Source organism: Caretta caretta, chromosome 7 (assembly GCF_965140235.1).
Source record: "Caretta caretta isolate rCarCar2 chromosome 7, rCarCar1.hap1, whole genome shotgun sequence".
NCBI classification, from domain to species: Eukaryota; Metazoa; Chordata; order Testudines; family Cheloniidae; genus Caretta; species Caretta caretta.
Window position 1 is genome coordinate 122,006,780 of NC_134212.1, and position 288,358 is coordinate 122,295,137.

The following is a 288,358-nucleotide window of genomic DNA, read 5'->3' on the forward strand; positions in this document are numbered from 1 at the left end:
AGATGGGGATTTTACCCACATTTTAATGTAGCACAGATCAAAGGTGTTTTAGGTAAATTTTCAAGTTAAACCTTTCCTGAGGCAAGTGCCCTAGTAACGACACTGTTTTGTCTTGGTTTGTAGGAGTGAGGATGATACCATATGGCTTCAGAACAAATCAGCCACCTGCCTGTTGATAGGAAATAAATATCCTACCAGTGCAGATTACCTGCTGCTTTCTTTTCCTCTTCTGAAACAGAATTCAAAACTTAGCCTCAATGAAAGCAAAAAGGCTGTTTGAACTCTGGATTCAGGAATCATCACATCACTGCACAAGATTAGCTGATCTGCCCTTGGAGTTCAATGATGGTCTCCCTGAGAAGTGCAACATCTACATTTCCTGGAGGGGGCGAAGTTTCGTAATTATTTGTATTGCTGAGCCCTGCAACACTAGAACATATATTCTGGAGGTTTTTATGATAACATTACCAGTTCATTTAACTATACAAGTTGCTTTAAATTGAGCAACATGAAGCCTCTTTCATGTAAACCCTATTGATGCTGTTTTTTTCTCTTTGCGTGACCAGACTCCATTGCAAGCAAGCCCTGAAATCTTCCTAGAGTAGTAGTAGCTACTGACAGGTTTCAGAGTAACAGCCGTGTTAGTCTGTATTTGCAAAAAGAAAAGGAGGACTTGTGGCACCTTAGAGACTAACCAATTTATTCGAGCATAAGCTTTCGTGAGCTACAGCTCACTTCATCGGATGCATACTGTGGAAAGTGTAGAGGATCTTTATATACACACAAAGCATGAAAAAATACCTCCTCCCACCCCACTCTCCTGCTGGTAATAGCTTATCTAAAGTGATCAATGTGTATGATAATCAAGTTGGGCCATTTCCAGCACAAATCCAGGTTATCATACACATTGATCACTTTAGATAAGCTATTACCAGCAGGAGAGTGGGGTGGGAGGAGGTATTTTTTCATGCTTTGTGTGTATATAAAGATCCTCTACACTTTCCACAGTATGCATCCGATGAAGTGAGCTGTAGCTCACGAAAGCTTATGATCGAATAAATTGGTTAGTCTCTAAGGTGCCACAAGTCCTCCTTTTCTAGGAGCTACTGAGTAACTGTAAAAAGTACAACTGGATCGAGTAGTGTAGATAGAACTCACCCTATGCCCGTAAAGAGTTTTCTATGCACACGCATATCGATTGAGCATATAGTCTGTTCACAGAAGAAGGTTGTGAAACAAACCCCCACTAGAATTTTCCTGCTTCCTACCATTACTATTGGTATCCTGCTATGTTTTTGGTTGCACTTTCCCCCTCACCTTCTTACCTGTGCATTCCCTGTCTGTGGCCCCACAAAGTCATGGGACCTCCTGGCCCTGGCTAAAATGGCCACCTAGAGGAGGTTGGCTGATGGGGGTCTCCTGTGACTGTGGGGCCTATTTCCGATCCTCCAGCCGCTCACACAGCCAGGCAGCGTTCCCCTGGGGGGCATCCACTGGCTCCCTTGATGCCTTTGAGGAGCCCCATCAGGTTCCCTTTGTTTGACCCTTTGACCTCACTCCTGTCCCTGTTATTTCATTAGTTGTCCCACAGAATTATTTGGTTTCTAGGTCTTGTGGACACTCCCTTTAGGCAAGGGGAGGTCCTTTAGCAGTGGGCAGGATCCCAATAGGATCACTTGCCTATAGCCATCTGGCCTGACCCTGTCACACAACACTATTACTGTTGGTTCAGTTCCAGCATTGAAAGCAGCATGGCCACCAGCTGTGAAGCAGATTAACAAAAGCTTCCCCCTGACTCTACTTCTGCATGAGCCTCTCTCCTTGTCAGACCTTTCTGAGGAGCACGCCAAGCCTGTAGCCAGCTGAAAAGGAGCAAGACATCCAGGAGTTACTCTCATTTATTGTAGCTCAGGAAGAGCAAAGGACTAAATCCACAAAGAGGATGTAGGCTCAGTGTTTCAACACCTAACTTTAGGTGCCCTGTGGTTTGTACTGGCTGCCATGACAGCAGGTGCCTTCCTTTAGCTGCCCATAAACTCAAGTCAGCTGTACAAACAAGATGCCTAGTGCAGCTGTTTTATGTGCATGCTTTGGGTGCCAGACAACAACTAGATTTCCCTATTTGGGAATCGTGTTCCCACCCGTTGTCCCTGCAAACTGGTCAAAGCTCTCGCTGTGCTGCAGGGAGAGAGTTCGGTACCGAAGAAAGGGCTCCACAGCACGCTGAGGAAGGTGCCACCTCACCTAGCCAACAGGAAAGGCCAAGGGTGGGTGTGGTCCAAATCCCTCTCCTGCAAGAGAATTAGGTGCCTATGTCCAGGCCAGAGGGAGGCAGCTGGCTCTGCCTGGGATTCTCAGGCATGAACCAGCTCCTGGAACGGTAGTGCCTGAGCCCTTCTGTGACAGACAGGAGGTGGCCGTTCCCCTTCGCCCAGAGGTTAGAACACGAACCTGCATCTCCCCCTGAGGGGTTAAAGTCCCACCTCTACCCTGTGGAACAGCCCTGAACACACGTTCCCCACCTCCCTGGTAAGCGCCCTAGGCGTTGGGCTAGTCAGTCCCACACTGATTCAAAGCCTTACGCCAAGTGGAACAGGAGCGACAGCAGGACAGACCTGCTGAAGAATACCCCAAGGCCCGGTGTGCAAGAGCCCAGCGTTCAAGCCCTGCGCAGCAGGCAGTGGAAGGAGGTGAACCGGGGGGGGGGGGGGTGCCAATCCCTGAGCTGTTACAAGGCAGGAGTGAAGCCAGTGCAACTAGGGGTATTCTGGGCAGCACCCACGCTCTGAAAACAGGGGCTAGGCCCCAGCTGTTAAGACCAGCGTGGCTGTGAGCATGCTCACTGCCAGCCCCTTAGCAGCCCTGGGGACGTTAGTGACAGGAGCGGCAGGCTCGGCAGCAGCTGAGCAGGGAGTCTGAGGCTCAACTTTCTGAACGTAGGCCTGTAACGGCGCTAGTACCTCAGGTCCGTTGGGGTTTGAGCCGCAAGGGAATTGGAGCAGCCTGTGTTAATTGTTCCTCTTCCTGGGGCAATGGCTCCCGGGGCGGGCGGGGGCACAGAACGGCCAGGCAGAGGTACAATTCTATCCACAGCAGAGAGCAGTATGATCACGCTCATATAATTTACATCATCCTCCTCAGCACACAGATAAAAAGGCAAATTAGGATGACAAAACTAAGACAGCACCAAATTCCTTCTAAATGCATCCCAGGTCACGTCAGGATGCAATCAAAGCAGCCGCAGAAGTACTACAGGCCAACACTCCCCTTCTCCCCAGACCGGGGTGACCTTATCTTGCTCAACCAACAGATGCAGCAAGAGCAGCCCTGCTACAACACCAGCTCTTCCTGTTGAAGTAACTTCCTGACTAAGACGTTTACTCACCATTATATGGACTCATAACAACAGAAAGTCAAAACTGAGGCCCCAGGCTCATTCAGCGACTTTGCCAAAGCAATTCTTGCACAGAAACCCCTTGCTTGCAGCTTGCAAGGAGCGACATGGGGAAGAAGCAGTTACTACGGGGTCCCACGCTACCAGAACATGGTACAGCGTGATCCCATGAATGGAAGTTGAAACTAGACCAATTCAGATGGGAGCCAAGGCACCCATTTTTGAGAGAGGGTGTAATTAATCCTTGGACCAAGGTGGATTTGCCATCACTGGCACCTGGTAAATCAAGCTTGGCTGTTTTGCTAAAAGAGCTGCTCTAGGAATTAGTTTGGGGCAGTTCTATGGGCTGGGGTATGCAGGAGGTAAGAGCTGATGATCACAATGGTCCCGTCTGGCCTTGGAATCTAGTGGCCAGTCTTCCAGCCAAAAAGGAGTTGGGGGAAGGAGACGGGCCGGATAGAAAGTGTTCCTGCTCATGCAAGCACAGACATGGCCCAGCTGCTTTTCAGGGTTGGTCCCTCTTTGTGCCATGGCTGGATCATGGTCCCATGCTGCACGTCTCACACTTTGTGCCCTGACCCTGCCATCCCACGGAGAACTTTCTTTGTCCAAACTGGTCTTAGCCTGACAAAGGTCATCCCCGCCTCCCTGCTCGCTGACTTTGCTCAGCCTTGTTTCAGACCATCAGTTCAATGGCCCCTTGAAAAGTCAGGGGATATTAGCACAGGTAGGCACTTTATTTAGAAAAACCACTGCCCACCCCCCGCCCTACCAATGGTCGAAGAGAAGCCAAGTCCTGCCTGAGCTGTGGTAACTGCCATTCTCTCACCTTTAGACATTGCCCCCCCAGCAGGGGTGAAGTATGTGAGGAAGCAGCTAGTGAATGTGTTTCAGAGTAACAGCCGTGTTAGTCTGTATTCGCAAAAAGAAAAGGAGGACTTGTGGCACAAATAAATTGGTTAGTCTCTAAGGTGCCACAAGTCCTCCTTTTCTTTATAGTGAATGTGGCAGCCTCTCACCCTTCAGCCCCACAGCCAGCTCATTAATAAAGAATCAGTCACTCCACTGCCAGGTCCAGTCACAGGCCCATGGGCTTAGCAAGTGACTTTAGCCTGCCCTTCACATTGGCTGCGTGGAAGTTTAAGAGCGTTGTTTGGGTTTTGATCGTAGGCATGTGGCTGAGGGGTGCGTAGCTGCCACTGCCCAAGCACTGGGGCTGTGCGAATTCATTGAACGAGGAAGAGCTGGGATAGCTGAGTGGGGTGGGAAGTGACACTATCCCTCTGCTGAAAAGAAATGGCTTGTAGGCGGAGTCCTAGGACAGAATAGCTGCCAGCAGCCTCTGTGTCCCTGTTCACAAGATCGCTCTGTTAACACTAGCTGGCCCTGTCCTTCCACAGGCTGCAGCGGACAGGAGTTTAGGCCAGATTCATCTCCAGCAGCCACAGTGGGAAGAGGGGTCTCCTGAAAACAGTTTGACCATTCCTCTCTCCTTTCCATCTGCCCCGTTCACCGTGGGGCAGGGGCTTCCATTCACTATTGGCAGAGTTGCCCTTGGCTTCCTCTTTGACCATACATGGATGACTTTCAGTTTTGGTCCCTCTCGTCCCACTTCGCACTGTGTAGGGCTTAGGGTGGGTTCTTTGGCTTGTGCTGCCCCCTGCTGGAATTCCACTGGTCCTGTTCTAAGCCAGAGTCACTTTCACCTCCAGTTCTTCCATCTCTCATTTATAACTCTCCTGCCAAGAGGCTGCAGATACCGAACACTGAGAAGTCTCTTGAAGGACAGAATATGGCACTGTATGGCAGCTCAGGGCTTATGAAAGTCACAGCCTATGCACCCACACCCGGTGTGTTGGAAGAGAGGGGTAGGATACATTACAATGCATTGGGCCATGCAGGAAAGTGGGCCTAGCCAGCTGGTCAGTTCATGAGTAATAAAGTGGAGAGTGAGTGAATTATGGCCTTCAGACAGCTCACAGAGTTAACAACCAGGCTGCTGGGGAAATGACAGTATTGGAATGGTCACTTGAGAAGAAACTATTCTGTCTTTCTATGCCATAGGTCATGTGTCTGGCCTAGAGGATCTAGGCTTGCTTGCTCTGATGTTTGTCTAGTAGTCTATCGTGTAGAAGATATGATATCCCACTGCTTCAGCACTTTACTACCCCACGCCGAATTAGGGCTTCACGTGCAGCAGATTGAGGGGCCAATCCAAACAGCAGCTGATCTTTCAACAGCTTCTGTCTCAAAGGAGGCTCTTCACTGTGATAAGTTTAACCTGTGGTGCTGTGTGTATTCTGGAGCGAGGGTCACTTAGTAAAGCCAGAAGGTAGTGCAGTAGGATTTCTCCAGCACCTACAGCATCTCCCCCTCCTTTTCATACTACACTAAGGAAAGCCAAAGATATTTACATTTTCATCCTACTCACCACTCCTTTTGCTTCTCAACGTAAATCTCATAGGCGAGAGCAATGCTTGATCACACTCACACTCTCTTTAGGACCGCTGGCTGGCTAATCATATAGCTTTAAAAAAAAAAAAAAATCCAAGGTGTGCATTTGTGTGTGAACACTCCCTAGCTCACACAACGGGCTTAGCCCAAGTTCTTGGCTCACTTTTCTAGCCAATGGTTCTCAATCATTTTTGGGCTCAAGACCCATTTGCAAAACTTGAGGGCCTGTTGCCACCCAGTAAATGGCTTTAGAGACTTAAAGCCTCACTAAATATGTCTTACCCATGCTATATATTAGACACATTAACATACTAAATAAGTACCCCGTGCATACCCCAGTGGTGGCTCCTGTCCCATGGCACTGGCTGGGCTTAGCTCCCTGCTCCAGTGTTGCGACCTCCAAGTTTGCAGTAACGCTCAGGTTTGACTGGCCCCCCACATGGGATGCTGGGCAGGTCAAATTTGAGAGAGAGACACTTTAACCTGGCACATGGGGGCACAGTGCCACACTTCAAATTTAGCCTGGCTGGAATGACTCTGTCATATTCCGGCACCCCAAATTTTGGGACATGACCCATGGGTTGAGAGACTATATTCTAGCCTCTACTGTCCTTGCAGAATGGTTGAAACAGCTACAGTGCTGTAAGCAATGGAGGTTTTGCTCTGTATTTCAGTGACAGGCCCATACCCCACTCAGCTCATGTCACCATTATCTTGGCCTTGTTCAGCATGATTTCCAGGTTCCTCACCTGTTTACCTACCTGACACCAATGGCCAGTTAAGTAGCTGACTGATGTTAATGCAACAGTACAATTCACCGTGGCATTGTTTTGGGTGGGGAGTAGCCCCTGCATTTTGAACAGCGTTTCCTTTTTAAAGCAGCTGCTGTCTCACGGCGACACTAACAGGAAGCCCAGGTGCAAGTCCCGTGAATTGTGCTGCACAGCCAGCAGAGGAAGTAGGAGCGAAGAAACACAATCCGAGCCATGTTGCTGCCACTGATCAAGCTGGGACAAACTGACAAGGTAGCTTAGTTTCAGGGGGCACGAGGCTGGGACAGGGGAAATCGCAATCTGTCCCATGAAAAGGAGCAGGAGAATGTTCAAGTTTCACAGATGCTGTTTTGCCAACTGCTTGGATGGAGCATTTCCAGCATGGCAGGCTGGGGGTGGAGGTGTTGCAGCACCTGCAGTTACTAAGCAATGATGCTTCCGGAATACTGCAGTCCAGTCACGGGTTCCAGCAGCTTTTCTATTCAACTAAACAAAGCCAAGCCCCCTTTCCGCACCCTGTGTGGCAGCTTCAAGTCTCACTTTGTCAGGTATTTCTTGGGTATAAAGTGACTCAAGATCAAATCTGGGGCTGAGCCCAAGGTTGCGGGGGCAAAGACGCAAGTAGAAATTCACCTGGAGAGATCAGAGCAGCAGGGGCTGCAGGCCACCTGGGGAGATTTGGTACCAAGATTTCTTTCCTCCAACTCCGTATACAGAGTTGGAGGAAAGAAACAGGCACGCCATATGGGGAACGTACCCAAATCGCCACTGAACTGAAGTGAGCTTATTTTCACCTTGTCCCTTAACATGACCTTAAGTGAAACCTTAACACCCGTACCAGGGTAGAAGTTGGACCAGATCTGACTTTGGGGCTGGTCTGTAGCTGCAGAATAGGTCTAACAAAAACTATGGAGCTTGCATCGCTCCCCTTTGGGTTTTGGGCCTGTGTAGCTTAGACCCATCAAGACTCCTAACAGTCCTTTCCCAGTTGCTGTGGGAATCAGGAGAAGTCTGGGAGGGGCTCTTCCTTGTACCCCACTCTGACAAATCCAGTAATTCGCAAGCTCGAAGAGGTTATTACAAAAAATGAAGGGTTTACAAGAAGGACTCGAAAGGTCACTGGCCCTTTCAAGATGAGGCCACGGCAGGATTTACTATGTTTAAAAGTTGTTCTCCAAGTTTAGACATTTGAATTTTTTAAGCTTTAGCTCAGCAGATTGAGAGTCCCTTAAGTTTTCCTGGGGATGATGGAACAGCTTAAAATATTCTGCCTTTCAAAATGCTCTCCACAAATAGCCTACTTCCAAACAACTGGCTATTTATGACTATGTGATGCGGAGAAGCCTCCTCTAGGAGCTGGAGTTATGGAAACTATTTGACCCTAACTTGCTGCTGGGAAAGTGGCAGGAAGAGTCAGATGAACACCCACAAAGTTACTGCAGTGCAGATCCCTCCCCGTGCCACAAGAAGTTCTGCTCTGCTCCTGCACATGCCATAAAGTTCCAAGCTGGCTCCAGAAGCTTTTCATAAACCCAGGAAACGAGCAACTCTTTACTCTTGCTCTTCAAGCCCTTGTTTGCTTGATGCAGTTTGGCATTCCAGCAGCAAGCCCAACTCTTGCCTTAGCATGTCAACCCTCTCCCACGTAGACTAGCTCCCAGGACATGCATCTGTCTATTCCAAACTCCCCTCGCTCTGGCCTTGTTTGGAGATTAAGATGCAAGATTGAATTCTTGCCTGAAAAGCATTCGCTAGAATTTCCTGTGATGAAGCTGGGCTGGAGTTGATAGATCCTACTTTTGAAAGTGGGCCTTGCCACAGCTCAAGTCCAGAGCCTGGGCAGGGGTCAGCCAGAAAAGCAGATGAACAGCTTTCCCCAGGAGGGCGATCTGATGGCTGGTGTGATGTGCTGCAGGAACACGAACAGGCCCCTAAGGAATGGACATGAATTACAGCCCGATAGGGTCAAGATGCCCTGAACATGGTCTCTCCCATCTCCCCACAGCCAGAGTGGGAACATTTCTCCTGATACATATGAATGCTACAGTGGGCACCATTCAAAACTCAACATTAACATTGCAGACATTAACACTGCAAAGGGAAATAGTCCTCTCTCTCAGCTACCATTGGGTGGGAACTACTGCACATGGGCCAGGAACCCCTCTGCCACAGTCTGTGGCCTCTAATACGTGTAACTAGGGTATCTTAGCTCCACAAAACTATTAAGCAGCACTGAATATGCATTGAAGCAGGGCCTCCCAAAGCACAGGTGAGGATCCAGAATATTCATATTCCATGACCAATAAAGAACAAGCCCCCGATAGGTTTCTGCCATCTTTGGTTTTATGACAACGGGGCAGCTGATACTTCAATTCTCTCCTTCAAAACTACACCTCTTGCTGGTGCCACGATCACTGCCTCCAGACAAACTCAAGACACACATAGGGGAGACTGTAGCAAGATGCCCCAAAGCGGCCATTCAAATCAGAGGCCACTGTGGATGCCAGAGCCACCTCACGATCCTGCAGCATTAGCATTAAGCCAGATGCTATAGGGCAGAGGAGACAACATCTCTAAACACAAAAGGGAGACAATGTCCTTACTGCAAGTGAAAGAGCATTCAGATTAACTTAAAACCAACAATAGTGGATTGTTCCCCCCCAGAACATTTGTCAGTTTTCATTTCACTACAATGCTGGCTATAAATAACTCAATTGGGTGCTTGCTCCTCAGGCAGCTCCACAGTGAACTTCCTGCAGCTCCAGCCCACCGTAATGTCTAGACTAAGCTACAGCTGCGACAAGAACCCGAAACAGCTGTGTGACTTTCCAGGCTTTGACTCAGTGACATTACAATGCAGGCATCATGGGAAGAATGTGATGTCGCAATATAAGTCTCCCTCCCCCACGGATACTTGGAAACAAGATTTGCCAAGCAAACTTTCCTGGGGGTGCGAAAATGACTGTGGCCATCTTCCAAGCCACAGCAACACCTACATACGTGATCCATTAAGGCTACAGCCAGCAAAGCTCTTTGGACCCTGTTGAGGGTAACCAGAGATGCTCTCAGAACATAATCATTTCCAGGAACAAGGAAACTACAATACCGCTGCTACACTACAAAGAAAAGGTGATGCTGACCTGTGTTAGGAGCCCAGGCCCAGATCCACAAGTGTATTTAAGCGCCTAACTTCCACTGAGATCAATGGAAGTGAGGAGCCTAAGTACCTTTATGTGGACCTGGGCCCCAGTGTCTATGCCACACATTGTTCCACCACCCGGATGCTGCTCACAGAGATGGCTGGAAACCACAGACCTGCTGTCTTAGGGGATGCCACTTCTCCACTAGTAGATGTGAGTTGAACACTGCCATTGCAAGACAGTCTGGCTCCTGTGCGTTTGACTGTCATGAAAAGCCCCTTGATTAAAAGCCAACAACTGGCTGTCACCCCGTGTTCTGGATAAAGTACCCTTCTCTTAACAATCAGAGCATGTATGATTCTGGCCAGTCCCTGTTTCACCAGAGCAGAAAGCTGAATGCAAAGCAGTCCTTTGTTTAGAAGTTCTTGTGCTTGTTCCCTCTTTGGGGCAATTAGTGTCCTCCCTCCCACATGTGCCCTTGGGGATGCTCAGCAGAAAGTGACGCATGGGGGCACACAAAGGAATGGAAGGCCTATCGGTTATGAAGACCAATGGAGAAAGGAAGTTCTGAAACCAGCCGAACTGCGTTTAGCAGCCATTAAGCAACAGTCAGCTGGCTTTTCCACTGGGGTTTAATTGTAACTCATGGCTATTAAAGTCATTCCTTTTCTAGAGTATAAAATGACAGTTACCAGAAACCAATTCCAGGCCCCGCAACACAAGCCTGCTTGTTTAAACCATAGAAACTCCGCGGATGATTTTGATACCATCAGTTGCAGTGCCAAGGGGGAGGGAGGGTGAGAAGTAAAGCAGCGATATCCGAGGAGAAGAATGGACGCACATCATCAAGATAATGCTTAGGGATGGACTGACAATTCAGTGCACTGAAAAACAGTAAAAGCAACTCCGGGGCAGGATTACACTCCTTCCAGTTCAGTAGCCCACAAGCAGGTGAGGGATATTGCCCTCGGAGAATTAAAACAGCCTCCACTAAAGAGAAGACAATCCAAATGGGGCTGATTGAGAATTTCTGTCCTGGTCAGTTTTATTTTGATGTTATTAAAAAAAAAATGCTCCTGGGAGGTAAGAGGGACAGCCCTAAATAGTAGAACTTGGCTAAATGATTTGGGGTGTGGGGCACAGGGAGATGAGAGGCATGAGAACAAGTCACAAATATTAGCACTCACCAAGAGCAAACACCAAAGCTGGGAGAGAGACTGGCGTGGGCCAACTTTCACCTGGACATCGTCTGATAAATCAGTATGATGGCTCCAGAGAAGAAGCCAAACAAATGTCACCTTCTTCAGCAAACAGAGTCCAAGTAAAAGCCATTTTCAGAGCAGAGCAGTCTGGAAAGAGAGTTGGAGTGTGGGCAGGGACAGTACCCACATGCACCATCTACCGCAACTCGAGACCTGGGTTTACACAGCTGAAGCTTCTGTGGAATTCTACCATCAAACCTCGTTCTGCAACCTAGGTAGAGATAACGTGAATGAAGTCTGTGAGGTGTAACAGGAAAGTAACATGGTAATTCATTACTTTACATACACACATCTGACTGAGCAGCTGTGCAACCCATCCCAAGTCCCTCGGCTGGCTTTCCAGATGACATTAATGCACAGCCTACAATAAACACAGTGCAAGGGACACATTACACATCACTTCTATTTAATGGCAAACAAATCTGTGATATTGGAAGAAAAGGGCGTAAAGAAGGGATTTTACTAGAGGAAGAAAAAGGAGACTCCTACTAGAAGTGTCCTGATGGAACATTCCACCAGGAGCTAGTCAGCCTGTGTTCAGTGCTGTCAACTCCTCAATGTTCTGACAGACAGGAATGGACTAGTGGGAGTCTTTTTTGTCCCTAACATATATAGCTCTGGGCCCCATCCAGTCCCACAAGAGCCAGTGGCAAGACTGACTTCAATGGGAGTGAGATCAAGCTCTCTGACACTCTTGGCAACGTAAGAGGGCAGCAACAAGCTGGGGAAGTATTCATCATGATCTGTGATCAACAAGGAACCCTGATCTGCTGCCATCACTGGATTCCTTCTCATGAGGAGGAAATTATCAATCTGTCCTTTAAATAAAATAAAGATGAAACATGGAAAAGGGAAAATGCATAAATTGGAATGTTCAACAGAAAAATCATCATTTATCTAAAAAGAGCAGAAATAAACAAAATGTTTTTAAACAAAATCACAAAATATACAAATAAATCAGGTACAAAATAAATAGGAGAGATTGGAAATCTACAACACAATTGGAATAATTATAACATTCATTCGTACGACAATCGGTTTATGAAATGTATACACTTCGTTCATGGATTTCATTTGTGCTTATTCAGGTTTATGTACACAATTTGAAATACTGTAGTCAGAATACTACATCTCTGATAAAAAATGGAGTAATGTACAATATGATACAATTAGTGAAGACCACATATGAAGGAATATAAGACATAGTGAAAAGGCCTAGGAATAGCAGCATAATCTAAAGACAATTGTGTAAGTTTAAACAGTTGTGAACATACATTTTAAAGGTGAACTTCAAAGCTTTTTGGTGGAGAAAAAGGAAAAGTTTTACGAATAGAAGTCAAAGAAAAACTGTACAGACTTCAATACGTAGTCGTACAGGTTTTAAAGGTAAGGTTTAAATGTAGGAGAATGGCTTGATTTTAGGGATTAGGTGATGTAGCTGCTGTTACAGAGAGACAGCTGAATGTAGAACCAGAGGTCTTGGACTGTTAAGTGACAGAGGGGCATATTTGCCAACAATTTGGCTTCCAGATTAAATTAATTTGGCATCAACACATCTGCACCTTGATTTAGTTACTAGTCTGGGATCTCAAGTAGCGTTAAGAGCAAACAAAAGCTTTGCAGTTCACCCCCTAGGGCCCAACCCTACAATCCTTGTGCCCTTTAAAATCAGCAGGAGTTCGGAGGACAGGAAATGCAGGATCGGACTTGAAGGGTACACCCGCACAGTGTTTCGGAGCCTCCCAGCCTGGGACAACAGTCTTGGGCTTGGTGGCGCTCTAAAAGTAGCTGTGTAGACAGCACTTTGAAGTTGCAGCTTGGGCTAGAGCTCAGACCCTGAACTCCACCATGGCTATTTTTAGAGTGTTAGCACAAGGCCCACTCGCCTAAGTCCATCAACCCAGGCAGGGCGGATCGCTCCCATGGGCTCCAAAATGCTGCGGAGACGTGCCTTTAGTGTCGGAGGGGCAGGTCCTGAGATTTTCCCACTATCCAAACGCCATGTGAGTGTGCAGCAAAGCTAAGACAGCAAATCTTTGAGTGATGTCCCCTCCCTCTTTAATAGCCACAGTTATTACGGGTGGAGGATCAGAACAGTACAGTCAATTACTGCCTTCTGCAACTGCATGTGGCTAGATGTGCAGCGTTTCTTCTCCTTCCCCCTAACTCAACCAAAGCAGTGGGAGGATGGCAGGGAACTAGACACAGTCAGAGCAGCAGCAGTGTCAGAATGTTGCATCCACGTACCAAGAGACTATTATCCAGAATGATAGAATGCATTAGCTAAGCGAGACTCCAGCAACGAAAAACCATGGAACATGGACCCTAGCAAGTAGGAACTGTGTTGGAAATTATCGAGCTACCACATGTCTGTTGCCTTTGTGAACACGGGCTCACAAACCTAATTAACTTCTTAGTGATCGAGGCACTAACCTATGGATGGGCCCAGAAGGCATTAATGCAAGTATCTACACTTTCAGTGACAGGTGTAAAACCCAGGTTACCTGGTTACCCATCTACCTGGGTTCTGCACTCACTCCAGATTCAGAACATGCCCCGCGTGCTGACACACTTCTGCACAGAATGGGGCACTTGAGATCTGCAGCACAGAAGAAACCAAATTTTTGCTCCAAGAGGAGCAAATCAACCAAATGCTGCTCGTCAACCAGATTCCACTTGCCCTATGTCCAAACACTGCCTCACAAAGGACAGAGACCTCTAGAGATACCAGCACATCCCAGTAACTCCTTGAGCGTCACAGCAGCTTACAATCTCAGATTTCGTTCATGTAGACTCTTTGCTGTTGCTGATGTTATGACTTTCCGCTGTTGCTGATGTTATGACTTTCCATTACTAGTGTCTATAAAATCTCAACCACCACACTGCAACAGACAGGTTCTCTTCATAACCCTCCAAATCATTTAGAGAAGAGGAAAAAGATTGACTCAACAGCAAGCACGTGTCTAAAATGGAATTAGATTTTCTTAATAGCATTTTCACGGCAGCTGGGAAGGCACTTTACTCTGCAGGATTCCAGCCGCCAGCCCTGTTCAAAGGTAGAAGTCTCAGGAGAAATCATGAACAATAGATTTGGGGTGGGGAAGGTGAGTCAGAAATCCCAAGAATCTTATCTCAATGTGAAGAAATATTATAATGGAATCAGACCTGAGGGACGCAAACATGACTAATTAACAGTCATCTTGGCTTGCAGATGAAGATATGACAAGAACAAAACCAGGCAATGGAATTTAATCCACTAATATACACACACTGTAGGTTTTTAAGGGTTTGATCCCATCCATAGGTGAGACTTTAAAGCAGCATGTGAATGGGGTGGGTAGGACGGAAGAGAGGGCTCCATGTGACTCACAGAAACTAGGTGTTCAGACGACATCTAATGTGTCTCACACGTGCACCAGAAGTCAGTGCTAACGACAATTAAACATCTCAAACCAGGCTTCTTCACTGGGCAAGAGGCTGACTGCATCATTTTATTTCCATGCCTCCTACATTCACCTTCCCCAGCTCAGGAGGAAAGAAGCTGGGATTTCCTGCATTACCGAGGTCTTCCCCCTTCTCTCCTAAGGTATGCTCTAGCCACCCCAGCCCAGTTTCCCAGGTGTTAATGTAGAAAAGCAATAAACACATGAAATCCAAACTGAAAATCTAACCTGTGCTATTTAGGAGAGGGAAGTACCATTGCCATAATGCGCCTCGTGCTGAACATGCCCTCATGGTGTGGGCAGCTAACACTGTAGGGAAGCAAAAGGTGGAGAGATTAAACAGAACATGGAGAGTGGCCTTCTGGAGGAGAGGGGTAGAGCAGGACAAGGAGGCGAAACCCTGATAATAATTTGGGGGTGGTGGTAGTAAATGAGGCAAGCCTAGGTTTTGCTATTAGGCTCCTCAGTGCCAGCCCACACTTGCTATATGCGAGCTGCCGCATCATGTCAGCGTGCCGTTGCGGTAGCAACACTTCAGAAGCAACTCTCCCCAGAGAGACCACAAAGGGAGGTGCACTGGGACTAGCGTGCAGAAACACAGCATAGCAGTTCCGCTAGTTACTCATTTAAGATCTCCCACACACGTGCTCGCTTTGCCCCCTAGTCAGAACCAGGATGAGGGTTACTTTCTGCAATAATTCAGCCAGAATAAACCACCTGGCCTTTGGCATCCCTCATCAAGATGATTATTTCCCTGTCAGAAGAGGCCAACCCCCTATTGTTCTTTCAATCCAAGGGTCAAGTACTTCTTTAGATCCTTTTGAAGCCACAGGATGGACAGCCTAAAAAAAGAACACCACACACAAAGCCAAAGCAGCATGAGGTACAGCAAGTCCAAGGTCTGTTTCACACAGTGCTATTGAGCATACCCCAGGTATGGCATCAAAGTCTACAATATACACATTTCTATACAACATATTAATGCCAGTCAGACACCTTCAGTATAAAGTCTCAAGTTATAATGTTAACAAAGATACTGTAATGGTAACACCCATCCCTCCCCAAGTTTGCTAGTTCTAAACTAATCCAGACACTGGATAACGTAACAACTGGTACACAGGTACTAGTTTTAAACCAATGATTTGTGTATTCAATATCCTATCACATATGGTACGTATATCACATGGGAATGATCTGTGTGTCTATTCTATATCAGCACGAGGAAGATGCATTTCCCAGCAGGTCCTGGAGAACTTGGTCACCCCCTCTGTCATCCTTACCTGGGATGCTAGCGAAAAGACAATGCTGCATTCTGCCACTCACAAACAACTCCCTTGTGGCGGAGCTCCACAGAGATCACGTGAAGCACCACTGCACCCAAAGGGGGCGGAGCACTGGTGCTGTCCAATCAGCCACTCCTTTTTCCTTTGAGCTGCTTTCAAACAGAACACAGCAGCAGCTCCCTGCATCACCTCCTCCAAGGCCAAATCCCAGCCTGTTTAAATGCCTGCCCATTGAGGGGTTAGGAGCAGCAATGGGGAGGTATTAGCGGGTCTCCCAGGTGCCACTCACTTTTTCCCCTTCCCACATGCCTTCTCCCCAGTCATCTTTCTCCCCAGGAGAGGTGAACGCCAAGGGAACATTAACAGGAATATGAGTCAGGAGGAAGTGTGTGTGTATGGCATTACCACCACACTGCTAAATCTGGCGCCAGGTTAGACTTTGACTGCCACATATGGAAACAATACAGGGCACCACACGGAGCTCAGTATAGGAACAGGGACACAAAATGGTCTGGGAGAAGTTGGAGAGAGAATTGTATGGGAATGAAAGCAACAACCAAGGCAGGGAAGTACTGTATAAGCCTGCCCCTTGGAGCTTTACTGATGCATCTCAACCCTGATCTATAGCACCCCCTGCTATGCAATCCTGGGTCCCCCACTCAGTTTTGACAACGCACATCAATCCCAGGCTGCACTGGCTATGCCAATCCTGGGCTATCCCACACCTCTGCCAATGTACCTCAATCCTGGCCTTCATTCTCTGCTATAACCCAGTCCCAAGTAATCCTTGGGGAAAGGCTTCCCACTGTGCAGGGATTTTGGGATACAGACAAGAAGCAGATGAGGGCCCTGCAAACTCTCACCTGTGATTAGGATCTGCAGAAGGGAAAGGTTATATGCTAAATCCACCTCCACACTCAGAGCTTATGTGCTTCATATGATCTCCATGTCACCAGAGTCAGCCTTGTTTGGAGCAAGAGATTGTCATTATAAAGCAAGAATATTCCTTTCCTCTTTACAAAGATTTGGCAATACACAGAATTAAAAATCATGGTTACAACAGATTCAGGTTCATTTCATTCAAACAGGATTCAACCAACAGGAGTGTAAAAATTAATTCACAGTTGTGCATTTAAGATATTAGTGTGGAAAACCTCACTTCAAAGAACTTTTGTGCAAAAACTGTATTGACATAAGAAACTGGTGGCATGCCTTCCTGCCTCCCAGAGACCACCAGCTAACAGGCTGGATTCTGCACTTTGTGTTGCACTTCGATGCAGGTGGAAGAGGGAAACAATACAGGCCACAGGAGCCAATGTTGAAAGATACCGTATCCTTTCTACAAATCAAAGCCTTGCAAAAGGACAAGGACTGAAATCAAGTCCAACGGTTCCCAAAGCTTTCAGCTGGTGCCTTGTTTCATGACAGTGACTGATTGACAGCTCTGCTTTGGGTGTGCATGGCACTGTACCGCAGCATCCAGAACCTGAGCACCCCTGAATTTGGACAGCCAAGCGGAGACTCACACAATGCTATGTCTGCTCTGGGTAGAAGCTTACGGCACAGGAGGAGCTCTTGGAAGCCTGGGGATTTCCACTGCAGCAGTAATAGACGGAACACTATTTTTGCAAACACAGGTTCAAAAACTAAGACTGGTTCTTGAGTTGGGCTTGTCTTCCCTCTGCTTGCATTGGTACCTGCCACACGGCCTGCTAGCCATTTCCCTCGGAAGCCCATCTCTACTGTGTCCCGCTTCGCATTTCAACAGCCCCATGTACTCTTACAGCAGAGAGACTGGATTTTTTCAAGGAAGCCAGTCTATGGAAAGACAGCATGCCTTGTCCCTGAAGCCAATTCGTGGGAGCTCCTGTCCCCCTAGAGAGGATGTCCATTTTCCATAAAAATCACACCTGTGACCAACTAGCTTTATGAAAGTTTCTTCACCTTCTCTTACCAAATTTGGAAGAGTGATGAGGAAAGTTATGTAAAACCAGCCTGGAGAGTTTGGACTGGCAACCCACGGACAGAGACAGGAGTTACTCGCCTTTGGGATGACATGGCTTTTGTGGTTTGTGTTACAGGAGAACAAATATTTTCAAAAAAGCCACAACACAGCATGAAAGCCAGAAATTCAGTCAAATTAGAAATCTCCCCGGCAGAAAATTTCCAGCAGGTCTGAGACTAGGCATACTGCGTCCCAGGGTTACCAGGCTCTGCATCGCTTTCAACAATGGTTCACAAGTAGGAACATTAGGGCACAAAGGCAGCTTAAATAAAAGGGACCAGAGCAAGGAAACAGATCACTCCCTTTATGGGGATTAACGTCATAACATTTCATCACTCTGCTCTGGCAGAAAAGGTGCAACGTTAGCAGTCCTCCTTGAGACAGCTAAATGGGGGGCTGCTGGGGCTAGACAATTAGGTGCTGTAAATAACCCTTGAGTTGCCAGCTCCATCCGAGGCATGTGTGGCACATACGTCCACAGGTGGCTGCAGTTCTTTTGCAGCGCTGTACCAGAGCCAACGGGTGGGCCAGAAAATGCTGAAGAAAACAACAGGCACACAGTTTAAAAGGAAAAAGCAGGAGCATTTTTTTAAAGTACAAGGTTAAAAAATGAGGGAGTTAAGTTTCAGGGCCGAATTTCCCAGTCTGACGATTCCACATGTTAAATACCATGCATGGAACTACCATGCCCCCATGGGGAACTTTATTAACTGCCCTCAAAAGGGCTGGAGTGCCTTCTGTGAAAGGGGCCAGGAACTGCCTCTCCCCATGCCATCTCTCCTTGAGGCGCACAGAGGACCCGTCTGTGGTCCCTTCTCAGAGTAAACAGCAAAATTCTTCTTAAGGCCTAAAGCAAATGGGACAGACTCCCATGTAGCAGCAACGTACTCTGGCCTCCCGCAAGGAGTTGCTGCATGAAATACTGCACCTTTCAGAACATGTTTGCACAGACGTAACTTGTCTCGTAACCACAGAGAAGGCGCTTCCCACCTGGACTAAGGGACGGGGGAGGCAGCTCTGACACCAAGGATTCCACAACTGGGCTTTGCTTTTAAGCTCAGAGTCCGGTAAAGCTTACGTGAGCATAAAGGAAGAAAATGGTCCATGACAATCAGGCCACGGGACGTTCTTGGAGCAGTGCAGACTGAAAGTCAACAGAGAAACCACCATGCGGCATTTGTTCACTGACAGACTCTGCATTTTGGGGGTTTACAATATACAACACAGTGAACTCCCAATGAACGTGCTTCCCCTCCACTCTGAGGCCAGGCTCCGGGATGCCTGGGATGGGCAGGTGGAGTGGCACTGGTGGCAGTCATGGAGGACGCTACTGTGGACAGCTAGAAGAACAACAGATAAAAGGGAAGAGGGAAGAAAATCCAGCAGCTCCTCAGAAATAGGGGAATTGCCTGGAGACTAACCTCTCCAATCCCTGAAGTGCAATATGCTCCCTCAAACTCCCTCCACAGATCAAGCTTGTAGTGGAAGTTCTTGGTCAGTCTTTGGGGAGATCAGAAAGGCCCTGACTCCACCATGAAATCCATCTTGCAATGGCAAAGGTTCAGGATCCACCTGGAGGATTTGCTTTGGACATTGTTGTAGCAGCATCTTTTGTCTTAACACAAACAACAATTCTGGGGGAATGGTTCGTCCTGAATTCTTTCCCAGTTATTTAATATGCCCTGCAAATATGCTTTGGGTAAAGAGAAGGGCACTCAGACTACTTCAGTATGTTAGAATTTGAGATTGGACATTTTGGGGTGCACGCTTTCAGTACAGCAGGGGAGGCAGGGAAATTGACCATGTGATTCCCAGTAACATTAATGCAAATCCCAGGGGGACAAAAATTGCCCAGTACACTACTAGGGAAATTTATCCCAGTCTGTAATTTGATGAGACTGCAGTTATGTTGATTAAAAACCCACCTTCATATTCAAAACACACAACATCTGTGGAGGTTACAAAACTGTAAATGTAACAATCTTTTTGTTTGTTTTACAAGGAACCGTCTGAAATTTCAGATATTATGAACGCATGCAACCAAAATAACCACCCCTTCCCTGAAACTCAACTGGGGAGAAAATAATGCCCATTCCCCCAAACTTCCATACTGCTAAGCCCCAAGTTCCTTGAAATCTCATCCATTCTTTGTTCTCAGGACACATATACATATGGGTACCAGTTGCTGTTTTAACAACAGGGCAACAGACAGGACCAAAAGGAGGGGTGGAAACAGGTCTATGACACTGGAGCTGATTCACAAAGTCACAACAGAGCCTATTTGGGGAAGGGGAGGGACAGCAACAATTTAAAACTCTGCAAAATTCTTTTTAAAAACATGATCTCTCTTGAAAAAATAATCAGAGCAGTTTTAAAAACTTCTCTGCGCGCATCTAGGAAGGAGGGAAAACCAATGAGGATCAAAGATACGGCTGAAAAAATAAACACGATTCTACTTTGCGAGGAAGAATTCCATCGTTCTCCAAAGGGCACTCAACATGCCCAAGGTTTGTTTGGTTTTTGTCTTGCTGTGTTCTCGTTTCTTCCTCTTCTGTTCCCAGCAAGGGCGCTAAGTCTTTGGTCTCAGAACACTGGATGCAGCACAGCATTGCAAGCACATACTAAGAGCGTTTGCAGTCAAGAAGGAGCAAGGACTGGTCCTGCTGAAGTGATGGGTGGGAAAGGATGCAGATTGTTAGCTCCTAGATGGAGCCTTCGCTGTGCATACTGTGATTGGACTTGTTGTGTGTCACGCAGTTCTGTTCATTCAGCAGGTTTGCCGTCTCATCCGGCAAACCATCATGTAGCTCCGTAAGAGTCAGTTCGATTTTAGTGTTTTCACTGTCCGAGGACTGAGGTGTCTTGTCCATCCGGGATGCCATCAGGGCATTTTGGTACTGCTGTCTTGAGATCTATTTCATGCAAACAAGGGGGTGGGGGTGGGAAACACACACACAAAAAAGACACAATAACACTTTGGTTTCTAATGCTGGTGTCCTACAGGACACACTATGAACATAAACTCTCTCCTCTTGCCAAATTCTCCTTTCAGCCCTGTTTTTCACGGGATCGTCCCACTTTCTATAAGACAAGGCTGAGTTCTGCAAGCCTAGTAGGATAACAGAGAATCCTAACTTAATATCATGATGTGGTGACAGTTCAACGTGACACAACATTGTGATGATAATGTTGCCACGTGGTTCTATCCTGTCTCAGTGTTGTGATGCATGGATTTGTCTCACTCTCAAGAGGCCCAAGAGACTTCTAGTTACTCCTAGCTGAAAGCCACTGATGCTGTGATGCAAATTTTTAGGGCCTCATCCAAAGCCCATTGAAGTCAATGCGCTTGGGATCAGATTCTTAGAGCCCTCTGGAGGAAGGGAGTCAAACAAGTGTTGCAATTCTGACACAGTTCAGCAATTCATGGTCTCACATGCAGCGTGGGCCAAATCCTGAAGTCCTTGCTCTGATTCCAATGGGTATTTGCCTGAGTAAAATCTGAGCTCTACATAGGGCCAACATAGATCATAGAATATCAGGGTTGGAAGGGACCTCAGGAGGTCGTCTAGTCCAACCCCCTGCTCAAAGCATTAGCCATTTGAAAAGTATCTTAGGTTAGCCAGCTTTTTGGGGTTTGCTATACTGGAGTAGCATATAAGTCAAATATTTCAATACCTTTTCCTGGTACCTGACGCTCCAGAGGAAAGAAAACCCACTAATTTCACACTATACCCGATAGTAGTGCCATGCTATACATGGGGAAATGGGGAACTCCTTCCTGAAAACAGTGAGCAAACCCCTTGCACTGCATTGGATTCACCTTCCCAGTTATATCAGCATATCGCTGTCTGAAATGATGTACATGTAAGATGACCCCAACTTCTGAGCAGCAACAACAGACTGACATGTGGGTTGGGAAAATGAAGGAGGTGGGAAAGGAGTTCTGCTTCTCCCTCACTAGGATCGTATTTCTCAGAGCAATTTCAAGGCATGCGGGTGCAACATAAACTTGGGTTGCCTCTCAATACAAAAAACTAATTGGTCATTGCAGTGTATAACAAGGGCCTGTAACACTGACAGTGAACTCTCAATTCACCCTGGCCAGTTTTAAACCCTTATTAATGTAAGTCTGTAAGACTCAGTGCATCAGTTGCTCGGAGCACGTGTCTCTGTGTTAAGACAGCATCACTTAAATCTTATTCCCAGTATACCTGTGAACATAATCAACATCTCAAACATTAAAAAGATTTTTTTTATTCTCTCCCTTATTTAAAGAGTTTTGAGTATCTGATTAACTGTGGCAAAGGGCAAAACAAGTTGAAGTGCACTGTTCGAGCAGTGTGCTTACAAAGAAAGTCTGAATGTAAGTAACCAATTGAAAACGGTTTTGTTTAAATTAAGCACCACGATCATTCAGGGACAGTGGGATACCAGCTTCCCTAATCTAACGGGGGACTTCAGCTAGGTTTGAATTTCTGGTTCCATCACATTGGTCTGCTCATCCCACAAGATCTCTACATATTTCAGCACCTTGCCTGCTTATCATGATGGGACACAGAGAGCTGAAGAACAGAGCAATATGCATGTGCCCAATGGTAGTTAGCACGAGAGGTGGGCCTGACATGGGGAGTCCAGATGCAGAGATGAAGTCAAGACTTCTCCAAAGTTGAGGAAGGGGAACAAGCTGGGAGGCAGGCTGGATTCCAAGTTACATTCTGGGCCAATTTTTAGTTAGAAAAATAAATCAGTTGCAGCCACCAACAAATTCTTCATTCTTCAACTAATGAGAGTGGATTCAGATTGTTCAAAAGGCTTTACAAAACTTCACAGCAATAGATGGGCTTTCAAGACTAACTCCAGTGGAAATTTTTTTTTTTAAAGCTTCCTCTGAAGTGCTGGTAACCAGAAAATGAAGTGACCAGTCCGATTTCACTGTCCAAACCGAGCAGTGGAGGAAAGTCAACCAACAGCAGAAACAGGGGAAAGCAGGCAGTTTAAAATGACTACAGCTTGCATAATCTTAGTTGCTCTTTGTAACTCAAGGACATAACAGATCTGCCATCTCCCTCCCCTTGCCTCTCAGCTCTGCAACGTAGTGCAGCTTTTCTGAGAGGGAAGCCCCACTGACTCTTTTCCTACCTTGACAAACTGAATATCTGAGAGTGCTTTCACTGAATAGTCTGGGACGTACACCTGAAGAAAAGATGCATTCAGCTGATTGTTGCTGCTCCCCAACGTTGGTGTCACTGCTTCAATGCGATCACCTCGATTTAGAGAGTCCGAATGATTCAAGCCACAAGGACGAGGGGGTGACTTGTTTTCAGCTGAAGAATAGGAATGAAGAGAGAAAAACTTTTTAAATAAAGTAGGAAACAGTTAGTAATTAGTTCTCAAAGACATTTGTTAACCCATGATATAGCACGGAAGACTGCACAGGTACTTAAGTCATTGAGTACACAAAGTACAGTTCAGCAGCAAAATTACCATGAGTGTTAGGACATTTTAAATCCTGAGCTAACTCATCACATCACTATAGCTAGGATAACCTGTAAATGATTATGATCACGCACATTGTACAGTGCCTTTCATCCAGGGACCTTGGAGCCATTTACCAATATTTACTTCATTACACCATTTAGTACATTTCACCTACATCACAGGGGTGTCCTCTACTATATCACATCTGGTTGCTTCACAAGGTAGGGTGCATCCACCTTTAGAGGCTAAGGGATGTGGTTCTGATGGGCCAAAGGGCTCTCTCTTTATTTCATCTGTTTCTGAAACATTCTCCCTGACACCTGCCAGGGCTCAAGGTTTGAAGGGATAACTTGGGCGGATGCAGTTCAGAACCTCTGTCAGCCAGATGAGACAGTGGGACCAGCGAATTACTCTACTCCCTATGGAGAAACACCCAGATTCTGGAAAGGCCTTGGCGTGCTTGTCCTCTGGATATGGCAAAATCATGACTGATCAGCTTCTTGCTCTCACTTTTTTCTAAAGTGCTGAGCTTTGCTGGCCGACCAAAGCATTGTAGCCATCCCAGAAGGGTGCCCTGGCCATAATGTACCTACTGCAAATGGTCCCTTCTGGCTTTAAACTACGAAAATACTAAAATGCTGCTTTCCTTGTAAGATGACGTTCACTTCCTTAAGTTTCCACCAACTCAATGCCCTACACGGACTGGGGCCCTACGACACAGCAAAAGAGACCCACAGCAGTGAGTCTAAGAGGCCAGGTCAACTGACTTGGGCTCACATGGAAGGGCTACAAATAGCAGTGTAGATGTTCGGGCTGGAGCCCACACTCTGAAACCTGGTGAGGGAGTTGTGTCTTGGAGGCCCAAACAGGCCAGGTCCAAACAGCTACATTGCAATTTTTAGCCTTGCAGCACAAGCCCGAGTCAGCTGACCCAGGCTCTGAAACTTGCTGCGGAGGGGTTTTTTGCTGTGAAGATGTGCCCACAGAAATGCATTCCAAAATGCAACTTCCCAAGACTTTTAGCAGGTCCTCTTCCCTGTCTGGATGCAAATACTGTGTGTGTTGATCAAGATACAGATTATCTGCAAGATCAGTGTGGTTTTGGTCCCTATCAGGCCCAAAGTTCACCTATTCCAAATTAAAGCTAAACCTGGCTTGTTCTGAAGAGCTCATTGGGTAGCAAGTGCATCAAGTGAGAGGTCTCACTTTAAGACGTCATGGTGAAAGCCTTTTTGCATGGACTTAGCAAACAGCAGAACAGCATCTTGACAGCTGGAGCCTTTCTACAAAGGAGCTTTGATCTTAAAAGGTTTCACAGTGCTCTGAGCATTGTCTCCTTCACTTAATCATAAAATTCTTAAAGCCCTCCTTGGTGGCTGGACACAGATCTGCCTTGTCATGGGCAGCACAGCCCACTCTCTGCACTGGCCACATGGATATGCAAACCATGCCGTCCTTGTAGGAAAATGAAATGTGGTTCTTCACTTCTTGCGTTCTTTTACCTTTTATCTCTTTCTAAAGTCCTAGCATCTCAGACTCCTCCTGGCTTATGGCGGAATTGAAGTGACCCTCCATTTGCCAATTGCTTTTAAAATCCAGTGGCTACTTTACATCTTTCATTTCAAAACAGCAAGGAAGAAAATAAAGGTTTTGAGAAACAGGCAATTCTGTGCTGCAATTTCCATCAGCGGGGCAATCATTTTGGCCTCTAAGAGCAATGCCAAGCTTAGACTCAGAGGCAAGCAGTCAGATTTCTGTCAGCCCTCCAAGCGGATACTCCCTTGTCGTCTTGGAAAACCACTATAAGGCTACAAAGGCTATTAGCAGAAGCAACCCAATGCTACTAGGCATCTTTCTTCACAGAAAGTAGTCTGACAATATGCCATCATTCTGTCAACAGACCAAATCAGTCAGCCTTTGCTTTGCCGTACTGATGCACAAAATACATATCTATGTGGCAAGAATAGCACATCACTAGTTCTTGGAAGAAAGTTTTTTTCTGAAGTAGCTTCAGCATCAGTGTGAATCTGACATGGACTCCTGAAATCCCCATTTATCAAGGGTAAGGAAATTATTAGAAAAATATGGTGAATGAAGGGGGGGAAGTGAATGGAAAGAATGCATGTGCTAAAAACATGGAGCGGATGGAGGCAGAGGACAGAACAAGAACAGCGAGCATGCAGGAGAGCACAAAAAGCAAGGGACTGAAAGCTTGGCTCTTCCCAAATTCCTACAGAAAGGATCTAATGGCACAAACCACAAGCCTAACAGCGAGTTACACATTTGGGATTAACACAATGGAACCATTTTCAGAATGCCCCAATACCACAGCCGAGAATCCTGGTATAGTCACCTCTTGTACCACATGTTCAGCAACACAACTGACATTGAGCTGCATTGTCAGTTGCCATTGCAACCAGGGTTACCATATGATTTCATTTCAAGTGGTATATCCCCTCCCCCCCCGCATTATTATTTTCCATTATTATTTTATTTCTTTCAGTTGGAAATAGCTAGGAAAAAATGTCTGGCATTTATATTGGAAATAGTTTGCAAGTGTGAGGGGTACATTTAATTTGTTAAATGGACAAATAAAAAAAAGATGATCTGGGCACAGCAAAATAATTGAGCAAAAAAGATAATCAAAGCTGCAGAGTTTCAAGAAAAAAAATAAAGCCATCAAACAGTTTAATTAAAGAAAGATTAAACTTTTTCCCCTTCAATTTTAACCACTGGAAACTTTAACTGGGCATGAAAAAAAAATCCCCTGCAGGGCAATAACCTGTAGTTTGTTTGGAATGTGCGTAATACTAATTTTAGGACAGAGGGTAAAATACAGCAGAAAGTTAAAAAGAGAGAGGAAAAACCCAGGGAGTAGATGCCGCATAAACACCAAAAGCTCAGGAAATGGCCAATGAATGAGAGCTCCTTTTGGTTTGTATATTAAAGTTTGGGGAAAAGGGAAGGTTTTGTTTTTTTAAGCACACACACACATATTGTCCTGTTCATGTTCTGGTTAGAGGTACAGAGAGACAGTGGCATTAACATGAACATGGTAACTTCAATGGAAAACAAAATTTCAGCACGGCTCAGCCTCTGTTGAGGAACAGTCATTCCAGTACACTCTGCCATTTCCCTCGGGTAGCATTTTCATTTATCTCCTAACTAGGAAAGGCACCCCCGGTGCTCACTATAGGTAAGGTTGGCTTCCATCTTCCATTCTGGATTCCTCTCCTCCCTGTTTCCAATCATTCACAAATGCCCCTAACAAGGTCTTTTTGGCCTGATACATTCCATACTTGGTCTCAGCCCTGAAGTGAAACGTTTTGGGGAAGTTTAAGCAAAATCAGCTCAAGTTCAGTCATCTGAGTAACATGGTCTTAAAATAAACAAAAACCCCAGTCCCCACATATCTCATTCACACATTACGTGTCTGAATAACTCAAATACCACTATGGGCAGAACTATCAAATTTGGCTTTATTTATAAGTCTCCATAGAAATCTGTGAAATAAATTAATTTTGAAGACGACAGAGTTTTTGAGCATGTGAAACAGGATATTCTGTGTATAAACAATATATAATTTAAATTTTGTTTGGAGATAAGGTACCTCTTTCTCAGTTAAATTTTTTTTTTTTTTGGCAGTTCAGCAGTATGCTTTCCTCCATTTTAACTCCATCTTCTGCAGAATTGAGACATTTTGTATATTTTTACATGAACCCAGGCTAGGAACCAGGAATATTATCTTTAAAAAAAAAATCACTCTGATACTGTATCAGTATAGGAGTAAGAGAGGCAAGAAGCTTTTCATTACCAAATATGTTCTCTTTAAACAGTTATTACTTTTATTTCATTTTGATGTGTCTGTAAGTTTGCTACCAATTAGTAATTAGTCATAAAAGAAAGTTTAGGATACTTACCTGTTAGGCATATCTCTTGGCTGAACTTCTCTCTAACAAGTAAAGGGGTCAGACAAATACAGACTGCAATGGGCTTTTTATTGTGTCAGTTCAGGCACAAGAATGATGGAAAAGAAGCATGCGGATTTACCTGGAGAACCTGCTGCTAATAATTCTGTTCTGCTGACAACAAAGGTACGAGACAGGGACAAGGGAACTAGAAGAAGGAGAGAAAAAGGGTGAGATCATGACTGGGAAGGGGACAGCTATCCACATTGCCAGGGAAAGAGTCAATTCACACTCTTTGAAGAAACCAGAAGCACAAATCAATTGCAGAAAAGAAAAGGGGGGAAAAAGCTGATTAGGCAATTTGTAGAAATAATTAAAAAAAATAAATCAGCAGAACTACATACATTGCACTTGGTAATCCTAACTGGCATTCAGTACAGAGATCTCTATTTACATTTCAAGACCCATTCATTTAAAAACAGTACACAATGCAAAAGCAGCAACCACTTTAGCCCAAGAGATGAAGAATAAAAATGAAAACCCGGCAAGTCATCTTGGGGGAAGGCCCAACGGGGGAACTAAATAGAGAAACAAAAACAGGATAGATTTCACTATTCTTCAAATTCTTTTTATCAGACCATCGAAAAGAGCCCGCAATTCTCCAAGTTTAGCCATTTTAGGGTGAAGAACATAAGAGCAGCCATACTGGGTGAGACCAATAGTCCACCTAGCCCAGTATCCTGTCTTCCGACAGTGGCCAATGCCAGATCCTTCAGAGGGAATGAACAGAACAGGTAATCATCAAGTAATCCATCCCCTGTCACCCATTCCCAGCTCCTGGCAAGGGAGGTTAGGAACACAACAGAGCATGGTTTTGCATCACTGCCCATTCTGGCTAATAGCCACTGATGGACCTATCCTCCATGAACGCATCTAGTTCTTTTTTGAACCCCATTACAGTCTTGGACTTCACAACATCCTCTAGCAAAGAGTTCCACAGACTGACTGTGCATTGTGTGAAGAAATACTTCCTTTTATTTGTTTTAAACCTGCTGCCTATTAATTTCATTTGGTGACCGCTAGTTCTTGTGTTATAAGGAGTAAATAACACTTCCTCATTTACTTTCTCCACGCCAGTCATGATTTTATAGTAACTTTAATAGTGATAATTTGCACTTAGGTAGCACTTCCCATCTACAGTTCAAACTGGACTGTACAGATATTTAAGCCTCAGCAACCTTGTATTGTCTTCACTTTCCGGATGGGGAAACAGAGGCATGAGGGCTGTTAGGGATTGGGAGTTTTAAAGAATCAGGTAAGAGCACCTACTCTTGCTCTGCAGTGCCTCTCTCTGGCTATTACCCAGAGTGCTGAAGGGGAACAGCTTCCAGACCTACATGGAGAAAGTACAGCCACTTTATTTATAAGAGTTCATCCTGGACATAAAATCTCAAAATAAAATGTACTCTCTTAACATATAGAAAAATGCATCCACAAACTAACGGCTTTGCTACTGGAAAAGGGACTGTAGAAAAAGTAATAAATACAGAGCCACTAGCAGTCAATTTAAAACAAACCCCAGATGTATGCACTTGGAGTTTGGTGAGAGGAAGACCAACATGGATTTCAGAGTAGGAGGGCCCACCCTGGGAAAGATGCAATGACACAATCTATGGTGGAGTGGTGGGATCCCTAAAAAGACAGGTGTTGTCTGAGTGCAAAAACTGGAATGAAGGAAGGAAGAACCCAGAGCATGTCAGCACAAAAAGGACACTAGGAAGTTCACACTGAATAACAGTAGCCAAAGGAGTAGCTGTGAAAGATTTTCCAGTGAAGTGTTGGTACATGTAAGGTGAGAGATGATGCTCTAACATACCCCCAGACCCAGCTGTATTGTAAGAGCTGAACCTCAAAATGGAGGGAACAGGGAGGGTGTAACACACACACACACACACGACTGTTTCTAGAGCACAGACAAAACTCTTCCAAGGATCTGTCATTTAGCAAATCTGCTGTTCAAAAACCTACAGGGTAGCAGTAAGATCTATTTAACTTCAGCACAATCATAATCAAGGAACAATTGCTCTCTACTTTGAATGTGAAATTGATAACATATATTCAGAAAAATGTCAGCTAAATGGCAACATAGATTACTGCTTACATCTCATATGTCCCAAAGAATTGCTTTTGTCTTTGGAATTTACTCTAATCATCTGCTCTTACAAGGAAATGATAATACCTTATTTATATATAGTACTTTTCATCCTAAAGGCTCTCAAAGCCATTTAACAATATATACTGAAATCATTAACCCACTTTTGAATTGCAGCTATTTCTTGGGTGGAACATGGAAAGTATTCTACTCCAGTAACACCAGAAACAAATTTCTGTGTGAGTGAAGAAAAACTTGTTCATTTGAAGCCATTCAAGGAATTTTAGGTTGGCAGAATGTAACTGCTAGACTAAACCACCAATATTTGTGAAAAGTGTTGTGGGATTTTTAATTACTTCAGCTGATCAGAATGTTGTTTTTTTTGTCTCTAGCTGAAAGGCAGCATTTCCAGCAATAAAATATGCCCCCTGGCACCATGGTGGAGGCAGTGGCTCAATACTGTCTAAGATGGACAAGTACTACCCACTGAATCACTAACATCATTTTCTGCAGCACTTGAGATTTCTGGGAGGTTTCCCATTAGACACTGAGCCAGCCCAACCTAGTTTAGCTTGTGAGATTTGACAGAATCACAGCCCAAGATGGTACAGAGAGAACAGCACACTTATAGAGACAATTGAAGTGTTACCTTTACTTCTTGTCATCAGGGTTAGCCCACAGTGAATATCTAATACATACTTATGTGATGGAGGTGGCTTGACAGGGTACCTGGCTCACAAGATTATGGTTTTTGTAATGAGGGTTCGCCTGGGTCCCAACTTGCTTTTCTCATTGTGGTTCCCCACATTTTTACTTACACATATTTTAAAGAAGATACATTTCTGTGCAAGTTGGTTGTACGGGCTGATTTTCAGCATCTTTGCATGATGGGAAAATCTCTCTTCCTCATTCCAGTATAACTGATAATTCTCAGAATCTCAGGCTTGTTTCACAAACTTCAGACTTGTCTACATGACAAGTTACTGCCCCCGCAAAGCAGGATGCCAATCTACAGTGCACCAGCTTGCCACGCAGTAATGCCCGACGTGGACACTGCTATACTCTGGGGCTTTCAGTACGCTGTAGCAGCATCCACATGGGATGTTACTGCGCAGCAAACTGGTGTGCTGTAGATTTGCACCTGGGCTTGCTGCACAGTAACTCGCCATGTAGACGATTATTAAAATATATCGTTATTCTTTCCTGACATGTATCATTTTCATTTGACAGCACCATATGTCTTTCTAGTACTTAGTATTACTTATCCTGTTCCTTCAGCCCCTATTGTGCTGCTACTAAAAACAAATAAAAAACCCCAAACCCAACTGTCCCTGTATTCAAACAGAAAAACAGATCACTAACTAGCAGACTTCTTGTCTGCTCACAGCCTGGAATCTGGCAAACTTGTGACAACTGGTCATATTTCATGAGTTAATACCACAACCATGATCAATCTCTCCCAGGTGTGAAACACCAGCCAGCTAGTTACATTGGCAGGATGTATTGTGGATGCCAGCCGCAACAAACACCACAGGGGTCTCTCCTACACAGCTCCCTCCATCCACATTAACAGTGAGAGGCATGCTTGGGCATGAAAGAATTTCAAAAGCAGAAGGTAAGAGAACATACCTGGCGATGCTGTGAGGGCCATCACCCCATAATAGGAAAAAGCACCAGCTTCAAACTTCATTCCCTCTTTCCCAGCCTCCACTTCCACTTTCCCCTGTTGAGGAAAACGAGAGAACCATAATTAAAAGGGGCCTCAAGCATCCCAAAGATCCAGAGACCTTATAACAGGCTGGCACCCTGAAAGCTGCAGCCTTGCCTGAAGTGGCAATTTAGGGTTAATTCCTGCCTTCTGCTGAAGTCCGTAAAAATGCACAGACAAGGGTAGAACTTTCCACCTCAAATCAGTCCCATTGCCCCACAAAACTTTCCAGCCTCATATCTGCTCCAGCTAATTTAACTCAGCAAGGTGGACAGGCTCATCACTGCAAAGAAATACAGTAGCTTCTCAATGGTACTACTTTTTTCCACTTCCAAAGAATGTTTGTGCCCCATTAAGCCATTTACTTCGAACTGAAGGGAAGGAGTGGTCTCCAAGTCTGAGAAAGCCCATACTTACACACAGTTTGTCCATCAAGCCAGATCTACTCATTTCAGGTAATTGCCCAAAATTCACACAAGGCCCTTCCGAACACAAACACAGGAAATCTCAACTGGGAATGAGAGTAAGCTCAACATATTTTGGGAGGCTGAAGTTAAGGTTGTATGCTTTCCCACACAGAAAAGAAATCCACAATTCCTGAAAGAGTCCTGAGTCTTCTTTCTCAAGGTTCTTTTGGGTTAGTTGGTTTCCAACGGTTTTACAAATTCCACATCCCTTACTATTTGATACTAACATTTATACAGGATCTTATCAAAGGATCCCAAAACACTTTACAAACTATACACAAGTATACCACCACAGAAATGCAGCCGCTTCTGGTGTGGAACACAGAAGTTATTGAACAGCACATAACCACTCTATATCCATAAGTCTAAGACAGAAAAAGAACAGAAGTATCTATTCTAGAAATGCATTTTTAACATTCAAAGTATAAAATTAGAAGCGTCAGTAACTACCTAGTGGGACCCTATTTTCAACGCCACTCCCAGTGCAGTGACACCACTAGCGGATTTTGGGACAAGGGAAGTAGAAATCTGATTCCATATCAAGCTGAAACTATATTTTGCAGGAGGAAGGAAGGGTAAACAGAAGTTAATTAATTACTTGCAGTGTTCTCAGTCTCTGCTGGGCTGGAGAGAAGGAACAGACTGGGTCCTCCCACATGTAATGGATAAATACGCCACTGAACCGATAGTCAGGTCAAACTGAAGCTAAAATTTAGGTTTTGTAAAAACAAGTTTACACTAAACCTAAGACCAATATCTATGTTTCCAAGTGTTTTTTTCAGTTCAATTAAAAACCATTTAAAAATAATCAGCCTTGCCCAGCAGTATTTTCAATCCAAACTATGCAGCGGTGTGCTGGCACAGTCAAGTGCAATCAAATTATCTAGTCTAACTGTCCAAAATGAGAGTAGCGCAAAAAGGAATCCAACAGCATAAACAGGTCAGAAGTACGTTTGATCTTTATAATTATTTCAAAAACATACTGTTAATAATTTGTTAAAAATACAATGCTCAGCCTAGTAGAATCAATTGAGTAATTACTGGCAATTATTCATCACACAGTCACAGACTCCACCCCTGAAATTAGATGTATGCAGGTGGAATCCTCACTTGGGAGTCCCTTTGAAATTAATGGTTGGAAAGTTTGAGCTGGCAGTTAGCTGTAAAAATGGGCCCTCAATTCTGCGACCTAGTTATTTCATTAGTTACACACTCCAAAAATGTCACCCTTGCCAAATCTGGGCCACACGACGAGCATGTGGCATGCTGAGCAGCTTGATAGCTGAGAATCAGGCAGCAAAATTTCACATGCATGATACTAGAAGTGTCCTGCCACACTTTACAGGTCTGTCTTTGCATTTTTCCCAACATTGTTTAATGACACAACATGGATTTTGAAGAAAAAAAAATGTTACAAATTGCTACATAATGTATTGCTGTAGAAGAGATGAGCCTATCCAGTGGAAATAAATTACAGTTCAGAAATCAGTAAATTAGACTATTTGAGATTAGATTAAAATTAATTTACAGAACTGTACATTTGTTTTCTTGTATATTTCCTATGTGAAAGAGTATTAATATACCTTGGGACATCCAGATCAGAGACTGACCATATTGCCAACCAAAGGGAAGTACCTATTATATGCTGATACTTGTTGTGGTAGAACCAAACCTTAGTACCACTTTTACAGCATGTCTTTTTATACACTCACTTGCAGATGTGACACAGGCATGTAGAAAAATTTCTTCTAAAAATAGCATGTTAGTTTTTACTAATCATATGCTTGCTTATTACGAGATGGTTTGTTTGTCTTAATGTGTGCTCTTTATTATGCCCATGCAATACTGCATCCTACAGCACTTGATCTATTATCTTGCCTACAGTGTATTTCAAGCTGCAGTGATCCACTGCAGAAGTGTGGGAGTTCACAGAGCTGATAATTCCTCATGGAAAGCAATCCATATTAACAAAGCTCAACTGGATACACAGCACTACATTTTTGGTGCTCCTTTCATTCTTTATTACTAAGATCATGGAAGAATAAAGACATCTTTATGTTTAATGCCACATAAGAGAGTCTACAACCCTGGTTTACAGCATAAGTTATAGTACTATAATGTTGTTTTGAAAGCTATTTTGTAAACACAACTGAACCCAGTCTACTCTGAGATTTGAGAAGTTAGCACCTTTCCAGCGAGATCCATGTTTAAATACCATTCTTGCTAGAAAGGTGCTACTGGGTTTCAATCTCAGTGTAGACAAGTATTCCTATGCGCCTTATCTCCTGAGGAGTAAAGTTCAGTGTTCATCTCCTGAAGAAATTAATGAGAAAATATACTTCCTAATCTCGAAGACAAAAGAGTATTTCCTCATCGCCTGGGCCTGTAATCTCATTAGATCACACAAATTAAGCAGGGTCAGGCCAGGGTTACTGCTTGGATGGAGGACCTCCAGGAAAACCCACAGGGCTGGAGAAAGCGAAGTTGGCAGTTCAGTAGGTGGCGCTCTTCCCTAAATTAATACTGAACGATTGTGCTGTGATTCTGGAGGTGCAGACTTTCAAACATAAAAAATGAGTTTTTGATCAGCTATCAAACATCCCACGGCACTTTTTGCAAGGAAAAAAATGCATTCGCTAGAGTGTCCTGGCCAAATGTCAATTCCAGTCATTACATTTTGCCTACCAATGTTTTCCCAACTTTTTCAACTGGACACAAAATTCTTCGCTGCCTGCCCAAATAATACTGGCTGCATTTCTGTTGCAATTTTCAACAGATGATCCTTTTTGAGAAGTAGGGGCCTATTATCCACACCGTACAGAAGGTTAAAATTGAGTCTGGGAGCAGTTGAATGAGTTGCTCAAGGTTAGCAACTTAGCAAGAGTGTCAGGAAGAGAGGCCTGGTGGCCTGGCTCCATACCTTAAGAAGTAGACTAACATAACAATTTAAGTTTAGATACGGAGGGGAAGGAGTAAGGAGACAGATATCATGATACACATATATCTAGTCATGTGCCTGACCTGTAAAATGAGAACAAAGTAGTCGACAGGCTTGTTTCTCTGGTAGAGGTAGTATTCTGGGGCTTTCTTGTTCTTCTCATCGTATTTCAGCTCCTGGATGACATGGGGATGTTTTAGCAGCCTTAGGAGGATCTTCTCTGACATCTGGGATGGGCCAAATGCTTCTACTTCTAGAAACACAAGATATAACTTGGCATTACACCTTACATGCATGGGGATGAATTGGCATTAGTTGTTAAAAAACATGGAAGCAGAGGCATATGTTACAGAATTGGAGTTTTCCTGTCTTTTGAGCCTCTTAGGGTACGTCTGCACAAGGATAAGGACCCATGGCACGACTGCACCTGACCCAGGTCAGCTGACTCGGGTGCAGGCTTTGGGGCTAAAAATTGCTGTGTGGACACTTGGGCTCTGGAATGGACCACCCTCAGCCCGAGCCCAAACATCTACACAGCAATTTTCCAGCCTGAAGCCTGAGCCCGAGTCAGCTGACCTGGGCCAGCCAGTTTTATCCCTGTGTATACATACCCTGTGGAAGAGTTTCACGGGAAAACAAGACCTACTGCAGTTCCCAGATATTACAAATGAATTTGCCCTCCTTGAGTTAATAACATACATTTCAGATAACTGAGAATGATCTCCCCAACATGAAGAGAAGAGGAAGAGGAATCTGCCCAGCTGAGAGCTCAGAAAGCCATAGTTGTTCGGGCTTGCTCATGGACTGTGAAGGGAAGGGGTTTACAATTAGGGTCCCGAAGACCTTTCAGTTTGGTTTTGAAATGATGTTAACGTGGATTCATTATTTATTGCATTTGTTTCTAAAGGTCCCTGGTTGTCCATAGACCTAGAAAATGGCTATAGATAGGCCCACTGCGTAAACCCAAAGAAGAAATAAAGGAAAGGTGCCACAGCCCACATGGGGACAGCGGCTCAAAGTGAGAGGCAGAGTGCAGGCAAATTCACACCAGTGGGATTAATGCATAGCACACAGAACACACCTTATAATCTCTTGCTCTTATTGTTCAACCTTCCCAAGGAGAGCTATTTGAAGTGAAAAAAGCCCAGCTTTTGGTGGGATGGATTAGGCCAGGGACACTCAAGAAGTAGACATGCAAATTGCCAATACTTGCTAACGCTGGTTTCAGATCAGGACTTTGGAGACACAGGACTGTCTGCAGATCCTGGTCTGCATTTAGAACAGTCCAACCAAACTGTAATATCTGACTTACATAGCAATGCCTCCACAGCCAGACTTAGATTTAAATTATAAAATCATTTTACATTTCCTAGACAAGCACAGAAACAGCACCACCAAATTAAGTCAATAAAAATCTGTCAAGACGGTGTTTGGGAACTTCCATCGAACTTCGTGCACATAAATGAACGAAGTGCTATTTGTTATTAAAGCCGCGTCTTCCTGTTGAACGGTTTTCTTTCACTGGAAGCAGCAATGATGAAAGGTGCTGACTGAAAGGCCTGTACATGGAAAGCCACTGCCTACACACCAAACAGGTACAGCATGAGCAATAGCAGGTCAAGCTTCACACACGCTGCTGCTAATGGCTCTTATCTCTGATGCAGAGAGACCAACTCTATGATGAAAAGAAAATCCAGTCGCAGTAGCCTATGCAATCCATGGGCTCTCTGCAAAGACTGCCCAGAGGGGGACCAACCATCATGGTGATTTGGGAATGCAGACATCTGCCCACTAAAAACTGGACTGAAGCCACCAACTCATGCCCCAGAGGCCAACAGGAAATCCATTTTAAAAATACAATTCCACAATCTGTTCAATTTGCATTTAATTTGCAAAGAAAGATTTTCATTTTCATTCAAAGCCTCATGGAACAGGTTACACTTTCCCCCTGAAGTCCAGGATCTCTTCCCAGATGAGCCACCAAAGGGGAAAAGTCAGCAGTCCAGTGAACTGGCCAGTTGGCACAGAGTCCTCATTAGTTTGTTCCCTGAACTCTCCCTAGTGGGGTGTACTTGCTAGTCGTTAACCTGACTGACTCTACACATGCAGTGTGGCACTTGCATTCAACCTTACCTTTCAGACCAATTTAAAGTTACTGGTCCACCCCTGGTAAATGTCTCAGAGGGTTCATGCCGACACTGAACACAGGAGAGGAGAGAATTTAAAAAGAAAACACAGAATACACAAAAGTGGCATTATTTGTCACCCCATTGTCCAGCCTCCCTCCCTGCCAGCACTGCCCACTGGCCTCGCCAGCCTCCACTGACAATCTAGCTCTCAGGCACTTGTGTGATTGCAAGCTGCAGTAAGCCGTACTTGCCTGTTGCCAGGAAACGGTGCATTGCCAGGAGGAGTTGTGGTGATATTTTAACCTTCATCTCACTGTCTGTCTGTTTGAAGGCAGAGAAGTCCTGCTTCCTGTCCCGATGTGCTACTTTCTTTTTTGTCTTGTTATCAGCTGGGGAAGGGAGGGTGGGAAAAGGAAGGAAGCAAAGTCTGTTAGAACAGGGTCCAATATGAGCTTGACTGAATGTAGTTATCTGAGGCCTTGTCTACACTACAGGGAAAAGTTGATCTAAGCTATGCAATTTGAGTTACGCAAATAGCATAATTCAAGTCAATGTAGCTTAGATCTACTTACCGCGGGGTCCACACTATGCGACGTCGACGGGAGACGCTCTCCCGTCGACTCCCCTTACTCTTCTCGATCTGGTGGAGTACAGGAGTTGATGGGAGAGCAATCTGTGGTTGATTTAGTGGGTCTTCACCAGACCCAATAAATCGACCGTTGATGCATCAATCGCCGTGCGTCAATCCCCTGGTAAGTGTAGACAAGCCCTAAGACAATCCAAACTGCAACAGCCATCTAGAATAACAAACAGGACAGAGAGACCTCCCTACAATATACTCAAAGCCGATTATATGACTGATAAAACTTTAATTGTACTACAGAACTCATCTTGCATTTGCTCCACAGGGTGTGGTCTCAGGCAGCAGCCCAGAATCTCACCAATTTCAGTGGGATGAAGGAATCTGCCTGTGGAATTTGGACTGGAGGACCTGTATTGTTAGACCTAGTGGAAGGTCTTGTTCTCAACAGTTTTACTAATGATAAACAGAGAAATCATTTCAGTATCTGTAGCAGTCACTTTCGTTCTCCTATGCACATTATAGGAATACCTTGCAAATACTCAGGTTATTTAACTGCAGACTGAGCTATTTAATGTAACTGATAAGCATTAAAGAACCACCATGGTATGCTACCCCCTGACGGTACAGATCATTATATCTATTTTCTATGTATTATAAAATATTTCACACACGCTATGTTAAAAGGTTGTGAAGTCAAGCACTCAAAAGTTAGTCTTAATTCTAGTATTTTCTATCTGTGCAACTTTCATTTGGCCTCCTTGTCCATATGTAGTATGGTACAGTCTTTCGTTACACAATCACATCCATTCTTGGGCTTCTCATCTCAGTCCCAGTCTCCTCGGGTTCTTCCCTTCCAAGCTCCTTATCTGATTTGTCGCTTCCCCTTGCCCTGGCCTCCAGTCTTAACCCCCTCTCACACTGCTTGTCCCAACTGCTCTCAGACCCAATCTCCCTCTCCTGTCTCCTTATCCCACTCTTTGCCCAGCCAATGCCAGTTCTCCCCCTATACCCCGGCTCCTCGCCAGATCTTCCTCTCCCCCCAACCCCACTGGTTCTCAGTCCCAATCTCTGCCAACCTACTGGTTCCAAGAACCCCCACCTCATCTCCTCCCAGCTCCTGTCCCCTTGCCCAGTCATTTCTTGTCCTTCCCCCACATGCTCCCAGAGGCACTCTACCTTTCCCCTTAACCTCCTGGCTATGTCTACACCCCAGTCTCAGGCTATGTCTACACTACCGCAGTAAGTCGACCTATGCTACGCAACTCCAGCTACGTGAATAACATAGCTAGAGTCGATGTACCTTAGGTCAAGTTACCGCAAGGTCTACACCACAGGGGGTCGATGGGAGAACCTCTCCCATCGACTTACCTTACTCTTCTCATTGGGGGTAGAGTACAGGGGTTGACTGGAGAGCCATCTGCTGTCAATTTGGTAGGTGTTCACTAGACTCTCTAAATCAACCGCCGGTGGATCAGTCTCAGAGCGTCGATCCTAGCTGTAGTGTAGACCTGCTATCAGTTCCTTCTCCCCCAGTGGCTCCTTTTTCCATTCTACATTCCTCCCCCGAGTCTACCTCTTGTTCCTTGAGCATTTGAATCAGATGTTTCCTTCTCAACACTGCACAGGCTCCTCCACGCTACCAGGCCTCACTGAGAGCACAGCAGAGACAGACTCCCTGCTCCCAGTTCAGGTGCCCTGACCTGGTACAGCGCAGTGGCAGCAGCCCAGAACTGCATATGCCCCAGGCTGAAGCATGACCAAAGCAGACAGAATCTTTGGGAGTCTACTGAGCATGTGCAAACTGCAATTTTTCAAAGGCTTACAACTTAGCCAAATTTGGGCAGATTTTCATGGAGATGGCAAAAAACTCATCCTTGACACAAAGCCCACCCCTACTGGCAAATTTCATGTCCCTGTCCCAAAGCATGGGGGCACTAGAATGTTTCAAACAAGAAGTTGCTACAAATTTTTAATATGGGCAAAATGAATTTTTGCTTGGCCTGGTTCTTGGAAATAGCTAAGCCATGCTGACTGAAAAAATGTGAGCCTGACGCAGAGACCCAGCAAGGAAAATTTCAGCCCAGTTTTAACTAACTGAAACCAGATGGAAGATGGGAAGCGTCAGGTAACCTTAATTGTAGGTAGTGCCATGACTCTTGCCTACAAAACTACACACACAGAGTGATGTTTCCCATACAAGAAGCTTGACTAGAGTTCAGGTTGCACAAGAGTTAATTTCCACCCCGTTACAACATAATCACTAAACATTAAGGAAACCTGCAGTTAAGACAACATTAACGTCAAACCCCACAAAATTTATATGCTTTACCTCCTACTCACAGCTCATATACCATGCACAAACCACTTGTACTTTCCATCACTACACTGATTTGGAGTGAATACTTGGAGTGAATACTAAATAATATAAATACAAAATACTGATGGAATGGATTCTAGTGCTTCATAATGAACCAACAGGTCCCCTGGATGCTTTGTATTAATTTACAGCAGATGGTTTTGGATTGCCACAGCATCTTCCAGGAGGCCAGGAGAGTTCTCTACTATTTGTATTATACTGCATAAATGTACAATAGTTAAACTTTCCAAGGAAGAAAAATTTCACATGGACTTATGTTCACCAGATCTAATTTATCAGCCTACAAAGACCATGAAATACAGAGCCTAATTTTCTGGCCCCTTTCATAGCATTAATACAGTCAACCCCTTTTTATTTTCGGTATAAAATATAGAATAATCCAAATTATCTCTCTTTATAAAAAAGCAAAAAAGCTATACCAAAAAGCATAAACAGTACCTCCCACCTCTGGGAGCACCCCACTATCATCAAAGAGGCAGGTATAATACATCCAAAGGGAGGATGTTTTTGCAGTGTAAATGAAATCATAAGATCCTACTGTAAAGCATTAAGCCACAATCCTATTGAATGGACAATTAGAAGAGTTGATAGTAATGAGAGTTCCATCACACAGATGGTGAATTCTAGACGTATGATAACAACACCGCTCTTATATTGGTGCTTTTCATCAGTAGGTCTCAAAGCACTTTACAAAGGAGATCAGTAATAATATCCCCATTTTACAGGATGAAGAAACCGAGGCACAAAGCAGGGAGCATGCATGACTTGCAGAAGGCCACCCAGGAGGCAAGAGCCAGGAATAGAACCCAGGTCTCCTGAGTCCCAGTCCAGAGCTCTATCCACTAGGCCATATTGCCACCTTATAAAACACACTTAAGGTAAGAATATTATGTCTTAAAGGACTGCCATACAGGAACTTCTGGGCACCTGAATACTGATACGATACTGACAAACTGAAAATGGTTCAGAGAATAACATACTATTAGGAAGCTGAAGAGATGGACCTAGGAAAGATTCACTTAATATTTACAGAAGGGGAAAAGAACAGTGAACCAAAGGATATCTGAATAGCATAGGGGTATTTCAAATGATTATTTGTATTGTGATCATGCTTATAGGCCCCAATGTGCTAAGCCCTACACAAACACACAGTAAGAGACAGTGCCTACCCTCAACCAACTTAAAGAACAGTTAAGACAGATAAAGGACGGGAGAAAAGAAGTACTGCATTTGTAACCCAGTTGTACATGTGGGAAATGGGCAGAGGGAGAGATTAGGTAACTGGCCCACAGTGAGACAGGAAGTCTGATGGAGCTGGGAAGGGACCCCAGATTTCCGGGGTCTCAGTCTAGGGCTCTAACCACGACACCTTCCTTCGTCTCAAAATATATTAACATTAAGGAGGGAAAGGAATTGTATTAAGTGGTGCAGGGAGAAATAATTACGGGCTGAGTAATCACAGTACTCTGAAGGAAAGTACCTCATCACTACTGTGTCCCTACCAATTCACTGGCAGTGACCAACTCTAAAGAGAAATCATCCAACTTTCCTCTACGAAAGAATGGGAGTAGTACCGAGAGTTCCCAAGGGTGACGTGGATATTAATCAAGGAGAGGCGTGGAAATCTCGACAGGCGCAATAAGGACACAGAATAGGATTGTTTGAGGTGGGGAAATGATAACTGAAGAAAACTGAAGTTTTGCTCACATAAGCCATTGGGATTGAAGGGTTCCACAAAAAAAACTGTCCTGTCTCAGCTCGAGGGTCATGCACAGAGGGGGCCATATTGCAGAAATGAAAATGTCGTCAGCCAGCATGTGGATTTGTGTGGAAATTTGAGTTTCTAGATCTTAAGTAATATGTCATCACCTCTCCCAAAACAAATTAGCTAGACCGAGAACAGAGATTGGAAGAATTCTCTTTGATGTTTAAAGAAAAAGCACAAAATACTTCTACTCACTGTACAAATCAGTTTCATCTAGAATCTCAGACTTGATGATTTCTTCAATCACATCTTCTAACGTGACAATTCCCAGGACTTCATAAAAAGGGTCCCCTTCCCCTTCATTGTTGACTCGCTGTACTATTGCCAGATGAGATTTGCCTGCAGGGAGACAGATTAACAATTATGACTTTAGACTCAGAGATTAGAAATGGAATTATGAGCAAAGGATAAAAATAGACACTCATAAGAAACCGTGTTTCACACATTCTAGAACAGAGCAACCATAGCTTAAAGGGATACTGTCAGGTAGAAGAAAAAATGCATCAGATTTCCATATGAAAATGCCGTTCCTGTTGCTGTCACAAATTGCCTCTAAGATTACCAGAGCTGAACAGTTAGACATATTGAACATTCCTCCCAGTTTCGCAAAAAAAAAAGCTTATGCTCAAATAAATTTGTTAGTCTCTGAGGTGCCACAAGTACTCCTTTTCTTTTTGCAGATACAGACTAATAGGGCTGCTACTCTGAATCCTCCCAATTTGTTTACCCTGTGCATTTGTCAGCACTTGGTGTTAAGTCCATTTCACTGTTTTGTTGATGGTCAGCTTCACTTCCTGTCTTGTACACCAGCACCAGGACATCACACCCCTCCACTGCTTTGCACAGAGCTTCCATACATGCATTTCCTCACACTCTAACATAAGCAACAAAGCTGAAACTGAAGTAGCAGCAGGCAGGTGTGTGCAGAGGGCAGATGTGGGGGAGGAGAGGTAGGTCCGATTGTGTTTGGTGGCAGTGGTCTGTCTCTGCCTTCTTCTCCCCCCACCACCAAACAAGAGATTGGCAGGCAAGTAGACAAGCCCATAACATTATAATTTTTTTTTTAAATGTAAGGCATACTATTTAAAGGGAGTTTTTTCAGAAAACAGAGTATTTTGAAATTAAAAAGAATTCAGGTTGACGTCAAAGCACGTCAAATTACAGCAAAGAGGCTAATGCTGAAACGTGACATGCTAGTAGCAATGAAGCTCCCTCCGATGTCATCAGTGGCTGTGCTTATTTCACAGTGCACTAACAACTCTTAAAATCTTCTCTGCCACCTACTTTATCGTTTTGTTTCATAGAACATGATAATGCCATGGACACAGAATGAAAGAAACACATTTGATAGCCGATTTCTATAGCCATCACTGAAACTCACTTAACGGCAAAGCTATGTAGAAAAATGCCTCCGACTCTGGGATCAAAGAGTTTGCTAAGACACAACCAACCAACCAGACCAGAGCTACACGCTGAAGCACAGGTATAGTGGTCTCAATGTATATGGTCTATTACGAACTGGGCAATATTATGTTGCATCCCCTTTGTTGGTCTCCAGCCTGGCATCTAAGCCACCCACTCTGCGATCCATGGAACATAACCAAAATAGTCCAACTTTTGTTTCCTTTGCTCAGACCCCTTTATAGGCAATAATGTCTGGATGCATAAGGATTTGGATTATTAGACTAACAGGCATTCAAACTATTCCAACCCAGGCTCACTCATGCTCAAAGAATGAAAATATCTTGAACAAATTAGACCAGAGAGGAAAACTTATCAACGACTGATATAAACACTGCATCAGGTCAAGTCAATTCACTTCGGTAAGATTTTCACATCTGCTTTCCCAGGGACCCAACATAAGCAGTTAAAAACAATTCTTGGTGAATGCTGTCTGTCGAAAGTTAAATTCTTTTGCTATTCCCAGCTTGTAATCATTTAAAAGGAATTTTCCAAAGCAAGGTCTAATATTAGACTCAAAATGAAGTTTCCATTCCACTTAGGCGATATTCTCACCAAACTAACTACTGCATAATCGGATTGTCTTGGAGCTACTCGTTTAGATGCAGATGGACATACTTTAAATACCAGCTCCACAGAACCAATGAGTCTTATCTTGAAGGGACCTTATTCAAGAGTGAGTTATTAGAATGATTATTTGCAATTTAAAAGATCAACATGCTTAGTGAGCTGAAAGTCTCACTGATCTCTCTTTACCAGCATTTCTTTCTTTGTGTCCCTGGTGAGATTTCCAGATCTCTCAACCTCTCTCAATTTCTCAGGAGACACCACTTAAAACTACTGGGCTTTGTTCCCTGCAACTGAGATAACATTAGCTAGATACAGTGCTGTCCATGCAATAACTTTTTTGATGTTAGCCTGAAGATCTGGAGGTAACATCAACGCAAGCTCCAGAAGTCAACACATTTATTTTCAAACTAGAAGGCACCACTCTTTTCAATGAGCTGTTGATTTCTATCACATCCCAGAATGGATAGAAATGAGCATGCAGTCATTTAGATGTTAATACAACAGAATAACAGTTCTAGATCTTAATAAATAGAAGAAAGTATGCTCAGCTCTGTACAAGACAGAGGACAACAAGGTCCCTTTCCCAAACAATTCACAATCTATTGAATTGTTTCAGCTCTAGATTATATAAACACAGCCTTTTACTCCATATCTATTGTCCTTTCAAAATAAGGCAGAACTGGTTTATCTAATTTTACATTTCAAACAGAAAATAAGAATCATTTACTAAGTGTGAGGTCACGGAGTTAGAGACACATCTGCCAAGCATTTGCCACCACTAAACATTTCAAAGTGTAAAACATTCTCCATGACAGAATCCACCTCATCTTTGTATCTGTGGCATCCTTGTTATTTTGGTGGAAGATGCTTAATGTGGGAAGGTGAGCTATTCCATTAACCATCCGTATTTATGCAACTTTCTTTAAGGTTCCTTCCCCACTCTGAACTCTAGGGTACAGATGTGGGGACCTGCATGAAAAACCCCCTAAGCTTATTTTTACCAGCTTAAGTTAAAACTTCCGCAAGGTACAACTATTTTACCTTTTGCCCTTGGACTTTATTGCTGCCACCACCAAGCGTCTAACAGATATATAACAGGGAAAGAGCCCGCTTGGAAACGTCCCCCCCCCCAAAAAAAATCCTCCTAAACCCTACACCCCCTTTCCTGGGGAAGGCTTGACAAAAATCCTCACCAATTTGCATCGGTGAACACAGACCCAAACCCTTGGATCTTAAGAACAATGAAAAAGCAATCAGATTCTTAAAAGAAGAATTTTAATTAAACAAAAGGTAAGAGAATCACCTCTGTAAAATCAGGATGGTAAATACCTTACAGGGTAATCAGATTCAAAACATAGAGAATCCCTCTAGGCAAAACCTTAAGATACAAAAAGACACAAAAACAGGAATATACATTCCATTCAGCACAACTTATTTTATCAGCCATTTAAACAAAACAGAATCGAACGCATATCTAACTAGATTGCTTATTAGCCCTTTACAGGAGTTCTAACCTGCATTCCTGCTCTGGTCCTGGCAAAAGCAACACAGACAGAGAGAACCCTTTGTCCCCCCCGCCTCCAGCTTTGAAAGTATCTTGTCTCCCCAATGGTCATTTTGGTCAGGTGCCAGCGAGGTCATCCTAGCTTCTTAATCCTTTACAGGTAAAAGGGTTTTTTCTCTGGCCAGGAGGGATTTAAAGGTGTTTACCCTTCCCTTTATATTTATGACATGAACTATGAAGGATTTTTTTTAAAAACAGGGCTGTGCCCTTTTTCACTTCTTTATGATGCAAAAAGAAGGTCAGAGGGGTTTTTGTTTTTTTCCAGGTTTATTTTTTGGCTTGTTACCTCACAAATATCAATTATGTCAAGACTGCTCTTCTCTGGCTTTGCTGGAAGACGTTTTGGCAGGTCATGTTATTGAGAGAGCCAATCCTTTTGTTGAAGGGATGGGCTGTGGAGAGTAAATCTCTAGGAAACACACTTTATCGATAATGTTAGTCAGTCATTGAAGTAAAACAGATGTTAATAAAAATACATACCCTCTCCCCACATTTTTTATAATTTTATTTTAAAAATAGTTTGACTAAAAGTCCCATCCCATCTCATCCGGCTGACTTGCACGCTCGACTCCTGTGGTATTGTCATTTCACTGGGTTCCCCAGTCATCAGTCTTTCAGTCTAGACAGCAATTAGCAGGGGAAAAAAAGGCTAAGAGGAAAACCGTATGCCTTTCAGGCCTTTTTTATACATCATAAAGATGCATTATAAGGCACAAAACCAGGTTTTTCTTCCCTTGCAGGCCACCTTTAAGAGACCTTCCAGATTTATTAAGCAGAACCAAGCTCCACCTTTATTAAAAGATTACATATATGAAGCAACCAATTTTTGGTCAAATCCTTTAGTGGTAATTTAAAAACAGGTTTCACTGCATCTTTTGAAGCTAAAACTAAAATATATACACAGCTGAGTAGTGATGTAACTCACAGAAACACCTAACCAAACAGACAATCCATAATGACTGGTTAGCATTTTAGGTACAGAACAAAATTTAAAAAGAAATATATAGCAAATATATATGGTATTCTCTTACCTCACCTAGACACCTCAAATGTGCCTTTTGCCATGATAAATAGCAGCCATGCATCTACTACATCAACCTCTTTTTACCTGCCCACTTTAAGTGTCAGTCCGGTGAGATGCTGATTCTGTCAATGCTGCTGAACTGCATAATGGCCCAGACTGCTTGAGAGAGGTGTGATCTAAGCAGCTACTGGGAGACAGTAACTCCTGAGTTCTTACCTTAGCTTTACGGACTCTCTCTATGGTCTCAGATAAGTAGTTTCATATCTCTGCCTCAGTTTCTCCACTATAAAATGGCGGTAACAGTAACAACTCACAATCTTGCTCCAAGAGCTAACGTTTGTACTGAACTCTGAAGGTGAAATGTGTTAACTGATAATTCGGACAAGAAGGAACGGGCTTAAATCTGTAGCAAGGGAGATTTAGGTTAGATACTGGGAAAAACCTTCTAACTATAAGCGTAGTTAAGCTTTGGAATAGGCTTCTAAGTGAGGCTGTGGAATCCCCAACACTGGAGGTTTTTAAGAACAAGATGGACAAACACTGGTCACAGCTGGCCTAGGTTTGTTTGGTCCTGCCTCAGCATAGTTGGACTGGACTTGATGACTTCACAAAGTTCCTTTCAGCCCTACATTTCTATGATTCTAATTATTCAAATTATCTTTAGGGGTGACAATAGCTTCTAAGAGAGAATTTCGTTAAGAGCAAATCCCATCTAATTCTATTGTTCAAGAACTTGCAATACTTTGTTTCAGAGTAGCAGCCGTGTTAGTCTGTATTCGCAAAAAGAAAAGGAGGACTTGTGGCACCTTAGAGACTAACCCATTTATTTATAAATTGTAGTACTAGTACTCCTTTTCTTTTTGCAATACTTTGCTCTCTAGGTAGCATACCAGCATAGTCAGGATTTTGCTCTATGTCATAACTTTTGCCTTCAGTATAATAAAAAGTATTTTAAAATCCTGAAGGCCCCTAACTGAAATCTCAGTATGTCAGTGAATGTTCTAGACACTATCTTTGTTAGATGGGAGCGGATTCCTTGAAGTTTTCAAAGGGAAGTATTCCAAAAAGAACGGAAGGGAGATCAGGGTTAGAAATTATATTTGAAATACAGAACATACCTGGCCATTCTATTTCTGATTTGGGATCTTCATATTTTACGTTTGGGAATATATATGTGTGTTAGGTTTTCAGTACACAAAGATGATATGTGATCAGAATACTGATCTGGATTGACATACTACACTTTTGTAGGTGACCAAATGCAATAGCAGAATGCCATTATTAACCTCAGCAGCACCAGAATGCTCAACAGTACTATGCGGCAGCTGCTATTTATACCACCACCACAAATAAAACAACTTTAAAACAGACAGATGTCAGGAAATAATTGAGCCACAAGGGAGAACACCCACACTTCATTCTGGGCACTTTTAACTGGGAAGGGATAGAATGAGTATGAGCTGTCAAAGGATAAACTTGTGTTATGGGTGGATAACTGGAAACTCCTGTATCTCTGGAAGTGCAAGGTTTGCTAACTTTGCATCTAGAAAGGAGAGTGCCTTACGTAAGTTCCACAGAGCAGAAGATCTGGTTTGGCCATTTTATTAAAGCCTTTTAATTCAGTATTATTAAAAAATAAGGGACAACATAAGAATTGCCATACTGAGTCAGAGCACCACTCCAACTAATCTAGACTGGCCAAGACAGTAGCCAACCACCAGGTATTTCAAATGAAAGCAATCCATCAATAGACAATTATATAATAGCATGACTACATGCAGGAAGCTTTTTCCTAACCCTATGCCGTAAATGCTTGATGATTGTCTTAAAGCTTGTAGGTTTGATCTCTTTTACATCAGATAAGATGTATAAATGAATGGGGAAGATTTTCTAAAGCATAAATGACAGGTGCCAAACTCTCCTTAACTTTCAGCAGGAGTTTGGCGGCTAACAAGTATTTGTGCCTTTGAAAATCTTCCCTGACATTTTTAAGATATGATGATTTAATCCTCGTTTGAATCCTAAACCTTCAGTAATATCTTGTGGCAGTGAGTTTCACAGGTTAATTGTGCACTGGGTAAAAATTACTTTAATCAGTTTGAAGTTTGTTGTATAAAACTTCAAGTGAGTTAAAATGTTGGTTCACAGATTCTATGTCCAGAAGGGACCATTATGACCATCTAGTTACAGGTCATAGCATTCTCCCCAAATAATTCCTGTTTATCTTTACTTATGTATTCAATTACATCCAAGAAAGAATTATTTAAATTGCTTTCCCTACATTACTTTTCTGCTACATGGTGGATGAGCATTAATGCTCTTCTGCTTTCTGAAATCTACACCCTTGTTGTTTGCTTTTGCATTTCACCCACTTTGAACAGAGAGACAGAACTATCTGTTGCACTTTCTAATTATTCTTTGTTTCACTATCTGGTTTGCATGTTCTAGCAAAACTCTGTTTGGATTCAAAGCACTGCACGAGAATATTAAAAGGTTTTTATTTAAACAAATTCAAAGGTTCAATAGATGCTTCCCTTTCCCTCACTCCAATCCTATCCCCCAAAACCAGAACACAAAACACTTTATAAAATCTAAATTTGGGAATGAAAACTAGTTGCCAGTGACCCTTTAACATCCACAGTAAAATCACCCAGAATGTGTAAAGAAATGACTAAGAATCAGATTGCTAGCACAAGGCAGATAATGATTCTTAGTATTTTATGACATACAGCTTTACAGCTTCAAAATCCTGAACAAATACTGATTAGACAAACACATCAGCTCTTTCCTCATATTCAAAATGCCATATTACAATAACTTCCTAGTATTAAACCCCCCACTCCCTACAATCAGATCTTTCTGATGTAGTGGGATAACACCAAGACAGGGAAAAATTAAACTGAGTTTCAGGGAAAAACTTCCCAACAGTGAGTTGTATTAGTAGCGGAATGGCCTCCCAGGGGAAGTGGTGAAAGGTCAGTTGCTTGGGACTTTTAGAACTAGACGGGACAAAGCCATAGATTAAAGCGTATCCCGTATCTATCAAAAAATCCTGTATTGGCTCTAAGCAGATGGAATAGAATGGATGATCTAATAGGTATTTTCCATCTTTAACTTCTAATATTCTTTCATTCAGTGCACACACACACTCCAACTCAACTGCTGTAGCCGACAATTCATTTTGCTTTTGTATGAAACTGGTATCCCTGGTGAGGGGGCATTCTGCCAGCCGCCCTTGAAGTAAAAACACCGTTAGAGGCAGCTGCCACCTGCTGCAGTTTAGAAGGTAACTTAGCAAGCATGTCTCAGTCAAAAAAAGGGGCCATGGCCTCACCCATAAAGTAACGTGCAAGTCAGCAAAATCTACAGGAGAAGGACAAAGGTAATTCAGAACCGAGCCCTGCTGTCAGAAATGGAGTCTTAAGGAGGGATCCAGAGAAAAGAGAGAACGCTTGGGAGTCTCAAGATCAGAAGACTCTTACCACACATAGGGGACAGTGTCAGTGAAGGTCCAAAGCAAAGAAACGGAAGATATTAATCAGGGAACACTAAGGACATCACTGCATGAAAAATGACCTTCTCTCTGGCCCATATGTACCACTGGTGGCCACTGGTCAGTCGGGCCACCTTTAACTCATCATGCAGCTTGGGCTGACTGTGATTCTAAGACTGATTAGTAGCCCCAGTTGATTTAAAGCTTGCTCAGCTGAATGGGTTACAGTCAGCGCTGGCCAGCACAGCTGACATCTATCTGGTAAACTGGTACAGCTGCCTCTCAAAGTTGTCCCCAATATCTTAGAGAATGTATCCACTAGATCATACTGTAAGAGATGATGAGATTGGAAACAACACAGAACAAGGCTCAAAGAGCATGTTACCTGAAAAGCAAATACTCTACACAAACTGTGAGGAGCCAACTTGGCAAGATTGCTGAAAGGGAGGGACACTTTTCTGTGGGGCACGTGAACTTATCAGAGCACTGACTGTTTCAACACAGAGACAGGTTAGGAATTTAAAACATCAGGGAAATACTTCAGAAGAATTAAGCAAACTAAAGCAGAGAGAAGGGGTTGCAATTTTAATAAGGGAAAATATTGAGTCTGGAGAGAGAGCTATCAGTATTTTGGCTAACTCAAAAGAAAAAAATTCAGATAAAATTTAAGGACAAACAAACATACAGCATTAAAGTCATTTTTGGTCATAGTTCATCCAGGACAATTTAAGACAGTATTATTATTATTTAGACAGTTCTGATTCCCCCACCCCACATGCCCCAATTTCCCATGGTAAAGTGGATCTTTTTGAAAGACTCCTAAAACAGACTTCATTTCCATACAGATTTGCCCCTTTACTAGTCAGTAAATAAAAATTGATTTGTCCCTTGGTGTCTAATTAAGTTTTAAAAACACCATGCTAATTTTATTATTTCCTTGTTTATGCAAGACAGTCCTCACTGATGTCAACATCTCTCTGGGACCAGTAGCAGCCATTAACTAGCAGAGATGTAGCCAGCAGGGGGAGCACAAAACATTAGGTTTTGCTAAGCTAAAACAAAGGTGCGGTAGGTATTCTCTGGATCAAACATTTCATTCTCCAGGGCTGCCACTTTTCAAGGGAGACAGGACAAGGAAGCTGGATTGGGGAGGAAGGAAGGGAGACAATTTTCTGAGAGCAGGGCCTTTCTCCGGACCCTTGTCCATTCCTGCACGCAGGCAACGATCCTCTAGGAAGCATGCACTGACTCCTTCGAGCAGAGGGTGTTCTCCAGGATTCCCCATTCAGTGTCCCCCTCTTTATCACTGTTTTGCCCTTGTGATCTGCTCCTCCACCCCCCCCTTTTTGGTACCCTGTAATTGTTGATTTCTGGAGCTTGTGGCAGCCGCCTCACCTCAGGCTTTTCATTGCTTTTGGGCTCCTCCCACCAAGTCCAGTTATCACATAGTTCTGGTGAAGGTACCATGCTAAGTCCAATTTGAAAAAATAAAAGCGAAAAGGTCAGGAGATGTTTCTGAGAAACAAAGATCAAAGTCTGTGATGCTGAAGAATTCTAATTGCCTACATACTGAGGTAGCTCATATGTCAAGTTGAAGAAAGCAAGCACTCTGCTGCTCTTTAAAAGCCAGCATCACAGCATAACCTACATTTAACCCTACTTGGCCCATTTCCTAGGGTAAGTACAATTTAATTTGGGGCGCTTCTAGATCCCAGCATCCACAATGCCGCTGGATTTTAAATCCCTGTAACGGTAAAGCACTAGCGGCAGCAACAGAAACATGCTTAGACTTTAGGAAGAGGTTATCTGAGGACACCGTGCTTATATAAGGATGTAAATAGTGCTGAAAGCAATGTATCAACCCAAAAGAAAGGCCAGCCAGCCTCTCTGGAGGGTGGGTGGCGGAGGTAGGGAAGGGAAGTGGGGGCTGGGAATATTTCCTTTTTATTATCTTCTCTTGCACTTTACTTTTTGTCCATTAAGCACATTCATTTTTAAAAATGACTTTTAACATAAGTGCCTTTGCGTTCCTAAGATCTTAGATCATTAACATTCAGTTTTAATGATCTAATCGACTTTTTGCCATTTACGTTGTTCATGTTTTGCAATTAGGCTGACAATGAAAACAGATCCCATCAGCTACACCGTCTGATATTCCTGCACTCCCATAAGGCTGCATCATTTCAGTTGCAGACTCTGCAGGGGAATGTTTAATTCTTAAAAAAACAACAACCTACCCTCTGACTTTTTTAAAGTGACAAATACATCTTTAATAGAAGGATTCATAAAAAAATTTAAATACAAAAGTTTAAACAACATGAGAGTAGAGGCTACAATAATGTGTGCAGTTTGGTTACAAACATGGCTAAAGTTAGTGAAGCTACTTCTAATGAACACCAGCATGAAATCAGTACCAGGACAACATGTATATTATCTTTGTATGCTGTAATGTACACAGAAATGTACATGATATCAAATATCAATTAAGCATGGCAGAGTGTTGTGATTACTATTGAAGGTTCATTTAAAATTATCTTTACACTAGACAGAAGATACCTTAGAAGTCTACCTAAATACTTACAACACCCCTGCTTTGTAGTTCCTGAGCACTATGGAATGTATCTACACAAAATCCCTTCTACGAGAACTTTTTCTGGGTTAATTTCATTCTTCTGGAGGTAAAATGAATTGCTGTTATCAAATGTAGATGTCACAAATGCAGCATGGATCACTGTGACCATTTCAGAGAGAGAGGATGGGGCATCACCTTTGGTTGGCCATAGACAAAAGGTGATCTTTTAGTAGCCGTAGGTATTTGGATATCTAAAAGTAACTATGAGTCCAGAAGGATTGGCCATTGTAAAGAATTTTGATTGAGGGGAACATTGTAAAAGTTTTTCCACAGTACTTCCCTTGCCTCCCCAGAAATCACCTCCTACTTTCAGTTTCAGCCAAGTTAATCTTCATCAACATGCTGATAGCTCCTAGACACTGGGACAGCATGGATGATCACTAGAAACCCCCTGCGAACTGAAACATTTGTGCATGTGAAAGGAAAACTCATTTAAACTATCTGAAGACATGCACAAATGATCTGATGTGACTAGTACGAAGCAGAGAATAAATGCCTGCAGTTTCAGAAGAGCTGGGTGTCTATCCTAACACCTGAGAAACAGTGTTTGAGAGATTTCAGAGTAACAGCCGTGTTAGTCTGTATTCGCAAAAAGAAAAGGAGGACTTGTGGCACCTTAGAGACTAACCAATTTATTTGAGCATAAGCTTTCATGAGCTACAGCTCACTTCATCAGATGCATACTGTGGAAAGTACAGAAGATCTTTTTATACACACAAACCATGAAAAAATGGGTGTTTACCACTACAAAAGGTTTTCTCTCCCCCCACCCCACTCTCCTACTTGTAATAGCTTATCTAAAGTGATCACTCTCCTTACAATGTGCATGATAATCAAGTTGGGCCATTTCCAGCACAAATCCAGGTTTTCTCCCCACCCTCCCCCCCCACAAACCCACTCTCCTGTTGGTAATAGCTTATCTAAAGTGATCACTCTCCTTACAATGTGTATGATAATCAAGGTGGGCCATTTCCAGCACAAATGGGGGGTGGTAGGAAAAAGCAAGGGGAAATAGGTTACCTTGCATAATGACTTAGCCACTCCCAGTCTCTATTCAAGCCTAAGTTAATTGTATCCAATTTGCAAATGAATTCCAATTCAACAGTCTCTCGCTGGAGTCTGGTTTTGAAGTTTTTCTGTAGTAATATCGCAACTTTCATGTCATGCATCACAAATTAAGTGTCTGAGAACGACACTGTCTATGGAAATAGAGACCTTATATAAATTTAAAAAAATGTTATTTCTTAAGTCCATTTCATCCTGACAGAGAAATGTTACTGTAAAACCTATCAAGAAAGGTTTTAAAGTAACACATCAAGATGATTCCAAATAAGCTGTTTGTTTACAGTCCGGTTCCAAAATAGAAAGATCACTCAAAGTTGTCTTATTGGTGAGAAGAATGATGACATTAATCATAAATTTGAACTTATTTTTATATGGCTGATGAATTAAATGTTGTGACTGGTTTTCTTCTAGGGTTTTTTCAAACTTTCCGTAAACTGGTGACACGTGATCTCAAGATCTTTTCACCCAGAGAAGATCATGTTAGCCTCCTCAAATGGTCTCATGTGTACAGATTTTTTGGGGAGAAGACAGGAGAGTGTCTGTAGATATCAATCTCTGTGATATGGAAAACTTTGAATATTTTAAAATTGTTGATTTAAAAATGGGACTTTTTCTAACTTGACACTCGCTAATAAGTGAGCTAATTCGAGCCTGACTGCACCATGTTGCATGGCTCCAGTGTAGGCTGTGCATCTGATTTGTCCAAAGACCTTTTAGAGAAAGGACTGAGTAAGCAAAGTTCACAAACCGTATGAATCAAGGGTAACACTAAGATGCCTCATCTTTCAGGAAGACTGATTTTCTAGAGTCCCCACGCCTGATCACCCTGGGGAGAGGAAGTCACAGCATCAATCACCAGCCCCCTCTAGCCTTTGGCCAGTGTCTCTCTGCATCTGAAGAAGGCCCCACTAGGAATTACTGCAGCCTGACTGCCTGACTCCTTGACTGCCGTTCTAGCTTCTATCCGAACATCCAGAAGATGGCCAGAGCTGAAGATTTTGCAAATCCCCCTTTATCTTAAATATTGTTGGTTTTTTCCCCCTTTTTTTATCTTGTTTTAGTAGCTGGGAGATGTCCCAGCCTTTCTATTTTTAGGGTGTGGAAGAGAAGGTTTGGCTGTGCACAAGCACATGAGAGAGCATCCAGAAAGTCCATACGGAAACAGGGCCAGAAAAAAAAAAGTTTCCCATATTTAAACAGCCCTAAACATTGTCTCAAAAGATACTCACTGAAGTGTGTTCTGTCCTTTATTTAAAAGTCACAAGGAGCTGTCAAGATTCTGTTTATTGGAAGTGTTCTGTTAAAGTCTGTGTTATAAAATCGGTTTCTTTTGGGCAGAAGTTAGACACCACACAATAACTGGATTCTAAAAATGGAAACCTGACAATTGGCTCTGAGGTTGTGATTCAGACATTACATAATAATTTGGTTTCAGAATTAAGATATTTAACCAGCTTTAAAGTCACAGATTTGATTGACTTTGGACAATTCTTTCATCAGGAATTATAACCCAACAGCCACCTTCTTAGAATCATCTTTACTATTTATAAGGATTGATTATTTTTAATATTAATTTGATGATTTAATGCATATGATGATTGAATTCCAATCCCACATTGAGACTAATTTATTGATTTGATCTTGATTTGTGTTTAGTTTAGTATGAATAACAGCTTAGCTTTGATTATATGTTTTCTTGATTTTATTTTCTTGATTTTTAATGGTTACAATAAAGTTTATTAGAAGATACTGGGTTGTGATTCTTTCAATGAGCAACATGGGTCCAAAACCTTTGAGGTCGGTGGTGGACGCTATCCAGTTAATATAAAAGCCTGATCAGCTCCCCTAATTAGTCTTTGATTCTCAAAAGGTCCTGATCCTGCTGCCATTCACTGACATGAAGAGCAGCGCTTACTCACATCAGTGGGAACAGGATCAGACCATTAAGCCTAAACTCACAGAAACAAACATTGGGTCACTTTTGCTGAGTGTGTGAACATGTACTCCTGCACATGCACAGCATTGGTCCTCAGGGGATTCTAGCCCACAGCAAGGACTGAGTATTACCCACTAGTTGGATCCAAAAGATGACCGTCCTTGGTTGGCTTCTACTATATGAATCTACTCAGCTTAGTTTCCTAGATGTGGGCACTAGAGCAGGTTGCTTGCAAAGGTACGTCTGTATGCGACTGAACAGTATCATGGCATAACGTCGGCTAGAAGGTGGATATTGGTATATAGGTAACCACCAAGACTTTCAGCTCTCAGGGATACTAAAAGCAGAGAGAGGACCCCCCCCCCCCCCAAAAAAAAAATCAAAGGTTTGAGATAAGAATAAGTTTCGGATAATTTGCCTCCAACTGAAAAATAGCAAGATGGTGTATGGAGGAATTACAGTCTGAGTTCTACTCCTGTCCCAAACTCCCCAGTGTTAGCATAAGTAAACATGCTCCACAGACTCCATAACTACATTTTCCCTTTGTTGTACATCCAGCCAGACAAACCTCCTTAGGGAGTTGGTTGCAGCTTCCTGATCCTGAACCACACAGCTCCAGGCACAAATTAAAGCTGCAGAAGAGCAGCTATAGTTTACGCCAATTGGGAAAATATTTGCTCCACCATGCCCCGACCTGCCCACACAGATTATGCAACACAAATGGTTTTAGTTGATGGGAGAATCTGGCCCAATATCACTCATAATATGCTTTACATTTATGACACATTTCATTTAAAGATCTCAAAGTGCTTTACAAAAAGAAAATAAGTCTTATCCCCATTTTACAGATGGAGAAATAGGCACAGAACGGTTATGGGACTTACCCAAATCACACAGAGAATCCGTGGTAGAGTTAAGAACAGAGACGACGGTCCCACATTTTAACCACAAAAGGATGCTGCCTAATCACTCCTATACAGACTCTACTATCCTTTTAGTTCCCACCCTTGTTAAGGTGTTTTGCTGTGACAGTTATTTATCATGAACAGTTGTCTTAAGCCAGCATGAAGTCACACAAGGTTATCACACTGAAAAATAAACACCTAATAAAGTAACTGGGGTTTTTAACTTCAGGCTTCTTGGACCCAACTTCTTTTAACGATTGTATAAAACCAAGTTAATTCAGTAGCTTTTCAGTTACTGGCTGGGAGATGACCTGATACATATTAAATTTTTGTCTAGGCATTTATTCTGCACTTACTGCCGTATTATCCAAGTATGTCTCTTGGCAAATTCTTTACCAGTTTCCATAGGCATTTCTGACCCATGTCAGTGCTTTGATCTTTGCAAATGGGTGCTAATTTCAGTAACAGAGCAGAAATCTATAGATATGGCTTTTTTAGACAGGCTCCCCGGTTAACATTTGAGGAGGTTTGGCAGAGCCAATCTCCTGAATTTCTTTGCAATCCTGCAGAAGCTTGTATTTGATGCTGCTATTTTATCCCCTTCCAAAATGAACCTGGAAATATCTGTACAGAGATGATGAGAAAAATTGTTAAAAGCACCTACTTGACTTAGGTGCTTATGTCTCATTGATTTTCAGTTGCATATTGTTGCTTTTGAAAATTTTATCTCAGAACAAGGCTGACATCTGAAGGGCATAGATACTAACAGAGGAACAGAATAGGATAGAATAGGAAACTTTAATGCTCAGTCTGCCAGGATTAGGGATACCACTGACCACTGCTTTAAATCTACTGTTTTTAAAAGTTTGTTCACATAGTTTGATGAAGTTGGTGTCCTACAGGAGCTCTTGGTTCAGGTGTGTTTGTCTAAGGCATCATCTTTACTCCTTTTCTAGCACTTTAGAGGAAGTGTGTCCTCTTATGACTTTGGCCTTTAATTTGTTTATTTTTTTTAGCTAGGATTAAGCTGAATTCCTCTACCTCCCAATAAATGCTAAACTAAACTCAAACAGCTCTAACCTCTGCTAGTGAAGATATGGGCAAGTAGGTCACTCAATATGCACACACACTTCACAATTGTTTGCTGTGACTACTCACAAATCCAAACACTTTGGATTTGTATATACAAAATCTTACAAAAACTTTCAACACATATATACTGATTAAAACTCAAACTATTATATTCTGGGAGATGTACCCTAAATCTACAAAACAGTGGTACTTATTCAGTATACTAACAGTAGCAGAAAAAATATGTATCACCATACGTGGCTCACAAAGCAATACCCTACAATAATTATATGTACAGATACAGTACAAGAGAGATATGGAACAGATCACAGCTTGGGCATACGTGTTTGGCTTTAGTTAGTGAGCTGCCTTTAACATGCAAAAAGCAAAAGAAATATTTCAATATCAAACTACCCTGTATTAATTACATCTAGAAAGATATGATTTGCCTATGGAATAACCATGTTATTCATCCTTACACAACTGGAGCACTTCTGCACCAAAGATCCACGTACCTGGCTGCATATAAACATTCTACAACTCTTCTTGATTCATCATTGACTAATACTGCACCAAATACTGTATATAAACTAGCAAATATAGTACTGCTATGTCAAGTGCATACACTAATTCTGTTTACAGATCCATATAATACATCAATTAATTGTATCACCATACCACACATAAAACCTGCACACACATTTATGTTAACCTGTATGCTTACATATGCTTCCCTTTAACTATTCCTATGAAACAGTTTTTAAAATCACAATATTGCCACCATTTCATTAATAAGGAGGCCAACATCTGTGAACTCAAAGTAAAGCCACAGAATGACCCATTATAATAAACTGCAACTAAAAATGGTTATTCAGATATTGTTATTAAGACCTAAACCCTATGATGTGCTGTGTGAGCTAAATAACTCTAACCACCTCCTCATTTCAATCGGGGGGACAGATATCTCAATAAGAGGAACACTAAACGCTCCAACACCCTGCATCTTTCCCATACACAGACAGAGAATTTAAAGAGGCAGAGAGAACAATAGTTCAGTTAAGTTCCACACACTGCCGTGTGCACTTAAAGGTTCCATTCCAGGCCTAGTGAAAGTTCACATATCTGGTACTGCATATTGTACTGCTGTCCTTACAAGGGTTAGACAAACAGACCAGCGAATCCTGGCAAAAAGAAAATGCATGCTGAGTTCATGTTGGGGCTATCACTCGGCTATTTCTGGAGCGCCCATAACTAAAAAAAGATCCAGTTCACACGAGTAGTTATTTTACCTTACTATCCCACAAGAACTAAATGCATTTTTTCCGATTACATTTTCCCACAATAAAATACACTACAAAATGTGACAAATACTCCTATAAAAGCATATTTATTAATATATACAGAAACCTAGGCATAAATAGAAACATATAAAAGGGTATGTTTATATATAGACATGTCAATTTCTAACTAAGGCTAGTCCATGGGATTGAAGTCATGTCTCAATTCATTCCTAAAAATTCTTGTTTTACAAAAATCAAATGCTGAAGTTACAGCCATCATCATATCCTGCCCCTTCATTAACAGCTAGCCAACAGTTCTGTTTATCTGAATTAAATAAGGGTCATTACATTTGGATAAAAGGGATTTTAGAGAAGAAAGGCAGTTTTCAATGGTAACGTTCCAGATACTTTTCTGGTATCTCTCAGGGAAATTAAACATCAATAGAAGTGATCTTTACAAAGTGACAAAAAAAGGGAGGGTAATTTGCTCCAGCTCTTTTCTAAAATATGAGAGCAAACGTCAAACGGCTGAAAATGCATGGATTCCCAATCCTGTTTCTCCTGATGTTAAAAACCACCAGAGTAGCAGCCGTGTTAGAGCAGCAGTCTTTCATCAGTCAGAAGAAGAGCAGCTGGGTAGAGAATTCAAAAACCAATTCACATTGTGTGAGTTTACATTAGCCTCCCATTAAAAAATATCAACAGAGGAGTTGTTAGGAATAGACATCAGAGATCCTTGCATGCCAGCTAACTGCCGTGCAAGGTATAGTGGGGATTTTCTGAAATCAAGAATTAGAGTCTAATGAACTTCAGTAGCATTCTCCCATCAATATGACAGATCAGCGTCACCTTTCATGCTTAGTTCTCATGCACAGTGTTACCATATTAGGCTGCTTTGATTTCTTATTTGAAAAGCGGAGGTGTTTTTCTCCCCCTTAGCCTTCCCACTATGTAGGGTAACTGTCAATCAAAGGTCTGGAGATATGTTGGACAGTGGACAAATGAATACAAGATTCTTACCATTGTACTTAAACAGTTCTCTGCATCCTAATGAATCCCAAAAGCCCTTTACAAACATTACTTATTTTACAAGTCACTCTGCCCCAGCACTGCAACGCAGTCCTCTTTGGGGAAACATAGTAGGTTCAACAGTTACCACACATATGCCAGGCTGTAGGGGGAACAGTTACACAAACTAGAATTAAGGCCAAGACACTGGGGTAAACAACCTCAGTTCACACCCTCTTGCAGAAAGGCCATGGACCCTTAAGAATCACAAATGGTCAAAATCTACATTCTACATTTCATCCAAGAGATGACATCTCTGACAGCTGAGGCATTAATGCAACTAACAGAAGAAAACCACTTACTGCATTAACCTGTTTCCTGAAGCATTCTGGAATTTCCTAAGAGGTCCCCCATCCAAGTATCACCAAAGCCAACCTGGATTAGCAAATGCTATATGAGGAGATCAAAGCTTGAGGCAGGATGACTACAGGTCACAATAAAGGAGGACACTTCTTACCAGTGGTGTTAGCAAGCAGTGGACCCACAGACACAGGAAACACTGAGATTAAAGGTCAGACAAATAATGGCATATGATGCCTGGCACTCTTAGCCAATGAGTCTGTTCTCCTCTTGATGCTCATGTGTCACTTTCATTGATATCAATCAAAGCTTCATATACACACACAAAAGTCTCTAGCCTGCTTTCAGAAGCATATGTAATAAAACAGACTCCAGCAGGAACTCTATAATCCTAGCATAGGTTTATGGACCAGTTAATGTTACAAGACAGTTGGTCAACAGAAAGCTAGAAAGATTCCCTAGTAGAGATCTAGAGATCACGTAAACTCAGCTTCCACACAATCAGCACTGCTACTAAATTAAGCATCAGGATGATTTGGGTTGTTTTGTTTTCAAAGCTGTTTATTCCCTTTGCACATTAGTCCACAAGGCAGTGGTAGCCATGTAACTGGTGTATCTTGCAACATACTGCTCTGCTTTCCAGCTGAATGGAAGTTAGGGTTTGGCTACAATGTGTTTTAAAAAACATTTGGAGACTTAACAGAAACAAACTATGCGGGGGGGAACTGGATGAGTCTGGGTAGTTGCAAGTGGGATAGTTATTTGTATTATGGTTGTACTTAATCAATACCCAACTGACAACTGCATCTCACTGTGCTGTGCAAACACACAGGGATGGTCTACATTACAAGTTAGGTCAGTTTAACTACATTGCTCGGGGCTGCAGACACCACTAAGTGAATGGAAGAATTTTTCCATCAACCTAGCTACCGCCTCTTAGAGAAGTAGGTTTACTAAAATGATGAAATAACCCTTTCCATCACTATAGTACCTATGCGACAGTGCTACAAAGTGCAGCTGCAGCTGTGCTCCAGCAGCATGACTAGTGTAGACATACCCAGAGAGAGATCTGGTCCCTGCCTCAAAAAGTTTACAATTTAAGGTAAGAGGAAACAACTAAATATAACACACTGGGGGAAAACATCATAAGAATGGCCATACAGGGTCAGAACAATAGTCCAGCTAGCCCAGTATCCTGTCTTCCAACAGTGTCTTCAGTCAGAATGAACAGAACAGGGCAATTATCAAGTGATCCACCCCATTGTCCAGGCCCAGCTTCTGGCATTCAGAGGTTTAGGGACACCCAGAGCATGGGGTTGTGTCCCTGATCATCTTGGCTAATAGCCATTGATGGACCTATCCTCCATGAACTTACCTAATTCTTTTCTGAACCATTTACAATTTTGGCCTTCACAACAAATCCTAGCAATGAGTTCCAAAGGGTAACTGTGTGTTGTGTGACGTAGTACTTCCTTCTGTTTGTTTTAAACCTGCTGCCTATTAATATCATTAGATGACCCCTAGTTCTTGTGTTATGTGAAGGGTAAACAGCGCTTCCCTGTTCACTTTTTCCACACCAATCATGATTTTACAGATCTCTATCATATCCCTCCCTAAATCATCTCTTCTCTAAAAGGAACAGGCCACATTCTTCTAAACTCTCCTTAGATGGATGCTGTGTCATACCCCAAATCATTTTTGTTGCCCTTCTCTTTCCAATTCTAATATATCTTTTTTGAGATAGGGCAACCAGAACTACATGCAGAATTCAAGGTGTGGCGTACCATGGATTTATACAGTGGCATTATAATATTTTCTGTCTTATTATCTATCCCTTTCCTAATGCTTCCTAATACTCTGCTAGCTTTTTTGACTGCTCAAAAATGTTGATCGGATGTTTTCAGAGAACTATCCAACGACTGCAAGATCTTTTTCTTGAGTGGTAACAGCTAATTTAGGCCACATAACTTTGTATGTATAGTTGGGATTATTTCTTCTCCAATGTGCATTAGTTTGTACTAATCAACATTGAATTTCATCTGCCTTTTTGTTCCCCAGTCGCCCAGTTTTGTGAGATCCCTTTGTAACTCTTTACAGTCAGCTTTGGACTTAACTACCTTGAATAATTAGGGTTATAATAATATAAATTAGGGTTATAATAATATAAATCTGCCCACTCTATTTTCCACTGAATGCATCCGATGAAATGAGCTGTAGCTCACAAAAGCTTATGTTCAAATAAAATTTGTTAGTCTCTAAGGTGCCACAACTATTCCTTTTTTTTTTTTGCGCATACAGACTAACACGGCTGCAACTCTGAAACTTGAATAATTTTGTGTCAGCTGTGAACTTTGCCACCTCACTGTTTACCCCTTTTTCCAGATCATTTATGAATATGTTGAACAGCATTGGTCCCAGGATAGATCCTTGGGGGGACCCTGCTATTTACCTCTCTCCACTGTGAAAACTGATAATTTATTCCTACCCTTTGTTACTTATCTTTTAACCAGTTACTGATCCCTAAGAGGATCTTTCCCTCTTATCCCATGATGGCTTACTTTGCTTAAGAGCCTTTGGTGAGGGACCTTGTACTCGAACTTTCAGAAAGCCTTTGACACTATATCCATTGAATCACCCTTGTCCACACTGACTCCCTCAAAGAATTCTAATAGATTGGTGAGGCATGATTTCCCTTTACAAAAGCTGTGTTGACTCTTCCCCAACAAACCATGTTCATCTATGTGTCTAATTCATTTTTTTACCATAATTTCAACCAATGTGCCTGGCGCTGAAGTTAGTCTCACCAGCCTATAATTGCCAGGATCGCCTCTGGAGCCTTTTTTAAAAACCATCCTCACATTAGCTATCCTCCAGGCATCTGGTACAGAGGCTGATTTAAGTGATAGGTTACATACTGCAGTTAGTACTTCTACAATTTCATATATGAGTTCCTTCAGAACTTTGGGGTGAATACAATCTGGTCCTGGTGACTTATTACTGTTTATCAATTTCTTCCAAAACTTCCTCTACTAACACCTCAATCTGGGACAGTTTCTCAGATCTGTCACCTAAAATAAATGGCTCAAGTGTGGGAATCTCTCTCATTCTCTGCAATGAAAACTGATGCAAATAATTCATTTAGTTTTCTGCTATGGCCTTGTCTTCCTTGAGTGCTCCTTTAGCACCTCGATTATCCAGTGGCCCTACTGATTGTTTGGCAGGCTTCCTACTTCTGATGTACTTTAAAAAAATTTGTTGTTAGTTTTTGTCTTTTGCTAGCTACTCTTCAAACTCTTTTCTGGCCTACCTAATTAGACTTTTACACTTGACTTGCCAGAGTTTTTGTTCATTAGTATATTCCTCAGTAGGATTTGACTTCCAATTTTTAAAAGATGGCTTTTTGTCTCTAACTGCCTCTTTTACGCTGTTTAGCCATGGTGGCATTTTTTTGGTCCTTTTACTTTTTTTTAACATGAATATACATACAGTTTGAGTCTACTATGGTGTTTTTAAAAAGTTTCCATGTGGCATGTTAGTCACTCTTGTGACTGTTCCTTTTAATGTCCATTTAATCAGCCCCCTCATTTTTGTGCAGTTCCCCTTTTTGAAGTTAAATGCTACTGTGGTGGGTTTCTTTAGTACGGTATTTTCCCCACTACAAGGATGTTACATTTAATTCTAATATAGTCGCTATTACCTACGCGGAGGTCACTAGAGGGAGGGCAACATTTATGTAGGCTACCAATGTGCTTAACCTGATGGTCTGCATCCTTTACACTTCTTTTTTTTTAAATATCTATAAATAAATGTCAGCAAATTTCCCTGGCCGGTATCAAATGGCAATTTCCTGTAGGCATCCCAGTAGAAGGGATCTTGTGGGAAAGATTTGAAGGAAGAGTCTAATGGCTTTACAGACTAGACTAGGGAATGTGTTCCGTGCATAGGGGACAGTGTGAAAGCGCTTGCAGGAAAAGAGAGCAGCTAAAACTGATTCTGTTTGTGCAACTGTGGGGGTGGGTGGTTCAATAAAGTACAAGAGCTGTTAAGAAAGGAGCAGCAGAGTGCCTTTACTCCTTAAAATCACCCCATCAAACTTGGTAAAAATTTCTGGGTCAGATGAACAGAGTGAGACCATCTGATAGGTACTGGGTGGGCTTCAGTAAAAGCCAGCTGGTGTTTGCAGTTCACTTCCTAAAAGGTAAAACAGACATTACATGAACTTCTGTCACTACTCGAGCCCTTTGATAGAAGTTTCAGGGTCCAAATACTGAATGACCCATGGAGACTCAACATCCCTCTTATCCCTTGAGTGTGTGTGGTAGGGGGAGGGGATGGGGAAAGGGTAGGGGGGAGAGAAAAACTTACTCTGTTCTGCCCGTTCAGTACCTGTTCTGTGGGTAAAGGGCTTCAGTCTCCACGACTATCAGCCTGATACCTTTATTCAGCACTGACCTCATGCCAAAGAAACATCACTTTCCCCACCCATCTCTTGCTCCTTTAACCATCTTCCAGCAAAATATGAAGCATATGTGCAAAAAGCATAAATAAACACAGCTCCTTCCCCCATGATGAGGGTCTGATCCAATCTCTGAAACTATGCAAGTAGGAACTCAACATAAAGAAAACTCATACCTTTAACAATGGGATTTCCCCATCCATTAGCCTTTACTATCACACCAGTTTCTTTATCATAAAGGAGGGGAAGTGGATTCTTTCCACAAGGTAGAGTTAGTCAGACAAAGAATGAGCTAGAGCAAAAAGGTAGTGATCACAAAAGGTCAAACACTAGATGGCACTGTTACTAAAATGTCTAAAGGTACTAAAGGAAGGTGCAGATAGCAAGAAGGTAACCTGACAAAGTAAATGCACTGAACTGAAAGAAAAATATCACCTCAAAGCAGCTTAAAATTTTCAAGGGGAAAGTGCACTTAAATGTTTAAGGATTTTAAGAATAATAACTGGACAGAAAACACTAGTTAATGGCAGAGGCACATTGGGGTGGGGTGAAATGGTGAGATGACAGATAGGACTATCACAAGCTCTGGGTTACTGATGTCAGCAGGTCACTTGCCCCAAGAAGAATGTTACTTACTAGAAAGTGAGCGTGAAAAGCAAGTACCCATGGGACGAGGCAAGAATCTTCCAGTTAAAAGGAAACTATGATGTTTGAGAGATATAATTGAGGATTGGACAGCCTGTGAGAGTTCATGCAGCCCAGGTTTCAGAGGAACAGCCGTGTTAGTCTGTATTCGCAAAAAGAAAAGGAGTACTTGTGGCACCTTAGAGACTAACCAATTTATTTGAGCATGAGCTTTCGTGAGCTACAGCTCACTTCATCAGATGCATACCGTGGAAACTGCAGCAGACTTTATATATACACAGAGAATATGAAACAATACCTCCTCCCACCCCACTGTCCTGCTGGTAATAGCTTATCTAAAGTGATCAACAGGTGGGCCATTTCCAGCACAAATCCAGGTTTTCTCACCCTCCACCCCCCCACACAAATTCACTCTCCTGCTGGTGCTAGCCCATCCAAAGTGACAACTCTTTACATAATCAAGTCGGGCTATTTCCTGCATAAATCCAGGTTTTCTCACATCCCCCCCACCCCCATACACACACAAACTCACTCTCCTGCTGGTAATAGCTCATCTAAACTGACCACTCTCCAAGTTTAAATCCAAGTTAAACCAGAACATCGGGGGGGGGGGGAGGAAAAAACAAGAGGAAACAGGCTACCTTGCATAATGACTTAGCCACTCCCAGTCTCTATTTAAGCCTAAATTAATAGTATCCAATTTGCAAATGAATTCCAATTCAGCAGTTTCTCGCTGGAGTCTGGATTTGAAGTTTTTTTGTTTTAAGATAGCGACCTTCATGTCTGTGATTGCGTGACCAGAGAGATTGAAGTGTTCTCCGACTGGTTTATGAATGTTATAATTCTACAATTTGCCTCTCTCTCCTCTTCATTAACTGATCAGTTACCCCTGAAAAGAGAGGGCCTTCTATGTACAGGAATCTCTCCAAATCATTCTGACTTGCCCAGTGGGTTCCGCCAAGCCTCTCGTGAGAAAGTCTCCTGAACCCTGTGGACAATGAAAGCAGCCCTTTTTCCATCCCTCCCAAAGTATTTAAAGACTTTAATTTTCCCATCTCTGTTTTGGTTCATCTCTCTCTTCCTATAAATAGAGAAGGAGCAGTGCACCCATCTCCTCTTCATTTTTCGGGTGGTCTAATATTGTATGCATGCTGGAATGTTTTTCTAGTAAACGATAAGCGATGAGAAACATGTCACAGACAAAGGATGAGTGACCTTGAGCTCAGAGAGATACGAGAGAGGGGAGCTTTCTCCTCTTTCCCAAGCGGCAGGTATCTTTTCTCTGGACCAAAGGGTTGTGTTTTGGAAACAAATGTATCTATTTCTGTCATTTCCTTTAGACTTACAGTCTTCATAGGGCTGATAGTGAGACTGACTACAGTGTCTGAGAATGACAATTTGGCCCCATCAGAAAGCATTTCCAATCTAAATATGAGATTTTCAAAGGAAATGTGCTCCTGCTGCTAAGCACATGTCTGAGTGGACTAATGCTGTGATCCCAGAGCCTCCGCTTTAATCCAGTGACTCATAATCGAGTTAGCACTTTGGGTGGAGGGCCAAGTCTTCTGAATTCAATTGAACACACCGCTGAGGGACTGAAATAGAACTCAGCAGGCATTCTAGCTGCCATGGGAAAACAGTAGGGTAACTAGTCAACCCACCCTTTTGAGAAGAGCTGAAAGAAGGCATGCAGCCTTGAGCCTCACCCATAGGTGGTGCTGTGGCTAATTATACAACTATGAAAGGTCCCAAGAAAGCCAAAAAATTCCTATAAGTGAGTGAGGAAGAGCCAGAGTGGGAGGAATAAATGCTGGGCCCTATTGGTTTGGTCACAGAGCTGGCTTCATACATCACCCACTCATGAGTGTAGAACATAAGACACTACATGACCAACAGTAAAATATATATTTTAGGCTGTTCACACTGGACTGGTGAACAGGCAGGTCTGCTGTATATTCATTTCAGTTAACTGAGGGAGAAGTTGGACGGGCACAGGGGAAGAGAGGGAAAGAATTAATGAATTCCAGAAGGCAATGGTCCTCAACATCTTTTTAAGAACAAGAACTGCAGTCAAGGGTTTTAGATGGAAACTGACTGAAACCTCAAAATCTGGCTCTGAATTTGAACACCCCAATGGTCAGAGTTAATTAGATTTGGAACATCTTAAAAATCAAAAATATCCTGCAAGGTCTGGACCAAGCTACCTCCCACTCCAAATATGTGAGCCCCTGAAAGCAGAGGATGGTAAAATGGAGCTTTGATCCAAAGTCACCTGTCCACTTTCTCACCCTGAAGTTGCAATGCTGCCTGCCAGTACCTTAAGAGAGCTGTTAGCAGTGTCACACAGACTGGTTGGCAAAGTGAATGAGAACTAGCTACTTTAACTTTCTAAGCAGTATTCATTGGGCAGTCAGGTTCTTGTAGAGCTGTCAGGGCCCTTGACTCTTGGCTAGCCTAATCCATTAGAAGGTAAATCCTTTCCAGAAAACATTCCTTACTGCCTGAAAAAACTCCTTTGGCAACTGAAGGCCCATACTTTAGAACAGGAGCCTGAGAGGAATGTTCTCTGCTGCTCCTGATGGGGGAAGACAGGACATAGCTGGTGCCCCCAGCCTCAGCATATGAAAATCTCCAATGAACAGCCCTGATTTGAAGGGGGAATGGGAAAGCTGAGCAGAGTATGGGGGGCACTCACCAGCCCAAGATGAAGGGCACCCAGACTCCCAGTCTGCTGTCACAGCCATGGACCTTGTTCCACAAGGCCCTTCCACCTCCCCTGAAAAAAGTCTGAGCCTGGACCTGTACCAATCAGCCTTGAAAGAGTGCAGAAGGGGGCATTATGGTTATGGCAGCAGGAGTTTGCCAGTGAAGAAATTTGGACTTAGCCACATATGTGTCATTTTCTGCCTACCTGGTTACAGCTCCATTAAGCGCAAGATGAACAAACAAGAAGTACAGGTCTGCGCCCTCAATCACTCTGTCTAGCAATCTGAACAACAGAGGGAAATCCACTGGGGCCCAGACTGTGGAACGAGAGGAACTGGACCCATTTCATGCTTTTTGATTCATCATAAGAGCAGCCCCAAAAAAGGCACAATCCAGTTTTTAAAACTCTTCCGCAGAACACCTTCAAGGGAACAGTTTGCCAAGGCCTACACAAAAGGTGCTTCTTTAAATACATTTTCCTACATTCTTCCTTCCTACCTCCCTACAGCAGAAGAAGTTTTGAAATACGGAGAGCTAGCTCAAGTCACATTATCCAGGCATGTTGCTGTTAATAGGCTTTTGACCACAGCGGGTGCACACCATCTTTCTTGCGTGCACATGTACCAAACCTGTTTATCAGCTAGGGCAATATGGTTCACTCTAGAGGATGGAACAGCCCTTCACCACTGCTTTGGTACTAAAAATAAGACCATAAAAATATAAGTTTAGAACAAAAAAAAAAAGTGAACTAATGGGATCCCACTCCTAACATTTTTCACCCATTCTTGTGTTTAATCCTGTAAAGTCACTGTAACTCTAGTGCAACTTCTCAAATATGCAGGGACAAATTTGATTACAAAGCAAGTACGGTACGACGGTTAACTGTTCTCCAAACAGAACCATCATTAAGTTGATTCTAAGTTACATTCATTAGCAGATGATGCCTTCTGGGGACACAGTCAAGCCCAATGCACGACGTACTTTAGAAGTGTTGAGAACCTACGAACTTTCGTGTTTTTTTATTCTTCAGATCACATAGAAAAAAGTCTAAAACACTGCTGCTAAAAATGTTAAAGGGAACCACATGATATTAAATAAAAGAAACTTTACATTAAAAATTTTCTCTCCTTCTGTTATTACAAGACATGCCCAAGATTACTGTAACCAGTAATGGGAAAATACTTTTTTATTCTTACTTTGTGCATTTGACAGCACTTTGTTTATGGTCAGCTTCATTGTTTCCCCTGGCTGTATGGGTTTTTCACTCAGCAACATGGAAGCAAAAAACAAAAGAAGGAATCTTATAGTAAAACCATTCGGAACTAGTAGGGAGACCCAGGGGCACTTATACACTTGTGCTTGCTTTAAACTCAATTTTATGGAACTGACTAAATTTCAAGCTGATGGTTTCCTATTAAATATATCAAAATTAGATGCTATTTCTGAGCCACCCCTCCTCCTTCCCTCTCAAGAAAATTATACTGCAAGTATGCCCAGTTAAACAGGCCTATCTTCTTCTCATCCTCCAAATTTCTCTGATCACCCATAGTTTGGAGGACCAGCAAAGACCAGCTAGCTACCCTCAGAAATTCTGGCTACAGGGATGAATATATTACTGAATCCAGGCACAGTACTTCCTCCGCCCCTGTAGTTGGCGCTGTGAAAAATAAGACACATTTATTCAATGTCCAAATGCTTGACACTTCTTTTCACGGGGGCTTATGATCTAGCTTACATAAAAAGGGTTCAGACGTGCTGGAAAATGGAGTCCTTACAGATTACAGTTGCTTACTGAAACATGAGGGCACTGCAAGCTGCTCCATTTTATGCAGATACAGCCCTTCTACACTTGGCAAGTTGCCAAAGTGGCTGTCAGCTTGGCAATGTTTATGCCTTCCTAGTTTATGGCATCTTCAATAGCCAGGACCAGTGATCTAGTGCAAGACCTTTAAAAGAAAACATAACCATTCTAGAAGTCTGAGTTGTCAAGGTTCCTTCCCCACTCTGAATTCTAGGGTACAGATGTGGGGACCTGCATGAAAGACCCCCCTAGGCTTATTCTTACCAACTTAGGTTAAAAACTTCCCCAAGGTACAAACTTTGCCTTGTCCTTGAACCCTATGCTGCCACCACCAAGCGTTTTAAACAAAGAACAGGGAAAGAGACCACTTGGAGACATCTTTCCCCAAAATATCCCCCAAAACCCTTTTCCTGGGGAAGGCTTGATAAAAATCCTCACCAATTTGTACAGGTGAACACAGACCCAAACCCTTGGATCTTAAGAACAATGAAAAAGCAATCAGGTTCTTAAAAGAAGAATTTTAATTAAACAAAAGGTAAGAGAATCACCTCTGTAAAATCAGGATGGTAAATACCTTACAGGGTAATCAGATTCAAAACATAGAGAATCCCTCTAGGCAAAACCTTAAGTTACAAAAAGACACAAAAGCAGGAATATACATTCCCTCCAGCACAGCTTATTTTACCAGCCATTAAACAAAAGGAAATCTAACGCATTTCTAACTAGATTACTTACTAAATAACAAAAGTTCTGAGACTGCATTCCTGGTCTGTTCCAGGCAAAAGCATCACACAGACAGACAGACCCTTTGTTTCCCCCCCGCCAGCCTTGAAAGTATCTTGTCTCCTCATTGGTCATTTTGGTCAGGTGCCAGTGAGGTTACCTTAGCTTCTTAACCCTTTGCAGGTGAAAGGGTTTTGCCTCTGGTCGAAGGGATTTTATTGCTCTGTCTACAGAAAGGTGGTTACCCTTCCCTTTATTTTTATGACATGAGTCAAGCACAGTGTAAAGTGGATTTTGAAACCCAAAATGCTATCCTTGTGGTACCACTCACACCACGGCAGGATATCTTGTTGACATCCAGTTTGGCTGTAAGAATACGCTCTGGGCTAAAATGTCGCCTATGAGAGCTCAGCCTCAGCTCATATTTCCAAATGAATTCACTAACAGTCATTGCCTTAGTCAAGTACAAAATACAGCAGAGAGAAGCCATATCACAATTTAAGATGCTTTGTGCTTATTCAATCACCTGGAATGTATTTTCTGTGGCTCATGTGTTCCTAAAAAGGACTGAATGCACCAGGTACATTAAAAAGGGGAAATCAAGGCTCATTGGTTGTAATGCCATCAAAATCAACAGCTGAAAAAGCTAAGGGGAACTGCCATTTCTGAGGCCAGGGACTGGTAAAGTGGGAGATAGTCCCCAGGATCTAGTTTTCCTTCTACAGCAGCAGCAGCAGTTTTGTGATCTGTTGATATTTCCCTCACATAGGTAGTTCTGGCAATTAAATCTATTTTGGGGGGAATGTGATCTTCACCCCAGAAGTTGCTGTATATCAGTGGTGCTGTATGTGTTTTTAAAGCAGTTTGGGATGCCTCAGGATATAAAGCATTACAGCAATGTATTAACAAAAACTCATCTCCTAATCCCGACATGAGTCCCGGAGTATCTGCTTAACCAAGTATTACCAAGTGTACTCTATCAATGCACAGGTAGACCGAGTCCCTACTCCAGGAACAAAGCAAGATGTGGCTTCCCTAAATGATATTAATTGACCCCCTTGCTGACAGTCTCAGCAGAGAAGCCAAGAACAGAGTAGACCACAGAGATTTAATGACCCTCTTCATCCTTAGGTAACAGGAGGTGACAGTCTGCGCTCAAGAACTGGAATGACAGCAGTTATTGCCGGTTTTCAAAGCTCGATTCACCAGGAGATGGATTCACTACAAAGGACAGCAACTCCCCAAGAGGGGAAAGGGAAGTCAGAAGGGAGCTGCACATGTTGCAACTGGAGAAATGCCAATGCTAGCCTGGTTGGGGGGGAAGGGAGCACATTGTTTGAAAGCTTGTGGTTAATTACCTCTCTGTTGGCAACAGATATGGTAACCAGAGGCAGACCCATGATCTAAAATGCACTCTCCTTCAAACCTTGATTTTATAAGTAGCCACCTCTAGAATGAAGGGCAGGGAGGACACAACAAAGATAGGGAGCTTAGGTGATCACAAATATCAACTGTTGTAATTCACTCCTCCAAAACTACTGCATCTCAATATTCAACTGAGAGTGCAGGGAACTTCAACCTCCATAATGCCAAAGGAAGCTCAGTGTTATGGATCAGCCAACAAATACACATTCCCTCCAACAGAATTAGTTCAGAGCGTAACAGGGCTTTGTGTGAGAGCATGTGTGTGGTTTTTCCCAAAAATCTTCTGATTCCCTTTCCATCAGCAGCTTTCCCATCACAGAATCTGTTGTTCCACTGAAAGACTCAAGTTTAAGTACGCTTGTTACTGAAACCTTCTTTGCTCAAATCCTCTTCTCTCCCTCAAAGAGAAACACATCAACTGACACCCGTGTTCCTGGCCTCTTTTGCAGGAAATGCTCTAGTCTACTGTGTACTACATAGGTCCTTCTATTATGCTCACCACTATTGTACTGCCAGTCTAGTACTGGAAGCTATTGGGAATCAGATAGACTCTGCTTATCTCATCATTCCCTACATAAGAAAGATCTTTCTTTAGGCTAGCAGCAGAAAGTATTGGATCTTGCAGCTCTAGCCCACTAGACATTTTCAGTGTAAAGCAGCAATTTCACCATTAAAAAAAAGACACGTACTGAGTAGAAATTTTATGCAAGATCTCCGCTTAGCGTGAAGGCACAAAACCACTCAGCCTTTTATACTGCTTTAGAAGTCCAAACGCAACTTTACTGTGAACAGGGAAGGAAGAGTGGGAAGCTGGATTGCATGTTGCTTTTGGCAGAAATGGAGAAATCATGATTGGGGGTCATTTGAACTCTTCCCCTACAAGCTCTTTTACACTAGGGAGCTTAAGGAAAACTGTAGTGGAAAGTAAGAGATTCCAATTGCTACATTCAACTACAAAGAAGAGTCAAACTTTTAACATCTTACAAGTAATTTCAAAAGGTATTAGATCTAATGAACCATTGCAGTTTCCCCTGTAAAAACCTGCAGCTCTGTCTGAATTAAAGTCCAATCTAGCTGTTAACCCCTGCAATGCACAATGACCTTTTTATTTTCCACTGCTCTTGCAATTTTCCAGCAGTTTGAGTTCATTTGGGCTAATTGTCCCAACACAGAGCTGCAGATGGAAAATGTTGCTGCTAAGTTGTTCCGTTCACAGCCCTTTCGGCCTACCCTGGTTGTGTCAGGTTCTACCTATTTTCTCCGTTTCCTTTGGCAGCCCAATTTCAGGCCTCCAGTGCTACTCTACTTTCAGCAGTCACACGCCACAGACTACATGAGCAAACTCTACGAGGAGGCCATTGACCTTTCATCTGGAGTGCTCCATCAAGTCCACAGGGTTTGCTCCTGGGCACCTTTCCTTTGCTGCACATCATGGGTTGGTAGCTGAGCGGACACACATTGAGCCACCTAGAATTGCTCTCCAGTCCTGTGTAAGAGAACACACTTGCTGACCACTTTGGAAACCGACACTCCTTGCAGTTTCATTATGGAGCAAAAGCAGTCACTCCATAGTTAACGTTGCATTGACTTTCCATTATAAATTGGATTTTTGACCCCACCTTTAAAATCCAGAAAAAGGCATATCAATCTCAAAATTAGTATTTTGAATCCAGCATGGAGGCTGAATTTTTCTACCGAATTGAAAGTTAATTGGACAAGCAGTTCTTTAATTCTGACACTACAAACCGGAACTGCTAGATTCAGTTTCAAAGCACATGCACAGAAAGGAGGCCATGCTTCTACACACTTTAGAGATCTGCACGAGGGGGATGGGGATATCAAAAGGCATTTGTCATCCTGTGACCCTGCTGAGGTCTGGAAGGGAGAACCCCCCCCAGGTATGTCTACACTGCAGTGGACAGCGAGCCTCCCAGCCCACGTAGACAGACTTGCACTAGCTTCACTCGAGTTAGCGTGCTTAATATAGCAGTGTGGATGTTGCAGCACAGGCCTGGGTCTGAGTACTTATAAACTGCTCTCAAATCCCCAGTTAGTCACTGGTTCAGCCAGGCTATAAATACTTAGCTCTTTTACTCTTTCCTCATTAGTCAATGCCTCCAGCTCCTTAATCATTTTTTGTTGCTCCTCTCAAAATTCTCTCAAGCTGGTTGTGATCTTTCATGTACAGCAGGCCCCCGGAATTGCTGGCAGTACTCTAGGTCCAAAGAGCTGCTCTAGGAAACAAGCAGCGTTCTTTACTACAAAAATACAAGTGTTACAGTGAGATGGATGGCTGTAGAGAAATCGAATTCACTGTATACCATATGTCCAAGTGAACACTCCAGTTTATGCCTTTTAGTGCTTCTTTAACTAGCCCCCTACGGATGGCACTGTACCATCATCTACAGCACTCCTGCTGGGGAAGTCCAAGCTTGGAGCTGCTAAGAGTTCCTAACACACAGAGTCAGCCGTGAACAGCCAGTTGATGCCACATGATGGAGTTTCCCCACTTTCGGATGATGAAAGCACCAAGGATATGATGATAGGGACACAGAACAATGACAATGGCTGGGGGGCACAATGCTCTTGTACATCAAAACCTCTCTATTTAAGATTAGGAGGAGACCTAATGGAGGGGGCAGATTATCCCACATCAGCCTACCACAGGATTCTGGCACCTTATCTGAAGCAAGTGATTCTGGCCACTGTTGGAGACAGGGTATTGGACAAGATGGACAGTGGATCTGATCCGGTCTGACAATTCCTATGAGCGGCAACAAGGGAACCTCACAAGAAACCAGGCATCTCATGTGACATACGTTGGACTGACATGTCAGATATTATACAAATGCAATAAAAACTGCAGATATTTTTCCTAAACGATGCCAGGTATTTATATTACCTTCTCTGTGACTGTTTTGCATCCAATAAAAGCACACTGGGTAGAAAACATAGTAGTAGAGAGGAATAATTAATTGATCTGGCACTTCCCAAGACATGTGTGAAAGGGAGAAGTACTTGGCTCACACAGGCCCATGTTTATTAGCAGTGAATTCAATCCATGGTGTATTTTACCCACTGCTTCTTAATTTCCCTGCCTCTCAGCTGAATAGATTTGTAAGATAAGCATTTCATCTCAACATTCCATGACTGCTGAATCTTTTTTGCTTTTGATTCACTACTCTTATTAGTTGAGGGCAAAATTTTACCCGTAGATGCACATATACAGTTCCTACTGACTCCTAAAGCAGATTTTCATTAACTAGTGATTTCAGGTGCTGAGCCTCAGACACCTTAAAGGAGCCTGAGTTTCATGAAGTGCTGAGCAACCACCCTCTGAAAACTGGGCTCATTTAAAGGCTCTCAAGTTAGGAGACTGAAAATTGAGGAACCCAAGTATCACTTTGCACTTTTGAAAATCTTGGACTATGATAACAGAAGACTAGCATTTTATTAACATAATGGTGTCACTGTGCCCACCACTGAAATACATCCACCTCTGGGTGAAACACAGAAGCTGTTTAACAGTACACATCAACATTCTGCAATAGTTTAAGACCTGGAAGTGAAAAAGAATACTGCAATCTATTGAAGCTGTGTAAATGAATTGAGTATCACAATGCAATTAGAAATTGACCAGGGCTAGCTGGCCTTCAGTTTTACCAACCAATCAAGAAAAGGCACCTCCATTGAGCTACTACAGACTCAGGTGACAAAGAAATACCATTTTCTGCAGCATCCCTTTCTGCGGAAAAGGACCTAGGGGTGACAGTGGACGAGAAGCTGGATATGAGTCAGCAGTGTGCCCTTGTTGCCAAGAAGGCCAATGGCATTTTGGGATGTATAAGTAGGGGCATAGCGAGCAGATCGAGGGACGTGATCGTTCCCCTCTATTCGACATTGGTGAGGCCTCATCTGGAGTACTGTGTCCAGTTTTGGGCCCCACACTACAAGAAGGATGTGGATAAATTGGAGAGAGTCCAGCGAAGGGCAACAAAAATGATTAGGGGGCTGGAACACATGAGTTATGAGGAGAGGCTGAGGGAGCTGGGATTGTTTAGCCTGCAGAAGAGAAGAATGAGGGGGGATTTGATAGCTGCTTTCAACTACCTGAAAGGGGGTTCCAAAGAGGATGGCTCTAGACTGTTCTCAATGGTAGCAGATGACAGAACGAGGAGTAATGGTCTCAAGCTGCAGTGGGGGAGGTTTAGATTGGATATTAGGAAAAACTTTTTCACTAAGAGGGTGGTGAAACACTGGAATGCGTTACCTAGGGAGGTGGTAGAATCTCCTTCCTTAGAGGTTTTTAAGGTCAGGCTTGACAAAGCCCTGGCTGGGATGATTTAACTGGGAATTGGTCCTGCTTTGAGCAGGGGGTTGGACTAGATGACCTTCTGGGGTCCCTTCCAACCCTTATATTCTATGATTCTATGATCCCGATTGTCTTTGATCAGGACTAGCTTTGCCTAGCTTCTGAGATCTGAAGAAATCATAGCCCAGTGTATTACGGAAGTAGACTTACATCTTTCTGTATTATTGGTTAGTAATACCATCGCCCACTGTAACTTTCAACAATCAGCAGCAATCCAGGTTACTTGGGAAGCAAGGAAGAGCAGACACCAAGGATTCAGAACCTGCTAGATTTCACACTCCATATGAAGAAAATAAAGCCACAGGTAGCCATTCAAATAAGCACACAGCACTTTATCTGAGTGATGGTTACCCAACAACGGATGTTACTTAGCACAACACAGCTTTCTGAAACACTTCAGTTCAAGGACAAACTGAAAAGATTCTTCTATCACAAGATGACTTAACTAGGGTGCTTTATCACCCACAATTTTATTTGGGTTATAGATGGATGAAATCATGAACTGAAATATGTTTCTAAGTTCAAAATACCTTCCCCTTGGTCATTTGTTAATGTAAGAAATACTTTATTTTGTAAAATAAATACAATTTCATATGATAGTTATTTTAGTAGGTCATAGTTTAGAGTATCTGTCTTCTATTCCCAGCTCTTCCACTGATTTTTGCTGTATGACCTTTGGAAAGTCACAGCCTCTCACTGTCTCAGTCCTAACTAACCAAACTGGGCTACCATGAAGTTTAATGTCCATATAATACTCGGACTCCCCTGAGGACAGTTGCTATGTATTAACTACAAAAAGAAAAGGAGTACTTGTGGCACCTTAGAGACTAACAAATTTATTTGAGCATAAACTTTTGTGAGCTACAGCTCACTTCATCAGATGCATTAACTGTATGTGGAAGGAAGATAAATATATTTCACATCCAAAAGAAAAGCTGAGGGAGGGAGGTTGACAGTTCTGGAGCCCCAAACACCTGCATCGGCTCAGTGGTCTGGGGCCCCCACGGTGGCTGACAGCTGAGGGGCCCCCGCTGCCTGCGGTGGCTCAGAGCTACAGGGTCAGCAGCTGACATCTCTGGGGCCCCAGAACCCAAAGCTGCTGAGAGCTTCGGCTCCACCACCTTGGGATATGGTGCTGGAGCTGAAAATGTCACAAAAGTCTCTGAAAGTCATGGAATCCGTGACCTCTGTGACCAAATCTCATCATCCTTACAACACAAAAACAAGGAGACATTTAATGAAATTGAACGTGTGAAATACAAAACCAATAAAACCAAGTACTTTCTCAAACAACGTACAATCAGATTGAGGAACCCATTGCAATGTGGAAGTCATTTAGGCCAACGATTTAGAAAGATTTTTTAAAACACTTGACATTTATATGGGTAACGAGACTATCAAGGGTTGTCATATCTAACCCTAACAAACATTTTGGAAAGGGTTTAAAACCTCATGCTTCAGGGATTCAGCTACTCTGTATTAGAGATCAGAATATAACCTAATCTGGAGATCAGATTATCCTACACCTGTTACTGTAGGGTTCTTACACCTTCCTCGGAAGCATCTGGTTCTGGGCTCTGTCAAACAGGATACTGGACTAGATGGACCTTGAGTCTGATCTCAGATTAAATGTTGTCCCTCCTAATTCTGAGCAGGGCCTTAGAGAGTGGGAAGAGGGGCAGGGAAGAGAAGACTGCAGCTTCCCTTCTGCAAGAAGCAGAGAGATAAGCACCCCTTCTTTCCCCAGTTCCTGAAAGCCTTGCTCTCTCACAGCTCCCCCAGTTTTGGTTGGTGTGATGAGAGCTCCCCCTCCTGCTTCATTCTATTTTAACAACTGCTTTTGACAAGTCCCCAGGAAAGAGATCAATTCCCATACAGCTAAATTAAACATTGGCTGGGAGATGTTTTGGAATCAGAATTAGTAATGCCTGAATCAACACCCCCCCTCCCCCCAAGAGAAAATGCTAAATGAGTCTTGTCTTCCTAAATATTTAACCATAACCATCAGTAGTGACTAAACGAACAAGGAAATGCTCCTAATGAGGCTTGCGCCTATTTTGGGAGGCTGAGTTGTGTAAGCAACTCACCTCTGAAGTAATGAAGCCGTTTCCCTATTCCCACTTTCCAAAGTGATCACACTGGGGCAAGTATCAATTGGCTTATTTCTGATTTCCTCCCTCCCCAATCACACACACAATCTATTACCCTGGCCAAACGGGAGAGGATAAGATAACTGCTGTTGGCTCTTTGCAAGATGGTCACAGTGCTAGATAACATGTTTTCTGGGGTTGCAAAGCTTCTGGAAAGGTGCCTTGAAAATTTTGACTAATATACTCTAGGTGGTCCCTCCATATTGCAAAGTGAGGGAGCTCTCTTCCAACCCTAGACCTGAATCCATCTAGCTTGTGCCAAGAAATGTGTGGGTGGGACAAAACAAGTTCTACTGGCATTCAGTGACTGACGGGAAGACAACAACATTTATGGAACGGACAGTCCAGGGCAGACCTCTAGAGAGTACTTTTCTTGAGAATGCACAACTGCACAGACCAGCTTGAGGAACGTGAACAGGTGGAATTTCCCATCTGCTCTGAACAGAGCATACAGTCAACATCTAGTCCAAGTTCCCCCTCACTGGGATTTGGCTTTATTGATAGCCAAATAATACCAACATAAGCCTCAGCCTAAGCTTACTCCTTTAGCCTGGCTGTTTCTAGGGCTTCCCTGCAGAGTCTTCTCTGTTGCAAACCCCAGTCCAGAGATCAGACCCATCTTCTAACCTCATGGAGTTAAGTTGCCCATATCACAGTAAGTCAGCCACACTTACTCCGCAACTTCCAGAGGGGTTCTAATAGGGCCCAATCAACAAGAGAAACCGGACCTCCTCTTACAAGCACACAATCATCCCAAAGAACACCTTTTCCCACAAGACTTTGCATTAACAAGATTTGGAATTCTGAGGGCATGAGCTCCTCCCTTCTCTTCTCAGTTCACCAGCTCCAGTAAAATTCAGGAAAACTGCTAAAATAATAACAAGTTACATGAGAGACACATGAGCTAGTGAGCTACATGGCTGGAGATCAGGAACTTTGGGGTACAACTCCTTCCATAGCTTTGAGCAAATCACTTTACCTCTAACCATTTCCTCATCTCTAAAATGAAGATTAGAGTGTTATTTAAGTGGCAAGTAATAAATTAGCATCATGATCCCCATGTACATATGGAATTGTGCTGTACTGTGTCTTCCTGAATTTAGGTTTCTCTTCCTGCATCAACAGCAACACAGTGAAAAATGGGAACAATACAATTACTGTATTATGTTTCTTCACATTTTATCTCAAAAACTCAATTGGCACAGAAGGGGGAATGAGGACTGGACACGCCAATACAATTAGTCACTAAGTTCACTTCCAAACAACATCGGGATGGGGGAGGGAAGAGAGGAGGAGAACCACCATTGATGACACAGGCTGCATCAGGATCTGTCCCACCCTCCAAATCCTTAAACCCAAGAAAACAAGTTAAGGGGGGAAGTTCCCTGTGTTCCTTGTCCCCATCACATTCCCTACAATGTTGCTGCTAACACTACAACACTCCATTGGGCACTGAGTCATAGATTTTTAGGCCAGAAGGGACAATTATGATAGTCTAGTCTGGTCTTCTGTATAATACAGGACTGAGACCCTCATCCACTAAACTCCGCATCAAGACCATGACTTCACTTCTGTTTGAGCTATAGCATATCTTTCAGAAAGATATTTAATCTTGAATTCAAGACTGAAATTCAAGTGATGGAGAATTCATCATATCCCTAGGCACGCTGTTCCAATGGTTAATTACCAACACTATTAAAAAATTATATTTTATTTGTAGTCTGAATTTGTCTAACTTCATCTTCCAACCATTGTATCACTATATATTTCTATGCTAGACTAAAGAGCAGTCTACTCTCAGAAATCTCTTCCCCATATAGGTACTTGCAGATCATGACCAGGTCACCTCAACCTTCTTTTGGATAATCTAAATAGACTGAGCTTCTCAAGTCTTGAATTACAAACACTGCAGCTAGGAGGTATCAGTCCCAGGGCAGGCAGACATACACATACTAGCTCTGCTCGAGCTAGTGTCTAAAAAATAGCAGGGGTGGTTGCAGTGGCACAGGCAGTGGGTCAGGCTAGTCATCCGAGTATGTACCTCGCATCTGGGACAGGGTTGACGAACAAGCTCTGCTGTGACTACTCTGCTATTTTTTAGCATGCCAACTTGAGCATTATGCCTCCTAGCAGCAGTATAGATGTACCCTGTAAAGGCACATTTTCCAGACCTCAGATCATTCTTATGGCTCTTTTCTGAACTCCTTCCAATTTTTCAACAACCTTTTTGAAGTGCTGACACCAGAACTGGCCGCAGTATCTAGCAGTAGTCTCATAGACAGTTAATATCACCTCCCCACAGGCCCCTCATTATGTACCTGAAGGTCATGTTTGTCCTCTCTGGGTACATCTATACTGCAGTCGGAGGTGTGATTGCAGCTCATGTAGGATGCCCATGCTAGCTTTAATCGAGATAGCACGTCTAAAACTAAGAGCGAGGATGCAATGGCATCGGAGGTATCAGCCTGCCCAGCACCTGGGCTCGTGTGCCTTTTTTGCCCCCTAGTGGCTAGAATACATTTTAAGCTTTGTGAGTCTGATGTTGCCTCTAGTCCTTTAGCCCTAGTCCTTTAGCTCAAACAGTTGAGGTTCATACTTTTAAATTCAAATCCTGAATTCTGGAATGACTCGAGTAGGGTCACTATTACATACAACAGAGTTACTAGAGAGGAACAACAAACCCCAGCATTGCGTTAATGTGGGTTGCACACTCTCTTAGCCAAGTAAGCTAGTCCCTAGCTGCAGAGATCCCCAGAAATTTTAATCCCTTTGTGCATCTGTAGGAACTGATTCCAAGATTTCTGGATCTAAAAACCCACCACCCTCCATTGCTTGAGCTAAAGGACCAATCTAGTTAGCTGAAAAGCTGTAGCAAACTCAAAACCCTCTACAAATGATTTAGCCACTAGAGGGTGACAGCCAGCCATACTCCATTAGCATGGGCAATCCTCCTAGCACTGGAAGTTCAGCAGTTCTAATCCCCATGTATATCTGCTGGAACAGAACCAGGGACCTCTGGATCTAAAGCACAAGTCCTAGTGCTTGAGACATGGGAGCAGGTCCATTAGCTCAAAGGCAGGAGCAGACTCAAAACACTGTATGTGGTCTAGCCCCAAGAGGGACACAACAAGCCACAGAGTGTTAGGGTGGGTCACAATTGCATCGTCTTAAATCCTCTACTGTTGCAGCAAGCATCATGTTGAAAACCTTATTCGGTTGCAAACCTTCTGCCATTACATCCACATAACTTCTATGATGTAATTATATCTTATGTCATCAGTAACAGTGTCAATGCAATTTCTGCTTATATTCAAAACAGCTCCTACTAAACATTAATTGTTCATAAAAACATGTTGCAACTTTTAATAAATCTTCCTCCCAACTACTCTTAGCAAAGAATCACACAAATTTAATCTAATAACTCAGACTGCTTCAGCATCTTTTAAAGAGGGGTCGAAGAAGACATTATACATTGGAATATTTTTGGTCAGTTGGTGCTTATAGAAATAATTATAACTAACCTCATATTGGACTCCCCTCCCCCTCCATAATCCCACAGAAAATGCAAGCGGTTCATAACCACAATAAAGCATTTGAAATCGTTCCTCAAGCTCAACACTGAGATTTTAAGCCTTGTTAAAATGAAATTCTAAATGTAACCTCAGGAAACAGGAAAATGGTTTATTCACTGAAGCACATTCTCTTGGTTTTGCTGATTTTCCTCTTATCATTGCACCCTTTCAAATGTCTCCAAAGAAACTGGATTAAGTAACAAGCTAACAGATCTTCCCCAGGCCCAACCAGCTTGTTCACTGAACAGCATGCCTCCTGGGATCTGCAAGTGGTACCTTCAAATAGCCAAAGTCTTCCCTTTCCCTGCTACCTGGTTCTGGAACTCAACCAACAGGGGACGAAATTTCAGGGCTGCTCTCTTCTACCCTTCCCCCCTCTACCCCCACCCCAGCACACCCCCTGGGCGGGGGATTAACAGAATAAGATCAGGGTAGTGATGGCCCAGGACATTTATCATTAACAGATTTATTTTTTTAAGCTTTAAAAAAAAAATAAAACAAGTGTTTTAGTGGAGGTTAAGAACATGAAACTGTCCCAGCAGGTCTGTCAGCGACTCCTGAAGATGTTACAACTAGTTCATGCAACTTTGCAGGAATTTCCTAATTACAGTACCCTGTTTTAAATTAACTTAAATCCAATTTTGTCGCTTGGTGTTTTCATTCCATTGAAGGGATTTGTCGTTCTTGTACATCTGTGGAATGTTAAAGATTTTTTTAGAAAAACATTTTAAGCTGTCTCCACTCCCCTTCACCCCATTTTATTATAGCTTATATAAGCCATAAATGGAATAAATACAATTTAGGCCTAACAATTTTAAGGGTGCAGATTTTTCTGTCCACGTCAAAGAGTTTTTTTTGGTCAACTATTATAGTCAAGAGGACCAGAGTTGTTAGTTTTGTTGCCTTTGCAGCATAGCTGGGTGATGTCTTTTGGGGAGGCAGATTAGTGGAAAGAGGAATTTTCTATCCTATAAAGAGATCAGCTACTATAGGCAAGGCTTCAATTCTGCAGACACCTGAACATGCTTAACTTTAAGTATGTGAGTACTCCCATTAACTAGGCGGTGTTCTGATACAACTATTTCAGAAAAAAAAAGTCACAACCCTAACAGAAATAGTTATACTGGTACAAAAATCAGTGTGTGGACCAGGCCTGAGTGAAGAGAATTCAGTTCCTCAGTAGCAGGGAATGGAATTCCAGGAACCTGAAACTTGGATCCAAAGATATTTTGCAACCCATGCTGGATTCTCTACTGCTAACAGAATGCCCTTTGCTAAATGTAAGTAAGCAGGATCAATGGGAGCAGGACTAGGGACTTACTTAAGGTCTAAACTCACCTGTTTCCCTCCACTGAAACTGATGTAAGTATCAAAATTTCAGGGTTTTCCTGCTCTCACTGCATTGCTTTAGAGGTCAGTCTTCTGCCTGGAGAGTTGTTTTTCCGTTTTAAATGGAATTTCTTTCTGTGCCTGCTTCAGCAATTTTCAATCAGGAGACAGCAAATAACAGCAGTGAAAAAAATGATCTTCAAGGAGCCTGGCAGATGGGGAACTATTTACTTCAGCAATTACTGACCATTGACTGCACTACAAACAGTTCTTTTATTTTAAAATTTCAGTTCCTTTGGGCTCCATCCTGAGCAGTGCTGAGCACTCACTCCCGAATGAATGGGAGTTATAGGTGCTCAGCACCTCCCTCAATTCACACCCTGATCCTACTGGTATCTGGCATTAGACAGTGTTCCAACCCCAAGCATTTACAACTCATAAGTCAGGACCTAACAAAAGCATAAGATTGGCTTTAAAATCAGGTGGTTTTTTAAAAGTATCAGTTTTGAGGAGTTGGGAGGCAGCCTTCTGGGTTCTGAGTCTTCAGGGGTCATATTGTCAAGCTTTTCTCCACTACACCACATTGGCTTCTTTTTTTAAATGAAAGTTGAGATTCACTCACCTAATCACATGACCCCAGATGCATATCCTCCCCACCACCAAGTGTTACCCTACAAATCTGAAAACCCAAGCAGCACAGAACATCGGCACCACAAAATCAGGAAATGCAATTTACATTAAAAAGTGACTCAGAGAACTGAGTCAAAAGAAAGATGCTAACGGCTCCTAAGAGGAGCCATTTCTTTCATTTCTGATCACTGGTTTTGGGCAAGTGATTTGAAAAGCTTAATGGTCCTGAAAGCATGTCTGCAGGTGCCACCAAACATTTTGTGATCCCAGAAAGCAGGGAGATGAGACATCAGACCTTCAGATCCTGTCATTCTGCAAAGCACCTTGCTCCTCCATGCCCACATGTCAACTGGAACAGGATTTTAGCAGCTGCTATCTCATGAACTGCTAGAGTTAGAGATTATTGCTTTACACAGAATTTGAAAACTTGGATTCCAAAGCTGCTTTCAGAGGGAATAAAACACTGGTTTCTTGCTCTTACGGTTCTCAAGGTATCAGCCTCTACAATCAGGTCAGAGTTCAACTGGGGAAATCAAGAAAGATGGTAATAAGGGTTATGGGAATTAAAGTTCTAATATCTTCCAAACTAGCAGAAATAGAAATACATTTATCAGTGGAAAGGTGGGTTTTCCAGCCTGCCAGAGATACACAGCAGCCTTAGTGGCATACAAGATATCGGACCTTAAAATGGTCATTAGCCTCTCAGTCTCACTGGGTTAGTCCATACCTAACAACAGTAAGCCCCAGGTCAAGGTATTTTTCAGTTGTTCAGTCCAAGAGTCTTAACGTTTGCTTCTCTTCTTTGCAGCCATCATGCACAGACCCCTTCTGAATTCACCACTATTATCCTTCAATGGAAAAGTGCTTCATATAGAAAAATCCTCAAGGACAATATGCAGGCAAAAAGCCAGCCCCAGATTTGGCATGTGCCTTTCCAGGGGTCAGTGACCCTGACACTGCTACATGTTGTTAAAGCTCCTTAGTTTGATCCCTCAACTTTGGAAACTTGCCACGTTTTTGCATAATTCCCCCTCCTCCCAGCCATGACCTTCCCCCACTCCCCCCACTCCCTGGGTTAATTTTACATCAGCCTCCTGGAAAACAATGGTGAGACAGATGCCTGTAGGCCAAAGCTAGCTGCAAACACAATTCCAGAGGACCAAAGCAATTAGCATTTGGCAGAGAGTTCCATTTCAGCTCCAAATCCCATGGCCAATTTCACCTTCTCTCCACCTCCTAGAAAGGAGAGCACTTCGGGGAGTCCGTGCTGGGCTCAGAGCAAAATAGTCCTGCTTTATGTAAGATTCATTTTGGAATCAGGGGAGCTGAGTTCGAACTGAGTGGGTTCTGCACTAAATCGGAGGATTCGGTTCTCCACTGTTTCTTTTGTCATTTCAGTTGTTCTGTGTACAAGGGCAGAAGTGCCAAGTGATCACACAAGCCTATCATCACAGAGAGCAAGGAAAAATCATAAGCTGCATCTAGTCCACCTCCGTCACCCCAGCCAGTAAAGGGTTGTTCATCCCTGACAGAGTTTTCTTCAGGGCTTTGCTTAGTCCAATTTTAAATAATCCAAGCAAGGGGGAGCAGATTATTATGCGATTCATTCATTTTTATTAAACGCCAACGAAACCTTTAACCTCTCAAATGCTGGTACGTAACACATGTGCAAGGCCACCCAGTTGAATACATTCCCTGGCTGTGTTCTGCAAGTCCACACAACCGGGCAGTGCCAGTATACTGTCTGTACATCAGTCTATATGCTGGGCATGCTAAGTGGTTTATATGATTATGGTGTATTTTAGTGGACAAGGACCATCTGGGCTGGGAACTTATACAGCACATTTTTTAAAAAATAGAAACTAAGGTCCACGAGGCAGTGTGTGCCGGAAAGATCCTTGGGAAGGCTCTCCATGGCCTGCCCCACAGCCACTTATGGCCCATTTCCCAGATTAGCTGAGACCCTGTGGAGAGGAGGATGGGAGGAAGGATGCATTGACTCATCATTCTCCCACTCAGGGCTAGAGGAACATTTACTTTGCTGCATGCTGGGATGTGACAGTAACCTGCCACACGCTAGCTATCCACATGGACCCTGCTGACACGCACAAACAGTTCTTTAGTACATGTTGATCAACTCCTGCTTTGAAATGGGAGAAGATCAAAGCACACAAGGGAAATGTTAGTGTGCGGCAGCAGGATCCACACGGACAGTTAGGCTAGTGCAGGACAGAGTCACACACCAGCTTCCCACAAACAAAACGTTCGAGTAGACAAGCCTTCAGAAAAGGCAGTGGTCTTCGGCAGCGGAAAGGGGAGACAGCACTTGGCTCCCAACTTCCATCACCTTCAGAGTAGAAGGAATTTCTTGGGGAGAATAGAGAGGAGATGCTCACTTATTGAATCTTCCTCTACCTTTCCCCATTGAGTTCCTTTTGACCAGAAAGAAGTGGGAAGAAGGGCAAACTCACAGCCTGCCCACGTCCCTCCAGAATGGCAGGGATGGTCCCTGTGAAAGTGGGGTTGGAAGAGACACAGCCCAACTTCTCCTTACTCTCAAAGAAGCAGTGACCAGAGAAAGAATCACGATCCCCTAGAGCAGAATAGCTCAGCTACATTGGACTGACTGAAGCACAGTGATTACTGTGAAGATAGAAAAGGAGTACTTGTGGCACCTTAGAGACTAACCAATTTATTTGAGCATGAGCTTTCGTGAGCCACAGCTCACTTCATCAGATGTGTACTCCTTTTCTTTTTGCAAATACAGACTAACACGGCTGTTCCTCTGAAACCTGTCATTATGCAAGGCACTGCATTTAGCCGTATGGAGTGGAAATCTATCAACTGCATGAAAAGAGTTTCCACGGTACACATCTGATGAAGTGAGCTGTGGCTCACGAAAGCTCATGCTCAAATAAATTGGTTAGTCTCTAAGGTGCCACAAGTACTCCTTTTCTTTTTGCAAATACAGACTAACACGGCTGTTCCTCTGAAACCTGTCGTTACTGTGAAGATGGAACTGATATCTCCATGAGCTTTTTTGAGGTGAGAGAGGCAGTTGGGTACTGGTCACAGTTAAAACTCCCCCAGGATTACACTCCCCCAACTCCAATTGGATTTTACTTGAACTGACTATATACAAACATGGAGAGGGGCTGGTCTTGTGATCAAGACAGATGATGGGAGACAGATGACCCGCCCTCTAGTGAGCACAACTCTAGAAAAGTCACTTCCTCTTCATATCTTGGCTTTCCCCATCTGTTAAATGCTGTAATACAGACCTACCTCACAGGTCACTGTGGGGCTTAATTCATTAGTGTCTGTAAAACATCTTTTGACCTTGGAGAAAAGGTGTTAGAGAAAGCAGTAAAGACTTACCTTTATCTTAGATTTATATAACTGCTTTCAGCTCAAACAGCATCCAAAGTGCTTTACAAAGTTTACAAACTATGTATACAAAACATTACATCCACCACCAATATTCAGCCACCTCTAGCTTGGAACACAACAGCTTTTTAATAGCACAAAGGAATGCTACCGAACAGTTCCACTTAAGAAGTGAAGAACTCCACTCCAGTTGCAATTACAGAGCTCATTAGAAAACTAGAACAACCCAAATAAGAATTTGGGCAGGAAATAAGGACAAACTTTTCTGAAAGACGCCGTAAAACCTCTAATAGACACCAGAGGTCAGGATCTCAGTACTACCTCATACTAAATATGGCATCTCCAGACTCAAAGCACCCACTGACACCATGTTTGGGCACCGGCTCATTATTGCCTTAGAGGAAAGAAAGAGTGACACCTCCTGCTACACTAAAACCTCTTTTTGTAGCATTTGCTTTTACTTTGAGGTCTTCCATCCAAGTACCAGTATAGCTCAAACCTGCTTAAAATTGTGCAAAATAATGGGATCACTGCCTGAAATAATTTGGATATGGGATGCAGAGGGCACTATTTTTTGTGGAAGAATATCATGGTTTAACTGAAGGGAGTCCTGATACATCACGAACTGCATAACAAAGGCTACCGTGCGTGCTTGTCAGCAACACAGAGCCAACAAAACATCTGAAATATAAACTCTAGAAAATCAGAGTTCATATGAGAAAATGCTTGACTAATGACCCCTAACTACAGGAACATGAGCACTAACTAGCCATGCCTGCTCCAACAGTACAGTGTGCTGGGCTGATTGCACACTGTTGTGTGTGCACCAAAGGAGTCAAAGACACTGGTTCCTAATGTTCCAAACGTTAGTGAAATTGGCCACTTTAGTCACCCATAGAGAACATTTATGCAATATCTGCCTTCACAATAGATTTAATGTCAATACACTGGGCACAGATTGGAACCTTTATGAACACAATGTTGATCATTAACCCTTAGAATACTAGCATTTTCCTGCCACCTAAGTAAATCCCTAGAAGAAGGTCAGTTGGAATTGACTGAAAGTAGTTCCCACCCAATTGCTCTTCGGTGGCCTATGTGAAATGAGTTTGTTGATCTCCAGTTTCTAGTGGTCAATAGTTCACATGATGAAAGTACCACCAAAATAGCTGGCATCCTTTTTGGCCGTCTCAGTAAAGACAAAAGGACGGAACGGGCTTGGAGACGAGTCTTATGGGGCAGTGCTGAGGTTCAGTGATGGCAAGGTGAGGAGGTACGTGTGCTGTGTGTTGCTAGCATGGCCTCTGCTCTATTTGTTGTTTAGATAAATAGAGAAGGTCAGTCTCCGAGGGCTGTCAAACCAATAATTTTCACCAATGCTAAGGTATCTGATAACTTTTTAAAATGAATACTTAGAAGAACTACATTAAATATTCAATACATTACCCCACGGGGGCATGCACCTGTAAGCAACATGATTTTCTTTTAGAAAAACATGATTAAATCCAAGCACTATTCTAGTTGACTAAATGGTATCTCCTTTGCATGGCTCCTGTAGCACTGTCTTCAAAGGGTTTGATTCTGCAATGTGCTGAGCATCCTCAGCTACCCCTGATTTCAACAGGCATGAGGTGCTGAATGCCCTCCTTAGGAGCATACTGCATCTTGCAAAATTGAGCCCAAGAGCAGCTGTAAAAAAGGCTAGTGTAAGCTGTCTCCCCAGCGGAATCACCATTCATTTTAATCAGTTAAGCACTGTAATAAGATTAGAGGTGATTGGATTGAGAGTAGTGGGACAAAACTCATCTATTAATCCTCAAAGCTTACTATCCACAGCTCAGATGCATTACCCTTTATGAACAGGATGGGCTCAAACTCAATTTTACAACATGTCATGTTTAGAAAGGAAGAGGAAGTGAACATTAATATCTTGTAAATACAAGATACATCATGCTCCCTGACTCTGGATAATTTGTGCCACAAGCTTACTAGACAGCAGAAATGCAGTTTTTATTAGTTGAATAGCTCCATAGCTGTGCACTCTACAAAGGTGGGGAGGGGAAAAGGAATCTGTCCCTACAAGGAGGGTACAATTTCTCCAGGAGAAGGGGAAATTTTTATAGGTACCACACAGAGTAGATTTATTTTGCATCCTTGATTTCTTTGATTTGTTGAACTTATTTTTTATTAATTTAAATTCATGTTTAACTAGAAACTCCCTCAGATGTGAGGGCAGGGAAGGTGAGTATATGCGGAAGGCAGAATTCTCCCACAAAACCTAGCCAGAACTGTTCTAATGTCCTGGCAGAAAGCTGTTTTACAGAAGCAGCTCTTGTATTCCATTGAAGCTATCCAGGTATTCTTCTGCAACATCTCCCCAGTACGCAAGCATCTCAAGTCATTTTACAATGCAAAGCAACAAGAATGGAAGCATTTGTCTGCTCATTTGCTAAGGTCACTTATTCAGAGATCCTATATGAGTGTGGAAACCGACTTAAGACAGCAAAGTTAACTTGCAACCACCAAAACTTTGCCATTTGATAGAAACATCCATTTGGAGATAGTCATATGTGATTCTCCCACCTCCTGCCCCCCCAATACAAGACCTGGATTCAGAGTAACAGCTGTGTTAGTCTGTATTCGCAAAAAAAGAAAAGGAGTACTTGTGGCACCTTAGAGACTAACCAATTTATTTGAGCATAAGCTTTCGTGAGCTACAGCTCACTTCATCGGATGCATACTGTGGAAACTGCAGAAGACATTATATACACAGAGACCATGGAGGGACTGAAGTCGTTAGGCAGGCCAATTAACTGCCCAGGCTACACCTGAATAAGGAGACAGGGAACAGGTCATTAACTGGAAACGAGCTCAGCTGGACAGGAAAAGGAGGGGCCTGTATAAAACCCAGGAGCTGTGAGCAGCAAGACATTGCAAGGAAGTAGTCTACACTCACTCTCTTGGAGGAGGGAGCTTGGGCTGGCAAACCCAGAAAGAGGGGGAAGCCAGATAAGTAGGAAGCAGTCCAGGGAAGGAGCAGTGAGGGCTGAGAGAGTAAAGTCCAGAACTACTGGGTTGAGGGTCCCTGGACTGGAATCCAGAGTAGCATAGAGACCTGGGTTCCCCTACCAGCCACTGGGAAAGTGGCACAATCATGGCACTACTGGACAACACTTCCTGAGACTGTGCAGGCCAGAGAGCCGAGTCACAAAGAGGAGGCTGCGGTTCTTGGAACAAGAGGGGCCACTGGGTGAGATGAAGATGGGAGGGACTCTGCCGGAGGAGAGTGCAACATCTAGCCAGAGCTAATCCCCAGAACGGCCAGGAAGAGGTGCCACCTGAAGCCTGTGACACAATTTATTAAAGCTCATCTGTGAAATGAGGCTAATAAAGATATGATTAAATAACCTGTCCAGCATTACGAAGTGAGACTCAGTAGCAGAGCTAGGTGAAGCCCAACTGTTAGTCCCTGCTCCAACTACTGTATCAAACTGCTTCTCAATGATTCTACTAAGCCAGTTGTTCCCAAACTTTAAAAACCTGTGAACCCCTTTCACTAAAATGTCAAGTCTCAAGAACCCTCTCCTAAAAATAAATATTTCCAGGGATTTTCTCCTTTACCTGACTATAAATTATAAAAGCAGTGATCTTGGAAATATAAAATTTGTTTTTATGACATGCTTATTACACACTATTTATTGTTAACTATTATTTATCATTACAGTATTTTTATTACATTATGAAAACGGCAACACTCTTCCATGATCTCACTTTTGTAGCTTGTATCACTTTAAATAAGCCTGTTCTAAAACAAGGCTCCTATGTTTCATCAAGAAGCATCAGATGTGAAACAGCAGGAAGGTATTTAAGAAGCCAACTCAGAGAGTTCCTCCTACACAAGCATTCAGGTCTTGAGCAGTCCAGGCAAACAACGCATGTTACAACAAAGCTTAAACTTGTTCTTCATAATAATTTTAAAAACAACACTAGCTGCCTATTTAATTTTAAAAACAGCAAAAAATATCCACCTCCCTTTCCATTTTTATAAGGAGTCTTGAAGTTTAAATCTCCTCACTGTGATGATATGCTTGCTTTGATCTGCTTAGCTCTTAGAAGTCCAGGGGCTCCAGGCTACTGGCCCCATACTGCCCAGAGTCCCTAGGGACAGCTCTGTCCGCCATTATGGAATTTTTTCCCGAGAACCCCCTGTAATATTTTGCGAACCCCAGTTTGGGAACCACTGTACTAAGCTACTTAAATTCAGCATGAATCACCTACTCTTTTCAAAGATTACCATACGATTTAACATCCTTTCAGAATTCCATTCAGATATATTCTCCCTAGAGTCAATATTCATCTCTTTTCCCTCTCCCATAGGCCACCAGTAATCAGATCATGGACTAACCTCCTAATAAACTTAATTGAACAATTCCTGCAATTATAGAAATTCATAGATACTTAGAAAACGAAAACTTCTTACTTTATTTTGCTTGTCCAACGTTAAAAAAGACAGCATTATTGAGATTTCGGAAATTTAGCACAAAAACAATAGATATCAGGGATCTTGAACGTGTTAAAGACTTGGGGTTGTAGTTGCACAGTTAAAGTTATACAGTATGACACCTCCATTCTTCTGTAAGAGAGGATGAACATACTCAGGGTGGAGGCTCCATGCATTAGCATTCTTTATTGCCCAACTCCCTTACTAACATTCCCAGAAATGTTCTTCCACCATTTCAGACCCATGTAAAAGAAGAAAGATGAGTCTGAAAAGGACTAAGTCATCAGCAATTAGAAAGTCAAATGGAATAGGTGCAAAACACAAATTCAGAGACATCCACTTGGTCTCTTGTTGACCTTTGCATTAAAAAAGATTCTATTATTAAGTCAACTTGTAGTGCTTAGAAGCTCATGCATTGAGTGGGTGTCCACTGACCTATAATTTCCAAGGACATCAATAGAGTCTAGAATTTCTGAAACTGGCAAAGTGCTGGACTCTGCATGAGTCACAAAGGCTGAAGCATGGCAATTTGTGACTTCTTTTTTTGTTCCGAAGGCTATAAGCCAGCAGGGCTTCTACTGTAATTACTGTTCAGGGAGACACATTAGGAAACATGCTCAGCATGCAGGCTCTTTTCCCTAAAGCAAGCTTTTCTATCTTAAGATGTTAAAGATCCCTCCAGCATGCTGATTTCTGAAACGTGAGAAAAATAAGAGCAAACTGAACTGCTCTTAAAGCTAGTGCAGCTGAGCATTTCTAAGCTTATTCCACTACTGCAGGTGAGATAAGGCACAAAGCAAGAGACAGCGTGCAGCATGTACCAGCCTAGAATGAAGACTGCAATGACACAGTTGTTACTGATCACACAAGAATGCAACTAGATAACGTCCTTCAGCCAAAGATCTCGAAGTGCTTTAAAAAAAAAAAACACTGATAGTTCTACAGACATCCCTGTGAGGAATAAACCTCTCGGTGTTTTCCTTTACCACTTGTAAAATGGGAGTAAACAATTAATCCAAAGCCATACAGCAGATCAGTCAAAGTTGGGAGCAGAACCCAAGAATACTGACTATCCCTTGCTCTGACCATTTCAGAACATTTCCTTCCCTGGAGGGTTACAATGGAAATGCCTCCACAGTGCGTGATGTGAACTGCAAAGACCCAGATGACTTGGCTACATGCTCACTTCATATCATACTCTTCAGAACACGAGCACAGAAACAATCCTGACAGGAAGACAAGTATAGCAAAACGTACATCGTATGTGCAGCAAGTCTGCATTTCTGTAATGGGAGAGAAACTCCAACCAGCTACATTATAGTAATTGTTAACATAATGCCAACATGAAGTTACAGCACAGCCACCTAATACTAAATGAAGAGAAAGTGGAAACTGTTGACCTTAAAGTATTAAGTGCTCTTCACATCAATTATGTATTCCAATGAGGTTAGTGGAGCAGTTTCCTTCGGCTCAGCACTAGACGAAGCCTTAGGCATAATGTTCTGTACCTGATACCCACACAACTGCCATTTACATTAATGAGAGTTCGATGTAAATCACAGGATTATACCCTTTAATGTAGCTGTTCTTACATTTACAATTAAGTATCAGTAAAAACAAATTATTGTGATCTCTTTTTTCAGGGACGTGATCGTATACAATAATTCTACACACAGCAGGCTGGTGCAGTTAACAGCGCACGTTTAGCCAACTGTAAAAGCTGTTAAGAATTTGGACCCTAACCTTTTTGTGCTCAAGGAGGTCCAGTACCAACAAGCCTAGTACTTTCAACTTCAGTAACATTGTTCTTTCAAAGTTCTTTGACTAGTTTCTCTGCATTTCCACCCGTGCAGCCAGCCAGCACTGCTGTATCAGACAGAGCAGACTGTTTTCCTAAAATGGGACACTGATCTCTACCCCCAACACAAATTTTTATTTTTTTTTCTGTTTTAATATCTAATTTACTGTCACCATTCATACTGTTTACTTTTTCCATTTCACTCTCTTTGGACAGCGATAATCATTCTTCACCTGAGGAATAGCACTTCACAAGACACCCCCTAGGACTGTTCCTATTTTACAGATGGGAAACTGTGGGACACAGAGGCAATGTGACTTGCTCAAGATTACACAGGAAGTCTGGTGTGGAGCCAGAAACAAAACCCTGGCGGTCTGATTCCCACTCCTGTGCTTGAGCCACTAAACCATGGTCCACCTTCCACTTGACTTGCACTAGCTAATGGCTGGGTTCCCAACACTGCAGGGGAAGAGAGTTAAATACAAATAAATCTTGCTATTGACGTTTTTAAGAATTTATTTTTTTCATTTAAAATAAAATCTAGCTCTGGAGGCTAAAACTACATGTCAGAGTCCCTTCAAACTTGCTCTGCAATATGGCTGCCGCGAACACTGCAGCAACAGGAATATAAAGGAGCTGGACACTATTTGCACTGGTTCCCATCTTTTCAGTATCCCACAGCTCATGAATAGAGAAATCTGTATCCACTTTCGATCCGTGATCCACAAACATAGTCCGTGGATGCAGATATCTGCATATATAAAGTAGACATTTGCAGAGCTCTACTCAAACGGTCTCAAAACTTGGATAATAAATAACTCACCATGGAAAGAAAGTGGCTACTGGCCTTTTTCTCTCTCTCTCTTCCCAAAAGGGATTCATACACGAGGAATATTTACATGGGGCAGGTTATAGAACTAGGGAAGACTGTAATAAACCCTAGGTAATAGCAAGCCTGGAGATTCCCATCCCTATCTCTAATATCACCCTCTTCCCACCTTTACCCCTTTTTGTTATTTTTGCTCCTTTTTCAGCTCCCTTCCCTAACTCCCAAAGCTACATGCTGATCAAAGTGGGTGTGTGCGAGTCACCTTGTGGCCTCAACAGGCTGGAATGGCATGATCTCATAGCTAAGCAATACAAGAGCAAAAGAAAAGCACTTATAGGCCACTAGGCTGCTGCCCAAACATCCCAATGGCTAGCTGCATGAAGGCCCACTGTGACAGCAGAGAGGGAAAGCAGGCAGTATCCCAAAAGGCCATCTGCAGCTTTCTCCATGTCTGAAGAAACATTTGCCGTGGAGATGTGAGGCAGATCTAGAGCTCTGGAGCTTTTCCCCTGAGCTCAGAAGAGGATAAGATAGAACAATAGCTATCAGATTTCTTCAGCACTAGATTTAATCCTGCTGAACTGCAGCTTTCGAGATGAGGCAATGAGAAGTCTAGTCTTGGTCCTAATCTTTCATTTCCTACACTAGTACAAGGCCCTGGAGGAGTCTGACTGCCAGCCACAAGAGGCTAAGGCACAGGCTGCTGTCACCACTTCAGGAAGGCAGCATTTCATGTGGTTATTGCAGCTGTACAAACTCAACAGGCTACAGCTACAATTCAGTGAGTGAAGCATTGTTAACCTTGTGCTATCAAGCTATACAAATAACAGAGGAAACAATCTACTAATCCGGAGCCAGTTTTTGACTGTGCTAACCCATGTGTCAAAAGGAGTGGTTCTGCCAACCTAGGCAGAAATCCCAATGCCAAGGCAAAGATGTTTCTGGTTTGAACGAGCATATGGAGTTCCAGAAATTCTTTGCTGTAACTCCCTCTGATACTTGCTCCTTTTCATCAAGGTGATCTACTTCAACAGCTATATAAGTTGGCTAGTGTTTTTCCTGGGCTCCTTTGCAGCCCTGCTCAGGTTTGGTTTGGCTGGGCTCCCCTCATGGGGCGGGGCAGGCCAAATTTGTGTGAGTGGCGTTGTGCCCTGGCACCTGGAGTCGCAATACCACTGACTCAAATATGGTCGAGCTAGCCCCCCGGCATCATGGAAGAGGAGCAGCTGGGCCAATCCTGAGCAGTGCTGCGACCCGTGCACCAGGTTGCAGCGCTTGGACGAGGGAGCAGAGCAGAGCCTAGCCAGTCCCATGGGATGGGAGCCGCAGGAGCCACTACTGTGGGATGAGTGCTGAGCAGTCTCTGCAATCGCCTTCTAAGAGAAAAGACCCATTATCCCCTCACTGATACATTCTGACAGGTTTCAGAGTGGTAGCCATGTTAGTCTGTGTCATACTGTGTCTGTGTCATACTGGGAATGAGGGGCGATCAACAGGTTATCTCAAGTGCTTATATACGAATGCACAAAGCCTTGGAAACAAGCAGGGAGAACTGGAGGTCCTGGTGATGTCAAGGAACTATGACGTGATTGGAATAACAGAGACTTGGTGGGATAACTCACATGACTGGAGTACTGTCATGGATGGATATAAACTGTTCAGGAAGGACAGGCAGGGCAGAAAAGGTGGGGGAGTAGCACTGTATGTAAGGGAGCAGTATGACTGCTCAGAGCTCTGGTACGAAACTGTAGAAAAACCTGAGTGTCTCTGGATTAAGTTTAGAAGTGTGTGCAACAAGAGTGATGTAGTGGTGGGAGTCTGCTATAGACCACCGGACCAGGGGGATGAGGTAGATGAGGCTTTCTTCCAGCAACTCACGGAAGCTACGAGATCGCATGCCCTGATTCTCATGGGTGATTTTAATTTTCCTGATATCTGCTGGGAGAGCAATACTGCGGTGCATAGACAATCCAGGAAGTTTTTGGAAAGCGTAGGGGACAATTTCCTGGCGCAAGCGCTAGAGGAGCCAACTAGGGGGGGCGCTTTTCTTGACCTGCTGCTCACAAACCGGGTAGAATTAGTGGGGGAAGCAAAAGTGGATGGGAATCTGGGAGGCAGTGACCATGAGTTGGTTGAGTTCAGGATCCTGACGCAGGGAAGAAAGGTAAGCAGCAGGATACGGACCCTGGACTTCAGGAAAGCAGACTTCGACTCCCTCAGGGAACGGATGGCCAGGATCCCCTGGGGGACTAACTTGAAGGGGAAAGGAGTCCAGGAGAGCTGGCTGTATTTCAAGGAATCCCTGTTGAGGTTACAGGGACAAACCATCCTGATGAGTCGAAAGAATAATAAATATGGCAGGCGACCAGCTTGGCTTAATAGTGAAATCCTAGCGGATCTTAAACATAAAAAAGAAGCTTACAAGAAGTGTAAGGTTGGACATATGACCAGGGAAGAGTATAAAAATATTGCTCGGGCATGTAGGAATGAAATCAGGAGGGCCAAATCTCACCTGGAGCTGCAGCTAGCGAGAGATGTCAAGAGTAACAAGAAGAGTTTCTTCAGGTATGTTGGCAACAAGAAGAAAGCCAAGGAAAGTGTGGGCCCCTTACTGAATGAGGGAGGCAACCTAGTGACAGAGGATGTGGAAAAAGCTAATGTACTCAATGCTTTTTTTGCCTCTGTCTTCACTAACAAGGTCAGCTCCCAGACTGCTGCGCTGGGCATCACAAAATGGGGAAGAGATGACCAGCCCTCTGTGGAGATAGAGGTGGTTAGGGACTATTTAGAAAAGCTGGATGTGCACAAGTCCATGGGGCCGGATGAGTTGCATCCGAGAGTGCTGAAGGAATTGGCGGCTGTGATTGCAGAGCCATTGGCCATTATCTTTGAAAACTCGTGGCGAACCGGGGAAGTCCCGGATGACTGGAAAAAGGCTAATGTAGTGCCAATCTTTAAAAAAGGGAAGAAGGAGGATCCTGGGAACTACAGGCCAGTCAGCCTCACCTCAGTCCCTGGAAAAATCATGGAGCAGGTCCTCAAAGAATCAATCCTGAAGCACTTGCATGAGAGGAAGGTGATCAGGAACAGCCAGCATGGATTCACCAAGGGAAGGTCATGCCTGACTAATCTAATCCCCTTCTATGATGAGATTACTGGTTCTGTGGATGAAGGGAAAGCAGTGGATGTATTGTTTCTTGACTTTAGCAAAGCTTTTGACACGGTCTCCCACAGTATTCTTGTCAGCAAGTTAAGGAAGTATGGGCTGGATGAATGCACTATAAGGTGGGTAGAAAGCTGGCTAGATTGTCGGGCTCAACGGGTAGTGATCAATGGCTCCATGTCTAGTTGGCAGCCGGTATCAAGTGGAGTGCCCCAAGGGTCGGTCCTGGGGCTGGTTTTGTTCAATATCTTCATAAATGATCTGGAGGATGGTGTGGATTGCACTCTCAGCAAATTTGCGGATGATACTAAACTGGGAGGAGTGGTAGATACGCTGGAGGGGAGGGATAGGATACAGAAGGACCTAGACAAATTGGAGGATTGGGCCAAAAGAAATCTGATGAGGTTCAATAAGGATAAGTGCAGGGTCCTGCACTTAGGACGGAAGAACCCAATGCACCGCTACAGACTAGGGACCGAATGGCTAGGCAGCAGTTCTGCGGAAAAGGACCTAGGGGTGACAGTGGACGAGAAGCTGGATATGAGTCAGCAGTGTGCCCTTGTTGCCAAGAAGGCCAATGGCATTTTGGGATGTATAAGTAGGGGCATAGCGAGCAGATTGAGGGACGTGATCGTTCCCCTCTATTCGACATTGGTGAGGCATCATCTGGAGTACTGTGTCCAGTTTTGGGCCCCACACTTCAAGAAGGATGTGGATAAATTGGAGAGAGTCCAGCGAAGGGCAACAAAAATGATTAGGGGTCTAGAACACATGACTTATGAGGAGAGGCTGAGGGAGCTGGGATTGTTTAGCCTGCAGAAGAGAAGAATGAGGGGGGATTTGATAGCTGCTTTCAACTACCTGAAAGGGGGTTCCAAAGAGGATGGCTCTAGACTGTTCTCAATGGTAGCAGATGACAGAACGAAGAGTAATGGTCTCAAGTTGCAGTGGGGGAGGTTTAGATTGGATATTAGGAAAAACTTTTCCACTAAGAGGGTGGTGAAACACTGGAATGCGTTACCTAGGGAGGTGGTAGAATCTCCTTCCTTAGAGGTTTTTAAGGTCAGGCTTGACAAAGCCCTGGCTGGGATGATTTAACTGGGAATTGGTCCTGCTTCGAGCAGGGGGTTGGACTAGATGACCTTCAGGGGTCCCTTCCAACCCTGATATTCTATGATTCTATGAAAAGAACAAGGAGTACTTGTGGCACCTTAGAGACTAACACATTTATTTGGGCATAACCCACTTCTTTTAGCCCACGAAAGCTTATGCCCAAATAATTGTGTCAGTCTCTAAGGTGCCACAAGTCCTCCTCGTTCTTTTTGCTGATACATTGTGGCATCCCATTTTTAACCCACAGGTTGAGAAACCCTGGCCTAGAGGCCCCAAGCAAGGTGGGTGGGGCCTGAGGAGGAAATTAGTAAGAAGAGGTGGCAAAGGAAGAGGGAGGGGGGATAATGGAAGGAGGTAAGGGGGGAGGCAAGAAGAGAAGTAGGAGTTAGGGAAGGAAGAGGGTGAAAATCACCAGAGGGAAAAGCCTGTGCAGACCAGAGACTGCAGAAAGCAATCTGAGAGCACCCTCAGCATCCCAAAGCCCCTGCTGCAACTACTTCCATTTGCTGCTGCAGGCAGGGACTCTGTCCCCCAGCTGATCCCACCCTGGAGTTTCTTTCTTAATCTGTCCCCTATTCTGAGCAGTCCTTTGCAAAGGAGCTCGTTACTTGAGTACCTAATCCAATCAGCTTTTGAGATCACTCAATGTCTTATTTTCAGTCTCAAATAGGAGGTAACCATTCATCTATAGACAAAGTCCTCTGGAGCTCAACCCTACTGAATAGCCTTGTAGGATGACTGGGATGCCTCTACTGGCTGGGTCAGATCTTCCAACTGAAGTGTTAAATCAAGGCCTATTCTGTACACTGGACTACTCAGATAGACATTTAAGATCTCAGCAGCAGAAGCAGCTCGTGCACCAATTGCTGCACTTGGTGGTGGGAAGGAAAAATTGGGCCCAGCCAAGGCCACTGCTCCCTACCAGCAGACCCTGGACAGAACTCTGCAGGAGAGATCCCTACTCCTCCAGGGGCAGTAGGACCCATGCTGTGCCTTCCTTCCCCACAGCCACCTGCACTTTGAGAAAGAAACTATAGGGAGAAACCAGCCAGAGAAGCTGCAGAAGCAGGGATCCATGTACATGGATAATGTTTTCTACAGTTTGATTGGCTTCAGGCAGAGAAAGTTCAATTCACTATCTGCTCCAACCTCTTCCCATCCCAGCCTCAGTCTTCCACTCAGTCTCCCTCTACACCTGCCCCTCAGGCCTTTCTCCCTTCCCTCTTACCATCTGCTCTCTCCCTCTCACTCCTCTCCCTTTCCTTATCTTTTTGTTTCTCTAGTTACCCCCCTACACACACTAAACCACCCCCCAAAATAGCTGTGGCCCTAGGATGACATTGGTTGCAATCACAGTGAACACTCTGTATGTTCTATCCCTTTCTCCTACCTTTTGCTGGTCTTGCCTATTGATATTGCAAACTCTTTGAGGCAGGGACTGTCTGTTACAGCACCTAACACAATGAGGCCCTGATCTTAGTTAGTCCCTAGACATTAGTGTAATAAATATGATAATAATTATGCTGTCCCAGGCAGCCTGTTCTCTCTCTCATTTGAGAGCAATGCCCTAGAGATTACTGAACTCACATGCACTTGTTCCACTGCTGAGATAGATAAACTGTCAATGGCCTCAAGAAGAGTGACTCAAAGAAAGCTATTGCCATTGACTCATTTTTAGAGTGCTCTAATCAGGGATGACGACACTGAGGGTTATTTACCAAGACAATATATAAACTGCAACTGTCACATCACCTCAAGGGAAACAGAAATTATCTAGTTCTAAAATCTTCCCGATTGAAATGCAATCGATTAATTTCAGAGTAGCAGCCGTGTTCGTCTGTATTCTCAAAAAAAGCATAAGCTTTCGTGAGCTACAGCTCACTTCATCGGATGCGTTCAGTGGACACTGTATGCATCCAATGAAGTGAGCTGTAGCTCACGAAAGCTTATGCTCAAATAAATTGGTTAGTCTCTAAGGTGCCACAAGTCCTCCTAATCTGATTAATGCAACTGAAGTCACAGGTTCTCCTTCCATCACAAACATTTGAGACCTTTTAGTCCTGCTTTTGATATACACCTGCCTTCTTAATGCTAATGCTAATAGAGTTCCTCCTGCCCAGTAGCTGCTGCAAAAACAAGGATGTTATTTCATCCTCTACTGTAGGAGCTACTACAAAGAACACATTCAAAATCCACAGGTAAGGCAAGACTTGCTTAACAGAGGTCCAAGTACCCAGTGACCACAGAATCATGAAATATCAGGGTTGGAAGGGACCTCAGGAGGTCATTCAGTCCAACCCCTTGCTCAAAGCAGGACCAATCCCCAACTAAATCATCCCAGCCAGGGCTTTGTCAAGCCTGACCTTAAAAACCTCAAACCAAGGAGATTCCACCACCTCCCTAGGTAACACATTCCAGTGCTTCACCACTCTCCTAGTGAAAAAGTTCTTCCTAATATCCAACCTAAACCTCCCCCACTGCAACTTGAGACCATTACTCCTTGTTCTGTCATCTGCTACCACTGAGAACAGTCTAGAGCCATCCTCTTTGGAACCCCCTTTCAGGTAGTTGAAAGCAGCTATCAAATCCCCACTCATTCTTCTCTTCTGCAGACTAAACAATCCCAGTTCCCTCAGCCTCTCCTCATAATTGGGGATTTAATTGGGGATTGGTCCTGCTTTGAGCAGGGGGTTGGACTAGATGACCTCCTGAGGTCCCTTCCAACCCTGATATTCTATGATTCTATGATAAGGCATGCGTTCCAGTCCCCTAATCATTTTTGTTGCCCTCTGCTGGGCGCTTTCCAATTTTTCCACCTCCTTCTTGTAGTGTGGGGCCCAAAACTGGACACAGTACTCCAAATGAGGCCTCACCAATGTCGAATAGAGGGGAACGATCACGTCCCTTGATCTGCTGGCAATGCCCCTACTTATACAGCCCAAAATGCCGGTAGCCTTCTTGGCAACAAAGGCACATTGTTGACTCATATCCAGCTTCTCATCCACTGCAATCCCCAGATCCTTTTCTGCAGAACTGCTGCCGAGCCATTCGGTCCCTAGTCTGTAGTGGTGCATGGGATTCTTCCATCCTAAGTGCAGGACTCTGCACTTGTCCTTGTTGAACCTCATCAGATTTCTTTTGGCCCAATCCTCTAATTTGTCTAGGGCCCTCTGAATCCTATCCCTCCCCTCCAGCGTATCTACCACTCCTCCCAGTTTAGTGTCATCTGCAGACTTGCTGATGGTGCTGTCCATGCCATCCTCCAGATCATTAATGAAGATATTGAACAAAAGCGGCCCCAGGACCGACCCCTGCTGCACTCCGCTTGATACAGGCTGCCAACCAGACATCGAGCAGTTGATCACTACCCGTTGAGCCCGAAGATCTAGCCAGCTTTCTATCCACCTTATAGTCCATTCATCCAGCCCATACTTCTTTAACTTGCTGGCAAGAATACTGTGGGAGACCGTGTCAAAAGCCTTGCTAAAGTCAAGGAACAACAACACATCCACTGCTTTCCCCTCATCCACAGAGCCAGTTATCTCATCATAGAAGGCAATTAGATTAGTCAGGCACGACTTGCCCTTGGTGAATCCATGCTGACTCCTCCTGATCACTTTCCTCTCCTCTAAGAGCTTCAGAATTGATTCCTTGAGGACCTGCTCCATGATTTTTCCAGGGACTGAGGTGAGGCTGACTGGCCTGTAGTTCCCCGGATCCTCCTCCTTCCCATTTTTAAAGATGGGCATCACATTAGCCTTTTTCCAGTCACCCGGGACTTCCCCCGATCGCCATGAGTTTTCAAAGATAATGGCCAATGGCTCTGCAATCACATCCGCCAACTCCTTTAGCACTCTCGGATGCAACTCGTCCGGCCCCATGGACTTGTGCACATCCAGCTTTTCTAAATAGTTCCGAATGACTTCTTTCTCCACAGAGGGCTGGTCACCTCCTTCACATGCTGTGCTGCCTAGGTGCAGTAGTCTGGGAGCTGACCTTGTTCATGAAGACAGAGGCAAAAAAAGCATTGAGTACATTAGCTTTTTCCACATCCTCTGTCACTAGGTTGCCTCCCTCATTCAGTAAGGGGCCCACACTTTCCTTGACTTTCTTCTTGTTGCTAACATACCTGAAGAAACCCTTCTTGTTACTCTTAACATCTCTTGCTAGCTGCAACTCCAGGTGTGATTTGGCCTTCCTGATTTCACTCCTGCATGCCTGAGCAATATTTTTATACTTCTCCCTGGTCATTTGTCCAATCTTCCACTTCTTGTAAGCTTCTTTTTTGTGTTTAAGATCAGCAAGGATTTCACTGTTAAGCCAAGCTGATCGCCTGCCATATTTACTATTCTTTCTACACATCAGGATGGTTTGTTCCTGTAACCTCAATAAGGATTCTTTAAAATACAGCGAGCTATATCATCTATATCATTCATCCATTATCAGAGATAATGTCGTCACAAAGTGACCAAAAGGAGCATGGAGAGACAGGTAAAAATACATTGCATGAGACATGGACAACGTACAAGTTCAGCAAGAGAATACACAGCATGAAGGAGTGCAGTAAGATTTTTTTTTAACCTCCCACCCTAGCTTACTGAATGTCCCAAGATGACAGGAGCAGAGATCAAAGGTGAACAGACAGCGGTTACCTTATAACAGAGGGTACACTACAAACCATTCAGGTCCAGAAGTGTAGGAGAATCCCCCAGACAGTCAAACCAACACTGAAAATTTGAAGACATCTGAATGCAATAATTTAACTTGGAATTTGGTCACCACCTAGGCTATACAAACCTACTCCTCTGAAAGTAGCTACAGAATCTTTAGTGACCAACACACGTTATCATGAACTCTTGGCCTCCATCCCAGGAACAACACCCATAACACAGTGTCTCCAAGCACCATGCTGCAGCAGTAGGAAGAACCTACATTTGCCATCCAGTTATTGGCACAGAAACGGCTTGTGGGATCCAACACAACCACAGGTCAGGGTAATAAGGATGAGCTTTTTGCTGCATTCAAAGTTTTAAAAAGATACTGGACTCCTTAAGGTGACACTATGGAAACAGTCATGGGAGATCAGGGTTTGGGGAGTTTTTTGCTTAATTTTGACAGTTTTCCTGGAGGAAAGTTTACATTTAACTTGTCTATTAATGCCACAGACTGTAGGGTCTGAAAGACAGTACAAGGGGAAGGGAAGAGAAACACATTTTTCTTGTTTTGTTTAAAAAGTAGTTTTAAAAAGTGAGGGTAGGAGAAACAGTCCTCGTGGAAGTCCACGAATGTTCACCCAGCTGTACCATATAAATGGTTTAGCCAAGGGACTGAAGTCTCTCACTCTGGAGCTATTGAGTTAATATATTTTTCAACGGTTTTTAAATGCACATTCTTCAAACTCAGGGAAGAGCTTTGATTTACGACGGATTCTAGCCTTCTGGAACAGAAGTGTAAAGAAAAGTAGCTACATACTGCATTGAAGTTAAGAAAGCTCACCCACTTCAACTATACCCAAAATTACGCCTAGCTAAATTCAGTTAGAACATATTATGAACTAGTGTGCTACCCAGCTGATTTTTCTGGTGAACCATTTCATAATTATGATGGCAAACACAGCATCTCTAAGGCATAAAATTAAGGTAGCCCGACTTGAGCATTTGTAGGATAATTATCTTCTCACTCATAAAAATATCTATCAGCCATACCATCTTCAGGCTGTTTTCAGAGAGACCACAAACAAGGCCTGAGCGAAAGACATCCAAGAAGAGAAATTCTACACAGGAGGGTAAAGCTACACATCAAAATGCAGAAAGCTGCTTATTCATCCTTTTTAAAAATCCTTCCTTACTCTGAAACCTTCCTTAGAACCTATCTCTGCCTGATGCCAACATATCACTCCCATCTGTCACGGATTAGGCTAGTAGAAAGCTGCAAATTCTGTTTTTCGGCTCAGTTCTGTTCAACTTGGAGCATTTCGACACTGCAATTAAAAATCCATGGCTGGCCCGTGTCAGCTGACTGGGGCTTGCAGGGCTCCAGTTAAGGGACTGTTTAATTGTGGTGTAGATATTTGGGTTCGGGCTGGAGCCTGGGCTTTGGGACCCCATGTGTGGGGAGGGTCCCGGAGCTCAGGCTCCACCCGAGCCCAAATGTCTATACCGCAACTAAACAGTCTCTTAGCCTGAGCCCCACAAGATGAGTTAGCTGACACAGGCCAGCGGTGGGTGTTTAACTGCAGTGTAGACATCCCCTTGATGGTTCTCATCCTCCCAACTCATCTCCAAGTGCAGATTGTGAGGCTGCTGGGAAGACGCTGTTTAGTTACTTGTCTGTACAGCACCTAGCACAATGGGGCCTGCTCACCGGCTGTATTACAGTAGCATCTAGGAATCCCAAATAACCAGGGGATTACCTGCTTTATTACTTCTGTAGGCCAAGCTTATCGCACACCAGGAGCAGCTTGAATCCCTCCATTCTCTCCCACAAGCTCTGTGCAGGCCACCCTTTCATTCCCACTCTGTCTCCAGGGCTCCCTGCATCCCAACACTACACTCATGCCAGTGGCTCTTTGCCCCCTTCCCATTCCTTCTTCCTCACCATTCCAGGGGCTGCAGACATTTGTATCTGAGTCCCCGCTCAAAAGTTCCTTTCTTTTCCCTGGATTGGAAGGAATAGGCAGATGGCTGATGGCCTCTCCCTCCCTCACCATGGAGCAGACTTTCAGGAGGCAGCACACTAGGAGAGAGGAAGGAATGAAGCCACCACCTCTCCTGACTCTACCTCCTGTTAGGTGGCAGGAGTTCCATGTGTCCCCCACTTTCCCCCTTTTGATTTTCTCATTTTCCCCAAAATCAATAGCCTAGCACAGGGGTCGGCAACCTTTCAGAAGTGGTGTGCCGAGTCTTCATTTATTCACTTTAATTTAAGGTTTCGCATGCCAGTAATACATTTTAACATTTTTTAGAAGGTCTCTCTCTATAAGTCTATTTATTATATAGCTAAACTATTGTCAGATGTAAAGTAAACAAGGTTTTCAAAATTTTTAAGAAGCTTCATTTAAAATTAAATTAAAATGCTGATCTTACGCCGCCAGCCCGCTCAGCCCACTGGCAGCCTGGGGTTCTGTTCATCTCAGCCGGCAGCGGGCTGAGCGAGGCCTGCGGCCGGGACCCCGGCTGGCAAGGGGCTAGCAGCCAGAACCCCAGACTGGAAGCGGGCTGAGCGGCTCAGCCTGCTGCCATTCAGCCCGCTGCTGGTCTGAGATCCCGGCCCTGCCCACATAGAGTGGGTACCTATCTTCTCACTGGTTCTAGCCCATTCTCTTCCTCTCTCTCTACACCTAGCTGAGGGTGGGAGTGCACTGAGCACAGGGCTGGGGGTGAAGGAGTGGGCCGGGGGTTGGGGTGTAGGGCCTTGCCAAGAGCTAGAATGAGGGAGGGGGCTCAGGGTTGGGGCAGAAGGTTTGAGTGTGGAGTGCTTACCTGGGCAGCTGGGGTTATGGGGTGTGCAGGGGTCAGAGCAGGAGGCTGGGAGTGTGTGAGGGCAGTGCAGAGGGCAGGGGGTTGGGGGTGAGGGCTAGGGTCATGGGGCTGCTCCCAGCCCCCTGCCCAGAGCAGCTCAAGGCAGGAGGCTGGAGGGGATATACCCCGATTCCACACCCCTTCCCCAAGGCTCCGTCCCCACCTCTTCTCCCCCTCCCTCCCAAGGGCCATCAGCTGATCCGGCGGCAGGGAGTGAGAGGAGGAGGGGCAGGAACCCAGCACACTGGGGGAAGAGGTGGGGGAGGGGGGAAGCTTGCCTGCCCTGCAGCAGTAGCCAGCAGGACTAAGCTTCTTCATCCTGCCCCCGCGATGGGGGGTGGGGGTTGGGCGGAGGAAGCGAGCTGGGGTGGGCAGGATTTTTAATGGCACGCTGCTGCCTGCCAGGGTCCCAGCCTGGGTTCGGCAGCGGGCTGAGTGGGGCCGGCTGCTGGGACCCGGCAGGCAGCAACGTGCCATTAAAAAAATTGGCTTGCGTGCCATAGGTTGCTGACCATTGGCCTAGAACATTCCCAGAAATTCTGAAATTGATCAGATGCAGCATTCAGAAATGATCGCATTACTGATCAACAGAAATGCCACCATGATGAATATAGGGCCTTGCAAGATCAGCCAAAAACAATCTGTTGATGTAGCAGTAAGAGGTGGCCTTCTTGCCAGGTCAATACAAAACAAATATCCCAGTTAGATGCATCCTGCAATTAATACCCAGAGGGTTGCCCACTTCTGGTCATTAGAGATCCCATATCTTTTTTTTCCTTTTTTTTTTTAAAAGAACTATTAACACCATTGCCATAGCCAAACTCCAGTTTAGTTAACATTCTGCTACTCAAAATTCCCTCAGTTGCTTCAGGCCCTTACCATAGCCTTTATTTCTTGTTCTGCACTGTGTAGTGTAGCTTTGCTGTGAACTGTTAAACAGATTCCATATTCCAGCCCAGAGGCAAGTGCAATTCCATTGGAATTTATACAACCAAATAATTGACATAAGAAAACTAGGAGTCAGCACTTGTGAGTCCTACTCCCACCTCTGCAACTAACTTGCTCTGTGATCTTAATAAGTCACTTCAGCTCTATATGATTCTGTTTCCCTTTCAGTAAGATAGGAATAATCAGGAATGTTGTTAGTTTTATAGAGAACCCCAGGTAGAAAAAGAGCATACTACTATTTCAATGGTGGTGTGACGCTGGCAAACCAAGTGCCAGCTCATGCCAAAGTCCCCATGCAAGGGGACACTGCCAAATACATAGCTGGAATCAGGCTGGATCACCTGTGTGCTAACACATTTAAAACAGATATTTGAATCACAAGAATGTGTTTAGTGCTTAGTCTCTATTGAATGCTTGTGAGTTGCTGCATGCATTAATCTCTCTTATAGCATCTGTATCCCCTACTGTAAGGTAATATTTGAGCAGTTGTCTTGTGAGCCTCTGTGTGCGTAAAACACCAGACAGCAGAAAGACATTAACTAGTGTGAAGACTGATTGTCAATAAAAGGTGTTATGTCCTGCCCAACAAGAAAGGTCCATTGACCGGTTGTGCCCTCTTTCCTGTGATGATGAGTCACGCAAGTAGATTCCTCCCATCATCTGAGTTTGTGGCTCAGAAAACATGGCAGGAGGGAGATAAAATTCCCAAACAGAAGAAACTGATTATCTCTAGCCTATTTGGACTTTAGGGGGCTGGGTTTACTCTGCATAAACAAGAGATCCCCAGTGCTTAGCCTGGGTTAGCCCTAAAGGACATATAGAGCTTCCTTATTATAGAAGCTTCTACTACCTTTTGAAACTTAAGATTGGAATTATTTGTGTATATGTTTGTTTACCTGTTTTAACTCTGTAAATAACTCGTTTCCTTTTCCTATATAATAAATCTTTTATATAGTTTACTATAGGATTGGCTACAAGCATGGTCTTTGGCGTAAGATCTAAAGTGCAACTGATGTAGCGTAAGTGACTGATCCTAACATTGCTGTGATTTTTGGTGTGAGGGATCATCTATCACAAGGTACACTCTCCTGGATGGCAAGACAGCACTGGAAGCCAAGTGTGAAGCCACCTTCATCTCTTACCAGCGGGTGTGTCGGGGGAGGAGAGGAGTAGACACAAGAGCTACCAAGAAATGCAATTAGGGTAATGAGATCAATCTGATGCACTGCTTGGTGGAACTTGCAGAATGCAAATACTACTCCTCTCTAGTCGAGAGAGAGACACAAATGACATTCTTGCCACCCCAAATTTACAGTTTAATAAAAGACATTGAAGTCTATGGGTGGCAACAGTCAGGCTCCTGAGGGAGCTACTGCATGCCAAAACTTGTGTCCAATTCCTCATTTGTAAAATGAAAAGATCAATGCTCATGCTGTGAAGTTTATTGTAAAAAGCTCACATCGGAAGCACGTGAGAAGTATTTACTATTATACCAATAACCTAAGGAAGTGCAACAGTGGGTGTGCCACATGGCTGGCTGGGGCAAGTCAACACACATTCTGTACATGAATTGTGTGTTTTTAAACAGGGTCTGAACAGACCTAAAGGAAAAGAGTGTTTTGATGGCTGGAATTGAGTGGATTGCTTTTGCTGCCTGTTTCCACGACTTCCACTTCAAACTTCACCTTAAATGCAGTATTTATTGTACTAAAATATCAAACAGTTTAAATGCCACAGCAGAAAGCTAGCCGAAAGCAGCGGATTTCTGTAGCGACTGAAGAATGGATTGACTAGCCAAATAGAGCTAAGGAACAAGGAGGACCTTGCAGGGGATTTCTTTCACGTTAACAGAGGCTTGACCAAAGCTTTCAGGGAACAGACCAGATTCAATGTAAGGCAACTGCTGCCACCACGCTCAGCTGCTGGGATTTGTGTTTTCTCTTTAGTGGCATACAATGAAGTTTCCAGAGGTCAATCGCAGGTGCTGGCGCTCATGCACACACATTCGCTTCCTGTCCCGCAGAATGAATAGCAGAAGAAGTTTACTACAGGAGAGTAATGACCTACTTTTACTAGCAATCACAATTTAGACCCATCTTTCACTGATAAAGAGCCCACACTAACTGATGTACCTGACTCTAATTTGTACTCCCCCAAATATGTCAACCCTGGCCTGAAGCACTCCTGCTATTTCATTATCCTTTTTGATTCTTGAGCTTAAAAACATGTGGAAGTTGTGATAAGACTTTTTTTTTTTTTTAAAGGAGGACAGGCCTGCAAGTGTTCTGGAGAGGCATCACCAGAGTGATGCACAGTGCTCTCACCAACAGCGCACAGAGGTCTTTAAACATCTGTTCACTCGGTACATGCACTGCTAGTAAGGAGTACATAGCTCCCCTATGGTCAGGAAAGCAGCCAAGTACAAATATCACCTTACCCAACCCTGTTAGTTTTAAAATGTTATTCCCTGAGTGGGAAACCAGAAGGTATGATATTAGAAGATTTCAACACTGACTTGATAAAACCAGCCAAGTGGGAGTAAAGAGTAAAGTGGGAGTAATTTTGTAGTAAAATTATACACTTCCTCCAGAACGAGAGGATCACATACACCATTGCTCACACAGGCCAAGCACTGCATGTTAGCCAACTTAATGTGCAAATAGCTTTTCGGGTTTAAGGACCATCTGAGAAGGTATTCAGGAGGCAGAATCTCAGAGTGGCTACCACCAGTAACTGAGAATTTAGCTGTGGAAGTTGTAAGAGCTGACATTTAGGAACTGATCAAATGCGGTATTTCAAAAATTATCACATTACATCCACAGAGAGAGAAATACCATCAAACTGACGGTAGATTTGCTTCACTCAGCCAACAAATAAAACCAAACTTTACTACCAAAAGGGTTTGTGTTTATACAGTGGAGGAAAGCTTCTCTATAAGAGCATTCTGCAGATACTGAGTATTAACCCAATGCCATGATGCCTTTCCCTAAGGGGCCTCCTCTTACTCTGACGTCTGGAAAGTGAGAGGCCAAAAACTACCACGGATAGTATTGCTGATGGTATATAAAGACCTTCATTGTCTAGAACAGGGAACCATTTGTATACTGGGGGTGCTGAGAGCCATTGAACCAGACTGGAAACGCTATATATGATAGAAACCACTTCAAGGCAGGGGTGTGGCAGCACCCCCGAAACCCCTAGTTCCAGCACCTATGGTCTAGACCCAGAGGTTCTCAAACTGGGACCCTCAGCGGGTCAAAAGGCTACTACATGGGGGTCACAAGCTGTAAGCCTCCACCCCAAAGCCTGCTTTGCCTCTTATAATGGAATTAAATATATTTTTTTAAAAAGTGGTTTTAATTTATAAGGGGGGTCGCACTCAGGAGGTGTGCTATGCGAATGGGGTCACCAGCACAAAAGTTTGAGAACCAGTGGTCTAGACCCAAAATATTTGGTCAGCCTTTTCCCATGTTTTGCCAGGGCAACTGAGGATGGCTGGTTGATCCTGTACACTTAATCCTCACTTAATGTCGTCCCAGTTAACTTTGTTACGTTGCTGATCTATTAGAGAACATACTCATTTAACGTTGCACAATGTTTGTTTATAACATTGTTTGGTCATGGGGGCCTGGAACCAGGGTGGGCTGGCAGCCCCCCCATCAGCTCTCCTCCACACACACACCCCAGCACCTCCTGCCTGCCAGCGGCACTGCAGATCAGCAACTCCCTCCTCCTTGCCCGCACCTCCCGCCTGCAGCAATCAGGAGTCTTGGGGGAGGGGTGGAGGGCGGAGGAGTGAGGACGCAGCGTGCTTGGGGGGCGGGGGTGGGAAGAGGCGGGGCAGGGTGGAGCTTGGCACGAAGAGGCAGGGTAGGGGTAGGCCTGGGGAAGAGGCAGGGGTTGAGCACCCCCTAGCACATTGGAAAGAAGAGCAAGAGGAGCAGCTGGATGATCCATCCTCTTTCACCCTTTGACTCCACCACCTCAACCAAGCTTCACAATCATCATTGCTGAGTACATATTAAATTGTTTAAAACTTATACCTGTATATGTATATAATGTCTTTTGTCTGGCGAAAAAAATTTCCCTGGAACCTAATCCCACTCCCCATTTACATTAATTCTTATGGGGAAATTCGATTTGCTTAACATCGCTTCACTTAAAGTTGCATTTTTCAAGAACATAACTACAACATTAAGCAAGGAGTTACTGTCTGCCATTCCGAGATTCTCTTTTGGTTCATGGGCACCATCTACAAACCATCCTCCACTCCTGAGGGACTCTGTAGCTGTCTTGAAGATTCTGTGCAAACCCTTTTCTGGGTGCATACTTTGGGCATTTAGGCCTCCTTTCTCTCTCCCACTCCTACCCTCCAAACACACACAGCTGCTCCTTCTCACACTGCTTTCTTTTGTAGGTCTTTTTTCGAGGAAATAGTTGGTTTCTCAGGGTCCTGAGCTCAGACATTTAAACAGAAGCAGCTTATGTCTGTTCATATCCAGAGAAGGGTGATTTATTAGTAAGGATATGATTTTGTCACAGATTCCGTGACTTTAACAGACCTCCATGACTTCCACTTCAGCTTCAGCCACAGGCAGGACTCCAGCTGTCTCTCACACACACACACACACACACACACACACACACCCCACATGCAGGGCTCTGGCTTCCATGATTTACGGTTTATTGCCTACATCATACCCATGAATTTTAATAAAAATCCCTGTGCCAAAACTTAACCTTATTTATAAGGCGTCAATAAATGCTACGTTAAATAAGGTCTATGAATGAGATTCGTGGACTAGATTGTGTATCTGAGGTACATGGCATTCTGTTAGTTCTACCTATTTAATATGCCAAAGGTTACTTTGAGATATGGATGAATATTGTATTTATTCCTGTAACCAAGTACTCATCTTGACTTGGTCAAGTTGCACTATTTGTCGGGTTGGCACAAGTTTGCAAGCACTCAATTATCCAGAGGAGCACGTGTGGCTTATTTCACTGTTTAAATTAAGGAGATTTTGAATAGATTTCAAGGGAATTTTAATCACTTGCTTTTTTCTCCTCCCCCTCCTACAGCAGGTTGCTCTCTGTACAAAATGTCAGCTTTTTGGCAGAGAGCTAAGCTGGGAGCTCCTTCAACAGCACTTTTCATAAACAATTAAACTCAAGTTTGAAGATTGCCAACCGGTTCATCTAATGGTATCGTTCTAGGAACCCAGCAGCCTGGACAGCTTTCGATTAGGGCCAAGAAGAAATAATGAGTTCTTAAAGATTCAGTGGCCACGGTAAACGTGTAGAGGAAAAGCTACTCCCCTCTTGAAATGATTGTGTTACCATGCACACAAGTTTCTGTACCCACAATTCATATGGTGGGTTTATTGTGCCTTTCCTCCTCTTTTACTAAACACCACTACAAAAAAGTTTTAGTGTAATATAGCTTTAATAAATATATTTCTCACAATTTTTGCTCAGACAGTTTCTGCACCTCCCATAGCTAGAACAGCAAAAGCCAGACTACACAAATGAGTTTCACTTTGATAGGTACACATTAAAATACAGCAGCTACACTGTTTGCAATCACAAGGGAAGGGAACATTCAAGACAGTTTTTAAATCTAAGATTTTGCAAAATGAATTTCCACATCATTCAACCGAAATTTGAGGGCTAAACTATCTAAGTTATGGATGTGAACACAAAAGAGTACTGCAGCCTAAAGTCATGAAGACTTCATTAACAATCCACAATAAAGACCTACAAGTAACTAGCTGTATCCTTACAGCATTTACACAGCATTACCACTCAAGATTCAAAGAAGGCAAGGGGCCTGCTTAGGAGTGGGTTGGAACTTAAAGTCAAAAACACAGTTATGAGCTGGGATCCCCAAGAAAGAAAATGTTTATTTAATTGTACTCTATTTCTCATAACAGAGGCATCAATGGTCTGGACATCACTGTTGGACTGAACCAGCTATTTCACCCCACTAGTAGTATCCAGAACAGTGGAAGACCATGTATGAGTGGGCTTTTACCATAACTTTCTCTCTTGGCCCTGGTCTACAGGTGTGTGTGTGGGGGGGGTGTCATCAACCTAAGATACGCAACTTCAGCTACGTTAATCGCGTAGCTGAAGTCAGTGTATCTTACGTCGACTTACCTGCCGCTCCCTGTCGACTCCGCTTCTGCCTCTCACGAGCTGGAGTTCCAGAGTCAACAGTGAGCGCGTTCAGGGATCGATTTTATCGCGTCTCATCTAGACACGATAATCGATCCCCGAGAGATCAATCACTACCTGCTGATCCAACGGGTAGTGAAGACGTGTCCTTGGTTTCACCTCAACCTCTTGTTATCCTGCTGAACAAGTAGCCCACAAAGAAAAACAGGGAGCTTCAAACACAAAAAGTAGAGATAGGGTTGCCACAAATTATACATTATCATTTCATAAATAATATTTCTATTTAGATTTTAGTGAGAGATTATACAGTGCCAACATGAAACCTGAGATTTGAAACAGGTAGTGGAGCCAATAAAAAAAATGGCATGAATGAGATATCATTATGAGTGGTTGGTATTCAACGTGTTTCAAGAGAATGGTGAGAATATTAGTGATGACAGAATTATTCTTCTACACCTAAAGGAAACAAACGTGAGCATTTCTGAAGCTAAATGTAACCACACAGATAAGGGACTGTAGCTTTAAAAAGTAAAACTGCATAACTGGAGGTCAACATTTTTTGGTTTTAGTTTCAATCTAAATATCATTAACAACTTTCTATTCTTTGTCCATGTGCCTGCTAACACCTCAATACCCTATTATTTACTATTTGTTAAGTGGTAAGCACTTTCTTTTCTTCAGTCTTGGATATTCTGTGTTTTAAAACTCTTGAAATCTAAAATAAATAAATCAGACACAAAATACAGAGACAAAGCCAAAAAGCAAAACATTCTTTTTGTGACTCAGAGTCTATATTAGTGGCAGAATGGTTACTTTTCCGGGTTAGCATGGCTGCTATGAACTTTTGTGAGTAGTAAGTGTTAATTTTAGGTAGTGTGATACTGACTTTGGAAAGGAAGTGGGGGGGTGGGGGGGGGAAATGAGTATTCCTGAACTTGGAGCTTGGCACTTAAAAGAAAAATTGATTCTCACATATCACACATTGCAGGAGTCATATCTGGAATTTAGTCTACCCATAAATTCTGTTTAATGATGTAGGATCAAAGGATTACCCAAGTTTTGCAACTCACTGAAGTGCATTCTAGATTTGGACATAAAAAGATTTTAAGTGTTTAGTTCTGAAGTCAAGTATATTGTGACTAAAAAAGAAAACTGAAGGTTTATTAGTTTAATGACGTTTCGGAGCCAAATTTACTGTCAGCCATTATGTAATCATCCCTTTTGATTTCCCAAGGCAAGGATGATGTGTGGCCTGCCAAAGACAAACCTTCATATTACTTAAAAGCTGCAATAATCCAAGTGAGAGGGATTGACCGGGAAGTGAAAATAATAAATGAACGAAAGTTAACAAATGTTTTCTGCCTGGTAGGGAAGTGCTGAATTTTCCATGCTGAGTCAATAAAGGAAAGTTAAGAGGCCTTCTTCTCACAAGCAACAGAGCATCAAGGAATTCCATCCTTAATTAAATGTGAACTGAATCAAAAGTAACTGGAAACTTTACCAACAGGAGTTTAGGTCTACTCTTCCAATTTAAGTGGAAACTCAGCAAGGGCAGTACACAAAGCCAGCCCTCAACCATGGGGGCCCCATTTTGGGGGACAAGCAAAGTATCCACTTACAAAAAGTATATTTGAGTCAGAGTTAAGGTTATCCAGTGGTATATCATCCCCTTCCAGAACACAGAGTTCAGGAAAACTCAAATCTTTGAAAACCAGGAAACAGAGAGATTTAAAGTATGTGCCAATACAACTTTAACTCTGCCCTGCTGGAGCTGGCAATAGCCAATGAGAATTATCTGCAAGCACTCCAGCTGCGTTCACTGTGTTAGTGAACTGTATTGAACGATGGAGAGCCTCAAAAAGCTCAGCAGAGCTGTGAATGTGGTATGAGGCAATTCGGAGGGGAACGATATCCGGGGGCGGGGGGGAGGCCCGAGGGGGAGGCTGAGCACCTCTCCCTGCCCCCTCATCCTGTTTGTGAGACAAAGGAAATAGGTGTAAGTACCGTAGTAGATGTGGTTTAACTCGTTTCAGCACTCAGTCGAGTAGCATGTGTTACTAATTGTACTCAAAGCTGTTTGCCATAAGGACTGTTAGCAGTGAAGGGTGGGATATGAGAGCCGTCTATGGGTTTAATAATGGGTCAGTGAAAGTATATTGTTAGATGGCACCCTGGGAAGGGGGTGAACAGGTGGAATTCTTTCTGTGGAATATGCTAACTGAGAAGGTGAGGGGAAGAGGTGTGAAGTGGCCCATTATTCTCAGTGTGGTGTCCTCGGTTAAACAAGAACACCTCATGGAGATGAATACAGCCTGAAACACTAGCTCAGATTTGCCAACTGCTCAATTCACCTCAGGCTAAATTCTGCATTTAAAAGGCTACACTACAGCACATTGTATACCTACACCGACTGGAAGGCGTCTCCTGTCCATTTAGGTAATTCACCTCCCTGAGAGGTAGTAGCTAAACCAGGGATTAGGCAGTATGGCTATGTCTCAGGGGTGGGGATTTTTCACACCCAAGACATGCAGCTATACCAATGTAAGTTCCCAGTGTAGACCAGCCCTCTGGAGGTGTGCTCTTCCCCCCTGTGTGTCGTCCATGCTCATGATATGTACCAAGCATGCCTGTTCTCAGCTCCCCATGCTAAGAAGCTCAGACACTCCCTAACCCTGAGGAGTAAGGCCTGCCCAATCCCCACACACAGAAACATTGTTTGAGACTGACAGGCCCTTTGCACCCCCCTCCTCCACTCCCCTCCAATCCCCACTCACTCCCTAGGGCCTAAATTCCCTAATGCAGCTCCCCTACTCCTCCTCCCTCCCCTCACCGCAGCACCAACCTCCTCTCTTCCCAACAAGCATACACATGTAATTTATTTTCTTTCACAAACCCAAGCCCCTTGTGAATTATCTACTGTAGTCAGAATACATTTTCCAGAAGTTAAATAAAAAAAGAAACCACCACCAGAGAGCTGGAGGGTACCAACATACCTACAGATGGTCATTCTCGGTTTTCTCCAAGGGCAGGACTTGAAGTTACATTGCCTCAATGTAGCTTAGTTTCAATGCCCATAGCATCTGCCCCTAAGCCGCCTTGGTCACACACAAGTGGACTGGTTAGGAACCCTCTTACCTAGTCTTTCTACACATTGCAAATCTGATGGGTGTGAGAGACTTTAGCATATGCCAGTCAAGAGCGCTCAACTCTTCCTTCAATAATGCTTTCAGTTATTGCTTCCTCAAAGAAGGAGCGAGTTCCAGGTATGATCTGAGATAAGCGTCAAGTGACGGAGATCAGTTGGTGGACAATTAGAGCCACACGTGCCAAAAGAAGTTGGTAAAATCTGCTGACTTCATGAAATCCTGTTTTTACTGAAGGTCTATCTCAGGAACTCCTAACTCAAATAACCCCAAATTTGCTTCACTAACCCTGCCCTGTATCTCATAAGGCACAGCAAATTCCAAGGCAATCTTAGTAAGCATGCAGATTCTGGCATACTTTGAGTGGACCTTTAAGCAGAAAGATTTCTCAAACTCAACTATAACAGAGCTGGTGCTCCACTATGATATTAGGAAAGTTGTTTCACAGACCTAGACAAAAACACTAAGACTGGGCTCCAAAAGTCAGATCACTTTTGGACCCTCTTTTAGGTTTTGTTCTGTATTTGCAACCCCTTTGGCTGCAGTGCTGTGTAAAGGTATGAGGACCTGAAAGTGAAACTGACTAGAAGCGGACACATTTTACTTGTCCAACCCTAAGAGAAATGCAGAAACTAAACAAAGCATGAACAAAAGTGTATTAGATTTCCAAACCTTCAGTTTTAATAATCAAACTATAATCTGTCATTCATAGACAGAAAATTGTTTTTAAAATGTTCTAACATGACAGCATCATTTAATGGACAAAGACACACATCCAGAGATATTAACAGGAAAGACTTGTGTATTTAGAGTGTTAGTGAAGTAATAGACAACTCTCCTGCCAGCTTTAACAGCTGTTACATGTCACTATAGCTCTTATGGTAGGTACCACTCCTAACCGGAAACATTTTACAAGCTGGTCTTTTAGATTCTGGGTGATTTAAGATTAAAGTGAATAAATCCGCTTAATTCTGGCTGTAATTTTTTTTAGAACACTAGAGACTCATTAACTAGTAATGCAGTAATGAATATTTGTGCAGTAACTTGCTGCCTTGGCAACAAGGGACTGTATTTATCAAGCGTGAAATTAGCCTTAGAAAGTAGCCTTCTGTGGAAATTTAAGTGGAAGCTGTTGTAGCACTGTAGTTTGCTATTCAACATTTTAACAGTTATTGTGATCCAAACCAGAAAAAGAAGAGTAAAGTAAAAATAAATCTCTTCTTACTTACGGTGGTGAAAATTAAGAGTAGCTCCACTTAAACCAGATTATACTGGTGTAAACCCAGCCTGAGAGGAGAATCTTTATTGCTGGAGTGACACTTACTACTCTGCTGTAGTTAAGGATCATACTCAGTTTTCTAGGGGGCAGTTCACTTATAGGACATTTCTACAGCACTCACTGTAATTTCTAAATGTCCTTGATATGAATATTCTAAGCAGAAATCTGAAACAAATCTGGTTTGAAGTTGTGTAGGCAGTTAGTCCATCAAGGGGATTAAATACCGCAGGTAATTAAAAAACAAAAGGAAAATAAAAGACCAGCACATTTAAGTGTTCAGTAAATGTTTGAAAGTGAATTTTAGTGCTCTTGAAAAAGCTTCACTGGGGAAAATGCTGGAAACTGGAGTAATCTATCCACAAATACAGCCTAGGTAGCTGAAGGGCAAGTTTCCCTGCATTCTGACCCACCAACGAGACTCAAGACTGTCTGGAAGGGACCCACAGCTAGTGGCAAGAGGAGAGAGCTGAGTCTAAGGGCAGATCTAGACTTAAATCACTGCATCTGTGCAGCTGCATCTGTGCAGCGGCACCGCTGTAGCACTTTAATGAAAATGCTCTACGCCAGTGGTTCTCACCCAGGGGTACGCATACCCTTGGGGGGTACACAGAGGTCTTCCAGGAGGTACATCAACTCATCATCAACAGTGTACTGTAACACTTTTGTATTTGTTTGATTTTGTAAGTAAGCAGTTTTTAAGTGAGGTGAAACTTGGAGTACACAAGAAAAATCAGACTCCTAAAAGGGGTACAGTAGTCTGGAAAGGTTGAGAGCCACTACTCTATGCTGACAGGAGAGAGCTCACCTGCCAGCATAGTTAATCCATCTCCCACAGGTAGTAGCTATGTCAACGGGAGAAGCTCCCTCACCAACATCACACTGTCTACACCAGGGGTTACGGTCACTATTACAACATCACTCAGGGATGTGGATTTTTCCTGCAGCGCTTCAGTGTTGACACTATAGCGAAAGGAACATTTCTCCCATCATCACATGTAAACCACCTCCCTGAGAGGTGCTCGCTAGGACTATGGAAAAATTCTTCCATCAACCTAGTACTGTCTACACTGGGGTTAGGTCAGCTTCACAACATCTCAGGAGTGTGCATTTTTCACATCCCAGAGACACATAGCTAAGCCAATTTAACTTTTCAATGTAAACCAACCCATAGGTAATTCTGAGAATCAACAAGGAATCTAGCCATGTCAGTTGTAATGCAAACGCCTGCTCACCAGGAACTGCAATAGAGGCCAATAATTTGTTTCACTGGGCAGTAAACAGAGGGATGACATCTATTGGTCACTACCAACCTATACAAGATTCAAATCAGTGATCTAGAAGCAAGAGGATCTATATTGTCACTTTTAAACTACACTACTTTTCATATATTTCTTAGTCAGAACTCATGTTCATTATACCGCATGCTGCAGGGTGACCCAGTGTATTATTTCTTCAATATGCAAACTCTCACTGACATTAGAGATAGTAGGTATAGTCCATTACAGACATTAAGAACAGAAGAATGGCCAGTGGTTCAACTAGCCCAGGATCCTCTCTTCTGCAGCGGCTGGTACCACATGCTTCAGACAGAATGGACAGAACAGGGCAATTATCAAGTGATCCTCCTCTGTTGTCCCATCCCAGCTTTGGCAGTCAGAGGTTTAGGGGCACCCAGAGGACAGGGTTGCATCCCTGACCATCTTGGCTAATAGTAATGGATACCTAGCCTCCATGAATGTATTTACTTCATTTTCTAACCCAGCTATACTTTTGGCCTTTACAACATCCCCTGGCAATGAGTTCCACAGGGTGATTGTGTGTTGTGTGAGGAAGTACTTCCCTGTGTTTGTTTTAAACCTGCTACCTGTTAATTTCATTGGGTGACTCCTGGCTCTTGTGTTGTATGAAAGGGTAAATAACACCTAAGTATTGACTTTTTCCACACCACTCATGTTTTATAGACCTCTGTCAGGAACCCCCCTTAGCCATCTCTTTTCTAAGAGGAACAGTCGCTGTCTTTTAAATCTTTCCTCCTATGGAAGCTGTTCCATACCCCTAATCGTTTTTATTGCCCTGCTCCGTCCTTTTCCAATTTTAATATATCTTTTTTGAAATGGGTCAACCAGAACTGCACACAGTATTCAAGGTGTGGGTGTACCATGGATTTGTATGGTGGCATTATAATATTTTCCATCTTCTTATCTATCCCTTTCCTGATGGTTCCCAATATTCTGTTAGGTTTTTTGATTGTCACTGCACATTGAGTGGAGGTTTTCAGAGAACTATCCGCATTGACTCCAAGATCTCTTTCTTGAGTGGTAACAGTTAATTTAGACCCCATCATTTTATATGAAGAGTTGGGAATATTGCCCCCCCATGTTAATTACTTTGCACTTATCAACACTGAATTTCATCTGCCATTTTGTTACTGTCATAAATATAAAGGGAAGGGTAACCACCTTTCTGTATACAGTGCTATAAAATCCCTCCTGGCCACAGGCAAAACCCTTTCAGCTGTAAAGGGTTAAGAAGCTAAGGTAACCTCACTTGCACCCGACCCAAAATGACCAATGAGGAGACAAGATACTTTCAAAGCTGGAAGGGGGGAAACAAAGGGTTCTGTCTGTGTGATGCTTTTGCCGGGAACAGATCAGAAACGCAAGCTTTCCAACTCCTGTTAAGTTAGTAAGTAATCTAGCTAGAAAATGCGTTAGATTTTCTTTTGTTTAATGGCTGGTAAAATAAGCTGTGCTGGAGGGAATGTATATTCCTGCTTTTGTGTCTTTTTGTAACTTAAGGTTTTGCCTAGAGGGATTCTCTATGTTTTGAATCTGATTACCCTGTAAGGTATTTACCATCCTGATTTTACAGAGGTGATTCTTTTACCTTTTCTTTAATTAAAATTCTTCTTCTAAGAACCTGATTGATTTTTTATTGTTCTTAAGATCCAAGGGTTTGGGTCTGTGTTCACCTGTACAAATTGGTGAGGATTATTATCAAGCCTTCCCCAGGAAATGGGGTGTAGGGCGTGGGGGGATATTTTGGGGGAAGACATCTCCAAGTGGGCTCTTTCCCTGTTCTTTGTTTAAAACACTTGGTGGTGGCAGCATACTGTTCAAAGACAAGGCAAAGTTTGTACCTTGGGGAAGTTTTTAACCTAAGCTGGTAAGAATAAGCGTAGGGGGTCTTTCATGCAGGTTCCCACATCTGTCAGACCCTAGAGTTCAGAGAGGGGAAGGAACCTTGACATGGTGGCAGAGTGGTGGGATCATTTTGAACCAGAAGCACAGCAGGATTTTAAAAGGTTTTGTAAAAGGTGATTGCAGCTGTTGATTCTGTGTCTCTGCCTGCAGGACAGAGCAGCAGACATAACAAAAAGATTTTCTGTAGGCCGAGAACAGCTATCAGAGACAAAAGGTATTGGGTTACAGACAGCAAAATTTTACAAGCCAGGTTTTTTGTTTTTGTTTTCTTTAACTTTCGGGTGTAAAGTTAGTTAAAAACAGAGGTTAGGATGACAGAATACAATGTTCAACAGAAGCTGGAATTAGCCAGATTTGAGGCTGAAGAAAGACAAAAGCAACATGAAAGACGGGTAGAACTCAGACAGATGGAAATGGAGGCAAAAGAAATGGAGGCTGCCCACAGGAGAGAAATGGAGGCAAGAGAAAGAAATGGAGGAGAGGGAAAAAGAGAGGAAGCATGTTGAGGAGGAGAAGGAAAAAAAGAGGAAGCATGCACTGGAGATGGAGAAGGCAAGGGCTAAGCAGAATCTACTGGATAACCCTAACAATCCTTCCCCAACAATCCACAAATGGGAGTGACTATGTCCACAGTATGATGAATCCAGTGATATTGCTGAATATTTTCTCACCTTTGAGAGACTGTTCACTCTCCATAAAATTCCTGAAGCTCACAAGATGACCACACTGGTCGCAAAATTGACTGGAAGAGCTCTGGACATATTCAATAAGATGCCAATTGATGAGGCTTCTGACTATAATAAATTCAAGGATTTGGTTTTAAAGCAATTTCAAGTTACACCTGAAACTTACAGAGTAAAATTTCGAACCCTTAAGAGAGGGCCTGGACTAAGTAATGTGGCTTATGTAAACCAGATGACAGATCTGTTTGATAAATGGCTCAACGAACAGGCCGTAACTAACTTTGGAGGAATGCGGGATTTGATGATACAGGAGCAATTCCTGAATATGTCCAAGGAGGATATAAAACAGTGTTTATGGGATAAGAAAATGGACTCAAGAGGAAGTCTTGCTTCTTATGCTGATCAATGTGAGCAGTCCCAGACCACCAGAGAGACGGGGCAACCCAGAACAAAATGGGTGGATGGAGGAGAGGGGAACAACCTTGGTCGCAGTTGGAGCGGATACCAGAAAGGACACCCTCAGACCACACCCTACTACCAGGGGTAGCCCAAGGCCCCAACTACACCCCAAGGAACACTCCAGAATGTCTCATTATCATCATTCCACCAAGTTTCTGTGATGTCTATTATATCAATTTCCTCATTTAATACCAGGCAGTCAAGTTCACCCATCTCAGCCTTTACACTTCTAACATTTGTCTACAAGCACTTACAAAATTTGTCTATATTTATCTGCCTTCATGTGATGTAACTGAAAGGGACTGTTTTGTTTGACTGTTTCTCTTCAGTTTCTAACTGTACTTTATCAACTTCTATCCTTTCTTCTTTATTTGGATACAAAGTATCCCCTTTAACAAATCCTCCCCTAAGGGAGGTCTCTGTCCAAACTGTACAGTACTAGCCTGCAGAAGTTACATGACATGGCTCGGGCTGGAAATTTCTATTTTACCAGTAAAATCAAAGCCATGAAACCATAGGATGAGGAATTTAATCTGCTTATTGTAGTGTACTTCAAAGAATGCGGGTTTTTTTGGTGGAGCTGAGGTATTCTGTTCATTAATTCATTTTGATTTTGGATGTGTTCAAGAATTACAGTAATGCTGGAATAGCTATGATATTAAAACCCAGGAAGACTCAACAGCTGAAAACCAACAGCCTTGGAGTGCTGGCTGTAATGGAATGCACCCTTGTATTCACAACCTACACTACACCCTACTGTAGTGATCTTTGTACAAAATATGGTTTGGAAGGTAACATTTGAAAACTAAACCTGCTGGTCAATAATATGATAAAAATGTATGTAGTAATATTACATATAAAGTTATGAATCCCCCCCACCTTCCCCAGAAGATGTTGGTGATGTATTCAAACCCACATAACCCAAATTAGGCAGAACTGGTCAAGCACATCTTAAACAAAGGAATGTGTATTTACTTCAATTTACATACAAGTTGGAAACAATGTCCTCAGTAAGAGGGGGAAGACAGAAGACAAGGAAAATCTGCATTTCAGCTTACAGAGGTAAGAACAAACAGCATGGAACCTCCTTTCCTCTGAGTAAATTTTGGTTTGAGGGGTAACCCTCAAGAAAATGTACCTCAAAGGGGGAATGGTCTATAAAAGTGAGGGGGAACACACACCCCAAGTTCTCTCCCTATCCATCTCTCTCTTTTCACTTAAGATGACAAAAAGAAACAAGTCTAGTTTGTTAAGTTTAAAAAGCATTTTATCTTTATTTTTCTTGTAACCATTTCTGACTTTAATGCCTCATTATTTGTACTCACTGAAAATCTCTAAGTACGTAAATAAACTTGTTTTATTCTTTAATTAAAACTAATCCAGTGTTGTGGATTGTGTGGGTACTCCATTTAAGGTAGCAAACTGTTGTACGTGGAACCCATTAGAGGGGCAACAGACCTAATATATCTGGATCATCCAGGGGAGGGCAGGACAGTGCAGAACACACCTTTTTGAGGGAAAATCCAGAACTGGGAGTGTATTAGGGTCACCCTGCAAGTAGTATCCAAAGCTGTTGGAAGATAGATACCCAGGGTGTGACATGCATGCTGTTTGGCTGTTTGTGAGGAGCCCAGGTTGGGAGTTACAGCAGCAAAGCAGTGTAAGGCATCCCAAGTTGCAGGGCAAATAGTGACACTGCCCCTCACTGGTCCGGATCGCAACCCAGAATGTCAAACTGGCCTCAGTTTAAAACTCTCTAATCTGAATGGCAACTACTACATGAGTGTTGGCAAATCACAGCTGCTAGTTAGTCCTGGAAAAAGCATTGTAATACATGCAAGGTCACTCTGTTCAACAATTGCTAGGCCTCATTCAGAGCCCTATGCTGGGAACCATTTCCTTCTAAAGCAGGACTGCAAAAAAATGAGGAAAGGTCTAAATATATGACAGGTTTCAGAGTAACAACTGTGTTAGTCAGTCTTTGCAAAAAGAAAAGGAGTACTTGTGGCACCTTAGAGACTAACCAATTTATTTGAGCATGAGCTTTCGTGAGCTACAGCTCACTTCATCGGATGCATACTGTGGAAACTGCAGTAGACATTATATACACACAGAGACCATGAAACAATACCCCCTCCCACCCCACTGTCCTGCTGGTAATAGCTTACCTAAAGTGATCATCAAGTTGGGCCATTTCCAGCACAAATCCAGGTTTTCTCACCCTCCGCCCCCTCCCCCCCCCCCCCCCACAAACTCACTCTCCTGCTGGTAATAGCCCATCCAAAGTGATGGATGGGCTATTACCAGCAGGAGAGTGAGTTTGTGGGGGTGGGGGTGGGGCGGAGAGTGAGAAAACCTGGATTTGTGCTGGAAATGGCCCAACTTGATGATCACTTTAGATAAGCTATTACCAGCAGGACAGTGGGGTGGGATGGGGTATTGTTTCATGGTCTCTGTGTGTATATAATGTCTACTGCAGTTTCCACGGTATGCATCCGATGAAGTGAGCTGTAGCTCACGAAAGCTCATGCTCAAATAAATTGGTTAGTCTCTAAGGTGCCACAAGTACTCCTTTTCTTTTTTCTAAATATATGGTACCAGGAAAGGTCTTTGAAAATAAGACCACCAAGAGGAGACATGTCTACAAATAAGACACACACCCTGGGGCATGAATGAGAGTAACATGATAAACTCAATCTGGATAGAGCAAGGTCATTATGGTGGACAGGGGAAGCAAGTGGAAGAACTGGATGAACTTATATTGCCCCCTCACTGAGGGTGTACACCCACTATTGCATCCGATGAAGTGAGCTATAGCTCACGAAAGCTTATGCTCTAATAAATTTGTTAGTCTCTAAGGTGCCACAAGTCCTGCTTTTCTTTTTACGGATACAGACCAACACGGCTGCTACTCTGAAACCAGTCATTATTTGTTTTGTTTAGAGTCCCTCTTTTTCTAGGGAATCAAACAGCAGCAGTGACCAAAACTGCTCCTGTCTCCTCCATCATCTGCACTTGACAAAGCAACTGCATCCTTATTTTCAGATGCTACAGGGATCTTGCCTTTGGCACCTCTAGATTGTGCTACTTCAATACATTCTATGGGACTACACCTTTCAACCCATTCCCAACATGGTTTTAGTGCATAACACGGCACCTTGTTTGAGCAGAGTAATCTGCCAGCATTCTGTGTTCTGCAATGGCCACCCACTGGCTTTTGGGTGGAATTTAATAGGTGTTGCTTTTGATCTATGAAGTCATAAGTGTCCTGACACCATCCTACTTGAGAGATCAATTCTCTCCCTCAGAGTAATATTGCAGCTGAGATCAGCAGAGCCAGTGGAGCCAAAGGCACAGAGTCAGAGTTCACACCTCAACCCACTCTGCTACTGTGAACAGTTTGTTGATTTTCAAAGCTTCTACAAAATCCATTATTTAATCAAATGCCGGGGGATCCTTTTGGAAATTTAAGGGGGTATGGAAGATTATATTTTGCTTCCTGGAGACTGTAGGTATGAAAGGGAAGAGGCATATTCTGTTCTCTTCTTAATGATGTAATCAAATTTTTAACTGATAACAGGAGCTCCTAGAAGCCATGAAGATGTTCCCATGTATGATTTAAATTTAAATAAAGGGGGAAAATATAGGGAGCTTGATTCTTCACATGCCAAGTGCCCTCCCCTGAAGGTCAGTGTGTTATGTACATCACAGGCCACAGACAAACAGTTTACAGAGGGCAGGGATCAGTTATTAGTCAAAGATGGAATCACAGTTGGGGACGGGGGTCGGGGAATAGTTTGAACACTAGGAAAAGTTCTAAGAAGGGTTCCAGGAAACTTGCTGCCAAGGGAGGTAACTTTCATTGGAGATACTCAAAGCTAGACTGATAGCTAACTGTCAGGGATGGTTTATGGATAATAAAGTCAATCTTGCCACAATGTAAGCACTGAATTGATGGCACATAGGAATCCTTTCCCACCAAATGACCCCCATGATTTCCACACTCCAACTTTACATGCTTGGTACACCCACAAGTAATAGCCATCGTTGGCCAGAACTCAACCGTTCAAAACAAGGAAGGAGAAGAATTGTTGAGCCTGGTCCAACAGGCTACATCTAGGAGTAACTGGATTAAATATAAGCAACAGAAAATTTAGAAAGATTAATCAGTGAAAATCTTTCTGACAAACTCTATAAAACTGATCTCCCAAGGGAAATGCTGGGAGCTCTGCCCATGAGAATATCTGCAGCTTGTCTGGACAAAGCACTAACATTCTGAGGGAAGTGGGTGGGGTGAGCAGGTAGTGTTGGAGTAGACGGCTCAATTACCATAATGCTTAATAGGAATTCCAACACCCCATAACAGAATGTATCAGGATAACTTTTAACAAGAGAACTCAATGTTTTGCTTATTATCTATTGTATAGGACAGACTGCCATCCAAGCCAAAACAGTCTCATACACAATCAAATAAGATCATGTAAGGCAGCCACGTGCTAGTTTTCACAGGAATTAGATACTCTGTTCAAGAAAGAGGCAGATAATGCTATATACAACTTCAGCCTGAAAGAACCAGCTCATCCATGACAATCATTTAGTTGCACTTCATTGAACAGACTATCTCAAAAGACACGGATCAATCAAGATATGTAACTTCATTGCCAGGAGGCAAACGGATGGGCAATGTAGAATTAAGTGGATTTACTGCTTCTTGCTCACTATTGTAAATAATTTTTGAAGTCCTGTAACACCAGAATGTTTCCCATTGATGTCACATTTACAGCCTGGTTTAACCACTGTGGTTTAATCACCAAAGGCGCAGTTTTTTTTAAACTCCTTCCTTGCCTTTTAGATGAAATCAAATCTCTTTTCAACTTCCTATAGTTAACCTTAATACATCTGATGAAGTGCGCTGTAGCTCACGAAAGCTTATGCTCATATAAATTTGTTAGTCTCTAAGGTGCCACAAGTCCTCCTTTTCTTAATGCAAGAATGACTAACTACTGACCCATCACTGTACAAGCAGAAGGGACAAAATCCAGGCTATATTGAAAAGAACAGAAAAAGTCCCATTCAACGGAGTCATAATTTCACCCAAGAACTATAGTAATCTTGGGGCTCTCTCCAGTTTATAGCTTCTTGATGTTCCTAATCAGCAATGAGTGCTCAGCAAAAGCCTTTCATTAGTGAAGTTACCTTAATAGGAAAGGTTTCAGAGTAACAGCCGTGTTAGTCTGTATTCGCAAAAAGAAAGGAGTACTTGTGGCACCTTAGAGACTAACCAATTTATTTGAGCATGAGCTTTCGTGAGCTACAGCTCACTTCATCGGAAAGCTCATGCTCAAATAAATTGGTTAGTCTCTAAGGTGCCACAAGTACTCCTTTTCTTTTTGCTTAACAGGAAAGGGAATTCTAAAAAGCTGCCTAGCAAAGTTGAACTGGTTAAGAGACTCCCGGATGGACACTAACATTGTCCAGCAGACTGCAGGGAAAAGGTCACTGCCCAATAGTGCAACGGGTGTCACTTAATGCTGTGCTCACTTCCCCACAAAAGGTAACACAAAGCCACAACAAAAATTTGAGGATCAGAAACAGGAATCGTATCAACCCATTTTATTAAAACAGTGATCCCACAATGGAGATTTCCAAGAAGTGTGACCATATTGCAGTAAAGCAAAATCATCCAAAGGGACTTTACAAATTTCACGGAAAACTTTACTGCAAGATTTTCAGTGCTGCTAACAGAACAAAGATTTTAGTGTGTACTCCACTATATGTACAGCTGACCCTTGTTATGGTTATGCACGCTGGCCAAGAAGAATCTTGTCACAGTTCAGGGCAACCGAACCTGTATTTCTCCTCTGTGAGTCAGTGAGGGCACCCACTTTCAGACTTCAGGCGCCCTAGCCATTGCCTTTCTTGGGTGGAAACCCACATCTCTATGCCACCTGATCAGGGTATTTGCAAGGCTGAATGGTTCCCTGCCTTCCCAGCAAAAGACAGTCTGCCTAAGCAGACAAGCTGCTTGCTTTCCCTTCAGACACTGTTAACAGTGTAATGTGTACATTTACGCTACCACCGAGCTCTTTCTATGCAAGTTTAATTATCCTTTGGATAAAAGCATTCCAAAAGAGACATAATAAGAACAATAAAATACATGCTAACAAGCAATAAGACAATAAGACAACAGTGGCCAGCATGACAGGCACTGGTCTCAGCACTCCAGCAGCCTAACCATTTTTTTGTAGACATCAAAAGAGAGTTTTTAGGAGGATTTCAAAGGAGAACAATGTGGGCTTTGTGAGCGTTTGCAGTGCCCTCCCTCAAAGTACAAGAGGCAGCATGGGAGAAAGCATGAAGATGCATGTTTGAAAATGTAACAAGTGGACAATAGAAGCTTGCATCATGGGCTGATCAGAGTGGGAGCCAACCTTTCAATACTGAATGAGAAATGATAGGTAGCGTGAGGATATGCCATGAAAGTAAAGAAAAGCAGCTTGTGGTTTGGTGTGATAGAGAAGGGGGAGCCAGTCCAGGGATGTTAAGAGAGGGGTGATATGGTCAAGGTGACAGCCTAGGGGAATGATTTTACAGCTGCACTCTGAACAGATACAAACAGGGCAAGGCTACATTTATCAATCAAGGCAAGAGAGAAAGATGTTGCAGTAAATCGAGATGCAAGATGAGAGCCTGATTGAGGGCTTTAGTTGTGTGGATTGACAGAAAAGGTCATATCTTAGATATTCTGTAGAAAGTATTTGCAAGACAGACACAGCTTAGATTGTGAGGACCTAGCCAGGTCTAGGTCAACAATGACACCCACGTGTTAGGCAGGATAGTGGTGTTGTCCGCAGTGGTCGAGGACAACGTATACAATAATATAAAGTAAACAAGGTCAGGTATTGACCACTGAGTCCTCTAATCATGTTCTGAGCAGAGTTAGATGACAGCAGTAAAAACAGCTGTGACTTTTCTACACTATACATTTCCACCTCTGCTACAACCAGTTAGACAGCATTGGTAGTAAGTTTGAGGACTTAGGTTTGCCAAGGAAGACAAAACCACAGTGACGCAAATGGTCAGGATTTCAACCGCAGCCCTTTAGTGGAAGGCAACACTTCCAAAAGCACATCATGCTGGGGGCCTGAGTTGTTTGTTGAGGAGGTGCCAGCCTTTTGACCACTATCTGTATTTCTTTACCATTACCTATAAAGACTCTGGATTCCATGGAAGCTGCAATCTGAGTACTAGCCAGGTCCAAATGTGCTTAGTCTATGAGATCAAAAACCAAGATGCTACAAGTAGAAGCAAATCCATATGAACTCTAAAATCATGTACCCAGCTTTCCCCCTTTTTGTCTGGCTAATCAGCTCTTTTGCAAACTGAAAATCCACAATTTCTGGAAAGACTACCTTCTGCATTGAGCCAAATGATTATGGTCCTTTCCCTCCTTCTCCATAAAAGGGAGTGCACAACACACCGATTCCATTTACAGTACCTTAAGCCACACATGCCACACCATTCCATCTTTCTTTATATCTTTTTACTTCTGTACAAATCTAACGAACAATTCAATTACAATATGGAATCTCTTGGGGCTTAACCTTCACTGGAGCAACAGTAAGAACAAGTTGTGCAGTTACCTACTCTCTGTATCTCACCAGAAATAAATGATTTAAGATGCGCTTTTTAAAATTTGGCTGTATTCTCCACAAAACAGAACTTCAAGATTCAGCACATTCTGAAACTGAGCAACTGCATGATCCAGTTTTTTTTTAAATGCATACATAGTCAAAGCCTACATTTCACCAAGGTCTTTTTGAGGCTGCAGCACTGGGGAGAAGTTTGGGGGCAGGTCCGTAAATGAAATCAAAGCAGAGTAAGCGAGAAAAGCATGTTTTGGGAAGACAGGAAGAATATCAACTTAGGGTTGTTTTGTGGGGAAAAAAACACAAGACAAACAATCCCAAGTAAAATGCATTTCTCATGATCTACAAACAATGCAGAAGTTTTGTCTATAGTCTAGACAAGAGGAAAAAACAGCTTCCTTTCTTGCTGGATAGCACAACTAACAAAGTGTAGCACTGTTCTGACCAAAACAGCAGCTCCATTTGAAATGATTATCACACAATCCAATGTACACATTAATATTTAGAGCTCTCATTTTGAGACACATCCTGAAACTATCCCCCAGACATCAACTTTTTATGGATAAGGGGTCAGACCCTGGCTCCACTGAAGTAAATGGGAGATTTGCTATTGACTTCAATGGAATACAGGATTTCACCCAAGACCTTAGTCTGGTATCGTTGAGTGAAAAGGGTCAGGAACCAATGCTGGAGTACTGTATTCCTATATTGTAGAAAGGCAGGACACTAAACTGATGTGTTTACTGAAATAGTAAGTCAAACTCAAGTGTATTTATAGTTGATGGTATTCAAAAACATTGAACATTTTGGCATATGTTCTCCAGAGGTGCTTTGTTTTGTTTTTTCACTTCTCACCTCTATCTATTCCATAAATTACTGCTCCCCAGACTGAATGTTAAATCAGAGTGCCTATAAAGTAACTGGGAGGACTGCTAACTCTATACTTTCCCACAGAGCTACATAGGCACTCAAAAGCATCTATGAGGTTAAAAACATGTTTTCCCATACACTTCTTTGCAATAACAATGAGGGCAGTGTCGAGCTAACCCAGAGCTGAACAACAAAACAGTCATATCTGCAGTCCTGCACATTCTTGGCTATAGCTGTTTACAGGTTTGTGATTCATAATTAATACCCCCAATGACAACAATTACTTGTGTCTGAAAGCCCTAAAGCCACAACGAGCTAATTACCAATCAAAGCTCTACAGTCTCAGTTAAGCTGTGGGAATGTCGCTAGGCACAGCAAATAGCCCAATGGTGAGCAAAAGTTTAAACTCTCTGGGAACTTTTTTGATAAATGTTCTACAGTTTTACTCTTCCTCTTTCCCTCTCAGCCCCCCCAGGCTAAAACACACACACAGCAAATAACAGTGCAGAGAGATTAACGTCAACCAGAGGCAGAACATTCTCTAAAGGACCCTAAAGGAACTTCAGGGCAATCTTCATTCCTATTCAGGTGACAGCAGATATTTGGAGCAATATTAGACTCTGTTCATCCAGAAAGGATGTCTGATTTGCATTCTTCCTCTTCAGGACAGACCAGCTGGGATCCTCCTGAATTTGTTTGGTCTTTTTTATACAAACTCTGTAGATGAACTAAGTACCATGTTGTCCAGGAAGAACTGACACTAGAGTTCCTTGAATGATAGATACACCCCTTTCCCAACTCACTCATTCTCTTAGTTGAAGTGTGACAAATAAAGGAGACACAGGGATAAGTAAAGAGGCCACCAGCACTTCAAAGGGGTTTTGTGAAGGCCTGTAGAACTGATTTTCTTAGTGAAGTCCGCTCTTATTGATGCGCCTAGATAACAGTGATAGTTACCTGCAACTGAGAAAGTCTAATAAAAAAAAAAGATGGTATGAAAAAATATTTTAATTAATAACCAAGGGTTAAGCTCTAAGTTGCTGGTTTAATAGAGACTTGGTCCTTATGGAATCAAGCAAAATCAGAAGTACTTTTTGCCAGGCATAGGGGGCACATTTAAACTACTGTGTGCACGCACTAAGTGAATCTCCAATCCTCTACATCCACACAGGCTCTGAACGTGGAGAATTTCTGAGAGACTTTAATAATCAGTTAACCAGCTCTGGGGTGTATCCATATTGAAAGCTCAGCCTCCATGATTTGAGATTTATTGGAAGGTGAGTGGGATTCTAAGGAGCCCAATGAAGAGGACCACTGAAAACTGGCCTCCTGTCTGTCTTGTCTTCCAAACCCCTCTGATGATGAGAAAACAGGGAAAACACATAACAGTGAAAAGGTAAAGTAGTCTGTCAGCCACAACTTGGGATGTCAATGTCAGCAGTAAGACACTGGTTACTTTATGCTGATCCCAGTTGCAAACAAGCCTATGTGAGGGAGAAGCCAACTGGTAGATTTTAGTAAAGATCTCCTGGTTCACCTCCCTCTTGTCCACTGCCAGTTCATATCAACTACACCACATTTACTATGTGCTGGGTGTATGTTAGGACAGTCAAATCTTGATTTCCGGATACTGTCCTGGTGGCATCTCCATTCAAAGCGTTTTTTTACGCCTGATGGTTTATGTACACCGTTCTCCAGGAGCGATCTGCAGAGTGCAAAGCAAGTGATGTCTCTGGGCATTTTGTGAAGCAGTGCTTCAGTGACATTGCGGAGTTCTTTTGGGGGGAGAAGCGGGAGGCAGAAAACAGAGTAGGGATAGCTCAGTGGTCTGAAAAGTGCCATTCTTCAAAAGGAAGAACTGAAGAGTCTGATGAGGCCAGAGTAGATCATATCTTACCACCACCATTATGAGTATCTACTAAAGATAACACTGAAAGGCAGTTACCTAAGCAGAATAAAGATTTTTTTTAAAAAAAGATGATTTAAGAAGTTTTCTTACTGAGAGCTACCACTTGTGGTATTTTCAAAGTGTATCTTAAAGTTTGATAAAACCAAGAAATTCCAAAGAGATGAGTCTTTTTTCTTTAATTGATATTCCCTGCTTTGCGAAACTTCCTGTAAGTATAATTTTTACAACAGATATTTCAGATCATATAAATACCCTCCCTTTAACAGGTTAGGCTACCAAACAACAAAATAAAAAAACCCCACACAAGCTTTGAGAACTGTGGGAACAGGTGATACACCAAATGACATAATTATGATCATCAACAACAAAAACGGTTTCTCAGAATTGCAGAAAGTGATAGTGACCAGGTCTGATAAATAAAGGCAGGATTCCCCAAAACGGTCATGCATGAAAAAGACAATTAACATTCTCTTCTGCGTAAGTCTCAGCATTTATCAGGGATGTATGCATAACATCTTCCAGTCTTCCATAGGGTCTATATAAAGAACATATTTAGATGTTGCTCCAAAGATGGCCAGTTATTTTTTTAAAAATGAGTTATAGCCAGGGAACAGATGGAAGAGGAGAAGCAATCTCTTGGAAATATTCCTTTTTACATGTTATTTAGAACCCATCTGCCTGAAGCAAGATTGGTCCCAAAGAAACAAGGAAAGGTTTAATTGGCCCTTTAGTCTTGAGGACATCTGGACTGACAAGTTAAAGGTTTGTTTACTGGAGGAGAAGTTATGTTGAGTTTTGCCCTGCGACACTGGAAAAATTCTTCTGGGCTCCAGATGGCCAAAATGATCAGAAGAATTGCCCAAGTTTTCTGGCCTAGCATGTCAGCATGTACCTCCTTCACAGAGGGTTTCATCCCTATTAGAAAAGGTGAGCTGAGGAGGTAATCTGTGAGAAAGCTTGAAGGTGGAGTCTCTAACCAGGATTCTTTTATTTCGCAAGCTACTGCAGTGGTATCTGATCCCTACCATGACTCACTTATATGGCGGAAGATTAACCTCTATCCCAAGCAGAGTTTGAACAGCAGAAAACCAAAAGAAACGGGCAGAAGCACCAGAGTTTGGGAACTTTCCCTTGCTCTAAAATGCTCTTAGTGTAGATGGGCCTTCTGGCTTTAAAGCTTAAACTACTTTCTGGGATGCTTTTCTCCCTTAGTACTGGCCTTTGCCTGAAGAATTACAACTGATGATGATGCTGGAAGGAGTTACCTGAGGGTGCAGTATATAGGGTTCCCATCACTCTTGTGCTCAAGGCAACTTTGTAGGCAAAGCTTCACTCTAACAACGACAGCGTGCAGGCACAAAGCAGCTTTATATGGGATGGATAAGATTAATAAATAGTTAAAGAGGATCACTTTCCCTCCTCCTCCCCCATCAATGGCCGAGTTGTAAATTAAGGAGACAATTGACTCCACAGTTAAGTTTGCAAGACCTTTTCCATTCTAAACTTGACTGTACATTATCATGTTGGATGAACTCCTTGTCGAGTATCAGATACCATGCATCAGACATCTCTCAGCAATTAAGATGGGTTATTTTTTTTAGCAGCCAAAACTATCTGTTGTACCTCCAGGAAATTACTGAAGGGTGGATGAATAGCCGTGGGATGGGATTAACAAGGCAAATCAGTGATGTGATGATGCGTATATAATTGCTTCTATAACTGAAAACCTCAATGTGACAAGACAGTTTTAACATGAAATCAAATTCCACTCACAACTACATAATTTCTTTATACTGTTTGTCTACTGAGCTTCACTAGTTAGTATATGCCTGAAAGATGTAGGATTATTCCGGTTAGTATCTGATGAGCTATTTAAATATTTAAATGCTGGTCACTCAATCCAAGCCTTAGGCAGAGACGGGAAACCAGATAATTCAAAACAGCCGCCTGCCAAGACAGAAGTTGAAGAGCTCTCCCAGAAAGCAAAAACAGGCTAAGTCCCTCTGTGCATTCCTGGAAAGCAGAGGAACAAGAGCTCCTGATTTTCTTACCCTATGCTTTCCCGTCTGTCCACTATTCAGTCACCCTTTTGGGGGCTGCAGGTGAATTTAACTGTGGCAGGACCTGAGCAATGAAGGTCCTTTAGCAATCAAAGGATAGTTTAAGGCCAAGCTGCATAAAAACTCAATAGCCATTAGCAGAGGAGAAGGGGGAGGAAGAACCCCAAGAAGACAGATGAAAGGTTGCTCTCCCAAAGGGAGGTCTGCCTGTCAATTGCAGCTGTGGAGACAGAGCAAACTGACAGACATTTCAGTGGTTGGGCCAATGACTCCCAGGTCTGGTTCTGCTCCCAGACTTGCAAAGAGACTGAAGGATCTGTAGACCTGATTATGAAAGCAAGTGTTATTTTACAATACAATAGCTATACACTCCCCCACAAAATAGGATCATCTTCTTTCAAGTTACCACATGAATTTCATAAGGTTGGGGAACATTTTCTAATTTTACATTGAAAAACTATGACTCAATTTTCCACCTTCTACTCAATATTAAAAGCAATTTAAAACTTCTGATTCTCTCAAAAAATTCTCATTAGATTTAGCAGTACCCTGGCAAAATTCCAGGATAAGTAATTAGATTCAGGGTATGTTTACACTGCAATTAAAAACCCACAGCTGGCCTATGCCAGCTAACTTGGGGTCGTGGGGCTCTAGCTAAGGGGCTGTTTAATTATGGTGTCGAGTAGACATTTGCGCTCAGGCTGGAGCCCAGGCTCTAGGACTCAGAGGTAAGAGGGTCCCAGAGCTCAACTGCAGCCCAAGCCAGAACATCTACACTACAATTAAACAGCCCCTTAGCCAAGACCAAGTCAGCTGACACGGGCTAATCTCAGGTTTCTAATTGCAATGTAGATATATACTCAGTGTCCCTGAATTACTCTGCTGATTTAATGGGATATGGTGCTCTTCACTTCCTGTCCCTAGGTCACTTTGCAATTAGAATTCTATTTCAGGATGTTTTGAGCAGTATTTTTATTGGCCTGCTGCCATATTATTAGCTCTTAGACTTTGCAAGCTAAACAAAGTCCTGGTGGGTCACTACATGGATGGGACACCTCAAGAATGCTGCAGGAAGAGTTACTGGTGATTCAGTAGGATGTACTCTTTCCTGACTTGAACAGAATTATCCGGCTCATAGACAAAAGTGATATGTTAAGGAAGAGTCAACAAGGCTTTTGAAAAGGGCAAATCATGTCTCACCCACCTATAAGAATTCTTTGAAAAGGGGTCAACAAGCACATTGACAAGGGTGATCCATTGGACATAGTGTACTTAGATTTTCAGAAAGCCTTTGACAAGGTCCCCCCAAAGGCTCTTAAGCAAAGTAAGCAGAGAAGGGATAAGAGGAAGGACCTTTCATGGATCAGTAACTGGTTAAAAGATAGGAAACAAAGGGTTGGAATAAATGGTCAGTTTTCACAATGGAGAGAGGTACATAGCGAGGTCCCCCAAGGACCTGTACAGGGACCAGTGCTGTTCAGCATACTCATGGGTGATCTGGAAAAGGGGGTGAATGGTGAGGAGGCAAAGTTCGCAGACAATACAAATTTATTCAAGATAGTTAAGTCCAAAGCTGACTGTAAAGAGCTACAAAGGGATCTCACAAAACTGGGTGACTGAGCAACACAATGGCAGATGAAATTCAGTGTTGATAAATACACAGTAATAAACATGGGAAAACATAATCCAAACTTTACATACAAAATGATGCGGTCTAAATTAGTTGTTACCACTCAAGAAAGATCTTGGAGTCATCATGGATAGTTCTCTGAAAACATCAGCTCAATGTTCAGCAGCAGCCCCAAAAAGCTAAACAGAATGTTAGGCACCATTAGGAAAGAGATAGATAATAAGACAGAAAATATCATAATATCACTATATAAATCCATGGTACGCAGCACCTTGAATACTGTGTGCACTTCTGATCACCACATCTCAAAAAAAAAAATAGAACTGGAAAAGGTACAGAGAAGGGCAACAAAAAATAATTAGGGGTATGGAAGAGCTTTCACATAAGAAGAGCTTAAAATGACTGGGACTGTTCATCTTAGAAAAGAGATGACTGGGGGAAGGGGGAAAGAGATGATAGAGGTCTATAAATCATGAATGGTGTGGAGAAAGCAAAGAGGTAAGTGTTATTTGCCCCATCATATAAACACAAGAACCAGGGGTTACCCAATGAAATGAATAAGCATCAGGTTTAAAAACAAACAGAACACACAGTCTGTGGAACTCATTGCCAGGATATGTTGTGAAGGCCAAAAGTATATCTGGGTTAAAAAAAAAAAATGGATAAATTCATGGAGGCTAGGTCCATCAATGGCTATTAGCCAAGATCTTGGAGTGGCAGTCAGGGACTCAACCTCATGCTCCAAGTGTTCCTAAACCTCTGACTTTCAGAAGCTGGGACTGGAAGACGGGATGGATCACTCAATAATTGCCCTGTTCTCTTCATTTACTCGGAAGCATCTAGCTGGTCAATGTTGGAAGATAGGATACTGGAGTAGGTGGACCTATGGCCTGACCCAGTGTGGCCACTCTTATGTCACAAACCTAGGTGCTAGGTGCACTTTGATGCTGAAGATCTTAACACATGTAGTGATGGAAGAATCCATAGCAATTATCACATGAGTAGGAAGAAAAGGAGTACTTGTGGCACCTTAGAGACTAACCAATTTATTTGAGCATAAGCTTTTGTGAGCTACAGCATTATGGACAAATTAGACACAGGAGGTCCTCCCTCCCATCAGCAGCTTTCCCTTAAGAATATAGGATTTTCTGACCAGTGAGCTCAAAATGCTTTACAATCACCACATTTCAGCAACTTTGAAAGAGGCAAGTCATATTCAAAATCCTCATCCCTCAAGTCATTCAGCAACAGCTCCCATTGACATTAGCAATAGAATTCAAGAGTCACTTAAAATTCCCATCTAAGGCATGCAGAAGGTCAGCAGCAAAAGGAGAGACACACCAAGTTAACAATGTTAACATGTGATGGAAATATCAAGCTGAGGATAAAGAAAAGTCATCATTATTTTGCAGTGGAAAAGTTTAAACTATAAAAAAGTGACCCACATGACTTATTAAATAGACTATTCTGGGACCATGGAAAGAAACAAAACAGATTTCCTTTGAAGCAAGACACACCACAGTGTATCTCAACCATCTACACACAACTGTCCATGAAGTTCAAGTAAAACATGTTTGCCTTGCTGCCAATATGTCAACCCAGTCAACCAGATCTTAAGGTTTGACCTTCTACCCATTTTGACAATGTTTCCAAGCTAAACTACAAGGCATCTATAGCCAAGCTTGAATACTTCTGCGGCAGGGAAAGATAATTAGGGGATGGTAGGAGACTATTGTGCTGCAGCATATCTCTAACTAATGAAAACTAAACTAGGGTATAGTGCACAGAAGTGCATAGCAAATGGCCATAATGAAAGTCAATTAAAAGGAACAGAGGAATTTTGGCTGTCAGTTTTCTGTAAAGTCAAGCTTGTTTCAGGACATCTGAAGTCCAAATTTTCCACCAAAAAGTCTGTTCTAGAGAGTAGTAAAATCTGATCCTAAGCAGGAAACGACCATGGCCCAGAGCACACAGCATAAATCTGAGTTGGGAGACCCATTTTCTATTACCAGCATTGCCACTGACTCACAATGTTGATTTCTGGCAGGTCACTTTATCTATATTCCCCTGCCTAATGTGAAGGGTGATACTTACTCAACTTTGAGATCGATGGATGAAAAGTGCCATATTATTATTTGTATTTCTGTAGTGCTTAGGAGTCCTAGCAATGGACCAGAACCCCTCCGTAGAAACAGAGAACAAACAAAAAAAAGTCCCTGACTCAAGATGTACTATATAGATAATAGTAGCAAAGGGAAAGGAGTACTTGTGGCACCTTAGAGACTAACAAAAGTGTTAGAGCATAAGCTTTTGTGAGCTACAGCTCACTTCATAGGATGCATACATGGTGGAAAATATAGTGGGGAGATTTTATATACACAGAGAACATGAAACAATGGGTGTTACCATACAGACTGTAACAAGAGTGATCAGGAAAGGTGAGCTGTTACCAGCGGGGGGGGGGGGGGGGGACGGGACACGACATTGAGGTATTTGGCATCTCATCACAACCTGATTAGCAATGAAAGTCAAGGATTGTCAACATCAAGGCTGTAGCTTTTGAGTGGAGGCTTAACACATGCTTCCTCTATAGCAGAAGCTCTCAAACTGGGGGTCAGCCCCCCCAGGGTGCATGGAATGTATTTGGGCTGGAATACAAAGCTGTAGGGAAAAAATTTACTGCACGCATTTTACCCACAGAAATTAATAACTAGCAAAGCTGGTTCCTCCAGACATATCAGGTCCTCAGATGGTGCTGTTCATTTTAATGGATTTCTGTTAAGCTTGCAATAGCATTATACAAAGTCATTGCCATCTGTACATTAACCCATTTGCTACGACACAGCGTGCACATTTAATTGTAAGCATTGACCACAATCATAGTTTTGCTTTTGCTCTTATTACAATGGCTTGTGGACTCTGTTTAAATCAATGCCTTACTGTTTTTAATATTTAGTGAGAGATGCATGGTGATTTTTTTTTTTATCAGTATATGTACTTGTGTGGTGGCGGAAGGGGGATAAACTACTACAGGCACAAAGAAGGGGAGCGCAATCAAATACATTTGAGAAACACTGCCTTTCTTAAGGGGGACACAGTACCAAATACAGCCTCCCACTATCTCACCCTGTTGTAACAAGCCCCAGATCCTGTAGGGTTCCAACCCAAAGCCACAGAACAACATGTTGACACCCCACCACCTCTCTGAGGTTTAACAGTTCCATCCTATTCCCCACCTCCTGAAGCTAAAGGACAGGGCATTTCCAACCCCAGTATTTTAATTTCTCCTTCCCTTATTGCTCCATCCACATAGGGAATCAGTTCTTCCTCATCAATTCAAACCAACCTCCCCACACTCCTGCAGAGAGCCTTTCACATACACAGAAGGAGGGACATCAACCTAATCCAGTGTAGAACTCCACCTTTGAGAATGGATTAAAGGGTATGGTCTAGTACATTGGTTCTCAGTCTGTGGGTCAGCACCTCAAAGTGGGTCGCCAGGGCTGACTTAAACTTGCTGGGGCCCAGGGCCAAAGCCCAAGCCCAAGGGCTTCAGGTGAAGGTTATAGGCACCCTGCCTGAGGCTGAAGACCTTGGGCTTCAGCTTTGGCCCCCCGGCCTGAGACAGTGGGGATTTGGCTTCCCCCCCCCAGGGTGGCAGGGCTTGGGAGGGATCCGGTTTCGGTCCCCCCTCCTGTCAGAAGTGGGTCCCGGTGCAATGAAGTTTGAGAACCCCTCGTCTAGTATAAGAGAGAGGAAAGAACCAACTTCCCGAGCCTCACCCTAACCTCACTGGTCATGCACATCACCATGCACAAAGAAAAATAAAAACAAAAGGTTCCCTTGTCTTTGTTCCACCAGCAATGTGACGGTAGTCCTAGCCAGTCCTGGTGTATGGCTGGGTCCCTCTAAGGGGCATCCTAACCCTTAAGGGCTGTTTTATTTTTGATCTGCTTCTCACAACAGCCTTGGTGTTATCATGCCTTTGGACTCCCATTAGACAAAGGCCCTCCTATTCGCGTACTCAAGGTCAGACCACAAAGTACTTTAAATTCAGACCACAGGACACTCCTTTTTTTAATCTCAGAAGATTTTACCAATCAATCTTTTACAGTCTAAATCAAGACAGACACCTCTGTATTAAGAATTAGCAGTTTCTACAAGGCTAACTTGTATGTAAATTAGGCGATGGCTACGGCTACACTACGAGGCTTTTAGCAACACAGCTATGCCGCTACAGTCATCCCGCTAAAAGGCATGCAGTGTAACTGCTGTTACAAAAAACTTCCACCCCCCCACAAGCGGCAGCGACTTTGTCAGCAGGACAGCGCTCCTGCCAACAAAGCGCTGTTCACACTGGCACTTTGCATTGGTAAAACTTCTGTCGTTTGGGGGGACGGTGAGTTAAAACCCCTGAATGACAAAAGTTTTACCGACTAAGTGCCACCGTAGACAAACCCTTCGGTACAGTCCTTATGCTCCAGGAAAGATGCCAATGCAGCCTTCCTCAGGGATGTTTGGTGGACCTAAAAACAAAACAAAACACCCTCATTCATGTTTTTTAAAAAAGGACACCAAGCCTGAGACTTTAAAGTTATACCTCCATCTTTCCTTTGAGGTACATGGTGCAGTCTTTCCACTCCCTTTTGCTGCTCTATTCTAACAAACAGCCAGGGAACTGAAATTTACAAGAAAACTGCTCTTAGAGAGTGGGCACTTTAAAGCTGCAAAGCCAAGTGAAGCACGCACACACTCATGCACTTTCCAACATCTTAAAGGACTTCATTTGACTTAGACTTTTCAGTATCAGTTACTCCACTGGCCTGATTAAAGGCTCAACTTCTGACAGGATTTGGCAGAATTCTGCAAGAGACTGGATTAGATCTCCAAAGTCAAGAGACATGTTTAATTTGGCATTAAAATCCACAATAGCATTTCCAGAAATTTGAATTGTTCAGCAGATAATTTAGTAAAGCAAGGGTAAGCCTTATGTAAACTGGCTATTCCAAACCTACGACAGTTACATTATGATCAAGTCAAAGGAACAGCAAATATGAACACTACTTTTAATTCTGGCAAGTCTAGATAGCAGTAGGGAGCTTTGCACAACGAAGTAGGGACCCATTTTGCATTCTCCTCCATGGCTTTTTAGCTGAGCTTTAACTCCTTCTGTGTCATTTGGCAATACAAGTGACACCTGTAAGACCAAAGGCCATACAGCATCACGGGAAAATTCACTGCCCTAAAGTGCTCCAAGGGCTCCACCTTGCAAAGTACCCAGCAGTCTGACCCCCATCCAGCACAGCTTGTAAGCACATGCTTCACTTTAAGCACACATATACGCACCGACTTCATCCAGATCAGAATTCTACGATTAGGGACCATCCCTAGTTCAAACACCAAACAGCTTCTGGCTTGCCCACATACTCAGAATTAGCCATTAGCTGGATCTAATTCAGTACTGGAAAATGTTTTGAGATGCCTTACGTGCAGTTATTTTATTTTGATTTCTACAACAGACACCAGTCCAGTGCTCTGATTATTATGAGTATTATATAGACCATATAAATATGTGCAAGTCCGGATATCTAGCCTCAACCCACAGTCAAGAAAGAAATACTCATCCCCCCTAAATACCATTCACTATGTTCTTGCCTTCCCCAAAGCCTGTGATAATGCAGTATGCCCCAGACGTCAATAAATTCCAGCTATTTGGGACCAAGGGGTTATCAGCCAGATTCTATTGTGTTCTTGCCAAAGGTTTCTTGGATTGCATGTCCTTATTCTCTCCCGGACACTGGAATCCAGACAGATGATCGTACCATTTCCCACTTCCCCAGATGAGTTTGGGTAGTTGCAAGAGATCAGTATAAAGTGCACTCATCTGAACTGTGGTCTCACCTCGAGGTCCAAGGGCCCCAAACTGAACAACAGTTAGGCAGCAGGTGTGCCAAGACCATTGCCGATCATGATGACCAGCGTTGTCTCACTGTTTCCTTGTATTCCTCTGTCTGTCTGTCTCCATCTATTGTCTCTTTTTATTCTTATATTGTAAGTTCTAAGTGTCTTTGCTCGGTGCTGGACCATGACTGAGGCTCCTAGGTGCTACAGGAATACAAATAAATAATGGTTTATCATCCAGTAGACAGGACGAGGGCGGGGGGAGGGAGCTTAACAACACAACACAACGATTGTTTGCCAGAATCATGTTAGTTAGTTCTACAATTCCACCCCACCCCCAACTTGTGTATGTTTATTGTAACTAACTAGTTTTTGGGTGGAGGAGCCTGAAGAGAAACTAAAGGAAGTGGTTCGAGCCAGCAGCCAATCAGAGGAAAATGAACCTTCTAAGCTAGATTCTGAGGATAGTGTTAAGGTCCATGATGAGGCTGCTTTCTGCAGTTGTGCTGACTGGAGTTTCTCTGGTCCTTGGGATTGTCTCATTTGTTCTTCCCCAGGGTTCCTTTCTTCTCCAAGCCCACACAAGTGGGATACAAGGAGGGACACCACAAGGTCCTAGACCTCGGCGAGGGGAGGGGATCTCTACTGCGCCATTCTACGTCCAGGGAACATGGGGGTGGGGAATGCATGAGGCAGCACTGGCTCATCAGGATGGATATGTTTTATAGCCTGATCTGCCTCAGTGGAATGGGATTTTTTAATCACTCACTTCAATGAGTGCTGGATTAGATCCTTATTACAACCCTTTACTAATCTTTCCCCCTCCCTCCCCACAAATGAGTATGCCTCTTTAGTTGATGGCACAATATTTGAAATCCCAATAATGTTTGAATTTTAGGAGCAGTCAATTGCAACTTCATAAATTTTACTTAAAAATAATAATCAATCATCATCATCCCAGGCCTATAACAGGAATACTTAGGGCTTGTCTACACTTACCGGATGATCAACACCGCAGCAATCGATGCATCAGCAGTCAATTTAGCGGATCTAGTGAAGACCTGCTAAATCGACCACCGATCGCTCTCCCGCTGACTCCTGTACTCCACCTGATCAAGTAAGGGGAGTTGACGGGAGAATGTCTACCATCGACATTGTGTAGTGTGGACCCCGTGGTAAGTAGATCTAAGTTATGTCGATTTGAGTGGTTTCAGAGTAACAGCCGTGTTAGTCTGTATTCGCAAAAAGAAAAGGAGTACTTGTGACACCTTAGAGACTAACCAATTTATTTGAGCATGAGCTTTCGTGAGCTACAGCTCACTTCATCGGATGCATACCGTGGAAACTGCAGCAGACTTTATATACACACAGAGAATATGAAACAATACCTCCTCCCAGCCCACTGTCCTGCTGGTAATAGCTCATCTAAAGTGATCATCAGGTTGGGCCATTTCCAGTACAAATCCAGGTTTTCTCACCCTCCACCCCCCCACACAAATTCACTCTCCTGCTGGTGATAGCCCATCCAAAGTGACAACTCTTTACACAATGTGCATGATAATCAAGTTGGGCCATTTCCTGCACAAATCCAGGTTCTCTCACCCCCTCACCCCCCTCCCAAAAACCACACACACAAACTCACTCTCCTGCTGGTAATAGCTCATCCAAACTGACCACTCTCCAAGTTTAAATCCAAGTTAAACCAGAACATCTGGGGGGGGGGGGGGGGGGGGGTTAGGAAAAAACAAGGGGAAATAGGCTACCTTGCATAATGACTTAGCCACTCCCAGTCTCTATTTAAGCCTAAATTAATAGTATCTAATTTGCAAATGAATTCCAATTCAGCAGTTTCTCACTGGAGTCTGGATTTGAAGTTTTTTTGTTTTAAGATAGCGACCTTCATGTCTGTGATTGCGTGACCAGAGAGATTGAAGTGTTCTCCGACTGGTTTATGAATGTTATAATTCTTGACATCTGATTTGTGTCCATTTATTCTTTTACGTAGAGACTGTCCACTTTGACCAATGTACATGGCAGAGGGGCATTGCTGGCACATGATGGCATATATCACATTGGTGGATATGCAGGTGAACGAGCCTCTGATAGTGTGGCTGATGTTATTAGGCCCTGTGATGGTGTCCCCTGAATAGATATGTGGGCACAATTGGCAACGGGCTTTGTTGCAAGGATAAGTTCCTGGGTTAGTGGTTCTGTTGTGTGGTATGTGGTTGTTGGTGAGTATTTGCTTCAGGTTGCGGGGCTGTCTGTAGGCAAGGACTGGCCTGTCTCCCAAGACTTGTGAGAGTGTTGGGTCATCCTTTAGGATAGGTTGTAGATCCTTAATAATGCGTTGGAGGGGTTTTAGTTGGGGGCTGAAGGTGACCGCTAGTGGCGTTCTGTTATTTTCTTTGTTAGGCCTGTCCTGTAGTAGGTAACTTCTGGGAACTCTTCTGGCTCTATCAATCTGTTTCTTTACTTCCGCAGGTGGGTATTGTAGTTGTAAGAAAGCTTGACAGAGATCTTGTAGGTGTTTGTCTCTGTCTGAGGGGTTGGAGCAAATGCGGTTGTATCGCAGAGCTTGGCTGTAGACGATGGATCGTGTGGTGTGGTCAGGGTGAAAGCTGGAGGCATGCAGGTAGGAATAGCGGTCAGTAGGTTTCCGGTATAGGGTGGTGTTTATGTGACCATTGTTTATTAGCACTGTAGTGTCCAGGAAGTGGATCTCTCGTGTGGACTGGACCAGGCTGAGGTTGGTGGTGGGATGGAAATTGTTGAAATCATGGTGGAATTCCTCAAGGGCTTCTTTTCCATGGGTCATGATAATCAAGTTGGGCCATTTCCTGCACAAATCCAGGTTCTCTCACCCCCTCACCCCCCTCCCAAAAACCACACACACAAACTCACTATCCTGCTGGTAATAGCTCATCCAAAGTGACCATTCTCCCTACAATGTGCATGATAATTAAGGTGGGCCATTTCCAGCACAAATCCAGGTTTTCTCACATCCCCCCCACCCCCATACACACACAAACTCACTCTCCTGCTGGTAATAGCTCATCCAAACTGACCACTCTCCAAGTTTAAATCCAAGTTAAACCAGAACATCTGGGGGGGGGGGAAAAACAAGAGGAAATAGGCTACCTTGCATAATGACTTAGCCACTCCCAGTCTCTATTTAAGCCTAAATTAATAGTATCTAATTTGCAAATGAATTCCAATTCAGCAGTTTCTCGCTGGAGTCTGGATTTGAAGTTTTTTTGTTTTAAGATAGCGACCTTCATGTCTGTGATTGAGTGACCAGAGAGATTTGAGTTACGCTATTCATGTAACTCGAATTGCACAGCTTAGATAGACTTTTCCTTTTAGTGTAGACAAAGCCTTAGAGAATACCTGCCATTTGGAGGATATTAAAATGCTTAAAATAATTAATTTAAGCTCAACATCTCTGCACAGTCCCCTTTTACATAGAGGGGAGCCAAAAACAGAGTTTAAATAACTTGTCCAAAGCCACAGAATCATTGTGATTGAGTTGGATGGAGAACCCAGATCTCTCAATTCCAACTCCTATTTTTTTCCAATCAGTTTGCTACAAACTATTGGTGTTTCTACCATGGCTATCTGAATAAAGAGTTGTCACTTTGGATGGGCTATCACCAGCAGGAGAGTGAATTTGTGTGGGGGGGTGGAGGGTGAGAAAACCTGGATTTGTGCTGGAAATGGCCCAACCTGATGATCACTTTAGATAAACTATTACCAGCAGGACAGTGGGGTGGGAGGAGGTATTGTTTCATATTCTCTGTGTATATATAAAGTCTGCTGCAGTTTCCACGGTATGCATCCGATGAAGTGAGCTGTAGCTCACGAAAGCTCATGCTCAAATAAATTGGTTAGTCTCTAAGGTGCCACAAGTACTCCTTTTCTTTTTAGGGAACAATCAGTCTTGAATCAAAATTAGTTTCTATCAGCAGCTTATAATTAATGATTTCAGTTAAAGCAGATGATGGAGACCAGCTTTTGTCTTCATGCTGAGTTGGTCCTACTCCGGTGAAGGCAGCACAGGAAAATTGTTTTGACAAGCCAACTGAACAAACATGATATTGGAAGTCACTCAGAGAGTCTCCTTTCCGCAAGAGGTCTATCTGAACCTCATCAGAAGGACAAAGTACAAGTGACCTGCTGAAGTACACATACTCTGTAAACAGAAAGGATTTAAGACAGAAAAATTAATCCCTGGACAGGAGACAAGGAGTTCACAGCTCGCCTCACGACTAAGTTGAGACATCGAAAAATAGACATCCAATATGGCCACTTTTCTTTAAGTGGATTTTATGCTAGTGAAAGTTGTTGGATTGACAGCCATGGAGTGCACTGATCCAGCAGTGACCTTGTCTACACTACAGAATTTTTTTAGACAAAAGTCAGGTTTTGTCGACAAAATAGCAGAGGTGTACACACAACAATGCTCTTTCCGCCGACAAAACTGTCCTGCTTTGCTGACAAAATAAAACAACCTTGATGAGGGCGCAGAGCTTTTTGAGGCAAAGTTATAACAACAAAGTGTCAGTGTAGACACTGTGCTTGGTTATGTCGCTGTAAATGGCCTCCAGGAGATGTTTCACAATGCCCATCCTGACCACTTTGGTCAGCAGTTCGAACGCAACTGTCCTGCATCCAGCCCTCCCTCTTTAAAGGCCTGGGAATTTTTGAAATTCCACTTCTTTTGCTCAGCATGGACAGCTCACATTACATCTTCCCAGCTGACCATGGCGGCTCCACGCAGCAAATGCTCTTCTGCTTGGAGCACACCTGAGTTGTTGGATCTGCTGGCTCTGTGGGGAGAGGAGGCTGTGCAGTCCCAGCTCTGCTCCAGCCATAGGAGCTTAGATATTTATGGTCTGATTTCTCGTGGCACATTGGATAAGAGCTACAAACGGGACATGCATCAGTGCTGTGTAAAGATAAAGGAGTTGAGGCAGGCACACCAGAAGGCAAGGGGTCATACCGTCGCTCTGGTGCTGTGCCAAAGACCTGCCACTTCTATAAGGAGGTGGGCGCTATACTTGGCGGCGACCCCACCTCCACCGCCAAGAGCCCAGTAGATACCTTAGGGAGGCGGGGGGCTGGATACAGTGGACTCAATCCCGAGGATGAAGTTGTGAACGAGGAGGTCAAGTTGGAGGATGAGATGGGACAGGGTCATCTGGTACCATTGCAAGCCAGGACTTCTTCTTGACCCAGGACGGTTCAAGCCAGTCCCAGCACTCCATCTCTGGTGCACATGATGCAGGAGAGGGGAGAACATAAGAATGGCCATACTGGGTCAGACCAAAGGTCCATCCAGCCCAATATCCTGTCTACCGACAGTGGCCAATGCCAGGTGCCCCAGAGGGAGTGAACCTAACAGATAATGATCAAGTGACCTCTCTCCTGCCATCCATCTCCACCCTCTGACAAACAGAGGCTAGGGACACCATTCCTTGCCCATCCTGGCTAATAGCCATTAATGGACTTAACCTCCATGAATTTATCCAGTTCTCTTTTAAACCCTGTTATAGTCCTAGCCTTCACAACCTCCTCAGGCAAGGAGTTCCACACATTGACTGTGCGCTGAGCGAAGAAGAACTTCCTTTTATTTGTTTTAAACCTGCTACCCATTAATTTCATTTGGTGGCCCCTAGTTCTTATATTATGGGAATAAGTAAATAACTTTTCCTTATTCACTTTCTCCACACCACTCATGATTTTATAGACCTCTATCATATCCCCCCTTAGTCTCCTCTTTTCCAAGCTGAAAAGTACTAGCCTCTTTAATCTCTCCTCATATGGGACCCATTCCAAACCCCTAATCATTTTAGTTGCCCTTTTCTAATGCCAGTATATCTTTTTGGAGATGAGGGGACCACATCTGCATGCAGTATTCAAGATGTGGGCGTACCATGGACGTATATAAGGGCAATAAGATATTCTCCGTCTTATTCTCTATCCCTTTTTAAAATGATTCCTAACATCCCGTTTGCTTTTTTGACTGCCGCTGCACACTGCGTGGACATCTTCAGAGAACTATCCACAATGAATCCAAGATCTTTCTCCTGATTAGCTGTAGCTAAATTAGCCCCCATCAGATTGTATGTATAGTTGGGGTTATTTTTTTCCAATGTGCATTACTTTACATTTATCCACATTACATTTCATTTGCCATTTTTTTGCTCAATCACTTAGTTTTGTGAGATCTTTTTGAAGTTCTTCACAGTCTGCTTTGGTCTTAACTATCTTGAGCAGTTTAGTATCATCTGCAAACTTTGCCACCTCACGGTTTACCCCTTTCTCCAGATCATTTATGAATAAGTTGAATAGGATTGGTCCTAGGACTGACCCTTGGGGAACACGACTAGTTACCCCTCTGGTAAGTGAACTTTTTGAGTTGATGCTGCTCGGTTATGAGGTAGAGCTGCCCTTTGCTTTGTTATATGCTAGAAGTGGGTTCAGGAATAGAAATATAAAAGAGTAGCTGTGTCTTCTACATTCCCCCATGCAGTTACAGAGAGGGGTGGAACAGTATGCTACTGCACCCCAAGATTTCACATGAATCCTCTACAGAGAGCTCTAGGAAACTTTCTGGAGGTACTCGCCAATACTCTGCTGAAGGTTCCTTGGCAGAGCTGCTCTGTCCTTCCCCTGCTATAGGGCACTTTCGCGCACAAATCACTGTGACACCAAAACGGTACACACACACACTGCAAGGAGAGCGGTCACCCCGGACAAGCCACCACCAGCAGGAGAGTGAGCCCACGCGCGCGGCCCCCGAAAAAAAAGGGGGGGGTGAGAAAACCCGGACCCGCGCTGGAAATGGCCCACCCCGACCACCACACACACTGCAAAGAGAGTGGTAACCCTGGATGGGCCACCACCAGCAGGAGAGTGAGCCCGGGCGCGGGGGAGGCGGAGGGCGAGAAAACCCGGACCCGCGCTGGAAATGGCCCAACCCGATCACCACACACACTGCAAGGAGAGCGATCACCCCAGACAAGCCACCACCAGCAGGAGAGTGGGGTGGGAGGAGGCACCGCCCCATGGTCTCTGTGCACATAACGTCCTCCGCAACCTCCACAGCACGCACCCGACGAAGCGAGCTGCAGCCCACGAAAGCCCACGCTCAAACAAATTGGCCAGTCTCTAAGGTGCCACAAGCACTCCCCTTCTTTTAGTGACTAGAGTGAAATCCCTGCAAGCTGCATGGACACTTTTCAAAGACACTATAATAGAGGCCCAACTTAAATGTACACTCCAAATAAAAAACACAGTAAAAGAACTAAAAAAGAGCTACCGTGGCTTAACAGCCATGTAAAAGAAGCAGTGAGAGATAAAAAGGCATCTTTTAAAAAATGGAAGTCATATCCTAGTGAGGTAAATAGAAAGGAACAAAAACACTGCCAAATTAAGTGTAAAAATGTATAAGAAAAGCCAAAAAGGAGTTTGAAGAAGAAGCTAGCCAAAAACTCAAAAAGGTAATAACAAAATGTTTTTTAAGTACATCAGAAGCAGGAAGCCTGCTAAACAACCAGTGGGGCCCCACGATGATCGAGATACAAAAGGAGCACTTAAAGAGGATAAAGTCATTGCAGAGAAACTAAATGAATTCTTTGCTTCACTCTTCACAACTGAGGACATTAGGAAGATTCCCAAACCTGAGCCATCTTTTGTAGGTGACAAATCTGAGGAAATGTCACAGATTGAAGTGGAGTACCTGTGGCACCCCAGAGACCAACCAATTCACCCGAGCACAAGCCCTCGTGAGCCACAACCCACCCCATCGGACGCACACCGCGGAAACTGCAGAAGACACCACACACCCAGAGACCATGAAACAAAACCCCCTCCTACCCCACTCCCCCGCCGGCAACAGCCCATCCAAAGTGATCACTCCCTTCACAATGCGCATGACAATCAAGTTGGGCCACCTCCAGCACAAATCCAGGTCCTCCCGAGTGATCACTTTAGATAAGCTATTACCAGCAGGACAGTGGGCTGGGAGGAGGTATTGTTTCATGGTCTGTGTATATAATGTCTTCTGCAGTTTCCACAGTATGCATCCGATGAAGTGAGCTGTAGCTCACGAAAGCTTATGCTCAAATAAATTGGTTAGTCTCTAAGGTGCCACAAGTCCTCCTTTTCTTTTTGCGAATACAGACTAACACGGCTGTTACTCTGAAATATATCAGAATATTGCCCTTCCCTGTTATAGCCCTTTCCACCAGAGTTTTTGGTTTCTTGTTAATTGGTATTTAATAAAAACACACTCTCTGAAAAATAATATTTAGTGTCTCCTACACACAGTGGTTTGCTGTTGGAATTAATACACAGTTGTAACTGGGACAACTGCAAACTATAAATCACAGTCAGAAAGCTATCATCAAAATTTTTGTGCACAGTGGCAAATTAAAGCATGGCAGTGTTGTATAGAAAGACAGATTACTGGTGTTCACTGTCAAAATGGTGCCTCAAAGCCTTCCTGATCCAATAGTCCCCTGTTGTGCCCCTCTAATAGCCCTGGTCTCTGGCTGCTCCAAATCAGCCGCCAGGCAATCCACCTCTGCACTCCACCCTGCAGGAAACTTTTCACCTGTAGCCTCACAAATACTATGCAGTGCACAGCAGGCTGCTATCAAGGAAGTATTTTCCTCATTTAGGTCTAGCCTGCCGTAAAGGCAGCATCAGCATGCTTTTAATCTGCCAAATGCATTCTGCACCTGCTCAGCCTATTGTTGAAGTGCTCATTGCTGTTGTCTAGGTTTCTCGTGTAAGGCTTCATGAGACATTGGAGTAAGGGGTTTGCTGAGTCTCCCAGGATCACTATGGGTATTTCAACATCCCCCATTGGAATTTTCTGGTCTAGAAAGAAAGTCTCTGCTTGCAGCTCTCTGTTCAGACCCGTGTTCCTGAAGATGCATGCATCATGAGTACCCCACGTGAGTACCCCACGTTGATTTCAGTGAAAGGACCACAGTGATCAACAAGCACCTGCAATACCATAGAGAAGTACCCCTTTCTATTGATTTATTCGGTGAAAAGATGGTCCAGAGCCAAAATTGGGATGTGTGCACTATCTACTGTCCCACCACAGTTAGGGAATCCCACTGCCGCAAAGCCATCCACTATCTCACTCACATTTCCAAGAATCACAGTCCTTCACAGCAGAATGCAATTAATGGCCCTGCACACTTGCGTTAATGCAGCCCCAATGGTGGACTTCCCAACTCCAAACTGATTTGCGACTGACCAGTAGCAGTCTGGAGTTGCCAGCTTTCACCCAGTGATCACCACGTGCTTCTCCACTGAGCTCTCATTTTGGTGTCCTTGCAGCACAGTTCTGGGGTGAGCGCCACACACAGTTCCAGGAATGTGGCTTCCCTCATGTGAAAGTTCTGCAGCCGCTGCTTGTCATCCCAGAGCTGAAGAACGATGCAATCCCATGACTCAGTGCGTGTTTCCCAAGCCCAAAAGCGATAGTCCACCATGTGCAGCTGCTCTGTGAATGCCAAAAGTAATCTGGTGTTGTTTCTTCCCATGGCACACAGCAGATTAGCTACCTCGGATTCCTCTTCAGATTGGTAGCCCATGATATACCTGCATGACCAGCCACGATATGTTCATAACAGTGACCACAACAGTACAGAGCAATGCGGAATCCATCCTTTCTGACAGAAATGGCGGGTGCACAGTAAACAAGGGCCACTGAAAAATGGCACGACACACAGTCAGGAGCCCATGGAATGATGGGACAGAAAACACTGCATCATGGGACAGTGAGCACACACCCATAACGCACTGCGATCCACTCTGTCTTCCCACAACTCTTAGCTGCAGAAGATGGTGAATAGCACACTTGGATAGCCACCCACGGTTCACTGCGCTCACTGTCGATGCTAAAGCACCAACTGGGGATGCACTCCGCTGACAGAAGGAGCATTGTGTGGACATGCACAAGCAATGTAACAATAGCGGTTTTGGATCGTGGGCGTAACTTGTGTCGACAAAACGCTGTAGTATAGACAAAGGCAGTGACAGTGCAAGCTGTCCCCATGCTGCTCCTGCTTTGACTAGAAGGGAAGGAATTTTAACATTTTTGAGACCTTCCATGTAATCACAGATCAATGTCTTTTTTTGGTTGAAGTTTTATAGAGAGCTAAGACATTTGAACAATTTTTAAAAATTGCATCTGAAAAAGTAATTATGCACCCATGAAATTCAGTGATGGAAACCTCAGCAAGAAGACTAGCTGAAGAGGATGGAGAGAGAAATCCCAGCCAGAGGTGTCCAGCCACCCTACCACACTGGAGGCTATACCAACCCTCATATGAGTCATTCAGTGCTGAAGGGAGCACTCTGGACAATGAGTCTCTGCATCACTCAGTCCAGAAGTGTCACTCCTAAATCAGCAGCATGAATGGTCAAAGCAGGGGCTCATCTTTTTAATGTTGTGACCTCACATTCAGTCACTCAGTCCTTCCTCAGAATCTTTGCACCTTCCCAGTCTTATCTCCTGGGAAGAGCTGAGTGCTGAAATGCAGTTGATGGGGCACTTCTAGAATCTGAGGACAGCCACTATGCAAGTTATGCCTTGGCTGCACTAGAAAGGATTTGCCAGTATAGACGTAGCAGCAACCTCTCCTCGTGAAAATGCTTTCTACCAGCAAAATGAAAAACTGCATCTACAGCGTAACTGCATCTGTAGCAGGACTTTTGCCAGCACAGCTTTGTTGGCGGGGTGGGTTTTGAGGGGGGGGTGGCAGCAGGGGGCATTTTGTCATTAGACAAATGGCTTTTACAAGCCCTATTTTATAAAACAATGAAATTAGAGTAAGAGCAGGAAAAGCAGATTAAGTGGCCAAACCAAACAGAAAGAAAGAAAAGGCTGGTGTGGCTACCTGATGAGGGACCAGCAGGCTCTGCAAATTAGCCATGCTGATTATAAAGCATCTGGCAACATAACTAATCTAGAAAGACTGACAACAGAAATCCCCTAGAGAGAAAGATGGATGAATTTGCCTAAAATTAAAGCCTAGGTCTGTTGACTGCAATTTAGCTTTCTTCCCTCCTGCCCCATCTTAAGTAAAAATGAAGTGGAAAATCAGATATAGTAGGCAAATCCAGTCATTTGTTTAAACCTCCTTAGCAAATATGCAGTTAGAGTTGAAAGCCTTCACAGAAGCGGGTTTTATGGAGGGATTATTTGAGCAATCATCTGGCGCAAAAGAAATGGGACAGTCCTAGGTATCATTCTCTCTCCACCATTCTTTAATGTCATCAACCGTCAGGACTGTGCTAAAAAGTCATTTTTTTCTAGTGGAAAGAGGTCTTGTCCCCAGTGTTTTATCACGTGTGGTCTGAAATTGTGTCATGTTAAGTTATTGACATAAACATGAAATATTTGAAAGCCTTTTATACACTAGAAACATGTAGCTCTAATTTCAATCTATGAATGAAATGACCAGCTAGCCTAACAAAACTAATCAGATTACCACTTTTCAGGAGTCTTGATAATCAATTTCTAGACAGTGGATCAAAGAACTCTTGGACTTTGTATTAGTTTTTGGCTTATAGATGTCAGGTGTGAAAATTGTGGACTTTGACAACAATATTCTAGACCAGCGGTTCTCAAACTGCGGGTCGGGACCCCAAAGTGGGTCGCAACCCCTTTTTAATGGGGTCGTCAGCGCTGGCATTAGACTTGCTGAGGCCTGGGGCCAAAGCCGAAGCCCGAGCCCCACTGCCCAGGGCTGAAGCTTAAGGATTTCAACACTGGATGATGGAGCTCAGGTTATAGGTGTCCCGTCTGGGGCCAAAGCCCTTGGGCATCAGCTTTGGTCTCTCCACCCGGGGTGGTGGGGCTCAGGCTTGGGTTCCGCCTCCTGGGGTCGTGTAGTCATTTTTGTTGTCTGAAGGGGCTCACGGTGCAATGAAGTTTGAGAACCCCTGTTCTAGACCATGTTTCATCTTGAGAAAAGAGAAATTAAAAGTTCAGCAACAGGGCATTGTAGTAACAAATCAATACCATGAGTCAAGTTAGTACTTCTCTAACACGGATAATAGAATAATTTGTTAGTGTCGGTTTGCTCATGAGCAAAACATTTGCACATTTCTTTTAAAGTAGCAGCAGCACAGCAATGATGAATTTGTTCTAAAAAGTAAGACTAGTCACAGATACAGCAGATCTATCTTGGCAGGTACAGCACTATCTGTCAAGTTCTGCCTTCCCAAAGCACAACAAAAGTCCATTTATAAATACTGAGATTTTATTTTGGATCCACAAAGGAATACCTTAAGGGTGGTGCTTTAAAGGGGTTTTTAAATGGTGGTCAGTACTTTCTGAAAAACCCCCTTTTAAAGTGTCTCAATTTGGGCCCCTAGGAATGGAGACATAAAAAAAGCGTCATTTTCCAAAATCTTAGCTTTAATATATATAATGCTGTGACACTTTTCTTTTTCCCTAGAGTGTGAATGGTAGCACAAAAGTAGAGGTTATCTCAGATACAAAATCATACTGAAACTTGTTAGGTGATCTTACCTATACTGCAACCACAACCTTAGATTTTAAATTTTTCATTTTTCTAGTTTCCTGCACTCTCTTTCAGTGCAAAAATGGATGTCTTGTCACTTTTACTTGACAGTTTCAATTTCTTATAGTAGGATTCTGTATTGTTCAGGTTGCAAAACACTGCAGAAGAATGCTTATGTATTGAAAAAAGTATTTCTAGAAGTTCTCGAATTTCACAGAAACACTCTATTAGTCTTAGGTTCTGAACAATATCTCTGAGAAAACCATGGAGAAATGGGAGAGGAGTGTGTAGCAGAAGATTGACAGAAGGTATCTTGAATAAAACAAAAACATACACCAGTCAGAGGACTGAACCTTTAGGTGACAGAGACTTAATCTTTATGAAGGTCATCCTTTAGAAACTGGAGGATGTCTGACAAGCATGTAGAATGAATCTGGTGGAGACTCAGACAGTTCCCCAAATCCTCTTGTAGCGTTCTGAGATTTTAAACTAGAAAAATAATGAATTCCTAGGAGCGGTCAGACTTTGTTTCACCAAAATCCAGTGCTTCCTCTGTCCATAGGGAAGATTCCAATGTTTGCAAACTGCCATTTTTGTGCCCAGGGATCTGCTGCTGGCCCCACTAGCCTTAATTTCCAAAAGGAAACAGGGAGGGTTCCTATATGGTCCCATAAATTTATATTTAAAAATACATAAACTGAGAGAAGATAGAGAGAAAAATCCCTTGAAATTCCTATGGTACCATTTGTATAACATTTAGAATTCACGTGTCTTAGGTGGCACTGGTCCAGAAGAAAGGAAAGTGTTTAATTTTCTCCTTAGGCATAAGACTGTCTAAGATTTTAAGTTTACATTATCTTTTGTCATTTGAGCTGTTGAAGGAAAATCTGTGTTGACCTCTGTCCTCCGAAGTTGGAAAAAATACTTCCTGGCTTCACAACAAAACAACAGCTTGAAGGATTGCCTGTTAAGTGGAGAGCTCACCCTACATCAAACAGCTGGACTGAGAAAATATTGTTCAATTTGGATGAATCCTTCAATGCCTCAGCAAATAACAGTCCCACTCAAGAGAACATGAATGATATTACTACAGTTTAAAAAATGGGGGGGGGTTCCAGATGTGATTTAGGGTTTTACGGCACCTTACACCAAAGCAAGAGGACTGAGTGAAATTATGCAAGGTCGTCATCACTTGCAGCTAATTTGGCTCTGAAATCAAAAGGTTTATTTAGGGGCTCAGCAGTACTGGAAAAATATAAACTGATCATTTTAGATTTAATAGAACAGTGAAAACATGACAACATTAAGAAGTTCACTGAAGAGATTCCTTCCCCTTTTGGTTAGAGCATTATAATTAAAAATACTCTCCAACAAGTTGGCTTAGGTTTGGGCTTTCAGGCCTGGATGTTTGACATGAAGCTGTAACTCCTGTTGCAGGATTCAGAGTAGCATCCGTATTAAGTCTGTATTCGCGGAAAGAAAAGGAGGACTTGTGGCACCTTAGAGACTAACAAATTTATTTAGCATAAGCTTTCGTGAGCGACAGCTCACTTTATCGGATGCATTCAGTGGAAAAAACTTTACAGAAATCTTCTAGGGCAGTGCTTCTCAACCAGGAGTCCGGGGCCCCGGGGGGCCTTTAACAGGTTTAAGGGGTCCGCCAAGCAGGGCCAGTGTTAGATTCACTGGGGCTCAGGGCAGAAAGTGGAAGCCCCGCTGCATGGGGCTGAAGTCCGGGGCCCTGAGCCCCGCCACCTGAAACCAAAGCCTGAGCAACTTTGCTTCATGGGAGATCTTGTGGCATGGGGCCCCAGGCAATTGCACTGCTTGTTACCCCTTAACGCCGGCCCTGGCTTTTATAGGTAGAAACCCCGTTGTTGTGGCATAGGTGGGCCATGAAGTTTTAGTATGTTTGGGGGAACCTCGGAAAGAAAACTGTTGAGAATCCCTGTTCTAGAGGGTACATCAACTCATCTAGAGGTTTGCCTAGTTTTACAACATTAAAAACACTAGCAAAGTCAGTACAAACTAAAATTTCATACAGTTACTTGTTTATACTGCTCTGTATACTGTACAAAGTATAATATTTATATTCCAATTATTTTATAATTATATGGTAAAAATGAGAAAATCAGTCATTTTTCAGTAATAGTGTTCTGTGACACTTTTGTATTTTTATGTCTGATTTTGTAAGCTAGTAGTTTTTAAGTGAGGTGAAACTTGGGGGTATGCAAGACAAATCAGACTCCTGAAAGGGGTACAGTAGTCTGGAAAGACTGAGAGACACTGCTCTAGCATGCATATGGAGGAATTCAAGTTTACCTTTTCCTGCAGATTCCATTGGTTAGAATGGTCTACTGACAAAAAACAGGTTGCTACTTCTGCTCTCTGGTGTTAAACCAGCAGAAGGCTGGAACAGTTTGTCAGGCTGGGCAATGTTTATAAGAGCATTGTGGGAGCTGGCCCACTGGCATAGGCAAGCAGGTGGTATGGACTAGAATTCTCTAATGCATGCCTGAGGAAAGCTAATGGAAGGTGTAATAAAATGAGGAGTTGGGGTGGGCTGTGAAGACACTCAGAACTGCAAGCAATGCAAAATTCAGATCATAGAATCTGCAAGCTGCTCTTAAAAAAAAATAAATAAAAAAAACCACACAACAGGCCATCAGGTTCAGATTACTAAAAATCGAATCCAGATAAGTTCCCAGCAGTTAGCATGAAGAAATCCCCACACTCTAAACCTCTGTTATGGAGAAAAGGTGGTAAAGTCTGCTCTCCACGGAGTAAACTTGGATCAGAGTGTAATGTTGCAGCAATCCAGTAGAGGGAGACTGAATTCAAAGGAAAATAGCATTAACCACCTCCCTAGGGGTGGAAAGAGCTGCTCCAACCCCTGTAAGTTAATTAAGTATCCAGAGCAGTGGATGCCCGTAAGGGGGAAAAAAAAGCAACCCAAAGCAAAATCCTACTCTTCAATCTACAGGGCAGTTTTGACTCCACTATTCTGCTGATATCAGTAGAGCAGAAGAGGATGAACAAACTGTCCAAGCAGAGTCCTCCCACGCTAAGCCAAGCTGTGGTTATCTCCAGTCCCCTTTTAGAAATCAAATCAGCATTTTGTACTGCAAGGGACTGCATCCTTACTGCTGTGGAGGGGGTTGTCATTCCTGTAGGGCATTAACCCAGCCTCTCCTTTCACTCAGTCACAAATCCAACACAAGCTATCAAGAGCCAGCTTTATAAAACCAATTATAAGCTAAAAAAAACCAACAACCAGTGAGACAATCTTATGCAAAATCTTTTTGTTCCAGAAGATTTTCCTGACATCATGTAATTTTTAAAATTATTTCTGCTCCTAACCATGAAAATAAATATAGGCTGATCTCATTAAAGCTTCCCAAAGCCTTTGATGTAATTTTAATATGTTACTACACTTCTGTTCTGTTCCTAGAGCTCTCTTGGGCTGCACTGACACAGTTTTGCAAACATTCTGCTCACAGGAACTATAGAACATAAGTTGGCATGAGTCAGCCACCTGCTCCGTGCTGTTTTATTTGGAGAATAGAGTGGGGCAGGGGCACTTTTTTTTTTTTTAATGTTACATTTTCTTGATACAGTTTAACTTTCTTTAACATTTATAGCTAGTTTCATCTCTCTTGATATGGGAACTGCAAATACTTGACCTAAATGTGATTTGGTTTCACAACAGCCTACGTCCCACTGTTGAAGTGCTGTTTTGTAACTTCTTACAGTACCACCCTTCAGTGAATCCCCACAGATACCAATATGCCTCCTGAAATACCAGGATTTTCCCCCTCTACTACAGGCGACAACATGGTTTTAAGAGGCTATGCAGTTTTCTGCACTGTGAGTAGGTGCTATACTGAGCAGTGGCATGGACCCCAAGGAACCTGGATCAGGCCTAAGCAAGTCCCATTGCATCCAATCAGAATCAAAGATTTTCAAGAACCAGTTGCTGGACAATCAGCAAATTGTGTTACAACATTCCAAATGCTGTAGGCAACAGCTGATTCAATATAAAGGCTCTTTAAACATTCATGGGAGCCAAGTCCACACCCTTTGTTTAAACGCGGCTTTCTCACATTTTTCATTTGCTAATAACTATTTTAATTTTGTTCCACTGTAAGTTTTGCATCTACCTTAAAAATAAAAGCACCATGCCATAAGTTACACATAAGATATTCTTTATCTCACTCCCCAAGTTTCATCTGTGACAGTGAATGAAAGCGAAAACTGAACCCACTCATGACTCAAAGTAGCTGTTTAATTTGGAAGTACCAGAGATTAATGATGTCATCATACATTTGATTTTTCTTAGCGGGACAGTAGTTTGTAGAAAACCAAAGACACTGATTTACCTTAAAACGCTGCACTGATTTATTCACTGCAACCAGCTGACAAAAATCAGTGTCAGTCTGGGGTAAGTAAAATCCTCTGGGCTGCAAAAATAGATTGTTTGACAGACCAACCAGAAACACAGTTTCTCTCCAGTCACCGGCACACAGGCTGAGAAGCCACAGTTTGCCCTGGCTTCTAAGTCAAAGAAAGCTACAATCCTCCAACTGCTTAAAACAAGGCACAGCAATCAGAATTTTCAAAGACTAGAGAGCCCTTTGCCCAGTCTGAGAGCTTAGGCTGTGTTTGTGCTAATCGTGGAGGAGAGGACAGTGCAACTGGCTTTAGTGCCCTAGTGTTTCAATGCCTGGGGAGCTTTTTATGGGATACAATCCCCACCCCCCATGCAGATATACAGCACCAATATAAGCCACTTTACTAGTGTGGGGTGTGTACTCTAGAAGGGGGTTTTCACAGGTGTGCTACATTGGTGTGGCTACCTCAGAGATAAAAACTCCAACACAGACGAGGCCTAAATGGCTTTCGTCTCGGTCATTGCACCATGGCATTTGCATCACTATGTAAGAAGTTTTTTGCCCAAAAGATACAGATAACTTTGTATTAGTTTGGTAGATGAGTGGGATGCAAATATTGTGTGGATTTTGCAGCAAGGAGTAGGGGACAGGAATATGGATGTTAGGACAAAATTTGTCCTTAGTGTTCCTTTAAGAGTGGCCAGTATTACAATTTACACATTGAATTTACAAATTCAAATCAGTGAAAAGGGGGAATTATCCCTTTCCACACAATAGGGATGACAGAGGGAAACCAAGAAACTCTTTCACAGTGGCAGAGCCAGTAGCAGCCTCAACTTTGTTCAGGCTCACTCTCAATTAGACTTTGGCATTTTCCATCTTTGTTCCTTTCAGCATACTGTAGTTGTTTAAGAACAGGCTGGTGTGGAGAAAGGAAGTGGGGGAATATCACAAGGCACAGGCTTCCCAGTTTGCAAAAAAGGGTGTTTTGTCTTATTAGATCTGTGCAGTGAGTAATTAGACTTCCTGGCTCCCAGTCCTGTACTCAGTAAACACTTTCAACCGAGATCTCTTCAGTGATATAGTAATGACCCTGACGGCAATTCTCTAGCCGTGGAGAAGAGGACTAGATTTATTTCCACCGTGTACATCCCACAAGAAAATGCCACTGAGTTGGAGATCTAGCATTAAACTAGAGCCAGTTATATTGTCATCACCTCTGTCACTAGCACCCACACAGCTCTAGAGTTCTCAGGTTAGAACAATGTATTGTTAGTCCTGGGAAGCTTTGATCCAATAAGGAGGAAGATTATCAGTTACCTGCAGCATTCACCACTGAATTCAGGAATGGCAGCTTTATGTGAATTACTGTTGCACTTGCTTCCAGGGAAAAGCTCAGCGACGCAACACACATTGGAGGACACAGCGTTCGTATGACACACAAAAACAATTAAGGAACCCAACTCCCAGGTATAAACTGCAGCCACCAAATGGGGAATTAGGTCACAGGCAGCATTCCAGGTAGGCACAAGGAAGAAACCTGCTGTATTTGAAGATTTCACACCCATCTCCCATACCAACCTTTACGTGTCCTGGCGGCAAAGCAATTATGGATTGGAGACCTGATTTCCGCTTAAGTTTTACCGATACAGCAACATTGGTTGAGGGTAAATTTTTTTTTTTTTTAACTGACATAGCTATGCTGGCAAAAGCCCTGGTGTAAGCATGGTTATACTTGTATAATTGTGCTTATAACACCATAAGCTAAACCAGTATAAGCACATGCACACAGGCAGAAATGCATGCACACTAGAGGATTTTGCTGTTATAACTATACAAGTGTAATTATACCAGTAAAACCCTCCTCTAGTGTAGACAAGGACTGAGACTCCTGGTCATGACTCCCTGCATTAGGGGAGCCACTGCGCTTTACCTTGTGCCATATATTCTTAGCTTGACTACATACTAAAGGTCACCAGCCATTTGCCCTACATTTACAACAAGGTTAAATAAAGTGACGGTGTATTTATGACATGAAATGTTTCAGTGCTGCATCACAGCATCCAAGAGAATCCCCAGTTAATTTAGGTGTCATTACAAAAGGGGGGACAGACACATTGTATTAGATAGCAAACATTCCATTATTTCTGCTTTGTCCTATGCCTGTCACTGAGCTTCAGTCCTGGTCAATCATGATTACAGGAGCAATGAATGAAAGCAGAGATCTGTTGGTGCTACACTAGTCACATGTTCTGTTGACATATACACATTGGCTTGGCTCCTTTCCAGGTACTGTACTGATCACTATGGTGGACCACATGACTCCCAACTTGCATGCAGTTTGCCCTCCCCCTCTTCCTTGAAAGATCACATTATCTTGCAATTCCACAGTACACCACCTTACAAACTACAATAAAAAGGAATATGCCTAATTTTAGGCCCAGTATAATGTTGCAGACTTTAAGATCACTATTCAAGCAGGGATACAAGGTCTGGAAGAATATGAGACACTGGGCACAAAAGTAGTCTTCAGTTTTTCTGGAAGGGGCATAGGAAGGTCCTCGCCAATTCAACTTATGTTTGATGCCACCACCATCACCCCTCCAAAAAAACCCACCACCACCACCCATCTCAAAAACGTCATCAAGTCAGCCAATCCTTCCAGACAAGGAGGGCTACACATAAAACTAACTGGAAACAAAGACACTCCTAGGTTGCATAGATGAGGAAATCACATGGGAATGAAAGGTTCCAGAGTAGCAGCCGTGTTAGTCTGTATTCGCAAAAAGAACAGGAGGACTTGTGGCACCTTAGAGACTAACCAATTTATTTGAGCATAAGCTTTCGTGAGCTACAGATCACTTCATCGGATGCCGTAGCTCACAAAAGCTTATACTCAAATAAATTGGTTAGTCTCTAAGGTGCCACAAGTCCTCCTTTTCTTTATGGGAATGAAAGAGATTCCCCAAAACTAGGCTCCCAACTGCTGCTAGCCAGAGAAGCAAATGATGCATATTTTTCTATAGGTCAGTTAATACAGGCTATGGAAGCTAAAATGAGCTATAGCTAGCACAGCTCAGCTAACCCCCCCCAGACTGAAGGAAAGAGCTGTACAGAGATACTGATTACTAGTCCCCAACAAGGAGGCTCAGAAGGAGGAGCACAATGTTTCCTCCACCTGCCCTGAACCTCTCCCTTGGAAGCAGGAATTGATAATCTTTCCAAGTGAGAGTTACAGAGTCCTGCACGGCCAGGATTAAGATGTAAAGGGGGAGGAGGGGGAGTCAGATGGCTGGAGCCAGCTGGCCTGTATGTGGCAGAGACGAAGGTAAAGTTTTAATTTTGCTTCCATGGATTTTAGCAACAGCCAGGACTTACTTAATTGGGATTGCTAAAAATAGCACTTGCATACCTAACCACACAGGACCACATGCAGTTCTGTTTTCCTTCACTAGATCAAAAGCAAGCTGAATTCCTCAGTGAAGTAATAAAGGAGGCCTGGACTGGTGGTTAAAGCACAGAACTAGGGGTCAGGAGATCTGGATTTGATTCCTAAATCTACAGTCATTTCAGCTCTCAGTGCCTCAGTTTCCTCATGTATGTTGGAAATAACAAAACTTGCCTCCCAAAGATATGGCAAAACTAGTTCACTAATGCTTGTAAAATGTTTTGAGTGTCTCTGCAGATGCTATAGTAGAGCAAGTATAGTGCAGTTGCTGTGATTTAGCTGACACCCACACCACAAAATCAAGTATCAGTTTGGCGGGTTGCAGAGAATAACCTATTTCCCCCGCTCCCCAGCTTTCCTCAGGGCCATCTGTAAAGAAAAGGCAGTGACAGACAACTGCAGCAGCTGCAGGATGGAAGCTATGCACACAGGTATTTTAACTGGGACTGTTGATTAATCACAGTTAACGCACGAGATTAACTAAAAAAAAAAGAATCACGATCAAGATTAATCGCATTGTTAAACAATAGAATACCAATTGAAATTTATTACATATTTTGGATGTTTTTCTAAATTTTCATATATATTGTATTGTGTTGTAATTGAAATCTAAGTGTATATTTTTTATTACAAATATTTGCACTGTAAAAATGAAAAATTGTGTTTTTCAGTTCACCTCATACAAGTACTATAGTGCAATCTCTTTGTCCTGAAAGTGCAACTTACAAATGTAGATTTTTTTTTGTTACATAACTGCACTCAAAAACAATGTAAAACTTCAGAGCCTACCAGTCCACTCAGTCCTACTTCTTGTTCAGCCAATTGCTAACACAAACAAGTTTGTTTACATTTACAGGAGATAATATTGCCCTCTTCTTATTTACAGTGTCACCAGAAAGTGAGAACATGCATTTGCATGGCAGTTTTGTAGCGGGCATTCCAAGGTATTTACGTGCCAGATATGCTAAACATTCGTATGTCCTTTCATGCTTCGCCCACCATTCCAGAGGACATGCTTCCATGGTTTCCAGTGAAAAAATAATGTGTTAATTAAATTTGTGACTGAACTCCTTGGGGGGAGAACTATGTCCCCATCTCTGTTTTACCCACATTCTGCCATATATTTCATGTTACGGCAGTCTTGGATGATGACCTAGCATATGTTGTTCATTTTAAGAACACCCTCACTGCAGATTTGACAAAATGCAAAGACGGTACCAGTGTGAGATTTCTAAAGATAGCTACAGCACTTGGCCAAAGGTTTAAGGGTATGAAGTGTCTTCCAAAATCAACATTTGCAAGTTCAACTTTCATGATAAAGAGATTACACTATATTACTAGTATTAGGTGAACTGAACATACTATTTCTTTTGTTTTTTTACATTGCAAATACTTGTAATCAAAAAATATAAAGTGAGCACTATACACTTTGTTTTCTGTGTTGTAATTGAAATCAATATATTTGAAAATGTAGAAAACATCCAAAATATTTAAATAAATGGTATTCTATTGTTTAACAGTGTGATTAAAAAAAATTAACTGTGATTAATCCGCGAGATTAATCACGCAATTAATCACGATTAATATTTTTAATCACTTGACAGCTCTAATTTTAATACTTTTATTAAATACTTCCTTGCCTGAGCACACTGGCCAGTTCAGAGGAGTTCTACCCTCTCAGGACTGGCCAGTGTCCTGGCTTTGCAGGAAGTTGCTAGGACTCTGTGGCAGGGAAGGAGATGGGAGAAGGCTCTGAGTTCTGCAAGTTGAACCATTTCCTCCCTACTCTGCCTCCTGTGGCTCAGAACTCACCTGACACATCCCAGGAGACTTCCCTCATCTTCCACTACTGCTGCATCTCACCCTCTGCCACACATGGAAGCAGCAGATTCAGGCAGCCAGGTCAGGGGCAGGGATTTCCTGCCACAGAGCAGTCCTGTGCTAAAGAGGCTGGCCAGCAGGAAGGCAAGCTAGGCAGCGCCCCTTTCATCACCCACTGGGTCAGGCTGTACTCTCAACAGCAAAAGGAGCCAGAAGAGAAACAAGCCTGGCACAAATGGAGAGGGAAGACGACATTTCTGAGACCCCATCCCTTACAGTAGAATTCCAAGGATGAGTATAATACACCTAACAGTTAGATGGGAGGGGTTTCCTTCCTGATGCCTTCAACAAGTTAACTTGCACTTCCCTCTCACATACATCCACAAAAGCCTCCTGGCAAGCTGTCATCATGGGCCATGATGCCAAAAAGCATAGAAGCCAGTGGCTTTAAGGCCAGCACTTACTACTTCACCCGTATTTGAAAAATAATATGCCTGAGAGCTATACCACCCTTTTAACAATAAGCATGCAGGAGCCTCACCTTGCAAGTGGACACATTCATTGAGTACCAGTTAGTTTTCTAACAATTCCCCTACTGCTACAATAGCCATAAACGCTGCAACAGAACATTTGCAAGCAAACCTTAAGTGCTCTACAGGTTTCTGCTATCTTTATTAAATGAACTCTCCAAGGAGCACTTTTTTTTTTTTAAAAGGACACATTAGTACCAAGATGTCAAGCAAAACAACACCACCAACACAAGGAGAGATACCGAGATTCAGTAAGTGAGGTCTTAAAGACACAACATGAAATATTTAAAAGGGCACTATCAGAGCAAATCTGACCCCAAGTTTAGGATTAGTAAAAAAGATTTTTGCAAAAAAAACAAAGGACCAACAGAAAAGTTTCTTCTCCACTCTTCTACCTCAAAAAGCCCTCATATTTGCATCCCAAAAATTGCAGCCACATGCTAGTGCACGAGAGCCTACAATGAAACTGGCCTGAAAACAAGGGTGGAAACTAGGGTGTTTTACTTGTCTAAAGAAAGACAAAATTCAAAAAATAAAGGGAAAGCAAAGTAATGTTGCCATAGGGAACAAAAGAGGTTTTCAAAGCTACACTGAACAGTCACACTCACACTGCAGGTTTTAGAAGGAATTCTGTTTCCTCTCCAAGGAGCCGTTTAGGAGTTGTACAACAAGGAAAAGGGCTGGTCAAATCCAGACTTTTTATAAGCTCTGCATTCACACTGATGCTATCAGCTAGTCAATCATGCACATAGTAAGCAAAGGAGCTTTTATATATACTTTCCCTATTACTATATCCAGAACATGCAGTTCTGAAGCACTCAAAAGAAAGGAAGACAGATGGATTACAATGTAACACTTGTACTGGAAAGTGATTAAGGAACCAGCATTACAAAATTCAACCACTAAACAAGTTCCAGCCTGGACATGAGGAACCGTCATAAGAACATAAGAATTCCCACACTGGGTCAGACCAAAGGTCCATCCAGCCCAGTATCCTGTCTACTGACAGTGGCCAATGCCAGGTAACGATCTAGTGATCTCTCTCCTACCATCCATCTCCACTCTCTGACAAACAGAGGCTAAGGACACCATTCCTTACCCATCCTGGTTAATAGCCATTAATGGACTTAGCCTCCATGAATTTATCTAGTTCTCTTTTAAACCCTGTTGTAGTCCTAGCCTTCACAACCTCCTCAGGTAAGGAGTTCCACACACTGACTGTGCACTGAGTGAAGACGAATGTCCTTTTATTTGTTTTAAACCTGCTACCCATTAATTTCATTTGGTGGCCCCTAGTTCTTATACTTATGGGACAAGTAAATAACTTTTCCTTATTCACTTTCTCCACACCACTCATGATTTTATAGACCTCTATCATATATCCCCCCGTCTCCTCTTTTCCAAACTGAAAAGTCCCAGCCTTTTTAATCTCTCCACATACGGGACCCGTTCCAAACCTCTAATCATTTTAGTTGCCCTTTTCTGAACTTTTTCTAATGCCAGGGCAATAAGATATTCTCTGTCTTATTCTCTATCCCTTTTTTAAATGATTCCTAACATCCTGTTTGCTTTTTTGACTGCTGCTGCACATTGCGCGGACGTCTTCAGAGAACTTTCTCCTGATTAGTGGTAGCTAGATTAGCCCCCCTGCCCCATCATATTGTATGTATAGTTGGGGTTATTTTTTCCAATGTGCATTTCTTTACATTTATCCACATTACATTTCCTTAGCCATTTTGTTGCCCAATCACTTAGTTTTGTGAAATCTTTTTGAAGTTCTTCATAGTCTGCTTTGATCTTGACTATCTTGAGCAGTTTAGTATCATCTGCAAACTTTGCCACCTCACTGTTTACCCCTTTCAGTAGACGGGGATGTGCCAAGTATCACGCAACTTCTGAAATAGCCAAACAGATGAGCCTCAAAATGTGGAAAGGAAAGGCCCAGAAAGATGGCAGCTCCATTAAGATAGCAGATCCCAAACTCATGCACTGCTTTCATCAATGTTAAAGTTATCTTCAGAATTCTGGAAGCCAACATAAATCCCCAGACACCAGAGTAACGTGCTACATCGATTGCGTGGGTAGTCAAGTTCCATAAGCAACCATTGTGTTTTATACTTTTGAGAAGCAATCTATTACATGGCATTGAACTCTTTCTAGTATAAGGTTATTGTGCAGACTCAGCATCAGAAAAAATAGGCTTAATCCTTCCAGCGAGATCAGAATTTGGCCAACTACAGTACTGCTATAATATCTAAATGTGAGTCCAGCCCAACATTGAGGCATTTTAAGGATAGCGGGATTGGTTCAACACCAGATGACACACATGAAGAAAGATATTGAGACTGGCCCAGTAAATAAATTCAAAAATTCTAACAGATTGTTTTACTTGTGTCCTCAATGGATGTGCTTACCTCACACATTCATTAATACTAGTACCCTAATCATTCTGCAATGAGAATACTCATTCCTGGATGTCTCAAAAGTGACAATATACAAAGAGGCTGGAGTAACCCAAGCCAAGATGAAGAGGAAACCTGCAAATACTAAAGAGAACTGCGTCCTTAGAGGACAGATGTTGCTCAATGGCTCTAAATTAGATGTCACACTGGAGTCTGCCCAGACACATAAAGACACACTAGTAAGTGCCAGACACCTGGAACATTAATGGACCCAGTCATCTGCTTGATCCACAAAATGTGGTGGCTAGAGCCAAAAAGTGATACTTCTTAAGTATCAGGAAAAAGCATAGTTGCAGGATGTTAACTAGAGCCGTTTCATCACTATATCTCACCGGCAACACAAATCACAAGTCCAATCTGTTGATTAATATCCACAACTTTTGCCAAAAATATATTGGGGGAAAATGGCACATATGAACTTGGACAAAAGCTGTCAAGTTAATTTGATAGCAAAGGTGGCATACTGAATCAATGCCAAGGCCTCCAGGCATCTACAGAGAAGCCAAGTAAGATTAAGTACTCGGCCAAAAAGTGGATATAGATGCCCGAGATAGAAGAATGCATAGGGACACCCATGGCCACCTGACCTGAATTTCTCAGAATTTCCTAAGCAGAAGATTCAGAGAAACAGTCCAAGGCAGCTCTCCCCACCATGGAGACAGCAGAAGATCAGCATTTTGAAGACTTGTCATAGTCTTAAGGATGTTTGACAGATAATGGAAAATGCCCTAAGATGCCCCAGTAGTAGAACACCCAAGTAGAAACGAAGAGAGGAGAAGGAACTGGCTGGATCAAAGGACCGAATGTTAACTCGGATATAGCGCACATTACCAGCTCAAATGTAGCCCAGATTGGTAATCACTAGAACCTGTTTGTGGCAGCTCAGGGGCTTATATGAATTAAAGTCAATGGACTCAGATCAATTCTTAGGGTGCAGGTCTAAGAGTTTTTCATTATACCCATCATCATAGCACATCAAAATCAAGCTATCACGACTGGCACCCTAGACAGTTTCTGCACATTTAGCCTGTCGCCTCTATGATAAGTCAACCGCCGCTCGAGGTCATAAACGAAACACTCTGGTGGAGGAATTACAGCATAAATAGAGGCAATGTACATCTACTCTGTGTCTGGAGGTCTTTAGGAGCACCAAAGCAGCTTAACAGATCACTGAAAGTAAGTGACGGAAAAACAAAAACACAGTAAAATGCACTAAAGTTTAAAACATGCACTAGGTAACTTTTAGTGTGCACCAGCATGGTCCACATGGATACTTAGCGCATGACACATTGGTGCACACTAGAATTTACACCCCCAGCTGGTGTGTACTAATGCACATGTGAACCACCCCTGAGTCAGGAGTGTCCTAGTTGCAGGAGGAAGGGGGGCAGAGGAGAAGACATGGAACATTCAGAGGCAAGTTATATGCCTCTATCAATATCCTGAAGTTAGAGAAATATCGTATTGCTCTGCTACTTCTTGAAATGAGCATTTGCATTAGATCACTAAAAATGATTTAGGTATCTCGATTTTAAGTATCATTTCCCTCTTAAATTTTATACCACGGCATATGTAACTTATGGAAAGAGGCATGACATTTATATTACTTTGCACTATGTGAGAGGGGGAAAAAGTAATAGTGGGGCTATTGCAAATCTTTGTACACACACGAGGAGGTATACTGTAAAACCTATTACACTTCTACGTGCCACCATTGTTCAGCAGCCAGCAGTGCATTTATTAAGAAAATCTCCTCCCCCTCTCACCCCACTTTCTAGATGCATGGCACTCAGCCCCTCTGACATTCAAGTTTGTTTTCTCAGCATTCTGATAGACGTTTATAGCATTTAGAGGGAAGAGATCAAAGCAAAGAGAAATGACAAGAGCTTTGTTTAATTTAGTTTTATTGTCATCTTCTAAAAAAAAGTTGTGATGTGCCAAGAAGTGTCCTGGGGCACGTGATACACACATGCAAATGGCTGTCATTGAACTCTGTGCCTCTGATGGAAAACTGCCTTCACTTTGTGCCTCTGGTTGCACTTCAATGCAGTCAGCTATTATAAAAGTCAAAGATTATTTCCTAATTTCCCTCTTGGAAATCTAAGAATTTAACAGTAATACACTTATTCCAAGAATTGCAAAACACTTCACAAACTGCTAATAGCAGCGAGTGAATCTTCTGGATCATGTCTAATTTTAAAGCTTAACTGCAAGTCCAATCCTTTAAGCATTCAGTTCTGTTCTATGTGGGTTCCTATATCATGCTCATCACTGAGTATCTAAGAGCCTGCCTCCACAGTATCCAAGCATCCTTCCCCTCATGAGTCCACTGGCTTATTAACTTGTTGCTGTAGGGTCAATGACAGGCATGGCAGCCTAGAACTGCCTTGTTTGACCTGGGGGACTTCTGGCACCAATTTTTAGGCTCAACAAAACCTCACTCAAAGCACTAAGACCTGTATTCAGTGAAAATACTCTAAAGTAACAGACTCAGGCAGAAAAAAAAAAAAAAGAGCTAGGTTAAATCGTGGGCCTCCTGACCTTCGCACCCAAGGAGGGAGAAAATCCACAGAATGCCTGACTTGAAGTCAAACAGGTTTGACAACCACTCACCCGCCTTGATGCAGAAGGTAATTCACTCAGGGTATGTCTATACTGCAATTAGACACCTGCAGGTAGCCCATGCCAGATGATGCAGGCTCACAGTGCTCGGACTAAGGGGCTGTTTAACTGCAGTGTAGACTTTTGGGCTCAGCTGCAATCCAAGCTTTAGGACCCTCCCCCCACAAGGTCCTAGAGCCCTGGCCACAGTTCAACCGAACCGCTACACTACATTTAAATAGCCCCTTAGCCCATGCCCCACAAGCCCTAATCAGCTGGCACAGGCCAGCTGCAGGTTTTTAATTGCAGTGTAGTCATACCTTGAGCGTCACAAGTCAGGAGGAGGTGGTGGAAGCTGCATGTGCCTAAGGAGGACCACAGTTCACTGAGCACATGACTTCAACTGTTACTTTAAAAAGCTGTGCATTCCCCTACATTCTTTCTGCCTTCTCTGGCTGTTCCCACTCTTGCCTTCCCAACACTCCCTTCCATCTCCTTGTTTGTAACCCCACTGTACAGACAAGCCCAAAGTAACACACTCTACAAGAGTGCGATTTCTAAAGCACACTGTTATGCAGACCTTCCTGGTGTGCTTTAACAGAGTGCAGTTAGAAACAGTACGACATGAAAGCGCATTAGGGAATCTTTAATGTGCTCCAACAGAATCTACACAAGCCTATTAACCGGAAACACATTAGTGCGCTTCAGGCATCCTACTCTTGGAGCACGCATTACCCCGCCCTGTAGACTAGCCCTTTGTTTCACTGCAAAATAAAACTAGTCTGTCAGAGATTAGAAATCCAATAGGACTTCTGCAGTGGTGGAACTGGAAAAATTAGTCCCAGAATTCATCTGCTATTGGGGAAGGATGAACAGCCCCTCCCAATGCCAGCCACTTCCTTCCCTGGGGCTCTCACCTCAGATCCTTTTCGCTGGGGTGGGGGTTAGTAAACAGCTCTCCATTCCCCCAGTCATATCTACATCTCTCAAGGGGGGCAAAGGTGGGGTCACAAGCACTCTGCTCTACTTCCTTTACCTTACCACTAGGTCAGGGAAGTTTCCTGAGCAATTCTTTAGGAGACTGACTTCAAAGGGAAGGGGAAATTTTTCCCCAGTGATCTAACTAGCAGTGGAGTTCCTTCTTCTGTTCCCTTACGCATAGATGGAGCCAAAGAGAGAAGCTCCCTGCAAATCCAGCTCCTCTTTAGTCACAGATCCAGGCTGAAGCACCTTGTGCTGCTCGCCAAAGTGAGAAGCTGGAGAAGGGAGGCAAATGCTAAAGATGATCATACGTCAGAATGAGAGTTGGGGTCAAGTCTCTTCATGGCAGCACATCACTAAGCTTCTAGTACAAGTCCAGCTCTAAGTTTCTACACTGACAGCCACTTCCAGCAGTCTTGGCGGGAGCCATGAGTGGAGTGTGTGGGGAAGAAGTGATATTGACTGCAAGGGACTGGACAGTTTGAGGAACTGTTAATAGAATACAGAGACTTTCACTCTGAGGTCGCAGATTTGAATCCAGCCTAGATTGGCCTTGAAAGATGTGAAATGAAGTCAGCAAGTCTCTTGTCCATTCACAAAGGGGTATACATACACAAAACACTTAAGCCACCACCACACAATTGCTGTTGACCGGTCCCTTTGTTGGCAGACTCAAAGGAAGCTAGAATGAATGGGTCTTGGAGACAGCTTCTGCTGTACAGCCGGAGAAATGATCCCTATAGACCAGGATTCAGCGGGGGAGGGGGAAAGGAGAAGTGAGAAGAGCAGGGGAAGGATGAAGAAGCTTGCACTGCCTCTACCTATGCTGTATCTGTTCAGCAGATGAATTGGGGCCACAAAAAATGGAGGATTATTGGCCCAGCACCTCTCCAGAGTGCTGCATCTCACACAAAAATAAAAACAGGGAAAAGACTTACCCAGTCATTCCTCTCCATGCTCCTGTTCCACCAGTGGACAATATTGAAGGAAACAGACTAGAGAACACATATTTGGATGTTCTCTCGTGCCTCTCATCAGAGGTGTTCAAAACCCAGAAAAGGTACTTAAGAAGCAAACTTGGGAGGCAGGGAGGTATTATATCCCCATTAGCATAGTGTTAAAAAAAAAATTAAGTACATCAAAAGCAGGAAACCTGCCAGACAATCAGTGGGGCCAGATGCTAAAGGAGTGCTCAAAGAACACAAGACCATTGTAGAGATGCTAAATGAATTCTTTGGATGGGTCTTCACTGCAGATGATTCCAGGGAGATTCCCACACCTGAGCCATTCGGTTTAGGAGACAATCTGAGGAACTGTCCCAGATTGAGGTGTCAATAGAGGAGGTTTTGGAAGACACTGATAAATTAAAACAGTAATAAGTCACCAGGATGAGATGGTATTCACCCAAGAGTTCTGAAGGAACTCACATGAAATTGCAGAACTACTAACTGTGGTGTGTAACCAATCACTTAAGTCAGCCTCTGCACCAGATGACTGAAGAACAGCTACCTCGTATAATGTGGCACCTTAGAGACTAACAAATTTATTTGAGCATAAGCTTTCGTGAGCTACAGCTCACTTCATCAGATACAGGCTAACATGGCTGCTACTCTGAAATCTAGTATAATGCTGACTTTTTAAAAAGGCTCCAGATGCGATCCTGGCAATTACAGGCTGGTAAGCCTAACTTCAGTACCAAGCAAACTGGTTGAAACTACAGTAGAGAACCGACATATGACACACAGATGAACATGACATGTTGGGAAAAAGTCAACATGGCTTTCATAAAGAGAAATCATGCCTCAACAATCTAATAGATTTCTTTCAGGGGGTCAAACACGTGGACCAGGATGATCCAGTGGATATAGTGTACTTGGACTTCCAGAAAGCCTTTGACAAGGTACCACACCAAAGGCTCATAAGCACACTAAGCCATGGAGTAAGAGGGAAGGTCCTTATGGATCAGTAATTGGTTAAAAGACAGGAAACAAAGGGTAGAAATAAAGGGTCAGTTTTTGCAGTGAAGATAGGTAAATAGTGGGTTCTCCCATGGATCTGTACTGTTCAACCTATTCATAAATGATACAGAAAAGGGGGTAAACAGTGAGGTGGCAAAGATTGTAGATGATACAAAGTTACACAAGAGAGAGTTAAGTCCAAAGCTGACTACAAAGAGATCTAACAAAACTGAGTGAATGGACAACAAAATGGCAGATGAAATTCAATGTTAATAAGTGCTAAATAATGCACACTGGAAAACAATCCCAAATATACATTCACAAAATGATCTGGCCTAAATTAGCTGTTACAACTCAAGAAAGCTCTTGGTGTCATCACGATTAGTTCTCGGACACTGCTCAAGGTACAGCAGCAGTCAAAAAAGCTAACAGAATGTTAGGAACCATTAGGAAACGGATAGCTAATTAGACAGTAAATATCATAATGCCACCATATAAATCCAAGGTACCTCCACACTTTGACTATTGTGTGCAGTTCTCGTCATTCCATCTCAAAGATACATTACAACTGAAAGTACAGAGAAGGGCAACAGAAGTGATCGGGGTGTGGAACTGCTTCCATAGGAGGAGAGATTAAAAAGACTGGGATTGTTCTGCTTAGAAAAGACACGACTAAGGGATGTGGTGATAGAGGCCTGTAAAATCATAAATGGTGTAGAGAAAGTATTTTTACTCTTTCACATAAGAGAAGAACCAGGGGTCACCCACTCAAATTAACAGGCAGCAGGTTTAAAACAAACATAAGGAAGTCCTTTCTTCACACAATGCACAGTTAACTTGTAGAATTCGTTGCCAGGGGATGCAGTGAAGGTCAAAAGCACAACTGGGATGAAAAAAGAATTAGATAAATTCATGGAGAATGGGTCCATCAATGGCTATTAGCCAAGGTGGTCAGGTCTGCAACCCACACCCCTGGGTGTATCTAAGCCTGCAACTGCCAGTAGCTGGATCTGGATGACTGGGGATGGATAACTCAATAATTGCCCGGTTCTATTCATTCCCTCTGAAGTATTTGGCTCCAGCCACTGTTGTACGACAGGATACTGGGCTAGACAGATCATTGGTCTGACCCAGTATGGCCATTCTTATGGGGCAACTGAAGCACAGAAGTGTTAAATGACTTGCTCATGATGATGGCAATGCAAGTTTCTAGTGGTGCCACGAACAGAACAACCCGGGGTCCCTACCTGGCTAGAGAGCCTAGACTCTGATTGCCATTAGTGCAGGGTAAATAGGTAGCTCCTCTCTGCCTTCCCAAATGGCCACAGATGGATTTCATGTGGCATAGCAAAACTGGAAATATTTAACACCCATATTCAATTAAAAACTGAGTTTTTACAATTTGAAAATAAAAACCAAGAAGCACAGGATAAAAGGATTATAGTGCCTCTGACACAGTAGGAAAATTATTAAAAACTCATGTGCCAGAGCAGGATTAGACAGCATGTGACATTGGACTCTATGGCAGTAGTTTTAGTAACCATTAGGCTGTTCAGAATAAGCCACCATGTACTAGGCAGTTAGTCTTGTACTAGGCAGTTAGTCATACTTCCCCACCCCTTGCCTGGTTGATAACTTCATGCCCCACCAATGTTCATTCTTCTTTAGAGTACCATCTTGTGCCAGAGATTCATCTGCAGAAAGAAAAGACCTACTGGGCATGAGAAACAAATAGCTATCATCATGATCTGCCAAGGGCCTCGTGGCAGGAGGAGCAAAAATATGATTCATTAGAGTGACTGTCAGCCCACAGCAGGTTAAACACATCAAACACCAAGGAATCTTAGCAGAAGAGTGAGATTAAGCTGTATAAGTGTTGTGCACCTTATGTTTCACTTATACGACGGGACTATCTAGATCAAACACCTCTCAATTATAGCAATTACTTAAAACTTACAGTCTCTTTAGAAAAGGCAAAGGAAAGAGGAGGAAGTAGTATTCCCCATTTCACAGATGAGGAAACTGAGGCAGAGAGAGAGCTATGTCCAAAGTCACACACCAAGTGCAACAGAGCTGGGAACTTGAACTCAACTCTCTCAAATTCTAGTCCACTGGCTTAACCCCAAAACCATCCCCCATCCCTCCTGTCCTGGATTCTTGCGACTTTTGGGGGATGGCATGGTATGGGGATATCACCAAAGCCCTCAGCACAAAGACCTTTCTTCTAGTAAAGAAGAGCAGGAAACTGACCTATCTGGAGCTCATTGGGTTGCTTCAGGCATAAATTGCCATCCCAAAAGTCATCAGGAGGCACTCCCTAAGGACCAACTTGGATGCCTCTGCTACATTCTCAGACTACCCTCAGGGAGCTGAGCAATGCCTGCAGTAATCTTTGTAAATGTTGTCAAACAGTCAAATGCTTTTAGAACTACCATCAGGCCACCACGCATTCTTTGACACGTGGCCTCACTAATCACTGTATCAAAAGTGGAACTTGCATGCCAGAATTGGGTTTGATTTATTCAGAGTTTGGGCCCAAATCCCGATTTACAGTCAGCTACTTAGTATCCTCCTGCTCTAGGTCTGTACAGAACTTTTCAGTTTTTACAGTTCCATCATTTGCGCTAATAGCTCTTACCTCTTCTCCTTGTTTTGTGACAAATTCCAGCAAAGAGATGCATATACACACGCTATTTTTTAATACACACAAACACAAAATTAAGGCCTCTGCCAGAACCAGATTCTTGTCTCATCTGCTCAAAATGGAGAATGCCCCTGAGGAAGCTAGAGGGTCTTTTGGTGAATACTGGCTCTAAGAGCATGTTTTTTCTGTCTCCACCTGCTGGTTTACCCTGCTGTCTGGACTGAAACAAAGAATGTAGTGGAGCTAGTGGTAATATTAAAAGGATAATAGTTACCAGCCCTCTAGCCTCCACCAGGCCCCATCCCAAACTGCTTCCGACAAGCTTTCTTCATCTGATAAACTTATTTATGATCCACTCAAGCAGTTCTTAACTATGAATCTGCAAGTTCTCCTCCTCCAGTTCTTTCAATAGCTTGACTCAAGTCCTAGTGAAAGTATGTTCTTGACTTCCTCATGTCACCTTTTCTCCTTTTGGAGGAATTAAGAAACACCCATTAGCTGAGGATGATCTCGCATATGTACCCGCATGCCAAGTCCTAGCCTACCTTTAGTCTTTTGCACCAGGTTAAGTAATTTTTTTAGGTTTGTGGTTTCCTGATCTTCCCCAGAGCCAAGCACTGTGCCACATGGTGGCTGGTCCCTTTAAGTGAAGTGGGTTGAGAGGCAGTAGTTGGAGGAGGAAATGCTGCAGAAGGGGAGTTTGCTCCTGAGGGAAGGGTCAGGTTCTTGGAAACCTTTGGAAAGAAGGTAAGCTGGTCTAAGGAAAGCAGATACAAACTGTGAAAAAGACTGCAGTTAGCCTGGGCTGGAACCAGAAGGAACACTAGGACACCACTGTGAACTCTTTGGAAAGGTGGTACACTCAGGGAGAGCTCATAAAGATTTTGAAAGACCGATTACCCTGGGACAGGAGGCTATCACTTTGAAGGGACAGTGAGGGCTGAGCCCAGGAAAAGAAGCTGAGTACCTAAAGAACCTAGTGCAGAGGTCAAGGAGTTAAGTGAGGCCTTGAATGTTCACTTAAAACTGTGGACAGAATTATTCAGAATATTAATGAATAAAGCAACAACAGTGGTTGCTTTATACATTAAGAAGGTGTCTGAAGCGTAACTGGGGAGACCCTCGGATGGGGCACAGTTCATATCTGCAGTGCCATATTTGGGCTACAAGGGTGTTCAGAGGCATTCTGGTGATGAGTATCAGAATGGAGATCAAATCCTCTATTTATTAGAATGATTACCTCATGAGCAGTAGTATGGCAAGCTCCCCTCTAAAATGGTCCACCATCTCTAGATGAGGGAGAATTTGTCACTATACTGTAAGACCCTGTAAGTCTAGAACCTAGGCCTGCAGAGATACCAAGCAGCAGACATCTTCAGGCTCCCATTCAGTGGCAGCTGTAACCAGCTTGCGCTCCACAGTCCATGAGCTGACGTGGACAAAGACCACACCTCAAGGGGCCTGACAGGCCCCTGAAGAAGAGTTCAGTATAAGCTTGAAAACTTGTCACTCTCACCAACAGAAATTGGTCCAGTAAAAGATATTACCTTACCCACCTTGTCTCCAATATCCTGGGACCAACAAAGCTACAGCAACACTGCCTACAACATGATGTTTACAAGGATCCTTTCAGACAAGGTGAACCTGACCATACAAGGATAATGTAAAGGACTAAATGCAAACATCTGTCAAATGCAAGCTTGGGAGGAGGGGGGAATACGGTTAGCTTTTCAATTCTGATCTTCAGTAACAATATTCAGGCAAATACGATTTCAAAGTTAGTCAGGCCCCTTGCATTTCAGTACATTACATGAATGTCTCTCTAGTGCACAGTATCTTTCCTGTTTCCAGATTGGTCTGTAACACATAAAAAGTTCCCCTTCTCTGACCACTTCCCTTCAGACTTCTGGGATGGAACTTGTTTGTTCCAGGGGTTGACAGCGCTGCTACTCTTGGAAGCTGTACTTCCAGATTCTTTTCTTTACTGGAAGACATGAGGTTGATGATTTAGAGGAAGAAATGCGGTAAAGCCTCTTGCAATTGGACCCTGTTCAAACAGCAGCCCAGCAACAAGTTCAAACCCAGCTTTCAGACTGGAGTCAGTAATGCAAGTGCCCTGAACACTCAGATAGGCATGCTGCTGCTCTCTCCCCATTCTGAAAGGAAAGGCTTGTTTTGAAACAAGCACTGTCCAATTCAAAATGTCTGTTCTGAAAAGCAAAGAACTTTAACTGACCCTATTCCTTACAGATAGGAGATATTTTTTCCAGATAAACCATTCATTCTGTACACAGAACAGGTGTCATTTTGTACAGAGTAAGAAGGAAATGCTAATTCCTAGTGGCAAAGCACTAAGCTCGGTCTGGGGGAAATCACCATCTTTTTCTCCCTCCCAAACCTTTAGCGGGAGGTAGAGATTATTTCACATATTTGTCAGTTACACAAAAGGTCACTGAAGCACAATCATTAATATAGTCCATCAAATTGCATTTGAATGCTAGTGACATTCTTCCATGCAGACAGATGCTCTTCACTCAGTGATCTCAAAGCTCTTTGATAAAATGGGGTAACTCGATTAAGAGATGTAGGTACATAGGCGTGAAGTGATTGTTCAAGTCAGATAGGTCATGTCAGAACAGTGGGCTCCCTCGGCCTGCATACAAGTCGAAGCTGATACTGGCACATCACATGTAGGATGCATTCAAGTTAAAAGCTCGTGTAAGATGCCAGATGAGCTGCCTTAAAGACTGGAGCCCTCTAGCTATACGTGCTGTACCAGCTTGCCTCAAACACTGACCTTAGAGGGGACTGCCCTCTACGGGTGTGAATTCAGTGTACTATATTTAGCTTTCATTAGCCCTCTGCTGAGACTACTGACAGAGGGACGAACTGTGATGATCTGGTGATTTGATTTCACTCCATCACATGGCAGCTTTCAGTCAATACCAATACAAGTTAGATTCAAATGGATGACCACTTGGTGAGAGGTCACAAATCATCCTGCACCACCTTGGGCCTCCGGGTGCCCAAGAGGAAGGCCCCTAAATAAAAGTTAGGGCTGGTTGCGATGAAGGAGCTTCTACCACAAAGAACAGGACCCACAAAGTGTCGCATGTAGGTAAAATGCCACAGCATTGCATGGACCTGAGAGTTTCCCTTTCACCTCCAGCACAAGAGAGGGACACGCTATCAGCTACTCTGAAAATTATCATCTCATTTTTCTTGAAAGTAAGCACATGTAAAAGGAAATACTCTACCCAGCTAACAGAACAAGAGACTACATTTTTGTCTTCAGCAGCAGAGAACTATTACAGCACAGCCTATAGTGTGCATACAAAATACAACAGCTGTGGAATTCAACTTATAGATGTTTACCTTCACCATTCAGTAGTTTTGCTTTTTGTTGGTTCACTTGCCCTGACCCACCTTATGAGTTCCCTAAGTTGTATGCTCCTCTGGGCAGGGATCTTGCATTTGTATATGTCCGTTAAGTACCCAGGTCACTGCTACCACTTAACAAATAAGCCTCCTGTTTAGCGTTCTAACGTGACTTCGAGAATGGCAGAGTTTACACATCGAGTGGGCGCAGTTACAATTGTTGGCACAATACGATGCTAGGATCTGAGACAAAAATATTGTACTAATGTGATCAGATTCTAAAAAGCATGCTACATGATTTTCCTAAGAGAGATTTACTATTTAACAATCACTTCTGTAGACACAATTGCTTCTGAAAAATCCAATTCACATGGTGCAACTAAGGAACTGCTTACACCAGAGGGAAAGCAAAGTTACACTCTTTAGTGAACAAAGTCCATGGATCCAGCCAGGAAGCTATCACCAATGCTTTCAAAGTAAGCAGTAAGAAAGACTCTTCTAGACTATGTGCTAGCAGTAAACATCCTGAGTGCTTTGGATGAATGAGAATACTAAGCAGGAGTAAAAGCAGTGTCCATACAATGACAGAGGACTATCATGCAGCAAGAAATCGCATCCCATATACTGAGTACAGTATCTCAGAGTAACCAATTCCATACAGCATCTGTAGAAGAATCTGTGCACTGGATTTCGCACTCCAGCACTGCCCCAGTCCTTACTGATGGGAACATCCCCACCCGCTACTGCCCCATCCCAAGTTTCATATGCTAGCTAAAGGCCAGCATTTGTTTGTAAGTTTTTCCATGCCTCCTATATTCAAAGAAGTTTTTATTCTGTGACGGCTTTAATATTAAAGCAATTAGAATGGATGTCAATAGACCCATCAAGGGTATAGAGAGAGAAATCAAGCACTCAAATGAGGGACAGTTAGCCTTAACTCTGCTCCTTCGTGCATATGCCTGAACTTACGGGTAGATACAAGAACATTTTGACAGATAAGCTAATATAACAGGAACCAGGATTTACCTAGCCTTGGGCAAAAATAAGTTAATATCCCTTGAAGATCATATCCCACCATAAGCACCAGAGCTATGGGAGAGGGTAAAGTTGTGAATTCATAGAATCATAGGGTTGGAAGGGACCTCAGGAGGTCATCTAGTCCAACCCCCTGCTCAAAGCAGGACCAACCCCAACTAAATCATCCCAGCCAGGGCTTTGTCAAGCCTGACCTTAAAAACTTCTAAGGAAGGAGATTCCACCACCTCCCTAGGTAACGTATTCCAGTGCTTCACCACCCACCTAGTGAAAAAGTTTTTCCTAATATCCAACCTAAACCTCACCCACTGCAACTTGAGACCATTACTCCTTGTTCTGTCATCAGCTACCACTGAGAACAGTCTAGATCCATCCTCTTTGGAACCCCCTTTCAGGTAGTTGAAAGCAGCTATCAAATCCCCCCTCATTCTTCTCTTCTGCAGACTAAATAATCCCAATTCCCTCAGCCTCTCCTCATAAGTCACATGTTCCAGTCCCCTAATCATTTTTGTTGCCCTCTGCTGGATGCTTTCCAATTTTTCCACATCCTTCTTGTAGTGTGGGGCCCACTGGACAGTACTCCAGATGAGGCCTCACCATGTCAAATAGATGGGAATGATCACGTCCCTCGATCTGCTGGCAATGCCCCTACTTATACAGCCTAAAATGCCGTTAGCCTTCTTGGCAACAAGGGCACACTGTTGACTCATATCCAGCTTCTGGGCAACTGTAACCCCTAGGTCAGGGGTCCCCAACGCGGTGCCTGCGGGTGAAATGGGGCCCGCCGGGGCAGTTGTGTGTCCCCACAGGACATCGTGCCACTGAAAGGCTGCTGCTGAGCACGGCCGCCGGAGAACCAGCCACTGAAATATGGCAACGCTTCTTGGCGGCATTTCAGCGGCGGGGCGTCTGGAGCCCGCCACTGTCTTCTGGGAATAGGAATATGCTATTCCTACAGAAAGTTTGGGGACCACTGCCCTAGCTCTTTTTCTGCAGAACTGCTGCCTCACCATTTGGTCCCTAGTCTGTAGCGGTGCATAAGACTCTTCCATCCTAAGTGCAGGACTCTGCACTTGTCCTTGTTGAACCTCATCAGATTTCTTTTGGCACAATCTTCTAATTTGTCTAGATCCCTCTGTATCCTATCCCTACCCTCCAGTATATCTACCACTCCTCCCAATTTAGTGTCATCTGCAGTCCATCCGATCATCCAGATCATTAATGAAGACACTGAACAAAACTGGCCCCAGGACCAACCCCAGAATTAGGCTTGCTTGTAGGATACTAAATTCTCTAGAAGTCCCCTACTGGTTATAAATGTAACATTGTACCAGCCCTTACTTGCGGTCAACAGGAGTCCTAGCTGACAAGAGCTGCTGCATTCACCTCTTAAGGCAAAGACGTCCCAAACTTGGATAGCAAGGCCTGCACTGGAAGGCTGTCCAACACCCAGAGCCACACCCACTTACCATGCTACCTTACAATTTTATCAAAAACAATTCACACTGACAGAATATTTTTTCTCTGTAGATGGTTAAAGACTGCCAACTCCATGTTCACCAGCAATAAAGCTGGCAATTGATCATCCTGGTCTCTTATATGGGGAGGGGAACAGAGATTCATTTTCAGCCATGAAGGACTGCACCTGGAACTTCGCAGCGCAAAGGTCAAGCAGAAGAATTCCTGTGACATTCTTGGGAGGGTGGGAGGCAGAAGGAAATAAAAAATGGTGATATTTTGTGGTTCACTTAAATGGGTTCACTGGCAGCACATAGCCTAGTGAAGGGGCAGAGAGTCAGCCTTTTGTTACTGTGATTACTGATGGACAGATAAAATAAAAGCTTTGCTCACCACTATAAAGATCGGAAGTCTATATCTGCAGCCTGTTCTTTCATATCACCATAAAAATGTTACACCACCATAGAGAATTAGAGAACGATTACATTCGCTCTCTTTCCAGTAGAGAACCATGGGAAGGAAACAAAGCACAGCATTTTAGCAAGACACAATATTCAATGTATTGATACTCCTGAAATCTAAAATGAAGCTAGTTTCATACCAGACAAACTGGTTGAAATTATAGCAAAGACACACAGACAAACGCAATATGTTTGCAAAGAGTCAACAAGGCTTTTGTAAAGGGAAATCATTCCTCACCAATCTATTAGAATTCTCTGAGGGGGATCAACAAGCACTTGGACAAGGGTGATAGAGTCAATATAGCATACTTGGAGGGTAGGAATAAATGATCAGCTTTCACAGTGGAAAGAAGTAAATAGCAGGGTGCGAGGATCTGGACTGGGACCAGTGCTGTTCAACATATTCATAAGTTATCTGGAAAAGGGAGCGAACAGCAAGAAGGCAAAATTTGCAGATGACACTAAATTATTCAAGTCTAAAACAGACTGTGAAGAGTTAATGGGATCTCACTAAACTGGATGACTGGGCAACAAAATGGCAGATGAAATTTAATGTTGATAAATGCAAAATAATGCATACTGGAAAAACATAATCCCAACTATACATACAAAATGATGGGGTCTCAATTAGCTGTTACCACTCAAGAAAGTTCTTGGAGTCACCATGGATAGTTCTCTGAAAACATCTGCTCATGTACATCAGCAGCCAAAAAAACAGAATGTTAGGAACCATTAGGAAAGGGATAGATAAGAACAGTCATCCTGGTTCAAACCAATGGTCAACCTAGCCCAGTATCCTGTCTTCCGACAGTGGCCCAACAATTAAATGCAGCCACCTCTGAATATGACTGGGCCTCTGTTTTAGCACTAAGTAGTACAGTTTGGGTTAGCAAATAAATTATTGTATCCCATTAAAACTGCAAGGGGAATTGAGGCAACCAGAATTAGATTAGCCAAACTGACATTGGGCCAAGATAGTGGGATCAACATCACCAGCAAATTAGCAGCACCACCAAATATTTAGTGTCCACAAGCGGACACGTCCCGTGGTTTAAATCTCATCAGCACTTTCTGAAACAGACAGCAGTTCTTTGGGTAGCCTCCCAGCCAAGTACAGTCTGCTTTCTTATGAGGTCACAGCTCAAATTGGTGTGATATACAAACGAGATCATCCACAAAGTATTTTCCATCAAAAGTCTTTTCAGATCTGGTTGGCTCTTACCAGCCTTTCAAAGAAATCTTAATTTCAAGAAAATTTATGTTACCACAAACAAATACAATGAACAGCCTTGCTATTATTTTTTTACTGGCCCTTTTACAGAGAAGCAGAAACACTAATATGGGTGAAAGCCCAACATTAGGACTTTTAAATACACTAGTCTTAATTCAAGAATAGCCAAGACAAGCACTTCAAGACAGTAAGTATTTTAACTTCTGATCTGCCAGAAAACCTGATTTTGAGAGAAAGTGTATATATTACATACACACATTATGTAATTTAAGATATACTAGTATTCACCTGGAAGACAGTCATCCTGTGAACACCCTGATCAGTGAGGAAATGGGCCATGCACTTCCTATGAAGTTGTTTTGTTCAATGTGAATTGGCTATGAAAGTTCTGGCTGGTTCCCGGGTACTTAAAAGCAAGACAACTGCTCTAACTCCTCCCAGGCTAATAAAGGGCCCTCTCGGGTTCCTCTAGAGTGGAAACCCAAGAGACAGATGGTCACAAACAATGGAGAAAGCACCTTCAGAACTTCTGCAACAGACTTGCATAAGCAAAAGAAGGAGACAACTTGGAAAGGAAAAAAAAAAAAAAAAACACCCAAACACCTGAAGCCTCTCTAGATCAGATGACACCAAGGAAGTAAAGGTAACATGGTGGCCAGCTACCTGTAAGTGGGGGAAAAGGGGTGTCTAGTGCAGAGACTGAAGGACACTATGTTCTGTTCCAAGTATGTCAAGTACATTATTGCTGTGTGAGCTTGGGTCAAAGGATATCACTGTGAACTACACCTTCAAATGCCAAAACTGGCAATTTCATCTGGAATGCCAAGCTGAGAACTGCTTCTTTGCATTGCCAAGAACCTCTGCCTTAAGAATTTGGCACACTATTTTGTGGAGGATGAGAGACTGAAGCCTCTGGCAGGCTTGCTCTCCCAGAGGTGTACAGGCTTTGCAGTTATATTTCGTTTCAGGAAACTCTGAGTTAGAAGGAGTCTTTAGTCATTTCTCTGCCTGCACTCATGCTTAAATCCTGAGGACCCTGCAGATAAAGTCTGATCTTCATTAATAAACAAAAAGAAAAGGAGTACTTGTGGCACCTTAGAGACTAACCAATTTATTTGAGCATAAGCTGTAGCTCACAAAAGCTTATGCTCAAATAAACTGGTTAGTCTCTAAAGTGCCACAAGTACTCCTTTTCTTTTTGCGAATACAGACTAACACAGCTGCTACTCTGAAACCTGTCATTAATAAACAAAGCACACATACGCTTCTGGACATCCTGTGCTTCCTGATCTACCCTTTCCCTATTCCACCAGTAACAGGCCTGGTCCATTACTTATTTTAGTATAGTTCCCTTCCTTCTTCCACCTCTTTAGGCCCCCTGCCATGGTCTTTGTTCAGCACAGAGGACCCCCCTGTCCTGCTCTTCAGCACACTGGGCTTCACATTAATAAGCTCCAGTTCATCTCAATCCTAGCAGAGCTGAGGGAGAAACTGGGTTCCACTAGCAGACAGATTACTACAGATTACAACCAACAAAACAAAAAAACCACTAACAAATGCACCTGAATTGATCAAGTGACCTCGGCAGAAGCTAGGTTGGACTGGCCAGCTGATTTGGGGCTGTTAGCCATGTGCTGGTTGCTGCAGCTCATTAGGATTTAGTATTTACTCTACTGTTTGTAACTGGCAGGCTGCAGTTTTGGACCTTGTCAAATCCCTGCGAGTTCCAGGTCACACTCACCAGACATGGCATGGTTCAGAGCACTGCACTGCTCCAATGTCAAGGGCCACTTTTATGAGCTCGATTAGTGGAACTGGGAAGGACTTGAAGTTAAAAGTGTAGTCAGTCAACACACAGCTTTGGAAATCCACATCTCAGAGCTCTCATCTTTCATTAGCTCACATATTAATGGAACAAACAGGGTTAGGACCAGACGTATGCACATTCTGCAACACACTTTATAGATCCTTTAGTCTAAGCCAGCAGTTTTCAAACTTTTTGCATTGAGCCTCCCTTTGAGTTACAATTTATGGTTGCGGCCCCCAACCCAGACAGGCTGGGTGGCCCTCTGAGGTGAGTTGGGGGTGGAGGTGGCGCTCCCTCCTCAAGCCCTGTCACATGGAGTTGGCCCAAGCCACCTGGTGTCACCATTCCCCCACCCCAAATGTTCCTGCGCACCCCCTGGGGGGGAAGAAGACGTGTGCCCCACAGTTTGAAAACCTCTGGTCTAAGCCCATATATGCAACCTAAGTTAATTTAAATGCCAACTGATGCCTTAATATTAACGTACAATGCAAACTGTTTAGATGAGGTGGGATTTCAAATTCTCAAGATTTTAATTCCTTTACCTTCAGCACTGGAGCAAGAAACTTAGCAGAATGTCTGCTTCCCAAATGGAGAAAGAGCAAAATCAGTACCAGCTATTCAAAGACATATAGACTACGTTGCAATCTTCTAAATAGGCTAAAGATGTTTAGAGCTGGCAATATAATTTGCAATGTACCAAGCTAAACCAGCTAGTCATCTCCACATACTCCTCCACCATGTTGCATATTTTGAAGTATTCAACAAAGATTTAAATGCAAGCCAGAGCCTGCTCAGCAAGATGTGAAAGAGTTAAACTACCTCATTTCCTTATTTAGGACAGTGGCCCATATTGCCAAGTGGAAGGATTGCTGATGAATTCCACTGTAACCAGATAAATGCTAATGGTTCTGAGAGCATTTCAGTGGAAGAACTCTGATATACCAGGCTGACGGAGTGGCCATTATTTGTCCCACGCCCCTGCTTTAGTACACAGTACTAAAGAGGTTGATAAGTTTCTCAAGCTCTTATTTCTTCTCTCACATTCTTCCCCAGGGATCTTGTGGTAAAGATAGTATGTGATTATATAGTGAAAGATTATCACAATTCATATGCACAACAGAGTCAAATTAAGGATGCACAGTAACCCTTAATTCTGGCATTTTGTAACTCATAAGTGCTTGACTTTCCACTCAATATTTCTTTTAACATAGGTTGCGTGTGTGTAATTTTCTAGTTTTTGAAAAATGCAAACTGAAAGAAACAAATTCTATCACGTGGCAACATTTTGACACCAGATGGTTCATCAGCAGAGTTGGAACCATCAGCTCAAGTGCTAGAGTCCTTCTGGGGTCTTAATGGAGTACTGACAGAGGATGACAGCTTACTTCCGCTATGTGGACCAGCGCAAGAGGGGGATGGGACACTACCAGTAAGTTTCACAGCTCCATGCTAACAACAGAGGAATGGCAAGACTCAGGAATCTTGGGTACCATTCCAGGCTCCGGAGAGGAATTTGCTCTTGTACTCAGACACTTCAGCCTATTTCCCTCCCCCCATCTTGACCCATTCCGTCCCATCCCCTCCAACCTGTCCCCGGACCAGTCCTGTCTCTTTCCTCACTCCCCCTATCCACACTCTCCCAAGTTCTTTGTCACAAGTCTCATCTTCCCACTTCATAGATCCTCATCCAACCTGTATCTCGCCCACCACAGCCTCCAGCTGCCTTCTACTGCCCACACCTCCTGCTTCCATATGCTCCCACTCCAATTTCAATATCACCCCCCCACTCCCACCAACGACTCCTTTTCCTAGACTCTTTGCCCAAGCTTGCCAGTTCTCCCCAGACACCCTGATTCCTTGTCAGAGCTACCTCCTTGCCCATCCAATCCTAGACTCCCCACCCTGGCTCCCAGTCTCCTTGCCCATCTAGTCCCAATCCCAGCCTCCACACTCACCCAACTCTTAGTCCGTTTTCCCTCCTTCTCTACGAGCCTCCAGTCCCCACCCTCACAGGCTCCTTGTCCCAGCCTACTACCCAGGTCCAACTCGTGTCCTCTACACATTCAAATTAGGTAGCTTACTCCTCCACACTGCCTGAATCCAGCATAGGGATCGCTAAAAGCACAGGAGAGACAGGCTCCCTGCTCAATTCAGGTGTTCAGCTTCAGCTCTGGTCAATGCAGCTCAGACCTGCAACTGCAGGAAAGTCCTGCCCAGCCCACTGAGGACACAATAGTTAGGGAATTTAGCTGCAAAGCTCTAGCAAGCCTCTCCTTAGCATGTGAGAGCTGCAAATTTTCAAAGACTGCCTTATAACATTCCAAGAGGACAGTGCAATGGATTCAAATTAAGCGACTATGGGTTTGGATTACAGAATACTCTTGCATCCTACGAAGTGGGTATTCACACACGAAAGCTTATGTTCCAATACGTCTGTTAGTCTATAAGGTGCCGCAGGACTCTCTGGCGCTTTTACAGATCCAGACTAACACGGCTACCCCTTTGATACAGAATACTCTTAGACACTGAAGTAACTACATTAAATTTGACTGTGCTTCAGTTGTAGCCACTCAAGTCCATGGACACTATCCCCTGCCATGTTACAAGGGTATAACTTTTTTGTAATCCATATCAGTCTGCTGGAGCCTGGAAATTAAGATCAGCCTCTTCATAGCACTCCTGTGTGTCACATCTTTATTACATATTCGGTTCTATTGCACTAAGGCCTGTGAGACCTCAATAGGCAATGGACACTTATTTTATCTTTACTAGAAGAGGAAAAAAAAAAAGATTAAACAAAAAATGAGTGGAGAGTTTCATTCAAATCACAGAAATAAAAGGACAAGATGTAAAGTATCCTATTTAATATTTACATAACCCAGACCATCATATTGCCTTAGAGACTTCTGCCCCATCCATCAACATGGATATTCAGAGACTCTGGGCAACAAAGCTTCAAATATCAACAGTACATATGAGATATATTCATGGGAAAGAAACCGCTCACAGCCGCAGGTTGCAGTGTGGCCTACAGGCAGTCAACTAAGTCAGGCTGGAGAGGGACAGTAGAGTAGTCTACTCTGCAAGTCTCCCTCCCCTTCCATTCTCAATTGGATGTTCCACCCCTCTGTGTCAGCTACTGTGGCTATTTTTCCACCAGCACATAAGAGATTAAGTAAGTAACCTCCATGAATATTAAACAGATATTCTATGCAGAAGCATCAATAGAAAAAAAAACAAAAAAAAAGACTGTCAAACTACACAGTGGAGTCATCTTGCAGTTGTGAGTCATATTCTTTGTTACTGCATAAGGAGACCAAGTATTGCCATGCCCCAATTCATGGCCCTCACCATTTCAAGGCAAAGCAAATATCTCTGGAAACAACACCTCTTTTTTCGCCCTTTAAGCGTGGCCACCAATAACCTAACCACGGTGGTGCTGCGAGGACTTGCCACTGACAGCAGTTATTTGGATGCTCCTCATCTCCATGATGCAGGTCAGTTCCAAGACAAAGAAAGTGACTGACAAAAATGGCATGATCTTCCACCAACAAGGAAGGGACATAGCCTGTCAGTAAATTCAGAATGTCCTACTCTGAATTTCCACCCGAGGCGTTAGTCACGTTTCCCTCATTTGTTTCAAAACAGGCTCTTGTAGAGATGTTCATCTCTCAAACTTTTGCTGCTAACAAATCATCATTCCTTGGTGAGGAAGCGAACAGCTATTCATTACATTAGACAGGACACACTCAAGACGGAAGACAGAAAGACATGCAGAGTTTGAAAGGAGTGACTGACAGTGACTCCTTAGGGTCTTGTGTGAGGGGAGAGCACCTGTTACTTATTATCTAATCAATTAGTTCTTTCAGCCATGAGAGCTGACTTGTTTTAACACCTGTGCTTAGAACTGATGGCTAGGGAAGGAGGAGCCAGATAGTAACCTGGTTAATTCCCCAGCTGAAGTGTAGACTCACTACCATCTGCTTCCTTGGAGGCTGTAAGGGTTTCCAGACTTCATAAACAAGTGCAGGAACAAACAGGTGACTGCTTGTTCCATCTGAGTGCAGACCCAACAAGCTACTGATCATTTGTAAATTCAGAGAATCCTGTGAATGTCACTGATTCAAATTGCAACTGTTCAAGGAAAGTTTTAAAAAGCTGCTGATTTGCTTAAACCTCTCTCTAGTAGTCTCCTAACCTGGACCTGATGCCCCCTATCACTTCTGAGCAGAGCCTACATCTGTGATTCTGACATGGGGAGGCACAGAAGGGAGGGCTGACTCAAAACAGCATGCTCCCCTCTTTCATAGATACTAAGGTCAGAAGGGACCATTATGATCATCTAGTCCAACCTCCTGCACAACGCAGGCCACAGAATCTCACCCACCCACTCCTGCGAAAAACCTTGTTAGTAGATCATCTATCCACTTGTTAGTATATCAGAAAAAGCCCTGTTGTCAGGGTCATGAAGAAATTATTCCCTAGGGCCTGCAGAAGCCTCACACCAAGGTGGGGGTTCCACACCTGTCTGGAAGACAGGAGAACTGGTGAGTGCTCCCCAACATGTTGTTCTACTCCTCACGCTACCATGCCAGAGCAAGGTCTGCCTGCAGCAACCTATATCTTCCCTCTATACAGTGTGGGAATGAGCACATGGCCCCAGGAAGTCGTGCAAGTCCAGCAGCAGCTGAAGCCTCTGGCAGCACAGTAACTGCAAGAGCTATGCTGTCAGAGAGACATACTGGGTCAAACCAATAGCCCATCTAGTCCACCATCCTGTCTTCCGACAGTGGCTAATGCCAAATGTTTCAGAAGGAATGAACAAAACAGGCAATCAGTCAGAGGCAAGGGACACCCACAGCATGGGGTTGCATCCCTGACCATCTTGGCTAATCACCATTGATGAAACTATCCCTCCATGAAATTTAATTCTTTTTTGAACCCAGTTATACTTTTGGCCTTCACAACATCCCCTGGCAATGAGTTCCACCGCATGACTGGGAATTGCGTGTAGAAGTATTTCCTTTTTGTTTCTTTTAAACCCGCTGCCTATTAGTTTCATTGGGTGACCCCTGGTTCTTGTGTTATATAAAGGAGTAAATAACATTCTCCATCCATTCATGATTTTATAGACCTCTACCATAACCCCCCTTAGTTGTCTCTTTTCCAAGATTAAAAGTCCCAGTTTTCTTAATCTCTCCTCATATGAAAGTGGTTTCACACCCTTAATTGTTTTTGTTGCCCTTCTCTGTACCTTTTCTAATTCTAATATACATCTTTTTTGAGATGGGGTGATTAGTACTGCACTCAGTATGCAAGGGGTAGGCATAACACAGATTTATATAGTGGCACTATGATATTTTCCATCTTACTATCCCTTTCCTAACTGTTCCTAAGATTCTGTTAGCTTTTTTGACTGCTGCTGCCTATTGAGTAAAGGTTTTCAGAGAACTATCCACAATGACTCCAAGATCTCTTTCTTGAGTGGCAACAGCTAATTCAGACCCCCATCATTTTGTATGTCAAGACTCAAGAGGAAGTTTGGTGCCACGTGGCATTTGCCCCTCATATAGATCCCAGTCTGGGGCTAGAGGCAAGAGGAGAGAAATCTGCAGTCTCAGAATGCTAAAAGCCTCCTATTTCATGACAGCAAATTCCCATCCCACTGCCCTCCACCAATGTCCCATTCCCCCCAAATAAAACATTTCACAAACTCCAAACTGAGCCTCTGTATTTCTACTTCTTTATGCACGTTATTTCTCTATAAGGCCCATGGAACCCTTTTATTAACACGGCAACAGGCAACTTTAATGTACATTGTTTTCCAAGAAACAGTTTTACAAGCCTCTTATAATCTCTATGGGGGATTTATTCGGATTCTTTTCTTATTTAGGCCTATGACCACAACATTAAATCAAGAAACTAACTGCACAGAAGAAACAGATCCTTGTGGGTTAACTGGTAGAAAAATGGACACTTCACATCCATTAGTCAAAGCCTGCCCATGTGAGAAATTATAAATTACAGTTTGGCTTGACTGGAGCTCATTTTCTGAATCACATTTCTCAGCCACTTAAAAAAATTAGGAAAATAACTGCACAAAGTTTTGAGCTATAGCTATATCAAAGAGGTACCTAGCTTGAGCGTAAACAGAGTGAATATCTGACTTGATCTACTGTTGCATGAACTGAAGACAAGGAAAATACATAGTTTTGCATCCTTATGGCTCTAATCATCCACTACTCTACCCTTCCAATAGAGAAGACAGCTAAAGTAGAGTCCTGATATACTTACGATTAAGAACACACCCCTATTATATAGATCCTGTGCACTGGGTAGTGCCTAGACTAGGAACATGGGCATCAAACATATACACTACTGAGAGACAAGATGTTGAGTATGTGAAACCAAGCAAAGCTCCTAGATCACTGTTAAATCTGACACGAGTTCCCGGGAGGGGAAATTCTCAGATTCCAGGTTAATTAGCACTGATTTTAATGAGGAATCAAAACACTTTCTAGAACTGCTTTGTAAATATGAAAACAAAACATAACAGCTGCATTGCTTCAGAACTGTAACACACGGTTATCTTGCATTACCACTACACTGATGGAATGGGTTATTCATTCCCCACTCTGATCATCAGATTAATACAGTAGCAAACAGATAAAACAAGATCAAAACACAAGATTCAAAGTCCCCAGATCTCCTACTGCAACAGATATTGAGAAACTACTGCATACCAAAGCTGTAAAGGGCACCATGAAAGCTGCTGTACAATGGTTCATGTTAAGCGTGCCAGTTTTAAACTATTAGTATTACAACACAATTCTTGCAGCTTTGGCATGCAGGGCGCTAGAAATAGAACGCTTTGGATTTAGGATCACACATGCTAAGATCAGCCAGCAAAAAGAAACAGCAAGAACAAATGCCAGATAGCATTTGGCTAGGGCCTAGGGAAACAGTGTCACTAAAAACACTTGTCAACTGCGAAAGGGATGCAAATGGAGAGATGTCCACTAGGTTCTTTCCAAGACATAAGATTTTCTTCTTTCACTCCCCACCATGGATTCTAGGCCACTGATCCAACTCCTTGTATGCTACATTCCCTTGCTCCTCCTTACAGCGACAGAGCTGATACCAATACAGAGTGGAGTTATTCCAGTCTATGGGACCTACCCTCCCATTAATGGGGAACATAGTTCAGCAATAGTAACAAGCGTCACATATATATGCATGCCCTTCTTCCTGTGCACTGACAAAAAGTTAGGTCCCCTATGTCTACCAGAGAGGCCTCAATTTATATTGTATTCTTTCAAAACAAACAGAGAGAGAGAATGATGCGCTAAAACAGTGTGTGCAAGTCACATACAGAAGGATCTGACAGCAGTTATTCAATGACTTGTGGACAAGAGCAAACTGTTCCATTTTCAGAAGCTTTTTTTGAAACCATCCTCTCAAAGAGAAGCTCGTCTTCTGCTTACTATTTTGTAAGTGACGTTTATTCATACTCTAAGACGTTAAATGAGAGTGGGTGGTGGTGCAGTTCCATTTGTTTCATATTTTTAACTACACTCAAAACATTATAGATTTATAATTTGCTCAGCACCACACCATACAGGAGCACAGCCCCGAGGTCAGATCATGTATAAAACCATCAATTCCTCTTCCAAATGAATCTGGGGTATATACCCCACAAGGCCCCAGTGCAGGTGAGTTTTTCCAGCTTTTTCTTGTAAGTTTCCATTTTATGTTGTTCAGTTTAGAAACAGAAAAGAAAAAAAAATCCCTCTTAAAAATGAGCTTCAATCCCTGTCTGACAGACTAACGTGTTTTCAGAGAAAACAGGTCATTTTTTTACCAATTTAAGTACTCACTCTATGACAGAACTGTAACATTTACTTGCCCATGACAAGAAATTGTACACAGCATATGGGGAGGGGAAGGAAAGGGATGATTAAGATATCTTAAGCTTTCTACGGTGCTGGAAATGAATGAAGTGCAGCATAGTAAAATATTCTCCTTAAAACTAGCTAAATTCCCATGAAAATATGCAAGTGTCCCCTAGAGAAGTGTTCCTCAAAAGGTTTGGGAAATTCTTGCAGAAGTCAGAACCTATCAGGCAAGTTATCAGGTGTTTACGCTAGTTTCAAAGGGCACAAAAGAAGCACTTCTTCTCCAGCATATCTATGCTTGAACAGGAGTCTGGGTTAGGACAGACCTATTATTTTAAGGAAACATTTCTTGGGGGCCGGGGGGGATTGATTTCAGTTTTAAATGGAAAAGGCACTAACACCATGGCTTGTCTACACAACAAAATTGACAGGCATACCTATTCTGTAATAGTTTAGCTATTCCAAAGTAACTTCCCCATGTTGGCACTATTCCAGAAAAGTCACTTATTTCAGAAGATATGAATAGCCATACTGGGTCAGGTCAATAGTCCATCTAGCCCAGTATCTATCTTCCAACAGTGACCAATGTCAGGTGCTTCAGAGGGAATGAATAGAACCAGCAATCATGGAGTAATCCATCACCTGTCATCCACTCCTAGCTTCTGGGAATCAGAGGCTGAGGATACCCAGAGCATGGGGTTGCATCCCTGACACATCAATGGCTAATAAAGGAAAAAGAACAAGAAGATAGTTTCAGAGTAGCAGCCGTGTTACTTTGTATTCGCAAAAAGAAAAGGAGTACTTGTGGCACTTTAGAGACTAACCAATTTATTTGAGCATAAATTGGTTAGTCTCTAAGGTGCCACAAGTACTCCTTTTCTTTTTAAGAAGAGAGTTGTTAAACGGTAAAGCTAATAGCCTTTGATGTATCTGTCCTCCATGAACTTATCTAATTCTTTTTTGAACCCTGTTATACTACAACATCACTTGGAAACAAGTTCCACAGGCTGTGTGTTGTGTGAAGTACTTCCTTCTGTTTTAAACCTGCTGCCTATTAATCTCGTTGAGTGATCACTGGTTCTTGTGTTATGTGAAGGAGTAAATAATACTTCCTTATTCACTTTCTCTATAACATTCATGATTTTATAGACCTCTATCATATTCCCCCCCCCCATCTCTTTTCCAAGGTCAAAAGTTTGTCTTTTTTAATCTCTTCTCATATGGAAGCTGTTCTATACCCTTAATCATTTTGTTGCCCTTCTCAGAGTAGTGTGTTCACATGAGGGAGTTATTCCGGAATACCTGTGACATTCTGTATGGAATCTGGGGGACACTTTCTGTTATCATTCTTGCAAAATTGCAAGGAATCTGACCAGATATGCCCTATAAGGTATCTTGAAAATTTTATGTTTTGCAAAGTATGATCATCTTGTTTATATCTTTGTGTCACCTTTGTATTAGGAGTTACAGATATGTAATGTATATCTGTATTTCCAAACTTGTGCTGTGTTTCTGGGTGACACCCCAAGACAGATTGACATCAGCACTAGGCTTGCTTCATGGCATATCAAGGGACATCAGCTGTACAATGAACCCATTGAAAGCAGCCAAGGACTATACCTTATGACTCAGCAAAGCATGCAGGGGCATGCCTATGGACAGAACTCTAAGGCCTTTCAATGCCCTGAGTTTGCCTGTGAAACAAAGGAAGTACCAGATACATGACAAAAGGACTGTAAATGGCAGCTGCTTCATCTGCATTTTGTCTTCAGTCCTGCTTCTTACCTCTGGAGGAACTTTGCTACAAACAATCTCTGAACAAAGAACTGAAAGACCCATCCAAGCTGTGGATGTGTTCCAGAGGGACTTTCAAGCCAGCAAACTCACCAATACCGCTAAGAACCTGATATATGGACTTTGAAGTCTTTTTAGGTATGTGATTGCTTTACCATTTAACAACTCTCTTCTTGCTTTTTTTCTTTATAGTAAACCTATAGTTTTAGACACTAAAGGATTGGCTGGCAGCGTGGTATTTTGGGTAAGATCCAAACCTATACTGACCTGGTAAGGTGGCTGACTCTTTGGGGTCAAAAGAACATTTTGTAAATGTGAGCAGAGTTTTTTAAATAACTTCTCATCATATTGGACCTATGTGCTGATTGTGAGCCAGAGAACTGGAATGCAATACAGGGGGCTGTGAGATTTCTTTTTTGCTTCTTGATAACCAATGTGGGGGATCAGAAGCACAGTTTGTGACTGGTTGGGGGAGTTAACTTCAGTGTTACTCCCAAGACTGGTGGGTATCTGCTCTCCCTTTTGCAGCCTGCCCTGACCTTGGCAATTCCAGTGACAGTTGCTCTAAGCACACTGGGTCAGAACCTGTGCTGGTTAATTTCCCCATGTATACAAAAGTCCTCAGTGACTACAATGGAAAGATCTCCAGAGTACATCTTCTAAGATACACAAAGGAAGCAAAAGATAACCTCTTTTATCATAATCCTCATGAATCACAACAGGGAATATTTGGTCACCCACACTGAAAGGGCTGAAATTCTCAAATCTACTTCTCTCAACAACCAAACAAGGAACCACATGCTAACAGCAAACTGGTGGGATTTCAATTCCTTCAGCGACAGAAACAGCGCTTTCAAAGTCATTTTGACTCCTTGATACGCACACCGCTACTCAACCAAATTTAAGACCATGTGACCCTGACCTTGAGTTAAGCAATTAAAGTGGACTGAATGAAGAAAGGAACACTATATATAGAAAAGAACACTTTTGCTAAGAAATGTGAAATCAATATTAACTAGCCAAGAGTTAAGTTTTGAAGCTAGACAGCACATAATTCAATTTCCCAAAGCTCTTTTACACTAGAGAATCTACAAGTCAAAGAGTCAGGAGACAGGCGAGTCGCTCTTCCCCCTTGATCAGCTACAAAACCACGGGTAGGAAATGGTCTGTAAAGCTTCAAATTACTAGCTCAAGTAGGCAAGGTGAACAAACCAGACACTTACTAATGTTTACCAACTAAGATAGCTCATTTGTTTTTAATGAAAAGGAAATCCAAAATTTGCAGCTTATGGAGTCTGCCTTTAAACCCCAGTAACCGGGTTAAATTAGAAATCAAAACATAGGGATCATTTAAAGCTTAGCACACAAATCAGATGCTGAACAGAAATTTAAATGGCAGAGCTTATTGCCTAGAAAAGTCCCAGGTGCAATTTACAAAGTTCATCTAAAGTGCAGGAGTTACCATGAGAAAAGGTTAACTCTAATATTCCCCTATTTACCTGGGCATAATGCTCCAAAGAGCTCCTCCTTCAGTGAGGTTATCTCCCAGTGACTGAACTTTTCAGTAGTACTTTGATCACAGCTCCCAGGGTATGACAGACTTCAGGAGATCCACACTGCTCTGCGTTTCCTAGCAAGGGTCTCCACAAACATGCAATTAATTTGGAACTTCATTTTTCCTTTGGAAAAATTTCCCTCCACAATGTAAGCAGCCGCTCTATTACTTTACAGAGGAACAGAGTTGAAACTTGCTGTACCATTGTTTACGACAAAAGAAATCCAAAACAGAAGGACAGATGTGTCTGCCAGGAAAACTCACCCCACAACTAAGGCAATTATTATCGTGGAATATTCCTGGAAATTCCTGGGGTAAACACTACAAAACTGCAGTGTAGCTTTGATCCAACATTTAGACAACCAACACACGGGCTATGTCACACACCAGGACGTGTAGATCAGTAAGGATTGTGCATACCCGCGGCTACCAGGCAAAAGACCTGAGGGAAAGGGAGTGGGGGGGGTGTAACCCTGGCGTGTGGCATTAACAAGCAAGTATAATATAATTGTAAGACACGTGCAAAAAGCCCTGAAGCTATTTATGAGCTACAGACCCTAAACGTCAATCAGATCAGCTGGGCGAACTAACACAAACAAGCATGCCACAGAAATAGCCCAGCTGAATCTATGAATGAAGTTTAAAAGCCTTGTTTATCTCAGCACGTGTGCAACGCCCAGAAGCTTTTAGGGATCTACAACAGCAACCCAATTTCCTTACTCTCAGACTAACTGAAAGAGAGTGTGGACCACAAACAATTGGGGGGGTTGCAGATCTATATCAGCAGAGCTCCTATATGTGCACATATAAATGGGGAGGGGGGGGCAGAAAGAGGTTTACCAGGAGCCCCACATCTATGCAGACCCACACATCAGCCTTTGGGGAAGGGGGATAGACAAATGCCCATCTGCAGCATACTCCTCTACTCTCAACCCAGCTTGCTAGGGAGGGTAGCCACAGATGCCCTCAGGGCCCCTCCCCCCCCATTCTCCATGGCTACGGCCCCACCTTTCTTGAACTCCTCCAGCATGGCATCAAGCTTGGTGTCGTTGAAGACAAAGTGCAGCGGGTGGTTGTAGAAGCGAGTGATGGTCTTGAGCGGGGTGCAGTCATCTGGGTCCACAAAGGCCAGGTCCTTGACGAAGAGCAGGTCCACAATGTTGGAGCGGTCGCCCTCAAAGACAGGGATGCGGGTGTAGCCACTCTCCATGATCTCAGACATAGTGTTGAAGTCCAGAACAGCCTCGGCGGCGATCATGAAGCAGTCTCGGAGTGGGGTCATCACATCCTCCACCGTCTTGGTGCGCAGCTCCAGCGCCCCTTGGATGATGTTGAGCTCCTCCTTGACCAGATCGTTGTAAGGGTCGGTGACCCGCAGCATCTCAAGCAGCTTCTCACGGTTGTAGACCGTGCCGATCTCCTGGCCCAGCACACAGTCCAGCAGCTTGCTGACAGGGTAGGAGGCCGGAAAGGTCATCATCATGAAGAACTTGGTGAGGAAGATGGTGTTGGCACCCACAGCCAAGCCATGACGGGAGCAGATGGCCTGTGGCACGATCTCGCCGAAGATGACGATGCCGATGGTGGAGACCACCACGGCCACCAGCCCGGAGCCAGCGATGTCATCCAGTAGGATGGTGAGGGTGGTGTTGACCAGCACGTTGCCCAGCAGCAGGGAGCACAGCAGGTAGTTGCCCTGGCGGCGCACGGGCTCGATGCGCTTGGCGTAGTTCTTCTCCTTGTCGGTGCCACAGTTCTGCACGATGCGCAGCTCCATGGGGTCCAGGGCCATGAGGCCCAGGTTGAGGCCGCTGAACATGCCCGAGAGGCAGAGGAGCAGGGAGATGAAGATCACCTGCAGCCAGAAGGGCAGCAGGAACTTCTTCTCCTCGCCCACGATCATCTTCGTGTCCTCGCCGTCGTGGTAGATCCAGGTGGTCTCGGTCCAGGGCGGGGGGCCGGCGGGGCCGTCGGCCCCGACCAGCCCGCCCCCGGGGGGGCCGGCGGCCCCCAGCGCGGCCGGGCCCGACACGGAGGTGCACAGGTAGTAGGACTTGCTCTTCTCGGTCTTGCGCAGGGGCTTGATCTCGATCTCGATGATGCCCGAGGTGCGGCGGTTGAGCACGATGTGCGGCAGGATGATGATGTCCGAGGTGCGGATGCCGCAGCGCTGCGGGGAGCTGCTCTCCGGCGGCCCGTCCTCCTGCTCGGCCGGCGGCCGCCCGCCCCGCCGCCGCTCGTGCTCGGTGAAGGCGATGCGGGACCAGGTCTCGTTGTTGATGTTCTGCCCGTAGACCCGCAGCTTGACCCGCGTCCGCTCGCTCACCCGCAGCGCGCCCCCCTCCATGAAGGAGACGTCGTCCGTGTCCTCCAGCCGCAGCCCGATGATCACCGTCTCCTCCGCGTCGCCCGGCGCCCCGCCGCCCCCGGCCGAGGAGGAGGAGGAGGAGGGGACGCCGGCGGCGGCGGCGGCCGGGGGCTGCTCGCCCAAGCAGCCGCTGAGGAGCAGCAGCAGCAGGACCCGCGCCCCCCGCCCGCCCCCCGCCATGTTCCGAGCGGGCAGCGCGGCCGAGCCCAGCGCCATCTTTAGTCAGGGATCAGAACCGCCGGGGCCAAACATAGCGGGACGGCAGCATCCCGCGGCGGCGGCGGCGGCTGCCTGCGAGAGCTGACAGGCGCCGACTGCCGGACCCTGAGGGGAGCCGCTTCAACCCCTATCCCAGGGCCGGAGCCGGCAGCGCGCGCGGCCAATCAGGGCAGGCACGGGACCAGCGGGCGGGGCCCCGAAGCCGCCCCCCAGCCAATGCCGAGGCGACAGGGGCAGGGCCCTGCCGAAGCCTGCCCCACCCCCTCCTTGCTGAGTTTCCAACCGGCGAGCGCGTGACTCCTGTGTGTATGCGAAACGGAGAGGGGCGTGGCTACCGGAACTCTGCGAGCCAATGGAAGAGACTCTCTGCCTCAGGGGGCGGGGACTGCCAGGGGAGCGACCCATGGAGGCGCGTGCTCCTCTGCGAGTCTGTGCCCAAGCGGAGCTGGCGCGTGCTGGCAGGGAACTGGACGGGGACTTGGTTGCACCGGGGCCCCGGCAACCACCCGCCCCCAGTCGCCTTCGGCAACGGCTCTTTAGACGGGTCTGAAGCTTGAGTGCATCTGTCTATCAATGCTTCATGCATTCGCGTGTGCAGGCGTGCATCCGTCCGTGCATCACGCCGCTCCATGCACACTATGGCGCACGCACAGACCTGCAGACCTCGGCCTGCGGAACCTTTGCAGCGGACCGTGGAACACGAGCATCTCCGTGCACGTGCGCCTAAAAATGCATCCATATGACTGTGCGACTTAGCGCTGCATCCACACGTGCCTGCAGGTAGTAGATGCTTCTGCTCGTGCGTGCATCTCTCCCTTTTGAGCATGCATCTATAAATCCATCTCCTTAACCAACTCTTTATTTACCCTGAGATAATACACACGGGCTTTACTGACCTCCCCGCCTCTGCACGTGGAGCTGGGATGTAAGTCCCATTTCCAGCGGGCATGCTCACGCTAGCTGCCCCCGCGCAGGTACCCACAGCATAGAGGCAGGTCTGCATTCATGGCAGATGGCCGGCCCCGGTGCTCTGCCTTTGCTATCACAGCCACGCTACTATTTCTAGCATGTTATCTGGACGAGAGAGCTAGCGCCAATATGTCTGCCACAGCTGCCTGGGAATCACATCCCCACTTCCAAGTGCAGAGGTAGCCTTTAACACTTTGCTCTGCGCAATCATCCGTTTAATAAATCCGCGTAATTCTGCAGGGGTCTCTCTGCTAAGCTATTTAATGCAGGCAGCTACCCATCCATCTACTGTAAATGTGTGTCAGCCAAAGAAGCAGAATTAGAAACCGGAACGGACAAGAAGAGTCAGCTATTCAGATACCAACCAGCAGCTCCTGCAATTGCAAAGTGAAATCGCTGTAGCTTGCCTGAACATCGCTCCTGCTGAGGTATGGGGAAGGGACAGAAGCTTCCCCCGGCTCCAGTAACTCTATTTTCATTCATTGGCTCGGTGTATATTACGCTAAACCCTTTGCGATAAGCAATGCTGCAGTCAGAGCTTGGGTCTACCACAGGACGGGATGCGTGCTCTCACGGGTTATTGCTTTGGGGTGTGTTCCTCACAGGACCAGGAGTAATTTTAGCAGTTCTCCAGCGCAGAGGCTCTGAATGCTTGTGATAGTTGTGCAGCTCCCCCTAGTGACAACAATAAGTATTTAAAAATATGGTTAACATCCATAACACTTTACAAAACAAGAACAAGGAGGAGTCCGGTGGCACCTTAAAGACTAACTGACTTAAATCTGTTAGTCTTTAAGGTGCCACCGGACTCCTCATTGTTTTTGTGGATACAGACTAACATGGCTACGCCTCTGATACTTGGTACAAAACAATGTGTCTGGCATGATCCCTGATAAGGGAACAGAAATAGAGGGGAAGGAACCTGGCTGAGGTCACAGAGCATGTGCTGGAAATATTTCAGCATCTAAGACCTTTGTTCCAGTGGAACAAACCAAGCAGCTACTTTCTCAACACTGGGCTATCTAATGGCTCCAAAGAGGGCAATACCACAGCATGAAGCTGTCAGCACAGGGACATCTTTGGCCCCACGTTCAAAACATCTGATAGTCTATCCTATGAGGATCCATTGGTACCATCTCAGCTGGCCTCAAACACAAGGGCAAGAAAAGAAACTGCAAAAGGTCTCCAGTGTCAGGCTATGCTGAGCCTTAAGTCTGAGGAGGAGGAGAAACATCATAATGAGTCCAGGAGGCATACTGTACAATTCCTATCACAGTAGCATAGTGCTGAGGCCCCCTTCATCTTTTCCTGAGCTGCCAGTCTTGAGGTGGCAATGTTAGTTTTTTCATTAGGTGGAGGGTGGGTATCTTCAAACATTGCCAGCTGGGCTTATTGTTATATCCCAGGGCAATTGCTCTTCTGGGAGGGGTTGAAGTCATCAAGCACCATCTGTTCCAGGGATCAGGAATGAGTCTTTATCAAGATCTCTGTTCAGCACATTGTACATGGGCAGCCACGCTGCTGCTGCACGAGGTGGGCTAGGAGCCTCAACAGGACAACTTAGGGCAAGGATGATTTGGCGCGTTCTGATCACCCTGCTTATACGTTGCATCCCGTGGTCTATCCTGTGACTGTCAATTTAAATTGTGATGCCTTTGGAGCAAAGACCATGCCAGAGTATCTATTTGGACAGAGCTTAGCACAGTGAGGCTCCGTTCCTGGTTGGGGCTTCCAGCTGCTGTTGTAACTGTGATGCCACTAATAATTACTAAGGAAAAAAGTCAAGTAAGAATAAACAAAGGAAACAATTATGCCGCAGATCAGAAACCACAATGTTCAACCAGCCTCAGACTAGTTAGCGAAGTTGACTAGTTAGCGAAGTTCAACATTAAATACAATGGTTCAGATGGCAACTGGTCATCTGCATTAGACACAAAGTGTATTGACTCCATACTCAGACACATAACTTTCTGCTCATATTTGTTTAGATCCAGCTTTAAATTGCAATCTCAAACCACACTGTACACATCAGATTCAGTTGCTTGTAATGAGATCCTTAGCCAAGGCGTGTACATAATTATATTTTGCATTTTACGTTAATTTGTAGGTTAGCTTAACTGAAATTAAAATGCATTTCCTTTAAGTAGTGCTGGTGAAAAGGGTTGTTTTGGCAGTTCTGGAGAGTGAACCCTTCTATTTAACCACTAAATGTTGAGTTCGCACTTAAGCTCAGTCAGAGGATGAAGGGTAGACATGAAATAGGTAGATGTTAAGAAATGTTGTTTCCCCAAACCAGCCAACACTTGTGACAAAAGACTGCTCACCAGCCAATAGTCAACTGTGCATCATTTCAAGGTATTAAGGGTCTGATATTTGTTTAGCTTTGAGCTGTAGCAGAGGTCTCTGATTACCACCTGCCAAGCTATTATCAGCAGGCACAAGACCAGTGGCAAGATTTCTAACCAAAGCCATTCTAACCAAAGTCAGGCTGCTATCAAGCCCTCCATGCAATGAGGAGTTTGCCTCTCTTCCCATGGGTGTTTCACTGTTATTTCTCTTCTTGTGCTTTATCCCTTTCTCCTCCCTCTGTCTCACATGCTGCTCATCTCACGCACTGAGGACCTGGCCTCTTAACTTTTCCTCCTGGCCTGTTCTCTGTTTCTCTACCCACAGAACCCAAATGCTGTCCTTGCCTGTCTTCAAACCTCTCATTCTCTGCTCCTTCAGTTCAAATGGACTAATGCAGCTTCCCAACTGCCATTACCAGAAATTTCTCACAACTGCCCAGTTCAAATTCCACCCTCACCAGCCATGCCTGGCTCCCCGATTTCAGCCTGTGACCCCCACCTGCCACTTCCTGCTCTCCCAATTCAAAATGGTTCTCAACTGCCACTCGTTACTCCTCCAGTTCAAAGGCCAGGCTGAACTCCCCCACTTTGAGTTGAGACTCTCAAATGTTCACACCCAGCTGCCCAAATCATCCTCTCAAATACTCCCCTCAGCTGCCCAGTTCAAACAGCCCAATTCCCCATTTACCCCCCTCACCGCCCAATTCAACCAAAGCTTCTCCATTCAAACTCTGCCTCCCCCAGTGGTCATGCCTGTCACTTCTCTCATCCTAATTCAAACGGTCACTTTCAACTGGCAAATGCAACCTCCCATTTGACCAGTTCAAACTGCTAAGGAACCTTTCGGTTGCAGAGCTGCTCATTAAAGGGGTATCACCTGAAACAGCCTACTGGATTTTTGAACAGTAGGAGAGGAAAAACATAGGACTCCAGCTGTCCCCTATTTATCCATTAGGATGCAGGTTTAAATTAACTGACCATAGTAATTAGTTTCCTGGAATCCATTTATTTTGCAACATTTGAATTAGCTGGTTCTAGTAACAGATGCCTTTGGAGCTTTTCCTGGCAATCGTACTGTGTCCATTCATGGCGCACGAAAGTATAATGAGACGAGTACAGCTATCATATCAGCACAGCCCACACACACAAAAAGGAACTTAAAAGGAATCTCCTGCTTTAATGAGACAATGCACAGTAACATGGGTGTTAGGAGCAGAGGTGGGCTAAATTTTTCACTGACCAGTTTTGGCCAAAATATTTTTTTCAAGACTTAGGTGACATTCACAAAATGGGAGGAGGGGGTGGTAATGCCTCTCTTGTAACCTTTAGCCCAGTGGTTAGGGCACTCACACAGGAACTAGGACACCTCAGTTCAATTCTCCACTCTGCCCCCATTTCCACACAAGGAGAGACATAACCTGACATGCAGATCAAATGACAGGTCGATGACTTCATCTATCTTGGAAGTACAATATGTACCAACGGCCAGTTCACTAAAGAAGGGAAGGCAAGAACTGGCAAAGATAGTGGCTCAGTGTCCTGTTTGTCAAACATCTGGAAGAAGATGGAGAAGAAGATACATCTACACACTAAAATTATATTGTACTACACTCTTGCCCTCCCAACAGTACTGAATGCCTCGTTGTCTGGCACATGGTGAAAGTACGGACCAGGAAGCTGAATGCCTTTCACCAGCGTTGTTTAAGAATACTGGGAATTCCTTGGAGAGATCGTGTAACCAGTGTGGAAGTGTTGCACTACATGGGTCAGTAGGCTGAGGACTTAACAATCAGACAGACAGCTGTGGTAGTCTGGCCGTGCCATCAGGCTACCCTGTGGCAGAAGCACAAGGTACACCTTAGATTGGATCCCATCTGGAAAGAAGAAACGGCATGGGGGACAAAGAGTGACCTCTCAAAGCATGATACAGAAGGATGCTGCCGTCACGGAGACAAAGATGGAGTCAGACGTCTTGCTCAGGACAGACAGCAGGGGGGAAAATCAGTTGTCTCATGTACCACAGGAGATTCTAGAACAACTAAAGCTGATGTGGAGAAGGGATTTGAACTTGGGTCTCCCCCCATAGCCTGAGACAGGAGCCTCTGGGAAACCCCCATATTCAAAGCCCTGGCCCACACCAGGCATGAGGCAGAGGGGAGGAGAGGAAAGGAAATTGAACTTAAGTCTCCCGCATCCCAGGTGAGTGCCCCTAACCATGGGGCTAAAGATTATAAGGGCGGCAGCTACCCCACCTGCCATTTTATGAATCTACCCTTTCATTTCCCAGAGTGCCTGGAAACTAAACCAAATGTTTCATTTCATATCAGACAAAACATTTTCTTCAATACACAGCAAATCTTGCCAATTTTGTTGATTCGCCAACGTTGTTTTGGGTCAAACTGGTTTTTGTTTTGGTTTTTTTTGGAATTGCCACCAACGCAAAAAATCAGTTATTCGCCCATCTCTAGTTAGGAGGGTTAATGTATTGTTCTGGGATCCGTGGATGAAAGACGCCGTGGTAGTAATTAATAAATCATTTGTGTTTCTATGACCACAGGTAAGAATAGTAAATGTTCCTTTTGGAATCCAGCCATCTGTGACAGATTAGTTACTTTCAAGCAGCAGCGGCTATTGCTTGGCTATTCCCAGACTGGCCTAGCTGACCGCACAGCTTTACCACAAACCCTCTTGTTACATTCCCATCTCAGCCTTTGTGTGTCATTACAAAGAAGTAATTAAAAACTAGCCTGCCAGGTTCCCAGCCGCATGAACCCACTCCCCTTCCTGCAGTGCTCATGTCCCCACACCCAATGTGACATTTCTTTTCCTTTGGCATTCCTACGGGCCGAGCATTTAATATTGATGAGGAGCATGTCTCTAATGCAGGCTTTTTAGCAGAGGGCCCAGGGCTCAGCTGCCCAGGACATCTCCCCTAATCAAATTAGATTGAACATTATATGCCAAGAATTACCATAAATGGGACTGGCTTTTTATATCTCTCAGGAGGAGCACTGCAAGGCTCCACATGCCCTCTGTGGGTGTTATGTTTAATGTATTAATATATAAAATGGCTGAAAATAGAACTTTAGGCCCCAATTCAGAAAAGCACTTAGGCGTGTGCTTAACTTTTAAGTACAAGCTTATGTTGCATTGACTTGAATGAGCAGGGATGTGTCCATGAATCAGGGACCAAAGAACATAAGATCGGCCATATTGGGTCAGACTAGAGGTCCATCTAATCCAGGATCCTGTCTTCCAACAGTGGCCGGTGCCAGGTGCTTCAGAGGGAATGAACAGAATAGGTAATCATCAAATGAGCCATCTTAAAATAGAAGCACCATCAGTGCCTTAACTAGAGTCACCACCACAATGCTGCAACTTGAGAATAAGAGGATAAGTCCATTGCTGCCAAAGACTGCATGGTTGTCACTATGCTGCCCACCGTGACTGCTTGAGTTTCCATTAGCTATTAGCAACGCAGGGCCCACAGTTTGGCAGTTCTTAGCCACTGCTGGGTATGGAATGGGGAAACAGATTACAAGACAAGCCCATTACAATGCTTAGCACTTCTGGAGTATCCTCCACCTGAGGATCTTACCACACTTTTCAACCATTAAGTCTCACAACCCCCCTGTGAAGTAGGTAAGTGTCATCAGCTCCATTTAACCAACTATAAAACAGAGGCACAGAAAGGTTCAGTGATTTGGCAAAGATCCTACAGCAGAACCCCAGCTCTAGGCCCTAGAGAATGGTTACACCAAAGTAACTTGATTAGGCGAGAGCATCATGGAGATGCCCTAAAGTCCCACTCCTCTGGGAAGGGGGTAAAAAACAGAAGTAGTGCTCTGAGCAGGCATGGCCCTGGTGCTTGATCATGGGCTGTCATTGCATCATGAGTCCTATGCAAGGGATGAGAGAGAGAGTGTGTGTGTGGTATGATCCTCCCAGAGGAAGGACTTGGTGCTTTGGTCTGGTAGAAGAAGGGAAAGTGGCCCAAGCCACTATCTTATAAAGCCTTTGATCCTCTACAGCAGGGTTCTTAAAAGGCCGCCATTTATGGGGACCACAGAATGAATTCAGAAGGGTAGCTGTATGGGATGCAGGAAACTTTGCAGATCATCTGCGTGTTCCACATGTAGAATGATTGTGCTCTATTCATAGAATCATAGAAGATTAGGGTTGGAGGAGACCTCAGGAGGTCATCTAGTCCAATCCCCTGCTCAAAGCAGGACCAACACCAACTAAATCATCCCATTGAGTACATGGGCAAAGATCTCAACAGATGAAAGCTTCTGCAATCTGTGTACCAGGTTGGGCCCATTTGTTCTCACAGCTTTCGGCCCTGAAGAATTCCAAGAAGAGGCCCTCTGTGCTCATTTCCAGGTGATGAGCCTCTGTTCAATGCCTACCACCACAAGGGGAACCAGTACAGTTCTGTGAAGTGCTTCCTCACAGTTCTCCCCAAAATACCAGCAGACGATGGACAGACAAGGTTATGCAAATGCTCTGGCATTTAGCTGTGGCCTTTTTACATATGCACGGTGAGCAGGGGGAGTGCGGGGGCTGGAGTCGCTAAGAGTGCCTCTATCAATAGGGGAGCTGAAAAGCTCTGGCAGGATTTCATTACTTTTTAATGAAGCCCGTTTCACAGGTAGGAAAAGACTCAAATCTGCTCTTTCATTGTCACTCCAAAGATTTTCTTTGATGACAAAAATAATGACAGTGAATATGCCAGCAGGGGTTTGCTTGGGTTTTTCAACACATTTATGAGAGTAGCAAAAGAAGGATAAGTTTGGGGTGGTTTATTAATTCCTGAGATCAGGACCTTGATCACATTATCAATAGGTGGTTTTAATAAATACAAAATACTACTGTCCCTTACACTAACACCACATCTTTCCTCCTAAAAGATTGCAGTGTCGTTTGCCAGTGATGTACTCGGAAATCACTCCCCCACCAGTGAAGTGCCCCCATCTCTGGGGTGGTGCACCACAGATAGTTAACAGTACAGCAACACAACTCCTCAAGACAGGAAGAGGAGATTCGTGGGTCGTGTACTAGTTATGCAAACTGGATGTAGCCAGGAAACCAGTGTCAACACCCATCACATGGTCAGAAGCTTCATTTTATGTCTTCTCTGGCAGACAGCAGAGGGGAGACAAATGGGAATGAGGATATGGAGGTAGACATTACCATATTTGAGGTAGAAGCGAAACTCAGACAGCTTAATGGGACTAAATTGGGGAGGGGCCCAGATAATCTTCATCCAAGAATATTAAAGGAATTGGCACATGAAATTGCAAGCCCATTAGCAAGAATTTTTAATGAATCTGTAAACTCAGGGGTTGTACCGTATGATTGGAGAATTGCTAACATAGTTCCTATTTTTAAGAAAGGGAAAAAAAGTGATCCGGGTAATTATAGACCTGTTAGTTTGACATCTGTAGTATGCAAGGTCTTGGAAAAAATTTTGAAGGAGAAGGTAGTTAAGGACATTGAAGTCAATGGTAAATGGGACAAAATACAACATGGTTTTACGAAAGGTAGATCATGCCAAACCAACCTGATCTTCTTTGAGAAAGTAACAGATTTTTTAGACAAAAGGAACGCAGTGGATCTAATTTACCTAGATTTTAGTAAGGCATTTGATACTGTGCCACATGGGGAATTATTAGTTAAATTGGATAAGATGGGGATCAATAGGAAAAGTGAAAGGTGGATAAGGAATTGGTTAAAGGGGAGACTACAACGGGTCCTACTGAAAGGTGAACTGTCAGGCTGGAGGGAGGTTACCAGCGGAGTTCCTCAAGGATCGGTTTTGGGACCAATCTTATTTAATCTTTTTATTACTGACCTTGGCACAAAAAGTGGGAGTGTGCTAATAAAGTTTGCGGATGATACAAAGCTGGGAGGTATTGCCAATTTAGAGAAGGACAGGGATACCCTCCAGGAGGATCTGGATGACCTTGTAAACTGGAGTAACAGTAATAGGATGAAATTTAATAGTGAGAAGTATAAGGTCATGCATTCAGGGATTAATAACAAGAATTTTAGTTATAAGCTAGGGACGCATCAATTAGAAGTAACGGAGGAGGAAAAGGACCTTGGAGTATTGGTTGATCATAGGATGACTATGAGCCGCCAATGTGATATGGCTGTGAAAAAAGCTAATGCGGTCTTGGGATGCATGAGGCGAGGTATTTCCAGTAGGGATAAGGAGGTTTTAGTGCCGTTATACAAGGCACTGGTGAGACCTCATCTGGAATACTGTGTGCAGTTCTGGTCTCCCATGTTTAAGAAGGATGAATTCAAACTGGAACAGGTACAGAGAAGGGCTACTAGGATGATCCAAGGAATGGAAAACTTGTCTTATGAAAGGTTTCAGAGTAACAGCCATGTTAGTCTGTATTCGCAAAAAGAAAAGGAGTACTTGTGGCACCTTAGAGACTAACCAATTTATTTGAGCATGAGCTTTCGTGAGCTACAGCTCACTTCATCGGATGCATACTGTGGAAACTGCAGCAGACTTTATATACACACAGAGATCATGAAACAATACCCCCTCCCACCCCACTGTCCTGCTGGTAATAGCTTATCTAAAGTGATCATCAAGTTGGGCCATTTCCAGCACAAATCCAGGTTTTCTCACCCTCCACCCCCCCACACACAAACTCACTCTCCTGCTGGTAATAGCCCATCCAAAGTGACAACTCTCTACACAATGTGCATGATAATCAAGGTGGGCCATTTCCTGCACAAATCCAGGTTCTCTCATCCCCTCACCCCCCTCCAAAAAACACACACACACAAACTCACTATCCTGCTGGTAATAGCTCATCCAAAGTGACCACTCTCCCTACAGTGTGCATGATAATCAAGGTGGGCCATTTCCAGCACAAAGCCAGGTTTTCTCACCCCCCCACCCCCATACACACACAAACTCACTCTCCTGCTGGTAATAGCTCATCCAAAGTGACCACTCTCCCTACAATGTGCATGGTAATCAAGGTGGGCCATGTCCAGCACAAATCCAGGCTTTCTCACCCCCCCCCCTTTTTCCCAGGGACACACACACACACACAAACTCACTCCTCCTCCTGTTTTTTGGAGGGGGGTGAGGGGATGAGAGAACCTGGATTTGTGCAGGAAATGGCCCACCTTGATTATCATGCACATTGTGTAGAGAGTTGTCACTTTGGATGGGCTATTACCAGCAGGAGAGTGAGTTTGTGTGGAGGGTGAGAAAACCTGGATTTGTGCTGGAAATGGCCCAACTTGATGATCACTTTAGATAAGCTATTACCAGCAGGACTGTGGGGTGGGAGGAGGTATTGTTTCATGATCTCTGTGTGTATATAAAGTCTGCTGCAGTTTCCACAGTATGCATCCGATGAAGTGAGCTGTAGCTCACGAAAGCTCATGCTCAAATAAATTGGTTAGTCTCTAAGGTGCCACAAGTACTCCTTTTCTTTTTGTCTTATGAAAGGAGACTCAGGGAGCTTGGCTTGTTTAGCCTAACTAAAAGAAGGTTGAGGGGAGATATGATTGCTCTCTATAAATATATCAGAGGGATAAATACCAGAGAGGGAGAGGAATTATTTAAGCTCACTATCAATGTGGACACAAGAACAAATGGATATAAACTGGCCACTAGGAAATTTAGACTAGAAATTAGATGAAGGTTTTTAACCATCAGAGGAGTGAAGTTTTGGAATAGCCTTCCAACAGAAGCAGTGGGGGCAAAAGATCTATCTGGCTTTAAGATTAAACTCGGTAAGTTTATGGAGGAGATGGTATGATGGGATAACATGGTTTTGGTAATTAAATATTCATAAATAGGCCCAATGGCCTGTGATGGGCTATAAGATGGGGTGAGATCCGAGTTACCGAGAAAAGAATTTTCTGTAGTATCTGGCTGATGAATCTTGCCCATATGCTCAGGGTTTAGCTAATCACCATATTTGGGGTCAGAAAGGAATTTTCCTCCAGGGCAGATTGGAAGAGGCCCTGGAGGTTTTTCGCCTTCCTCTGTAGCATGGGGTCACTTGCTGGAGAATTCTCTGTGCCTTGAAGTCTTTAAACTACAATTTGAGGACTTCAATAGCACAGATATAGGTGTGAGGTTTTTTTCTGTAGGAGTGGTGGGTGAAATTCTGTGGCCTGCGTTGTGCAGGAGGTCAGACTAGATGATCATAATGGTCCCTTCTGACCTAAATATCTATCTATGAATCTATGTGGTCAGTTGCCCCTCCCTCCGTCAGGGCAATGGCAGACAATTGTTTTGCACCTTTTTTCTGTGCAGACGCCATACCATGGCAAGCATGGAGCCCGCTCAGATCACTTTAGCAATTAGGAGCACATTAAACACCACACGCATTATCCAGCAGCATATGCAGCACCAGAACCTGGCAAAGTGAAACCGGCCGAGTAGGCGACGTCAGCACAGTGACGAGAGTGATGAGGACATGGACACAGACTTCTCTCAAAGCACGGGCCCTGTGGGCATCATGGTGCTAATGGGGCAGGTTCATGCAGTGGAACGCCGATTCTGGGCTCGGGAAACAAGCACAGACTGGTAGGACCACATAGTGTTGCAGGTCTGGGATGATTCCCAGTGGCTGCGAAACTTTCGCATGCGTAAGGGCACTTTCATGGAACTTTGTGACTTGCTTTCCCCTGCCCTGAGGTGCAAGAATACAAAGATGAGAGCAGCCCTCACAGTTGAGAAGCGAGCAGCAATAGCCCTGTGGAAGCTTGCAGCGCCAGACAGCTACCGGTCAGTCGGGAATCAATTTGGAGTAGGCAAATCTACTGTGGGGGCTGCTGTGATGCAAGTATCCAATGCAATCAAAGATCTGCTGCTATCAAGGGTAGTGACCCTGGGAAATGTGCAGGTCATAGTGGATGGCTTTGCTGCAATGGGATTCCCTAACTGTGGTGGGGCCATAGACGGAACCCATATCCCTATCTTGGCACCGGAGCACCAAGCCGCTGAGTACATAAACCGCAAGGGGTACTTTTCGATAGTGCTGCAAGCTCTGGTGGATCACAAGGGATGTTTCACCAACATCAACGTGGGATGGCTGGGAAAGGTACATGACGCTCGCATCTTCAGGAACTCTGGTCTGTTTCAAAAGCTGCAGGAAGGGATTTCATTCCCAGACCAGAAAATAACTGTTGGGGATGTTGAAATGCCTATAGTTATCCTTGGGGACCCAGCCTACCCCTTAATGCCATGGCTAATGAAGCCATACACAGGCAGCCTGGACAGTAGTCAGGAGCTGTTCACCTACAGGCTGAGCAAGTGCAGAATGGTGGTAGAATGTGCATTTGGACATTTAAAAGCACGCTGGCGCAGTTTACTGACTCGGTTAGACCTCAGCAAAACCAATATTTCCACTGTTATTACTGCTTGCTGTGCACGCCACAATATCTGTGAGAGTAAGGGGGAGCATATCATTTATGGCGGGGTGGGAGGTTGAGGCAAATCGCCTGGCTGCTGGTTACACACAGCCAGACACCAGGGCGGTTAGAAGAGCACAGAAGGGCACGGTGCGCATCAGAGAAGCTTTGAAAACCAGTTTCATGACTGGCCAGGCTACGGTGTGAAAGTTCTGTTTGTTTCTCCTTGATGAAACCCCCCGCCCCTTGGTTCACTCTGCTTCCCTGTAAGCTAACCACTCTCCTCTCCTCCCTTCAATCACCGCTTGCAGAGGCAATAAAGTCATTGTTGCTTCACATTCATGCATTCTTTATTAATTCATCACACAAATAGGAGGGTAACTACCAAGGTAGCCCACGAGGGGTGGTGGAGGAGGGAAGGACAAGTCCACAGCACTTTAAAAGTTTAAAACTTTAAAACTTATTGAATGCCAGCCCATTCTGTTGCTTGGGCAATCCTCTGGGGTGGAGTGGCTGGGTGGCCAGAGGCCCCCCCACCTCGTTCTTGGGTGTCTGGGTGAGGAGGCTATGGAACTTGGGGAGGAGGGCGGTTGGTTACACAGGGGCTGTAGCGGCGGTCTGTGCTCCTGCTGCCTTTCCTGCAGCTCAACCATACGGTGGAGCATATTAGTTTGATCCTCCAGCAGCCTCAGCATTGAATACTGCCTCCTCTCATCACCTTTCAGCTTCAGCCCTCTCTTCAGCCCGCCACTTACTCTCTTCAGCCGGCCACCCCTCCTCATGGTCATTTTGTGCTTTCCTGCACGCTGACGTTGTCTGCCTCCGTGTATTCATCTGTGCTCTGTCAGTGTGGGAGGACAGCATGAGCTCAGAGAACATTTTATCACGAGTGCATTTTTTTCTCCTTCTAATCTTCGCTAGCCTCTGGGAAGGAGAAGATCCTGTGATCCCTGAAATGCATGCAGCTGGTGGAGAAAAAAAAAAAAAGGGACAGTGGTATTTAAAAAGACACATTTTATAGAACAATGGGTACACTCTTTCACGGTAAACCTTGCTGTTAACATTACATACATAGCACATGTGCTTTCGTTCCAAGGTCGCATTTTGCCTCCCCCCCACCACGTGGCTAGCCCCTCCACCCTCCCACCTCCCCGTGGCTAACAGCGGGGAACATTTCTGTTCAGCCACAGGCAAACAGTTTAGCAGGAACGTCCCCTTAAGAAAAGCACCCTATTTCAACCAGGTGACCATGAATGATATCTCACTCTCCTGAAGATAACAGAGAGATAAAGAACGGATGTTGTTTGAATGCCAGCAAACATACACTGCAATGCTTTGTTCTACAATTATTCCCGAGTAGGTGCTACTGGCCTGGAGTGGTAAACATGGTGGGTGGAATAAGGCTGCCCTCCCCAGAAACATTTTGCAAAGGCTTTGGGAGTACATCCAGGAGAGCCCCGAATGCCAGGGCAAATTAATCATTAAACATGCTTGCTTTTAAACCATGTGTAGTATTTTAAAAGGTACACTCACCAGAGGTCCCTTCTCCACCTGGCGGGTCCGAGAGGCAGCCTGGGGTGGGTTTGGGGGGTACTGGCTCCAGGTCCAGGGTGAGAAACAGTTCCTGGCTGTTGGAAAAACCAGTTTCTCCACTTGCTTGCTGTGAGCTATCTTCCTCGTCCCCAAAACCTGCTTCCGTGTTGCCTCCATCTCCATTGAAGGAGTCAAACAACACAGCTGGGGTAGTGGTGGCTGAACCCCCTAAAATGGCATGCAGCTCATCATAGAACAATGGAGTACGTCTTGTGTTTTGGGCACTCCTTGGCATGCCCTACAATGCTGCTGTTTGTGTTGGGGAGGGGGAGGAGGGTGGCAGATAGCAGAGTCCCTGCACAGTCATAAGCCCCTGCTGTGGGGCTCAGAAGGGGAACCTGCTCACTCCTTGCCAGAAGGAGCTCTCCTTTGATGTCTACTGGCCCAGAATGAAGAGCACGCTAGTTCTACCATGGCCCTGCCTCCACGGGCAGAGTGTCACGACTGGGGTCTGCGCAGTTAGGCCTAGTGGTCAGGGCTGGTGCCAGAGGCCTAGGTCAGGGGTCAGACCAGGGTCAGAGTCTAAGATCAGTAGCCTGAGTTCGGTCTGATGTCAGGTTCCTAGTACCGATGAAAGGAAGTGGGACTGGAGTCAGCGTTCAAGAGCAGAAGCTGAGGGTCCGAGCAAGAGCCAAGTCCAGTGCCACAGCTGGCAGGGGGGTCCACCTCTTTGCACAGACATTTTCTGGGACTCTTCGTGGGCTTAAATAGGGTGTGTGGACCAATCAGGGGCCACAAGGGAAGCTGTCAATCCGGCCTTCTGAGGTGGTACTTCCTGTGCTGTTTATCCCCACAGGGACTATGGGGTAATGCATGGAAGCTTACCATGGCTGCCGGATAGCAGTGTGGAGACATGGGATGTCCCCCGGATCTGGGATCTAGTCCCATCCCCGCGGAACCTCGCCCAGAGCTCCTGAGCACACAGGGAGGCATGGCCAAGCAGACTAGCCTGGCTACTAAGCAACAGTTGGAAGTGGCTCTGGTTTTACTGAAAACCCCAAACAAGCCAGTACTGCATGGCCCAGTGGGGAGGTTAGGAAGCAGCACTCAGAAACAACAGCTAGGAGAAGACGACGATCAGGTCCAGTCAAAGAGAAGTAGGCTCTTGTCCAGACTGGAATTGGGTCAGAACACTGTGATCAGGGTCAACACCCTGACTCTTGAGGAAAAAAAAGCAAACCAACATCTCTTCGGTCACCTTCCAGGCAAGGATCTCAAAGCACTTGACAAACCTCACAATGTGCTGGCAAGGTAGGGAAACATTTAGCTTCATTTTACAAAGGGCCACGCGGACAGAAGTGACTGACCCCCCCATCCCACAGTGAAGCCAGGAAGAGAGTCGAGACCTCCCAGTAACCTCATGCCCAGTCTTTCCTCAAATCATAACCTCAGTCTTTCCTCAAATCAGGCAATTCCAGCAGTACGATGCCTTCAAATGCAAGGCTGGGTAACTGGCTCCACAGGGAGAGCATCACTTATGGAGTTGCCAATGTTCTGCAGCCCCTAGATTTGGGGTGGGGAAGAATCACGAAGAACCAGGTTAAGCAAGACGCCCTGCACGGCACCGCAGGAGAGATTTTCAGAGGCAGTCCTCCCCCTTTGTGCTGGCACAAAAGCCACACAGCCCCTGGATACTGCCTTGCACCTGTTAACATTTCTGTACCAGGCCATAAACCCAGGAACAGCAGAGGAAAGAAGATACAAATTCACAGGCCCTTATAGTCTGTCAGCAAGGCGGACTGTATTACAGCATGTGTCTGAACATCTGTGGGAGGGGCAGGAGAGGGGGCCAGACGCTGTCAGATGAACACTACAGCAGGCAGGAATGTGTACAGACTAGCCAATGGCAGGGAACAATGAAGTCATTCTGAGTATTAGTATTACGTAGCACCTACAGCCCCAGTCATGCAGCGGGACCCCACTACTCTAGGCACCATAGGAACAATGTCACTATAGCAATCAGTGAGATAGTCAGTGGTCTCAGTGCACCAGCCGCTAACTGGGGTCAAGTTTTCTGGAGGCACCCCGGCAAAGAGTTTGAAGGAGGGATATGAAGGAAGTTAGTTCTGTGGATGTTTCCGGGGAGCGTCCCAAGCATGAGGGGCAGCATGCGAGGAAGCATGAAGATGCTTGTTTGAACAGTTACCGTCGACGACGCATCACGAGCCAATCAGAGTTTGGACAGACAGGTGTGGAATGGAGAGGTAGGTCTGTGAGTCATCAGCATAGAGATGGTAGTTGAATTTGTGTTTATGCTGAGATTATCCAGCAATAAAGTTTAGAGGGAGAAGAGAAGGGATGGAGACCAAGGACGGCACCCTGTGGAAGCCCAACACTCCCCTCACGGTCTGATCCAGGGCAGGGTTTCTCTATAAGAGAAGGCAGCTGCAGAGGCTGTGCCCGACCGAGGGATCCAGGTCTCAGGGAGCCAGGTGCTGGATAGAAACCTGGATGTGAATGGCTGTGATCTTTTCAGAGATGTAGTGGGCATTCCCATCAGCCAGAGAAGGGGAGAGGGCTCGGCGTGAGATTAGAAATGGTGGCACCTGTAGAGCATAGGTGGAAGTGGGCCAGAGTGTGGGAGAGCCAAGGCCGAGGGAAAGAGGATCGGGTACAGCGTGTGGGAACCCTGGAGGGCTGAGGGTAACCAGGAAGAGGAGCTGGAACCCGTGCAGGGAAGGGAGGGTGGAGAACAGAGGTTACGATGCAGAAGAAGGTGTGGTAAGAGCCACGGGAGTGGCAGAGGGAGAGACGAAACGGGAGGCTTCTTACTAGCTGGGCCTGGCTGAAAAGGAGGCACTGTTGGTGTAGGGCAGTGCAAGCAGCACGGGAGAGAACTGCTAGCCAGCCCTTTGATACAAGGGCATCCGCAGGACAGCAGGTGAGCATCCTGAACTGAGCAGAGACACCAGAAACGGGGGGGATGGGGTGTCTCGGGGGAAGCCCTCAACTCTGCGCTGATTTAGACGGAAATGGCGTAGTCAGCTAAGTAGCAGCTCCACAGAAGCTAGACGCTCCCACAGCCATGGAGGTGAATCGCTGCAGAGCTGGCTATGCCCGGCCTTCCAAGGTAAATCGACTGGGTGGGTTCTTTGTACGAGATTGTAAAAGAAATTCTGCATGGACATTGAAGATTATAGGGCCCTTTCCAAGTTCAGGGCTTGCCCAGTGTCTTTGGCCAAAGTGTTCCCTCTCCCTCTATTGCTGGGCACCCGTAGCAGTCTGTCTCTACCCCAGAGGTGGCTGCGTTTCAGGGGTGATGTACCTAGGGTAGAACCTCACTGATCTCCATATTCTGTAAGACACACTCACGAAAGATGCCTCTTCCCGACTCTCTGCAAAGATTTAATAGCAGGGTCTTCCCCATGAAGTCTACTACGAGCAGCACTTTATGACCTAAGTCCTGAGAGCACCCACAATGCCCACAGAAGTCAATGCTCAGCTCCTTTCAGGATTTGGCCCCATTCTTTTTAAGGTATGTTACTTACAATACTTGGTTCATTTAATCTGAACTCTCCCAGTTAAATAAAATTTGCATCCATTTCCACTCCCCTCTTGTACTTTCCAGTCTTCTCATCCTTCAAGCTCCACTATATGGTCCCTTGTTGAGAGTGGAATTAGGCATGCCACACACTGTCACCATGTTGTGTTCTGATTCTGACCTGACCCGGCTCTGAAGTCCTGTTGTGTTCTATGCTTTGCAATGGTCAGAACTTCACCCTGGCCTAAGTGAATTAATGAGCCTCTGATGCATAGTGTTTGCAAAGCACCTTGGGAGGGAAAGCATCCTGTACCTAGTAACAATACTGCCAAGCTGCCTGCATTGGCTACGCCCACTGTAATCGGTGCAATCTCCATGCTGTATATGGCCATGATGAAAAGCATATTTTTCTGGGCTTACAACAGACACCAACATTAAATTAAACCGTCCCACTCTGAGACTGCAGCTGGCTGTTCACTCCTCACACAGATCTGCAAAAACACCCTCTGTGTGAGGATGTCTGCATGCTTTATAGACAACTTCTTAATGGTCATAGCCTTTGGCATGCTAAGCATTATTGTCCTCGTTTTACAGATGGGGAAACAGAGGTTAAATATTTGTTGCTGACAACCTCTGTCTCCATTAATGCAATTTCTGGCTCCTGAAGCTCAAAAAACAGGCAGAGGCTTCAGGAGAATTTTAAAGGAAAAATGTGTTTTTACAGTGTGAAATTGGGAGAAAGATCATCAGCACATGTCATGCCTTGTGGCCACCAGGTGTCAGTCTTTGCCCAGCTCCCAGTCCTCTTCCTGTCACATATACCCCTGCAAGGTTAGCTGTATTTACAAATGCAGCTGCCAAGTTTTGATTCTTACGCTTCTTGCACAAACCCAACTATTTCAACACAGTATAAAATAGGCAAGTCCAGTTCCTCTTCAGTTGTCATGATCAATGTGGAGAGGGATTTACCTGCTTCCCAGCAGCAGTCCCTTTCAACGCTGCAATGCTTTTACTGTCCACAGAAGGGAACGGAAGGAGCTATTTCGCTCCAGATCCTCATTCTTTTTTTAAGAGTCCCCCGCCCTAACCACCGTCCCCCCTGCCAGTCCCTGAGACTTCAGATCCAAGCGTTAAAGGGGGTTCTGCAAGCCCACAGTCCATTTACAATGCTCCTCTCCCCCCAAACACCTACAGAAAGACCTGCAGTGTTTGGGTCAAAAGACCCATACAGCTGTTAGGAAGCAGGGAATGGGGGGACGGGACAGTAGGGCGGTCCTCAGACATGAGCAATAGATGGCCTCTAGAGGCTGATGCTAGAAGGCGCTGAGTGTAACAGCAACTCCGCTGTCGGGGGGATTCACCATTTGTAACCCCAACCTACCGCAGGCCCCTGCAGCCAGGAAAGGATGGGCATTCTCCTACCAGCTGTGTGTGGGGCATAGCCCTGCTTACCAAGCTCACCCCATGAGAGGCCGAGGGCTCTCAACTCCCACTCACTCCACCAGGGGAGGGCGCTCAGCCCCGCCTAAGGCAGAGCTTTCCTCTGGAGATGCTGGGTGAGCATGGAGATGGGATCTGCCCCTAGACTAGCTGTGGTAGGTGTTGGGCCCATGGCCCCGGAAAAGCAATTCCCTGCTATTATTCACAACTGCTCTCTCTCAGCCTCCTCTCCCCTACACCCGGACCCCAGGCGCCTCTCCTCCTCCTCTCCTCCATCCCGCCAGGTGTCTGCCCGCAATTTGGCCTGGATGCAATGTGAGATTTACTGGCTGCCAGATGCTGCCACTGAGCACATTACACCTTCTTACACGAGGCTGGGGCCTAGTTTGACCTTCCCTGCTCTGAGCTAGCAGCAGAAAAGAGAGGCTTCCTGTAGTGCTTGGCCCATCTAGCCCCCCAGGTCAGGGCTGCCAAAGGGAGCGGTTCCATTTGAATGGCCAGATATGTAACCAGTCACCACATCCCAGGCGCAAAGAGCAGCTGGGTGCCCTCAGCACGCAGCCTAAGAGTGCTTACTCAGGGAAGAGGCTGAAGGCAACAGAGCCAGGAACTTCCACTGTGGGAAGGAAGAATGCATGCAAGGGGGGGCACTGCACAGTACCATGTGGCTGCCAGCTTCCCCAGCGCACCAGGAGGGTTTAGGGGCAGAGTGGGGCTGGAGCTGCACTTCCCACATGGGTAAGCCAAGGAGAGGGGACAGTGTAAGCCTCAAGGCAGGGAACAGCTCCAAGGACACACTGCAGGCTGAGAAGAGCGTATTCCCTCATGCTGTGCCCTGGGCCTTACAAGGGGTTGGCTGGTCTCAAATAGCCTCAGTAAATAATTTTGATCCCTGGGATCCAGCCTCATCAGAGTCTATTCTGAGTTAGACAAAGTACTGGTCAGTTTCATGCCCCTGCAGTTAATTAGGTCCCATGATTAGATCTTCCTCCTGGCTTGAACAGAGATGGGTTTGCTCTGAACAATTAACATGGTGCCTACAAATAAACGGGCTATCTTCTGATTAGAGCCATGCACCAGGGCTGGAGCCTGGGGGACGGCTGGGGTTTATTTAATCTTATTCCACAGTACCTGCACAGTGCTGCGATGCCGAAGTGCTCAGCATCATTACCTAAGTTATTAATTTTTAATTGCTTTGCAGTGATGAGTAACAAAAGCGGCTCTGATTCTTCAGCTTCTGCTTCGCTGGCTCTGGCTGCTGGATGCTCAACTTTTCAGCAGCACTCTTTGGGGCCACAGCAGCCCGTCGCCTTGGGAGCAAGGTCCTTTGCCTCCAACTGCTCCACTAATTGGAATGGATCAACAATCTTTTCCTACAGCAAGGAAACAAAAACAGCACTAAGTCAGATTTGAAGGAAAGGCTGCCACTGCCAGGTGGTTTTCCCTGGTGCTGGGAGGAGGGCTGTGAACTCCTGGGAATCTCCCCATTGTCTCACCATTACGCAGCCCCCATCAAGTATTGCTAGCACCCTCTCTCTGGCTGAGCAGGACTGGATGGGACCCCTTCCTGCGCTCGTCCAGCCCCCTCTTCAACTGGCTGGCGAGCTCATACCTCAGACCCTTCCTGCCATCCCCTGCTCCCACAGCTTTTAACGTGAATCCAATTGTTGGGCACCCACAGAACCACCTCCCTCTTCAAAGCCACGTCTTCCTCTGAGCCTCGCAACAGCAGCCTCACCAGCACAGGGAGAGTCACAAACCTGAGCCCCAGGGGCCCAGCCGCAGGAATTTTGTGCCACTGAGCTAGTTGGCTGGCAGGCTGCATGCTCCTGGCGGCAGGGACCATGTCGACTGCACTGTAGCATGTCAGCAATGAGGCAAACTGTAACACTGCTCCCTCCACTTGGACTGTGACTGCATCAGCGCTCAAACTAAGCAGGCTGGGGTGAGGTCAGTCCAACCATCAGCCACAGCGGTGGTGGTGCATCAGTAGATGGAGCTCTTCCCTCTCCCATACTTACCTCTCACTACAGCACGTGGGACTCCCAGCCAATCCTATTGTGGGTAGCTGCACCCTGCATATTTCAGCAGCTCTGCCGATTCTACTGGATACAACCCCCTACTCCACTGCCTGTCCTGCACCATCACAGGGGACTGGTCAGATCCTTACGTGGCCTGCAGCGTTCCACCCAGAGGTGGCTGCATGGGCAATGGGAGCCCCGTGAGGATGGTGCGTGCAACGCTGCACAGCCTATTGGCAGCTCTATCAATCAATGATGACTCTCTCTGAATCCGACTGTTCAGGTTCCCCCCAGGGAGACGTGCCCCTGACCACAGCAACATGCAGGACTGAGCCAAACCCACAGTGCTCTCTTTCGGTTCACAAAGGGGAATCCAGTCCCAGTAGGAAAAGGAGAGGCGCAGGGGGAAGGAAGTGGGAAGCCAAGCTGTGACATCAGCCACTGGCATCTAGGGGCAAAACTCTTAACCACTTGCAATATCCCCGAGAAGAGACGGGTATCAGTCAAGGGAACATTAGCAGGCCACAGGGCTGAAGGTATTTGAATTCTTCACCCGCTGGGTGGGCCAGAGTCAGGGTGCTGGAGAAAGCGGATTGGTTTAGAGAGCTCAGCCGGGGGTCTCAGGCACCAGCCCAATGTCCAGGCTGGGAACACTGCAGGGAAAGGTGAAACTCAACCCGGCTCCCATTGCAGCGGGAGGAGCTGTAATTTCATGAACATGTTTCTGTTAATAGGAGGGTTTGTAAAAAGAATCCTCCCCTCCCCCAGCCCGTCCTTTGGGAGTTAATCCAGCCAACCCCCTCTCCCCGCAACGTGCTCTGGCCCTCACACTGTGAAGGCTGGGGTTTCCTTGTTTCAGTTATTAACAGCCTCCCAGCCCTGGGCGGAGGGAGATACATTGCAGATGCCAACCCCATGCAGTCAGACACCAGGAGTCAGCCCCTGCCACCCACAGCATCAGCGATTTGGAAATCTGTTTTGCTTCTGCTTTTTGAGCCCGTAAGGCATCACTTTGAGCTTTTCTCTGCAACCAAGAGGGCTAGAAACATCTCTGTGTCAATAAAAGCCAAGAGTCTCCTGTAATCACCTGCCTCCAGGAGTTGAGGCTTTAAGCAAAACATCAAATATTGCAAGGCCAGCAGTAAAATCACTAGAGCTGGCAAGACTGCTGAGATGGGTACAAAGAGGTGAAGAGACTTAGCCGAGGCAGCACAGGGAGGCGATGGCCTGCCCAGCTTCCATGCCTGAACTGGTATCATCCTCCCTCCCTTTACAGTATAGACAGAATTCCTTTAGTCCTACCCTACCATCAAGGCTGTAAGAAAGCTTCTCCTAGCTGCTTTCCCAGCCTCCCCAGGCTGTTTAGGCTAATGAGTCACGAGCTATCACCAGTGGCATAAGCCCCTGCTCCACTTGCAGATCCCTGCCATTGCTGGCTGGCCAGTAAGCACACCCGGATCCTTTCGTTAGCAGAGAACTAACCCTTAGCCCACTGCACCAGCTGTCTGAGCTGTGGCAAAAATACACTCCTGGAGAGAAATCCACAAAGCAGCCCCGCACAATGCTGTCCTTAGCTGGGGCTCCTAGGGCATGACACCTGCACCCAGTGACAGATGATCTGCGGGGCTCTGCTTTGCTCAGTTGCCATGAAGAGGCAAAGAGAAACAAAAAAATGTGCCTGTGCCTTTAAGAAACTACTCCAAATGTGGCAAGGTCAGCGATTATGAAGCCCCCAGTCCCTTGAGCACATTCCTGTCTGCACAGGGCCTATCTTTCCCCTCCGATAAGCCCAGCAGCCTATCAGCCACCTGCATCAGCTCTCCAATTCACTGGAATATTTTCAGTGCTGTGCATGAGATCCTGTCTCCTATGCTCCAGGGGGAGGCTGGGAGGTTTTTTAATGGTCCAGCCTGTCATTCCCAAGAGTGATGAATGTGACAGAGCCTTTCGCAGGATGCCAAGGAAATTCTAGTCCCCACGACATCGTTTTCTTTTTTTAAAACCAGTCTGGCCTTAGCAGAGATAGGAAACTATGGCAGGGCTACAGCGCACACTCGGGGCAAATGGATCATCAGGGTCAGATGGTTCTGAAGGGGCTGAAATGCAAGGTCAGGGGAACTCCCAAAAAGGTGTGTAAGGTCAGGAGCACAGTCTAATGGTTAGAGCCATGGACTGGTAATGAAAATGTCGGGTGCTATTCCCACCGCTGCAGCCACGTGACCTTGGGCAAGATACTTCCCTACTCTGTGCCTCAGTTTCCCCATCTCTATAAATGGAGGTGATGCAACTCACCCTTCTCCCAAGAACTGTACGAGGGTTCGTTCACATTTGTAAAGCGTTCAGAAAGCCATGGATGTGAGTCTCCAGAGAAGTGCAAAGTACACGGGCGGGTTGAGTTTCAGAGGCACTGAAAGTCCGTGAGAGTTGGGTGCTTGACTCCCATCTGTGCCTCTAAGAATCTCCCCCCAGCTCCCTACAAACAGTTTGTTTCAGAAGAATGGAAAGTCACCCACTTGGTGCCCAGCCCAAAACAAACGAACCCTGGGTGAATGGACTCAGGGAGCATCAGGCCAGAGAGCTCACTTCACTAAAAAGAAAACTGACACAGTGTATTTATGGAGAGAATCATGAACACGCACCCCCTCCTCAGCCCACTCATGCAAACACCTCTGGGATGGTTTAATTGGCCTTTCAAACAAGCTACGGGGCTTCAGAAAGAGTTAAACAGCAGCAAAGAAGGGCCCAGCAGCTCTAATTTACTGGCCTTCCCAAGCGTCTGACTGCATCCGGCACAAGAAACTACTACGGAAATAGCCTCGCAATCAGCACGTCCACAGGGGAGTGCTCTGCCCACATTTACTCACACCGCTCCCCAGCAAAGCCTTGGTAGGGATGAGACAGAAGAGAATTGCTGCCTCTCTGCCTACAGAGGTTACCCACAGGGGCCGTATTGGCACCAGCCCTGCTTAATGAACCAGATTCATCCTCAGGGCCATGCCACTGACTGCCTCAGAACATGGGAGCTCTCGGACACAAGCTGTGAGGCGCTGAAATCTGAGCCAGAACTAAAGGAGGACTGGACTTTTAAATAACTAAACGACCCAGCTATGAATTAACGCCCACTAAAACAGACTAGACCTGGCAAATTCCTACGGACATTTGCACACGAACAGCTATTTAAGTTTGTGACAATGAAATGGGGTTTGTGAGAAACTACAGAGGAGCCAAAGCTTGGAGCAACACTACTATAGCATTCCATACTACAGATCCCTTGCGATGTCTGGGGATCAGGACCCCCAAATACGACAGTACCGCTCTTGCGGGGAGTGGGCCAGTACGATGGCAGAGGAGGGGCGCTGTTTCTAAATGCTGGGTATGACCACGTTGCAATCAGGGGTGTGGCTGCAGCTCGTGTGCACATACCCAAGTAGCTTTAATCCAGCTAGCTCATGTCCCAAGAGCAGCGATGCTGGGCGGCACAGGCCTGCCAGGGAGCCAGAGTACGTACTCGGGCAGCGAGCCTGCGCTGAAATCTGTGCTGCTGTGGTTTCCCTGCTATTGGCACTCCCTCCAGCCAGATTAACGCTGCTCAAGTACGTCTACGCATGCTGCTGCAATCACCGCTTTGACTGCAGCACAGAGAAAAGCAAGGAAGCGCTCTGAGAAATTGCATCTGCAGACAGCTGGCTGGTGCTAGAGCTAAAGCGAGGAGCTCAGCCTGGTACACAGCAGGGAGTGGAAGGAGTGTAACATGGTGGATTCCCCAATTGGCCCAAGCCTGCAGGACCCTGGGGGTTAACAAGTGCTGACTCATTGGGCCACCAGTAGCCACCTAGAGGAGGGCGTTAGGGTTAGAGGCAGAGATGTGCTAAGGGAAGAAACCCTGGGGCCACCCCACTCTGGGGAGAAAGGTTAGGCAGGGGTTGACGTGGGATTATTTTTGCCATTACCTTGTTACTAACCCAGACCATAAGAGGGGTGATGCTTTTCTGGCTCTCCACTGAACGTGCAGCTTTTGCATATAGGGACGGAAAACAAAAGACAAGCTGCAAAGGCAGGGTCCCCCTGCCTCACGACACTCTTGACAGTTTCGGTTGCCTCACCTCCAACAGACTGAAAACATCCAGAGAAAAGCAATGGCAGTTGTGACTGATGGGATCTATCCAATGACTCGAGGGAGCAGTGAAGAGTTATAGGCACCACAGGGCACTGGGGGGCAGGACAGCAGGGCCCCCTAGGGGTCAATTGCCAGGCAATATTACTACACTGCTGTGTCACGGGGCTTTCCCCCTTTTCCCCCACTCTGACTGGCTGGCCATTGTTGCTCCATGCTTATTGGCTAGTCATTTTTTTTCTTTTGGCTTGGCTGGTGTTGCCAAAAGCGTTTTCCAGGTAATAAACAGCGAGGGCTCCTCCTGCAACAGGGCTTGGAATATTACTGTGATGCGATAAAGGGAATACAATACTGCACCAAACTCTGGGTGGGGGAGACCCCTGTCTCCATGCAGAGCCACACGGATGTGGAGGTCTGGCCACATAGAGCTGATGGCATGAGCGAGGCCTAAGATCATTTAGGCGAGAAAGGGGAAGAGATTTCCCTGACACACAACGCAGGGAATAGCGATCATCAATCCATCTATCCATATTCTGACAGCATTCCATATTCCTAGGAAAATGAATGAAGCAGAACGGAAGGACCTGCAAAGGAGGCAGGGTGCTCTCTGGCCTAACTGAGCTCAAAATTAAGGGTTTGTTTAAAAAATAAATAAATAAAGAAGCTCTGTTAAATATTTCCATGGAGCTCCTGGCCTGCACAGTGCTTTACACCATGAACTCCCGATACGGTCCCTGCCCTGAAGAGTGAGGTTCAGATCTGCTAGGCATTCAGTGCCCTCAACTCCCATCGGCTCACCACTCCTGGGGTCAGGCCCTACATTAAAAAACATAAGAACTGATGACAACAAAGGGAGGAAGGTTCCATGAAGAGAGAGTAATCGATATCTGTGTAACCCTTCTGCGAGGTGGAGCCAGCAGCAACAAGGGCCGGGTTCAGTATCTAGGGGTTCCTTTTCAACAACACAAAACCGGCTCGAGCCCCCACCCAGTGACCGGGACAATTACACACCACCCTCTGGCCGCCTCTAAGAGGCAATACTTCCCCTCTCGCAAGCACCAAGTCTGAATGTAGCAAAACCTTTTAATAAAAGGGAAGTAGCAGCATTAAATTGGAAAAATCTTGCAACTGGGGTTCATAAACATAAACCATGAGTAAAAAGACCCACCCTCAAATAAGTTGGGCACGGTCCTTTTCCCTTCAGGTTCTGAAGTCCAGCAACCCAAAAGTCCCTTTAACATGCCAGTCTCTTCTCTGCACCCCACTCACCGTTGCTGTCCTTGGCCAGTGCAGCCCGAGTTCAGAGGTTTATCCGCAGAGTTCACTTCCCACCCTGGGTGGAAGCAGCAGGTTAGGAGGCACCTTACACACTCCCCTGCTCGGGCACTTGCTTGTCGCCCCAACGGCCAATTGCTGCACCTCTCTATGGGGCTCTGCTCTGGCCCTCTCCTGCTGGCTGCGCCTCTCTGCCAGCCTCCCATTCACCAAGATGTCTTCAGGGCCTCCCACCTAACACAGCTCTCAGTGATTTCAGCTGTCAGTGGGGACAGTCTCTTGCAGTACAAACACTGTCCCAAGGCAGGTCTAATACTTAGACCTAGATATCAAGTGATTTCAGCTCTTCGGTGTGTGACAAGACTCTCAATGGAGTCTAAATTAGCTCTTATTATACGGTGGAGAGAGGAAGGGTCAAATGATGTCTAGGGCCCTTAAACAGGGCTCACACCACCAGGTACAAGTACCTGTCCCCACCCTCTCCCAACGCATTGGGCATTGGAACCCATGTCCCCTGCCTAGTGAGTGCCGTTCAGTTGAGGGCGAGTCCCTCCACTGGGGTATGCCAAGTACAGTTCTGCTACCCTCAGTTCACACAACAGGGATAACACCACTTTATTATTCCTGCCCCAATAACAAGACTGGGGATTCAACACCAGCCACAAGTGATCATTTGGGCAAGCAATCCCATCATGCTGAGCACCTAGGCAGAGTGGGTGTAACCATGCAAAGGAGATCAGCTCCTGAAGTAGTTTTCCACAGCTCGCCACTAGATGTGAGGGGAGAGCTCATTCAGACTCTGCTTACACTTGTAAATTCTGGATTCCAGACATTTGAATGGAGAACACAGTAGGGAAAGAGAGGTGACACCACCAATAGAAATGTTCAGTTAAATTAAGAACAGAATCAGTGATTTTAAAACAAACCTAGCATTTTCCTTTTCAGTGTCTGCAACCCAACCATTGGGTATGAGGACCTGAAAGTGAAACTGACTAGAGAGGGAAGGCCAGCTGGTCAGCGGCAGTAAATCACCTGACTTCAACTCTTGCTGATTTACAATAGTGGAGGCTCAGACAGGAAAACCAAAGTGACCAGTCTGGGATACATTCACCATCCAAGTCAAGAAAAATGCCAAATATACCTGCAGCAGAATCAGTGGTGAAAAGCACATTCCAATGTCAGATGTATCGCTCCGAGGTATCAACTGCCATTTAGGCACAGGGGCTTTGTTTAAAACTATGACACTCCTTAAAGCATACAAAGGGAAATGCTTCTTTCTGCAGTACATAGGCTGCCAACAGAACTCCCTGCCACATGACTCTAAGGGGCTGATTATTTTATGACCACTAACCCTGGTAACTATGCAAGTTGGAAAGCAGCCTCCTACACCAGGGCATAGGCTGATCACCTGTGGAGGATTGGGAAAATCTCCCCTACCAGCATTGCAGGTGGCAAGGGAGGAGATTCACATTTCTCTCTGCAGCAGGATGCTTGACTAAAGATTGGATACAGGATTTTTCTATTCTTAACGGGGGGAAACGTGGCTGTAAGGGAGCTCCTGTACCACCTGGAAGCGGAACACGCGGGGGAAGATGGGAAAGCTCGGGAATTCCCAAAATGCTACAGGGCAAACCCAATCCAAGGAGCAGAGTCCAGAGGATGGCAATAAAAGATACAGCCCCACACATTTCCCATCAGACCCTCAACTTAACTGTCCTCCCTTCCTCCTTGACATGCTCTGTCCAGGTTCTTTTGTGGCCCCCACCACGGTAACGTCAGAACACTTCCCTCCCCTCAGATGTCATTTCCTTTAACTCACTTCTCCTCCTTCAAGTCGAACAAGCTTTTCTGTAATGCCAGAGAACTGCGGGAGCCAGCTCCAGCTCCTGCTAAGCTCTACAGCAGCCTGAGGGGCTGTGCCTAGAGGGCCACACAGCTGACTCCAAGATGACTGTCACGATGCATCGCACTCCACGCTGACAGCAAGGTTCCCTGTTACAGCAGGGGAACCTCAGGGCGCTGCTCTGCTGGCAAATGGACCCCTTTGCTCTAAGAGCCCAGTAGCAGGTTGTTATAGGGAGGAAGGAGCCTACAGAACATCACTGCAAACCTCTCTCCAGTACAGCCCTTCATCTGAAAACCATCTCCTGCTTGGGGAAAGACAAGAACGTTCCTCCCCTCCCCCAGCACACACAAGGTCACACTTCGAGGACACACAGCCGCTTGGATTTATCGTCTTCCCCTATCAATTATTCCCATTTCACGGACTCGTGGCAGGTCTAAGGACTCGTCAGACATCTGCAGGCTGAGTGGAAGGTGACAGGAGGAGGAGAACAGTTTTCAGCAGATAAAGCAGCTCTGAGCTGTGGAGTCAGGGTTGGCAGGCTAGGGTCAAACTCCCATCGAGCAAGCTGGATATGCATCTGCATGGGGTGTGGGTGGGGCAGCGAGCTGGCCTTCAGGAATGGAAGAGCATGCTGCAAAAAACAGCACAGGCAACCCTAAATTAACAACAGCCTCTTACATGGGGCCATGTGTTACCGGGGAATTGGCCTCTCAGCTCCCTCCCGCAAGTCAGAGCTCCAGAAAAGTCTCCTTGTGCTGCCCTGGGCTTCCCATGACCAATCTGACAGCACAGGACTTCCCTCACACCAGATCAGCACTCTGATTTCCCCCTCCCCACAGCTCCGAGATGTGCATTAGCACCTGGCAAAGCATCCCAATTCCACACACTCCTAAGCATTTCTCCTTAAGGATCCCAAGATGGCATCACAGTCTTAATTCCTGTACTTAAACCTTTTTCATTATTAACTCTTCAGGCTTTAATGGCATATTCAAACGCATGAGGATCTTGCGGTTTGTAGAGCTGCTTTAGCTGAAATGGATCCCAAAGCGCTTTACAAACTGCAGCTGATACAGAGGATATGCATAGAGCAGTTCAGCCACCTCTGGTCAGGAGGGAAGGGGCAGATATGCAATAGCACTAGATTATAGTTTAGGACAGGAAGTGAATGCTGTAGCAAACTGAAATTACAGGGGGAATTTTGCAAGGCAGACCGTGATTAACCAACCATACAGAGGTTAACACCCTAGTACTTGTGAAAAATGTCTTGGCTTCTGTGAAGCATTGTTGGACAGGACCTCGGGTTTATTAGCATCTCCAGCAGCACAGCACCCCCTAGCACCAAGTTTTGGCATTGGGAAATGGGGTATGGATAGGTTAGGAAGAACAGCACCCCCAGCAACAGCACCCCTTACCACTAGGTTAGGTCATAGGGTCCACACTAACAGAGGGAAGAGCTCCCCGGGCTGTGTCACCAGCATCCCTTCCTACAGCAAGAAATAATCTCCTTCCCTCATGAGCCCAATTCATCACTGGGTTAACTCCCTGGAGGGCCCCTGGGGGCTGTGTTTACTCTAGTTCCAGGGAGCATCAACAATGTAATTCAGCAAAGAAGTGGTAACACTGTTTGCACATGCAATGGGAGCGGCAGAACAGCGAGGACTGAGTGCTGCTCAGCAGGAAGCAGTTCCTCTCCGCTCACAAGCACCCTCTGCTCCTGCCAAAGCAAAGAGGATTCCCAGTCCCATTACACACATGCCAAGAGCTCTCTGCCCGTCCCACCAGGCATGGCCACAGAGGCAGACGCTTTAAGTCGAATCACAGCACCTTATTTAGGCTGGCTGGAGCTCAGATTCGATCAAAGGAGGAGTAATACCAGCACCCCCCCGCCAAGGCCATGGATGGCGGATGGGCTTAGGCTGTGTTTTCTTAAGAATCGCTGCTGCACTCTCCAGGCTGTACAGGGAGGACACATGTCTGCTTCTGGGCAAACCACCCACCTTCCCAAGCAGTCCCTGTGCCGGCAGGCTCAGTGGAGCGGCCAAGGAGGGAATGAACCTTGGAAAAAATCCCTTCAGCCCCTAGAAGGGCTGCTTCAAGTCAAGCATTGACACACCGAAGTCTGTGCTGGACCTGCTCAGTGGAGAACTGCAGAGATCAGGGCTGCCAGGCTGGCACTTTTCCCCAGCACTGAATTCTGGATTCAGAAAAGATGCCTTCTCTGAGCCAGGTCTGCCAGAGAGAAGTTATTCTTTGATGTCCACAGCATCCTCCAACAGCGGGTCTCAGCTAATTCAACCACAACCTCCTCTGAGGTCTGGAAACAAAAGCATAGAGGAAAAAAATGCAACTTGTCCAAGGCCACAATGCAGGTCAGCAGCAGAGCCAGGTGGAGAAGCCAGAACTCCCATCTTCCAGTAATCCCTCTCCTCAGATGGCCCATCAGGAAAAAGTCATCTTAAGGTCTAGAGCTATCTAGGAAGTATGGATGCAGTTATGAGCTGTACCAACATTCTCTGACACCTTCTGTTCCAGAACATCCCGGGGGCTTTGCAACTTCGACTGACGTGCAAAGTAATCCTATAGGGATTACTTCATCCGCCACTGAAATGCAACCACTTCTGGGGCAGAACGTGGCTGCCAGTAAAAAGCCCAAGAAACATTACACAAGAACTGACAAAAGGAAATGAAGCACACAGTATCCAATGTATGTAGCAGGGGAAATGCACGGGGGAGCAGGATCAAATTGCACTGGGCTCAAGCCCCCCAGCCCTGTTAAAGGGCCATGAGAGGATCTTTAATGGTCCAGGAGGCCAGGATCTCAGTTTTACATCTTATATAATTATACAGAGACACCTTGAATAAATTCTTTTGTTTGTGCATGGATGGAGCAAATTGTATTTCATTTGCACCTCCCCTGTATCCTAATCCATCAGACCCTGCGCAGCTTCAAACCACCACCCTCTGGTAGCCAGAATGGGGTTAGCCCTGCTTATCACCAGAGAAGCTGACTCAGAGCCTTGCTCCTACCAGACTTTGATTTGGAGAACTGCCTTAGCTAACCGGCTCTGCATGGCCACACCTGAGCTGGGAAGGGCCCCAGATCCAGACAGGGGACAGGAAGGGGGAAGGAGGGAAAATCTGGGAGTTGGTTTAGCCCAGCTCACTCTGAGCCGGTCCCAGTTTGCCAGGAGCTGGACATCCAGTGGGCTAGCTGACTCCATGAACTCTCCCCCCTACCAGCCTCCATTCAGACCCCAAACTGGATTATTGACTGGCACATGTCATATGAAGCAGGGACGCTGAAGCCAGGAAAATCTGCCCACGTGGCATGAACAGGGAGACCCTTAGGTATAGTAGCCGCCCAGCTTGTCACTAACCTTTGGTTTGGCAGGACAGCAGCCCCCAGGTGCCGGTGCCCTCCCTGCAGCCAGTCGGATCAGGAACTCCTCAGCAAACCTAGAGCTCCGAAAAATGGCTGCGGTTTCTGCATCCACTTCCACAACGTCCCCTTCCTGGGAAACAGAGGAGACGTCACACACAGCCGAGAAGAACGCGGCAGGACCCAACACCCACAATGTCCCCTTCCTGGGAAACAGAGGAGACGTCACACACAGCCGAGAAGAACGCGGCAGGACCCAACACCCACCAGGCTTCCAGCTCTGTAGTGAGAGAGGGAGCAGGCTGGGGGCACGTGCATTTGCAATGCTGAAGGGAAACCATGAAAGCAGGAGTCCCCCCAGCGCAGCAGCTCTGCAAACAACCCCACCGACCGCCCACAGTCACTTTGGGATCTAATTCAGAATCACACTGCTTCTTTTCCCCAGGCCCTCCTTCGAATTGCCCCAATCAAAACCACAGGCCTGGCCTCTCTACTCCCCTCCCCATTCATCCTGTGCTGGCCTCCTCTCTGTCCCATCACACAAACTTGCCGCTAGTGGCGCAAGAGCCTTCTTCTCTGCAGCTCCCACCATCTGGAACAGCCGCCCTGTGTCTGGCCATCATCTCTCCATTCCCTCCCACTCTTCCCTTGCGTCAAGTGTTTTTACGATACAGGATGCTGCTTGATAAAGCTGCGTTGCTGAATTTTGGAACTACCTCCGCTCAGGGCCCCTTCTGTACAGGGCTGCTGAGCAGCAGGCTGTGCCATGCTGCAATCAGACAGTGCAGAAGGGGAAGTGTAAGCAAAGCCGTGAGCTCCGGACTTGGAGATCCAGCAAAGAGATGCAGTAATGCTGACACAGGCATGAAAATTACCTAGGCCTGGGGGGCTTCCCGGTACCTTGAATGTGAAATTGGCATCAAACTCCAGCTCTCTCTCATGCCCAGTGATCCCGCCGTTGTAAATAACCTGACACTGCTCGGCCGGGCCTTTCTTGGGTACTTTGAAGAGACGGAAAGTCGCAGAGACAAACCGACAGTCACCTGAAAGCAAAACACCAAGGGCATGGCTACACTTGCAGATGTAGAGCGCTTTGAGTTAAACCCACCTTCGTAGAGCGCTCCATACTCCAGCGGCAAGCCTCACGCATCAGTACCATTGTTCATTAAACTCCAGTCACTTAATTCTTACTGTTAGTGATGTGGGAGAGGGAAACCGGCCCATGTGACTCAGATCTCAGGCTGAGTTTGCAGGGCTAGGCAGCTAGAGAAGCCAGCAGTTCTGACCTGGAATCACTGACCCCGCCCAAACATGGCCCCTCATGATAGGTCCCACTTGTCAGAGAAAGGAAGCAAACTTTAAACAGAGGCCACATTCCATTCCACACCTGGCTGAGTTCCACTGAGGGCTGGAGTGATCCCTGCCTACCTCTCAGGGGTGCTGAGAGGCAGAATTTCTGCCTGTAAGGTGACCCAAGATCCTCGGAGAAAGGGTGCTGTGGAAGGGCAAACTGGTTGCTAGAGACAAACAGCACATTGCTCTGGCTCATCCTGTGCTTTCTCACAGCCATATTATGGGCTGGAGTATTTAGTCTTTTCTATTCTTGGGCTTTAAAAAAAAAAGCCCCAATTGCCTCTTTTCTACATTTGCATTTCCTGTCGCTCACAGATGGTCTAGCCTTGGGGCTATCAAACGAAGTCAAGGCTTGCTGGGGCTGCGGTCAATGGCGCACTCCCCACTCAAGCATTGTTCACTTGCTGCAGATGATGGCACATGTAGATTGCAAGCTCTGTTGGTCAGGGACCGCCTTTTTATGTTGTGTTTTTACAGAGCCAAACGCAGTGGTGGTCCTGGTCCATCAGCTGGGAATGTGCTTTCCAGCCCTGGTAGACGGACTCTTGCTAGCCGAGGCTACACCACTTTGCTTTCTCCTAGAGTAGAACCATGGAACCCTAGCCTGTACTGCTAGGGCGGACCAGGGGTCGATGCTCGGCCAATGGCACTCACTCACCAACGATGCTCTCCAGTTCCTTGTTATTGATGGTTATTCGGCTGGCGGTCACCAACCGCGGTGGGCAGAATCCAACTTCCTCAGCAATTCTGTAGAGGTCTTTCCACCACAGGGCTCCTCCCAGGCACTCGCCTATGATCACAGAGTAATTACATGTGTGGTGCAGCCAGCCACGTCAGGGCAAAATGAGTGGCGCACAGCCTGCCATCAGGTTTTTAATAGGGCTGTCGATTAATCGCAGTTAACTCATGCAATTAACTCAAAAAAATTAAGTGCCATTTTAATTGCACGTTAAACAAGAGAATACCAATGGAAATTTATTAAACATTTTGGATGTTTTTCTACATTTTTCACAAATATTGTATTCTGTGTTGTAACTGAAATCAAAGTATATATTATAAATATTTGCACTATAAAAATTATACAAAGAGAAATAGTATTTTTCAATTCACCTCATACAAGTACTGTAGAGCAATCTTTGTCCTGAAAGTGCAACTTACAAACGCAAAAATAATTTTTTTGCGCGTAAAAACTGCACTCAAAAACAAAACAATGTAAAACTTCAGAGTCTACAAGTCCACTCAGTCCAACTTCTTGTTCAGCCAATCGCTAAGACATACAAGTTTGTTTACATTTATAGGAGATAATATTGCCCTCTTCTTATTTACAATGCCACCAGAAAGTGAGAACAGGTGTTCACATGGCACTTTTGTAGCCGGCATTGCAAGGTATTTACATGCCAGATATGCTAAATTTTCATATGCCCCTTCATGCTTTGGCCACCTTTCCAGAAGACATGCTTCCATGTTGACGACGTTCATTAAAAAAAATAATGCATTAAATTTGTGACTGAACTCCTGGGGGGAGAATTATATGTCCCCTGCTCTGTTTTACCCACATTTTGCCATTTATTTCATGTTATATCATTCTCGGATGATGACCCAGCACATGTTGTTCGTTTTAAGAACACTTTCGCTGCAGATCTGACAAAACGCAAAGAAGGTACCATTATGAAATTTCTAAAGACAGCTATAGCACTCGACCCAAGGTTTAAGCATCTGAAGTGCCTTCCAAAATCTGAGAGGGACGAGGTGCGAAGCATGCTTTCAGAAGTCTTAAAAGAGCAACACTCCGATAAGGAAACTACAGAACCCAAACCACCAAAAAAGGAAATCAACCTTCTGCTGGTGGCATCTGACTCAGATGATGAAAATGAACATGCGTCAGTCCACACTGCTTTGGATTATTATCCAGAAGAACCCATCATCAGCATGGACACATGTCCCCTGGAATGGTGGTTGAAGCATGAAAGAACATGTGAATCTTTAGCGCATCTGGCACATAAATTTCTTGCAACGCCGGCTACAACAGTGCCATGAGAATGCCTGTTCTCACTTTCAGGTGACACTGTAAACAAGAAGCGGGCAGCATTATCTCCTGCAAACGTAAACAAACTTGTTTGTTTCAGCAATTGGCTGAACAAGAAGTAGGACTGAGTGGACTTGCAGGCTCTAAAGTTTTACATTGTTTTATTTTTGAATGCAGTTTTTTTGTACGTAATTCTACATTTGTAAGCTCAACTTTCACGATAAAGACATTGCACTTCAGTACTTGGATTAGGTGAATTGAAAAATACTACAATATTTATTTTGTTTTTTTACAGTGCAAATACTCGTAATCAAAAATGTAAAGTGAGCATTGTGCACTTTGTATTCTGTGTGTTAATTGAAATCAATATATTTGAAAATGTAGAAAACATCCAAAATATTTAAATAAATGGTATTCTATTATTTGACATCGTGCGACTAATAGTGATTAATTTTTTTAATTGCTTGACAGCCCTAGTTTTTAAGTGAGCCGCAGGGCATGATGGGACAGGGCATTCTGGGAGATTCTATCAGCTCTGGGTAGAGATCTCTCTTGGGAAAGTTAAAGGGTATCAGTTCAAGTTCCGAGGCACCTGGGACACAAGAGGCAGCATGTGAGGAGGGGATCCTTCTAACCAGGTTCCTAACTTCCAGCCTCCAGCTCACACCACTAGTCCTTATTACCTCAGGTCAGATAAGAAAATCACTCACCCCAGAGGACCCTGTGTTTCCTGATGTCCTCTGGCAGGTTATGGCTGGCATAGACATCGCTGAAATACATCTCCCCGCCAGCCTGGAAAAGACCAATGCTTAGCCACGGCAAGAGCTAAAAATGACACCAGCCCCTGATAGGGACAGCATTCACCAGAGACCACAGACAGGACAGCTCGGCTGGGGCCGCCCTTGCTGGCAACGTGATTGCTTATTCCAGAGCTATTGTGTCTGCCCCAGCATTCCTGGCCAGCGCACCCAGACAGCCCAATGAGTCAAGGTCTCCAAGATAATCAATTAAGAGCAACCACCCCTCTGCTCCACCACCTTTGGCTCTACCCAGATTAAATTCCACCATCACCCTCATTTTGTTTCATAAGCTGAGTGTGAACATGGTGCTCAGGGGCGGAGAGGCTGAGATCACAGGCACGTTGCAGACAGGTGCTGGGCAAGATTCCCTGACAGCTCTGCCAATACAGCCCAATCCTGCCCTGCAGCACCAGTCCTCAGGCACCCCCTTAACCTGTCCATCTGGGACTCATGGGCAAAGACTTCCAATTGTGATCTACTATTTGACGGTGGAGAGGATGTGGACAAAAGGAGAGCAAGGGAGCAAAGCAATCACTACACTGTGCCAGACCAATGGACATCTAGACCAGTATCCCATCTCTGACAGTGGCCGGTACCACTGCTTCAGAGGAAGGTGGAAAAATGGACAGTTACAGAACAACCTGCCTAGAAAGGAAGTCTCTCATAACCTGCTCATCTGTTAGCTGCTGACTTCTCCTTTCATCATTCATATAAACATCTAACCAATTCTTGGACTCTGCTAAGCTCTTGACTTCAGTGATATCTTGTGGCAATGAGTCCTGCAAGTTAACTGATCGTTATGCTAAAAAATATTCCAATCTTTAATGCGTTGTTTTTCTGTGTCATTAGTCGCCCTCCTGGTTTATAACAATGGGAGAACAGATGCCCATTGTTAGTTTGAGTACCTCTATTGCCTCCTCTGTTGTCATGCAGGGTGAAATCCTGCCCGCTTGAAAATAAAGGCAAAACTCCCACTGACTTCAACGAAGCCAGGATCTTCCTCTCCCATGAGCCCCAGAGCTCATCTCTCCTCATACGGAAGTCTCTCTGGGCCTGTGTTCCATTTTGCTGCCTGTCTGTGGACCCCTCTTGCCCCAAAAGGCAGGATGGGATGCAGTGTTGCTCCCCAAACCCCCTGGTGCTCTCTCTCACACACACAGAGCGTATGCCCCACTGTTGTGTTACCTTTAACACTCGATAGGCCTCCTGCAGAACTGCTCTCTTATCAGGCGAGAGGTTAATCACGCAGTTTGAGCTGGACAGGAGATAAAAGCTCAGTGAGGCACCAGAAGGAGGAAAGCATTGTGGGTTTTAATCAAATGTTTAGGCCTGACCTTGCAGCTGAGAAACACGGCAGCTTTTGATCTCTAACACTGGCAGGGAGTAACGGATGCCTGGACACCTTTCACATCCCCCAAAGGAGACTAGAGGGTCCTCAGCCATCCTTCAGCAAGCCTCAAGGAGTGTTTGCAGAGTCGAGGCTGGCTGATAGGATCTAAATTTAGTGATGGAGAAGACTCACTAGTCTACCCCCCACCCACCCCGAACAGGCTAGGGCAGGAGTGTTGCCTGCAGATCAGTGTATTCCCTAGTACATCATACTATCTGTGTTTAAACCCACACCATCACTTCAAACCCTCACTCTCACTATTTGGGGCTGCACTCCTCATTTGAGACCCTGTATTTAAAGGGCCCTTTTCAGGTTAAGAACATCTCCTTAACTGTGGTAATATCAAGGGTGCCATTTCAGATTTTGGTGGGTGAGGGGCAACTTTAACTGTGATTGCAAGGGCTACTTAGGCACCTGAAAACCTCTAGGGTTGTTGTTTTTTTTTGCAGATAAGAATTTAGAAATTAGCTGAGAGGAGCACTGTATCTAATTCCTATATTAAAAAAAAGAGGATTTAATAAATATTAGACCCACTCAACTCTAATAACATGTTCTCACATCTTGTGTCAAGTTATTTAAGGAACACGGGTTAGGTTTAAAATTGTAATGTATATTCTTTGTTACTAACTCTTGAATACAAGAACTGAAACGACTGTAGAAAAATCTGGATGACTTTCTATCACTTTTTTGCAGTTCATCAAGCTAGGAATAGATCATTTAACTTTGGAAACATCCTACTAGGGCAAGGCCCCGTGAGTTTATACTGCACCTGCCTGCCTGGGGCTCTAGAAGTGTTACCGGGGTGAAAGTAACTTAAAGGACTTACTGGTATGCAGGGCGGCCAGGGTCCTGGACAAGGTGGGCCTTTTGGGCCTCCAGAAGGGGCATGGCCTCGGGCAGAAGGGGCGTGGCTAGGGCCAGACTTCCCCAGCCAGCCCTTCAGTGCTGCCCAGCCTGCGCTGCCTGGGGCTCCGGCAGCAATTTAAAGGGCCTGGGACACCGGTTGCTACCACACCAGCAGCTGGAGCTCCAGGCCCTTTTAAATCACTGCTGGAGCCCTGGAGTAGCGGCGGTGGCCAGGAGCCCCGGGCCCTTTTAAATTGCCAGGCCCTGGGGCAGCTGCCCCTTCCCTCCCTCCTCATCAGCGGCCCTGTCAGTACAGTGCTCTCTCCCAGTGCTCTGCCGCGACTACACAAGCCACGTCAAAGCGCTGCCGCTGTAGACTCAGCCCTAAGTTCTGCAGAGGAGAGGTGCCCCTGAGGCAGGGAATCAGTATTTTGTTTAAAACAGAGGCAGGGTGATTAAGATAAGGGCTAGTGATTAAATTAAGGATCTGGAAGTTTAGCCTGAAAAAGAGGGTGGCAGGGTTGTTCTAGAGAGAACACGGTGGGGGGGTCTCACAAAAAATACAGCAAAGCACTGAGCCTAGATAACATTCAGAAAAGGGGGAGATTTGGGGGCGTAGCTGAAAAGAAGGGGTCAAACCCAGAGCAGGGCTAGCAGTGTATAGAGAAGTTCCCACTCTCCCTATGGTACTTATGTGGCCCAATCACCATAGTATCTGAGGCTGTGCCTCACAATGTCTAACCTATTTCTCCTCCCAGCCCCTCGGTGAGGTAGAGCAATGCTATTATCCCCATTTTACAAAAGGGGCACTGAGGCACACACAGACTAAAGGCCAGATTTTCAAAGGTATTTAGACACCTAGTGAGATTTTTCAAATGCACTTAGGTCGTTAGATGCTTTGTAAACCCCATTAGATGCCTAACTTCACCTTTGGGTGCCTAAAAACCTTTGAAATTCTGACCTTAGAGCACTGGCCTGGGGTCAGAGAGGAAGCCCATGGGGGTTGTAGAACCCAGGTCTTTCAGCTCCCTATCCAGCAGACCAGCCTCTCTCTCTGGTACATGCTGCAAAAACAGAGAGGACTCAGATAGATGGGAGCAGAACCAAGGTGGCCAGTTCTCTGAGACTCCAGCAAATGGTCCCAGGATGGATGCTATGGTTGACAGCATGAAAAGCAGCACAGAGATTAGGAAGGATGGAGAATGAGAGTCAGATGAGAGGAGACCACTTAACTCCCCATGGGTGGCAGGTTTTGCCTCATGCTGGGCTGTAAAGCAATGGCTACTGGGCAATTTTACATTTTAACTGAGAACCATTTTGTTCAGTCATTTTTTGTTCTGAGTTTGATAAAAGGAAGGAACGAGAAAGTGCTGTAGGAGTATCCGATGTGTTTATGCCTCAAATTCTTAGGGTTTCAGCTGTATTCAGGCCAATTCCAGAACAAAGAACAGAAACTGCATCCACAGAGTCCATAAAGTTGACGATTATTGTCATGATTTGCATTAAGAACATAAGAACGGCCATACTGGGTCAGACCAAAGGTCCATCAAGCCCAGCATCCTGTCCCCCGACAGAGGCCAACAGCAGGCACCCCAAAGGGAATGAACAGACAGGCCATCATCAAGTGATCCATGCCCTGTCACCCAATCCCAGCTTCTGGCAAACAGAGGCTAGGGACACCATTCCTTCCCATTCTGGCTAATAGCCATTGATGGACCTATCTTCCATGAATCTACCTAGCTCCCTTTTGAACCCCATTATAGTATTGGCCTTCACAACACCCTCTGGCAAGGAGTTCCAGAGGTTCACAGTGCGTTGCGTGAAAAAATACTTTCTTGTGTTTGTTTTAAACCTCCTACCTATTAATTTCATTTGGTGGCCCCTTGTTCTTGTATTATGAGGAGTAAATAACACTTCCTTATTTACTCTCTCTATACCACTCATGATTTTATAGACCTCTATCATATCCCCCCTTAGTCACCTCTTTTCCAAGTCCCAGTTTTACTAATCTCTCCTCAAACAGAAGCCCTTCCATACCCCTAATCATTTTTGTTGTCCTTTTCTGAACCTTTTCCAATTCCAATATATCTGTTTTGAGATAGGGCAACCACATCTGTAGGCAGTAGTCAAGATGTGGGTGTATCATGGATTTATATAGAGGCAATATGATATTTTCTGTCTTATCATCTGTCCCTTTCTTGATGATCCCCAACATTCTGTTCGCTGGGCACCATCTGTGTGCTCAGCACTGTTCAGAATATGCCAGAAAATCCAGTCCCTGAGCCAATGCATAAAAGATGTGTAACTCTGATATTTAAGTATGAAGTGTATAGTTATTGACCACAGTATGATGTTTATATCTATGAGCGGAGGCACTGAAGGCAATAGACGTTTTAGTTGATTAAGGACTAGAAGATTTGACTCTCCAACTTTCTTTCTAAAGGAAGAGCTGCCCAGAGCTCCTGTGCCAGTTTATTTTCCTTTCCTGCCTGCAGTGGCCCTGATATACCTCAGAAGTCTACGTTTTTCTCAACTTTAAAATACAGAACTTTCTTGGTGTTTGGTTCAAAATATTTTCCTGTGAAAATTGCAACTCAATCGCTGTAGTGTTGTATTTAAGAGCCTTCCGGAAAGTAACTAGCCTTTAAACAGAAGTAAAAGCAGTGTTGTCAACTCTCATGATTTCATCATGAATCTCATGATAATGGTTTTCCTTAAAGCCCCAGCTCCTGGAGTCAAGTGGATATGTGATGATTTCAGCCTTTATTCTTAAAGAAACATTAAGTTTCCAGTCCTCGTGGCTGTGGAGAAAGCTTCAAAATGTGACCCCAGTGCACCCTAAAGGCCCAGAAAGCAGAAGGCAAATAAAAAGAACCCCAAATCTGTTATTTTTACATAATCATGATTCTTGGTGAGCCTGGCTCAGGATTTTTGAACATTTGGGACTAGCAATACTGTGAGAGTGACCTGAAAGTGTCAGTTTCACTCCTGTTTAAGATTAGTTTCCAGTCTAGCATTTGTAGTGAGGTAACACCCATGGGTGAAAGTAAGCCGGTACGATGCACAGGTAAGAAAGTAGCGGCTGGTACACAGCTGATGTTAAAACACTGCCATGGCAGCACTTTAATGTGGCTCGTGTAGTCGTGGCAGAGCGCTAGAGAGAGCTCTCCCAGCGCTCTAAAAAACAAAAAAAAAAAACCCACCTCCATGAGGGGCGCAGCTCCCAGTGCTGGGGCACTGTCTACACTGGTGCTTTACAGCACTGAAACTTGCTGCGCTCTGGGGGGTGTTTTTTCACACCCCTGAGCAAGAAAGTTGCAGCACTGTAAAGCGCCAGTGTAGACAAGCCCTTACATTTCACACTAATGTTGTGCTATAGTTAAGAACTCCATCTGGGAGCTTGCACACCTCTTGAATGAAAAATGGGGGAGGCTCCCATCCTCCCCTGCCCCCCCAACTGGAACCCTTGCATAATACCATCACCTGAAATTACTAAAACTGAAGAATCAGACCATTTTTCACCCTTTTGGCCAGCCCTTTATTTACTGCATCCCATGGACAGCTAAATCAGTCTGGCCAATTTAACACGTGCATCTAGTCAGTTTTACTTTCTGATCCTCATGTACTAACCTAATGCTGTAGTGTCCTTGCAGCAAACACTGCAGTGGGCTGTTCAAATGATAACAAAAAACTGTTTCAATTGAGCATCTTAAAAAGGTAAATCAAATGTAGGGACATTTCTAGTCATCTTACATTCTATTAAACTTTGGGCCAGATGTTAACTTGGCATTTTCCCTTCAACAATTAGAGCTAAAACCAATCATTCTGTTGGACAAGGGTCAAGGACATTCGATTAGAGGCATCAATAAATGGAACAAGTCTGATCTGCCTCCTATTCCCAGCCCTATCCTGGGCTCTGAGACGCCACACGGTTTGAAACTTTCACCTTTTAGTTTGACTGGATCCAGCCACCTGTCCTTTCTGTGGGCACTGTTTGTTTGACAACACAAAACTCCAGCCAGGTATCCAGGCCTCAGATTAGTGTTTACAGTGTATTTTTTCAGTGTACAACCCTGAACTGAAACCCAAAGAGTTAAAACCTTGGGCAGGGACATGGTTCACTGATGCGTGGGAAACAAGTACCCAACCCATTGTATAGACCCCTGCAGGAGCTCTGAGAATGGTACTCACATAACTATATCATAACTCTCGTCTTTAAGGCCAGCATCTCCCAGCTTTTCCATGTAGCCACGGATGAAGTCCACGTTAGGCACCTGGTAGCCAAATTTCTTCATGTGATAGTCAATGTACTTCTTTGCCACTTCTACCTGGAAGAGGGAAACAAATAAGCAGGCTGTAAACTACATAAACTCTTTAAGATGTTTCTAAAGTCTCTTCCCCTTCATGTGGCAGAGGGCCCGCATATTCTCATTAGGGCCCTACGCATCTCCCTTTATTTCCCTCCAAACCCCAGCCATTTTGAGTCCTAGATCATGGCTACCAAATCTCCTGGCCAAAGAAGAACAGATGTGATTCCCTACAGAGACTAATAAATGGCAAGACCAAGTCTCGGACTGGCCAGGGATGGGGCGGGTGGGGAGTCTCTCTATTTGATCAACAAAGTGTGGGACTAGCAAAGACTTCTGATCAACATAAAGCCCAGCAAGGGGCTGTGCATGTTGTCTTCACCACAGCACTCTGGGAAGGTAGGGAAGAGGCCAGTACTCATGCCAGTGTCTCATGCCTGATGATGCAGGGTATTATCCCTGCATCTCCCTCCCCCCCACCCCACACAGGATAGCACATGCTGCGTGATGGTCTGGAAGGTGGAAGGAGTGAGACGATAAATGGCAAAATACATTTACCCCATTTCCACACTCAGGTCTCTAATAGGGCTAGGAGAAGCTGAGAGTAGGGAAAGTATGACTCTCAGTGACTATCAGAGGCAGGATCTCAATGACCGAGCAGCTACAAAACAATCACTCAGTGTCTTGCACTACAGGTACTTAAACCTGACCCACACGTGCACTGTATTAAACCTTGTAGCTTGCATGAAGGTAAGATTATTAAAAGCCAATAGCTAAGGTTACTATCTGCATGCAGCTGAACCCCCTACATCGGACAGTCCCCATATACCAAAGGATCAACTTTGAACTCTAAGCACCATGCAGTTCCGCCTTGGTGAGACGAAGTTATTTTCACTTCCAAAGCTGAGAGCCATGAAGATAAAGACCCGGACTTTGATTAGCACTATTCAATTCGAAAACATACCTGGGCGTCGGTCATGTCTATTCCAGTGACATGCCCTTTCTCCCCAACTAGTTTACTCAGCATATAGCAGTCCCTGCCACTCCCACTGCCCAGATCCAATATCCAACAGGTCTCCAGGCACTCTGGGACCACCAGGCCGCAGCCATAGTACCTGAGGGAAGAAACTCTCGAGATCAGTGATTCTTGAACCACGGAATCTCAACACACCTCAGTGGTGTGCAAGGGAAGGATTTTTAGATGGGGTGGATGAAAATGTGTCATGAAGAGCAAACCATCAGGAACAGCCAACCCACATATGCAGATATGGATTAATTAAGCCTCACTGCTTATCTCCATTTTATATTGGGCAAACTGAGACACTGAGATGTGTGATCTGCCCAAAGGCTCTCAGCGAACAAAGAAAACGACAGGCCAAGGAAAGCATTTTCTGGTCGAACATCCTGTAGCCTGACCTTGGAGGTTAGAGCAAAGGTTTTTACCAGAACATCTAATGGATTTCTGATAGGGGATATATGACCTGTAAGGAGAGTGACATTTTTATGTCTATTAGCTTATCTTTTCATCTCCAGATTTGAATAGACAGGGTTTATGGGGAGCTTTTTAACTTTAATGTTCTTTGTGTTAATTTTTCCTAACATTTGCTGCTCATTGTAACTTTAAATTAATGACTTTGTGTCTAGAAATGGTTACTAAGGTTGATTGGAATTCATTGATTCATTTTAAAGCTCTAAACTACATTAATTTGTTTCTCTCTCATTAATTTGTTCTCTGCATTAATTTGTTCCTCTCTGCCTCTGCTTTTGGTAGGAATTTCTCCTTTGAGCTGGCAACCTCCAGGCCCCAAGGACTGTGGAGGTGGTAGGCTGCCTCCAACCAGGAAGTTATGAGAGACATACAAAGATAAACTGGCTACTTTCTTCCCCACTGTATTCTCTGGATAGAGTGACACCACTGGGCCAAAGACTGTTTCAGTGAAGCACATTGAGTGAGTGAAGCTCTATTAAAGAGTCAATTGTCAATTCTTTACCTTGACACTACATCATCATGGACAGACTTCAGAGCCTCCTTTATGAACATGGGCAAAGACCTAGCCAAGGTGACGCAGGCATTGGTTTGCAGATCCTCTGATTTCTGCAACTTTTTACCATAATAATCCTGAGATGGGAACACAAAAAGTCCATATATCTCCATAGCACGCCAGAGCCTACAGATTCTAGTTACCGCCCTGCCCCCACCCTAGGGTTACTCTTGCTCCTCTTTGCAGGGAGGATGGTCATGCGAGACAGTATCAAAAGCCTTACTAAAGTCAAAATATACCACATCTACTGCTTCCTCCCTATCTACGAGGCTTGTTACCTTGTCAAAGAAAGCTGTTAGGTTGGTTCGACATGATTTGTTCTTGACAAATCCAAGCTGACTGTTACTTCTCCCTTTATCTTCTACCTGTTTACAAACTGATTACCTGATTATTTGTTCCATTATCTTTCTGAGTACTGAAGCGAAGCTGACTGATCTGTAATTTTCCAGGTTGTCCTCATTCCCTTCATCCTTTTTTTTTTAAAATAGATGGGTACTATATTTGCCCTCTTCCAGTCCTCTGGAATCTCTCCTGTCTTCCGTGAGTTTTCGAAGACAGTCACTAACAGCCAGTTAGCTCCTTGAGTATTCCAGGATGTATTTCATCAGGGAGGGAGCACTTAGATTGCTGCTATAACCAGGGCTCAGGTCATGGGCTGGAGGCATAAGAGGCTTGCGGATGCTGAGTGCCCCCAAACAGGGCAAGAAATGCTGTATGCAGCGCACCTCCCTTTGGAGGTGTGCTGGCCCCGCTGCCTTTGGAGTGCCACCACTGGAAGTTCCCAAGAAGTGGGGGAGCTACCGGCACCCGGACTATGGCCCTGCCGCACTCCGCCCACGCTCAGCCTCCTCCCCCCGATGCCCCACCCTCACTCAGCCTCTTCCCCCCGAGGCCTCCCCCCACCTGCCTCTCCCCACCTTGTGCCTCGCCGGGGAAGGGGGTGGACAGGCCCGAGCAGCAGGCCAGGTGGGCCTTGGTGAAGGAGAGGAGCAAACGGTTGTAGGAAGAGGTGGAGTGGGGTGTGGCCTGGGGGGGGAAAGAGGCCAAGCGGGAGCAGAGCAAAAGGCGGGGCCACGGTCCAAGCACACACTCCCATTTCTAGGGAGCTTCCTGCATTTGCACCCAGCTTCCCCAAAGGCAAGAGTAAAGCGCGGCCTCTGGCTCAGGAGTAACGTATGGAGGAGAGAAGGGCAGCTGGAGTCAATGGGGCAAGCTCCAGTGCAGGATAGGCCCTAGCAGTGCCCTCTCCTCCACCCGAGCTCTTACCTGTACCTCTCTGTAAATCTGCTCTGCAGATGGGGCAGCCACTGCAATGAGAACCACCAGAAGCCTGGGTCAGGCAACCTGATGCAACAGTGATAGGCGCCAGCGTCGAGCCCACATAGAGAGTGGCACCAAGCACCCCTCACCGCGCAGGGCAATGCAGCGCTGGGGGGTTCCCCCACAACACCTCCTGGGGGGCAAACCCCTATCCCTAGAGAGACCCGCAAGACAACCCCACCCCCACCCCGAAACCCTCCCTCCCCACCCTGCCCTGCTGGGACCCCCTCCCACCAGAGAACCTATCCCTAGAGAGACCCGCAAGACAACCCCTCCCCCACCCCGAAACCCTCCCTCCCCACCCTGCCCTGCTGGGACCCCCTCCCACCGAAGCCTACTCCTCCCCCACCCAGAGACCCTTCCCCCCCACCCCACCCTGCTGGGACCCTTCCCACCAGAGCCTCCCCCTCCCCCACCAGGAGACCCACGCTCCCTACTGGGACCCGCTCCCACCAGAGAGCCTACCCTCCCTCCCCACCCCACCCTGCTGGGACCCCCTCCCACCAGAAAGCCTACCCCTCCCTCCCCACCCACCCTACCCGGACCCCTTCCCACCAGAGAGCCTACCCTCCCTCCCCACCCCACCCCACCCCACCCTACCCTACCCTGCTGGGACCCCCTCCCACCGGAAAGTCTACCCCTCCCTCCCCATCCCACCCCACCCTGCTGGGACACCCCACCAGAAAGCCTCCCCCTCCCCGCCCTGCTGGGACCCCCTCCCACCAGAGCCTCCCCCTCCCCCACCAGGAGACCCACCCCACCCTGCTGGGACCCCCTCCCACCAGAAAGCCTACCCCTCCCTCCCCACCCCACCCCACCGGGACCCCCTCCCACCAGAAAGCCTACCCCTCCCTCCCTCCCCACCCCACCCCACCCGGACCCCTTCCCACCAGAGAGCCTACCCTCCCCACCCCACCCCACCCTGCTGGGACCCCCTCCCACCGGAAAGTCTACCTCTCCCTCCCCACCCCACCCTGCTGGGACACCCCACCAGAAAGCCTCCCCCTCCCCGCCCTGCTGGGACCCCCTCCCACCAGAAAGCCTACCCCTCCCTCCCCACCCCACCCCACCCTGCTGGGACCCCCTCCCACCAGAAAGCCTACCCCTCCCCACCCCACCCTACCCTACCCTGCTGGGACACCCCCCACCAGAAAGCCTCCCCCTCCCCGCCCTGCTGGGACCCCCCCCCCCCGCGGGCGAAATGCCCCCAGGCGACCCGCAGAGGCCCCGGCCCCGGAGCGCGGCGGCGGCGCGTACTGCTCGCGGCCGGACCGTCGGGCCGCGGACTCTGCCCCGGCACCGTCAGCAGCCTGGCCCCGCGCTCGGGCCAGGGCCGGGCTACGAGGGAGGCGGGACTTCCGCTTCCGAAGGGGGCGGAGCTAGGGAGCCGCGCCCCCTCCCGCCCATCTCCCTGCCGGCAGCAGCCGGGCCCCGCCCCCTTTGTCGCCCCGCCCCCTTCCCAGCCCCGCCCCCTTTGTCCAGCGACCCTATTCTTCACACCCCAGAACACACTGTGGAGATCCCAGCCCGGGGTGCTGGTTTTCTGGGCCAGCTGGAAGTGTTGCATAGGAAGCACATTCACCCCAGGCAATGAAGCGGCGTGTGGGGCTTTGCACGGATGCCGGTTTTGTTCAATATCTTCATTAATGATCTGGAGGATGGTGTGGATTGCACCCTCAGCAAGTTTGCAGATGACACTAAACTGGGAGGAGAGGTAGATACGCTGGAGGGTAGGGATAGGATACAGAGGGCCCTAGACAAATTAGAGGATTGGGACAAAAGAAATCTGATGAGGCTCAACAAGGACAAGTGCAGAGTCCTGCACTTAGGACGGAAGAATCCCATGCACCGCTACAGACTAGGGACCGAATGGCTAGGCAGCAGTTCTGCAGAAAAGGACCTAGGGGTGACAGTGGACGAGAAGCTGGATATGACGAGAAGCTGGCATTGCCAGCAGATCGAGGGACGTGATCATTCCCCTCTATTTGACATTGGTGAGGCCTCATCTGGAGTACTGTGTCCAGTTTTGGGCCCCACGCTAAAAGAAGGATGTGGAAAAATTGGAAAACTTCCAGCGGAGGGCAACAAAAATGATTAGGGGACTGGAACACATGACTTATGGGGAGAGGCTGAGGGAACTGGGATTATTTAGTCTGCGGAAGAGAAGAATGAGGGGGGTTTTGATAGCTGCTTTCAACTACCTGAAAGGGGGTTCCAAAGAGGATGGATTTAGACTGTTCTTAGTGGTAGCAGATGACAGAACAAGGAGTAATGGTCTCAAGTTGCAGTGTGTGAGGTTTAGGTTGGATATTAAGAAAAACTTTTTCACTAGGAGGGTGGTGAAGCACTGGAATGCGTTACCTAAGGAGGTGGTGGAATCTCCTTCCTTTGAAGTTTTTAAGGTCAGGCTTGACAAAGCCCTGGCTGGGATGATTTAGTTGGGGTTGGTCCTGCTTTGAGCAGGGGGTTGGACTAGATGACCTCCTGAGGTCCCTTCCAACCCTGATATTCTATGATTCTATGATGCTATGGCTGATTTAGGAACATTGGTGATGGTGTCTGCAGGCAATCCAGTCCTCCACATCTACTGGAAAGGTGGTGGTGGTGATGTAGCACCTTGGGGCCAACAGGCATGTTGTGACATTTTGGGGCTCACCCAGACACGTAAAGCACACGTAAAGCTGTCAACACCTGCCCTATAACCTTGGGGTACCTTAATGCAGCTATGACTCAGATCCCAGTAGCCAGCCCACAAGCACAAGGTCTCACCCCGACGTCCAGCAGCCTAGTTACTCCTTGTAAGGTAACACCAACAGCCCTTAATCCCATGTCTCCCCAAATCTGATCTTCCAGGTTCTTAACTGACAGACCCTCAGACTTTTCCCCTCCAGTTCATCATCCCTGAAGGTGTGAAACCAGCCCCCAGATACCAGTTTACTTTGGTACACCCGCCCCAACAGTTTGTACAACAGAGACCTGCTTGGGGGTAAAAATAAACAAAAAGTTAATTTAATAGACTAACCACAGACTCAATGACGAAATAGTAAGGGAAGCAAACATGTACAAGTTCCACAGCAAATAAACATGCAGAGGAAACTTTAGACTTTACGCTTCCATTGTAGATAAAATCCTTTTTCTCATACAAGCTACCTATTGCCTTTGAAGGATCCCAGCATACCTCCTAACTATATAGAGGATCCAGCATTTCACAGAGAGTATCCCGCCTACAGCCTGTCCCTGTTTCTGGAAGACTTCAGTTTCAAGTCTCCCTTTCCCTTCCCCCGCTTTTTTGTCTCTCCTGGCACCGTGACTCATGGTTAAGGCTATGTTTTAGTCAGGGGTATTTTTAGTAAAAGTCATGGACAGGTCACAGGCAGTAAACAAAAATTCACGGCCCGTGACCTGCCCATGACTTATACTATATACCCCTGATTAAAACTTGGGCCAAGGGGCAGCGGGTGCTCTTTTGGGGTGGACAAAGGGCGCTGTGGGTGCGGGGGGGGGGAAGCAGGTGGCGGCACACAGCCCGGGACCCCTGCTGATGCTGGGCCGGGCAGCAGCACACGGCCTGGGACTCCCACTGGACCGCTGCTGGGGGGAGGGCTGGCAGGCTCTCCACGCAGCTCCCCAGAAGCAGCCGGCATGTCCCTGCAGCTCCTAGGGGCAGCAAAGGCATGGGGGGCTCTGCACGCTGCCCCTGACACAAGCGCCGCCTCCAAAGCTCCCATTGGCTGGGAACTGCAGCCAATGGGAGCTGCGGGGTGGTACCTGCAGGCAGGAGCAGCACACAGAGCCCCCTGGTCCCTCCGCCTAGGAGCTGCAGGGACATGACAGCCGCTCCTGGGGAGCCCCCCCCCCCACGCCCCAGAGGTAAGCATCACCCTGTACCCCATCCCCCTGCCACAGCCCATAGCACCTTCCCACACCCAAACTGCTGCTGGCCCAGGGCTGACCAAGCTGTTCGGGCAGCTCTGGAGCCAGCCACACTGGCCACTGCAGAAGTCACAGAGGTCCCATGACACATGCAGCCTTACTCATGGTTATTTAGAATGGAAGAAACTCTAGCCAGGATGTCTCAATGTCTTTCCATTAACTTTAATGATCCACCATTTCCTGGGCTAGACAACAGATGGGTACCCGAAGCTGGGCCAAGTCTACACTAACACTTATGTTGGCAAAACTTTTGTCCCTCAGGGCTGTGAAAAACACATACCCAAGTGACATAAGGTTTGTCAGCATAAGAGCTCACGTGCACAGCACTATGTCAGCAGGACACTCTCCCACTGACAGAGCTACCGTTTCTCATTGAGCTGGTTTTATTAGGTTGATGGGAGAGCTCTCCCCCATCGGCATAACGCAGCTACATGAGTACTCTTACAGCGGCATGGCCTTAGCTTTGTGTAAACTGGCTTGGGAGATGCCCCTCCCAGCCTTACTGCTCTGCTGTGAAGTGGAGCAGAAGTTTACAAGCAGAGTTTTCTATATCCACAGATATATAAATGAATAACCAATCTGTATAAATATCTCATAATGACCAACAAGTTCAGAGAATTACCCGCTTTCAGAAACGACCTTCCCTGATACACTTCTATAGTACAATGTGCAATCAGTTGGTTCAACAGTTCATGTCTGGGGTTTAAACCTTCTGTTCTCCCATGGGGTGTCTGGATCCTGACTGTCACACATGTACCAGGAAAAGATGGAATGGTTCAGCCCTTCTCACCCAACAAAGCAATGCTGCAGATGTTCATCTTGAGATGACAGACCGGCAGGATGACATGGGGAGAAACACTGCAAAGGGAAACTGGTGAAAGAAAATCCTTGACCTCCACATTCAATAACTAGCCTGCCTAGGGTCTGGAATTTCAAGGCAGCAGCTGTTGCAGTTTGAGTAAGAGTCAAGATAATTTTTGTTTTTACAAAGCAGGTGTCAGCACTTACAGGGACTTGGAGCTATATTCTGCTCTCAGAGCTGCATGCACAGCTCCCAGTTAGGCTACTGGAGTTAACTGGTGTGTCTAAGGGCTGAATGAGCTGTGGTGTGTCAGAGGCCCAAAGAAAGATTATTCTGCTCTCAGTAGTTGCTAGGTAAGCATCCTGCTCAGGATCACTGATTAGCCAATGAGTTTGTTCTCGTGATGGTTTCCATTGGTCAAGTGCGCGCCATTCAATATCATGCAAGGGACAGCTGGATGCAGGTGCTGCTCTGGAACAAATGCAGAATATGCCTCTTTATGCAACTGAATTTAGTGTTGCATAAAAACAGCAATTTTTAAATTCCTCTCTGGGCTTTTCTTAACAATTAACCTAACACACCATGTGCAGAAGGAGCAAGCATAACATAAGATATAGCACTAACCGTCAACCTATTCAGGTCATTGGATCTGCCAGTATCCTCTGGACTAGTTCTCCTCAGCAGCTAGCTATAGCACTGTATCATAATGACACTCTCACTATAGGCTTTATATTAAAAAAAGAGATTAAAAATATCTAAATAGGAATGCAAATCTTCTCAGAATTAAAAAATAATCAATCAAAACAGCATGTGTGTTTTTTAAACCTTCCTCTGCCATGTAGAAAGCCCAACCTAACTGCACTGCACAAGAGACTCACAAGTGAAACTGACTTCTGAAACAGACCCAAAGGAAAGCTCTGCATACATAGATGCTGGAACTAGGGGTGCTGCAGTACCCCCTGGCTTGAAGTGGTTTCCATAATAGACAGGGATTACAGTCTGGTTCAATGGATCTCAGCTCCCCCACTCTACAAATTGTTCCAGCACCCCATCTGCATAGCTCGACAGCTTGTCTCTTTCGCCCATAGAAATAGGTCTTCTCTCTCCCTATAGAATCATCATCATATAGAAATATTTCATCTCATCTCACTGATCAAGCTCCATGGAATTTCTAAAAAGTGATGAAAAGCACAGTCAGTGAATAAAGTGCTTCTCCTATGACTAAGTGGAGAGGCTATTAGTAACATGGAAAAGCAACCACAGACAACATATTTGTCTTGGACCCAAATTAAAGTCAATGGGAGCTTTGCCACTGAGTTTAATGGAAGCAGGTCCATTGATGGCATCCTTTAAAACACACTATTAGTACCTCACAGCTGTATATCTGAATAGTTTACTGATTCTGTACAGAGTTACAGAATGAATCCAAGGCTGCTTGATCAAGAGCCATAACAGCAATGAAATAGGAAGAATGCAGTTCAAGGCCAAAACAGACAGCAGATGTACTGGCAAAAGATACAACATTCCAACCCTGTGTTTTAGATTATATACAGAAACTAAGGAACAGTACAGTGCTAATGACATTCATGAAACAGATATCCTATTGGACAGGTGACAAAGGACCAGTACAGCGCTAATGACATTCATGACACCCAGGTGACAAAGGGCCAGGCAAGTCGTCAGATACTGTATGTACCTACACACCTGGGTTTGAAAATTCTGGCCCATATTAGGTTCCCTAAAGCCATATTTAAGCAACTGATTTCCAAAGGTGATGTGTGTATGCAGCTCCCACTGACCAAACTTGTAGTGGTGGCTGCTCAATTCTCCAGAAAAAACAAGAAGGTTGTTTATGTGTCGAAATGTGAATGTAGGTTCCCATGTGAAAATGCTGGCCCTGCTTTCTGTACTTTGCGGGTGGGGATTGTAAACTTGTGTGAAGAACACTGGGCAGCGCATCTCCATCACCGCACCTGTTAACTCTGTGAAGAACAGCTCTATATTCAGCAGAAATTATAGATGGGGGAATTCACCCTAGAGCAGAGGGCCCAGGAAAGCTATATGGGTTTGAATGGGACCCAAGTCACGTGTTTGGCTGACTATAAATAATAACAGACATTGCCTTTGATTCATTAGCTGAACATGCGCAATGCCTTGGGGAAAGGAAAACCCCTATTCAAATAGTACTTTGCATAGAAAAGAAAACAGACATGAACAGTGTTAGTCACAGGAAGGTTTTGGTAAAGTCTGCTTTAAATTAAGCGCAAGCAAGTGATCTAGCCTTCGGTATAGGGAGAGAGTTTGTGATGAGCAGGTTACAGAGCCGTCCCACGCCTATCCACAGCCCTGCACGTTCAGTACCACACACGCTGCATTTTCACAACTGACTTTCAGCACAGCTCAGCCTTGCAATGTAACTGCGGAAGCAGGAAGAGACTCTGAAGCTCCACCGACACAGGTCGTCCCATCAGCTCCCGCTAGGTGTGCTGGGTATTTCGGTTCTCCTGCTTCATTTCAGAAGGTGACTCAGCTGGTCCTGCAGATTTGATGAATGCTCGACACTGGGGACCAGACAGACGGAAGTGTTCAAAGTCAGATCAGCTCCCCAAATCTCTGTGTTTTGGTTGCTAAATAGATGCACATGCCATTACCACTTGTGCATGAGGGAACAGAACTGCTCTGTTGAAGAAGTTAGGAGGGGAAAATACCTTGTGAATCAGACAAGAGCCATGAGAATGACTAAAGGATTAGAAAACATGCCCTATAGTTATAGTCTCAAAGAGCTTAATCTATTTAGCTTAACAAGGAGAAGGTTAAGGGGTGACTTGATCACCATCTATAAGTATCCACATGGGGAACAAATATTTAATAATGGGGTCTTCAATCTAGCAGAGGAAGGTATAATGCAATCCAACAGCTGGAAGTTAGACAAATTCAGACTGGAAATAAGACGTAAATTTTTAACAGTGAGTGTAATTAACCATTGGAACAATTTACCCAGGGTCGTGGTGGATTCTCCATCTCTGACCATTTTTAAATCAAGATGGGATGTTTTTCTGTTCTCTGAATTATTTTGGGGACGTTCTGTGGCCTGTGTTATACAGGAGGTCAGACTAGATGATCAAATTGGTCCCTTCTAGCCTTAGAATCTATGAATCATCCAACCCATACCACATGCCATCACAAAGGCGAATTGTCTACAAAGCCTGTGACTGGACCAAAGCCAAAATAACTCAGCACATCTATAAGCACAAAGCAAAGCTTTTCTTTTGCTCAAAAACCATCACAGATCAGAAACAGTGGCAAGTGAGGAACAGTTACAAAGATCCCAAGTGACCTGCATATTCTACTTAAACCCTGCTGAGACGCTGAATGTCAGACAGGGGGACTAAACTGAGCCCTGATACAAGTGGGCATAATGCACCTAGGAGGCAATGAGGGCTCCATCCACTTATGCCAGAGCTAAACTGGACCCCAAGCGTGGAATAAAGAGCAACCAGGATCTGGCTTACGATGCCTAGTGCATTTCATCTGGAAGGATCACAAAGGACTTCACAAACGAAATTACTAGTTGCGGAGAGAATGAGTAGGGTTGGTGGCAACTTAAATTTCTTCATAACAAATTTTAAAAGAAAAATTTTGTTTCATTCAGAATTTCAGGGTTTTTTTTTTCATTTTTGCAATGAAAAAATTCAAAACAAAAAGTACATTTCCATTTCCAATTTCAAAATGTTACTTGCATTTTTCCCCCTTTCTCCCCTTACACTGCTGCTAAGATACCATGGTGATGGGAGCTTGAGATAGGAACTTGGCCAGGATACTAGGATGAACACCCGACTCCTGCAAAAAGCGCAAGTGATCATGAGCAATCAGTGCCTTGGTGTTGTATCTCATCCAAATCCCCGCTAACAGTACAGCATCCCTGAGAGAGGAAAGATCGCCCCCTACTGAGTCATCAACATGACTTCATGCAGCACCCTGAGTTTTCCTTGGAGGTTCCTTATCCAAGCAATGACCTAGTGTGACCCCGCTAAGTTTATGAGCTGATCGTTCCCTTCTTTGTACCTTGGGGCCACATTCAACTTCCTCTGGAGAAAAGAAAACATCACGCCATTGCTAGGATATGCTGCCTTCATGTCATTGCAGATTTACTTGCTGAAAATAGAAAATCCAGCCAGGCATCATGCAAACTACGAGAGGGAATCAACATGGACTATCTGCTGAGGGTTAGCAAGAGAGGTGTAAGCTTAATAAATCGGCTAATAAAACAGGCTATACTCACTTCTTCTGAATAGCTTCTTGTCTAGACGAGGAAAGAAGAGAAAAAGTATTGTTGGAAAAATAGCAACAGGGCTAATTAAGTGCTGGTAAAAGGGGCTTGACTGACTGCTCCGAAAACTGAAACCATCAATTTGTCTTTAGAACAGGCCCAGCAGGGGCAGCAGCAGGGCAAGCTGCCCCCACACTGCCCTGGCACCATGTCTCAACCCTGACCTGGAGGACAACCTCTTCAGGTGAGAGGGGAGTCCTGTCTCCATGACCTATTCAGTCCTCAGCTGATTGCTAATGGGGGTGCGTGTGTGTATGCGTGCAGAGGTGCGGACGCCCTCACCCACTAGGAACTTGATGGAGACTCATCAACTCATGTCTCACACACACCGAACAGCCATCACATGGTGATGACTACAGGTGACTAGCGTCCTGGACAGAATGATGATTTAACTGGGAATTGGTCCTGCTTCGAGCAGGGGGTTGGACTAGATGACCTTCTGGGGTCCCTTCCAACCCTTATATTCTATGGTTCTATGATTCTAATTCATACTGGTAGCCTAGAGCTAGAAAGCATCATGTTGAATATGGAGATTTTTTGCTGGCACTTGTCTGATTCTATCCCATGTGACTCATTCAAGTGACCATGGCTCATGCAGTTTAGCACCAACACTTAACACCGAAGGGGACGTTGCAATGTTTTTTATCTGAACAATGTCCCTTTAACAAACTGTAGGCCAGCATGGTGAGCTAGTGATAGAGGGTTCCAAACCGTGGCCTGCTCAGTCCCAGCAGAGAGGAGGACAGGAGCCCTCCCTCATGCTGGAATGCCCCATTTTGGCCAGCGCTCAGACCAGGCTCCATGCAAAGCCACCAAAATGTGGGGCCTTTAAGGGGAATGAAAGGGGTTTCCATGAGATCAGCCCCCCAAAACCCAGAGTACCCAGTGCTCCCTACTTACTGGTACTGGAGATGAGTGGTTATGATAGCCATCTTCCTTAGACTCTGCAAAGCACAAAATGAGGAATTACGGACCTTCTCTGTCATAGAATCATAGAATATAAGGGTTGGAAGGGACCCCAGAAGGTCATCTAGTCCAACCCCCTGCTCGAAGCAGGACCAATTCCCAGTTAAATCATCCCAGCCAGGGCTTTGTCAAGCCTGACCTTAAAAACCTCTAAGGAAGGAGATTCTACCACCTCCCTAGGTAACGCATTCCAGTGTTTCACCACCCTCTTAGTGAAAAAGTTTTTCCTAATATCCAATCTAAACCTCCCCCACTGCAACTTGAGACCATTACTCCTCGTTCTGTCATCTGATACCATTGAGAACAGTCTAGAGCCATCCTCTTTGGAACCCCCTTTCAGGTAGTTGAAAGCAGCTATCAAATCCCCCCTCATTCTTCTCTTCTGCAGGCTAAACAATCCCAGCTCCCTCAGCCTCTCCTCATAACTCATGTGTTCCAGACCCCTAATCATTTTTGTTGCCCTTCGCTGGACTCTCTCCAATTTATCCACATCCTTCTTGAAGTGTGGGGCCCAAAACTGGACACAGTACTCCAGATGAGGCCTCACCAATGTCGAATAGAGGGGAACGATCACATCCCTCGATCTGCTCGCTATGCCCCTACTTATACATCCCAAAATGCCATTGGCCTTCTTGGCAACAAGGGCACACTGCTGACTCATATCCAGCTTCTCGTCCACTGTCACCCCTAGGTCCTTTTCTGCAGAACTGCTGCCTAGCCATTCGGTCCCTAAGCATCTGTCCTGAGCATCTCGGCAGAATTAGTGTGAGCTGTTCTAGAATGATGACAACTCTGCATATTCCTGCAGCAGCTTTTCCCCCCCTCCCCGTCCCTCATCGCAACCCAATGGAGTTTATAGGCTGCACGGGAAAAGTTCACCTCCCTCACCCTGAAACCCAGCTACCTCAGGGAAGCTCTTGAACAACTATCACAGATAACCCTGAAAAGACCATTTCTCCTCTGCTCTTTTCAGGCTCTTTTGCTGCGCTCATCTTGGCAGCACCTGAGCACTTTCCATTAGTGCATTAAGTGATGGGACTGACATCTATCGTGTGTGGTTTGTTCTCTCACTCTCTCCCCAGGATGCAGGGAAGGGTCGTATTTTGGTAGGATTTTAAAAAATACACACACACGTTGCTATGTGTTTCTGTTAGAGGAGGCAAGGTCAAATAAACGCGCCTTGCACTTGGATTGGGCTCATCGGCCTGACCTCTTGCATTCAGCCCTGTTAAACACTACATCATTCCCACTAACGCTGTATCCAGCCAGCTCTCAAATCTCTGCCGTGCTACTGCCTTGACCAGCTCCCTTGTGAGCCTAATCCACTGCCCAGAGGCTTGTGTTATTCAGAACTAAACATCTCCTGCATTAGCTTCAGGCCACTGCTTCTTGCCTGGTCATTTTGACCTTGCAAGGACAAGCTCACCAATCCTGGAATACTACTGTGTGGAGCTGCCTCCCTTGAAAGCAAATATTCTCCCACAAGATGTGAGAGAGTAAACAAGTCCAGAAAACAGCAAAGGGGTCATTTCTACCTGATCTAGCAAATTTCACTTCAGGACTTCACTCATCCGTCAGTGTCATGAAGTGTAACAAGCCAGGGGCCTACAGGAGGTGAAATATAAGTCTGCAGAGGGTAGGCTAGAAAGGGTGCAACAATAATAAAGACTCTGAAGCCCTTCAGTAATGGGATAATTCAGCACAAACTACTATTACCGCTCTTGAGGTCCAAGCTACTGTGTCTACTAGGAAGGATTCTGGTGTTGTGAGCTTCAGGGGAATCCCACAGTTTTGCCTCTGCAGTTCAGGAAATCATAGCTGGCAAGTTCGGTGAAGAATTCCTAGATGTAGCAAGCCCATCCCACTGCACCAATGCAAGACTGGCCTATAGTGAGCTCTATTAGAAAGAACTACACTACAACAAAAGAGTAATAATCTGCACTTCTATAGCACCGTCCATGCCACGATCTCAGAGTGCTTTTCAAGTCCCCGTGAACTGAGCTTAACAACACCCCTGAGAGGTCAGGGGACATTATCACCATTTTACAGACAAGGAAACTGAGGCCTGGAGAGATTAAGTGCCTGATTTTCACGGACTTCAATGGGAGCTGTGCGTGCTCAGCACCTCCTGAAATTAGGCCATAAATGACATGCCCAAGTTCATGCAGAAAATTGACAGCAGAGCCAGAAACAGAACCCAGGTCTCCAAAACCATGCTCTGAAGTGTTCCCAGCCTCTGTTTGCCAGATGCTGGAAATGGGCAACAGAGGATGAATCACTTGATTACCTGTTCTGTTCATTCCCTCTGGGGCACCTGGCATTGGCCACTGTCGGAAGACAGGATACTGGGCTAGATGGACCATTGGTCTGACCCAGTCTGGCCGTTCTTATGACTCCTAGCTCTGTACTTCAGCCACAAGATTCCCCTTCCGTACTCTGCACTGCCTTGCAGCCCCATGCTCTGTGCCAAAATCCAGTGATTCCTATTAATCAGAAATGCCATTACTTCAGCAGATAAACGTTCCTTACATCTTCCGAGTGCAGGATGGCATCTTCTTGCATCACCATGTTTCTAGCCGCATGACCCAGGAGCTGAAAAACAGACACGCAAACTGCAGGCAGAAGTCCCGGGCCACCGGGGATTTCTTGTGGCTGCCACTCAACAGATCAGCACACAGAACTGATTGAATTGGGAATTCATTTCACTGGGATTAACTCTGCAACGATCATGCCTTGGATGAAACAGACCAGCAGAGAATGGGGTTTCCTGCAGCATCTTTCACAAAAGAGGTGACAATGTGTTTTACAGTGAGACATGGTGTCAGCAGTGACGGTGATGGTGTAGGCAAACGCAGCAGCCAGTGCACTCAAGAATGGTTCGGCAATAAAAACCCGTTTGACTAAATAGGGGGTATGCTGGACTTGGGGATCTGCCATCTCTGGGTCCGGAAGTATTTTCCACTCCCTAACTCTTGGGATTTGAGGACGGCCAGGCTCCAGGTCTCCAATGCAGCGAAGACACCAAATGCTGGCCAGCTCTGGACAGCATACTCACGGGATGGGTTTCCTGAGGTCAAGGTTGCCCGTGTGCGTTCTGAGTCAGCGCTCCACACCCACATCAGGTTCTCATTCATCCCCTGGGCCGTGTCCCACAGGGCAGATTATGCTCTGACCAAGGAGGGGGCAGAGTGACTGCTCCCGGGCGGAAGGCTCCAGGTCAGGGCCTGTGTCCAACGCACACGAGCTGTATTAATCCAGAGCCCCCCACGGGTGTTTTGCGGGAGATCTGAGTCACACTCGACCCCTCCGATTGGGACGGGTAGCTGGGGCAGCCCCACCAGGCTCAGGAGGGCCCCACTGATGGGGCCGACCTGGGCGCAGCTCGCAAGGGGACACCTGCGGGGTCCCAATCCGCCGCAGGGATGCCCGGGGTGCTCGGAGCGGAGAGGGGGAAAGAGACCAGGGAGGGGAGGAGCAGGTCGCTCCAGCCAGACCTCGGCCCCCTTCTCAGGCCAGGGGGGGAAGAGGCTGGGGAGCCCCCAGGGCAGGGGGCAGTTCCCAGCATGCACTGCTCCGCCCAAGCCCCGCTGGGCGTGTCCCGCAGCACAAGGCACCGACGTGACATTTTGACCCCGCTCCAGCCGGACCCAGAGGCCACGAGCCCCGGCTTCCCAGCCGGACTACACTTCCCAGCACACCCCGCGGCTGGCGCGCTGCATGCTGGGTGTTGTAGTCCCGGCGGCGGGCCCTCACCTCGGAGCTCCGCGAGCCTTTCAGCACCTGCTTGGTGAGGGCGATCACGTCGGTGCCGCAGCCGGTCACCCTGTCGATCAGCAGCCCCTTCACCGAGCGGCCGAACCGCGCCTGGGCATCGGACGCGCCCCCCGCCGGAGCCGCCGCCATCTTGGGGCTGCCACAGCCTGCGCCCCGCCCCCTCAAGGCCGGGCGACGGCGAGCGCCGGAGGACAGACTAGAGGGGAAGGCGAAGCAGGGTGTGGGCGACTCCTGCCTCGCCATGGGGATGGGGCTGCCCTGCTAGGGGTCGGGGGCACCAGCCTCCAGAGGTCCTGCCTGGTGGCCCAGGTCTCTGCAGCAGGGGCAGCGAGCCTTGCAATGAGGGGCATGGCCCTGGTTAGTGACCCTTTGTGGAGTCCCATGGCACCCCGCCCTGGGCGAGGTCCTAGGCCACATGTTTTTATTGGAGGGGGTTTGCCAACTCCCTGCACTATTAAAGCAGAGTTTCCTTGCAGAATCCTTGCTATGGCAGCCCGGGCACAGACTGATTTCAGCCGGATCCCTCCCAGGTCCCGTATGGGAAAGGAGACAATGTCGCTCCCCTTTCCTCTCTCCCCACCACCCTACTCCCTTGCAGTGATCCAGGTTTCTGGGGCAGCTGCTCCTAATGACTCAGTTGTATGGGGATGTGCAATCCCTGATCACACCCTGGCCCTTTCAAACAAGCTGTTTCTCAGCCCCAACCCCTCCACGTGATTTTTGGCAGCACGTTGTCAGTGTGGTGGGGAAATTGAGTCGGGGGAAGGGGGGGGGCAGTGTTCTGCAGCAACAGGTTCAACAGTGAGCTCTCCACCGTGACATACGTGTGCCGAGCCACAGGCAAGGAGCCTCAACCCCCCAACACACAGCTGCCCTGCCCAGTGTTCCCAAACTAGGGCAGGCAACGACATAGGGGAACTTTCCACCCCCAGTGGGGCCCTGCCCCAAAAACAGACAGCATCTGCCGGTGGGAACACTGACCTGACTCCCCCATCCCGTATGACCCCGGGACTTTCCAATGGCCGTGTGGGACCATGGGGCAACTTCAAAAATCGGAGCCAGCTGTGGGATGTCCTGCACAGCAGGGGGCTCTTGAGAGGTATGCCCGGTGGTTGTGCCCTTCCTGTTGATCCCAACCAGCTGGCAGTGCTGAGCCCAGCTCAGAGGCTGGGTCAAGCATGCTCAGTGTCTGCCAGATGCTTAGTTTTGTGGTCCCCAGCTGCAGGGCTCTTGTCTGTGGGGATGGGAACAGGGTACGGATAACGCTCAAATTCCTACCTTGGCAAATTTCTTTACAGCCATGTAGCTAATTCTCCCTAGTTGAATGATTTGCAATCAGACACCTCTGCTGTCTTTAAAATAAAGGCACCCGGAACAGCAGCCCAGCACTTGCCAGGATGACCAACACTAAAATAACAACCTTTTGGCCTCAGCCCAGCCCTCCTCATCTACCCTTTGCTAACAAGCAAGTGTGTGCAGTGCTCCTGGGCCAGCTTGCACTAATAAACCAGCATGTACAGTGCAGCAGAGCCATCCAATTCAGCACTTGTGAGCAACCTAGAATAACAAAACTGCCTTGGGAGCCAATGACCTGTATGTGCCCGGCTGTTGGTTACTGCGCTTCTCGTTGATTACTAAGGCTTGTCTACGCTACAGGGGCTAGAGCAGCGTAGCTACGCCACATAGGTATGTCAGCGTAACCTGTAGTGTAGACGCTGTCTGTACTGATGGAAGGGTCTTTTCTATCACTGTAGGAAAACCACCTCTCCCAGCAATGGTATCGAGGTCGGAGGAAGCATCCTTTCATCAAACTAGCTGCATCTACAAGCTCAGCTTTGCTACAGCGGTCAGCGGCATGGATTTTTCACACCCCTGAGAGCCATGGCTAAGCTGACCTAAGCTCTAAGCATAGACCAGGCCTCAGTGTGCACAGGAAAAATTCAAAGTGTCCACTTCACTTCAGAACTATAACAATGCGTCTTACTTTTCATCAGAGGATCTCAAAGTGATTTACAGACACTAGGGAATCAGTCGTCCCCCAAGAGGCAGGGGAGTATAATGGGGGGAGGGATAGCTCAGTGATTTGAGCATTGGCCTGCTAAACCCAGGGTTGTGAACTCAATCTTTGAGGGGGCCATTTAGGGATCTGGGGCAAAAATTGGGGATTGGTCCTGCTTGGAGCAGGGGGTTGGACTAGATGACCTCCTGAGGTCCCTTCCAACCCTGATATTCTATAATTAATTCCATTTTGCAGATGTGTAAACAGGCACAGAAGGGCTAAGTGACTTGCCCCAATTCTCATAGCAAGTCAGTGGCAAAGTTGGTCATGGGACCCATGAGTCCTAGCTCCCAGACCCCTGCACTACCCACTGGCCAACACTCCTTTGGTATCATAACCCTCTTCCCAAGCTTTCACTTCTTGAGATTGCTTTCCTTCTTACACAGGCTTGGGAAGGACATTGCTGGTCTTGGCCCAGGGAAACACGTCATTTTTTTTCTCGTAAATAAACTGCTTACCAGCTGCTTTAAAGACTGGATGACTGCTAACATACTACCAATGTACTGCTGTTAATAGAACTTTTTGCACGGCTATAGCACTTGAGAGTCTCAAAGGAGATTAGAGCAGATGATCATGTGCCTCAGAGCTCCCCTCACTCATTCTCATGGGTAAGTCTTATCCTTTTTATTTGGGGGAAACTGAGGCGCAATGCAGGCTTACATCCCCTCCCCTGTATTGTCATTTGCATTACTTCCCCTCCCACTGCCCCCATCTCCTTCCCCCAAGTAGTAGCTTTACAAACCCTTGGAAAAGTAATTGACTTTGTGCACCTCTTCGGGGCCACTCTGCTGAATCTGTCCCCAAGGGTACAGTGGAAATCAGGTAGCATCAGAGAGAGAACTCGGAGCTCGGCCAACACGACAAGCCATTAATTGCAGCACATGTGGTTTATCTTCACTCTGGAACATACCGTCTTGTCCGTGCCATTTAAGTGTACGCTCTGAGTACTGTCCCGGCCATTACCTTGAGGTGTTCAAGGGAACCCAGTCACCGAGAACAGCTGTTGAGGCCACCAGAATGGAAAAGGGGGGATGCTAGGAAGCTGAGACAGCATCAGCCTTCCCAACGGTAGCTGGAAGGATGTTATGGAGTCTTGGATCCATGGCAAAAAGGAACCTGACCAGACTTAAACCAGATGTAAACCCAAGTAGCCTCAGCAAGATGCTCATCGTAAAGGAGCAGCTAGTCATTCATAGAGCCAAAGGGTTAGAAGGGACCACAAGGGTCACCTAGTCTAACGGCCTGCCAAGATGTCAGATTTGTTGTGGCTAAACCATCCAAGACAGATGGCTCCAGCCTCCTTTTGAAAACCTCCAGTGACAGAGCTTCCACAACCTCCCTAGGCCTCTGTGCCATTGTCCTACTGTTCTTACAGTTAGGAAGTTTTTCCTGAGATTTAATCTACCATGCTGTAGTTTGAACCCATTGCCCCTTGTCCTGCCCATTAACACAGTAGCAATAATATTCATAAAAATACGTTGCCCTTCTACAGAACTTTCCATCCCACCATCTCAGACTGCTCCACAAGTTAATTAGACTGCACAATACCCCTGCTGACGTATGTTCCGCACTCTCCAATATTAGAGCAGTTCCCTTTCATGGTGACGGCTGGATCCGGCCATTAAACCCAGTAGGTAGGAAACTGCCCTCCGGAAGACCCCTTTGAGCCCCAGTGTATTGTAACCCTGGGTGGCAGCAGAGCGGTCTCGTCTTCATTCACCCTGGCCCTCAGGGCTTCCTTTGGGCAGCGGGGGAGCCCCTGAGCTAGAGGTGCTTTTTCACCAGAGTGATTCTCCCATTCTGTAATCTGCCTCACGTTGTCTAACCCATGGGGAATCGGTGCAAAAGGAATCTACATTCATTGCTAAAGATTCAGGGCTGCTAGGCCCACCTTTTCCAGGCTACCTTTCGAGAGGAATCCCACTTTCCCCACCACGCGGGATCCTGCCCCGCTCCGTCCTCTGCCTCGGCTCTTCTTCCGGCTGGAGACCTCTCCCCCCCTCATTGGGTCAACCCCTGGCTAGGGCACCGCCGCATTCACCCAATGTGCTGTGTTCACCCAATGTGCTGCCAACACAGCAGTAGCCGTTATATGGCACAAGGACTTTTTTAACGTCATCTAGTACATCTGCCATTGTGGTACTTCCTACGCACCTGGAAAGGCCATGCATCAGAGCAGGAAGAGTCCTTTAAGGCCATTCCAAAAGAAGCCAGTTCCCTTATGAGTTGTTTCCTGTTTGATCGAAAAATAACTGCCTTTCTTTCTATACAGTGGAACTATGTAATGGTAGAGCCTTGGTATTTCAAAGCACCCCAGAGGCACTTGCTTTTCCTTCCCACTCACTGGAAAGCTGCACGGCTGGGTTCAGGTGAGACACCTGTGTCAGTTTAATATCCCTCAGTGACTCTCAGCTTAGCTATGCTTCCAGTTGGGTTTTCCGTCTCAGTCTGCGATCTCAGAGTATAACTGAGTTTTTCCCCTCCCACTCCCGCTCCCCGCATGCATCACCCTGTCTCCCACTTACACCTATGCAACCCTGTGGGAGCGTAGAAGGTTCAAAGAAGAGCCATGAGAATGATCAATTGATTGGAAGCCATGCCTAATAGTAACAAACTCACGGAGCTCAATCGGTTTAGCTGATGAAAGAGACTGTTAAGGGGTGACGATCACCGTTTGTAAATACCTATGTGGGGAACAGAAATTTGATATTAGAGGCTGCTTCAGTCTAGCAGACAAAACCATAACAAGAGCTAATGGCTAGAAGTTGAAAATGGACAGCCTTAGACTAGCATTAAAGGTGCACATTTTTAACAGGGAGGTAATTAAACACTGGAACAACTTACCCAGGGTTAGGGTGGATTCTCCATCACTAGCAAATGTTAAAAATCATAGTTGGCTGTTTTTCTAGAAGACCTGCTCTAGTTTAAACAGGAACGAATTCAGGGAAGTCCCATGGCCTCTGTTATCCAGGTCAGCAGGATGATCACTTGGGGAATGGACGCTGTTAATGTACCTGTTGTGGCTAGCCATAAAAGCTGTCCTTCTGTGCTATTTAGTTATCTTGGCTGTTCCCTATAGCCCCTATGCAGATACTTTGGCAATATAAAAACACAGCCGTGGTCCCTTCTCAGAGCTCTGATATTTGGCGTCCTCTTTAGCTCCTTCCTCCCAGAGTATGCAGTAAATCAGGCAAGAATTCCACAGGGGAGGATGGCTCTAAGAAGTGGGTTTTAAGGAGGGAGATCCAGTGGTGTTGGCTCCCTACTGATTCAGGGGGAAGACCACCCCTCTACTGGATTTCCAACACCACTTCCTGCAGCTCTTCCAGCAATGTGCTGCTGAACTAGCCCAAGGCTGCTTAGCTCATGAGAGCTGCCCAGATCCCTGCACAAGCAGGCTGGTCCCCATGGAGTTTATCTGCACTAAGGAAGGGCTCATGATTATTAAAGCACTGAATTAGGACTCTGAAGTCCTGGGTTCAAGTCCCACCTCTGACCAGTCTCTTACTCCTTGAATGGTCCCCATCTGTACAATGGGGTCAAAATCTTCCTTTGTCTAACTGGATTGTAAATGGTTAGGGGCCAGGATTGGCTCTCACCATGCAGCTGTACAGCACGTGCTCCAATGGGGCCACGATCTCACTTGGGGCCTCTAGCTGCTACCGTAATGCACATAACAATAAGAAAGTCTTGCCACGCATCCTGGCAAAGGTAACTCTTCCTAGGTTAGCTCTGACCCTATGAGGCACTGCTGATCCTCCCTGCCTGCCAAACCCACAACCCATGTTGATATTGCTGGGGGTTTGCTGGGATTTTTAGGAGCTTGCAAAGACCAGCTCAATTAGCCAAACTTACTAAAGACGGATTCTGCTCTCGCTGTGCTGGCAGCCGGGAGGCTGGCTGCGTTCCAGCCCAAGTGAGTGGTTATCTTCCAAGCTATTGATAACACAGCCCTCCGCAAGGCAACAGGCAACCCCAAGCCAAGGCAATGTCAGCGAAAGCCCTTATAAGGGACCGCGCCTCACTTGCTCCAGGGAGAGCCGACAGCCACAGCGAAGGACAATGGTCCCACTCTTGGGAGTGCTGCTCCTGATGCTGGCGCTCCTCTCCTTCTGGAGACTTGCAAAGGGGAAAGCAGAGCCCAGGCCCAGGTACCCCAGGAGCCTGCCTTCCCTGCCCATCATCGGGAGCCTGCTGCACCTGACCAATAACTGCCAGTTCCATCTCCTCTTACACAGCCTGCAGAAGAAATACGGCAGCCTCTACTCCCTGCAGATGGGCTCCCAGTACATGGTGGTGGTGAACCACTACCTGCATGCCAAGGAGGTGCTGCTGAAGAAGGGAAAGACCTTCGCTGGCCGGCCCCACACAGTAAGTAACCCACATGGCCCTGTCCCTCTAGCTGCCTGGGAGAGAAAGGAAGCAAAGCCTACAGAGTAGAGCACAGGGGTGGGAGACCTGGGTTCTAGTCCCAGCCAGCTTGGGGTCCTTGGGCAAGGCACTTCCCTGCTGTGCGCCTCAGTTTCCCCATCTCTAAAAGCAGGGGGATAATACCCCACCTTGCGGTGCTTTGAGGTCATTGAATGACAGGTGCTAAACACACTAGGGCAGTGGGTCAGACCCTTTCCACTATGGTGACCCCCACATTTCCCCTCCTTCCCATCTAGCCAGAAAGAAGGGGAGGGGTGATTGTGAGACCCATCCACCCCCTGACTCCCCAAGCTGTTCATAGCCCCCAGCTTGAGGTCCCACACAGGGGGGAACCATGCTCCTGTTAACCCTTGAGCTGCTGTGCAGGAACTAAAGCCTCTTTATTCATATGGGTGGCACCCTCATGACAAAGGTGGCTGGTTCTCGGGGTACCCAGGCTCGTGAGTCACCTGGTTACCCCCCAACCTCCAGCATACAGGAATCCTGCATGTGTTTAGCTGGAGGCCAGCTCCTAACACCACCAGCCTGTTAGCCAGCCAAGCACTCTCCTCTGGGCTAGGTCTTACTTTGATTTGCAGGGCAACAATAGGTGCACCCCACTCCCCACATCCCTTTGAAGTGTTGCCCTGGACTAGCCAGCCCCTGACACTGGCTACACTCAGAAATCCCAGGCTTGCTGTCCCTAAAGGCACAGTATATGCACCAGATGGTCAGATTCAGCCCCAAACCAGCGCTTGATTTAACACCACAGCCCCGAACTACATTTATAGTGAAAACACAACTAAGTTTGTTATCAGAGTTTAGAGCTTCAGGAGCTGGTGAGTAAGGAGCCTGGAAACAAAGAGGTATACGTAAAACAAAATGATACCATGCTTTCCAGAGACTAACTCACAGGTTCACCTCCTGCCTACAGCAGTTTCTCTCACCCCAAATTTTGACCGAGGCTGGTTCTGATCCAGTTTTCATGGGTATAAATGCACTGCCTGTTTACTTCCTAGGTGCAGGAGAAGGGGGTGTCCTCTTTGTCTTCTCCGTGCATCCCCAAAGTTCATTATCTGTCCTCAGAAGCAGTATCACCCCTCACCCCGGCCGTCGCTTGTTTTTTCTGTGTGCTCGTCCCTGTTGCGTTTGTGTCTCTCTGTTGACTTGGAATGTCGATCTGCACCCATTGTGTTAGCTTCCTATGCTTTATTTACACGCCGACAGAGAAACAGGGGAACAAACATCCTTTCTCTGACAGAAAACCTGTCTGGCCAACACTGTCTTGGTACAGACGTTAAAACGTATTTCCAGTCTCTGGGCTTAACGCCTCACGTAGTCTCTGTACATACATGTCACAAGGCCTCTGATGACCAGTGTGACCCCAGCTTTCCCTTTAGACCTCACCAAACATTCTTTGATGAACCAGAATATACAGCCCAGAATCCGGCTATGCCTGTAACCCCTTGTCAGCTGGCACTGAGAGGGTCTCTTGGGTCACAGTAGGGTTACTTCAGTATGTGACAGTAATGACCCCACCGTGGCAGCATCTCTACTCACAGCTGGCTCCTGAAGGCCACTCAGCTTTTCCCCTCCTTTGCTTTATTTATCCCCACAACATTAGAGTGACCCTGCTGACCCACACTGTGTGTCCCTGAGGAACCTCCTCCCCTGACCACATTCCCTTTCTGGTTTCAATGGGGGAGGGCACGCCACTTCTAGTCCCAAACTGTTGGGTGGTACTGGCATGCACTGTTAAAGTGGGGCTGCGTTCCATCCCAGAGGTGGCTGCATTTCAGTGCTGGGTTAAGTTGCTCTGGTACCTGCATAACATGCAAAGCGCTCGTAGATGCTCTGGGATGAAATGTGCTCTAGGGATGGTTTCACTGACTCTGTGTAGGGCTTTACAGAGCCCCAAAGGGCCAAACTTACCATTGGTCCAAGAGGTGTGCAAAAGGTGCAACTCTGCCAGCCCCAGTGGCGTTGCACCTGTATAGGGCCAGAAAGTGTGGGGTGGGAGGAGGAGGGCTCTGTGGAGGTGGAAGACTGCTCCCCCAACCCTAACCAATCAGACTAGAACTGCAGCCAAGTGGGCAGGGCAGGAAGACATGCTCCCACGCCACGCTGCTGCTCCATCAGCCTTGTAACTCCAGCTGCAGACAGGACAAAGCTCAGGCACCAAACCCCAGAGACCTGCAGGCCAGAGGCCAGGCTGGCCCATTTCCTCCCCTGTCGAATCCCAGCCGTGCTGTTCCTTAAACATCCAGAGGGGGCCTCCAGTGCCCAAGACAAGGTGCTCCTGTGTGCCATGCAGGTTACAGGCACTGTCCCCATTGTTCATCCCGCAGCGCCCTGGGCTTGGAGGCAGCCCCATGTGTCCGCCCTGGCCATGCAGAGCACTAGACCTTGGCTCAGCCGTTTGGGCCCGGGAGGAGCAGCTGCTTCAGGTCAGCTCCAATGCTCAGGGTGGCTGGGCCCGCAGGCAAGCAGAATGGGCTAAAGCAGGGTGCAGAAGAGGCAAGGTGACATCGCTGGCTCCCAGGCCAGGCTCCCCTCGCCCCGTCTCACAGTCCTGCCAGCAGAGGAGATTGCTATGTGCCTCTCTTTGCCCTCAGGTGACCACGGACATTCTGACCAGGAACGGCAAAGACATCGCCTTCGCCACCTACAGCCCACACTGGAAATTCCTGCGCAAGCAGGTGCATGCGTCACTCTCCATGTTTGGAAAAGGGACGCTGGCCCTGGAGAAAATCAGTAAGTGTCACTTCCCTGCCTCTGCATCAAGGGAGGCCGGCCAACTGCAGCAGAGGGGAAGGATGGGCTAGCGGGTAGGGTGAAGTGCTGGCAGCCAGGAGAAGTGGGTTATATTCCCTGCTCCGCCACAGATTCCTTGGGCAAGTCACAGTGGTGCTCTGAGACTCAGTTTCTCCCATCTGTTCACTGACCTACCCCTGGTCCACACCTGCTACATCCCTCCCCAATCCCCAGGCTTGTCTGGGGCCAATTGCCGTCAAACCCTAGGGGAAATCTGGGTGCTTCACATTTGCCTCCCTAAGCTAATTACATGGCAAAGGTCACCCCCCTGCACACCTCCTTGTCAATTCCAACCCACAGCTCCCCTGGCTGTCCCAGGCCCGGGTTCCCCACACACACAGTACTGCCAGAACCTCCCAATCTCGCCTTGCAGGCCCCGTGCTATCCCAGCCCTGGGCTCTGGATATCACAGCTCTGCTGACACGCCTTAATCACAACTAGGGTCCTGCGAAAAGCAAGATTTCACTGCCTGCGTGGAAATCGCAGCATTAGCCCCGTACTGTGGCTTTTCCAACAGCAGGGTGGTGGAAGTGGCCATCCACGTGTGCTGGTCTTGTGCTCAGTGGGGCTGGTAGCACGGCAGTGTCACGGCAGAGCAGCAGTTCGGAGGGGGTCAGCAGCTGGTTGTAGGCGAGGCACATAGCTAGTGGCACTGCTGCTTGGAAAACAAGCTACGAGCCACAGCGAGCATGAAATCAGCCCACATGGATGCCTGGTACTGCCTCCTCCCTGCAGGGAAATCACATCCGTCTGGGGAGGACTTGGTGGCTGCGCTTATTCCGGGAAAATCGATACTTTACCCGTGATGCTGCTGGGAAATTTTTAAAAATCATCCACGCGTTTTCCTGGGCCTGACTTATGAGCTGGGACACATCTTGCTTTTCCAGTCTCATCTTCCTTGCCTCCCGCACAGCCCCCCTGCCTTTCCAGTCATGGGATCCCCCCACAGCGCTGCCAGTACCCCTCGATCCTGACCCACAGCCCCCCTGCTATTCTAGCCCTGTGCACGACATGCCCCCCCTTTGTCCAGTTTGAGCTACCCTCACCCCAGTTGTGCTGACACACCCCAACTCAACGCACTCTCCCCACTTGCTAGGCCCCAGTGCTCACCAGATGCACCACCATCTCTCCCCTTCCTTCTAGTCTGTCGGGAAGCTGCCTCCTTGTGCGAGTCTCTCAGCAGTTTTCAGGACACCCTCCTGGACATGGCCCCGGAGCTCAACCGAGCTGTTACCAATGTGGTGTGCTCGCTGTGCTTCAACTCCTGCTACAGGCGAGGGGACCCCGAGTTTGAGGCCATGCTGCAGTATAATGAAGGCATCGTGAACACGGTGGGCCAAAAGAGCCTGGTGGACATCTTCCCCTGGCTGCAGGTGAGAGCTGGAGGGGGTGGTTGAAGAGGGGAGATGGTCAGTCGCTCTTAGTCCACCTCTAGTTTGCCCCTCCTCGCTCTTCACTGGCCAAAGTGGGCTGGCTGGGTCTCTCCTAGTAGCCCATAGAACCTCTCTCTGCTCAGCAACAGGGTGGCTGGAGCTGCGCCAGGCATGAATTCACTGAAGTCAGTGGGTGACTATAGAATTGTCACTACGTTCACTGGGAGGTCGGTAAAACGACATCCAGTGGCCAGTTGATGACCTTGGTACGTTGGTGGATTTGCACAAAACACAGAGCACACAAAACACCAGAACTTAACAAAAGCACCAGGCAAAGGTTGTCGTCTTGCTCCCTGAAGGACATTCCCCAGCTCACTGCTGCAGCAATGTGCTGGCTCTCAAACATCGCTAGACATTTGTAGTTGTTGCTACCTACCCTAGCCATTCAAAAGAAGAAGTGGGTGACTCTGGACCACAGCGTTTCGCTGCCCAAACAGGGCACCTGACACCAAGGGTCCTATGGACCCTGGTGGGCCACCTGCCCCCCTCTAGCTGGACCTGCTGGGAGACCCAGGGCTCTGGAGGAACAGGGCTAGTTTGGGAACCAGGGGGGACTTGCTCTGGATTGGGATACACACCTGCCACAGATGAAGTGGAGTGAATGGGTGTCACCGCTGGTCTTTCCTCCTGCAGGTTTTTCCCAACAAGGACCTGGCGTTGCTGAGGAGTTGCATCGAGGTCAGAGACCAGCTGCTGCAGAAGAAGTTCAAGGAACACAAGGTAGGTAGCTCAGTGTGGCCGCTCACAGGCTGCACAGACATGGGGCCAGGCCTGGGGAGGGGCTCAGACCTGGGACCCAGCCGCCGGGCAGGGGGATGTATTGCTACAATCTGCACCCCATGTTTCCAAATCATTGAGGCCCTGCCAGCCCCAGTGGGGAAGCAGCAGGGACCAGTGAGGGATCTGCACCCCACATTGCTGATCTGTCCCCAGGCAGCAGGATCCCCAGCTGACCAGCTGACCAGCATGACCCTGGGGATGGGAGTACACAGCACCTGCTGTGACAGGTGGGGCTGTATGAAGGGAGGGGTTTACAAGTGCTTCCCCACCCATTACAACCCCCACCTTGCTCTAAGGAAAAGAAACTTTTCCCACACCCTCAGTGCTTGGTGTACAGCGGGGAAGGGGTTACAGCATGGGATTGCGTGCCCCAGCCCTGCTAGCGCACCCCCATCCTGAACTCCAGTACCCTGCTGCTACCCCAGTTCTGGGCTCTCCACACTCAGCTCTACCACCACACCCCACTCTGGAGTGGGTAGAATAGAAACGTCCTGCAGCAGTGCAGATCTAGGTCCAATTCCCAGCTCTGCTGCTGACCCAGTGTGCAGCCTGTGCCAAGTCATGGACCCACCCCATGCCTCAGTTTCCCACCTGTAACATGAGCCTAATGATACTTTCCAGCCACATTGACAGGCCTAGTGAATAGGAGAGCTGGGTTCTGCCGCTGGCCTGCTGAGTGACCGTGGGCAGGTCATGTCCCCTCCCTGTGCCTCAGATTTCCCATCTGTAAAATGGGGCTAATAGTACTGCCCCCCTCCTTTGCAAAGCACTGTGAGACCTACTGGTGAGAGCGAGGTGTTACTATCCGGGATTAGTATTGTTACTCAGTCATTTCCCAGGCAGGGCCGAATGTTGCCCTTGTCCCCAGCCCCTGCTGGGCGGGGGAAAGGAGTGCTGGGGAGGTGGGAGGTTTAGCCACAGGTTGGGGGCAAAGAAGCTGCTCCTGTCCATCTTGAATGGCCACCTTCACATGGCTTGGAGTGTCAGGCCCACACCTCCTCATCCACTCCTGGTGGGGGTCCTTCTGGGTAGGGAGGGGACAGCCACCCCCTAGGTGGCTGTCCCCCCTAGTATGAACTGACGCTGAGGAGTAGAGGGGGGCCAGGAGGGGCCCGGCTGCTTAGCTCCCCTTGCGGCCACCTCTGACCCCTGCTGTCCTGCCCCCCTTGCAGAAAGCGCTGGGCAGTGACTCGGTCAATGACCTGATGGATGCCCTGCTCCGCGTCCAGCTCAACATGGAGAACAACAACAGTCAGCTGGCCCTGCCGCTGGAGCTGACAGACGACCATATCCTCATGACCGTGGCCGACATCTTCGGGGCGGGCGTTGAGACCACCAGCACCGTGCTCAAGTGGGCTGTGCTCTACCTGCTCCACTACCCGGAGGTGCGCGTGTCCCCCCTTCCGCCCCGCACCCACCCCCAAGCACAGAGCCTGCTGGAGAAGAGCGCTCAGATGTCCCTTTCTAGGGTGCTCCCTCCTCCAGGCCACTCCTGGAGTGGCCCCAGGGCTGGCTGTTGAACATGGAGGGCGGGATGAGCGTGTCCCCAGCGGCCTGGTCCACAGGCATTTCCTGTTTGTCCTAGACTAATAACCTCCTCTGGAATAGCTATCCCTTACCTGGCTTGGGCTAGGGTCCCCCTCAATGACGCCGGGGTCCCTGGAAATCCCGCTCAGACCCAGGCAAGCATTTAACAGCGGTTGTTTGGCCCACCAATCTTTCACATCTGTCCTGCTTGGAGGGGCCAAACAGGCGGTTTTGGGTCAATGTTGTGACAAAGCCCGGCCCCGCCGGGACCTATCGATTGGGGCTCTGCTGTGCACCAAGCTAGGGACAGAATTCAGACAGTCCTGACAGAGAATCTCCATTAGCTTTTGGCCTTACAGGGCCCGAGACACACAGTGAGGGGTCCTCATTCGATCCACTAGGGGATAGTAGTATACGTACCCTACCCAGGTCATTTAGTAGCTGGACCAAAGTGCCATGCTTTGCCATAGGGAGACCTGTAGCCCTTAGCAATCCCCGCCCTTGGCTAATGCTGGCCCGGCTGGGCTGTGCCCCCAGGTGCAGAGAAAGATCCGGGAGGAACTGGATCAGAAGATCGGCTTTGAGAGACACCCCCAGCTCAGCGACAGGCAGCAGCTACCCTACCTGGAGGCCACTATCAGCGAGGTCCTGCGCATCCGGCCTGTCTCCCCTCTACTGCTCCCACATGTGGCCCTTACGGACACCAGGTGAGACTTCTCTGGGCACATCCCAGCTCATGACCCAGCCCTGTCCCTCCTTTGACAGGGGGAGGAGGCGATGGCAGAGCGACACACTGAATTATTCTCTCTCCCACCACATTGCAGCATTGGGGAATACACCATCCGAAAGGGAGCCCAGGTCCTCGTCAACCTCTGGTCCCTTCACCACGACGAGAAGGAATGGGACAAGCCAGAGGAGTTTAACCCAGGTGGGTCCTTTTCTCTGGCCTTCCTGGCTGAAGCTTTGGGCTTAGTATCCGCACCTGCCCATCTCTGCCCCCCGGGCCGACGGGGTCATTGCTGAGCCAGGCTGGGTTGAGAGGGAAGTGCCAGATTTTGCCTCTCTGTTGCCTCCCAAACAAAGCTTGGAGCTGGCTGCGGCCCAGATCACTGGCGGAGAGAGCTGCGGCCAGGGGCTCATTCTAGCTTGGGGGGCTCCCTGGGCTAGGTGGTGCTGCCCTCCCTCAAGTCCCCAGTCCCCATCCTCCCAGATGGAGGACAGCGTGGGGCTGTGTGGAGCCTAGTGACGCTGCTCCTCAAGCATCCAGAAGGGGGCGCTGCTGAGCAATGGGACCCGCTTCCCTCTGGGCAGTGCTGGGCCCACAGGTGACCAGCTGCACTGGAGCCTCCTGCGTGCAGCACCAGTTTGGCCCAACTTGGATTAACCTTACGCAGGCTGGACTGTGCCAGGCTAGAGCTTCTTCCCAGGAGACAAGAGCGGTCAGGATCAGGGGGCACACAGGGGCTGGCAATAAATCAGAGAGGCTCCAAGTGCAGAGGCCTTGTCTCGCTCCTTCGAATGGAGCAAGGGAATCAGGACAGACCCAAGTGGGATGAGGAGTGTAGAAGACCGGGTCTAGGGTGCAGTGCTCACGCCTTCAGGTTGCTGCTACAAATTGGGCCTTGGCACCACAAGCTGGCACCATGGCACAGCCCTTTGGATGGACGTGTGAGATGAGTTTGGCAGGTCTCTGCCCTTATGAGAGGCACCAAGTGCACCGTGTAACTGGGCCAGGATACACCCTACACCTCTCCCTCCGGGCTGGGGCTGTGGGGGAAAGCCAGCACTTCCTAGTCCTATGCCAGCTTCAGCCTGGAGACCCTACTTCCCCCACACAAGTGGGGGTCTGCCCAGGCCCTTTGGCCAGTAGCTGAACATGAAGGAAGGGGGGAGAGCTGGCTTGATCCTGCTGTAGAACAGCTCCGTCCCCCAACCACAGTCCCAGGTACCCCACACATAAGGAAACATCTCACCAACGATGCTGTCCCACCCTTTAATGAGGCTGCTGCGCCCCCTGCAGGTCGCTTCTTGGATGAGGAGGGCAATCGGATCTACTCACCCTCGCCCAGTTACCTGCCCTTCGGAGCCGGGAGCCGGGTGTGCTTGGGCGAAGCCCTCGCTAAGATGGAGATCTTCCTCTTCCTGGCCTGGATCCTGCAGAGGTTCACCCTGGAGGTCCATCCGGGCCAGCCGCTGCCTGCGCTGGAGGGCAAGTTCGGCGTGGTGCTCCAAGTGCAGCAGTTCAAGGTGAAGGCCAGGCTGCGGGAAGCCTGGCGGGATGGCGTGTAGAGCTGCCCGCACCATGGACCCAGCCAGCCGCTCCAGGGACACCGCATGGGAGGCAGCTGCACTGGGCAGGTCTCTGTCCAACCCCAGGGATGTTTCTATCCCCTAGACCAGGGGTGGCCAACCTGGGGCTCTGGAGCCACATGCGGCTCTTCAGAAGTTAATCTGCGGCTCCTTGTACAGGCACCGACTCCGGGGCTCGAGCTACAGGCGCCAACTTTCCAGTGGGCCAGGGGGTTGCTCACTGCTCAACCCCTGGCTCTGCCACAGGCCCTACCCCCACTCCACCCCTTCCCTCCCCCTCCCCTGAGCCTGCCGTGCCCTCACTCCTCCCACCCCCAGCCTCCTGCACGCCATGAAACAGCTGATTGGGAGGTGCAGGGAGGGAGGGGGAGGCGCTGATCGGCAGGGCTGCTGGTGGGTGGGAGGCGCTGGGAGTGGGGGGGGGGGAAGGAGCTGATAGGGGGCTGCTGACGTAGTACGGTGGCTCTTTGGCAATGTCCACTGGTAAATCCTGGCTCCTTCTCAGGCTCAGGTTGGCCACCCCTGCCCTAGACGGATGAAAGGGGCGCCGGTTGGGTCATTATTTAGGCAGGGATGAGCCCAGTGGGTCAATGCCCCAAGGGAAACTGCTGCTGGTGCCAGGGTATCTGAGCCCCTGCAACACCATTCAAAAGCTGTACCTTGGCTGCATGGCCACGATACACTGTGCCGCTCCCTCCTCATTGCTCTGCCATGCCTGCGGGGGGCGGGGGGGAATATCAGTCCCTCGGGGGACAGGCAAGGTGCAGAGGGAGTGAGTTGGTGGAGGGGCTTAGGGGACTAGCAGAGGCAGGTTTCCTGTTCCACAGAAGCAGACGGGGAACGCCCCCCATAAAGGGGCCTCGCCCTCTGGAACCCAGCTCAGCCCCTCGGGGGGCTGAAGCTTATCACCCCAGCACAGCTCCAGCCCTGTGTGTGGTGGGGAGGGCCCCAGCAGCTTGGGAAGGTGCTGGGAGCCCCAGGCTGGGTTGCCAGCCCTGCTCAGATCCCCAGCCCAGAGCCTCAGTTACTGCAGCTTCACCGGCCGCCTTGGTCTCTGGCCCACACCCATTTCCAGAGAGGATCCGTCCTTCCCCCAGATCAGGTGACAAGGCTCAGGTGCCAGGTGAACAGGAGCAGGGCAGCCTGCGGCCCTGTCCCATTGGAGAGGAACCGCCACTTCAGGCAGGTGAAACAGAAGAGCGGGTGGAGCTGGCTGGGGCAGACCTGATTTTCTGACTGGCCAGGATTTTCAAAGGCGGGGTAGGCATGCAGTTAATGAGTACATTTGCTCTGTGGTTTATGGCAAGTGCAGCCCTGGATCCCTACACAGGAGCTGTCATGCAATCGAGAGGAAGCCTGGCCCAGTGGTTAGGGTGGCTAGCCTGAGACTTGAGAGACTAGCTTCAATTCCTGCATGAAATTCAGCAAGTCACTTAGTCTCCCTGTGGGTTCCTTCCCATCTGTACAATGAGTGTAACAGCACTGCCCTACTGCACAGGGGTCTTGTGAGAAGAAATACATTAGACTGGGACGGGGCTCAGATACAGTTGTAATGGAGGGCCAGATAAATCCTTTACATCTTTTCTACACATGGAGTTATTCTGGACTAGCAGTTCCACTTTGAGTTCACACCCAGCCTTAATCCAGAATAAGATTCATGTGTAGACAAGCCCTTAGACAGACAGTAGTGTAACTCACACGTATACTCTAGTGTAAACCGTTGGTCTGTGTATTACATGCTCTCTGCCTGATGTGCAGAGGATGGAGGTCTGTTACAGCTCCCACCTGCCCAGAACCCCCAGAGGAAGTCACTGGTTCAATCCCCAGTGTCAGCTGAGATCTTGCAGCCATCACACTAACAGACACACATTGCTTAAATTCAAAAGGTCCTATTAACCTCCTCCTCCTGGAAAAATTGGAAAGAATCCAACAAAGGGCAACAAAAATTATTAGGGGACTGGAACACATGAGTTATGAGGAGAGGCTGAGGAACTGGGGATGTTCAGTCTACGGAAGAGAAGAATGAGGGGGGATTTGATAGCTGCTTTCAACTACCTGAAAGGGGGTTCCAAAGAGGATGGATCTAGACTGTTCTCAGTGGTGACAGATGACAGAACAAGGAGTGATGGTCTCAAGTTGCAGTGGGGGAGATTTAGGTTGGATATTAGGAAAAACTTTTTCACGAGGAGGGTGGTAAAACACTGGAATGTGTTACCTAGGGAGGTGGTGGAATCTCCTTCCTTAGAAGTTTTTAAGGTCAGGCTTGACAAAGCCCTGGCTGGGATGATTTAATTGGGGATCGGTCCTGCTTTGAGCGGGGGGTTGGACTGGATGGCCTGCTGAGGTCCCTTCCAACCCTGATATTCTGTGATTCTTCCCCACACCTGGTTCAAAAATAGGCTGTAGGTTTGTGCCCCACACTGCTTCCCCTAGAGAGAAGCTGTAGGAGGAGAACTAGCTGCATGGGGTTTGAGCCATGTATTTTCACTAGCTACAGCTGCTTCAGAGCGATTGTACTGATGGCACAAAGCCTGAATGCATCCCTTAGCTAGTGAGAGACAATGTCATTCCCAAGCGGCCTTTGAGACAAAATTTCATCCAAAGTGCCCCTGCCTTCTCTGAGCTGGGCCACCCCAAAGGATCAGGACTCTGGAAATCCAAGTGCAGGGATTTTCACCAGTGCAGGGCAAGTTCAGCCTGGGAATGGCTCCTCTTTTTCTCTTTTCATCTGATAGAAACATGAGGGCAGCTACAGCCGCGGTGCTTTGGAAAGCTAATGCAGCCCATCAAAAAGGCAGCTGCGACCCTGGGGGCGGGTCAGTCGAGCTAGAGAAGCGTCAATGCCACTGAACAAGGCACTGAGGAGGCCTCATCTGGAATACTGGGTGCAACTCCAGAGAGATGAATTCAGAGTGGCACAGGTGCAGGAAAGGCCTCCGAGGATGGTCAGGGGAACGGAGAGCCTGTCGTGTAAGAGGGGACGAAGAGAGCCTAGGAAAACAAAGGCTGAGCAGGGCTCTGGCAGCTCGCTATAAATACAGCAGGGGAATGGGGTAAACGCCGGGGAGGGAGAAGAGCTAGTGCCATTAACGGACAATGCTGGCAAGAAACAAACGGGGATAAAGTGGCCATGAACAAATTCAGACTGGAAATTAGTGGAAGGTTTCTACCCAGCAGAGTGTGGGAGGGTCTGGAGCAGCCTCCCACCAGGGAACAAACCCCCTAAGCCAGCTTTAAGTGTATGTGCTGGGGTTAGCTAGCAGGAGACTGACCTAGGAGGTCCCTTCCAGTCCTAGCCCCTGTGATGTTTGAGGGAGGGGAGCTGATCCCAGGCTGCACCTGTGACAGCTAACACCACGTGGCTCTTCCAAAGAGCCCTCAGACCCCTCTCGCTCACTCCATGGCACTGTAGTAACTGAGCACCTCACAATCCTCCATTGTTTGTTCTCACAGTCACTCTTATCCCCATTTTACAGATGGGGAAACCAAGACACAGGGAGACTGAGGCAGAGCAGAGAATATAACCCACTTCTCCTTAGTCCCAGGCTAGGGCTCTAACCACTAGGCCAGCCTTCCACTTTCCTACAGCTTGTGCTCCTGTCCCCTTGTGGCCATAAAAGGTTCACAAAAATAGCTCTGCTGTCCTGAGCAGATTCCAACATGGGTAACCACATTCTGTCTCTCAGTTTGTCCTGCTATCCTAATTAGCCATGTAAGGTTGTCGTGTGCTGGTAGACATCCACCATATTCCACCCAAAGGTTGGCACTGTCAGTTGTAGGAACATGACTTTGGTCCACATTATTTATATTACAGTAGCACCCAGCAGCTCCAGCTGGGATCAGGGCCACTTTGAGCTCTTAGACACTGTACAGACAGTCCTGAAGTTCTCACACTGGCAGCATTAGCCCCAATTTACATATGCGTAACTAAGGCACTGGGAGATTAAGTGACTTGCCCAAGAACCCACTGGAAGTGTGTGGCAGAGCTGGGAATCAAAGCCATCTCTGCCCATTCCCAGGCAAGAGTTTTAGCCACAAGACCATCCTTGCCCCCTGTAAAGTGCGTTGCTATATAAATAAAGGGTATTATCACCTATCTGCTGGTGCCTTTTAACATTTACCCTGCAGCGAGCTGGCATTTTCACTCTCTGTGGTTTTATGATCCACAGCTATTCAGCAATCTGGTTGGATTACAGCATGTCCTCAGTGATCGGGATAACCTTTTAATAGAGTAAAGAGTCTGTGTTTGCTCCCGCCGTAAAAAACAGTCTGTACAAGAGGGAGCCGTGCAATTAGATTTTTCCCCCCCATTACTTGAGCTCTTAATATTTAACTAAATAGCAACAAGGCAACATCTTAGAACTAGAAAAAAACAAACAAACCAGCAACAGCAGAGGGTGCATAGAAAGAGATAAATTCTTCCCCTGTATTCAAAAACAGGAGCTGATATGAAATAAATAACAAACCCACACAGATTCTCCCCCTACTCTCATATAACTTTTTATAGACATTGGCAGATTTTAAAATAATGTTTATTCGGATCCCTCAGTATGTGTGTTACTGACACAGTGTTACCCCAATGAAACCAGAATGATTTTGTTAGCACTGGCAACAGGGGAACTTTCACTTTAAAAAAAATAAAATCATGTTTTAAGTTCTGTTTAATTTGTGTTCTTAAGAAAAGGTCTGGACAAATTTCTGTTGACGATGAGATTTTATAACACACACACATCTCTGCCCATCAAGTGACATGGCGTTAATGGTACTGAACTCCTTGGTGAAGCCCTTTAAGATCTGCAAAGCACTGTATAATAACTAGGGATTATTATTATTAATCTGGAAAGATGCCCTTTTGAGAACATCTTCTCTGTATCAGAAGTGGCCAGGGTTGTCAAAGCCACTTCAGTCTGTGAATCTGATCCTGCACAGTGCTTCACATGAGCAGGATCTGTGCATCTGCAGGGGAATCGCTGCAGGAGTGGGGCTGGCGGGAACTTCAACGCCTCTGAAAAACCAAGCCCTCACTTTCTTTGCTTCCTAGAATCCCTGTGTATCTTCTGTCTCCTCCTCAACAGTCCTGTCCCCGAGGAGTGGTAGAAGGGAGCAAAACCAGGAACATAGCATTTTCAAACTTGATCCCCGGCCCATGTGGCAATGAGGTTTACCCAAGGCATTAGCTAGATGGCGCCATGGCGCCATGGCGTCTGTACAGTGTCTAAGATGTCTAGATGGCGGGATATGATAAGAGTCTATAAAATCATGACCCGTGTGGAGAAAGTAAAGAAGGAAGTGTTATTTACTCCTTCCCATAACACAAAAACTAGGGGTTACCAAATGAAATTAATAGGCAGCCGGCTTAAAACAAACTAAAGGAAGTATTTCTTCGCACAACGCACAGTCATCCTGTAGAACTCTTTGCCAGAGGCTGTTGTGAAGGCCAAGACTATAACAGGGTTCAAAAAAGAACTAGATAAGTTCATGGAGGATAGGTCCATCAATGGCTATTAGCCAGGATGGGCCGAGATGGTGTCCCTAGCCTCTGTTTGCCAGAAGCTGGGAATGAGCGACAGAGAATGGATCACTTGAGGATTCCCTGTTCTGTTCATTCCCTCTGGGGCACCTGGCATTGGCCTCTGTCGGAAGACAGGATACTGGGCTAGATGGACCTTTGGTCTCACCCAGTCTGGTCGTTCTTAACTTTTGTTGGGAACCCCCTTCAAAAATAGGCTATTCAGCGCTGCAGCTTTGTCATGGTCATAGGCACCAACTTTCCCCGGCGCCGGTGTGTGCTCGCGCCCCCCCCCCCCAGCTCCTCCCCGCCTCCACCCTTTCCCCGCCCCAGCCGTGCCCCCATTCCAACCCCTTCCCCAAAGTCCCTGCCCCAACTCCGCCCACTCCCTGCCCCATTGGGCCCCTTCCCCAAATCCCCGCCCCAGCCCCACCTCTTCCCCGAGCATGCCTCATTCCCCCTCCTCCTCCTCCCTCCCTGCCACATGAAACAGCTGTTTCACGGCGCAAGCACTGGGAGGGAGGGGGGAAAAGTGGGCACACGGTGTGCTCACGGAGGAGGCGGAGGCCGAGCGGAGGTGAGTTGGAGCGGGGGGGCGGGGCGGGGAGCTGCCGGTGGGTGCTCCAGAACTCCGAAGCATAGACCAGGCCTGTGTCTGCAGGAGGAAAAGGAGCCATTTGAGGTCATTGCAATGACTCCACTAAGGGAAACTACCATCCCCTTCAGCCCTATCCCCACTGTCCTATGTGGTGGGTAGATGACTTGTGCCTGCCCACAGTGGGGGGCACAATTTAAAATGGAAGACACGTGTCTGCCCCGCAAGTCTCCTCTGCCCAGTGACACTCTCCCTGCCCTGAGCCACTGCGGCACTCTCCCGGCCCCATGTTACCTGCGGGGGTGGGGGGAGGAGTTTGCGTTCCTCCCATGCCCCCCCACGCAGCGCCTTGGACCATCCCTGACAAGATTTTGCTAAGTGAGCTGCTCTGGTTCAAAGAAGAAGGACTTTGGGGAAGCTCTGGGCCTGTTCTGCAGAGCTCAGACTAGATGATCACAGTGGTCCCTTTTGGCTGTACAATCTAAGACCTGCCGGGGAGGAGATGCAGGCACATACCCCCTCCCTCAGCCAAGTAGAGGAGCAGGCAGCAATCTCTGTGCAAAAAGTCTTCCCTGGGCAGTCGCCTGGCATCTGGGAGACACCAGTGGCATGGCAAGCCAGATGCAGCAGGGAAGCTGGATGTGAGCAGGGAGGGACACAGCCAGGGAACCACATGCGAAGCAGGGTGTGACTGTCAGATGCTGCAGCTGGGAGCAGGTCAGTGCAGGACACATGGGGAAGCAGCAGAGGCGGGGCCGGGGCCAGTGCAGAGGGGCCCCCATGAGTCACAGCACTACCTGATCCTGGCCTGGAAGCCTGCAAGCTCCTGTTTGCTTTCAATGGAGGACTAGCCTAGAGAGGCACTAGACCCAGAGAACCCTAACTCTCAACTGGACGGCCCCAGGGGCCCACATAGGACCAACTACCACTCCCTTTGAACTGCAACTCTGCACCTAGGCTAGTGCCACCTCTCCCTTGCGTGCCAGCTGGAGTAAAACACCCCTTCCCTTTAGCCATGCATCTGAATGGTAGGGCGAGTGCCACCCCCTCCCAGGCCTAGCTGATGAAGCATGGACAGTACTTGCCTCTGAGCTGTGGAACACCTGGCATGTTACTGGCCCTGCAGAGGTTTGGTGCCCTCCAGCACTGAGCAGCTCTGAAAGTGCTCCCTGTGTGGCCAGCCCCAGGAGTTTACAAGCCAGGAGTCAGGCCCCAATAATCACGAGGTTGACTTCAAAAAATCATATGGTTGAGCCTGTGGGCATTGCAGCGGCAAGCTTTTCTCTGTGACGCCGAGCACTCGAAACACACGTGGGTTTTGTTTTGTTTTAAATAAAAGCCAAGATTCTCACACCATCACCTGACTCTAGGAGCTGGGGCTTTAAAAAAACCCACCAAATATCATGAGAGTTGTCAACACTGATCTCCCCTCCTCAGCACAAACCTGGCCTGGGGTCCAGGGAAAGTAACTGACCTCCCAAGCCCACACAGGGAGTTAGTGAGAGAGCAGGAAACAGAATCCAGGGCTCCTGATATGCAGCCTCCTAGCTCTGACCACTAGGAAACACACCCCACTATGGAATTAGCTTGTAGGTTAATAAAAGCCATTAAATGAGGTAGGTTTCAGAGTAACAGCCATGTTAGTCTGTATTCGCAAAAAGAAAAGGAGTACTTGTGGCACCTTAGAGACTAACCAATTTATTTGAGCATGAGCTTTCGTGAGCTACAGCTCACTTCATCAGATGCATACCGTGGAAACTGCAGCAGACTTTATATATACACAGAATATTCTCTGTGTATATATAAAGTCTGCTGCAGTTTCCATGGTATGCATCTGATGAAGTGAGCTGTAGCTCACGAAAGCTCATGCTCAAATAAATTGGTTAGTCTCTAAGGTGCCACAAGTACTCCTTTTATTAAATGAGGTAGGATCCTTTCCCTTTATCTCGGTCTGTGCCCATCACAGTGGTAACAGGGCCTTTCCAGCCACTTACTTTCATTGCTCTAGCAATAGAGTAACCTACTTTGGAAGTATCTAGGTTAGTCACTGCCATCCAGAAAAACATGAGCCAGACTCGGCAGCAGAAACGAGCCCGTTCCCCCTGTCTGTCAGCAGCGCCCCAAGGGCCCAGCCAAACCCCAGTGCTTTCTGGGTTTGTTCAACCCCCAAAGCCAGAGTGAAATTGTCTTGGGGAAATGAACCTGCAAGAAGCGAGACACAGGGAAAAAAGCATTCTCTGATTCTGTAGTGCTCGTAGAAAATTGTGGATGCAGACAATAGGCAAAATGGGTCAAACCCTGGACCAATGGCACCACAAGCCCCTGCCACTTGTCTTGAACTAAAGGAGCTAACTCATTAATTATTGGTAATCAGCAGGATTTTATCTTCACTGGGGTCAGCTACTGGAGGGAGACAAGCAGATAGATGCATTTAGCCAGCACATTACATCCACATTGCAGTAGCTGAATTATTCACAGTATTAATAGTTGGAAGGTGGAGCTCATTTCTGGTTTCTTGCAGTGACAAGGGCTGATAACGGATTCCTTTTGCATCAAGTCTTATGATACAATTGTTTGGGGAAATTCTAGCATATGCCATGAAATGGACTTTGTGAGCAGAAGGTGTTGATTAAACTAAGCTATGTCCACAGCCATAAACAGGCTTGCGCACAGCTTGAGTTTCAGCTTTGTCTTCTTGTTCGCCAAGTCTGGATCTCTATACAGCACAGAGACCTCTAGTGACTGAATAATATATTGGAAGTAAACATCATTACAGTGTACACAGGTGTACATGCTGCCCCTGACCATCAAAAGTTGAAACCTGAACTCCATCAGCCAAAGCATCACTGCTGAGCATCAGCGAGTGTAGCAAATGTGATGTGGACCAAAGAGAGAGACCTACATTTGCAGAAAGGACTGGGCCCCAGCCCATTCAGGGCTTTGAATATGAGGCCTTTGGCTAGATTCATGTACCAAGTCTGTGGTCTGCATGACCGAGGAAGGAGATGCAGATCTGGGCACCCTAGTGTCAGCAGAGCGTGTTGAGTCCAACATGCCCAGCTAGCAGCCTTGCACAGATGCTGACTCACACGTGATCAGACTGATCTCTGCAGGCTCCTAGCTCCCGTCTTAAAGAGCCAGCACGCTTGCCAGCGGTTTCAGGCTGCTACCACCTCCTATTCACTGGGGCATGGACCAACTCCCCAAGGAGCTTACATTGCACACATACAGCTTACCACCAGCTCAAGGTCTGTGATAGCAGAAAGTAATGGGCAATGGCTGCTATAGCTGAGGTCTCCAGCTGGTAAGAGCATTTGCCCAAAGAATTTACAATTAGTGGACAGGAAGGATAGCCTGGTGGTTCAGGTGTTAGCCTGGGACTTGGAAGAGCTGGGTCAATTTGTCTCCCTCTACCTGAGTTCCCTATGTGTACAATGGGTCTCATAGCACGAGACAACAGTGTCCTAAGGTTAAATTGATTAATGATACTATGACAATGGGAGCTGTGGCAGTACCTCAATAGATTGGGCCGGTGCTCAACCGTGCATGAAACATACAGCATACATCCGTAATCCAGTAGATGCCACATGTCTCCAGGCTGTCTTAAAAACATCTGTTATTTGCAATTTTCACCACTACATCCCTGCTCCCTGTGTTAATCAAGTTTGTAAACATTTACATTAACAAGTCAACTGGCAGATTAAGTGGCCTGTGTGAGTTACATAACATCTTGGATTGCACACATACAGCTAGCTGATTACAGAGCCAGGCGTCACACATCCCAAAAAAGGAGGAGCACAGGGCTGAAGAAATGGGGCTAGAGGCAATAAGGAACTTAAAATGGATCTAAATGAGACCCTTTACCTAGGGAATGTTAGCTCATTGCCTGGGCCAACCCCACACCCTGGAGTCATCAGCTCCCAAAAGTCTGGGAGAGTTCTGTTCCAGATCCAGAAGTATCAAGGATACCACCCCATCTCTGTAATGGACTGGACCAAATCACTGCTCTTGGTTTGTAGCAGTTTGGATCTATACCCAGTCTCCATGAAGAGGCCTCCCTTTCTATAAAGGACCAAGTCAAGAATGGTCTCAAAACCTCAACCTTTGCAGTTCACACCCATTTCTCTTTGTCATGAATCAGTTTATACTGGGACAATTCCCTTCCCTCCCTCCAGCCTGGGATAAAACTCCTTTCCAGGAGATTTGTTATCAAGCCCAGAATGTCTTCTTGACTTTGGGTGCCTCGCTAGCTGATAAACACCCCCCAGATCTCTCTGTTCATGGAACTTTGATTGTGAAATGATGGAGGAGATACCGCTGAATCATTTGCATTGGTGTTTATATCCCCAACAGCTGTCTCACAGCTTAAGTTCCCATATGTTCTCAGGGCTCTGTCACATCACCTTCCCCTACTGGGTTACATGAGCACTTCGTGGCCGATACAGGGAGATAAACATTTTACCTAGAGGGCCCATTGGGGTGGTGGGGGAGAATTGATATTAGACTAAGATTTCTACTTTCTTCATACAGCGACCTGTTGTTCAGGGATCCCCCTGCCAACTCGCCATAAAGAATGAACCATGGGTTGTGACCCCCATATGAAGTTCCCTGCATTAATACATTTCTTTGTACCAAGTTGAGAACTCATGATTTAGATTGTTTTTAAAACAGCTGAGTCATCAGCGCCAGGAGGAGGATGACAGCACCAGGTTACCTACCAGCGTTTACCACCTGTGCAGATCCACAGTCCTGGGAGCACTGCCCCCAATCCGAGTCCTGGAATCATCTGAAAAGCAGCAAATCCTGGGGCCGTGTGCACAACCTGTCTGCAGAGCCAAATGCTTCAGGCCAGGTCAGGTGCAGACCCATGGTCATAGAATATCACGGTTGAAAGGGACCTCAGGAGCTCATCTAGTCCACCCCCCTGCTCAAAGCAGGACCAATTCCCAATTTTTTTTTGCCCCAGATCCCTAAATGGCCCCCTTAAGGATTGAACTCAACGCTGGGTTTAGCAGACCAATGCTCAAACCACTGAGCTATCCCTCCCCCTGCCCTCCTTCCCTCTCTCCTGTTTGAAACCCAGCCAATGACTCTACAGTAGGGGGAAAGGAGTGAGACAACAGAGTACTCAGATATGCCCAGTTAGGGATAAGTAACTTTGCTTTCTCCATCAAAAATTGCTTCTGCAAGTGCTCAGTCTTGGGAGCGAAACAAGCAGAGAGGACCCAAGGAGGAGGCCTGAAGAGCACTGAGCAACATCTCTGCTGAAATGTGTGTCTGACCTGGCTCCAGCATTGAGAGAGCCCTCTTGAGTACAAACGTCGATTGAACTCCAGGAGGCAGCGCGACTAATGTCAGAAACAAACCTTTTGCTCCACCAGGAGCCACCTGCCACTGGCATTCCTGCCTGTTCGTGCTCAGAGTCCAATCCCTTGAGGCAATCCCTGAATAGACACAACTGGACCTTGCCCTAAGCTAGGGGAGACCAAGGAGACACATGAAAGCGCTCGGTGCTGTACCTTCCCCTAACCTCTGCCTACTTGCCTGCCTGTCAGCCAGTGAGCTCCTGCGAACAAGGACTGTTCTTGGGTGTTTGGAGAGGGCCTAGCATGTTGCGGGTGCTACCGTAAATAATAATAAATTATATTCAGCTGGGAGCTCAAAGCATGGGCTTGGGAAGGAGAAAGAGTGGTTAATCATGCTGCCCCCAGACTGAGCAATAGCAGAAACTGTGGCCTTGTAGCTCAGTTTCCCCTTAGGGAAGAAATCAGTGACGCAGTCTGGGTATTTCCATGGTACATACACCAACCCCTTACCAGAAGGGTCATAGGCAGAAGGCAAGCCCCATGTCAGGAATCTCTGCCTAAACTCCAATGCCCGGATCCCAGGTGGCAATTCTGTCCCCCGAATTGACCCTCATTAGTGAGATGAAAGCACGCAGCAAACTCCTGCTGCTTGCAACAGCTCCCACAAAGAAACCTCATCACAACACTTACATCACAGGGTTTCTCCAAAGCCCCCAAGCTGCAGGCTAAGAAAAAGAACTTGACAGAGCCCCCCGAACAGCGCTGCCCAGAGACTTCCTCCATAACAATGGAAAACCATTTGGGGGAGAATTTAGGGGTCCACCATCTTTGTCCTTAAGGGAACCCCTCTCCCCAAAAAATCAGATTGGGCATAAACTCCTGACTCTCACTCGCCCGCCTAGCTGCAACCACAAGTGCCTTTTTCAGGCAGAGAGGATCAAAAGGACATGCCCCACTAGCCTCAAATGCGGGGGAGGGCGATGTGATGAGACTGGGGAAGAGCTAAATTTCAGTCTCATGAAGCAAAGGGTTTGAATACTGGGGTATGAACAGGACGCCTCTCTTTGATGCTAACCACCTACAGACCCAGAGGCAGAAGGTCTGGGCTTTGCCCCCCAAACCCTTCCCATTCTGTACAAGTCACACAGAGAGAGGAGAGCAGTCTCTCTTTCTCCAAAGCTTTCACATAGTGAGAGTGCCCCAATCCAAGGAGAAAAGGAGTACTTGTGGCACCTTAGAGACTAACCAATTTATTTGAGCATAAGCTTTCGTGAGCTACAGCTCACTTCATCGGATGCATGCTGTGGAAAGTGTAGAAGATCTTATTATATACACAGAAAAAGCATGAAAAAATACCTCCTCCCACCCCACTCTCCTGCTGGTAATAGCTTATCTAAAGTGATCACTCTCCTTACAATGTGTATGATAATCAAGTTGGGCCATTTCCAGCACAAAACCAGGTTTTCTCACCCCCCCCCCCCCACACACACACCAAGTGAGTTTGTGTGTGTGGGGGGGTGTGTGAGAAAACCTGGTTTTGTGCTGGAAATGGCCCAACTTGATTATCATACACATTGTAAGGAGAGTGATCACTTTAGATAAGCTATTACCAGCAGGAGAGTGGGGTGGGAGGAGGTATTTTTTCATGCTTTTTCTGTGTATATAATAAGATCTTCTACACTTTCCACAGCATGCATCCGATGAAGTGAGCTGTAGCTCACGAAAGCTTATGCTCAAATAAATGGGTTAGTCTCTAAGGTGCCACAAGTCCTCCTTTTCTTTTTGCGAATACAGACTAACACGGCTGTTACTCTGAAACCAACCCAAGGAGGACACCTTCCCTTTGACAGATGTGATACCCACACGCTGCAGCAGCAGTACTATTAGCAGCCAGGGTTTAGAAGACTAAGATTACTACTGCACGTTATACAAGATACCCGGGAGTGAATTGCCCCTCCATTAAGTATCCTCACACCTTCTTGTCAACTGTCTAAAGGGGCCATCTTGATTATCACTACAGAAGTTTTTTTCTCCTGCTGATAATAGCTCATCTTAGCTCATTAGCCTCTCACAGTTTGTATGGCAACTTCCAACTTATCTGTCTGTATATATATCTTCTTTCTATATGTTCCATTCTATGCATCCGATAACGTGGGCTGTAGCCCACGAAAACTTATGCTCTAATAAATTTGTTAGTCTCTAAGGTGCCACAAGTCCTCCTTTTCTTTTTGCCCCTCTCTGAGAGTGATGGGAATGACTAGTGACTGACCTACACTTTCTTTTATAGCTCTATAGAAAATGGACCAAAGCAGGAGGGTAAGCAACAGGAAAACAATTATGTGGAAAGATGGCCCACTGCCTGGAACAGAAGGAAAGGAGCTGATGGGTGGTTCGGGACTCAGGGTTTTTATAACGTCACTGAGGACACTGGCACATGTCACAGCTGTTTTCAGTTATTGTTGTCTAAACCATTCCAGGACTCAGGGAACTGGGATTTGAGATCCCAAGCTCAGGGAATTGCAGAGGAAATTCTCAACCAAGTCTGACTCCTCATCTATCTCCTTTCTTTCCAAAGGGCCAAGAGTCTTACAGAGAGTGGCCCTGACCCTTTAGGCCCTTACACAAAGAAGTGTCTTTGTGTTAATCACATGAAGAGAGACCTGCAGGACCAAACCCTAAAGAAACAGAGACCCAACATAATGCAGCCACCTCTAGAGAGGAGCAAGCCAGTCAGCAAGTAACACCAAGGCTGGTTGGGGGAAGAGGAGCAGTGCTGGTTAAGGACCCCGGTGCAAGCGCTTACTCTTCAGAAATGTGCCATGCAATCTTTAATATCTATGCTGTCATTGGGACTTAAGAACCCATCTCAATTTATGAAGGGCTTGTCTGCATGGCAAGTTACAGTATGCAAGCAGGAGTATGAACGTGCAGTGTACCAGTTTACTGCACAGTAACATCCCACTATGTCTGCTCCAGTGCAGCAGAAGTCCAACTCAAAGTGTACTATGATTTCAGTGCTGCTGTCCTGCAGATTCACACCTGGTTAGACAAGTCCTTAGATGCCTCGTCATTCTCTCTCTCGTTTTGCTGGATGTCACCCATCCGCATCCCCAAGTTACCCATGTTAGACACGACTTTGGTGCCCCTCATTTTTATTGTTTAACACTATTTACGTGGGACAAAGGATCTTATAGTCATTTACACTCAGCAGAGAGGAAGGATGGGCCAGTAGTTAAAGCGCCTGAGCTGTGGGAGACCTGGGTTCATTCCCAGCTCTGCCACAACCATCCTGTGTGACTGGGATGAGTCACAGTCTGCTGCTCCTCAGTTCCACCTGCCCCATGGGACCAGTAGCTGGGCCCTATCTGGGGGTGCTGAGAGGGTAAATACATTACAGACTGGGAGGCACTCACATACTTCGGTGATGGGGGTCAGCTAAGTACCTTAAATGGATAAAGACACTAAAGGAATCAAAAAGAAAAGGAGTACTTGTGGCACCTTAGAGACTAACAAATTTATTTGAGCATAAGCTTTCGTGAGCTACAGCTCACTTCATCGGATGCATTCAGTGGAAAATACAGTGGGGAGATTTATATACATAGAGT

General features: G+C 45.5%; 4 protein-coding genes across 6 annotated transcripts; 1 reads left to right on the forward strand and 3 right to left on the reverse strand.

Annotated features, from left to right (window-relative positions):
- Positions 1-11,412: 11,412 nt before the first annotated feature.
- Positions 11,413-198,375, reverse strand: CNNM2 (cyclin and CBS domain divalent metal cation transport mediator 2). Of its 2 annotated transcripts, XM_048858150.2 has the most exons (8): positions 196,675-198,374; positions 41,455-41,598; positions 36,786-36,923; positions 34,489-34,658; positions 30,922-31,015; positions 27,283-27,348; positions 22,894-23,078; positions 11,413-20,666 (listed from the first exon to the last, which is right to left on the reverse strand). In XM_048858150.2, exons 1-8 carry the CDS (start codon positions 198,248-198,250, stop codon positions 20,457-20,459), a joined length of 2,583 nt encoding a protein of 860 aa, XP_048714107.2. In that variant the 5' UTR covers positions 198,251-198,374; the 3' UTR covers positions 11,413-20,456. The 2 variants fall into 2 exon arrangements, with proteins under 2 accessions (XP_048714107.2, XP_048714108.2); XM_048858151.2 differs by lacking the exon at positions 27,283-27,348 and having other exon boundaries at positions 196,675-198,375.
- A 20,168-nt stretch (positions 198,376-218,543) lies between these two features.
- AS3MT (arsenite methyltransferase) lies at positions 218,544-245,566 on the reverse strand. 2 transcript variants are annotated; one of them, XM_048858173.2, is made up of 11 exons: positions 245,463-245,566; positions 244,152-244,192; positions 242,835-242,962; positions 241,808-241,958; positions 240,728-240,864; positions 235,486-235,555; positions 234,211-234,292; positions 232,133-232,264; positions 231,022-231,164; positions 230,120-230,254; positions 218,544-218,859 (listed from the first exon to the last, which is right to left on the reverse strand). In XM_048858173.2, coding segments are annotated over exons 1-11 (1,119 nt in total). In that variant the 5' UTR covers positions 245,464-245,566; the 3' UTR covers positions 218,544-218,760. The 2 variants fall into 2 exon arrangements, with proteins under 2 accessions (XP_048714130.1, XP_048714131.1); XM_048858174.2 differs by lacking the exon at positions 218,544-218,859 and adding an exon at positions 225,487-229,056.
- Positions 245,567-250,317: 4,751 nt separating this feature from the next.
- BORCS7 (BLOC-1 related complex subunit 7) lies at positions 250,318-258,393 on the reverse strand. The gene is made up of 6 exons (XM_048858189.2): positions 258,317-258,393; positions 257,990-258,233; positions 256,766-256,828; positions 254,171-254,214; positions 253,223-253,243; positions 250,318-251,501 (listed from the first exon to the last, which is right to left on the reverse strand). Exons 1-6 carry the CDS (start codon positions 258,391-258,393, stop codon positions 251,450-251,452), a joined length of 501 nt encoding a protein of 166 aa, XP_048714146.1. The 3' UTR covers positions 250,318-251,449.
- A 5,686-nt stretch (positions 258,394-264,079) lies between these two features.
- On the forward strand, positions 264,080-278,003 carry CYP17A1 (cytochrome P450 family 17 subfamily A member 1). The gene is made up of 8 exons (XM_048858167.2): positions 264,080-264,440; positions 267,095-267,233; positions 268,437-268,666; positions 269,360-269,446; positions 270,679-270,891; positions 271,571-271,740; positions 271,858-271,961; positions 273,054-278,003. The coding sequence occupies exons 1-8, from the start codon at positions 264,132-264,134 to the stop codon at positions 273,320-273,322; spliced, it is 1,521 nt and encodes a 506-aa protein (XP_048714124.2). The 5' UTR covers positions 264,080-264,131; the 3' UTR covers positions 273,323-278,003.
- Positions 278,004-288,358: the final 10,355 nt, after the last annotated feature.

Coding starts and splice junctions, on each gene's coding strand:
- CNNM2 (XM_048858150.2), bottom strand. CDS start 198,250: ATGGCGCTGGGCTCGGCCGCGCTGCCCGCTCGGAACATGGCGGGGGGC. Junction 36,924..41,454: donor AGATGAAACTGATTTGTACA/GTGAGTAGAAGT, acceptor TCCCTTCCCCAG/CTGATAACAAGACAAAAAAG. Junction 27,349..30,921: donor GGCCCTCACAGCATCGCCAG/GTATGTTCTCTT, acceptor TCCTTCTTCTAG/TTCCCTTGTCCCTGTCTCGT.
- AS3MT (XM_048858174.2), bottom strand. Junction 242,963..244,151: donor AGATTTACAGAGAGGTACAG/GTAAGAGCTCGG, acceptor TTCCCATCTCAG/GATTATTATGGTAAAAAGTT. Junction 241,959..242,834: donor CATGATGATGTAGTGTCAAG/GTAAAGAATTGA, acceptor TTCTTCCCTCAG/GTACTATGGCTGCGGCCTGG.
- BORCS7 (XM_048858189.2), bottom strand. CDS start 258,393: ATGGGACTCCACAAAGGGTCACTAACCAGGGCCATGCCCCTCATTGCA. Junction 258,234..258,316: donor GCCCCTGCTGCAGAGACCTG/GGCCACCAGGCA, acceptor GCAGGAGTCGCC/CACACCCTGCTTCGCCTTCC. Junction 254,215..256,765: donor CCATCCTGCACTCGGAAGAT/GTAAGGAACGTT, acceptor TGTGCTTTGCAG/AGTCTAAGGAAGATGGCTAT.
- CYP17A1 (XM_048858167.2), top strand. CDS start 264,132: ATGGTCCCACTCTTGGGAGTGCTGCTCCTGATGCTGGCGCTCCTCTCC. Junction 264,441..267,094: donor TCGCTGGCCGGCCCCACACA/GTAAGTAACCCA, acceptor CTTTGCCCTCAG/GTGACCACGGACATTCTGAC. Junction 268,667..269,359: donor ACATCTTCCCCTGGCTGCAG/GTGAGAGCTGGA, acceptor TTCCTCCTGCAG/GTTTTTCCCAACAAGGACCT.